The 288,358-nt window shown below is 46.6% G+C and overlaps 2 protein-coding genes across 2 annotated transcripts; both read left to right on the plus strand.

Moving 5' to 3' along the window:
• Nucleotides 1–1,974: 1,974 nt before the first annotated feature.
• jeb (low-density lipoprotein receptor domain-containing jelly belly protein) lies at nucleotides 1,975–165,101 on the plus strand. The gene is made up of 3 exons (XM_089571205.1): nucleotides 1,975–2,869; nucleotides 125,462–125,622; nucleotides 153,907–165,101. Exons 1-3 carry the CDS (start codon nucleotides 2,530–2,532, stop codon nucleotides 153,967–153,969), a joined length of 564 nt encoding a protein of 187 aa, XP_089427331.1. The 5' UTR covers nucleotides 1,975–2,529; the 3' UTR covers nucleotides 153,970–165,101.
• Nucleotides 165,102–234,191: 69,090 nt separating this feature from the next.
• LOC149359033 (superoxide dismutase [Cu-Zn]-like) lies at nucleotides 234,192–257,428 on the plus strand. Its single transcript, XM_089571203.1, has 5 exons — nucleotides 234,192–234,783; nucleotides 241,435–241,531; nucleotides 245,950–246,019; nucleotides 247,339–247,456; nucleotides 257,051–257,428. Exons 1-5 carry the CDS (start codon nucleotides 234,619–234,621, stop codon nucleotides 257,159–257,161), a joined length of 561 nt encoding a protein of 186 aa, XP_089427329.1. The 5' UTR covers nucleotides 234,192–234,618; the 3' UTR covers nucleotides 257,162–257,428.
• Nucleotides 257,429–288,358: the final 30,930 nt, after the last annotated feature.

Here is a 288,358-nt window from a genome sequence, read left to right on the forward strand (position 1 = left end):
ATGGATGTGAATTTTTAGAGGCTCGTGCACTGTGTGATGTCAGTGCATGTTAAAGAACCCAGGTGGTCGAAATTTCCGGAGCCCTCCACTACGGCGTCTCTCATAGACTGAGTCGCTTTGGGACGTTATATCCCTATAAACTATAAAACCAAACCACGATTGTCTGAACTGGCAGCGGTCGCCTGTCATCGTTGTGATTTTCTGCACCATGTGCCATTACACAGACACACACAAACACGCACACGCCGCCGTCTTTTCTCGCAATGACAGTAGTAATGATCTCGCATTAAAAAAAAAGAGGCAGTAAGGAGGCTCCGACAGTTATTCTCAAAACAACCACGGGAAAATGAAAATTGGAGTAGACACTTCAACTCTGCCTTGAGGGTATGACGCGATAGCTTTAGTGGGTTAGTGCCAATGTATGCCGAATTGTATGTGGAAGAACGTCTGCCCATTGTTTACGCACGTCGATCTTTCGCCACGGCCACTAGATCACCTGGGCTGTTTGAAGGTAGTTTGAGGTCGCTTAGGAAGGTAGGCGCTTATAACTTATAGCGGAATTAAAAGAGGTTGATTTTTAGTGTTCTTCCATCTAAGTGTTGCGTTATCAATTTCCGTAGAAGTTGTAGAGGTCGATCAGCTCCTCCATACATACACGGAACAACTTTTCTTCGGACAATTTTTCGCCACGAGTAGGGCCACCGGTGACTATAAAAAATAAAAGAGATAGAAATGCGCTGTGCTTCCTTCAAATTGTTTGCTAACGTCTCTTCATGCAAGTTCAACCTTAAGCCTTGAATACAAAACAGTTTACTGAAAACGTTCCGCCTATGGCGAAAAAAGGATTGTTTCTCCACTGAACGAAAATGCAAACCCACATCATCGCGTCTTAGCTAATGCCATTTATATGACGATTACGTTTCAGTCGAACTCGACACGTTTCCCTGCATAGAAAGAAAAAGAGATGTGGAAAAAAAAAATATAGAACCAGTACACGTGCCCAGTCGCTTAAAGACGGGGCACGTACCATGTAGCATGTTTCTGCCGGCGCGAATGTCTCATCTGTATGCCGGCTGAAACGCCAGCTTAGCATATCAATGAAAAAAGACAACCAAAACGTGAGAGCAGCCTTCCGGGTAGGGTAAATGGCTGCGACAGTCGTCTGAGAGGTGGAATGCAGAGAAGCTTTTACGGCATTCTCAGTCACGGTCCTCGCGTATTCTCATTTTGTTTTTGTTTTTTTGGACGAGCGGTGCAAAACAGAAGACGACGCACGTGCCTACATTTTCGCGTAACTCCTTGCTTCGCTGCATCGAATGAGGAAAGACAGAAAGGCGAACCTATAGGATCACCGGCGAGTGAAGGACTTTCGGGAATAAAGGGTAGCACTTTCTAAAAGGCGCCCAACGTAAAAGCCCTAGCCTGCGATGCAAAAATATTAGGGTGACCAAAACCCCCGAGACCCCTGAGGCGCGAACCTTCCGGACAATGTTTGTGAAGAAAATGTCTGAAGAAGCAACGCCAAAAGAAACAAAGAGGAACGCAGACCGTTACAAACCTCGAACACGATCAAAGACCTCACGGGCTCCCAAAAAACCTAGCCAATGATCAGTACAAAGGAAGAGCGTGTCCCTAAAAAAGGGTAGAATAAAAGCAAGAAAGCAACGCGTTCTGGGCGGACTAAGAAGTCCCGACGTAGTCGCGCGCCGCGGCAGGAACGCACAGACTTAGACACCCCCCTTCCTGTAGCGCGCGCCCCCGATCAGACAGAAGAGGGAGCAAAGGGAGAAAAGGAAAAGGGAAACAAAAAAACGAACATCTCCCGGCAGGGGAGCAGTAAGTCCGCGTGCTCGCCGCTGCGGACGTCATCGGCGCCGGGGGCTCCCATTTGCCAGTGGACGGGCGCGCGCATGCGTTGAGCGCGCGGCTCGCAACCGCCGACCGCCCCCTCGGCGCGCGCGGGAGAAAGGCACAGAGGACTTAGGGCGCCCGGTACCTCTCTCCCCGTGTGTAGGCGCGAGCCAGAATGAAATAGCCGCGCCGCAGCCGACCACACACCGCGTGTGTCGCTCCGCGAGCAGTGTGTGTGCTGTCCCTCCCAAATACTCGAGAGCGGGAAACCGACTACCCCACCGCCACCATGCTCGTCGCGCCGGAGCCGTTCGGCTACCCTATGCTGCCTCGGGGCGCTGCGGCTGAGCGCGCTGCCGCCTAACTAGCCTCCGGCTGCGCCTGTCTTTCTTTTGTTTGTCACACCGCCCCCCTCTCTCCGCTACCACAGTCGGCCGTCCCGTTCGACGATCGCGCTCTTCTTCAGCCGGTGGCGAGCACGAGGATTCTGTACCAGCGAGGAAGACACCAACACCGCCGGGCGGCAAGAGGGAGACAGCGTTTGTGACGGACGGTGCACAACCGGGCGTCGACGTCCTCAACCGGACTGAACCGGACTTGGCCACCTGTCGCTGCAGCGGGGAATTCGCGTCTTTGAAAACTGTGCTTGCGTCGCCGTTTGCTGAACGGATACTCGCCATGCGTCTCTGCTTGATGCTCCTGGGAGCCCTGTGGCTGTGCAGTTGCGAGGCGGCCAGGATCGGCTCGCCGTCGACCATGCGCCAGGCGCTGTGGTGGAGGCCGGCGGCGCTGCTACAGCGCCAGGCGAGGGCGGGCCCCGTAGCCATGGCCAAGGCAGGGTCCTCCCTGGGCCCTGGTTCCTCCTCGTCGACGGGCTCTGCACCCAAAGCCGGCTCCAAGGCCGGCAACCCCGAAGCGCCCGGCGAAGTGGCGCACGCCGACGCCGGAGCCTCCTCGAAGGCACAGCAGTCCGTCAGGTCTCCGCGGGGAGCCAGGCAGTACGACGTTCCGCAGATCGGTGAGTGCACCGCCTGAGCCCGAGAAAACGGAACGCGAGTGGGATGATATGTCATGGCGGTGCGACGCCAGCAGGAGTGGCCTGCGACGGCTGCTGGCACTTTGATAGCAACAGGCATGGCCGACAGTTTCCTAAAGAAATGTCCAGAGCGTAATGGAAAGATTGGCTTTGATGTCTAGATCGTACCGAAGCTCAACGAAAGGAATAAAACTAATCGTAGCAAAGAAAAGTAAATTTGGTTTTAGTAAAATTGAAGCGGAAGATGCCAGTAGTCTGCACTGCCTCTGTTGTTACAACCTCTGTCACAGGTAATCTAACTGTCGCGAAAATAGCGCCAACCTGTTGACACTCTGAAAAAAAAAATTATAAGTCAAAAACAAACTGCATGACAGTGAGGTAATGACGGCTACCTCGTTAAGTTACGCAAGAATAGCGTGTTCATTTCATTCCTTCGCACTCAGACGGCGGGACGTTCTTCTTCTCTTTACAGGATTTCGCTTCAAAGATCTGAGAACTCCTCTATCTATCAATTAGTCAAAATTACAAGTACTTAGGACAAGAGCACTCATTCGTATCGTGCCTATTATAGCTAGAATCGCACTGAAGTTTTCTCGTCTTGTTTGCCACTAAATATATTAAGTACTGAGTTCTGTAGACACTATGACACGCAAATTCACAGTCACAATGACCGTCTGTCACAGCAGAATAAGCTGAATGAGAAACCAGCGAATTTCTTAAACTCGCGGCTCACATCGATCGCGAAGCGCTCATGGAGTGGAGCCATTTCTCTTTCTTGCTACTTGGATGCCAAGACTTTCACTCTTGTGTGTTGTTTATCAGATAAGCTTTGTCATAAAAATATGCGGGGCAAATCGGTCGCTCTGCCCAGTTCCCGCTTTCTCAATGACACAGTTGATAGGTGAATAAATAACATACCATTCGCACTGCTTTGGGACGTGAATACATCGACATGCCGCATTTGGTGACGTTACTTTATACTTGTAGGCTGCCCCTAGTAAGATTAAACAAATTGCTTGGTTCCAAGGTTACTCAAGCGTTAATACTTTTTTTTTCTTGAACGCGGAGCCAGCATGGCATCGTTCATTAATAAACAAGGTGTTTCACTTAAGACTTTACGCAATTTTTTAAAGTAGGCTTTTTCTCTTTGAAGAGTGCTTTTTTCGGCACAGCACTGTCAACGGTGTAGCTCATCAGATTATTGCTAATACGTGCTAACTAGCAGGTTGGTTAACTAATACTGAATAGATAACTTTTGATTATTACTGATTAGGCCCTTGACTATTGAGAGGAGTGTAGCCCTCTGCAGGTAGTATCAATATTAATTTTTATAGTTTTGAAAACGCGGTTACCCTTGGTTGTGTGGTCCAACAAATTTTGGCTATTTCGACGAGTTACGTGCACTGCAGAGGCTGCTTTGCCTGCAAGCTTGTCCAAAACGCTTGTATTTTGGCGCGATGTAGATAAATTTTTTTAGGCCACAGCACCGAGGGTAACCAGGTTTTAGTAATTCTAAAAACTGATATAGATATTAGTGACGGCGGGCTACACGGATCACAATAATTAAGGAGCCTAACAGTAGCCCTAACTAATATTTAAAAAGTTAGCTGTTCACTATTAGTTAACCAGCATGCTAGTTAGCATGTCTTAGCTTTATTCTGAGTTAGTACACCACTGAGAATGTCATGCCGAAAAAGCGCTCTTCTAACTCAAAACGCCGACTCTTAAAATTGTGTACAGTTTGAGGTTACACACCCTGTATACCTCAAACCTTACGTTCTGTCATGAAGAGGCGTGTGCGCCAGGCGCAGACCTGCTATTACTTGTGAGAAGACAGAAGATGCGACGATCTTAGAAAGCAACCGTTTTTTTTAATAATTTTTCCGGTTGGTTGGTTGGTTTATGGGGTTTAACGTCCCAAAGCGACTAAGGCTATGAGAGACGCCGTAGTGGAGGGCTCCGGAAATTTCGACCACCTGTGGTTCTTTAACGTGCACTGACATCGCACAGTACATACGGGCCTCTAGCATTTCTCCTCCAAAGAAATTCAACCGCCGCGGCCGGGATCGAACCCGCGTCTTTCGGGTCAGCAGCCGAGCTTATAATTTTTCTACAAACTACCGATGGATTAAGCTTTGCCGCATAAAGCCTCAATGAGTGGCAAAGCGCACTTTACAATAGCTGGCGTTTTTTATTTTATGGGCAATATCTGTGGCAGGGCACAAAATTTCCAGTGTGTTATAATTTTTCTACAAAACACACTAGAAATTTTGTGCCCTGCCACAGATATTGCCCATAAAATAAAAACACCGGCTATTGTAAAGTGCGCTTTGCCACTCGTTGAGTCTTTATGCGGCAAAGCTTAACCAATCGGTATCAAAAAAAAAAAGGAAATAAAGGTCAAAGGAAGCGTAGCTGACGAATTTAATTTAATTTTCCTTTTTTGCGCGTAACCGACATCCTGCTGCGCTGCTTCTGAAAAAAAAAGATAAGAGTGAAAAACTGTTGCAGAGGAAAGAAGTATGAGAAAAAGAATAAGCTAGAGGGATTTCACAAGGTACTTACGACATTGACAATCACGAATGTGACGCAATAATAATTACCACCTGCCTTAATTAGTTAAAAAAGTGACAGAAATCACACAATATGTAGTAGAACTGAAAAAAGAAATGAATTCGATGACACTGACCGAAAGCTTTGTTTGTAGAGCAATGGCAATTTTGCTTCTTTGTTTATTATTCGTCACTGAATTTCCCGGTTTGTGATGAAATTTATTTTTTGGCGTTTCAAAACACAGCACCGTTATTATGGTCCAAAAATCTTGAGCTATGCTTGAAATACGACAATTTTCACTTCTCCTTAGTCGCCTGCAGCGGTGCTGGAAATCTTCACTCTGGTACTGAAGTTTAGGTGCGCTCACACACTGGCAATGACCACATGCCACAGCGTTTAAAGAAATTTTAGTCCCAGCCGGTCCGTCCCAAAACGCTCTTACACAAAAAATGCTAGCGGTTACCAAGAAGAAATGTCACTTGCTGCTACTCGGATAAGTTCCATGTTCAGAAGAATTTCCTGGCAGTTGCTCTCATACGTTTCGCAGCCGCCATAAACTACACACTTGACGATGCACCGAAGCGTCGAGTTTGCCTTGAAAACATGCACGCAAGAAAAAAAAGAAACGAAAGAACAGTAGAATTTTCGATTGAATGCACTCCATTTCTGCATTTAATAAAATGGCCTTGACACCAATGTTTTTTTTTCCTCGTTTGATATTTTACGAAACAACAGCCCAACCACCACCAACGACTGCACTTAATGGACATTTTTTTTTCCGGCTCGGCTCACACAAAATGTCCACTCAACGAATCTGCTTTCTCGACTGCCCTTCGCCAGCGAGCGCCCTCAGTCCAGATCCTAAAACGAGAAAGACAGAACACCAGCGTCCAAAGCCATCAGATTTAAAATTGCAGAAATTAATGACCTGCCCCTGATTTGAATCACCTTTCTGCAATCATTTATTTTGTTTTTCTCAAAAAAGTAGGCGGCTTAGTGCTGCGTGACATCTAATTAGACAATCTACGCAAGGGGGTAACACGTTTTTGAAGAAATGCGCAACAGTTTCATAATAGCGTACTGGTTTATGGTTTATGGGGGTTTGACGTCCCAAAGCGACTCAGGCCATGAGAGACGCCGTAGTGAAGGGCTCCGGAAATTTCGACCACCCGGGGTTCTTTAACGTACACTGACATCGCACAGTACACGGGCCTCTAGAATTTCACCTCCATCGAAATTCAACCACCGCGGCCGGAATCGAACCTGCGCCTTTCGGGTAGGCAGTCGAGCACTATAACCACTGAGCCACCGCGGCGGCATTGTAATAGCGTACTATCGTGAGCAAATGTCAGTACCCCACCACTTGCGCTTCAAACTTTGCCGCTCTGCATTGGGGCGCCGCCTGGTAAAATACTCCTCGTATCGAGGCCGGCGCACTGGGCTGGTCTGGACACCATGAGCACTTCATCAAGTGGTGCCCCCATGCACAGCGGCAAAGTTCAGGACACGATCTCTTGCTTTTGCTCATGCTATTACGTGCCTCCAATCGCGCTAAAAAAAAAAAAGTGGTCATAGTGAGGGAAGAAATTTTTACCGAAGCCCACAGAGTAAGAAGATCGACATATCTGAACATTACAGACGATAGCACGTAATTACTGCAATCACTGACAGTAAGGTAATGAGCTATAATATGAAGGATAATATATAATTCCCTCAGTAAGTGATATTTAACCATAACAGCTTGTCCCTTTCTGATGTGCGTAGATGTTCAAGAATTATCACTGTAAGAACTACACGATGTCATATGACGCATTCTCTACGCCGTGAAACTGGAGCACCCAGATATTTTACAGGCAACTCAGGCGCACGTTAGGAGCCAATGTGAGGCGAACGCATATAGAGAGCGCAGTTTTTGCTAAGAAACATATACGGAAAAAAAAACAGTGGTTCGACCACATTTTGTGCCTCGAGGCATACATAGTAAAAAAGTATGCACAAAAGCTACAGGAACGCAACAAAAAAAAAAAAACTTCGGTGCAGTGTTTCGTGCAGCGAAAACTCACCAGAGATTGCAAGAACTATACAGCGCAGACAAATTTGCGAGGAAGTAATTACCAGAATTTGTGACACCCCGCATTACTGTGTTCAGGGCAACCATTCGGGAAGCAAGGCAGGCGCTGAGGCTGGACCGGGGCTCTGTTCCGAATCTGGAGCAGTGGGTCAGCGTGACCTGGTTAAGGGCTTAATTCTCCACCAGGCCGCGAGCCGGCATTGCAGCTTAGCTGCTTTTATTTTGCTAGGAGGCGCATATAATTAAGATAAGAAGCGAAATTATTGCGGCGTCTGCCGGCTGAGGGGAGCAACGAGGAGAAGGTCAGGCGGAGTTAGGTACATCCTTGTACAGTTGCCTGTCACTAAATAATAATTTCAGTCGTTATTACGTCTGACGGATCTGCTTACTGTACCCTTACTGCACGCGTTTCTCGCCAAAGTGTTATGACTTAACTGATTTCGAGGTTCTGTACTTTGAATGAAAGCAGAAGGCACTGCGGTCACTAGAAGTATATGAGTTTATACTGTTATGGCAGGTGAGAGCACCTTTCAAACATTCATTATCTTTCGTGCTTTCTGAGACTTATCTTTCGACGTTAAAAACACGAAACCTCGAGTTTTCAACAGGCTTCTAACCTTAGCGTTCGATCAAAAGCCTAGTTCTTTTTTTTTGTCTGCATTTGCCCACGATGGACGAAATAACTTTAGAACGGCCAGCAGCTTTTGTAAAAAATTTCCAGGCCATTTCGGGGATGAGATCAATGCTTTCCGAGCTTGCACCGCCGAGCTTGTTTTGCTCGAGAGTTTCAGATCACCTCGAAGGTAAAACAGGAAAAAAACATCTGTTCTACTTAGTCGATATATTTTCATAGTAACCGGCGACACTCAGAGGAGAGCCTCGAGGCAGGTTCGAACTCCTCCCAAGTCGCTTACGCCTTTCTGATAGACTCTGTGTGCGCTCACACAATCGAAAAAGAAAGCTTTTTTTCCCTTTCCGCTATGTTGCAATCTGTGTGCGACCCGAAGTAAAATGCAAGCCAAGTATATAGCTGTCCATTACTCTTCCTTATTATAGAAAAATGTCAGTAGGGCTCACAGGATCATGCTCGCAATCCACTATTTCGTCCTCTTCTTTCTACTGCCTCGGGGCGCTGTATCAGAGACTTGTCACATATGCGGCTAAGCTCAAAGCGGAGAAAATCAGCCTAAAAATGACACGCGAATCGCGCCACAGCAGACAGCCCTGGAGACCACGAATAGAGTGGGCCATCCCGCCTTCCTCTCGATACATCTCGCGGCAGTTCTTTGTTCTCGAGGAAAGCTGACCCGGAGTGCGACAAGTGACCGTTCTCTTTTTTCTCTTCATCTCCATCGCCGCTAACAAGGAGAGCCAACAGCGCGTTCTTGAGCGCACATAAAAGACCGCCCGCATTGTGCGTGCGTAGCATCGGCGAAATCCTTAGCTCTCCGGGCACGGACGCGGAGCCCACGGAGACAAGCTGACCAGAAAAGCCTTGTTGTCTGAAAGCCATTGCGAAAGCCACGAGCACTGCAGCGAATGCCAGACCGGAGACAAATACATATGGTTCTGATTTTTTTCTTTCTTTAACATATTTGCAGTGTTTGTGCAGAAGGCTATAGCCGCCCGAAGTGCGTCTCTTTCCGCACACTAGAGGCAGGAAAAAGAGCTCGTGCTGATGAAAGAAAATCCTTATTAATGCGAAAGTATTTCTAGGCTATGTCGGCGGGCTCGTGTCACCAAAACATGCCCGCAAAAAGTGTCCGCGAAACGTGTCCGCAGCAGTTGTGACGTTCTCAGAAGACGTAGCATCAAACGAGTGGTTGTAATCAAAAGAGGATGATGTGAGGATGCTGCGCAAAAAAAAAAAATTATGTCGATAGGTTGATTAGTTAATTATTAGAGCCAAAACTGTCGAAAGAACGTCAAAATAGCGCAGACGTCGATAAAGTGAGTGGACTGGAAAACAGCCATGGACGGCAAAATAGTGCAAAAACAGGCAAAATAGTGAAACTAAAGTTTGAAATGAATTGAAATGTATTTGATGAGTGACGGTTAATCGAACAATAAGTTCCATTGACATAGATTAATTAGCTAATCAAATATCAGCAAAAATTATTGGACGGCTGAATAGGTTGGACGGGGATATAGTAAGCAGACGGGGAAGCAACCACGGCACCAAATTTGAAAAACCAAAATGGTTGACTGAGATAAAAAAAAAGAAGGTATAATCACAGCGAAAAATTAATATTTAATTACAGCATAAGCTAACTACGCTAATGCAGTAGTTAAAGTAATAAACAAGCAAAAAGAAAATAATAAAGAGAGGCGAAGAGAGGCCACCAATGCCGAGGAGGCGTCAATGCTTTTTCCTTCTCCCAATGCGGGTCGCCTCAGTGACCCCTAGTTTTTTTCAGCCGACAGTCTGTTGGAACTTTTTTCCCGAAGGATGAACAATGCTGTCTGTAAGCTTTCTTTGAAGCGACCGTAGAGGTCGTTCTTGTCGTCATTATAGTTATCATCAATCACGTGAAACCGGGAACGCGTACATCGCCTCCACTGTTCACGCCACCACTACAACCACCACCAACGCAGTGACAAATTGGATGATCAGAAAAAAATACACAGAGCGAAATTATGCCGCGGAAATTTGTCGCAAAATATGCCGCTGCTTTAAATATCAATATCCTGATGACAACAAGCGCCAGATATGGGCTCCAAACCAGAATAAGAACTCAGTTTCTTAATGGAGACTACTATTCGCGCCTGTCCATCCAACCGTTCGTCCGTCCGACCGACCGACCGACCGACCGACCGTCCGTCCGTCCGTCCGTCCGTCTGTCTCTGTCTGCGGGGATAAAGTGGCCGCAGCTGGGACAGGGCAGCGTTAATTGGAGAAACATGCGAAGGCTTTTGTACTGCAATGGGCACTGTTAGGCTGTTGATGATGGTCGTCAGCGCATCTGTCAAGTCAGATGCGCTTCATCTCACGACAGAATTTGCAACGTTGGCGCTTATAGGACCGCATCAGACGCTGGAGAAAGTTGTGTGTTCGAAAGTAGTAATTCAAGAGGGCGACATGCGACGCATGGAGAAGAAAAAAGAAAACAAAACAAAAGGAAATTACGTGTCTTCAGCGTACGCTCAAGCAAAGAAAAGAATACATCGGCGCTCCAGATTTCAACACAAAAAAGGGCCTGGAAGAAACTCGCCTTAATTGATAGTGCCGGGGGCCAGAGAAAATTGGACACAGAAGATTCTTATTTTATTTTGTCACGCTATTACCGTTGAAGAGGGCATCGAGTTTTAAGCTCGTGTTACGATATTGCCTTGCTATTTTGAGACCCCAGTCCTCTCTGTGACAACGCAGATGCGCCACTCGTCGCACAAGAAGGTATCCTTTCGAAGCGCTGTCGTAACAGGCACCACATACCGCACCAACCGGAAACACGTGGAAGACGAAAAAACATCGCCACTCCCGATTTTCAGATGCCTTAAGCAAACATTTTGATCGACATCCATATAGCGGACTAAGTTACACGCAGCGCGATCGCAGCAGGCAGTTAGTTTTCATAACTTCCAGAAGCACTTGCCGACGACAAGACATCATCGGGGCTGCACAAAAGTAAAACGAAACGAGAAAAGGTAATCGAAAAATAATGGCCCGTGCACACTTCAGACAAGGTAGCGACAGAAACGTCTGGGAACCGGCAAAGAACACGGGGTTGCCTAAAAAGGAAAGGAAAGCGTTCGAAACAATAATGACCGGCTCTTTTATCGCGTAGCTGTTTATATATGTATTTTTTTCATCGCCGACTTCTTTCCCGTCCCATTCAGGCGACGGCGGGGGACCAGAAAAGGAAACAAACCCGAGTCGCGAATCATTAGGACGACAAATTATTGATCGCGCCGCAGTAGCAACAGTTCTATAGAGAACAATCTCCTCCCCTCACCCAGTTCTCCCCCTTGCTCCTCCAGTTCCCCGCTCTATCGTGCTTTCCCTATTATTCTTCCCCGTTTGTGAATGGCCTTAGCCGCTTAGTAAAAACAACGGCCAAACAGTTCGCCACACCACGTTGCCGCCCAGACCCCCTCCTAGAAAAAGAGAGAAATGAAAACATAGAACGCCAGGAAAACATGTAGCGCGAAGAACAGAAAGAACCAGCAGATGACGCTGGTGTTTCCGCGTTGCATACCGCTCCGCTCGGTCGCGGTTCCTGTTCGTTCAGAAGGGGGATGTTGGGGAAGCTACACACAGGGGGAAAACTGCGTCCTAGCTGGGACGTCGTGCGCATCCGCACATCCTATTACGAGCCTCGACGCACTCCTGCAAGGAGCTTCTGAAGGCTGCAAGTCTTGTTTTCTACGTTGACACCCTCGCGCACTGATACACTCGCCCGGCCAGTCATACGACGAGTAAACTGCCGCAGGCGTTCAGAATGGGGGAACTGGAAGCCGCCGAAAGGTCTACACGTGGAAGCAAGATTTCAGTTTCCGCATGGCTGGCGTGAGGATCCGGTCTAGTGAGAGCGCTTGAACGATCGGCTTTCGCGTTGCCCAAGAAGTTGGTTGTGCTATAGTTTGCAAGTTCACGTCGCGGAAGCCTATTCCATGCCCCCCACCCCCCCTCCCCTCCGTTCTTAAATTTTTTTTTTCTTGCACAGAATAAGGTCCCGGTCGTAACAGTTTTGATTAAATCTACAATGCCGCGCAATAGATTCCCAGAGGGCACACGAGGCTTCGCACACGTATTTCCATTGTGGATTTCCGTGATCTGAGTTTCTAAATGAAATTTCTTTCCGCCTTGTGAGTGGGACGTCAAAAACGATCTTCTAACTTGAGCTGGCTTGAACGATCTAGATTTAGAGCCAGAAACACTTTCAATATTTACGTCGAGCGATATGAAGCCTGGGAAAAAAAACTGACTATTTCAGAGCCTCGTTAAAACCGACGTGCACGCTGCGAAACGAAAACACACAGGGCAGTGCTGATCCTGAAATAAAGAGATAACTTGCAACTTGTTTCAGATTTGGAAGCTGTGCAGAACCGCGCATGCCGTTTCATTCTTTCTAATTATCACCGAACAAGCAGTGTAACCGCCATGAAATCAAGTTTGTCCCTACCACTTCTTTCCCACCGCAGATCAATAGCCTCATTGTGTCTTTTTCATAAAATTTACCACAACAGCTTTCTCAATCCTAAGTTACTGTCAAGACCATGTTACATATCAGCACGCGTCGATCACCGTCATAAAGTTGGAATCCCATCTTGTCACACCAAATGTTTTCATGACTCATTCATACCTCGAACTTGTGCCAGCTGGAATCACCTTCCCCACGACATCGCAGGTATTTCTGATAACAATGCATTTCGTCAAGTCCTTAATGTTTCTTTCTGAGTATGTGTCGTTTATTACTGTATAAAAATTGCCTTTCACTGTCTACACACTGTTTTAATATATCCCTACTGCATTCTAACCTTATTGCCTTCCTGTGTTTTCAATTTGTCATGTATTCCTGGTTTATTTTTGTTTTCTCTTGTTGTTGCTGTTTAGACTGAAAATTTTTATGTATTCCCACTCCCCTCTGTAATGCCTTCGGGCCCTGAGGGTACAATAAATAAATAAATAAATAAATAAATAAATAAATAAATAAATAAATAAATAAATAAATAAATAAATTTTTATGAAGAAATCACCAAGCGAGAGCAGAAAACGTCTAACAAGGGAATATGGTCCGGTATGGAAATGACTCTGTTACATAACATTCAGGAAGTAACGGCTTAGTTGTATAGTGCTCACAGCGGCATTGTAGGAAGAGGCGCTATTGGGTTAGCAAGGAGAACTACGAAAGCTTACCAGAGAAAAGCGAACAGCATAAGAGCGAAACTAGATTAAGGGACATTGACGACACACTGTCGTGCATTATGAAACAAGGACAACGTATGGTTTAATTATTTGAATTGTAAACCGATCATTTTGTTTTGAATGAGACATAGGCCTGCGTATAATGTGCACTGCGAACCAAATATTCAGTTCCCGATGAACCGCAACTGCGGTTTTGTTCCTTTTACTAAGCCGTTCCTCTCAATGCTGCTGGTGAGTGAATATAGAAGAAAAAATAATCGGTTTCCATTCAGAGTAAATTGAACGTATTAGGCGTAGCAGACAATTGCAGATGAGGTTCAAAGGTTAAAAGGATCACTCGTTTCAAAATAAATTGCTTAAACCAGCCTTTTCATAAGCACAAACGTATTTCTTGCACTAAAAACGCCCCCACTACGCCTCCACAACAGTTCACTAGGTCTTCGTGGCATCCTCGTAGGCGCTGCAAACACGCGTGTTCCGCCGTCATCCCGCCCAACGATCTCTAGGTCCCCCCTTCGCGTGATTTCCGAGTATCACTTGAGCCTGCCGGTCGTTAGCGTGCTGCCGCTTCGGTGCCGAACGTCACGAAAACAAAAGGAAAACAAAAAATTATACATACAACAATCGAAAGCAGCCTATTTGCATCAAATAAGTTCTAAACACCTCCTCCGGCATCTGCGTCTGGTTTTTATTGTTCTGCTGATTGGCCGAGCCATTTGTTTCGCATCTAACAAAGCGAGAATTCAGAGTACGTAACCACGCCTCTGCAATCGCACGAACATGCGCGAAAGCGGCAAAGAAAAAGGAGTAATGATTTTTGCTGCCGAATGAATTTTCTGCTGCTGCGATGGCGCGAAGAGTGTAAAAGAATGGAGTGGGGCGTTCGTTTTTGTCTCCTCTCTTCGTACGAGGACGTTTTTGACATTGTAGCAAGCGAACAGGAAATTACGATTCCGCTTCTTTCGACGGGCGCTTCAAGAAGGCTTTAATGCCAAGGTCGCCTCTTGATTTTGGCGTAAACACGAGCAACATGGTGAGGGAGCCTTCAATCCTGGATAAGACAGCTGGTTGCTGAATGCTGTGAAAGCGTGGTGGCATGTCCAGATCGGGTCACGTTACGTTAAAGTGAGTATAGCTTACATACAAATTATCTTAACAACGTTGCTCTCTGATCTGTTGCATCATACAAGTATCTAGGCATTCATAGCACTTCTAACCTTAGCTGGAAAACTCACGTTGAATTCATCCTCAGCAAAGCTAATGAGGATAGCAAAAAATAAATAAGAGTGCGAAGAGGGCGTCCACTGTTTTCGCCATTGAAGCACGAAAAACGGGGGCAATGCTTTTATGAAGCATTGCCAGGTGACATATCCGTCAAAAACTCCAGGTTCGTGCGTTTTCTGCGCTGCGTAGTGTCTTTGGACTGATCACTAGAGACTTCCGTTTCACGGTGTGTTATAAACATCCGTTAGCACACTCGTTTCGTCCTCTTTATCGCTGCACTGTTGTACACCGAGCAGTGCTGCTTTTTAAAAACTCATGCAGGTGTATACTTTCAGATTATTTTATCTCTACTTTCATTAAAATTTCTCTTCTAATTTCTAACGGTCGTTTTGGATCAATACTTGCGACACTGAAAGAGCCTTTCTAGCACCAAAAGTAGTATAGCTAACGTATACGACCTCATCATGCTTTGTACGACGCCTTGTAGACGCATTTAGAATCCTTTCTGTGGTAACCTGTAGCGCTAATCTAATTCTGAGCCAAAAGAATGAAAATAGCAGCAGAATTCAACCTCCATCTATCTATGATTTGCTTTCTTTAAGGTTGATACTGAGCAAAAGTAAATGTCGATTCCCACCTATTTCAAACCTTGTGAGTACACAAAAAGCTGTTACCATTTTTCTACTGCAGTCTTCGTTGATCGTACTGAACGGGTTTTCGGAACTGAGCTTTTAATGTCGAGAACACATCCCTATTGCTGCCGAACGCTACATCTCGGCTTACTTTCAATAAATGCCTGCCTGTTTCACCCACATGTTCGCCCATTTACTCTTGGTGTCAGCTCCGCAAAGATTACCCTTAGTCCTAGTGCTTTTGCCCGTATGAAAAGGCTCCGCTACGCAAACAGGAGGCGGATGTTTTCCCAGATCAAAGCTCATTTCAACGCATTACCGCACACGCTTCCCTCATTTAAATAATCCGGACAAATCGGGAAGTGCGTCCCTAATTCTGTTCGTCCAATTAAGCTAGATCCGGGCTTTCGACTCAACTGCGGTAGTTGCATCCCCAACACGAACGTCTTTAGCCGCGCCCCATACTCAATCCCGCCCGCCACCCACGACGACTGCAGCGCCAAGGCGCCAAGTCTACGCGCTTCTTCATGGATCGCGAGTTCTGCCACCACGGCGTCGCGAAGGGTCGGGTCCGGCAACGACGTCGCTTTGCCAATGGCATCGCTGGGTCTTGCCGATCCGCGTCCCCGAAGTGTCGTTCCCATCAAGTTCTTTGTGCAGCCGCCGTAACGACGTGTCTCCGACGCACCCTGGGATTAATAGCGGGAATCGCTCGGCGCAGCAGATGAGCCCCAGAGGCGAACAGAGCGGACGGCCGTGGTCAATGCGCCCCACGCCAATGAACTTGGCACATTGCGATGGGAACGAAGCCTCTTTTTGTCTTGTTCCACACACGTCGCCTTGACGTCAGGAGAGTTGGCACTGCCCTGGGGCATAAGTGTTCGTGTTCGGTTCCCGCAGAAGGCGGACACAGATAAGCACTGCGTTTGCGACAAACACCGAACAGTGATGCCCGTGTTCAAAAATTAACAACAAATACGTCCGAAAAAACCGCGAGGAAAGAATATGGAATGGGAGAATTAAAAGCACAAAGGAGTCCTTTATACTGAGAGTTCTTAATTAGAAAATAATTGTTACAGCTTCGAGAAATCTGATGACAGTGACAAAGGAAGCGATCGAACTGCTGCAACGCCTACGTACTGCGGGCTACGGGAATAGCCAGTTCTACGAAAGCCACTCTCCTTGTGTTCGGAGTCCAAACTCTGCCGTTGAAACGACTGCACTTACTTTCCCGGCGGTAGCAAAGACAAAGGACTTGTTTTCGGCGCTGGCTACCGAAGTAAAAAAATTGCAGGCTGTAGAATGGTGCGCGAAAAAAAATATATCAGCTTCTGCGGGTGGGACAATATCTGAATAGCGACTGTATCGACCGGGAAATAAAATATTATCGATCCACTTCTGTTGCGGGCTCAACATGAATTCGTACCAAGTATACTCAGAGGTATAGGAACGCTTTTGGCTGATTGAAATGGCTGTCCTCGTTTCTGGGGCACCGCGCATATATTACAGGTGGATCGATGGTTCGTATCATTCGCAGGACTGCACCGTGCTGGTACGGCCTGGCATAGTGATGGATATACTTTTTAAACAACTGGTCGCCTACTTTGTTGAAATCTGAATGCACCGGTGAGAAACATTGGAGAAAAATAGAGGCTAATAAGTACCGAAAAGATTGTCGCTCTCATCTGCTCACATGAATGCAAGCAGGGTGTTCTGCAGCAGTGTTCTACTAGAGTGCTGCAGAGTGTTCTACATTGCGATGGTTATGGTTGGCAGGCAAACGAATTCAAACAGCACTCTTACAGTGTATTAAGCAGAAAAAAATTGCCGTTGTTTCAGTTACTGGCCGGACAAGATAGTGTCTTTCATATCAATGAAGTTTCGCAAATGAATTCTAATGGCTGTGGCATCGAGTTCGCAATCATGAAGTTGTTCCTCCAGGCATTTATTGAGCTATAAAAGTGTCGCTCAGTATTGTATCTTCAAATAGACAGCCTTCCGCTCCATACACGTATAGCTCACCATTCATACTTCTTCTCCTATAGCAGAGAAAGAGCCAGAGCCTAATGTCCTTCCAAGGCACGTGCTGCAGGCGAAAGAACTTTGTCGCTGACGTCACAACTGCTTTCGTTATTGTTGCTCTCGCTAGCTCCTCGCTGACCTACTTCATTCTTCTTCCTTTTGTTCATTATTGGGCCGCCCGAAGTTCACCCGCCTGCCATCACGAACACGTATCACGACATTAAAAAGTATTCAAAGTCCTTTTAATCTCAAGAGGAGAACCAGAATGGATGTTCTATCCATGCGTCCAATAATTACATCCAGCGAGGTTGCGATAACGCGCCGATCTCTGTCGAAATCTTTGCTCCTAATTACCCGCCGGTAATATTCTCGTTTGAAAATGATTATTGCTGCGAACGAGGACATACACTTAATAGATTTTTGTTCTTGTCATTTAACTTCAATAAGGCGACAACCTCAACAACTCCGGCGTTTCTCTTTATACAATTAATAGTCTCTTCTTTTATTCCACATATACTTTCATGGCTTTAGGAAACCTTGGAAACTGAAATAATTCTCGCTAATTGAGCTATTGCACCGCGCTTTATCTCAAAGACTATTCTACTCGACATTGTTTTAATGCGTACAAATCGACAATGGAGCGCATACCATCAGTTGAAAAAAGCGAAGTCCTTAATTACTTAGATCAAAGGGAGGTCGGGGCATGTAAGGTATGACTGAAGAAAGCATATGCACTCACACCTACAGAGGTTCAATGTTCGACAAAAAAACATAGTTACAGGGCGGAAATTTTCAGCGTTTTTTTTAATTTATTATTTTGCCTCTTCGTCATTCTTTAGCCTCCCATTTGATCCGCGAATAAGGCTGCTTGCAAAACAGCGGCCTTGAAGTCACGGGCAACCAATGATGCTTGGGCTGCATAATAAATCTGGAGGAATGTGGGTAAAGAAGTGCGGCCTCTGAATAGAAACAGTTTGTGCGATTGCACGGAACGGGTTTAAATGTGAGTTTGCGTTTATGCGGGAAAAGTCATTGTGCCTCAAGAGGTCGAGAAGTGATTGTAGGGTTATGGCATGAGAACGTTTGTACGTGGTCATTGCAGTGTATAACAGCCACGTCAAAACCTTTATTCAACGAGAGAACGCGAAATAGAATGACGCGCAAGACTTCGCAACTTTGGCGCAAAAAGCTTGAATTTGTATTGATCTTCCGCGGGTTGGTACATAAACCAATCCATGTTTTGTATGCTCGTGCTTGTATGTATACGTAGCGAATTTTGGTAGTTTTAGTTTTTGGCATAGTGCAAAAAAAAAAACAAAAAACTCTAGCATGCTCAAAGATTGCTTTATCATTGGTTTCCGCATAAAAGTTCCTTTCATAAATTTTTCATACACTCGAAAAAGCTGCAATTCTCAACGCTAGCAGCCCTGAAGTGCAATATGTGATTGGTTGGCATCAGTTATTTAAAGGGTTACCAAGCTGGTTATACGCGGCCCTTGATTTCCATGAAGCGCTATACATGAAAAATCTTCACATTTCTTCCCCTACGTTTTAAGTGGGCTATCTGCGTTCTCTAATATGAGCACTTCCGTTTCGAAATGAATATCCTGGATTGGTTCAGTTTAGTTTAAGAACACCAAACCAGCCTCGAGCGCTCTAGCAAGGTGGTATGCAGTAAAACAAAAAGTGATAAACAACTAAATTTGGTGGTTATGAAGTTCGGTGGTTCGTCTGTTAGATTTGAATGTTTGGTGAGTGGCCCATATGTGTAAAACCATTGCGCCTGAAGCGCTGAGGCTAGTGTAAGCTTTGTTAAGCTCGACACATGTCTCTGACTCAGTGCACTGCGGCAGTGTACTCTACGCTACTGAACTCGCATACTTATATGTTGCTGTTGTGCATATTTATAGAGGTTTAGTTTAGAGGCGTTTAACAACCGAAAGCGAATCACTCTTTGAGGGACGCCGTAGTGGAGGGCTCCATAACCACTATGACCACAGAGGCACCATGGCGGCGCATCTTTATTTGTTGTTGTTGATGTTGCCTTGGTGGCATGGCACATATCCACGACGGGGGATTGGCCAGGGTTCAGTGAGGACCTTTAAGTACTTCATCTTCCTTGGAGTGCGCAGTATTGTGCAAGCTAAATCTGGCGTCAGCTGATCCCAGCGGAGGTCACTAAGTTCGTCCACTTGTAGGGAACGTTCGTTGAGACCGGCACAGGGCCCAACACATTTTTTAAAGCTAGGAACCTAAGGCACCTCTTGATCTCCAAGAGTTAAAGTGTGCGAATAGCTTTTCCCATTCAACTTGCTGTCTGGCCAACGTTTTTTTTTTCTTCTTGATTCGCAACACATGCGCGGATTTTAGCGAGACCGACTTTCGCCGCCAATTTCCCTAGAGTAAGGAGCGCGAAGGTATTGCCACTGCGGCCATTATTGTGCCGAAGTCAAAGCAAGACGAGGCAGTGCTTCACGGACGTCAATTCCACCGCCTTGTTTTACTTAGCCGAGTCTTCCTAGCGGTCCCAGCGTTCCTAGGTGCAGCAGCAACAGCAACCATCCCACAATTCAGTGCAAACAGCCGCAGTGTAGGCTCGAGAGCTGCAGGAGCGCAGAACGCCCACCCGCTCATGGGGAAACCTTTCCCCTCGCGTTTTCGCGCGCGCGCGCACACTCACGAGGCAAATGCGCTTCATGCATAAATCTGCATCGCGCGCCAACGGACGAGCGGCCAGCCGCCGCTTTCGAGGCGTCCGCTAATTTGAACAAACCAAGAGAAACGAGGCGCGGCAGCGGCATCGCCGTCCATGGATAGGAAGCCCCCCTCCATGTTTAAATCAGGGCCCGCATTGCGGAAGGTGAAGATGCTGAGTGGGTATGTAGGCGTTTCGGAAGAGAAATGTTGGAGCCCGCGCCACGCACAGATGGGGACCGACGGGGGTGAACGGGGAAGGGGGAGGAGGGGGGGGGGGGGTAAGAAAAGACCAGCAAACAAGAGATGCAGGCAAGCAAGGCGCACGTAGAGAGGGGAGCACCTTGGGGGCAAAGCTGGGAAAGGCTGAGTGGGGAGAAGAAAAGGACTTTATCATTTTATTTTTTTCTGACGCGAGACGAGATAGCGTGGCGAAGTGTGGGGCAGAGAGAGACGCAGCCGGCAGTGTGCTGCGTCTGGAGCCAGATCGAGGTAGATAAAGACGCCCGGTGTATATCCATTCGCGGGAAAACGAGTGAGGAGCGCGCCTCTCTGTAGCGAACGCGCTACCAGAGGGCGTGCGCGGCGCGGGATTGGGTCCATTCGCTTTCCGCTGCTGCCGCGCCGTATACACCGGGAGAGAAAAGGAAGGTAAATAAAGAACGACCCGGCCACGACGAGTTGCGCTTTCATTCGTTTCGCGGCCAATGAGAAGAGCCCAGAGAGCAGCGGCGCGAGTAAGAACGAGCGGAAAAGGAGATCAGCGTTAAAGAAGGAGCACGCAATTGAGCACAGGTGTCCCCGGCAGTTGCCGCAGTCTGAGAGCGTCTCGCCGAAACGGCCGATAAGACGGCCGAGGAAAGATCTTGGCACAGGCACGCACGCACTTACACCGCTCTTCTCTCGGGAGACAGAGAGATGGATCCAGGACGGGAGGAGGTGTGTTGTGAAAGTAAGGAAAGATGAGGCAAAAAGATAAAAAAATAAATGGATAAATGGGACTGTGGAAGTAGCGGTAGCATCAACAGCATCAGCGTCTCGCATTAGCGGTGGCATTCCGTCCTGCGTTGATCGAGAACCGGCCGATTTCGCTGCTGGCCAGCGCACACGCGCAATAGTGGAGATACGCTTCTTGTCCTCATCCCTTGAATCTTCTGCCCACTCGCACGCTTTGTTCTTCAGGGGCAGGCAGTACGCGCTTCTTCTTCCCTTCGCCCACCAAGCTGGCGCCTGCGCAGTGGTCCAATCGAAGTTGCGCGTTCATTCCCTCTCTGCCTTCCCACTCTGCCCATCCGGCCCTCCGGCTCCCCTTTCGCAGGGGCCCCTTATCGGCCTACTCGGCCGTTTGTTCCACCGCGCAGGGTGGGATTGTCTCCTGCCTGGCCGTGGTGCGCACAACGAGCTCTGCAATGGCGAACTATGGCGGCTCGTTTGGCCCGAGCAATAAGCCGCTGCGGTGGCTCCGGCATGAATGAAGCCTGTTGCGTTGTGCGGGGACCCCGCGGCCGCACTTTGCCGCGGCGTGGTCGTGAATCACTAATTAGGATGATATCCGCTGCAGCTAGTGTTGTGGCGCGAGTGGAAGAGCAAGTTGGGTGGGTACCAGTAATGTTCTCTGGTCTGCATGCGTCTCTGCTGTGCGCGCGTGGGAGGATGTGGTTGCTCTGGCTTTCTGCATTTTTCAAGGGTCGCTTTTCGTCTTATTCTATGTGTATTCTGTTCGAGATACTCACCTTTTCCGTCCCGCTAAACTCAGAGTGATGGCAATTATGCCTCGCGCGAATGGCTCTTTCCTAACGGCACTGCAGTGAACTTGTTGCTTTTAAAATGTACACGCGCTTGGTGTGAGAAGATTTATTTTCCTGAATAGCAGTAAATGCTTCTCCTTTCTTTCGTTATAACGCACATTGCCATTGACGATCGTGATAGGAACTAACCGTGCACAACTCGCTTAGGCACGCGCCTGGCAAATGATTTGTTGAAGACTCGCATAAAGCCCCATTGGGAATGCAGTAATCAGATGTCTCTGAAAAGCATGAAATAATATCAAACATTCCGCTACTTCTGAGAGAGAAGTAGAACTGCTCCCGAGAAAAACTTTTAAAACAGAGGGGACAATTTTTCTCTGCTAGTACTGCATTGCCACCTCTACAATGTAATCTATGTACGACATGAGTTCCAGGGCTCCAGCACTAACTGTGCTTTCCCTTCCAGTTCGTTTTTTCTGTACAAACGGCGGCTTTAAAACCTCGGCTCAAGTTTTCGAAGCTCTGAGTGCTCCTATTTCTTACTGCTCCCTTTTCTCTGTGTCTGACAAAATATTAACCTCGTTAAAAGTAGAAAAGGCTCACTGCGCTCTCACCTGTCCTACAACGGTCGACTTCTCGAGCTCTGTGGGCCCTCTCCAAGTTCTACGATGGAGGATACAGCCGCCGTACAGGGCTCCTTCACGGCCATAGTAACGGCACAGGTCGAGCCCCGTCCCTGACTCAGGCGCAGAGTCGCGCATCCATCTTCTTCTCCGGCAGCCGATGGGGGGGGGAGTCTTCCTCGGCATCCGCTGCGAGATAGCACGCGCCATTCGGCAGGACTTCTCGCACAGCAGCACGTCTCCTCATCTCCCCAGCCTCGTGCATAAGTGATGCGCGCGACCCGATGTCATCACCCGTAGTCGTTGTGGATCATGGCCCCGTTCGATCCTTTCATCATCCGGCCGCATCCTGCTAGAAGGGGAAAAGAATAAGACAAACTTATGCTGGGAACGCTGCTTTCTGTTTGAAGCATGCGAAAAAGAACACGCACGCACACGCGCACGTACACACACACGCACGCGCGCGCGTGTTTGTGTGTGCGTGTGAGAGAGAGAGAGTGTGCGTGTGTGCGTGCGTGTGTGCGTGCGTGCGTGCGTGCGTGTGCGTGCGTGCGTGTGTGTGTGTGGTGTGTGCGTGTGCGTGTGTGTGTGCGCGTGTGTGTGCGTGTGTGCGTGCGTGCGTGCGCGCGTGTGTGTGTGTGCGTGCGTGGGCGAAGAAAGCTAACAGTCCCCGAAGGAGAGAAGAGGGATTGTTTTCCATAGCCAACAGTCATCGAAAGGAAGAAAAGCATAGCGGAATGTTTTTTCTTTAATTTGTGGCGTTGAATAATGAGAAATTAGTACTGCAATCAATTTATACCTCTAATTTCTTACAGGCTGACTTCAACCGATGCTCTTCCTAAATAATACATGTAGAGGTCGGTATTCAGTACGATATGATTGACTGACTGACGGACCAACCGCGCGGCCAATTGATTGACTGATTGATTGATTGACTGGCTGATTGTTTGATTGGTTGGTTGATCGATCTATCAATTGCTGATAGTTGATTTATTTATTTATTTATTTATTGACTGGTTTATTTATTTATTCATTTAATTTTCTCAGGACCTAAATATTGAGATTTTGGCGAAGTCAAGATTGTTATCTGGATTGTCATGGCCTCCGCTGGTTTGGTTCAGTTGATTGCTCCCTAGTGAAGTTGCTTACAGGGGAGAACTCCTAATTAGTTTTCCCATTGTGGTGTCTTGAGAAAAGAGGTGGATAAAGGTTCGAAAACACAACTTAGACATGCATCATTTTTAACAACAATTGATTATTACATGATGATATTTATAAGCCAAACAAATGTCATGTCTCCTTACTTCCCCTCGCCTGTTATACTGTGTTAAAAGCAAGTGTAGACTTTAAATAGAAAGTTTTAATTGCCTGTGAATCCTTCCACACGCCCCTAATGAGCGCACTGAATTATTATCATCGGATAAATTTCTCCGAGTGAATCCTGTGCACAACGTGTAATACTACCAGCAGCTCAATACAGGTACCTTGAATCAGTGGTGAGTGCAGTTAGGTTCGTACAACATATGTGCTATAATGAGATGACGTAAGGAAAGTTTATATCAGTGGCACTATGTAGAAGAGGGTGTGAAAAATGTCCCAAGCGGCACGCAAGTTTCTTCACCTAATAAAAATCTACGCAGTATAAATAATTTAGAACGTGACCGGTATACGTTGGCTTACGAGAAAAAATGCACCGTTCTCACTAACCTGCTGTTCTTTTAATAAAATGTTAGGCACCTCTTTTTCATGCAGGTATTGCTATATCGGCCTAAGGGTAACTCGGATCCCGAAGATTTCGATTAAAAGCGTAAATGTCACAGCCAGATTGCACAGATTGCATATTTAGGTAGTGTATGAGAGCACCTGTGATGAATAATGATCCACTTGCAAGCATTTTGCACTCTAAAAGGATTGTAGTTAAGCTGCCGACTAGAAGAGGCGAGAACAATTGATTTATTGATCACCTTTTCGCTCGAACAGCCCCGTGCGGTCCAAGTAATTACACTGCAAACAGGTTGGATATGTTTTCTTCTCTTTATTACAAATGTATAAATGAAATTCACGGGCCTCAAAACATGCGAAACGGAACAGAACGGCTCAGGGATGGTTTCTGACTCCTCTGGGACAGCGAAGTTGTAAAATGCATAAGCTGACACCGACGCCTATTGCTACGAACAGTATCTACGTCTATACTATTTCTATTTCTATCTATTTCTGAGTTTTCACTGACCCATTGTTTCCGCATCTTTCCATTACCTTGACCTGTATTTCGGTCGTTGTATTTTTTTTTTTGTCAGTTATAAGCGTTTCGTAGAAGAGCACTATTTCTACACCACGTAGCCAACTAAGCTGAAATATAAATGCCAATTACACTGTTTGGACTGCATCTCAAGACGGATGCAATAACACCAGTCTATATAGCAAAAAATAGCCAGTCTGACTGTACACAAGTGTCTGTGTTATAAATGGAACAAAGTGTGAACATAAATAGAAATATAATAGCAATGAATGCCAGCGCTTTAGCCACGCGTACACTGCTTTTTCCGGCGCGAGACAATACTCGGACGGGTAAGAATACTTTTTTCCCGGACAGGGCTTATGCATGCGGCCTGAAACGGAACGAGAACTGAGTTCGGCTAAATTGCGCTTTCGTTGCGTGCCACAAGCAAGGAGCCATTGGCAAACCACGACCCACAAAGGGGTACACTATCCTGTCCCTCGCAAATACATCTACGCACGCGTTCAGAAAAAAACATAATAAAACGTCAGAAACGCATGACAGCATTGACCACTCTCAGAATCGCCCGGGCAGAGGACACGCAAACGTTGTGTGCTTAGCTCGCCTAGGGCTAAACTGAGCGCACTCAGTACACTGAGGAGGTCTTTGACGTCGCCCCCTTCCTAAGTACCTTCGCGTGTGTGGCCGCAATAACTTGGCGGCTAATGCAACATCAGTCGAACATATTTCTCCTTTGTACTCGAAAAGCGGGGAGTCTTAGTTACGGCTGTCGCAAATACAGTTTGGGCAAACCGCTCGCACAAATGGTTGCCGGGCGAGCCGCATCTCATCAGGGGTCTGTACCGGGTCGAGATGCTATTGTTCGTTCTCCTTGCGTGTGTTGGGAGTTGCGGTGTGGCAACTGCGCTTTGCCTTCCGGAGTCTGGTACATCGCAGGCAAATCGGCTGTTTTCATGCGCGATTGGACGTGGCTGACCTTAGTGGAAGAGCACGTTGTGGCCGTTATTTCTTTCCGCGCGATTTGTCTGCAAACAAGTTGTCCATGAGCTGCATGAATGAAATCGACGAAATGCCTGTTTCGAGAAAAGTGCGATGTATGAGGCTCGGCCAAACACACAGAACACTCGGCAGCGGGACATTTCTAAACTGTTCAAGACCAGTTGCGTATTATGTTGTTGAACAGTCACGGAAATCGGTAATGGAAAAGTGTTATTATCGGCTTATTGTTCTATACCAGGCGTATTTCAAAATAGCACAGCGAAGAGAAATGTTAAGACTGTTCTTTAGTGTACCTGCCGTATACGGCCACAAACCTTGAAAAAGCCGATGAAGAGGTCAAAGAGTTGCAGCAGCTAAAGGAATAGGAAGCACAGGGTTCTTTTGCCACAGTTCACATTCTAAGGTGCGTGCCGAATACAGACAAACATGTTCGCAAGAATTCGATACCTCTGGTGGCTTTTAGCGCCGAAAATTTGCCCATTTAAGAGATAGAATACTATCTTTTTTTTTTTACAAGACATATCACATTTTAGGCTGCTCATCTGTATATGGCTTAACCTTTTCTGGGAACGCAAACATGCACATAAAAAGGCACCATCAAACAATTTTCCTACCGACTAGGCGACCTAGAAAGGACGAAAGGCTAAAAAGACACTAAAATAATTAATAAAGAATTAAGAAACAATGAATTAATGAAGAAATTAAAGAATGAATTAATGAAGAAAGACGTTGTCACCGCTAATACTACAAGAAATGTCCCTAAAGAAAGTACTTTACAACATTGGGGGCCGGTGGAGGTTCAGCCTGCTCGAAGTAATTCGCATGCCCGATATGGCTCTAATATAATAGACGGTTGTTCCTATTTTGCGCAGTACACGCAACTTGCAACTCCAGTGTCAGCCGGCATATAAATATTCTTGGGGCAGACAATGCAGCGCACCCTGTCTTTCGTCCTGCTCGGACAGCCAAAAACTAAATGCACGCAGTATCGAATGGAGGCAGGGCGGCAGCAGTGGCGACATAATGTCAATGGAAGCCGAGCATTCTTTGATCGGGTTCCGCCGCCGAGACATCAGGACACGTCACACGTCTCGCCACCATGGCCATTCCAAGACGTCGATATAGCCGCGCAAAACGCGCACTCGGTGGGCGGCCCTTTGTATCTGCAGATGAATGCCTTGCAGCAGCAGCAGAAGAAGGAGAAGCCCTTGCGAAGTGCACCGGGCTGGGCGTACGCGCGTGACCCTTGCGACGCGCGCGTGTACGGTCAGGCCCAGCCGCCAAGTCTTTCGGAGGCGTGCTCGCGAATCACAATGAGGTCCCCGCGAGAAGAAGCCTCCGAGATGCGGGACGTGCCGACAAAGAGCCCCCTCGCCCTTAGTGTGGCCAAGGGAGAGCCTTTTGTTCTTGAGCAGGCCAGTCAAAGGTTGCGCACCTCCCTGAAGCATGGACGTAAGATAACCGCGTCACTACAGCCGACGACGGCGCTACCGCCACCTAGAAGATGTTGGCGGCACTCAGGTTATGCGGGCTTAATAATAAATCGCCCTTGTAGACCAGGCCCCGGAGTTCAAAACCCTCGGCCTAAAGTTGTGCAAGTCGTCGTCACCGCGAAGCTATTCGCCCGCCCTGTTCTTTAGAGCGAAAAGCACGCAGCCCATCTAAAGTTAGCCCGTTACGGCTTGGCCGTAGGGCTTCGCTCACGTGAGTTCTGAAGCCGTTCGGCACTCGGCCCACACTACTCTAGACATAATGAAAAACTGCGCCGGTAGCCTTTTGTAGCTGAAATGAAAAAAGAAAGAAAAATAGAGTCAGTGCTTGAGGCAACTCGAGGTTCGCTCGCGAGCATTCGGTGTGAGTTACGTAATTAAGTTCAGGGTTGAACGGCCAAGTGTTGACCTTGCTTAACCGCTCGCGATTCTGGGCTGCACTAAAGGGCTTCGTTTCGACTAGAACAGAGGATTGCGGGCAGCGTAGGTTCGAGAGAAGAACGCAAGCTTCTAGAACGAAGTGGAGGACTGGTTCAAAAAATGCTGGTAAAAAAAAAATCTCAGAGAATAGCCGGTCGGCAGACCCTAATGGCGCCCACACACTGGCGCAAAGTCGTGCATTGGTGTGTGAGCGAGATGTTCCAAAACAATGGGAGCAAGAACAGATTCTACGAAGACACGTGGCCCTTTTGCGTCCTGTTGTCTGTTATCTTCTCTCTTCCGTCATAATCCGCGCCGCCTACGTCGCGCATACTCTAATCTCTAAATGTCCCTTTCCTTCACCATTTGCAGCCACCCTATCAAGGAAAATTCCCTTATCTCCTCAGCGCGCCTAACCATCTGTCGTCGTCGGCTAGGTTTGCCTTCGCTTGTAATAACCAACAACGCTACATTAACGGACATTAACTATATACATTACAGTGGTTATGTAATGTCGGGCCCATGTCCTTATTTTGTTGATATCAGCTATGATTTTTAAATCATGTCGATTCGCTCACTTACGCTGCTTTCTTGTCTTTTAACGTTACCCCTCACGCTGGACTTGTACGAACGTTTTTGAGCACTAAACGGACGAGATATGTGAATTTCCGAGGCCAACAAAAACTGTAAACCAATTCAAATTAATGGAATTGGTTTGTTTCATCGAAATGAGGAATTAACAATTGAAGCTGCAAATAACCTGAAAAGAGTAAAGATACTGAGTTCCCGCGTTAGGCCGATAAGCGGAGGTGACCATCACATCGTACCAGGGGTGTATCATCCCTGCCACCAAGTGCGTCACCTGCAAACAGTTTGCACACCACACAATTATTTTTCCATTGACCTCGTTCTCAAGCCGGTCAATAGTCCCTAGTGCGAGGACCTACACAGACCCTGCCGATGGTAGCCCCACTTGTCCTGACAAAGAGTAGTCCTTTTGTCGAAGTGTTGGCTCCCGGATTGAGGCGTTACTTAATCGCTTTGCTGAAGTTCGACCTGCCCTCAAATAAACGCTTCGCTGTCCAGTAACATGAGAAAGAGGTCGTCCCGACGGTTGTGTCCGTGCCCACATCCTTATTAGAATAACTATCTCTTTATACCACTGACCCCGCCGCGGTGGCTCAGTGGTTACGGCGCTCGGCTGCTGGCCCGAAAGACGCGGGTTCGATCCCGGCCGCGGCGGCAGGATTTCGGTGAAGGCGAAATTCTAGAGGCCCGTGTACTGTGCGATGTCAGTGCAGGTTAAAGAACCCCAGGTGGTCGAAATTTCCGGAGCCCTTCACTACGGCGTCTCTCATAGCCTGAGTTGCTTTGGGACGTTAAACCCCAGTAAACCAAACCATCTTTAGACCACTGAGCGCGCGCACTCTTCTCGAAGAAGCTAGGTGAGGCTTACCAGATTTTCCTACTAGCTCTACCAATGGGCTGTTATGTCCGGTGCAGCGAGCCAGTCGGCGGCGAATAAGGAGCTTTCACTGCTTTAAATTGTACGCTGTATGAAGCCAAACGGAAGAGAAGAAGGTGAATTTCACAACCGATTTTTTTGATCGCTTTAAATTTACCTATTGGCAAAGTTATAACATTCACAATTAAAAAAGCTTTAATCACCCGTTGAAGCTCTACTTGTTGGGAGAAGTACGCCCTATCCGGCATATTTGTTATTTAATAGATATTTGTTACTTAATAGAAAGAGGAGGAAAGGCGAGAAGGCTAACCGGTAGATGGAACCAGTTTGCTACCCTGCACTGGGGGAAAGGAATGAAGGGATATAAAGGTGTGGGGGAAAAGAAAGAGATAAGAAAAAGCAGAAACAAATGTTAAAAACACAGAGGCGCTTACTATCTGCTACACAACAACGACGAAAACAATTGCCCTCAAATTTGCCGCACAGATCATGCTTGCGGAATATAGTAGACAACAAACCTGCATCGAGGACACCTTGGACAAAAAAAGATAAGATTAAGTTAAAGAGACAAGAACCAAAGGCAAAGGTGACCTCAGTGTGACAACGTAAGAAAAATCCAATTTGAAGTTTTGGGGTTCGCCGCAATGCATTCAGCCAGCGAAAAATGAATGTTGGCGCACGTGCTTGTTTGCGCTGTGGGCAAACAAAGTTGGAAAAGAACCACACAAAAAAAAAGCAAAAACAAAAACCAAACGCGGAAGTAGAAACCTTTGATGCACCGCGTACCATCAAAATCAGTTTTTCTGATTTATTTTCTCTAACCAATTTGTCTGGAGGAGATTGTTCGCGTTGGTCGAGGACTGAGTAGCCATCTTCACCGGAGGCTTTCTTCCCACAAAGAAACACTATTCGTTAAACTGCACAAAGAGTAAGAAACCTTCTAATAAGAACGAGATGAAACAGCGAACAAGCACTCCAGGCAGGCTGGGAAGGCATCGCCAGAAAAAAAAAATAAAAATAAACACTCACACGCACACAACACAAACGCAGGCGGATTTCGGGCTCTTCGTGGCGACGTCTTACTCGGCTCCGACCTTCAGAAGCGAGATCAGCGAAAGTGGCAGCCCGCGCCGCAGCCCAAAACAAACATACTCAGCCGTTGGTTCTGTTTTTATGCTCCCACCAATGTTCTCGGTCGGCTCGAGGATGGTGGGAAGAAAGAAGTGGGAGTGGGGATCAGGAACCGGGGGCTTTTCTGAAACGCGCGTAGATTAACAGCGATTCGTGGATTCTCCCATTATAGATCTCCGTCTCTGGCGCTTTTCTCTCGTTTCTATTGGGTCCGACTCGGCGCTCCATAACCCTCCTTCACAGCGGCTCACTCTTCTCGATGTTTTCGCTTCATGCGAAAGCGGGAGCTCTGTATATACATCTGCAAATATATATTTTTTATACTCAGACCACGCTCTAATTCGAAGCTTGCCAGCGTGGGCACTGCGTTACAGATTTCCTTGTTTTTGATTATCTCTCTCCAGGACAGGCTGATTTTTCAAAACAAGAGACCTCTTCAGACCTCATCGTTCTGGTAGCGTTGTTTTCTTTGCACTCTTTTTTTTTTCTTATTTTCGTCAGTCTCGCATTCGGTAGGCTACAGAGCCTGCTCGAAACTTGGGAAGGATACATTTTGTGTTTGCGAAGCCTTGAAATTAAACGTGCCGATTATATGGGTCTTACCATCGTGCAAAAATGGCACTTGACGGGAGTAAACTTCTTGCCTATCGTTGTTTATGCTAGGCTCAATAATACAAGTATTATCAAGCGTGCAAGCAAAAACAGAGAAAGGAATAGGATTTATACTGCCAATAACAACGTAACAATGCTCTCCTGTTCTAAAATCAGGAAAAACGATTATACATTTAAAGCGAAAGATAAAGCTCTTAAAAGATATACAAGGTAGGATAACGACATAGGGCATAGCTGTACTGCACAACGAAAAAAATCCGCCGAGGTAACCGGAGTATGGCAGTCTATGCAATGAATAGAACAAAAAAAGTAAATCTGTATTGAGAACTCTGAAAAAGGCTTGAGTATAAAATGGAGATAAATATAACGCATGCTAGAGCCGCAGTACAGGCTGTAACGCAGTCTTCCGCAAGTTAGGACAAAATGGGCACGGGGAGCAAGCAGCCGGCAAGACTCATGGCAGTGCTAGAAAATGATCATTCCGCGAGTGGAATAAGGTAATCCTGATGACGTACTGCACAAGAACGAAGCAGAAAGAAGCAGAAGAAGAAGAAGAAGAAAAAGGAGCACTATAGAATAAAGCAGTGGGCAACAGATACTTAACGCCACAAAGCCATAGAGAGTTGCAAAAGTGAGAGTTGGCGTCACCTAATCAAGATCCAATTTGCCGAACCTATTCGCACATGGTAACATCTGGTGACTTTTAAAGATGATCACGCTCCATTTAACTGTTCGGCCACAGCGCTGGTAAGCTACAGTATTATTAGTTTTTATTTCACATTAGTTATATTATCTTAAAGGTGTAGTATTATTGTTTTCTTTACATTGTTTTCTCTCCCCTGTGCAGGGTAGCCAACCGGAATCCTTTCTGGTTAACATCCCTGCCTTTCCCTCTCTCTCTCTCTCTCTCTCTCTCTCTCTCACGCTCCATTTAATAGAAGAAGCATGAATTACAAAGGTTTTTGATGCATGGAACGAACACCTTTTGGGCAATAGATGTCTACATTTTCATGAACAGCAATCCATTTTCATCTTGGGTCACAAAGTGAAATGGTCGCTCTAGACTTGAACGTTAAGCGGCGAGTTTTTTTGTGTGATTGTTACAATGAATAACCTTGTTCAGGTTGAGTGATGTGTGGGTAACATCTTCGGGTTCTTCTTGTGGCGGGGCAAGCAAAATTGATTATACAGGTTTTCTTAGCAGTGATTCTCATATCAGCCATTCGACCGAAAAGAAGTCAAAAGAAATAAGATATTTGGGGGATGCAAAAAGAAAAAAGTTCTTCTGTTGTCTGAAAGCACGGCATACAGAAACAGGGTGGCACGGCACGTGTTGCTAATACCGCTTTAATGGCTGCACGGTTGTAATCGAGACAATAGAAATAGTACAGTGCTGCTACAAATGGAAACACATTACCTACTACCTATTTCGTTTTTCTCTTCGTATGAATCAATGCGGCCGTATTGTTTTGTTTTTTTCTGTGCTCTTTTCCTCAACAAGAATGATTAGCGTTGTACTGATTGAATTTTGCTGCCATTTGACTCCATGGACTCCCCGCTTTGCGGGACGACCACTCTAAATTAAAGCAGGAAGGATGGTGATTGCTTCTAAATACAGATATGTACTAAGTTATGATGCGAAAGTTGGCGCTCTGTACCAGCACCAATTCTGCCTTTCGCACAGTGACAGTTCAGTTTCTTGCGCAGTAAGAAAATACCAATTTGTGGCGGAAAAGTTGAACCAAGAGTCAGATTAAAGTGGAACAGAACATGAATTAGCCAGCCACTGCGCGTAACTGTAATTAGTGGACATTATGTGAAATCATTCTAGACACGGCGGCGCAGGCGAAATCTCTATACCGGAGATTTTGCCCACATCATATTCGCGTTTTGCTTTGTGGAGCTACCACCGCCCAGAGTTTTTGTTTACAGGTCCAGTGAATTACATGTTGCCGCTTGTCTATTAAAGACACTCAGAGGACTATGCTATTCGTGTTTGCCAAAACCTTGCTCACGTAAGCGTTCACCAGGCAAGCGCTAGCAATTTGTGAACGCCAAACATCGTCTAAAAAAGCGCGTTCACTTTCAAGCCGAGTAGTAATGTATTTACCTTTATTTTAAAGTCTTTGATGGAGGTTGGCAAACACTCGAATGGATGAGCTACACTGCGAACTGCTTATGACAATACTCCGCTGCATGCAAGGAAGCTTCGTCCCAGGACATGTTCTACATTGGCAGTAGCTATGGCGAGAAGCTTAACAAACGAAATATTGAGTATTCCCCCATAGCTTAGTGCGTGACACAAATACCCATTTGGGAAACTGTAACAACTGTGAACGAAACGGGTTAAGCTTAAAAGTGTTTCAGCAATATCCCTGCCCCTTCCTAAGTCGGGCACCACTTCGCCTCGCTACTGTTCAGTTTACCTCTGTTGCAAGCTGAGCAAAGGCTTACAACTATTTAGGAGCAGAAAGCTGGACACATCCTTAGCAAGAGCTTAGCCTTAGTAGAATATGCTTCCACGGGCTACTAACGAAACGATGACGCACCTTAAGGGACCCTACACAAGACGTGTCGTCGGCACACAAGGCACGACACGTGCATCCTAAGAAGCTGCAGTAGACACTGGGAAATAACTGTAAAGATAAAGAAAAGCAGAAGAGAAACACTGGATGCCTGCGCTTTGTATTATCGCAGGAGAATTCTAGCCACCAAATCCCCCCCCCCCCCCCCCCCTTACCGCCGGCGCAGAATACGGCAGCCAGAATGGGCGAGCTGTTATTCGTTGGTATTGCGCAACCCGCCTTTCATGCTAGCCAGGCGAAAGAAAGGTTTTTGTCCGCTAGAGGCACTCATCCACTGGTTACGTCAATTGGCGCGGGTAGAACGCAAGCGAATGCAAGCGTTTCTCGCGTCCTCTGAAGGCTGTCTGCATACAGTAATTGAGTTCGCGATGCATTATGGGGTGTTACCAGCGGAGCTGCTTTGAAACACGGCCCGGTCCCCGCAGTGATTTCTTTATTGCCTTCTTTCCCGCCTTTTTTTTTTTCTCTTCATTGTGCACCTGGCACCTCATAGGTGCGGGAAACAAGAGGCAGGACGCGCTAGGTGTTTCATTTGCTTTTCCTTTGCCCACCTTTCGCTGCGGGGTTGCAACAGTAGCATTTGCTGTTTCTTCAACAGGGCATCCTGCGTACTTGTTACGTGGCTTCGCAGTTTTTGTTCCGGCCGACAATGCAAGGCCTTGTGCAGACGTCCTTTTGTGTTTCGGGTGTCTCAAACAGGCACAATGTGCTCGCCTGTTGTCTATTTATCTGCGCTGGTGGTTACAGTCACATAGTTGCGCGGTGTCAGTGTCGACGAACACTGACGTTTTTATTCTACGAGATATTGGGGGGGGGGGGGGGGGGGTACCAAAGAGTACACGGCATGATACGATGCAAAATAAAATACAAAGCAAAAGGTAAAAAAACACAAGTTTGAAGCAAAAACAAAGCAAATATAAAGTAAATACAATAGCGAAAACACGAATCTGTACACAAAAAACTCAAGGCGAGGTTTAAGAAAAGGCAGAACAGCGTTAAAGCTCGGTACCTGGTTTGAGAAACGACGTTGATGCGGTTTGGAAACTGTTCAAAGCACAAAGGAAGAATCTTGGTAATTGTTTTTTGACGCGAAAATTACGAATACCTAGTGCTCATTGTCAAAGTTACTGTAAATATGATGTTTCGGGGGAATACGGGAGGAGGGGAACGATCGCTCGCTGTAGCAAAGGGTATGATAGATGGTAGAATTTCCGTCACGTGCTGAGCCAAGAAAAATTAAGAGATTCTTTCATTTTCGAAGCACTCTGACTAGGCGGGTAGGACTGGGAAATGAATGTAGCAGGGCTTTTTATACTGATTCAAGGCATGTTGTTAGAATAGCTTTATGGGAGAGCCATATCACTAAAGCATATTCAAATGTTGTGTTGACCAGTGACGTGTAATCGTGAAGTCTGGTGACAGTGTTAGGAAGTGGTATTTCAATTGTCAAAATTCTTTGTTTTATTCTCCCCTAAATTTAGAAACACCTGCTGTTAGGATCCATTTCGCACTGAGCAACTGCAATAAAAAATTTGTGTTCTTTCTTAATCACCTTCTTAAAGAAGAAAATTCGATAGCAGTTAGCCTGCCTTCTATGGTGTTTGGAATGCGTGTCTAATGTTCTTCATGCCATTTTCGCGGCTAAACTAAGCCTGGAACAGGTTTGTTTGCCCTTATATGGTAAGCATGAGACATCACCTTCTAGAATGGTCAGGTACGTTCCATTGAATTATCATATGAGAATATGCTAATACGACCCATTAACCCACCTTGATCTACCCATCGATCCACCTAATCCATTTTCTGGGATGGCCCTACTTCCATAACTTACTTCCATAACTTACTTCCATAACATACTTCTCTTGATGTTTTGGGAGGCGGACCAACTTCAAATATTTGTGGGTCCTCAGATTTTCAAATTTGGCAGTACTGATGACGTCACGACCTTCCCGGCCAATCAGAGAATTTCGTAACAGAGAGGCTGCAGATTTTTTGTAAGATGACCATCTAAATGTTGTCGCACTGAAAGGAGCCTCCAGGCTCCCTTTATTGATAGAGTTAGGGTTGTAATAAACATCTCACTGCTTTCCTTCTCATTCAGCGCGTCATACAGAGGCGACTTGTTTATCGCAAGCGCCATAGTTATTCAGTAAGCTATAATGCCGGGTTTGCAGGTTGTCCATGTTCACTTGTGAAACAAGGCGCTACATTGACACAGACAAAAAGACAGAACAATAAGCACAGGCGCCTCTCCTTGTCGTCCTGTCTTTTTGCGTGTGGTAATGTAGCGCCCTGTTTCACAATAGAACCTCCGTTATTAGCAACGACACTTATGCGTACAAATTGTTATGGGCGTACAGTATGGCAAACTTAGCCGCCGCAGCAGCTGCAGCTTTCATCAGAAGCGAAGAAGTCACATAACGTGATTGTTAGCAGCGCGTTTCGGGAACACAACAGGGGGGACGTAAGGAAGGCGAGCACAGAAGCCAAAGGCAGCCACATTTGATGCACCCGCACCATATATAGCGGCGGCACTGGTGTCGTAATGTGCATCCACGCAAGCGCTTTCAGGGAGCCCCGCGTACAGCCGCAACTCGCGGCGTTCTTTCTTGCTCTCAGAGATGTATTTTTACCCCCCGTGCCGCGGGGCTCGTAACAGCGGCATCAGAAGGGTGCTTACACCACTCGAGGGATTGGCCTGCGAGATGTGTGTGTAGTACAACCGAGGAAGGGAACGGTGCTAACAAAGTTTGTGGCCGTGCAGTTTTTCCACTCCCCCCCCCCCCCCCCCCCACCTCTCCTTTCCCGCAAGCCCTCACCCCGTTAAGAATAAGAAGAAGCCACAGCTTTCGCTGGTACGACTCCAAATTGGGAACCAACCGCGCGACCATTTTCCTTTGTCTCATTTTGTTTCTTTTTGTTTTATCTCGCCGGAACATCGCCGTTCTGGCTCGCGCAGTAAATCTCTGTTCGATCGACGCAGCATGCGCTGTTGGCGAACCCAGCACCGGCCCGATGAGACGTGGTCGACAAGACACGATAACACTGCAAACGGTTTCGTTGTGTTTCCTTTTTTTTAACCCTCGTTTAAATCTTCTTCGTACGTTGCAGTTACTGCCCTCTTCCCAGCTCCCCCAACCCCCTTTCCTTTTCCGCCCGAGTGCTCTGTTGCTTTCATGTGCGCCCGAGTTGGAACCCACGGAAACGTTCGCGAGAAGCTTCTGTCGTGTCGCCCCTATTGGGAACTCTCTTGACACCATGATTGCCTAGTACGAGCCATTCATAGCGCCTCAAAAGTCTCGCTAACAGCCTCGCCTACTTGCGAAAATCCTATCCGCCTACACCGCGAGCGCACGAGCTCACGATCTCCGCGCCTGGATGAGACGTGTTTTGCGCGAGTCACACCGGTGCCTCTGGGCCCGCCTGGCTCTAGATTTGGGCTCAAAATATCTAGGCGCTGTTGAATCTAGCTTCTCCTTCTTCTTCGTCTTACACACGGGTATCAGTTGGCTTCCTGTCGAAGCCACGAGAAACTTTCGATTTCGATCTGACACACGAACCCGAGCTGCGCTTGTGTGCACACGCCCAGTCAGCCGCGCGCTCTCGGAGGATTCGACGCCTTCTAGATTTCATCCCTCACCCCCGGGGGCGTTTTGAGTTGCATGTGCAAAAGCGGGCGAAAGCAAGCCCGTGAATTCACGCTTAGCAACATGTATTTTAGAATTAAAAAAAAACATGAACTAAAGGAAATGCACTAAGCTAGCTCCTCCATTTTTTTTTCTTTTCGTTTGCTCCTTGCAGGTCGTGTGAAGAGAGCTTGTTACCATGCTGGAATGGGCTTTCAGGAAGCTTTCTTGGCGATAGATGCATGCTCGTTCCCGTAATCAAGTGTATGTTCAAGCTCTTTCTTGTCATCAGGATCAATTTGCTTTGGAGAGCCTCCTTAAAACGAATGTACTATAATTTTTTTTAGATAGTGCGAAGCAATTACGTTTGCGTGCATTGGTGCTTTATCACTTGCGTGCTTGACACTTGAACGCATTCGTACGACAAGAATACTATTTTTGTGTATTTTGAGGGTGATGCCGTTAGAGAGAATGGTAGCTGTACAATTAGGAATTTTTTGCTAATCGTTTTCCTTACAAAAATTTTAGTCAAATTTTTTAAAGTCATTAGACAAATGCAAATAGAACCTATTAAAAGTGAATAAAAGTATTTTAATTGTCTTTCTACTTTTTGATAGCAGCCTATCAACCGTGTTTCGACAATTAGCCACCAATATAGAAAATACTCAAGTAAGTAGAAAGTTTTTAAAGTTAAAAAGGTCAATTTTTTAATAGAAGGCGTCGTTAATTAAGGATGTTTCATTACAAAACCGACCTTTAACTTCGCACAGCATAACACATTCGGTTTTATTGACACCCTTTAATGCAGTAACTACTCCCAATGATCGCCACGCTGAACACCTCTCTTGCATCTGCCAGTTCTGTTTCATCTGACGACTACTGCAAGAGCTAACGCTGAGGGTAAGGAAGCCCGCAAGTTTTACTCCTAAATGCCGAACTGCCGCATCAGAAGGTCATGGAATACTTTTGAATTTTGAATAATATTATTCATAACGCAGCATTTCTGCGCACTATCGTTCTTATATACTCAGGAATTGCCGAAATTGACTAAATTTAATTAAGCAGTAGGTATGTGTTTTCTAACAAATAAACTGCATTATTTCTTCCATTTCTGTAATATAGGGACAAGTAGTGACCAAATAATGAAGGTTCATAATTCATATTTCATGTTTTCGTCTTTTGTACATGGGAGGACAAATCTGATGCATGAAGATGTTTTTCTCTCCATCACTGTGCCTGGGAACGTCGCATTTAAAAGGCGGACAGCATATACTATAATGTTATAAATATCCAGAGAGAAATCGGCGTTCAGAACTCCCTTGGTCGGTATAGCTCGGGTCGTTTCGTTAGGCACAGCAGCGCAGGTCGCCGCAGAGCTAACGAAAACTTGTTTGCGTCGTTGTTATGACGCGGAGGTTCTTCTCATTTCTTTTTCGGGGCTCTTAGGCTAAAGCTGCGGGTTATCTTCGAGCTGTTTGCGTCAGCCGGCCTGCTCGTTCCCAAAATAGAAGCGCCCATTTTCCAAAGATACACTGCGCAAACTTTTCTTGGTGAGTGTAGGGCCATAGACGAGCAGGAACTCAGCGAAAACAGTTGGTGCCAATAAAAAAAAAAACCTACAAGGATCTTGGCACTTTTCCAAATGGAAAGCAAAAAAAAAAATAAGAAAAATGAGAGAGAGATGCGCAGGAAGAAAGGACGCATGAGATATGCGAAAACACGAAATATAAAAAAAAGAATGAAAAAAAATAAAATAGCAAAATTAACGGCCGAATCTAGCCTCTCATGTTGACTAATGTTCGCGCGGAAGGGAAGGGCTCTAATTTGAAACGGCCGCCAGAAATCACAACCCATCACAACCCCGCACACGTTGCATTCGCGTCGTAAAGTTGCTCGAGCAGTGAAAATGCAGTCGTCCGAAAAAAACCCCAGGACGGAAGAAAGAGGGAGGGGGGGGGGGGGGGAGAAAACTGCGTAGAGGGACAGAGGAATATTTTCTCGTACACACTTACTCAGGGAGCGTGGGCGAGAACATTCGCGTACCACTCCGGACGGAGAGAAGTAGCTCTCATGCTATTTTCTGTTTTTGTTTTTCAGTCTCTTGGGCAGATCTTTCTTACCGCCGCTCAGAACGGTACAGCTCGTACGCCGCAGCCGCCCTGCGCTTGCTTGAATAACAACCCGAGAAACGACAATAGAAGCGGCGCCGGGAAAGGATGTGAGAGGAAGGAAAGAGGGGGCGCATGCTGGACGCTGCCCAAGATGCTGAAAAACGATGCGAGCGAACCGGCTGAAATGGGTGCCCCACGCACGACCGGGACTGCGTTCGATGGCGCCGTCCCGTCCCTCCGCCCACGCGTGGGACAGTCGCGGCATGGTCGCGGAACCGCGGAGCTCCGTCCTTGTCGGGGAGACGAGAAGAAAGGGAAAGGAATAAGGGGTGACACAGGGGGAGAATAAGGAGGCGCGGGAAGGAAAGGAGAGAGGAAAACCACTCCACGGAAGTCGCTCTTACGCACGCGGGACAAGCCCCGGGACATCGTATGGAGGCAAGGAAAAAAAAAACGAACAGCGAATCACGCCAGAGCGATGCCTGAATGAAAGAAATAAGTGATCCATGAGCTCAGCGACTCATCCCCACGCTCTTTATTCTTCATCTTTACTTTTCGATTTCATACTTTGCTGTTAGCTTTTCTTTCACTTTGAGCATCGCTCTTTCTTTCTTTAGAGAGTCCATCGCCACTTGAGGCGCGCGAAAGGAGACAACTATGCAGGCAAAACTGACCGAATAAATAAATAAAATAAAGCGAAAAGAAGGCGACTAGTCGTGGCAGGGGATGGCGAGGGGTTCCTCGGTTCAGTGACGAGCGGCATCACTGTCCGGGTCACTACCGCGTCGTATACGGTGTCCTTGAGTGGCTCTGCAGCGTCGAGTGTCACGTGCCCGGACCTGCCGTCAATGGGCGCTGACGCAGAGCTGACGGCGCGTAGGAGTAGGGAGGGGGCGAGGCGCCGCTGTCCCGTTCGCGGAGCGGGACGTCGGGATGTTGACAGGCGGCGTGGGAGCACGCTGATGGCGTGTAAGGAAGCGAAGCTGATGTGTGCGCTATGGCCACACTTTGGTCGGAGGAGTGCTGTCCTGGTTCTGTTATCCTAACCTTGGGTTCCCCTCGCGCAAACTTTCATCTGGCGCGAAGTTAAGTGATGGCGTCTAAACCAAGTTGTCGGTTCATTTTGTTCGATGTTAATCGCTGGAAGCACTACAATCGAGCTCGCGCTACCAAAAGAACTGAAAAGATAGTGAAAAGACGTAGGCTAAAACCCCGTAGGCTAAACTTCGATGACGAACTTCGGATGTTTTAAATAAAAGTTTGTGACTACGAACTTTTTCCAAACCTAATCGAATACGGATGCTGCAACCTTTCTAGCGAATGAAATGCAAATAATTTAGCAATAAACCGAATCGAACACTAATCGAATACTTTCACCATTATCCGCTACTTCTGCGAACATTAAAAGAGCAATGTGCGAAACAGCGAAGAGTTAGCGACGACACTGCGTTACAACATGCGCTATTACTTATATGCATTGATAGCTACAGCTGCTAAAAGACACTACACCACAACCTCAGGGGGTCACAACACGAAGTCAGTGCATTAACTCTACCATCGTCAAGTTATACGCCTAGGAAAAATGCCTGTCACTGTTGATGACGGAAGGGAAAAAGACTAACGCCGCAACTCAGTGCATGCCACAGGCGAGAGCTAGGTACGAAGAATGACCTCCAAGATCGGGCATCAAGGCCAGGATTGCTGAACTTGTCTGAGCCCTCCCGCGTTGTCCAATGTCTGAGGAAATTTATGAGCCTTATAAACGCCGCCACGCGGCGCTGAACTCTCCATCACGCGCACAGAGATAGCGGCAGCTAATGCGCGGCGTGAGTCGACCCTCTTTCTCGGAAAAGTCATGGAAAAAAAAATACGGCGAGCGTTATTCAAACTTCGTGTCAATTATCAGAAAGGTACTGGAGAACTTGAGGACCTATTCAATTCATTACAAATAATTTTTAACATTCACTACTTGATTCCTTCCGCGATTCAACTAGAAGGATATTGATTTACTATTCGTAGTTCCCGAATATCTGCACAACCATAGTTTTAAATATTATTATAGACGCGCTATCTACGACCTTCAATTTTCAAGTTGCAGCCAGGACAACTTTTTTACTAAGCAGGGGGAGCCTGGAAATGGCAAAAAAGGCTATTCATCTACATGCCTAGCTGAAAGAGTAGGGCTTTTCGCAGTGCGTATATTGGTGCATTCATTTTTCAAAAAACGCCAACAGAGTTACGGCTTCCGCTAACGTGTTGCAGGCCCTACTGAGTGTGCCTATACGTACTGTGCTCCTCGCCATTTAAGGCGTAGGTTTTGGATAATAATTGCGCTGTTTCAAAAAAATTACCGACGATTACGTTACTTCCTAATGCGAAATTTGAGCGCAGCAAATAAGCTGTTTCACCTTTTCGATAGTGAGTCAACCCCAGCTGCGGAGTTGGTTTCAGGGACAACGCCGCCGATGCCGACACAAACAATATGATACCCTCGCTTCCGCAGCGCTAAGAACCAGGTCTAGCCGTGGGAAGGTGGTCACGTATTCGTCGACGTGCCGGGGCCTACGTGAAATAACCGGCGCGTCGGCAACTGAAGAGCACCCTATCCGCCACACAAGAACAGGGGGGGGGGGGGGGGGGGGGACCCTTTCCTCCTCTTTCTGCATGGCGGCAACGGTGTTCTATGCAGTCACGTTATCTTGACTCTCTAGCGGCGTCAGCGGCATCCAGCGGTATCAGTCGGTCGCTGCTAGCGCTGGGGGGGATGAAAGGGGGGCGGAGCTGGTTACGAGGCCGACGACAACGCCGACGACGACGCGAAACCCAGGAACGGACGCCAAAGAGCTGCGCTCTAAAACATCCCGCATAGGATCTACAGAATGCCGAGCTTACTTCCTGTATCAGCAAATTACACTTTTGCCTTCTTGAAACGTAACTAATACGATGCCTACCCCTGGTTTGTGGTTGTGATTGGTTATTACAAAAGGCTGAATCTGTTTTCGTAACGTCGTCGGTCCGACACGCCTGAAACGTTAGCAAGCACACGCAAATTAAAATGTCTTATTATGATAGTTCTCTTTGCAGGGCTCACAACTGTAAAGATCAAGTTTAATAACCTGGCTACGCTGTGTTCTGCTCGAAACGCTGTGCCCACTTCTAACTAAACAGTCACGTAATTCCTAGTCAAAACTATAGAATGCTGGGCTGTTTTCCTGTCCTGCGTGCGAATAACATCTGTTTTGCTTTTAACAGAACTGCGGTGATGCCTTCCCTCAGTTTGTGGTTCTGATTGGTTATTACAAAAGGCTGGACCTGCTTTCGTAACGCCGTTGGTCAGATATGGCTGGAACGTTAGCAAGCACACGCAAATTAAAATATCTCATTACAATAGTTCTGTCTTCAGGGGTCCCGACTGCATACATCAAGTTTAATAACCCACTACGCTGAGTTCTGCACGCTCGAAACGCTCTGCCCACCCTTAACTACACAGTTATAAAATTCCTAGTCTGAAGCGGATCAAACTATCGAATCTCCGCTCGCAGTCACGTACCCTGCGCTATAAAATTCCGCTTCGCCATTTTGTTAGTTATCGTTACACCTCCCTTCGTCGATGCCGGGCACCATCTTGGGATTCACTAGATTGAATACACATGGTTAATTCGGGGGGGGAGGGGGGGGGGGGGGTACGTATTTACCTTTTCTCTTCAATTCTGCCTTTGGCTCATTTTTTATTCTGTACTGCAGCAAACATTCATCTTACTGATGCTGAGCAAGACTTCGATTTGCGATTGAGCTAACGCCTTCATCAAGTTTTGCCAGCTTTATGAATACCGATAAGTCCAATTTTTCTTAATGAGTAAAATTAAAAACAAAAATGACAAAAAATTGCTTGGATGAATCTGTTCTGAAATTGGTGAACGAATCAGCGCAGACTACTCTGCCATTTTAAGTAGACTCTCAGGCCACATTTTCTGCTCAGTAAGCCGGATAAGTCATTTTATTATTATATTTCACCGCAAAAGGCCTCCGGCACTATTATGTGCAATGGTGCTGCGTTGACAGTTTATTTTTTCACGACTTGACATGCAACGATAATAAATGTAAGCAACTGAACAAATCTGGTGAGTCTGCTAGGGTCAGCTTTGTCTCGTTGTTACTGCGACGTAAATCAGTATCAAAATGCGTGCAAAAAGAAAGATGCTTGGAAAGTCACGAAAGCGGGACAATTTTTCTGGAAAGCACTGAAAAATAGGCCTACCACGCAAAGATAAAGGGTTCTAGAATGAACACAGAAGTCTGTACTCATTCCTTACGGCTAAGTTTCGTAGTTGTCTGTCTTTTTGATTCGGTGCATTTCACTCATGAGGGCATTTCTAAAATTCATCGCTGCTAATGGATACTCGCAGGTTCCTTCAAAATTCGTGAAAATATAATGTTGACTCAACGTCAGTCGCCCTGTTTTTACAACTCATGAAGGTTAAAGAAACCATTCTAATTTTAAAAGCAGTTTGTTCTCTCCTCAGGCTCATTTTAAACAAACGTGTTAACAATTTTTATGTCGACAACAACATGGTATAATATTTATCAGCAAATACAAAGGTGGTATCGGACATCGGTGAGACTACATACTATCTCAACGAATTTCCGTCAGTCATTTCTTTTTTATATTCGACCACCTTAGATATCGCTTTATCTTGCATTATGCAATATAGCTTCACCCGAGGCCTGTGAATTACTATGCCGCCCACTTTCCTGAACATTCTGGAGACTAACTCTTCTTAGGTCTAACGTGCATGTGAAAATTATAGCCATATTTCGTTAATAGAGCATTGCAGTTAGCCAAAAAAAGTGATGACAACGAAATAAGCCCGATTTTTGGCGGTTTTCACAAAAAGTAAAGTATTTAACAACGTCAGATCCGTTAAACATGAACTCCTTACTATTGCAGTAATCCTGTTAAGAATAAATCCTTGTTCCTACGTATGCCTGAAACAAAAAATCACGCGCGGTTATGCCAAACGTTGGTTAGTGCGACTAATTTCGGTGCGCCTTCAAACATCGTTTTCAACGAGTTTAACTATTCTTGCAAATGCAGGCAACGACCACCTCCAAACTCTCCTAGCACATCACGTTTGCAAAGCGTACTCTACCACAAAGACAGTGTTTATGCAAAAAAGCCCACTTTAAAAAAAAGCCCTTATCAGTGCTCCAGTAGAAGAGTGGTATTGCTTATGGGAGAAGCGAAAATGAAGATATGAAGCGAGTCCTGTGAAAAGAAAACAAAAACAAAATTTAAGTATATTTGCTCAAATGTTGACGCCGCTTGGTCAAATGTGAGCTGAAGATACCAAATAAATATTTATTTTTATGTTCTGCAGACGCATGTTTTTATTAAAGGGGGCCTTATAGTTCGACTACGTCATTCCCATAGAAGCCGCAGAAATCCACTATTACAAATAGTCACTAGAGGAGGAATAAACGCGGAGCTAAAACGACTAGCCCGCAAATTGCCACCCCCTAACCCGGGCCCGCTTGCAAGTTACCAATAGCCTCTAGTGCTCTCTTGGCTCCGGTAGGTCATTAATAAGCTAGACCCCGATAACGTTCGACTTTATTTTTTCTTACTCGAAGTTTACTCGAGTCACACTGCGCCCGTAAGGCCAAGTAAAAGGAGTGGAGGGACGGAGTCGCGCGATTATCCGGAACGCAAATGCAGCTAATTAACCGAGAACGCTTGACAGAAAACAGATTACTCGGGTCGTCAGCGGGCACACGCGCTCCCGGACGAAGATGGGCAGACGCCGTCAGGGACGACGTGTGCGGCGCGGGCGGCGGGGAGCAGCCGTCTTCCCTCTCGCCATGGTGCCTAGAACAACTTCGGTCACACTAATCCTCGCCAGGATTTTCTGTGGGCGGCCGCACCGCTGCAGTAGCCTGCCCCCCCCCCCCCCTCTTTCCGTTACGCTCACCCTCCTCTTTCTATCTCTCTCACTTTCTCCTCGGCACTTAGTCCTGCCCTTTTCTAACTGTCGTCTGCCTCTTCGCATCTCCTCTTCGCATCTCCTCTCTGATATTTCCTCTCGACGTTTATTTGCCCTTGGGACTTTCTCTCCGTTTATCTCCTTCGCTCTACCGATGTGTATTTCGATTTTTTTTTCATCCACCAAGAGTCCTCTTCGTTTCGTCCAGCTACTTTCCCCTTTCCTATCAGCATTGCTATCTCTATCGATCGCCCTTTGTCTCTCACTGCGCGCACTTCTGCCCTGTTTTCTTTCCTTCCACTTCTTATCTGCCCAGTTGATCGTGCCCGAAAGCCCAGCTTGCGTGAGTACCCACTGCAACACGGAACAGAGCGCTCCTTGAACGGAATTATGGCTACGATGCACTAAAGATGCTTTTGCGGGGATCGCATGTTCTCTCCACTTAGAGTGTTAGTCTTGATGGCCTCGTCTTGTTATTTTCTTCCCATCTTACTGATGGGAAACAAGCGTATGTCTTTCAGGGCACTTCTCGCTAAATCGTATTATTCAGAAGCACGTAAAAAAACCATAAAAGGATCAAGTGGAATAATGGTTTTATTAGGCAGTATGTAGGCGTGCCTGGTGGTATCGGACGGAAAATAGTAGCATTTATTAGCCGGCCAGCAAAAAATTTCAGATTTCACAAAAAAGCTCGCGCAGTAACGCTGAAGAAATGCCACGTTGTCGACAAATTAAGCTAGCAGAATCGAGTACAGTATATTTTAAGTTGAGTCTTTCAAGCAGGAGAGCAAAAATAAGAAACAGGCAGACGAGGCACATTAGCCATAGGTACGACCAGACATTTAGATACAAACAAAAGACACGGACTGAAGGTGAATGTCACGCCACGAATTGAATGGACGTCCTCGCGTTTCTCAAACCATAGCTTGAATTGGGTATGAAAATCTTTTCGCACTAAATCGGGAGTAAATATTTAAAAAGTCGTTCCACGCGCCAGCTACTCACAAATAAAAAGAATCAAGGAAAAGACATCAGACGTCCGGTAAAAGAATAATAAAAGCACGCGTTATCGCGATCGCGCTAACATCAAACCGCCCTGTTTACGCTACCGCACAACTTCGATTCCTCGTTGTGCAGTGAGTTAGGTCGAAAGCCAGAAAAAACTCCACAGCGCTTTCCGCGTTGCAGATCCGAGCGAGAAACGAGACCAGCGAAAATATCCGCTTCGAGCCAGTCCAGCTTCTCCTTAAAGGCATTTTTACGAGGGCGTTTCGCGGAAGGGACAGAGCTGCGGGCGATCCCCGAACAACAAGGCCGGGCACAGACCCCCGCGCGCGTGTTCAGGCTCACCAAAGTGGAGGTGTCGTAACGCCGGGAGCGCGCTGCCGCCGGCGCCGCCGTAAAATCCGGCACTGGCCCTACAGCGAGCGCGCATAGAGGCCGCTTTCGCGGGAAATCAAGGAGGTTCTGGCACTTCTCCGACGCCACCGCTGGCGCGGAATCCGATGTTCGCGCGAGAACACTCGCAAGTAGGCGGCGGGATAGTCGCGGGCCTCGATAGAAACTGCCGCCACGAACGGAACTGTCGCGTCTGAAAAGCGAAGCGATCCTCTGGGTTGTAAGGATGCCGAGGTAATTCCGCGTCGCGCAATCGTAGACGCTTGCGAACAGCCGCGTAAATTTTCCACACCGCGATAGCCAGTTGACCGCCTGGCTTTGCATCTTATGCCCTTGCGTGCGAGCGTATGTGGGTGCGTGCGTGCGTGTGTGTGTGTGTGTGTGCGTGTGCGTGTGCGTGTGCGTGTGCGTGTGCGTGCGTGCGTGTGCGTGTGTGCGTGCGCGCGTGCGTGCGTGTGTGCGTGCGTGCGTGCGTGCGTGTGTGTGTGTGTGTGTGTGTGTGTGTGTGTGTGTGTGTGTGTGTGTGTGTGTGTGTGTGTGTGTGTGTGTGTGCGTGTGCGTGTGTGTGTGGGCGCGCGTTTGTTCGTGCGTGCGTGCGTGCGTCCGTGCTCGTGGTTTTTGAAAACGAATCCCTCGGCGGCTTCATTAAGTCTCAAGTCTCGCCCGACTACTCTTTCCTCTGCTCACTGAAGAACGCAAAAAAGAAAGGGTAACTTGTACACGTGCAGCAAATGTATTCGTTCGGAGAAATAATTTGGAATCTCGGTGCATCCTTACAAGCGATCAAGAAGAGCCACGAAATGTACTGCCTTTGGTGAAGCGCATATCATGAAGGTAAAAAGAAACGGGAAACATCATCCGGAACCCTATGGACGTGTGCTGGATGTTCTAAGATGAATGACACAGCGCTCTAGTTGAAGGCAAATAAAGGGAACCTCCTCATGCTAGCTTTAAAAATGCATGGGCCAAATCGTAAACATTTTAGTTTGGCAGAGCTTTAGAGTGAATGGTTCGTCACGTCAGTTCTTTAACTACAGATGCTGTGGGACCCAAGTACATAACACAGTCTCAAAACTGCGCCATGCAGGTGGAAGTAAGTAGAGACTCCTCAGGCGCATGGTTTCGTATTTCGTGTGGCTCCAAGACTCATATTATATTTGCAGCTCCTATTATATTTCTTTTTTGCTCAGTACGTTTGCCTTTTTGAAAAAAATTTGAAGCGTACCGCTCAATTGGTGGTGTATCGCTAGCGTTCGGATTTTAAAAATGCTACCCTATTTAACGCGCTTAGCAAAGCAGAAATTAAAATATGGCTCTGTAAAATGCCACGGTGAGCGCAAAGCATCAAGGTGAAATGTGAACTGCGCAGGAGCTTCCCATTACTTTAATGAAACTCATTTGTTCTGAGTATTATTTTCACCTATTCCTTTCTGATTCTTCTTATTCGTTTTGTCGACAACATTTCATCCAGCGAAAGTTGGATCCACGCCGACGAGATTGTCGCCAAGAGTTTCGAAACAGCGGAGCTCTGGTTTTGTGCGGACTCCACAGAGAAGACAGAGGCTGGAGACATATTGCCGCCCACGCTATTTTTTCCTGCTCGTCGTCATTTCGCTTAAGCTGTTGCAGCAATCCTTGCGCCGTCTTATCTAGTTGATGTGACGGCTTTCTGCCGTCTAAAATTCATGCGCGGCTTTTCTCTAGGCCTCGTCGTGCTTTTGTTATTTTTTGTCTGAAACCAATGGTTGTTTTCTTTCGTACATAAGAAACCTGCCCTCGGCTTAGGATTCCAGCTCAGTCATATGCTTTTACGACATAAATCTCACTTTTCCAGCATAAAAAATAACGAATGAATTAGGCTTTACAGCAACGAGAGAAAAGGTCAGCCTTGCTTTTTTACCTGCTTTACTCAAAACGCCTTAACTCAATTTGCTTGGTTTCTTGTTTCGTTGTTTTATTTTAAAAGCCTGCGAACCCCACGTTACAGCATGATGATGTGCGAACATTTAAATACATAAGCGACAATACTAACAACCAAGTTTCCAATGATATTGTAACTCTACTCTGCGGCGGATAGTGGAAGCTTGACACCAAAAGCAAGATACATGCATGCTTCAGACATTCCAAAACTGAACGCCGTACGATGGCGAAAAGAGTTGCAGTCCAATTAGCATAAATAGGTCTCTACACAAGCTGCCCAAAGTGCCATGAACCTTTAGAGACAATAAACAACATATCTGTCGCAGTTATTTTCAATGGGCATAACGGAGAAGTATTGTGTAAACAAAAGCTACATAGCAAGTTGAATTCATTGAAAGCACTGCGCGGACCTTACAACAATGTTCTTGTTAGCCTCTACGTCAATGCTATTAACCTGCAAGAGCTGAACTCTAGCTGTGTTTGTTACATTTCTTCTATTACTGCCTTCTTACCTATCGCAAGAAACATCTATGTTGTGTAAAGAAAAAATTCTGATTTCGAAGATGTTCAGTAAACTCGACAGTCACTCCGCAAGCCCCAAACTGAACTGTGCTAAGTCCATCTACATAAGAGGAAGAGGATAATAAAAATAGAGGTGGAGAGAAACTAGGCATGACAGTCACCCCTCCCCCTACTCGTGCAGTGATGCCCAAGGCGAGGAGGAGGGGCCATGATGCTAGAACAGAGAATGATATCCTGCAGTGTCATTCTAAGCAGATGACGGGTTAAGCCATGCTCTGGAGTAAACAATCCAGTGCCCGATGATCTGTCGACCGGGCGCACGTTGGAAGTCGAAAAAATTAGGCAGTGGCTTAGCTCTGGCCGTCCACACGCTGCCTGTACGGAGGCGGAGGAAGAGACGGAAATTGGCGCGGTTAAAACTGCCCGCAGGAATGCGCAGAGGAGGGTTGCCGGCTGCGACGCAGGCAACACGCGGCTGGAATGAAAGGTCAAGCGGTGGGCGAGGAGGCGAAGTGCGCAGTTGTAGCGACAGCGAGGAGGCAACGCACATGCGCAGTAGCGCGCGGCTGCGCCGAAAAGTCAGGGGGCGGAGTCGGCGGCGGCGAAGGCTGTGGCAGCAGCGAGGAGCGACCACCTGCGTGGCGCATGACGTCACTCGGTTTCGCGCATGCGCATAACTCACCAGTTCGGCTCACGCGAAGTTCGGCTGCGACCTGCGTAGTGAAGCTTTTCGCTTCAAAAGGAGCACCGGAAGGAAAGGAGGAATCTGGTGCTTTTTGTCATAGTGGACAGAGAAGTAACTGCATGTGTCTATTCAGCTCTCTTGTTCCAAATTCTCAAAGGGTTCCTTGAAAGAATAGCTGAGAGCAGCTGCGTGCAAATCGAGCTGCAGAATTTTTCCCGTTTTGTTCTGTATTTATTCCCGGGAGCACACACGGTGTTCGCGTGAAATCTGAATGAGCGCGACATTACTTTTCAATCGACGAATTGCTTTTGGAGGATTTCCTCGGTTCTTCACTTCGTAAGGCGATCGTGCTAATGTGAGACGAAACTCTGAATGAAGAACAACTTTTGCATTAAGATCTATGACTAAGACGTCTTGATACGTACAATTCGCTAATCTTCTTATGTTAAAGTCTTTAAGTTTCCACTGAGCATTAAAACTCTCGAAGCACTTAACGGCGTCAATAATAGAGTACGAACAGCCTTTTTGATTCTTTTCCTGCTTCAAAATATTACTTTGAAAAGAAAAACATCGGTGGGAGCATTTAAATTCCATACACCGGCCTTGGGTCGTTGGCGGCGAATTAAAACTGTTTTCTTGCGCCCGACCGCTATTACTTCCACTTCCTTCGGGAATGAAACAAAAAATTGCTAAGGACTGGAAGCACAGAACGAAGGTTATGACTCTGCACGTAGGAGGGAAACCTATCAAAACTAAAATCCTTCCAAATGCGGTTTCTTGCTAGAAAATCAAAGCGCGGATATTGAGTCCCTGTCGTCTCATAGGGCACGAAATCTCTCGCGATCAATAAACCGCGCCTACATTGCTTGCTACTCAACAAATCGAATGCCAGAATCCGTTAAAAAATAAAAGAAGTTGTACCACAGCAGAAGTAGTCAAGGCGTAAACATTGAAAGATTGAAGCAGAGTGGAATTGAACTTTTCCTGCCTGGAAGCCACCGACGTGGCTTCCCCTGGAGTGCTTCCAAAGAAGAGTGTTGCGAAGGGTTTTCACCTCCTACGCCTTTATTTAAGAAAGTTAGAAGTGAGTTTAGAAAACGTCAAACACCTTTTTCCTTCCAATCCCTCGGATTTCAGATTATTTGCTAGTCATTGCCCGGAGAAGCCGCACATCAACACATGAACAAATAACACTGAAAAGGGTAGTGTGCGTGGGATACTCACCTGCTCACTTTAACCGTGCGCTGCAAAATGGCTTGAAAGATAAGTCTTCCGAGCTTAATTTGTGAAAAGTATCAAAGCTCTATGGACGTAAAAGGCCCGAAAACTCTAACGCGATGAACTTCGAGTGAAAGTTGTATCGGGCGCGTGGGCAAGTAACACATCTGACCTCTGGTTTGGTTTGGTTTATGGGGTTTAACGTCCCAAAGCGACTAAGGCTATGAGAGACGCCGTAGTGGAGGGCTCCGGAAATTTCGACCACCTGGGGTTCTTTTACGTGCACTGACATCGCACAGTACACGGGCCTCTAGAATTTCTCCTCCAAAGAAATTCTAGCCGCCGCGGCCGGGATCGAACCCGCGTCTTTTAGGTCACAGCCGAGCACCATAACCGCTGAGCCACCACGGCGGCACATCTGACCTCTGAAATACAGATCCAGTAAATGTAGTCAACGTGAAGACTTAATACTTTCTCTTTACCAAAACTGGCTCCCTGATGTGAATGATGTACTCAGTCGCTTTGTTTGTTTGCGGCTGTGTAAGTTTATCTCATTCATTTTCTGCTTATTTTTTCATGAAGAATTCTTTTTTTCCCACAACACTCACGAAAAACCTTGCGCGCGATTGAAGCTTGATGAAATAATTTCATGCGCACTCGTCAAGGAATCAGAGGGCGACAAAAACTTGGGTGTTGACCTCTCTTATCTTTCTCCCCTTTCAGCAGGCTCGGATTTATTGAGCTTCAGTGGTGTCCAGGGCCAGATGGGTGACTTTCTTTTTGTCTACTTCTTTCTGGCTGATCATTAAAGCCTCCCAGGACTCTATATTCCTGTCTGGTTCGCTGTAGCTAGGGCATGTCCACACCATCTGGATCGTGTCTGCAATTTCTTTGCAGTGTTTACACCTCGGGTCATGGTTCGCCGGATGCCATCTGCTTAGTGCTAGTGGGTTGGGAAAAACCCTCGGCTGTAACTTTCTTCAAAGGACCTCTTCCTTTTTGCTGAGGCCTTTGCCTGCTCGAGGTAGTTTCTATCGTCCAAAATCTGTAATGATTAAGAATGTCTTGGTACGTGTTCAGGCCATCGTCCGTCTGAAGGGGCTCTCTGCCCGACGACACAGTACTGGGTTCCCTGTGTGCGAGTCCTCGGGCCAATGTGTGCGCCATCTCGTTTCCTCGCAGGCCCTTGTGGGCCGGAGTCCAGATTAGGCTAATTATCTCGGCCGGTGCTTATCACTTAAGGCTCTTCGTTGTCATAACAGAGACATGGGTATTAATGAAATTTTTTATTTAACGTCTGTTGAAGTCCCACGCAAGCAGGTCTACTGTAAATAAATGTATTGTTATATTGCATCTAGACTTTGCAACTGCGCACCTTCTGGGTCATGCATGTCCCTCTGGTATATGTTGTTTGTTTGTTCTATCTGCATCTATTTTTTTTTTTTTTCGAAACAGTCTTGCTCTGGGAAGTCTGCACGAATGACTCAACTCCACTGTAAACGCGGAAAGGTCGTGCAGCCCATCACTGCGCTTCTGTGACTAGATTTCTCTCTTATAAAACCTTGCACTACCTCCTAACTCCATGTCAGACGTTTTTTCTAGCGTGAAGCAAATGTTTTGCCCAACTGTGATTTCGGGGTACGGAAATATTTTCACTTTTGAAAGTTGTGTTCGTGCAGATTTTAAAACAGGACCAAGTGCAAAAATAACTTCATTAAGTCAAGTAAGTGCCTGGAGAACTTACTTGTATTTTGGCGCGTTTTTCAGTTTCTTTTCATACACACTAGCTGTCAGGAAGGCGACTGCATCCGTTTTGTTTACGCCAAGCGTTTTGTTTACGCCAAGCTAGTGCACTATGCTTCAACTGGGAGACTGGCTTACTTGTTGTTTTTCTCCAAACCTGCTTTCGCAACTAAGCGCAACTCTTTCTCTGGAGCGAGTACTTCACCCGCTTGCCAAACAGGATTGCTTGAAGAGCGTCATTGTTTACCCGCAAATTTGGGGGCCAGAATGCGTGCCATAAGCTGATTATTCCTTGTAAGCCCACCCGGAAAGTTAACTTAGGCGCTTCATAATCTACTTGCAGAAAAAAATTATATATTTTTCGCACAGTGCCAGGCCACGTCACTTCAATTTAGTCGTTCACTAGAGCATGCAAATGGAGCTAAAAGGCTTTTTTTTTATAGGCTGTGTAATTATCACATGTGCATGCAGGAAATTCACTCCAAGCGAACACACCTGCCTTTGCGGAGCGCCCGGATAGGGGCTGGTTGCAACATTCTAGAACGGTGTTAGGGTGAGGGATTCGAACTCCCAACCTCCCGCTGTAGCGGCATGAGCCCAACAAACCGGTCCATAGCGAGGGTGCTTGCGCTTTGTCATATTTATTCAAGCAGGCATTAGACAAAAGCTTTACTAAGAGCTATAGTAAAGCCGAGAAGCAGTTACCTAGTGTTCAACCTCAAAAAAGTTCATATTTTTTCTTTTATCAAGTTTTGCTTGCACAGAAGAAGTACTTTGGTTTGGGCTAGTTGGTTCGCAGCTAGAGTTGATTCTAAGGCAGGGGCAAAAGAGGGAGGGACAAGGAAGTTGTTTCTATGTGCCCTTCTTGTCTCTTTTACGCCGTCCTTAGTATCAACTTTTGCTTGCGCGTTCTTTTTTCTCTGGGGCTTCTGCGCGCAGCCACAACCCTCAGAAGCATCGCTTGCATATTCAACGCTAAGAAGCACCGCATTCTTTACAGTAATTATATTAAAACGCAAACATTCAGCGTTCTCAGATCAAAAATCGAAGGCATTGTTTTGCTTCCAAGTTCAGTTTCCTCTGCTTCCGCTAGCCTTAGCCTTTTCATTCCTTGAACGCAGAAAACCTTGTACGCTTGTCTTGTGGGCAGAAAGTTTAGTAAACAGTGGCTTCCAGCAAAAATTTTATCTGCAAGCGTTACTCAGAGGGGCTTAGGTATGAATTCCGACCGGAGTGTAGCTACCACGCACACACAGACATTTCTCGCTTATCAATGCACCTACTGGTTACAGGACTTTGTGTCTGAAACGATAATGCAAAAGAGCAAAAAAGGATTGTGGAAGAGTAGCTGTTCTTCTTTACGGCACTTTTGTGAATTGAAAAAGAGCGCTTAAAGAAAAGAATAACGAAGTAAGACAAACAAAAAAACTAGTGCTTTTGTTCGGAAGCCCGCATCTCGCAACCCGCATAGGAAGCTTTTATTTTTTTGCGCGTGCGCGCGTTAAGTACATTCACAAATATTCGCCATTGCTGCCTTTGTTTTTTTCTCCCTAAAAACGCAAGGCAGGTTTACCTATTGTACCTTGTTGTTTACTGTAAACAACACAACGAGCACGGAACACCTCGCACGACCGACATGAACGCGTGCTCATCGAGCGGGAACGACGGGGCGTCAGGAGAAGCGCATGCGTGGCTCCGTATTTGTCGTTCACAGCGAGTATGAAATTAGAAAACAATACTGCCTCTCTCTCTTTTTCTTTCTTTCACAGTGCGGAAGAACATAAACCCGCGCGTGCGCTTAGTGAAGGCCTCTTTGGACTATGCCGTCGTCGGCGCGCAGCCTCCTTCACTAGCAAACTTCCCTTACCCTCTTGCCAAGCTCATCACTAGCGCCCTCCGCGTTTTCTCTGAAGCGCCCCCTTCGGAGCGAACGGAGAACTTTGCAGACAGCGGAAAGGACTCATCCTCCTCTCGCAGAAAAAAAAAACAAAAAAAAAAACTGTGCGGCACACGAGCGCCTGGTAAACAGCGCACTCTGGCGTCGATGAAAGACGCGTGCGGCGGCGGCGGTGGTTGGGCCTAACTGCCTCTTCCTTCCCCCTCGTCCACCACTTTCCAAGCTGCACTTTCGGGCATTGTGAATATGGACGGCACGAGGCACTGTATGTGCTGAGCGGCGGAGTTTACAACAACACGCCACGTCGTCGCTCTCTCGGTTACTGTTTGCGCACGCCTCGCACCCTCGCTCGCGGAGGGCTGCCCGCCGCCGAGAATGCACAGAAACACACACACACAAAAAAGGCGAACACAGTGCGACTACGCAGTCGTCTTGTTTCTGTGAGCTTTTTCCTTCATTTCTATGTGAATATTTCGAAATCGTCGAGAGATCAGCAGTAGCGTGTGTGTGTGCGTGTGTCTGTGCACGTGCGTGCGCGCTGCAGTGTTTGTGCGTGTGTTCTGCTGTCCTCTCCACGCCTGGCAGGTAGCTGGCCTCCCCACGCCATTGTAGCTGTGTCAAAGACAGGGGAGCAGTGTCGGATGACAGAGTCGCGTCCGATAATACGGGTGCGTCGCAGAAACAGACGTCGGGAGCGCCGGCCGAAAGACTCATTACGTCCCTTGTCAGGCACGCGCGCGCGCGGCTCTTTGAAAGCGTCAAAGAATGGGACCGGGTCAAACTGAATCCTAGCAGAATAATGTCGGGTCCGAACAAGCTTGCGGTCAGAGGCGTAATGGTGTTTGCTGTACGGTGCCCCAAGAAACGTTCAGGCCACGTCAGGTGAACTCACTGTGAACTGCGCAAGTGCAGCTCTAATCATGGAGGGCGTCATGCGTGTGGCAGGAGTCTCTCAATGGCAACAGAGGCATAAGTGTGAAGGCAAATGACCTCGAGTTAGTGGCTGGGCTGCGCGGTATGTGCGGGCTATACGTCAGCATTGCCACCTATTTAATGTGGACGTGCACTCTAACATTTGTCGAGAGCCCTACACGAGCGTGAGTGGTTGTAAAAGACTGCTTGAACAGGTACAGACATCGGTGCGTTGTAGTCAGAGTTCGCTACTCTGCGTCACTAATTTGTATCACTCCTCTTGGTCACAGGTCACTCCTCTGGGATACTCTTCTCGGTTACTCTTCAACGTTACTTCAATTCTCAGTAGTACCAACGTACTGACTTGAGAAAAATGATTGAAAGAAGATTGAGAAGAATCTAACCGAAATGTATTGCGAGAGCTTTGGGAGTTGAGTAATAAGCACCGACGATGGTAGAGGTCCAGAAGACCCCAAACTAAAATTTGCATAGTACGTAAGCGTGCCCGTCTGAGCCATAACCGACCTCGTGAGACGTACAAGCGGAAAAGGAAATCGCGCTTCTTCTACGAATTCGCGCCTTTTCTCACTGTGGTCCCCAAAATCTGCTTCCTAAACTAGCGCAAAAGAACGTACCCAGCGCTGACATAACCCACCCGATAACCGTCAAGCGGACCAGGATCGACGCTGGCGCTCCACATAAACAACGAGGGATTCAAGCCGCGCGAAAAAGTGCGGAAGAGCGTGCGTCGAACCGGACGCCCAACACCGGAAACGGAAGCGGGATGCCGCTAAAGAAACAAGAACAACGAAGTGCACAAACCCCAGCGGTTCACCGGCAGCCACGTACGCGGCCGACCAGGGTTTGTAAGCATGAAAGAAAAAGGGCATCGTGCGGTGCGTACGTCGCGGGATCTTTCATAGTTCCGCACATTTCTTTGTTCTCGATTTTATCGAAGCTGCGCATCGGTGAAGGATGATCCGCGTCCGGCTTAGCGAGGAGGAAAAACGCCACGCCAAAGCTAGTTTTACGATGCGGAAGAACAGAAGCGAAAGCTAGCCTTATGGGCCCAGAAGACTTCCGCGGTTAGACGAGGCGCCGACCGAGAAATACGTGGGTGTTGCGCTTTGGCGAGAAATCTCAGGCACTTTGCCCGCCATGCTTGTCTGCGTCCGCCGAGGCTGACTGCACACAACTTTGCGAGTTTTCGGCAAAAAAAAAGAAGAAAAGGCAGCGTGAATAAAGGAAGCAGAATAAAATTCAAAGTGAGTGGCTCAAACGCACGCCGCATATTCTCGCGTCTTCGAAAGCTTCGCAGGCTACTGTGCACCAGATATAAATGGTGCGCCTTCCGCTAGGGGTGTCAGGGTTGGAAACCGCACGTAAAGAATACGCCGCCTCAGCGATTTACGTTGTCGCTCTTTGAATGAAAGCCCAATGGCAGACAGGAAGAAACGTGTAGAACGAGACACTGCATGCAAACGCCAAAACCAACCCAAATGGGACAAGGGAGACGCCAGCGTACGGAGCTATTGGCGACTAAAACAATGCACTCTGCTCATCGATATACTCTAAATAAATGAGGTCTGCCAGTCCATCAGAAACGTTTCATTGTATACCGTCTCCTTAATACGGGCTCGAAAGAAGCGGGGGCGTGGGTGCAGTTTGGGTTTGAATTTGAACTCTCTATGTCTTCCTTTTAAGTCTTCTTTTTTTTTTTTTACTTCAACAGCTGCCGCCTATTTTGACGCTCATCGTTTCTTTAGGCGGGCTCTCCCATCGGCCCAGCTTTTGTCGCCTCGCCCGACTCCCTTTGTTCTTCTCTTCACGGAAGGCTTCGCCGTCTTCCAACACGTTCCGCGAAATTTGAAATTCAGAGAAGGATTTCCAACGCCGTGAAATAGGCGCTCGCGGAGAGCACCCGCAGCGGTACTTTGACGGCTCACCGCTGCAAGGCGCCCAGGCTGCAGAAAAAGCGGGTCGCCCCATAAACAATACATCGTCATTGTTTCAATGACAATGTTCCAATGGCGCGAGGCGCTGCACCGCGTGACTTTGACTGAATTATAAAAACACATCGATCCCCTGTACGCAGTAAGACGTTTCGACATAGGGCGTCCCTTCTTTTAGGATGCGCTCCTATTTGGTCTTTTCTTTTTTCGGGAAAAAAGACCACACATGTTCATGGATAAAAGTTAGACATAAGGCTCTTAGTTCGCATGCATTTTCGAAAGCAGAAAAAACTTCTCGAAAAGTATGGGGACGATCAACGTACTTCATGTGTCAGAATGCGATAGCAGGCACTTTGCGCCTCAAACATCGTTCCTTGCTTTTTGATTCTAAAACATTTTATTCGCCGGAAAGAGCTTGGCAAGAGGTCGCTTTTTGATGCGACACCACTGCGGTGGTTCAAATCTCCCGCTGTTCCGTCCCGCTCCATGCACGGCAGATGGCGCTTCACTGCACATTTTTTGCACACTGCTCTTGGAAGCGGATGGAAGTTGATGAAGATGACGACATCCAAAGAACAGGGCAAGTGTCCATGACGCATTTACGATGCAGAATCCCCCACCTCAACTTGTACTTCAGCAGATGCGGGTTCGCTACGACAAACCTTTCTAACACATGCGAAGAAATCGAAACAATTTTTTCGAAAAAATTTGGAGGTATTTGGAGGTCCCTCTTTCGAGGTTAGGACTCCCTTTGTCTCTACCAGTTCTGCTCTCGTTTGGTGCGAGCGCCACGGGATTCTCATTAAGCACTATTTGCGGCTACCTTGGTGATTACATCATTGCAACTGGTCGCTTTCCCTATTAACTCCATATAAAATTCCACCGCATGTCCAAAAAGCGTATTTTATTTTATACCTGGTAAATTTAATTTGTTTATTATAGAAAAATTTAACAATTCATATATATTTTCTTATTTCAATAACTCTACTATTCTACTTAGTTTTTTTTTTTCCCCCTGCACATATACCATTTTGGCATTCACCACCGTACCTTCGCCAATCTCCCCGCGTGGGTATCTGCCATTTTCATGTGGAGAAGAAGAAGAATAGGGCATTGGCCAATCCCCCCGCGTGGGTATGTGCCATTTTTGTATGGTGAAGAAGAAGAAGAAGAAAGTGGCAGTTTAACACAGGGGATGGTAGGCTACAGCGATGGCGTAGACAGAAATTTCGGTTCTGCTAGCGCTACTGCGCAGAACTGGGAAAAGATTTAGCGGTTCTGGCACGGTGACTGGAATTCCACTCCGGACATTTTCCCCAAAACGGCATGCGTTAGTAGCCAAGGTAAATACTTGAGAGCCCCACTGAAATACTCCAGGGACAGTGAATCTCACTAAACTGAACAGGCCGAACAACTGCGCGAAAAAACAAACTTCAATGGCCTTGCTCTATCTATATTAGCACGTGTCATGGCGATAAACTTTTTCGAGGTGAGCAAGCTGTATTATGGCCTTCAGGTCATTCACTGCTCATAGTTAACGTGCAAAAATCACAAACCATATTTGCAACATTTATTTGGGATTCTACATGGGAGAGAGCGCAGAGAAGGAATCTTTAGTTTTTTCAGCGAATATACTGTGGTAGACTGAGTTTGGCCCACATGTACTTGCGACATGGGCAGCAGATTTTTGTCTTCCGAAATGTTTCGGGTCCCTTCCTGCGAACTGCCAGTCTAGACTGGGCAGATATTTAATAAATTGGACCGGCTCAACAACTCAAATGCTTGGTGGTCGTTTTGGTTTCTTCAAAGATCTATATTTAACCTGACGTTTTCAAGAAGCCCATTTCTCTATTGAGTATCCTATCAGTGCCTCCAAGAAAAAAAAAAAGGGATAAGGGTGTGTGTGACGTTGTTTCGCCTATCCCGTTGTACGGGTCATTATGAAGTGAAGACTCAGGCCAGAAAGTTCAAAAACCTGTGAAAGTTACGTCCGTCCCAGGTGGAATAAAAACTTTAAAAAAAAATTACACACATATTCATTACACGTAAAAACTTATCCCGAGAAAAACGGTTTTTTGTACTGTGGGGAACGCTCTAGTTAATTTGTCGGAAGCCTTAAACTATTGTCCACGTTTTTTTAGACTGTTGGAAGAACTATTTTTGCTGGGATCTTCTCAAACGAACACTGAAAAAAGATTTCTCAGCAGATGCCTATGGAATCAGGCCAGTAGAAGATAATAATGGCATGCCACTGGTTATGCTAATGCCGCTGGGCATTCACGGTATCTGGATATCCAGAGTGGAAGCTAGACATGCTGATGAGGACGCTAGGCCTCTTAAGTCCTATTTTGAAGAATGTTCGAACAACTTCATCGCTGTTTTCAAGATACAGAACGCTCAAGCAAAATGGCTTTCAAAAATGAAAGTCGTTACCCCAAATTTTAATTTATTTTCCGAATATTGCGTAACACGTTGTGCCCAACTGTCTCTCCGGTATGTTGCTACTACTTCGTTTTCCGATTTTAATACAAAAAAAAAGTGGCGATAGCAGAGTAGTTTAATGGAGCGGCCAGCGAAGGTGATCTGCCCTCTCTTCCGTTGGTTCGAATTCCGCTCGAGGCTAATTCTACCTTTTTATTTCACACCTGACAGGTTATGACTACGCCGGTAGGCAATGGGTTTTTGCTCCAACCAGGCTCCTATGCTCTCGCGTAATAACGTTTTCAGTGACTTTCGCAAGCGGCAGAAGAGCATGCTGGTCCCAAATAGTTGTCCGGCGCTGGGAAAATACCTTCAGTCTGCTCTTTTGCAGCCGATTTTAGAGAGAAAGAGAGAGGAAAGAAAGAAGACGAAGGCAAAATAATTAGGTTAAATAAGCCGGAGTCGCATTTAGACGAAAACAGGTGAAGACGAAATTAATGGCCTTAATCCTTATAAGCAACATCAGGAAAAAACGAAAGGTGAGGCGCTAACTTAAAGGGACACTGAGGAGAAATTGAAGTTGACTTGCATCGACAGAATACCAGCTCCTGATTACAAAAACGCCATTCATACTGACAACAAAGCTCTTGTAACGTAGAAAAGAGCAAGAACCAAAATACAGGTATCGCCGCCACAGGCCAAACTCGCAAGTACAAGCTTCATGACGTCATAGGACAAAACAGTGTTGCTAGAACCAATAGTTCTAGCAACACTAGGACACGAGAAGCCACGAATCACTGAGGCGCAGCAAATGCATGCGCAAATCTCCTTGACGTCGCCAGATGGCGCCACGTACCCGACTGCTACGCGCGCTCCTGCAGCGCCGGGACCAATCAGCGCCTGCTCACAGCGGTATGCGGGCTCCCGGTATTTCGCTAACGGCAAACAAAGTACACGGTATGCTAAAGGTGTCTATTTGCGTTAACACGTTTGCGAGAACTTCGTTGACGACTTCGAGAACGGGATCTATTGTAACGCTGGCAAAACGCCGGTGCAAACGTAAACGAAGCAACGGCCGCAATAGCCGATAGATGCCTTCAACGTGCGGCCGGCGGTAGCTTTCTTTTCGGCTGCTGCTGGGCAGCACTGCTGGCAGCCAGAAATCACGGAGTCTGCGTTACTTCTTGTGCACGTCATGTTTCACGTCACTTAGTCCTGTGTCGTCATAGGAGAATCCCAAGTTTGAATCAGAGCGGCGGGAAAAACTTTTTCAACTTCGAATCCAAATTTCTTAGAAATAAATACATCTTTCGCTGCCGGCCAAGTGGCAACAAAGCCATGAAATGCCGAACTATCGGATTTTGCTATAAAAGAAATATTAATAGAGCTCTCCTCAGTGTCCCTTTAAATTAACTGCTGAAACCGTGAAGCATGTTCTCCTACAAACAGCAGACTTTTGCCACGGCTTACAAGTAAGTGACAATGTGAACACCTTCAATGAGGCACTAAAAATATATCAAACTAATATTTAGCATATGAATCAACGTTTTTCCTGGCTTACAACAAAAGGGGCCAAACGCAAGCTCGGGCTGCTGACGCCCCCACTCTGAATTTATCCTGGAATTTTACTGTTAAACATGCCGCACGTGGACACCAGTCTTTGGTGTTCCGCAAAAGTTGCGGCCTTGTTTTAACTTTAACACCTTTGATATAGAAAGCCGCACTTTCGTTCTTCGACAAAATTAAAGCTGCGCAGCCAGGGGTAACTTAATCTACGAACGTACTGCTGGAAAAAGATAAATAATTCCGCCTGTGTTGAGATCAATACGTTCTCTGAACGACCCGATGTCAGAATACTCAAACGCTGCGATCAATTCGCGACAGCCCATTGTACGCACCTACTGCGGAGCAGTGGGCGCACACGTGTCCTTTCCGTTTCAACACCTACGGGCAATTCCTGCGCAAACTCCGCGAGCATCACCACCAAAGAACTACGTGCGCATAATCTACAGCGCTCTTAATCTAATAACAGGCACCACATCGCTAGGCGCAGTCCTATATTTCGGCTCTATAAAAAGCCCTTTCCCTCTTCGACCCGCCATATCGCGTTGTGAGCCCAGTGTCATGCGCAATGCTACTAAATATTCTAGGTCAACCGCCCACGTTTCTGACTTCATATCGAATCTGTATATTGAGAACCTGCTCGACGGATGGCTGCGGAACTTGCTAAACTTCGCTGCAAGGTCCTTCAAAGTGACAGACATTTCATGATCCTTGTTAACAGCATGGGCTGTCCTGGTCCTCAGACCTCGCAAAGACGCCGTACTTATTTCTCCGTGCGAACAAGTGTCACTCACTTCTTGCGCCTCAAAAGCTACTGGAGAGCATGATATATAGTGTGGTCGTCTTGGAAGGTGAAATGTAAACTTCAACCGCCGTCTTGCATGAAGCGCGATTCTTTTCGGCACAGAACGCTAGCGAATACCCTAAGCATGGCAAGCCAGATCGAAAAATAAAACACAAAAATGTCTTCCTAACGCTCGCCACACTCCCGCATGTATCGAATGATCACTGCTGCACCTGCCATCGTTTCAGGAGCCAGCATCGCTTCTTCCATCTGCACGCGCTGGAATGCGCACAGCCACTTCCTCATGTAGCGCGTTCAACGAGTGGCAGACGGCAGCAAGGGAAACATTTCGCGTGTGTGGATACTTTAGTGGAGGAGTAACGTCTACCTGCCGCCACAGTTTCACCGACATTTCAGCCCAGCGCGAGCGTATTGCTCCATTTAGGGTCCCACTGCCGCCTCGTGTCAGGAGTCCCCGAGCTATGTATTCCACTTCCCCTCGCGAGACGGGTAACACGGATAGCGCATTTGAAGCGCCGACGACTGCCGACATTTAGTTATTGCTTGGCAAACGCGCTTCGCCACGGGCCGTACTCTTCCCCTACTCTCTTTCCCACGCAGCCAGAGGGAAGTCTACTCGCACCTGCTCGCTCGGCGCATATCGTTACAAAGCGGCCAGCATATACATAAAACGCGTACGCACGCGCTCGTCAGAAGCATGTTGCTGACGTCAATTGAGGCCACGGCGGCGGTGGGTGAGCGAAGAGAGCAGTTCCCCAGCAAACACAGGGATCTACTCAACTAGAGAGACGGCTGTAGCGGCATCGCTTCGCAGAGCTGGGCTTCTTCTCACAACGTGCCCAACCGTTAGTCGGTGGTCTGTTTAATGGGTGCATTTTGCGCGTTGGCTTTCGCTTTTCTTTTTTCTGCTTCTAGGTTGCACGGCCTTTCGAAGGGTTCCGTATTATGCCGTTTCAGGGTTTGCTTATCTTTCGCGACCGCCTTGATTTCGAGAACGAACTGCGTGGGGCCGCTATGCCTCGCCTTTTCGGGGCGAGCAGACTGGACGCGTGCGCCTATCTGTGGACCCGTTGGGCGACCCAGTTTCGAGCTCGAGCCGCTCTCGCGAGTAGAATCGAGCGCGGTAGAAATCGAGTTAGCCCCCCCTCTCTCCACTCTTCCACTAACGCCTCCTTTCTTTCCTTCATTCTCTTTCTTTTCTCCTTCTTTCTTTCCTGGATCAGGGAGAAACGCTTGAAAGCGAAAAACGTGCCGGAGGCGAACTTAACGGTCTTTGTACTCCGCTTCTTTGCATCTCCAAAGATATTTCTATTTTTCCTTTTTTTTTTGTTTGCACCGGCGCTTCGCGCCCTTGCTCCGCTTGGCAGAAGTGTGTCGACGATGTTGGCCGTGATGGGTCCCGAAGGGAACAGCGGCTCCAAATGTTCCCGGCGCCTACAAGTGCGTATAAGGCGCCCCAAAACGCACTCAGCAAGACGTGAGTCGCTTGTGAGAAAAGGTCATTACGGCTTCCCGAAAAGGGAAGACACTCGGAGGGACAGGGAGGAAAGGAAAAGAGAGATAATCCTGGGGGCCACGCACTTAATCTCTGCCGCGGGAAAGGTCGAACGATTCTTTCCCAAAATGCAGGCCTAAGTATGATATGGCAGCCTATGTAAAGAGCGGGGTATAGTGGTCTTACGACATCTGGTTGTCATACGAACGGTTATTAATGGCTCGTTGTCGGTATCTGATAAACAACCAGATTTTGTTCGCTTCCCCAAAAACAAAAGCACAAAGTAACTGAAGAAACTCGGTTCCCGTAATGATTTCTGAAGCGTAAACAAATTAAATGGAAACCTTGGAAGTTTGAAGGGGGGTCCTTAAGAAGTTATTGCGAGCACAGTATGAAAAATGACGACAAAATAAACTATTTTCTAAAGAATGGTAGCACACCACCTTCACGGCGCTTTTCGAACAGATGCAATGTTAACGAGTGAAAGTACCCCATCACCACCACTGAAAATGGAGGTTTGTAGAGATCAGTAAAGATGAAAGTAATGCACAAAGTGCTATGTAACACTCTGGTACGTTATTTATAACAATTACTTTATTTGTTACCTCCTTCGTGCCTCTGGCTTCAGCCCTTGGATTGAACTGTGTGAAATAAAGAGGCACATGAAGAAAATAATACTCGTACAATGCGGGCGACCGCAATATATAGTGGGCACTACAATAAACCAACTAGCCCGAGAAGCGTAATTGATTCTGACTTCAAAGCTGGTCACTATTCAATAGCGTCAGCCTTCATCTCGACTGTCAAACAGACGGATAAAATCATCTGTCAGCTTTGTGCTACATTTGCAGGACCCTGAAACCCAAGATCGAGGTCCTGCACCTCGCTACATTGCCTTATATACACCGATTCCGAAGTTAATATCATAGATAAGCCAAGATTTTAAAAATCTGTACACCAGCAAATCAATCCTGATAGCAGATACGAAACGAGGATTCATTCTAGTGTACCTTAGTCGAACATGTCCACAGAAATTTAGGAAAATAACTCTGCAAAGTCGCAACTACAAAAACTTATAGGCAGTCTTCGGCGGATCATTTGAATGCTTTACCAGCCCAACGTTCGTTGTATCCCAGGCTGACACACTAAAGTTCGTTACATTAAACGTGGTACGCTTATGCTCTTTATATCCGACTTCAACAGACTAAGTTCGTTGCATCGGAAGCCAGCACACGAAAGTTCGTTATATCTGAGGTAGCATACTTAGGCTCGTTATATTCGAGGTTAACACACTAAAATTCAATAGAGTCGAGGTGACATACTAAGGTTTGTTATGCGTGACGGGGTCACCACTTCCGTGTACAGACCCTTCTAAGGCTAGCACATTAATAACCTGAGAGTCGCTAGTACCAGGTAGGCCAGTCACGTGGTGGTTCATCCCTGACGTCATCACCCTTTCCTCCTGTTGTCTGCGTTAAATACTTTATCCTAAACCAATCTGTTCATTGCGTAACTCGTCTTAATGTGCAATTTTACGGAGCGTGGCACAGCAAGTTAGTCGTTGTTTTTTCCCCCTAATCTTCTGTCACGAATTAGTGAAGTCAGAAAACTTTAAGGTGCAGACGGACTTAATACAACCTGTAATGCTCAAGCGGTGAATCATAGTGATGTTCCTGCTTCACAGGAACTCCATGGTGTGTTATCTACGGCAGAAAGAAACTGGGAAATCTACAGACAGCCCTTCCTGCTGGCTCGGGTGAGGGAACAAACGCGGGTTAATGACATCCTAGCCGAAATCAAGGGGAGGAAATGGGCTTGGACAGGCATGTAATGCGAAGGCAAGATAACCGCTGGTCCTTAAGGGTAACGGAGTGGATTCCAAGAGAAGGCAAGCGTAGCAGGGGGCGGCAGAAAATTAGGTGGGCAGATGAGATTGAGAAGTTTGCGGGGATACGGTGGCCGCAGCTAGCAAAGGACAGGGTTAATTGGAGAGACATGAGAGAAGCCTTCACCCTGCAGTGGGCGTAGTCAGGCTGATGAGGATCATGATGGTGTGGTGATGACGATGATGATGATGATGTTCACTACCGCAAACGTCATTCTGAATTTTGATGTTAACTCCGACAAGATTTTCGGTGTTGGACGTCAAGCTAGGCGAAAAGGTACTTTTTTTTTGTAGAAAATAGCCGCATCGTTACCCTCTCTCTCAATCACTGTTTTGCTTTCTTTCGAAACGACAGTCTAGGCTTTACAATCGTCTCGCCACTCAAAGGGAGCGTTTGAAACGTGTTAAATGTGACAGCGCGTGCATCACATTTTCTTCACAAGCGAGCATTGCATTTTCGCTACCTAGCGAAGTTAATTTGCGACAGTTCAGGTACGGAGCCTTACGCAAGTGCAGAGGGAGTACGAAGCTACACCCGCCGACGCTAACGTGGCCACGGTGGGTCCCCAAGCCGTCGCGGATTCCTTGATCAGTAATGCATCTGGAAAAAAGCGCTAGAGGGGAACACTTATCCATTCAACTCAATTTAAAAGGACAGCTGAGAGCACTTTAAACTGAGCGCCCACACGTTGTTCTCGGGAGCTCAGAAAGATTTTTCCAGTCAAGAAAGATGTAAACAGCTTTCAGAGCACGTTTTCCACTCCGAATATAGAAAGGTTGGGCTTGAGCCTCTTTTAAAGCGCGTGGCAACCGAGAGAATAATCAGCACAGCGCCCCACGCTCGCACCTCACAGCTCTGACAACTAAAAAAATTTCACTGAAGAGCGCGAAAGCTGGCGTTTGTTTACAATGTCGCCGGCAGACTTTGCGTTCAGCTCGTGAGTCCACAGCTGAAACGTGAAGCTCCTACACTCATTTTTGAGTGATTTTTGTCATAGCATTGAATGCTAAGTGACAACTCTGTGGAGGTAATTATCGTCTCCAGCCTGGAGGGCGCGTCTATAGTTTCAGTGTTTCCAAAAAAATTACTCTGCACGTATAGCTGTGTCTAAGCGGAAGCACTTTGGACAAAAATAATCGATGGGCAGAAACGTGTACAGCCTGTTTGCCATTGTAGTTACTAGCACTAAAGAATGGGTATCGACTAGCTATGCAAGAGGCACACTGCAGCGGAGAGAAACTCAGGAACTCGCGAATGCGTAAGCGATATATTAAAAAAAAAACACCCCCACAAGTCGTAAGTTGGTATCTAGTTTTGGTATTGGCAGGTTTAATTTCATTTTCCCGCAGCTGTTCTTGCGCATGTAGATTAGTTCTGTTGTCCATCTCTCGAACGACGCTGCTTGGTTGATTAATCGTCCCATTGAAATTTTCACGAGGAAAAAATTTATAGAAACTGAGACTGGCTCAAGAGGTAAAGAAAATGAAGGTATTCCATTTGTCATGCAAACTTCCGTGCATCGCATACTGTTTCACGGGAAAGTGCTTCAGTACAAATGGCCTTCACAAATATATGTTCCTAAAAAGCAACAGGCAATGCGATTTGGTAGGTACACCCTTTGTCAATAGTTTGGAGCCCAGGGGGTTTGCTTCTGAAGCACACTGTCTTGTTCGTAATGCATCACCAGCGCTCCAAATTTGCGGAAGGTAAGAAGATTTCTGGTCCTGCCTCCTGCATTGGGTAGGACTTCCACTAATATTACAGGAGTCCTACTGCGAGGCATAGAAGCAAACCCCCTGGGCTCTAAACTTTTGACAAAGACTGTACATGGCAACGCTGTTATCTCGACAAAAAAAAAAAAAAAGGAATCTCTGCTCATTTGTGTAGCTGTTTCTGTCACACGAAATATAGCACACACGATGCTGCTTGCTTATCAACGCAATGAATGATATCATAAAAAGTGATAACGAAGGACTCATGTAATGTGAGGTGAATAAACTTCTTCTTCTTCTTCTTTTGCTCAGGCATGAAGTACAATTTAGCTCCGTGGCCCATTTATTTCATTTGCAGCAGTGCTAACATCGCGGGAAGCGTAAGGTTTTATAAGCGCTCCACCAATTCGCCTCGAAGTATCTTACTTCTCCGTTCCAGTAGATTGGTTTCGGCGATCAGGCTTTAAAAAACGCGGTGGTACTACCTTTGCCTTTAGTCGTTACTTTCCTCGTCGCTTTATTCGCCATCTCGAGTTTCGCTGTGCTTTAAACCCCCCCCCCCCCCCCCCCCCCCCCCTTTGTTTTTACAGAGGTTACTCCCTTTCAACCGAGATCTTAAGATTAAGTGGGTTTAGTTTCGTGCTCGTTATAAAACTTGCATTTTTGGCCCTACCTTCGTAGAGGCCGGTACACTCTATGTGAGCACAGAAGAATGAGCAGATATCTTCCTTCCACGCCAACGCACCGTCCAATGCCTTAGCACATCGCGCAAAATAGTATTGAAATGCTCTACGCAGAATTTTCTAAATGTGGGCTCAGTAAATTATAAGGAAGAAAAAGCAAAAGTAAACATAGCAGTTCCCTGAACACGTGCGTTTAACAAACTACGACTGGAATTTTAGTTGGCAAAGCGAAAAACATTGTCTGCATGAAAATAGAAATAGATGACGCCCAGAACAGGTAGGCTAATCCTTTTACCTTCACGGCATATAAAGCGTCAGAAACAGAACTGCAGAGCAAAACATTACTTCTAATGAGCTCAGCATCAAAAGATGCGGGCTAGACAAAAATAGTGGACGTTCATGGGATTTACTTCCTCGTTCTTAAGCTCCTCAGAGAAAAACTAAGCCTAGTGTGTTTCTTTTTGCCGGATTTTTTTCTTCGTCCTTAATCTTGTGCTCGGTCGCCGTCGATGTGAAAAGCAGGTTTGTCTTAATTTTTATCAGAACTCGCTCTCATATATTAGAAGAAAAAGAAGTCAACAATGAAAAGGGGACTGGTTAGGCCTAATACATTTTCCAAACGCCTAACAAGGTACTTCGGGGAAAGTTGTCTAGCAAAACAGCAGATTTATAATAGATAATTTTTCTGTGAAAGCTCTGCGCTAGTTATTGCTAAAATATTATCGTACCAATGGGCTCACAGCCCGGGTAACACCACATCAAAACCGAGCCGTGAGGGCGAAGCGCTTCACGTTACGTCGAGAACGGGCGCGGTGGTCCTCGACACGCGCTTTTTATTCAGGCGTATATAGCTCGGGAGCAGGTATGGGACCCGCTGCAGGCAAGTCACCGCATTTCAATCAGTATGTCTTGTGCTGTGTTGTTCTTCCTTCGTCCCGTGTCTAGCGCTGTTTTACTTATATATCGTGAACATTTTCACTGCGTTCCTACGGCAGCCTGCCGCACAGCACTCCCCCTCCCCCCCCCCCCTTTTTTTTTTTTTTGCTGCTTGTCAATCTGATCAGCCAGAACCATCCCACTGCCCCTAGTTTCGACGCGTCTGATTTTACTGTTCGTGAGTCGCTCTCACCAGCGCCTCTGACATCCGAAGCCTCGTTCACGCGGTCCACTTACGACAACTCTTGGGTAATAAGGAACTGTTCAGCCACAAACCGTCATTCAAAGTTCCCACTTTTGTGTTGTAAGCGACATTCTCTTTAATTGAGAGCAAATTGCGCAAACGTAAAAGGAGACACGAGAACACCTGATAACAACACATGCCTCGTTTACCTCCTCTCTTGTCTTCGTCATCTATATTGGCGCAGTTTGTTCTTAATGAAAGCCATGGACCAACTAGACCCACAACAAGTACAGCTAACAATTTTGTTTAAAATTGCGCAGAAAAAATCCAGCGATCACTGAAAGAAAAGCTTTGCGGACTGCAACCTTTTTTTCGCTTCAGTAGGAAATTGCCCTTGCGTGCTTAATATTCCATGGGGCACTTAGAACAGCTTGTTCACAGGAAAGAGTTTCTGTGTCCACTTGCAAGAGGTACTCTCTAGAAATGAAAACAGGACTAGCGGTTACGAGCACCAGATTTCCCATTCCTCTTTTCACCGCGTTATTTCACCTGTGAAGACCTCCTTCAAGAGGCTTGCGTACTGTCGTAATTTTCGGTATAGAGTCAGCACCCACTGTATACTCCACAGAACTCAATTATGGTTGAGAAAAAGCTTTTTTACCGTATTGTCGGTACATGATACATGGCCTGCAGGAGCAAGAGGTGCAACATGCGCATAAAAATGCAAGTGCGCGCTCAGCGTAACTAACACAAAACCTCGTCTTTGAATAAGCGTTGTGAATTTTGTCCCATATTCAGCGATGCTAAAAAGTGTACTGTAGACAGCAATTATAGAGAGCGCACGAAGCGAATAATGTCAACTTTTTTCGAGTCTTTGTCAAAAGTATGCAGCCCAAGGTGTCTGCTTCTGAGCCTTGCAGCGCGGCTCATTCTGCATACTCAGGGATCCTAAGGACCTCTCAAAGGCGGGAGGAGCGTAAGGTGTTAACCCTCCTAAGCTTAGGACTGTCAGATGTGCTCAAGAGCCCCGCTACACGGCTTGGAAGCAAACCGCTTGAGCTGTATACTTTTCACAAAGACTGTACTTGCCCATGGATTGTACAGCGGAAATGAAGGTATTTGAAGGGCCAATATTGGTTCCTCTTTTTTGTCGTTGTTGCGACTTTTCACACTTTCATGTCTGCCCGCAGGAAAGAAAACACGCACAGACATTCACACTTTGGCAAGCCAGTTAGCACCGAAAAATCGCGTTAAGAATTTTTTTTTTACCAAGCAGAGATGAAACCGCTGCGGCTTCCTCGGTGTTCGCCGTGACCCACGTGAGAGCGAACAGCTCATTAAACATGCAGGCCAGCTTAGAGCGGGTTTCTTTCTTGTCGCAAGATTAAAGCATCCTCCCGTAATTACGATTACTCAACCACTGTCCGGAAACCGTCGGGAATTTGCTGCTCGTGCTCTTATTTACACAATGCTTCCGCCGCCAGACTCTGGGCCAGCTCACATGTATGTCAATGAGGAGCCGCCTAGAAGCATCATACGTATACTGCTTGCAGCGGCAGTCGTCTGGCCTTGGCTAAGGCTATGGCTTCGCGGATCCAGATCCGGCTTTGGCTCCGGTTCTGGCAAGGCACTGCTGCAGGGACCGTGACCGTGGCTTTCTGCACACAGTAAGAGCAACGAAAGGGTTGCCAGCCGTGGCCAAGTAATAAATTGGGTCGTTTACCGACTGTTTATCACAACTGGGCGCAGGACGAGCGAGCGTCCCACTATTCGCGGCAATGAAAACGTGCTAGGCATGGGAAAGCATCAAGGGGACGGTAGGGTACGCGGAGAAGATTCTTTTATTCCGAGCACGCACTGCAGTCCTTTCATCTACTGGCAAACTCGCGGAACTTCCCGCCAAATGAGCGGGCCACAATAGTAGCGTGAAATGTGCCTAAAGAGTTAGGCACAAAGGTGAAAACTATTGTTCATCCGCAATTCTTCTCAGCCTTATACGTGTTCAGCGTCAACCCCGGCGTCGTAGACGTGTCGAGAATAGCAGGCGGCCAACCTGCCACTTAGATCACGTGGCCTTGTGACATCATCACAACCTCCTCTCCTGACTGTGAGAAAACTACCCGCCTTAGCAGGTGGCAGTTGTATTAATGACTGGCAGCGAGAGGTCGCTACGGTAGAACACCTTTCGTATCACAAGCCTTACCCGTGGCTGTACTTGAAGTAGCCGCCTGCAACGAACTATGAATGTAGATTAGAGAATTACCAGTTCCGCATATATGGGCACGTAGGCAGAACCTAGGCGACAGAGAAGGAGGCCGCTGAAGAGACCCACTCAAGCTATTGCGTCATGCCCTTGAGGCGTAGCTTAAGTGTCTCCTCATGTTTTTTCAGACGCGGACAATCGAGGTTTTGATTACAGCAAGCTGTCATTTATTCATGTTTAGTAAACGAAAAAAACGTAAACCTTCTTTCACAGGCCGTGAAACGAATGTGGCGTGTCGTACAGTTGAATGAAAGACGGCGCCATAATACACGTTCCCCATCTTTCGTCCTTATGTATCGACTTGCACAGGGAAACTTGAGAACCTAGCAGAGAAAGACAGAGACAGACCGGACACGGGAACCCGTTATGTCGCCGGCACTTGCACTGACCAGTGATGAACAGCAAATTTACTGAAGGAGGGCGCTGACATCGGTAAAATTTGAGCATAGCAAAATCACACATCTGCCGAGGTGGCGGTTCGACTGTTGAAGCTCAGAAAATAAGCAGGATAAAAAAAATTGACGCAGTAATACAAGCTGACAGATGTTGCGAAAACTAATGGGAAAAAAGTAATGTTCGGCCATGACGTCAATTCTGTGGAGAAACAAGCGTGTACACAATAAATTCGCAACGTAGGCTTCGTCCATAACGAGAAATGTAACCTTTACCGAGAGGTAATTACCTCGGTAAATCATTGTGGCAGCGACAACGACAAAAATTATATCGTAAGCATGGCATGTAAGATCTACGAAACGAATAATGCAGAAAAAAAAATAGAAATCGCTTTCCAACGCAGCTTTTCATCCCAGGGCGCAGACCGCACAGCCGGTTTGCACTGTGGCCTTTCCAAGAACAAGGATCTCAAATGCAGCTCGTGCTCGGTACACTCGCCTGTTGCGGGATAGCATCGATCTCGTGGGAACAAGCGCGATGTTTATTCTTTTATTTTTGGTTAATCAATACTCCACCAGAGAGAAAACAAGCGCGATGGGGTCACGCTAGGATATGCAGACAAAGACGGCGAATTAAAATATGCGACTAAAAAAACTCAATCAAAAGATATGCTCGAATGATGAAAGAGGTTTTCAGCACGGCGCATACAAACAGCTGCGTCTCAACAAAGGTGCCCCGAAGAATAATCTGCCGCTATGTATCAGCCCCGTTTCCTCTCTTTTTCTCTCTTTATTACCGTTTTTCACAAGCCCGCAAAAAAAGTTTCTAAGCGAGCTGGTTCTTTTAAGCTGATGGTGGATGATAAACAACCAAGCGTTAGCCAAAGCTGAGGACCCGCTTTGACGATCAATACTGTACTGTGAGGACCCAAAGCGTCGTGCAATGCAGGAGCTCTCAAAGAAGATCTCGATCAGTTTCTGCAGTAAATTCGTTAGGTAGGCCTCACATGGAAAGGAGTGCTGATAAATTGGTTGGTCATGTTTTACTGAATGTAAACAAGTCTAGAGCGTTCCATAATGCGTCACTAGATCCAAAACATAAACCCAAGAACAGCTCGCTGCTGAAGTAGTGCGGTCTCGTAATTGATGTGCATTCTTAGTCAGTGTTTATGAACCCCGCATTTAAGCCGCCTCAGAGCACTTCTTGGCTTGCTTACGCTACAGTTTTTTTGAGCAGCGAATTGCGCAAAAAATCGACGGTACTTTCGCTCCTATTCCGGTATTCTCTACGGGTACTTTTTTTTTCTTCGTCGGTGGCGACAGCGGTTTTGAAATATTTTAATTCCAGTGTTACTGCCTGGTACATTGGAGAACTGACAGACGCAGGAGGGCAGAGAAGACTCATCATGATGCTAGTATACTAGAGCGACCAAATCTGTTACTACGGTTTATTCTGCGGGTAGAAAGGCTTGCAGTAAAACACACTTATCATTCTGATGAGGGCAGTTTTGACGTGAGCACAAACATTCGACGTAAGCACCACAGCTCACCAGCCCCGTTTGTTTTTGTTTTGTTCAATGTTTGTTGCGTCATGCACAATTCTTGCTAGTAGCGTTCTGAAGGAAGCAACTAAAGCCTCACATATCGACAGCGCAATCTGCGCTGAATTTTGGCCTGTTTGGCGATAATTCATAAGATGCATGGGAAATAATAAACACAAAATGCTACAGTCCCTTTTATTCATACAAGGAGAAGCGCCAATAACCACAAGCCGAAGCTACATTAACATTTATTTTTTTTCTTCTATTCCTTCCGAACAGTTTTAGGATGTACTGTTATTTTTTGTATGCGTCGTCACATTTATTTTATGCAAATCAAATGAATTTTCTTCAACTTCCGTGTCAAACGAGCCCGGCTGAAAATGAGGTCAGTCATCCGACCCATATCTCCTTTTGCCTTATTTTCCTAGACGGATCACTGCAAGAAGCTATTTTGTTTATGTAGTTGCAATCTCCTTAAAGCAGCACTTCGTAATTTTCTGTCTGAAACTGAAACAATAATAATATTAATTGCCGAAAATCCTTAAGCTTGTGTAGACTTTCAGGAAAGAAATGAATATCACTGGCATACCCTTGAGCACAACCATATCAAAAGAAACCTAGGGAAACCGTGAGAGAGAGCCAGAGAAAGAGATATAATTTTCCATATGTTCGAACATAAAAAATTATCCTAATAATATATATATATATATATATATATATATATATATATATATATATATATATGAGAGAAGCCAACAGCCACAAGAAACCAAGGAGCACAGGGGATTTTTTTTTAATTAATTAATTTATTTATTTACTTGTGGTGTTGATCAAGTAAGAATATTACTGTCCCTTAAAGCTAATTCATTAGAAAAGCAGAAGGAAAAAAAGAAGAAAAAACAACCACATGCCGCCGGTGGGATCCGAACCCACGACCTCCGAATTACGCGTCCGGTGCTCTACCTCTCAGCTACGGCGACGGCTGTCAAACCTTCTGCTTTCGGGGGTATTTATGTTTACAAGTAACCTAACCTTGAGAGTGTTCATCAGCGCCACCCACGTTCATAAGCGGCGGACGTGGAACGTCCTGAGTTACCGCTGGTGTGACGCAGAACGCCATCGAACGGCGAGGGTGGAATCTGTGTGAGAACCCTCTTATGCTTCCTATGGAATCAAGGCTGCCAGAACCGAGGCCCTCGCTAAGCAATTAAGCAAACAAGGGAAGGGGAATGAGGGGCTCGTTATAAACGTTGGCTTCTCTCATGTTTATAACGAGCCCCTCATTCCCCTTCCCTCATATGCTTCTCTCATATATATATATATATATATATATATATATATATATATATATATTATACATCAGAGAGAGAGCAGTCTACTAAATAAAACGGTTAGCTGCTATGTACCGCTTCGTCCTGTTGCCTTTCCTATTTGCACTGGCGTCTGTGTCTTTTACCGAAGTAATAATGAACGACATTCATTGGAATACTTTTGGTTGCGGAGATTACACTTAACTCACGCCAGCTCCTTACTATATTCTCCAACCCGCGCCTATTTGCTCATTTGTCTTTAACTGCGCCAGAACTGAAATAACTAAAGCATTCTGGATGGTTTTTTTTTTTTCCTATAAACGGCAACAATCTAGCATGGACAGTAATGACTCGTGGTGCGTGAATGTGTTGTACAGCAGTATTGGAAGATGCTGAATTCTTTATTTCTCTGCATATGCATGAATGGCTCGTATATTGCAACCTGGAACGTTACGATATGTCCTTATGGAACTCTCTCGTCCCTTCACTTCGCGCGAGACAGGATCTACGCTACCCTGCGATGAAAACGCCAGCTTCTTTGTCCGTCTATATCACTGCATCTCGTGCGGATCTTCTCTTGCAAAAGCAAGCTTAGTCGACGGAACCAGTGGCGGCCCAGCAAGATAAAGAAAAAGTTGTCACATGAAAAAGCGCTGGAAAGCGAGTCCAGCTAGAAAGCAAGATAAGTCGATCGATATATTTTTTGGGACAGCCTTTCCATCGGCGCGATGGCGACCTTCACCAGCCGACTGGACTAGAAGCGCCATCTTCTGGGTATATGAGAAAACTAGCGACACGGAGAGCAGGCTATTTGGCTGCGCCCGTGCGAGCGGGACACTTGCCCACAGTTTTGATTTCCGTAAAATTTGTTTTTATAAAATTCCTTGTCTGAATCGTTCGCTTGTCTAGTTTGCGCCAGTTGCACCAGATGGATTATCGGAGTGAACAACGCCGACGTCAGACAAGGCGACCCGAAAACACCATAATTGGTCTCATTTCCTCCCATTTCTTAACATTAATATCCCTTAAAATAATTAGGTACTCCTATTTATGGCACCGGTAGATAATTCCATGCCATTTGCTAAGGAAAAAAAAAACTCACAAAAGCGGTAACCAACAAAACGTTAAACCAACAATCAAGAAAAGTTTTTGTTTTCTTTTTTTTTTCATTGCGGCAGCATAGTCTACAGTGACAGCATTAAGGAGATCCACGCTCAGGGGATGACCATTGATTCGTCCCTGGCGCGAAGGCACCATTTCTCCTGTCATCTCTGCAAGTAAATTGATAAAGAAAAATAAAAGAAAGAAAAAGCCCCCATATAAGACTTGCGATCTCATAAGCCATTTATTTACTTGACTGAATCCCAAATGTTGACGTTGTGTCTGGGTGCGTTCGCCACTCATTAGACTTCTTCAACGCTTCCGCCCCCCACTCGTCACGAGAAGCCTACGCCGGCTCGAACAACTTCCACCTGGCGGCGTTCTTGTCCCACTCGGGAAAGCTAACCAAACATCTTGTCTCGGATAGCCTCCTTTCATTCTCCGTCGGTCTTCGTCAACAACGTCTCCAAGGAAGGGCTATCCGGCTCGCCTTACATTAGGTCCGCCGTCAGCTGCAGACCCGATACCGACTCCCGACAGTGAGGGGGCGTACATGATGGGGCGTACTCACACGCGACCTCTCACCGCGGCGCGGGATTAGTGCCTCCGCTGCACCGCCACTTGTTGTGGTTTCTCCGAAGCACCTCCGACGATGAGGCGGCCTCCGCGAGTCCTATATGGGCACGGAGAAGAAAGGGGTGAGAAGAGTCGGTCGTAAACAATTCAGCATGCCATTAGAAAAAGTGCGCGCTCCACCGTGCCACCACAACGGCCGTGTCCCCAGGGCGACGGTGGCCATCCATTACCGATATTGGCAAATAAATTCTGCACACGTCGCGCCGAGGCTACGCAAAAGGAAATCCTCTACGCACTTTCCCCTCCTCCCCCGTCTGTCCCCTTTCCCCGCGGGGTCCTTCCTTTTACTCGGGCCTCGTATGTGTTTTTCCTCTCATTGTGCGTCCGTCCGCCCACGGTCCCGTGGCCAATGACGCTATGTCGCCGTTTGTTCCGAATAGCTCTTCGGCGATCTCGATCTCTGCTGCGCCCCCTGGCTGCGACTCTCTGCGCACGCTCGCTACGGTTTCTCTGAACGGTGGCGGTGCTAGCGCGCATCTCGTCTGGTGAGTAGGCAGGCGAGATTCTAGGATTCTTTTGGTGCGCGCCGCCTTTGATATTTGCGAATGGAAAAGCCGCTCCTCTTCCATGTCAAGCGGGGCATAATGGCGCGAGCGAGTAAGCGAGGGGAAAGCACGCAAGTAGGAGAAAAACGAGTGAATAGCGAAGTGCCTTTGATTTAAATGAATGGGAGCGAGTGAATAGTGAAGTGCCTTTAATTTAAATGCATGGGAAATATGAAAAGTTGAACCGGTTACAGTAAGAGAGATGTGTTTCCGGATATTTTACTACATTGTAGCGCTGCGTGATTTCGTCAGTAGAAAGAAGGAAAGGAATTGGTTATTTTGGTAATTGACAAAGTATTTGAACCGACTGCGAAAACAAGTGCTCAGAGCTAACACGTTCCATGTCATTGCGTCGTCCAATCTGTCAGCCTATACCCTATTACTACTCCTTTTCCTTTATATATGCTCCTCTTTCCAGCAGTTCACCGCCTGTGTCTTGGCCACTACGGTGAAAGCCTTTCATCCAAGTTCTTTAAAATATTCAGTGCAGCCTTTTTCCGAGCAATCCATTACGCGGAAGCGTAAGAGAAATGGGCACGCGCATCTGTCTGATTGATTCCTGAGAAATTTCGGCTAAGAAGGAAAGGAGCCGCACTTAGATCAACGATCCTACAAGATAAATTCACAGGATTTGCGGATTTACAGCCTTCAGCATGTAGTAAAGGAGCGAAAGCCCGTATCTGTGCAGAGGAAAGAGTGGACACATGCATTCTTTAATGCACACGTGCCCAGGATGTGAGCCAGGAGGAAGACAGAGATAGAAGGACAACCAGACACAAGCAAACAACCTTGGACTTCGCAAAGTCGCATCATAAATAGATGAGCAACAGCCTCAAGCTACTCCATAGCAATATACGATCAAAATGGAAATATCAAATCGTAGTTAGCTTTTGGATACTGTAAACGGCTATATGATTAAAGTAATTAAATCTCTTGTTACGTCCGCTACTTTATGCAATGTGTTATGATGTTGCTAATGTCACCGACCGCTTTTGAATCACGCTAAGCTGGTCTCAACATGTCGATCGGAGTGGGTTTTTAGTGAATGCACCAAAATGCAACCGGAAAGTGAGCGTTGCACGGGGCATAAAATACGCGGTTCCGATCATGATAGGCTTAGCGTAGATTGGATTCAGTTAGTACGCAATGGATGACGTAGTTCACGTACCAAGCAACTGCTGGTGAGTGAATGAGTGAGTACGCAAGAGACGGGCTAAGTGAATAAACGGAGCAAACGAGCAATGTAGACGACAGAGGAGCGTCAGAGAGATAGTCACGGTCCGGCGACCTCCAAATGAATTCCCAGGGCGAGCGTTTTTTCCAGGAAGACTGCTAATCCATCCTGCTGGCGAAAACAAAAAACAAAAAGAAGACAGTAAAAACTTCCCCGTAGTTCCAGGGACAGAAAATTACGACGTCGCCGCACCGGCGTCCCTTGCGTAATTGCCCGTTCGCAATTACAGCCTTACGTCGATTATGAATGCCACTCTCTACTTACGCTGTTGTTTTCTTTTTGTTTTTGCTCCCTCGATCTCGCTGTTTGTTTCCTAAGCCCTCTCACGCTTCGCGCGCACACCACGTATGTACGTACGTCAGCGGCCCTGGGTTCGCAGCCGCTCTCGGGTCCATGGTTATTTCTGGCGTCAGTGTTGTCGCCGAGTTGCGTGGAGCGGCGCGCGAGAAATGTACCGTGGCCCGGGGCCGGCGCTATGGCACGCCCTGCTACGCACGCAGTCCATGCATTCTCCCGTGCCTCCCGCTCATTTCGCCCTCTGCTGGCCCGCGAAGTCTGGAAATGGGCCGCTAAGCCTTTGGCGAGCCCTGGCCGTGGCCGCAGACATGCATGACCGTCCTTAAGCACGCGGCAATCGTGGTCATTTTGTATGCGACGTATAGCGATCCGAAAACACTACGAACTTGGCATTCGTTCATTGTCCGCAGGAAGTTAATTGTAATCGCATTGGTAAAATTAACTCAACCTGCCTTGTACTACATTAGCGCCTTTCGATATTCTTCCACCATGACCGTTAGAGGATTGCTCACACAGGATTTACATTATTAATAGCAACCTGGGATTAATTTTTGTTTAAGAACTTCCGCTTGCGCCCGGGTGTCTAATTCATTACGTTAGACAAGCTTTTCAGAGGAGAAAAACAACACGAAATAGTATTCACTCTACCACTTCTGGAGACTAGCCAGGTTAATGAACTAAATTCTTTATCAATCATCAATCACATCTGTGCACTCCAGAGATCAAAGCTAAGACAAAGCAATCACTGAGCAGTGGTAATCGATGGCTTCAACTGCTACCTTCAAGCCAGGCCACCTATGTTTCGAGTTTAATAGGAACAAAGTCTTAAAGACGTGGGCTGAATTTACTTTCCGAGACGAACAGAGCAACGGGGAGAAAAGCTCTTTATGTACTGCGACATTCCCTTCATGTTTCCTTATCACTGCGTGATAAACCTCGAGGCACAACTCAGAATCAGAATCAGAATCACTCTCCTGTCTTTTAGTAATATTACGGCAGCGTCGATCAGACGGTCGTTTAAAGTCCTATGAAGGACAGCAGTGGCGAAATGGACGAGACTACGAACATGTGCACAGAGCCCTAGGCAGTTGCAGTGGCCGCATTTGTTTTTCCAGTCCCGGACTACTTGCTGGAAGGTCTCGGCTTCCGCTCGGACAGGAAAAGCGTCATGGTCACATGACCTACTTGCCATAGGCTGCTTTCGAACACGGCGCCAGAGTCGGGCTCCCCGTCGGTTACCGTACAAGGACGCTGTCATCTGCTAGCAGACGATGCAAGCCACGGCCACTACGACGCCGAAGCAACGCCGTGCGCTCGATCATGATACTGAGTCGATTTAAAGACTGTACTGTCAGCTTAGCGTAGGTGCATTACAGAACTCAGCTTCGGAGGTATGCTCGCCGCTACTGCTTGCGGCGAAGTTCGCACAAAGTAGCCCAACTCGTTGCGGAAAGGCGGATAGACGAAAGCCTCCGCAAAAATGTTGACAACAAGCTCTATAGCTGCTCCAGTATACGAGTGGTTCACCTGCGATGCTTTCAGGTAAGCGTACAGACAGCATGTGGCAAAACAAGCGAACAAGAACCTCTTGACGACACGAGCAAACAATACGCGCTCGCAGCTCCGAACGCGCGTCCGTGTGCGGTGGATTTCAAGAAAATAAACGAAGATGCAAGAACAAAAAGTCTTGCGATGGCTCAGAGAGGAGCTACGGAGCTCATGTGAAGGTTTAACGCATGATATCGACCTCCAGGGACACGAAAAGCACTCAAAATGCACACGGAGTCTAACTTAATATGGCTGCCAGCGCGGCGCGCAGCTATCGTCTGCTGCCTTCTCAGCAGCCCCAAGCAGCCCGCGGACTGCCATAGGCTAAAAACGAACGCGTTGCTATGGCGATGCAAGCAGGTGGGCGGAGCTTTCGGGCTGCCCGAGAAAAACAAATACCGGACTCGAGTCCGCAAGTAGTCCCGGACAGTCCGGGACTGAAAAACAAATGCGCCCAGTGTCGTCTGCTTAGCTGTGCTGACGTGACAAAAAGCCCGCTGCTCGTCTGCGAGGGTGTGCCACGTCAGCAGAGCAGCTGAGCAGAAAACATTGGAACTAAAAGCCGCTCCGTGCACTTGCTCGTAATCTCGTCCGTTTCGCCACTGCAGCCCTTCATAGGGCGTTAAACGACCGTCCGGTCGACACTGCCATGCTATTACCAAGAAATTGGAGAACTTTACGTCTCTAAACAAAGGAATTCGCTCAAGAAACTAACGAGGTAACGTATTGTTCAACCTCGGCAACCGAGAAAAGTCGATTCCTCCGCTCGTTCAAAAGCGACAGGCCAAGATAAGAAGCTTATCTCCTTTGCAAAGCTGCTAACTAACGGCGACAATTTATCATGCATTTTCAATGGCTGCTACGCGGCTCCCAACACGCGCCACTGAAACGTTCCTATCGACACGCAACCGAGCAGGGGCAAGTTGAAGCGACGCAAGTGAATCACACACACATGGTACTTAGCAGGGCCCGCTCAAAGACGCTTCTTACGGGAGGCTGGATTTCAGCCTTTCTGTGTTTCCGTGTAGTGCAGCTACGACACGCCTGAACTAGCCCTGCAACAAAGGAGGCTCAAGCCTTACACCGCGCGGGAGACTTATTACGCTCGCCGCGAGCAGGAAGATAAGCCGTTTCTTCGAAAATTCAAAGGCAACCTGCGCCTTAATCATGATTGTACATGTCGCTGCACAAGGAATAAGGTCAAAGGTGGCCCTCCCTCCCCCCCTCCCTCCACCTCCCCTTTCCCTTGCCGTATTCAAGAACGGCTGCACTTACACTTAGGCTTTTAGTTTTCCTTTGCATCATTTTTAGTTGTATTTATTTATTGCGTGTTTTCAATTAAAATGAGGCTATTTTCGGTACCCATTTATTTCAATTGTCCTCAGCTTTTAGACTGGATTCAAAGCGCGACATGAAGCCCTCGTATTCTTGTCGAAACATGTGATTTCAAGAACCACAGAAATAAGTGAGGTTGACACCAAGATAAATGAGAAGAAGCGTCTTTATTGCAAACTCCCGTATGGTCATTTCATCATTTTGTCCCTCCAGCTGGCGTTTTGATTGGCCGCAAAAAACAATTGGACTGCAGGTCAGGCACTTATCTTTTTGTTGCTACTTCCCTTTCATGGGACTTGGCTTGCAAGTCCCACCTGTAATTGAACACTAGCTCGATGTGCTTTAGGCAGTGCGGGCTGTGCAACATTAATTTTCTTTATTTTTCTCCACCCACACTAATATATGTAAGTCAACAATAATTTTCCCCGTCTTTCTGTCTGGTCACTGCAATGCTGAACCCCACAAACACATTCGCAGAGAAGCCCCCTTTTCAGGACACCTCACTGCCCCTTGCATCGGAGACTCCCTTATGCAGCAGTAGTACTAAGTTCACTTTTAAATGTTTTTCGTTTCGCGGTTTTTCCTTCAGAAAAATGTAGACGCTTCATTCAATCATCGAACCTACTGCACCAGAGCCTTCCCGTATCAGGAGCCTAATGGTGTCTTCGACTGGTCGCTCCCACGATCCGGTTCGGATTTGGCAACGTGAGAGCCGCTCTAGCTCCGAGCGCACAGCGAGACCGGTCAAGCCGAATGGTCAGCAAGTTTTCAGAGCGAAAGCGCAAGAAGGAGGGAAATGACCTAACTTCCGGAATCGCCACACCGCAGTGGCGCTGCCGCTGCGGCTGGTGTCAACGACAGCAATCACACAGTCTGCACTGCTCACGCCGCCGTCGCCGCTGAACCTGTATCGCTGCACCAGTAGTTCTTCGTCTCCGGCTTGCGTCGAAAAAAAAATAAAAAAATTAGTGTCCCGTTGTACCACTCTGGATATGCCGCGGCAGCCCCCATATGTGACAGCAACACAGACGGCGTACCCAGCTTAATGATTCGTCTGCTTTTCGACATTTCCCCTCACAGAGCCACACAGCAGGGACGTTTTAACTGCGTCTAATACCTAAAGCGCCAAAACTTGCTTCTACGGATGCGTAAGAATGCCTCGCCAGAACGGTCGTGATGTGCCCTGGCTACCCTGGCTTCGCATCCGTCTCCGCGAAACGGCGGAAGTGGCTCTGTCACGTGAACACATCTCGGGGCCGCTCCGACTTTTTTCTCGGAGCGCCTCAGAGCGTCTGAGCTGGAGGCCGGCGCTCTGAAAGAACCAGCCGAATGTAGTCAGAGCGCTTGATTTCGACCAGCCGAACGTGCGGCTGCATCTCAGAGCGCTCTAGAGCGATCTGAAACGACCAGTCGAAGACACCATAAGTGTCGGTGTGCATGTAAAGCAAAAACTTGGGCAAGTTGTTACGTGTTCATTTTCGCTCACAACAAACGAAAGACGGGAGGATCGATGACGCTATGACACGAACAAGCGCTGTGCGTGCGTGTGTGCGCTAGTTTCTTTTAACGCGAGGGCGTTAAGGCTCTCGTCCTGCAGAAAATCCTGCGTCGTTGGTGTCCTCGTCGTCGGCATTGGGAGCGAAAATGCATGTGGCCCATCTGCCACCTAATTCACGTGACCCTGTGGCGCATAAGCACAACCTGCACACCATGGCAGGTGGCAACATGCCCACAGGATTGCGAGACAACTGCCCGCCATGACAGGTGGCATTGAAATTAATGATTGGTTTCAAACGATTTCTTATGAAGATCGACCTGGGTATCACAAGCCCCCACCAGTGGATGTGTTTCAAACCGCCACCCGCCAAGGCAGTGGCACATCGCTTAATCGTAACACCATAGCGCAAATTGCATGAGGACTACAGTGCAAGAATATATCTAGGTGTTGACACTGACCTTCTCTCATGACGGAGAGCGCTCACAGATAATGTTCGCGCTCTAGTACATGCGTCGCCCGCAGCGGCGCTAAGGCGCCGCAGCATGTGAGCCAACGGGTTTCGGAACGGTGGACGCAGCTAGCTAAGCGATGTACCCGACTTTTGTTGATGTTTCAAGCTGCATTTGCCTATGTTTTGTGATGCCAGAGTACACTTTAATGCTTGAACGTTAGGTTCTGTGCTTCTACTTTGCGGTGGGTATCATGCACGAACAAGTTCTGCTAAAGCTAGGCTTTTGTGTTGTGGTTTTATAGCTCCCACAGTGATCGTTGTGCAAGCGCCCGTGATGGCGCGCTCACAGCACGCGGGCAGTCGTTGCGGCCTATATGCCCGGTGGCAGTGACGTTGGTTGTTGATACGGTTGTGCATTAGTAAGAATTGGAAAGGTGGCGTCATTCTTAGGCTGGTTGTCTGTACATCGTTCTTGCGGATGGAGCGCATGTGACACCACATTGGTCGGCATTCCGTGAATCACGCTGACGGAGAAAAACAAGCTCCTGTAAGTTCGAGCAGTACATATCTTCTGGCGTCTAGACTCTTTGTCTGGGTCTCTCATTTCGAGAGTCCAACCTATTCATTCTTTAGAAGCAATCAGGTACTGATTTCAGCAAGGTGTGTTGCTGGGCGAGTTGGTTGAGGTACATCTTGTGAAAAACATCGCTTGCAGACAAAGGACCAGAACGAGAAGGACACACAACTGCGCTGTTGTGTGTCCTTCTCGTTCTGGTCCTTTGTCTGCAAGCGATGTTTTTCCCAAGATGTGCTGATTTCAGCCTCGAATAATATCTTGTAATAGCCGTTCTTTTCTACTGAGCTTTATAGCATGGTATACAAACTGTGGCCGTAATCCTCTACTCCTGTACGGATAATCGTTTGAGTGAGGCTCCTCTCATTCTCAATTTAAGCACCTCTCAGCGCTAAGTGGAAGGAAAGAAACCGATACATTATTGAGAACGTTTGAAAGAAAGTAGTGCATATACCGATACTTCGTTCTAAAAGCAGCGCGGGAAGCTTTTCTTAGGGATGGCAAGAAAAGCGCGGAGTGAAACGGCCGCCTTCGTAGTCGGGGGTATTTTGAGCAGTGCTCGCCAGCGCGTCTCGAGCCGCGCCGCTTTCAGAACCGCTTCTCCCGGCCACTTCCTTTCGGTCCCGCTTTCCCCTCTGGCAACGTTCGCAAAAGACCCTCCGGCACGCAACGCTTCGGGGCTACTTTGCCTGTGCTCTCATCGCTCTCTCTCATCATTCCTTTATTCCTTCTTTTTTGTTTGCAATAATGGGACCGGACGATATCGTTAGGACAAAAAGGAGCAATTTCAACAAAGCCGAAAGAGGGGAGAAGGGTGTGGGGGGGGGGGGGGGTGAGAAGAAAAACATTTCAATGCAGAAAAAGCGAATCATTCCCAGACCGTGGGAGCCAAGTACCCAAACGCGAGTAGCAAGAAGATGGGATGACGAATACAGCAAAAAAAAAAAAAGAAAGGAGAAACGCAATCGCAGTTGCGCTCGTGGGTTGGCCAGTCGGGGCGATCAGCCTTGGGGCGAAGGAGGCTGCGACCGCGCGCGTGAGGCGTATCTCGAGTAGAGCTCTCTTGACCCAGAATAGAAACGCCCCCTCCTCAACCCTTTTCCGGCCAGCGGCACCACCGGCAACCATTCGGATGTTTTCCTTTCCTTGTGTTCCGATCCTCTGTGACGGAATCGGAAAAGGGGTTCCTAAAGCAAAACACTTTCTTTCAGAGCGCACGTAAGAGAGCCCCTTCATTTTACTCTCCTCTCACCTCTATTCCCTTCTTGTTTAATTTTCTTTTTCTTTTCGTTTTTCTCATCGAGATGAATGTCGTCTGTAATGTTGTTTCTCTTCCTGAGCCAAACAAAGGTTTGTCGGGATTCGAGTCTTGCACTGTGTCTTTTTGAAAGAATGAAGCACTGCGAATGTTTTCTTTTCTATTTCTGTATTTTTTTTCACCTCTTTGTTCGATGTCTAGCTCTATACAAGATTTCCTCTTGAAGGGGATTCACACGTAACCGTAGGTCATCCTTAGAATTTTCGGCCCTGTGGCGACTGTGACAATGACACGACAACTTGAGCCTCAGTCATTATTCAGCTTTCCATCCTGCCCTCGTTCACTACTTTCTTCGTTTCAAGCTCCTGCGTCAAGACAATATGTGTGCCCCAAGGGACATTTATTTCACTTTTGCATTATAAAGTCAGTCTTGCATCACAAGATCTCTGCCTGTTGTCGCGCACAGCAGTCAACATCTAAGCTAGTTTCCCAATGCTAGCTTGGGTAAGTTGTCGACGCCCAAGTTGGCCCCTTCAGCTCTAAGTCAGATCAGCAATTAAGCCGATGATTTCGTCAACTCCTAATAGGTCACAAATCGATACATATAATCCTCGACAAAGATCTGGCCAAAAGTATAGAAACAGCAGTTATCCAGGTTCGTGGGGTGGCATATCTTCCAGGGCTCGAAGGGCTGCGCACCACAATACCAGAAAGCGTCAGTACATTACCTCCGATCTGCGGTAAAGCAATGAGCCATTGCATTCGAAAAACAATGTTTGGCTTTTCATAAGAATAGTTTTATTAACACTGATGACAAGACCTAGAGGACTGTTCGCAAACGTAGCGTATAACGTAAAGCTGACAGTACCGCACGCTTTACAGTGTGCGGCGATCGCATTTTGCAGACCACTTTCGCTCACTCTCGGGTTGGAGGCGGGATGATGTGAGTGCAAGTAACGCATAATTCAGGCGCGGTGAGTCTGATTATTATAGCATTTCAAACGGTACCAGGCTTTATATATGCCATCCAGGTCCACTGTAAAACAGTGCCACGTACTACATGTTCAATCGTTTTCACATTCCCTTCGATTGCCTGTTTGATTAAAGGGCCACATGCTCGAGGCCTAAACATGCGTGAGCTACACAATGCGAGAAGTTTATTTTCCCCACCTAATCTCTATGGCTCACGTTCATTTATCATGCAGTAGCATTCACCTCATAACGCTTTACTCAAATAATCCTCTGTGTCCAATATTATTGCCTGCTCTGTAATTAATTTTTTTATTATAAACCTTCAAACCATTACTCCCTTCGGATTTCAAGTTCAAACCTTCTGGGAATAATATGAAATTTTTGCCGCCGCGGTGGCTCAGTGGCTATGGTGCTCGGCTGCTGACCCAAAGGACGCGGGTTCGATCCCGGCCGCGGCGGCTGGAATTTCTTTGGAGGAGAAATTCTAGAGGCCCGTGTACTGTGCGATGTCACTGCACGTTAAAGAAGCCCAGGTGGTCGAAATTTCCGGAGCCCTCCACTACGGCGTCTCTCATGGCCTTAGTCGCTTTGGGACGTTAAACCCCATAAACTAAACTAAACTAATATGAAATTTTGATGTCAAATGCCTTCGTTTTTCCTTTTTTTTTTCATAAGCCCTGGGCAATTCAGGAGCTGTTAAAATATGAGAAAGCCATTCTACACTACCGGTATTGATCTTTTCGCACTTCTCACCCCGTGGAGCATTAGGTTCAGTTCCTGTCCATATATGGAGTTTGCAGTGGCCCCGCTCTCTCAGAGTTGGCGAATGCAGAAAAGTTATTTTTAAACTTTCCCCTCCTAAACTTCAAATAAATTTTCTCCGCGATCAGACTATATGAGCTGTATGTCTGCCTTTACAAAAGAGATGGTTTAACATCGGGAAGAAACTGCGCGGAGGAAATAAATGCTCGAAAACTTCTAAACAAGAGAATTCAAACGGACCTGTGCAATTTATCTTTCAAGTTCGACACTTCGATGGAACTTTTTTTTTTCACATCCAGCTTTAGATATCCAAGATCCAGCAATTGTTGTCGTGATGCAGATTTCTACAGTAGAGCGTTGCGTCACGAGAAATTTTATGATGTACTTTTCACTCAAACAGGCGTTCAAATTCAATTCATGGGAGTAGGAGCTGTGCAAGCTTGAGCAACGCCAAAGTAAAAACTGAAAGGCAAAACATATACATTGATTCCCGGCTTCAACAAGGCGCAATGTCCAAATTAGCCATGGTCAACGGGCCACTGACACCGTTTCCACAACTTGCAGCCGTCACAAAAGAAAAGAACAAAAAAGGAAACCATCGACTTATTTCCCGATTGAACCGTCTAGCAGAGCAGTCCGAGCGAGATAACAAGACCGTCAGCAGTCACAGACAACAGCAGCAGTATAGAAGAAGCCGGCGAGAAGGTTGGGGGGGGGGGGGGGGGGGGAGGGGGGGAGAGAGATTCAACGATCAGCTCTGCCCATGCCCTGCAGTCATGACGACCTCCACCACCGGTATTTCACTGTTTCTTCGGAGCCTCCCTAACCATCTCTTTCTGCCCCTTCCCCCGGTCTCCAACCGGCTTCTTCTCCAAATCAAAAACAAGCGTGACCGTACGCGCCCATAAGAAGGGGAGGAGGGGGGGGGCTGCCGGCTCTCTTTCGGCCAGAGAACCAAAAACGTGCGCCACTCGGAAGTGTTCGTTAGGCCATCGGCTCGCTCGGAGGTTGCGAAGCCAGCAAATAAGCGAAGCGCCGCCAGAGACACAGAAACACGTCACGTCGAACGAGGCGGATGGTGACTTCTGGCTTGTTTGGCCCGACTGTGCCGGCAGATTTCCAGAGGCGCGTGCGTGCGCGCGTGTGTGTTTGTGTGTGTACTCAGTTTCTGGCGAAGCGTGCTGATCGAGTTATGCACGCGTCGACTTCTTTTCTCTCCGGTCGCGTTTACCAACTACAGCGATGCCTTCTTTTTCTTTGCTGCGGCAAGGGGCTGCAACGCTGGCCTTGTTTAACGCAGGCCTGCGTTCAGTCTGCGTTCTCGCTGCGTTGAGAAATCCTGCTTTGCAAAGCGGGACTTCGGTAGCTGAGGGCGCAGGGTCAAGTGTGGTCATGACTTGTTCTTACTTGTTTGCTAGGGCAGGCTAAACGCATGTTCAGTGTCTTGTCACTTGATATCATCTCGTACAATCACGTAAGCCTACTTTTTATTCTTTGTGCGACAGTTGTTGGTTTTAGCAATGGCATAAATATATGTTTCAATCGAGCGCAGGTGAGAAAAATTTAAGATATCTTAGGAAAGGAAGCGGGGTCACTGGCATCCAATTTATGTTTCAATATAGTTTGTCACTGGAAGAACACTAAGATTAATAGTTCTTGCAACTGATTCACTTCATTTGCTGAATGATAAAGTGACAGCAAGATCACATTTTATGCTAAGTGTTTCTCGGAATTGCTCACAGCGTTCAAAGGCGCAGTTATGGCTGGATCAATAGCAATAAGTGCCTGTTCTTAGTCACCTCTAAAAGGAAATTAAAGTACGACGTTCGCAAGTTCCACTGAGGAGAAGAAGAAAATGTAGAAACAGCCGCTTTGCACTAAACACTTCTCTTTGTTTTACATTACTCTTTAAAAAGAAACTGTGACGAAAGATGCGGCCTCCGTGGTCTCAAGCTGACGCCACAGCTTCTAAGCTGCTCTTGACACGTCTACAGTGCAGAGGCGATTTTCACAAGCGTCGGCCAACCCCACCAGCAGCGGTGGCGTTTACAATCGAAAAGCGGGTTCCTACATGAAGCTTCGGAGTGAGGGGGGGGGGGGGAAGCCGTACGTCTAACTTTGGCAGCTTGAAACTTTTTCGCCTGCAAATCGCCGCCGTTGCGAAACTGCCATGCAGCCGAACTTCTTTCGACCCCTTCTCTCGTTTCTTTCTCCCTTTCCTCCTCACCATTGGTTTTGCACGTGCGTCATGACTTGGCTGCAATTTATTGGTCGCTTATCGATTCGGGCATTTCCTCTCGACTCTCTCTTTGCAAATACGAATGAGGTGAAGTAAAGGTTTTCTGAAAAGGGGTATTAGAAAAATTGAACGGTGGAATCAGTAGCTGGTGAAAACAGGAGAAAAAGAAAGAACGAAGACTGCAGCACAGTCGCAACTAAAGAGAAAATAAAAGAACGAAAAAAGAGGAGAAGCGCGCGACGGGCGTCTCCGCCTCGAAAGCAGAGCCCCTGGCTTAGAGCGGGTCACGTCTTCGCCATGTTTGCTCGCCCCGACCGTGGCGCCACCCCGCCCGCTGACAGCGGCTGCCCGATGAACAAATGGAGCGCTCGAGACGAAGGAGCCCCTGCCGGTTGGAAACTGAGGCGCCGCTACTCATCGCTCACTCGGCTCGAGTGCCGATTTGTTGTTTGCGACTGCCTTATCCACCACTCGTTTCTCCTTTACAGCTTCATTTTTTTTTCATGGTAGGTTTGCTCTCAATGTTCTGCTGTGTTCTTCCGACCCGTTTATCGTCTTGTCTTCCTTTTGTCGGGCTCCTCGCTCCCATCAGCCACGTTGACTCCTTTGTTTCCCATTCCTTGCCAAAATTCCAGCCGGGACTTTGCCACTGGTGCAGACGCAGGCCCTACGGCGTTTCTACTCTTCGCGGCCTTCTTAACCTTCGTTCGAGGAGTTCGAGTCGCCCAAGTGCCTCTCTACCGCCGATCTCCAGTGTTCCTTCCATTTATTTACGGGCACCAATGGTTAAAATAAGAAGTGCATGGTACTCGGGAACCTACGCAACGACGTGACCTGCATGGCTTAGATGTGACGAATGCATTCGTCCCGACAATCCGTTCCCTCTTTGCTCGTCTTCTCTCTCCATGTGACGAAAGGGCTTCATTTTCTTTCCCGACGAGCCTGTGTGGCGCAACGCCCTTGAAATTTAACACGTCTAAGACTTCTCGACGTGCTAGTTTTGTAAGCGCGTTGCTACGTGAAATGCATGCAATTCGCGCTGCTTGTTTCTGTGGCAATCACTGCGCATTTGAAAACGCCAAGAAAATGTTCCAAGCTCGTTACGATGCCTTTTGTCCCACTGAAGGTTCTACTACATTTAAAAAATCAGCACTTAATGGGTGATAAAAATAATCATATATCAGCGCTTGAAAACTTTCTCATACATACACTATATATATATATATATATATATATATATATATATATATATATATATATATATGTAGATTGAACAACTTAAATACCAACGTTTCGATCATGGTCAGGTCTGTGTCAGAGCGCCGTCTACTCGCAATAAATATTTACTTAAATGAAGCGTTTCTCAATTTCGCATTTTACCTCTAGCAACCAAGTACGCTTATCTTTTTGTGCTATATATATATATATATATATATATATATATATATATATATATATATATATATATATATATATATATATATATATATATATATATATATATATATATATATATATATATATATATATATTAAGCAGACAAGGAAAGGGGAATTAGGGGCTCGTTATAAATATGAGAGAAGCCAACAGCCACAGAAACCAAGGGGCACAGGGGATTTTTAATTAATTTATTTATTTTGTGCTGTTGTTCGATTTTAGACTATTACTGAATATGTTATCGCTTAAAGATAATTGATTAGAAAAGCAGAAGAAAACACAACCACATGCCGCCGGTGGGATCCGAACCCACGACCTCCGAATTACGCGTCCGGTGCTCTACCGCTGAGCCATATATATATATATATATATATATATATATATATATATATATATATATATATATATATATATATATATATATATATAGCCGGAGAATATATCAACAGGAGAGAAACCCGTTTGCAACCGAAATGAAAAGCAAGTTGATCAAAGCCTAGATAGACCACAACGTATGTTCACAGAGGCACAAATTCCATGAAGAAAGCTACTGAAACGCCCGCGCGAGACAAGCGGCAGGCGACCATCACCCGTCTGAGGAAAATACAAATATTAAAGAATACACTAAGCAAAAAGTGAGTAACTTTAATCAAAATTCGCTTTCAAACATTGGGACTAGCAGTGAATGCTGACACGATTGATCCGCAAGTGCTCTGAGATCTTTTTGTGGCTTTGTTTCAATAGCTCGGGCATGTAAACCTGTATATGTTTGTTTATGCTAATACTATTTTATGTTTGTGCTAAGCCTCAAGTCATGTAGTGCGTGTGAGCTCGCAGTATGCGGCCAAATAATATTATAGCAAAAAATATCGAACTAGACAGCAAGCAAATAATATGCACCCGGGGAGTAACAACCTCCCAAGATGATATGATGTGAGGGAGATGTGCTTACATGTCATGTGGCAAGTAAGCACTAAGAGATGGCTTCTGAGAAAAGGCTTCGAGACTACTGGGCACTTTGAGCACATCAAATTTGATTCACGTGCAATGTGAAGTTGGTAGCAATCAAGAAAATAATTGAAAGACGGTTGAGCAGAAGATTGTCGGAGCCGCAAGGCGCATTACGTCTCAAAAGGTCAGCTATAGCGCATTGTTTCTAAAGCGTAGTAGCTTGAAGGAAAAAATGAGAAAGCCTTGAAATATGAACTCGAGGGTCAGTTGGATTGAACCTGTTGCCGTACAGCAAAGCAGCAACAACGGGGTGCTTGCCCCTAGTCAGGTAACACGATTAGCGCTAGCACCGCGATATACAGGGTCGTTCACCAAATCACTCATGTCATTCACCTCGTTAAGAGAATAACCAAACGCCAAAGAAGACTTAGCGCTGAGAAACAATGCAGCCATCTTCATACCCAACGACATATACTAACTCCCTTATAACGTGTTAATAAATTAAAAAAAAAAACCTCCGAGCGTTTGTTTTCGTCTTGATTCCCGATATTTGAAAGTATGCACATATGCTCTCGACGCCGCGCATGCGAAGAACTGCCCTACGCCTGGGTGCGATGATAAAGCGTTACTTTATTGCATTAACTTTACAGTTCTTTTTCCGCAAAAAAGCGGTCATCTCTGTGTCCTCCTTTGTACCAGGGTGGTTACAAAGTGTCCCCTAGCCACCTAGTTCCTATCGTGCACAATATCCTCGGTTTAACTGCCAATTTTCCACCCACTTTTAAGCTATACTCTCTTGACCTTCTCCACCAATCCTCTGGCAGTCTCTTACTTGTTTCTACTTTTTTTGTAAAATTGAGCATGTACTCGCTATACCAAAACCCTAGCAGTTCGATGATTACTGCAGCAGTATCGCGCATTGAGGGCTGGAAGGTACTGCCCAGTAATCACCTATAGGGCAGAAATGTGGAAGATAGAGAAAAGGGTGCAGCTTAAGTTAAGCACAACGCAGAGAGCTATGGCAAAGAAAATTATAGCTGTAACGTTAGGAGACAGAAAGAAGGCAGAGTTTGTGAGGGAACGAATACGGGTTAATGACATCCAGGTCGAAATCAAGAGGAATAAATGTGCGTGGACAGGCATGTAATTTCTAAGGCAACATAACCGGTGTTTCTTAAGGGTAACGGAGTGGATTCCAAGGGAAGGCAAGCGTAGCAGGGGGTGGCAGAAAGTTATGTGGGCGGATGAGATTAAGAAGTTTGCGGCGATAGGGTGGCCCACACTGGCTGAGGAGAGGGTTGATTGGAAAGATGTGGTATAGTCATTTGCCCAGCAGTGGGCCTATTCCAGCTGATAATGATGATGATGACACTGGCGCAGGTTATGTTCTTTCGTTTCCCTCTCTTGCCTCCATGCTCCAGCGCCCATAGCGAACCGCAATGGATCGCGGGCTACCTTCCGGGCCCAGAAAGTGCCTCATCGGGCACCCGCCGAAAAAAAAGTTAATCTCCGACGTAAGACCCTCCATCCACTAAATACACACTCGCTGCCATCTTCGAGAAGCCTCCGCTCGCCAGAAGCCCACGTGGCAGCGGAACTGAAAAGCGACGAGCGAAGTAAATTTTACAGATGCAATGTAAAAGCGATCAGCGTAAAAGCGAAATGTACAGGTTCCAGGAGAAGTTTTCTGAACACAACAATCACGAAAGAAGCATATTTCGCAGGGTTGCCTAAGCAACCAGCCGAGAGGTGAACGTTACGTTTTGCGCTTCCCTGTGCGACAAGCACAATACAACGTTAATTACCAGGCCGCTCTTCAAAAAAACGAGAAAATTAAGCTTTTAGTGGATTCAGTGTTACTTAAGATTTTGCAGGCGTCGGTATAACCAATACTGCTAATTCGCATTTGTCGCATAATATCGTATGATCAGATGTTATTTTTTTTTTTTGCACTGATCATGGACAAGACGCTTTTGGAATACCTGCTCCATATATAAACTAACCGCAATTTTAGACGAATGCTGCCAATGTCTTCATTACGCACGTCTTTACGTTGAGGTCAGGCACAAAAAACATTTGCAGAAAAGACATTCAATTAATTCAAAGCTCAAATTTGGTTATCAACAGTCCTGATTAACAAGCTAGGGTAATAAATTGCAACCACGTTTTTCGGAAATTGCTTGAAACTGCGAACGAAAGGACACGGGGTAATTGCATACAAACTGCGGCGATACGAAGAGCGGCGGAATATCCCCCACCGCGTGCAGCGTCTTCTCATTCCACATCGTGGCAGCACTGAAGCGCTCCGGGGGGCTGCGGCAACGAATTCACTAGCCCAGTGCCACTGACCTTATGAATAAGCAATCCCACCGTGGAAGCACAGCGGACCGTCGCTGCTACACGAACTGAAAATTTCAAATCCACACACACGCACTCACGTACGAACACAAACACATTGCTTACTCCGGCGTCACTTCGGGAGTAAGGAAACCTCACCCATTTTCACAAGAATTCGTCGACCTTTTCGCTTCTGGAACAAATTTACAAAGCACGTGATCGCCTGTCTGCTTGACGCATTGTTTTCTACACGCCAGTATTCAGCACCTCCCGCTGTTATACCATCGCCAGGGCATTTTGCCATGAAAGGAATTGCTCAACAGCATGGCAGCTGTGCCCTTCACGCTGCCGTTTCAACGGCATTGCAACGTATGCCATTAGCAGGTGTTCGATTCGCGGCCGTCCCTCGCACAGCCATATCATTTCTTGAGTTTCGTCTTCGTTCTTAGCCCTCCTACAAGTGCAGTTTCTTTTTTTTTCTATGGCATTCCTGCTTCGTGCGCTATGAGTTTTCTAGCGACATGAGTTTCTAGAACTGTATAACAATAATTTAAGTGTACTTTTCTTACTGTTGTTTTCTCCCTTTGTATGAAATGCCCCAATCCTGCAACAGCCTCGGCGTGAGGCTAGCAGTATGTACTAAATAAATAAATAAATAAATAAAAGCAGCCGATAGAGCCTCTCGATAAGCGCCGAGTTTTCATAAAAATATTACCTCTAGGTGCTATTTTGGAAAACTCGTTGGCTATTTTGGAACTGCACAACTTTCCCATTTTGAAAAAGCCTTTGCAATGACGCAATTTTCCTTCAAGTACCTCAGAACGGACGCGGTATCTTTTGATTTTTATTATTTTACAACGCATCCTGAGGCGATTGAAGTGTAGACATGTATAGTTGAAAAAGGAGTTGGGTGATGGGTTCAAAATTTTCCACGCATTACATGATAGTGGTTGGCAAACTTGAGTTCACTGAAAGAGATCGTTGACTCGCACCCGCAAACAGATTCACTCACTCACTCACTCACTCACTCACTCACTCACTCACTCACTCACTCACTCACTCACTCACTCACTCACTCACTCACTCACTCACTCACTCACTCACTCACTCACTCACTCACTCACTCACTCACTCACTCAATGCACTCACTCACTCACTCACTCACTCGCTCACTCACTCACTCACTCACTCGCTCAATGCACTCAATGCACTCACTCACTCACTCACTCACTCACTCACTCACTCACTCACTCACTCACTCACTCACTCACTCACCCTCATTCACTCGCTCTCTTGTTCGCTTAGTCCCTTAATCACGCAGAACGAGAACCTGAGCCTTCATTAACGCTAACGAGCATTTGTCTCTGTCAAGGCTGGCAGATATCCTGGCTCCGGTAAACAAAAAAGCATCGAAAGCATTGACAGCCTGCTAAGAAAAAAACAAGAACAAGAGAGGAAAGAAAAGTTGCGACTAAGCGCATGAACACAGCCGACTACATGGATGACAACGCTGTCCGCTACTGACAGGCAGAGTCTCGTCTCTTTCACGCCTTTGTCACGTCGCTCTTAACGGCATCCTTGCTTTATATACGAGAAAGGCTAAAAAAAATGAGTTCAGTCCTGAAGAAACGCATCCGCTTCTGCAGTCGGCCGAAGGAGGCCCCAGAGCGCACTTGAGCGCCGCCTTCGTTCCCTCGGAAGCTGTGGCGAGAGCGCACGATTCACAATGGCTGAGTGCTGATCCGTGTCAGTGCAAACCATTGTCCAAGCTTTAGAATGGTGCTGCCCGCACGAAAGCATGGTAGACAGAGAAAGGGGGGAGAGGGGCTACATCGATGTGATCGCCGCTACTGGCGATTAAGAATATTTCTTTTGCTTTTATCTCTCATCTGCTGCCTCGTGCGAAAACAGCACTTCCCCTCACCGCTTTGATTCCCTGTTCGGGCGAACCTCAAAGAAGTGCCGCGGAAGGAAGCTCGCATAGACTAGGTTCCCTGCGTCGGCTGCAGAACATCGTGTCTATTTTTCCAGACTCGAAAAGAAAATAGAGGAAAAAATAGGAAGACAACCTCACACAACGGCCCAGAGCTCGAAAGCATCGGGGGTGAGGGCGCTCCGCAACAACCGACGACTCGGAAGCGCGGTTCCATTGTTACTGGAAACAGCTGACAATCTTAAGGTTGAGAGGGATATCACCGTCTGCAGTCTACACTGGTATTTTCCTTTATTTTTTTTTTAATCCACATGGAGAAATAAAACAAACTGATGCGCTGATTTTAAGCCATTTGTGTGTTTGCTCATGCGCGTTCTTACCGCCTCTTTTTATACACCTGCGGCAAGAACGCTTTATTTGAGGCCGATGGCATTCTTTCCCTATGTGCGAGCAAGTGCATAACCCTTTCAGTGGCGGAAAATGCTCCCCTGCTACGTTTCTCTGAAAGGAGCACTGTACCTGCATTTATTCACTGTGGCAGGCGTCAAGGAATAAAAATGAAAAAGTAGAAATAGAAAAAAAGATTTAGAAGCACCTCCAAGGAAAAGGCAGTCGATTACAGACAAGCAATAAGAATTACAAAGTTGCGTTATGTGGGCGCGACTTCTAGGACTTCAGTAAGAAATTGCAACAAACCAACAGCATGACTACAAGCAGCCCGAAAGTATCCCCATAGAAGGCCCACATAGAGTTGTTTGCAACGAGGCAATGTTCAAAGTAAAGAAACTTTTCCATGGAATGGTAATCACGCCTGTTCTTGAGAGTTTTAACGAGAGAGCTAATTTCTGTTGTTGTTGCCTTGCTACTGTGGGCTACGTTTACGGCGCAGTCGATGAGAGAGGAAAACACTTGTCTTGAGTACTTTTTCTCTATTTACATATCAATTTTACCTTCAATATTGCAACATTGATATTCATATATAAATTTTGCCGTTAACTAATCTTACAGGGAGTGTGTCGAGTCCCGAGGCTTTATTTATTTGAAGTCTGCTAACTACTCTTATAATTTTCCTGTAGTCAAGCTCATTAACTAATAATTGTTTGAACAATGGTTATCGCGCTTTTAGGATCAAGTGTGGAAGTTAGCTGTTTTGCTAAAGGAGGCCCAATATTTTTAAAGTAATTGCTGGGTGTGGCCACTACATCCTGGTCAATTACATAACGTAGTATTTGTTACTTAGATCGAAGGCAAATAGCATCATTCACAACGTTCAGCATTTTTGCGGTATTTTCATCGGCTTGTTGAATGAGGAAGCAGTAATGTGTCTTTTTTCATTTTCGCACTATGAGGAAAGTAGAGTTCCTAAATAGCGTAAATTGGCCGAGGTAATAATAATTATTTTTATTTTTTTCCCATATATTATATGAGTATGCTTTCTGCCTTAAGCCATCAAGAATGAATCCTGTCATCCACAGGCAAAAGCATTTGCTGTATTTTTTACGCATGTGTTCTAAGCACTGCGGGTCATCATGCTCTAAAGAGCTTCAAAGAAATTATTCTATTCTGTGGAAAGTTTATCATCTTAAAAAGCGAAAAAATCAGGTTGTTCGATTAGCCTACGAATCTAGCCATGATTTATTATTCTCTTCAGTTTAGCGCGATTTGGCCTCACACTCGCGGACATGCTTGCAAACATGTGCGAGTGATCAGCAACAGCAGGAGTACAAACTACAGCATAAACTTTGTCATTAATGCTGGGTAAGAGATTATCAATCAATGTTAGTAACTCGGGTAGGTTCAGCGATCAAGTTGTGCAATTTGAAGGATTCCACTAACAGTGTACAATCATTTTGTGTGTCAGGTGTGATATCGATGATCTTAGAGCTGACCGCACCAAGGCTAACATATTATATGGCATCATTAGCATTTTTACTTTTCAATGTCAGCTACTGTCTGTTTTTCAAAACGACTTAATTGATACCTGTCGACACAGTGGAAAGCACCCGCATCTAAAAAAAATAACGAATAGAGAAACGAAATATGCACATTATTCCTTCTTACGACTGTGTCATTTTAGACGAGGTCAGACCTGCTTGGGACCATATTCAGAGTAGACTGGCCTCAGGGTTCATAGCAGTCAACTAAAGGCGACTACTAGGATCCCTAGGGCCCATATGCCTGTGAGATTATACTGGCTGTACGACAAATTTTTTCTCTTTTTTTTTTGTCCACGAGCCACATTTTTCCTTTCTTTCTCTTCTATCTTGGCCTGCACAATCTTACATTACTGTAGGAAACAGAATGCTGCTTGGTCAGCAGCCGTTACTTTTATCGGCTTTATTTTTACCCAATCTGCTCCCACAGCAAAACAAGTTACTCTTTTTTCGCGCAGTTTTTTTTTTTTCTGGTAACATCTCGCGAACGCAGGAAATAACTTGTTTCAGCACGCAGACCTGAAGTGTTATTGCTCCACCGAGTTCTCAAAATAATTGTGTGGGCGGCGAGAAGACAAGACCTGTCGTCGTCAACACACCCGAGGAGTCGAGAAGATGTGTTTGTCCAAGAAAGGTTTCGCCTTCCTTACTTCTTTTTTGCGCGCGTTCGACGGATGGAGGTGTCGGATTGCCCAATCCGCCGGAGAGAAACCTCAAGATGCTCCTCAGTCTTTTTGTCTGTTTACTTTCACATTTTTTTTTCTCATGGATTCAATACACAATGCAGACGCGCTGTCGTCTCCGCCAGATAATGTCTGAAACCTTTCAGAGGCAGAAGAGAAAAAAAGAAGTACCATCGTACTCCTTGTTTTCCTCGCTACCTTCAAGCAGTGCTTTTTTTTTAATGGGTTCCCGCATAATAATTAAGGGGAAACGCTGCATGACTGATTTTTATGATATCTCATCTCGGTGCATTGTTTTTTTCCTGCTTTGTATACAGCGATGGCCTGCTCACTAATCTTTTGTATCATCCTGATAATTTTCCGTTCAAATTTCTGTTCGCGCTCCGTATTCTATCGAGGAGACATGAATGGGCACTAAACAAATGCAGTGGGGCATTTTTGCTTTACATTTGTCTAAGTCGTGACTTCAAGCGATCACATTTGCAAAGAAACGAACCAGACGTCCTTGCGTCCAAACTACTCGTCCGAAGCCGACGAACGAAAACATCGAATCTCAAACACGCGCCTTCCTTTAAAGCCTTTTCAAAGCCCTCTCTCGCACTCCTCTAAGCGGCGACGCCATTTCCTCCTTGTCTGCTCTTAGCCATCAGGCCGCCTCAAATCGTCCGTGTATTCATGCAACGGAAAGTGTGCACGCACGATCCAAAGCACTCGCGCCAGTTTCCGTGCTGTCTGAAAGAACAGCTCCAGAAATAGCAAGAACAAGGACCTCTTTGCTCATGTTTACGTCGCTCTAACGCGTAGGAACATTTAACAACATAAAAAATGGGGAAGAAAAAGTAGGGGGAGCAAGCAAGACGATTTTACAAGCGTACGCACAGAGCTGTACTTATTTTTGCTAAAAGAGTGCACAGGCATCTGGAAGCTACGTTATGCGAGAGCTAATCTAGAGCTCCGTTGATGAAGCTGCTGGCACATGAAAACAGTTCGGCACTGGCGGGCACTTACATACGTCAGCTAATGACAATAATCAGCGATACGATAGCCGAAGCTTGCGCCAATAAAAAAAAGCAAATTGCTTTGCTAACTCTGTCCCTGATTCGCTGCCGCTATCCCTAGCTTCCAACATACTGCACGGTTTTACTGAAGCAGAGCATAGGGCTCGAAAGCGAGGCCTTGTTCCCAAGGTTTTTCCGCGGCCATTTTAGTCCCAAAGAGCAGTGATCGCTGCCTTTTCTCTCTCGTTCTCTTTCTTCCTTTCTTTAGACAAGGGCCACCCTGAGGGCCCTGCGTGATATCCCGTAATTCTAGTCCGAGTGGTGCGACCTCGGAAGAATATGAAAGCGGGTAGGTGGCGTAATCGCCCGGGCGTGTCTGCATCATCCGTTTTTCTGTGCCCGGTTTTGTATTTTCTCTTCTTTTTTTTTTTGTCCTTTGATTCTACCTGGGCCACGTCGTTGGAACTGGCATAGATGCACGACAGGATTGGAAGCATTTTTGTCTGCATGCCGAAAGAAGGAAGAGATGCCACCTTAAGATACGTTCTGCTTGACAGCAAAGAAAGTAGTACCTCCTGTAAAGCGCTGACGCGAAAGACAGAAAAATAGTGGTAGGGTTTAAACGTAGCTAAACCGAGCAAACGTTCAAAAGCATGTGTTTAGCCTGGTTGGCTCACGGTTTGGCTTTGCTAGGTCGTCGGCACGTCTGGCGACGATATTAGTCCCAGGTTAAACTCTGATCGAGGTTAAGCTGATCTGATCTCTTCGCGCCGCAGGTGGAAGCTGATGGAAACGACGATGTGCAATGCACAGCACGAGAATGTGTTGTTGTTGTTGTTGTTATCCTTTGAAAAGATGTCACTATTGGACGCGTAGTGTCCCGGAAAAAACATGAAACATGAAACCATCTGTAGGACGTACAGGAGGATTAGACCGAGGCCGCCAGCACTTACAGGCAGGATTCCACAAAAATTAATCACAGAGCTGAAAATTCACAAACAGAAAGAACCTCTTACCACCGGGGCAAGATTTCAAACATTTTCAGCAGAACAGTGCGCAAGTATTTCATTAGCTTTTCTTGCTTACAGCGTTCAGATAAACTACTGACTGCAAAGGACACTAAAAGGTACAGAACTGCGGCTGAAATGTCGACAGGCAATCAGAAGTCTGTGACGTTCCGAATTCTGTGCAAGATACAGAACTGACAGCGTTGCTCTCCAAGAAAGTAGGCCGAACACACAGTCCTACTTAGATGCTTGAGAGACGAAGCTCGGAAATATGGTTCAAATAAGCACGTTTCACATCTCAGGATATCTGTGCCAGCATTATCGCGCTACACCTGGTGCTGTTCGCGTTCTGAGGCCGAGAAATGCGCAGAAATCGCTTCGTACTCCAAGCAGCCTGTCAAAAAACATATCATGCCGCACTTTTGAGAGAGTCATCTCTCTATTCATTCTTTGCTTCTTGCGTCTGGTATGCTCCGCCTCTATTAGCACAGCAAGGGGTTACATTGTTCGCAAGGCATCAACCCTGGCTTTACAGGCGGCAGTTGCAAGTGATCGAGAGGCAAAATGCAACAATAACGAGTCAAGCGGTTCAAATACAGGGCCCCGAAATACTTTCCCTCCACTGAATAAAGTAGGCGTTTGCGTCAGTTGATACGAATATCAACGAAAAGAAACGCACTCAGAATATACATTGAGATCAATGAAGGCTCCAACTCTAGCTCTGGCCACGAAAACAAGTCATCGCAAACCGTCCTACATTTGGGCCCGTCATGTAGCTTCGCCCACGTGGGGAAGCGTCCTTACCTTGAATCAGAGGAGTCCCGTTCTTTTGCCCGCTTGGGTCCCAGGGACACCACGCCCTCGCAGATCCCTTTTAGCCGCATCGAAGCGGCGTCTCAAGGTATCGCCCAAGGAAACGCCGACGAAGCAGTGCCCGCGGAACGCGAACGGCGTCAGCGGCCTCGCTCAGCAACGCTCTCGCGAGCCTTCGTCTATTATTCGTGGGCGGTGGCAATACCACTGAGGTTTTTTATTTGTGTTGGTGTGATGAAGTGACCACACGCATCCATTCTATATCTCCTAGAAGCCAACAACAACCCCAACAACATGCACGGTACTGTGTACTACAGCTATAGAGGAAATGTCACTTGTTTGCTACTCTTTGGTGTAAAGCTTTCTTCCAGGACAATTGAAATGAGCACGTCAGAAATAAAGGATTAGCTTCAGGACCTAAGTGGCCTACGTACAACAAGGTTCAACAGCAGTCTGCGGTGCAGGTGCGCACAATGTAAAAGGGAACAACTAATTTGCACTTCCGCACCAAATTCATTTTTTGCTTCTGCACCTAGCTTGAAACGCATCGAAGAACTCATTCGTCCAGGTGAAACCTACGCCGGAGGAAGAAGAGATTCGTCATACGTAATGTTTGGCGAGTGATTGTTTATCGCAGCTAAAAAGTTGTCCCCCCTCAATTATCGAAGCTCAAAGGAAGAGCTGTCGAAACGCTTGTGTCAACAGAACTAAAAGGTGTTGCAGCAAGGAATACGCTTAGCTGTGAAAAAACAGCTAAAGTTTGGACAATAACAATAACAAATAAGCAAAATAATTTTACATATGCAATTCGAAGCCAGCAGAACTTCAAAACGAAGAACCTAATAAAGTAGGCGGTAGGTGTAATTAATTGAGATGCGGAGCGTAAGCTCTTTGAGCAGCAAACTTCTCAGATTAATATACAGTGTGTTTGAATTATTTCAATACACATTTTTCTTCCATAAGTCGTGACATATTCGTCAGTGTGGTCTGTGTAGATTCGACAGCATGGCGGGTTTTATGTACGCGATAGAGCTCCATAGTAAAAAGATAAGTTAACTCGATTTAGCTAATCAACTTTGATGTTAGGATTTTTGATGTTAGGATGCAAGAATACATTGGGAAATTTAAGAACGTAATCATCGAAGGTGAGCCCGGTTTTGAAATTTTCTTAGCTGGCAATGTGGCTCAAAATATTGCATGTCAAAAATAAGCAATTTAAGGCTTGTAGAGTTGCATTTCCCATGTTGTGCAATTTTAAAACCGCATCTCTCGCATTTATAATACAGCAGTGACATACACTATTTGTGTGTTCTATGACGCAGAATCAGTTAAAGAGGATTCCGCGACGATACTACGCGAGGCGACACCTTTTTATAATTGCGCAACACAGGAAATGCAACTCAACGAGCCTGCCCTATAAAGCCCCCTATAAAGCCCGCCTCAAAGGCCTATGAAGATGAGGGCGGCCCTGTAAAAGTTTGGAAGGGCTAAGCGACAAGCAGCCTGTAAGCCAAAGAAGCCTTCTCAGTGAGGGTCGTTAGCCGGGGTCCTCTTAGAGTGGAAAGGCTACAGAGGGCGCTCAAATCATCAAACATGGCCGCACACAGAAGTGCCACGCACAGCTATTTACTCCTGGAGCTGAAGTGGCGTGCGCTTGAAGGGACCTTCCTTCTGCTTTGAACGCCGTAAACAGGCCCTTGTAATGGTTGAGGGAAGATTGTTTCACTGTTGGTTTGGCACATTTAACTAGAGCGACAATCAACCGGTATAAGCAGCGAAGGCCGAATACAGAGGATTTATGGGAAGGCTAGGTGTGGTGTCATCGATGGACGCAGAGACTGGTTTATAAACCCGGCAGGGAGAAAGTTCCATTCTCCTATACAAGAGGGTTGATGCGGTAGTTTGTTGAGAAGAAAAGAAATAGTTTCGTCAAAAATTGTCGTACGACGCAGCCGGGCCGCCATTGACTGACACTTTCGTGTCCTGCTGCGTGTGGCAGCGAAATTGTGTTCGTACTTCAATAAGTGATGGATCTCACTCCGCATGAAATAGCGCGGTTTATTTTCGCTAAGCTCAAATCAATGTCACATTGTGTATCTGCTTTATTGGCAACTTGCAAGCATGCAACAAGGCTTTGTATTTGCTATTTCAGGCATTTTAGTTGACGTACCAAGAAGCATGCTGCTGGGGACCTAATTATACGCATGCCATAATTTCTCGACAAATTATTTATAAAATAAGGGTATTAAACACGCCTCTTACAGTTTTCTCTGCAGTCGCTGGTACTGAAGGTACACGGCTACTCTGAAATAAGGAGCATCGTCGCCACGCTTGCAAACTTCTTCCCTTAGCCCTTGTCCCTGGAACCACTGCACGAGTAGCATTTGCCAGGAGTATCTTATTCCAAAGGGCGTTTGAATAGAACCGCGTCGTGATCTGTGAGACATGCATTGCAGGACTGCGCAATCCTTCTCGAGTTCGTTCTTGGCGACCACATATAAGCTGTATGTTAAGCGCCTGCCACAGCATCCCGTGTTCCTGCCTCAACCTGCGTACCTAATCCAACGGCTCGGACTTGGGATGGTCATTAAAGTTCCTCTCACTCTCTCTTCCCCCTTTCTCCTTTTCTTGAAATTCAGCCACACTGTTTCTGAGGGTGGTCTTAAACATGAACGTTCGGGCTATGGCCGCGCATAACGAGATATACAGAGACCTAAAGGCGGCGAGCGTATTGGAAACCAATTCTTCCCAGACACCGGTTACGTGCATGCATAGAAGAGAGCGTTTTTCGCGGTAGGTGCTTAATATTCTCCCCGAAAGCTTATTTCGTATTGCGTAGCTTCAATGAATTTTAATGCACCCGCTGTCCGCACAGGCACGGCGCCCTCCACGCGCCGAGAATTTACTGGGGTGAGAATTATGCATGCAACGCGAATTCGGGTCTTTGTCCCTTTCTGATTCCTAATAATATTCCCCGAACAGCGAATATTAAGTGGTCGCCTCCGGGCCCGGTTTTTATCACAAAAGTAGTTCATTGTTAGCTCCACTGCGTCACTTTTACATCAGAGAGTCGCCGAGTATCGTTTCGAGTCTCTGCACGGTTATAGGAAAGGTAAAGTACTAAGAATAACGTCGAATTGACAATGAGTGGCACAGGCTTCCCGCTTTTCTTAATTGACCATTAACGGCTAAAACGAAGCACTGAGTGTTTCACCTATTTGGAAGAATCTGTCTTCAGTCAATGTCAGTTAAGGAAGCCGGTGCATCCGTCTTTCTTGCTGCTGCTACTGCTCCGAATCCTACCTCCCCTCCTCTAAGACCTGGGCGAAAATGGTCTTTAGAATTCTAAACTCCCTTCTAAGAAGACACTGAAACATTGAAGGTAGAGTGCGCGTGGATTTCGAAATAAAAAAAATAAAAGAAGTGACAACATGTAATCTAACCAGCGCTAACTACAACGTAAAATACTTCAATTATGTCATCGCCATGCACAGGTGCTCCGAGTGGAGCAAATCTTCATATAACTTCCCGACGTACTCATTTCCTCATTCTGTTACTGGATCGTGTTAGGCAAAAGGAACCGGCTCTTTGACAGATTTAGAAATTTCATTTCGTATTCGAATCTGACGATAAAACGTATCACGTTATCGATATCATTTATAAATATTTTTCCACTCAAGGCCACATGCTGAAACAAAGACACCACTGTTTCCTCCATGCCTGACTCAACATAATTGCTACCTTTTCTAGAGAGTTGTTGATAGCCTCGTGTGTCCAAATTCATGATTAATAATATTACATAGCACTGACTTCGTCTATTTGGTGCATTCTATCACGGATTCTCACATAGTGGCAATGACAGTGACTCCACAAGTGAGACAGACAGACTTGTTTCAAGCTCGACAACCGTTTCATAGGGTCAATGTGTGCCTCAAAAGAGCTTGGCTCAGCAGCGGGGGTAGCAGGAAGTTTGCTACGAAATGTTTACTGTAACTGCGGCTGACCTCGCCACACAATAAGGCACTGCAGAATAATGCAAGGACCTGAAAACATGCTTGTGTAAAGCGGCCGTTCGCAGGATCGCTCAACAGTAGCAGACAATTGTATCTATTCATAGCCCTGGCGTTTGCTTCACTCCCACGCTCCAGCTTCGAGGCTAATAAAGACTGGTGCCGATTACTCAGCCACAGACCAAAGGCCACGACCACCTCCCGTAGCGCAGTCGCAGCAAAGCCAAGTCCCCGCAGCAACCGACGACTGGTCGCCTCTATCTCCCTTTTGGTTTGGCACGTGACGCCGCGCCCGCAGTGCGCGCACGAGCGCGGGCAAATGTTTCCTGCGTGTTCCTGCAACACGTGCGATGGCAACCAGTGTGACATGTCGCCGGGATGCCACCAGTGTAGTAGCGCGCCCTTTCACTCTTCCTTTCCACCTTCCCAGCGTTTGCGAAGCCCACCCGCAGCACTCGACCGCTGCTGTTAGTCTCTCATACCTGACGTCATTCCCCTTCTCGCCCTCAGAAACCTCGTCGCCCCCACTCTCTTCTTCGTCGGGCCCCGAAAGCAAAACAGAGAGAGCTCGAACACGCTTGGCCGGGGTTTCATAAACATGCGCCCGTGTTTCCACGGGACACAAAGGCCGCCCTGTTATGATAACGCCGTAGACTCGGCCGGCGGCCACGAATAGGGGGAGACCTGGCGGCGGCGAACAATCTCCTCCCGCTCTCACCCCCTCTCGCAGCGGGCGGTAAGAGCGCTGTCGATGCCAGTGTCAGGCAGCAGCGCTTCTCTGCGCGAGCGCTATACGGGTCGTGCTAAACGTGAGGCGGCAAAGCTGCACGGGAAGCCGCTGTAAACGTGACCCTCGCCGCGCCCTCGACGCCGCAGCCGCCGCCAAAGGCGCAACACGTAACTGCCTCGCTGGTAATAGAACTCCGCACGGTGTCCCGCCGGGAACGCTATGCATGGGCTCTTCTGTGAAGGTAAACGAGGGTAAATAGATCGTGAGACCTTCTCGCCCGTCCTCCCATCACCATTTCTGTGTGCACTGAAAGGAGGATTGCGCCCCTTGCTAGCCTGGAATCATTCGTTAGACCCTGCTATGCAGCATTATAAGGGCTGTCTAGCTACTCACTGGTGATATGCGTCCTCCGAGGGTAACATACGCGCCGAGTGTTTAACGTCCCGAGCGCGTGCGTTTTCAAACTGATTTGTGCAGCCGGTTCATGTAATCTACTCGAGTGCCAAGGCATGGTAGCGAAGAAAAAAAATACAAGCGCGTGGACTCGTGTCAGGTGCGCATTAGCGCAATCCGTGTACGATTACGTTAATCGATAAAATTTCAATGAGCTCTGCCGCGAAGGTGAAAACCGTGAGACGCACTGCAGTCGGTTTACTGTTAGTTCCGAGCCGCGTAGTGCTGCTTTTATGATTTGCGCGAAACAGGACGAGCAGGTTACGAAGAAAGGAAAGGCGTCGTAACTGCCTGTCTCTGAAACCACAAATCACGTCGTCAGAGAAGTGACAAAAAGGAAATGGAACAGGGAGGGACGGAAGTAAGAACTGGAGGCACAATCCACGCACTATCCACGTAGCGATTGGGACGGTTCCTGGTAGTTTGCGAGTGATGTTTCACTGCCCACGAACTTCGATAAGAGATTAACGTTCCTGGTCGACAGCTTACACCTAACGCATTTAACCAATTACACCACCCCATAATTTTGCTAAGCCGCTCAAACCACCTCGTAATGTGCCCCATAGGAACTTCATAGAAGACCTATTTACACCACCGCATAATTTTGTTAAGCCATCAAACCACCTCGTAATATACCACATAGAAACATCACAGAAGACTTACCTGAACTGGTTATATTTACTTCCGCGTACCACAATCGCAGACCCCACCATGATTACGTAGTCCGAGCCTTTATCACCACAAGGATACTTTCGTTACTGTATTGCTTACGATTTCAAAAACCTAATCGGCAGCCAGCCATGTGAGATTTACATAAGCTACAGTTTTTAACGGACAAAACTTACCAGCCCGAAATTATCCATTTCGGACTAAACCTTGCTTACTTTGTGTAGCAGTAAGTGATAACGTGCACTCAATAAACATCATCTGTGCTCAAACTTCTCTCGGTGTCGAAAATGTCACTACAAAGATAAGAAAAGTAGCTCTCTTGGCAGAAAGCTTTGAAAATAAACTGCTGTTCAGATGTTGATTAATGCTGCGAATTTGGCCTGATGGCACATACTTACAAATAACGACAGCAACGCCAAAAAGGAAACACCGCACGAAGTACAAACAAGGACGAGCGCTGAACTACTTTTATTGTGAACGAATCACAAATATATGCATGTTGTCCGAGTCAGAGGTTATGGTCTGCGCATGCGCAAAAATGCCAGCTCTTTTCTGAAAAGATTACAGAAGCCACGCTGCCGCAGCCCTCCTGAAAACTAGAAATCCGTTTCAGATTCTACGATTTCTCGTGTGACACGTTTTTGCTCTTCTTAATAATGGTGGAGTTATCTAGGCCCGATTAACAGTCCTTGCGAGTCAATCACTTGCCAGAAAAACTTCAAAGCATTTGCCTTGATGCCCATTTTTTTATGTTGTTTTCCATAAGGCACAAAAAAGTGTACGTTGGCCGAAATGGGAGATGTGTTACCGATAGGTTAAGTGAAGGATATATGTTTGGGCTTGTTGGTTAAATGAGCACGCAAACAACGTTAAAATTCGCGCAAAGGAAAGATTTTGAAGGTTCTTTGGCAAGTGGCTGCCTGACTCGTAGGGACTCTTCAGTAGACCTAGACAACCTCCGTTAATAACAGCGAATCATGTGTTACATGGAAAATCGTAGAATCAGAACGCATTTCTAGACATGGGGAGCGCTTCCTTTCATATAAAGAGTTGGCATATTTGCACACGCGCAGACTATAACCCCTAACTAGGACAGCATGTATGTTTTTGTGATTTGTTCACAACAGAAGGGATTGAAAGTTCAGCGCTCGTCCTTGTCTATTTTCCGTCCGTCGTTCACTTTTTTGCGCCGCTTTCATTATTTCTGTTCAAAGGATCCGCCAAAGCAACGCGAAGCCCACGCGACTCGGTTGCTCAGCCTAAAAAGCACGTTTCTCGAGCGGCTCATTTATCAAAAGCTACCGAAGAAACCTGTTGCGAACATGAAAAAAAGAAGATGAGAAATTCGCAGTACCGTATACGAGCGCGTGCCTCTTCGCTTCACTCTACTCTACACGTGCTGTGTCAAACAGCGTTCGCAGTTTAGTGAAACACCCTACTCAGAGTAACGAGTCGTCCAAAACCAGCTAGAAGCGTCAATTTCTTTCTCTTTTCTCTGCCCCTTTTTTCGCATTCCGCTTTTGACGAGCGCCTGTCATCCGTGGCCTGGCAACCGAAGTTCTCTCCAAGCGCCACTCGCTTAATTATTGAGCGGAAAGCGCCTCCCACGACCACTAGACAGACAGGGACGGGTGGAAAGGTCAAAGCCTGCCTGCCATTTGGACGCTAATAATGGATTGGCCTGCGTAGAATATTGAACGCTATCAACAGAAATGCACTGGTTAATGGCGATGCATTAACGTCAGGCCTTCCCTTTCATTCATTTCATTATCGTCTTTCCTTCTAGTGTGCCGATGGGGATACGTTCAAAGCACTGCAAGAAGCCAGTCAATTTTATGCAACGAAAAAGCTTTTTCCCAGTCCTGTTAAAGTAAATCGGGTAGATATATTCGGCCTTCTTAGGAACATAACATTTTAAGATCACAACCCGCCTGGTAGAGAAGCTACGGTGTGCTGAGGGACTTCTAATAAAAGCAAATTTTGTGAGTAAATCTCTGGAAGTTGATAATTCGATAACGTTGCACTGCTCTAGGTACTTATGGCCGAATGACAACGGTGGTCACGAGCCGTAAATGCGGCAACAACAACGAAACAAGCCACTCACTAAACGGACAAAGCGCTTTCGCTCAATTAGTTGGAAGAAACATTCTATTTGCTTTTGAACTTTTTTCCGTTAGGGACTAACATTTAATCAGTATAAGAAATATCACTTAGTGGATAAATTCCTTTTTATAGGTCAACGCTTTAATTCATACCTATAGGCGTGGCGTGATCAAACGGGCCTACAGTGCCCTTTCGTCGTGAATATTTTCTTAGCTTGAGTGCATTTATGGATGATGTAGTTCTTGTCTTCGATAATCTCTTCCTTATCATCATGAAGCCTTTTCGTAATCGCATTTGCGCATACGAAAATACACTTGCACTTAACTCATTTTGTAAAGCGTGCTCTGCCTCAAAAATAAGCTTACTGCAAGGAAGCAGCCTTTACAATAAATGCAATCAGTCAGCAGGTTTGCAGCTTACGAAGGCACATTTTTTTATTTATTTTTTTCTAATGAAGAGGAGAAGAGGAAGGAATAACAGAGAGTGGGGTATTCACGTGTATCCCCTTTTCGGGAGGGGGGTGGGGGGTGGGGAGAGGTGTAAAGGTGCAAAGTGTGCAAGAAAGAGAGAGGAAGCTCTACAACTTGTACGGAGTCCATTAGACCACGAGATCGTTGAAAGGAGAACGAAATTGCTCGACCCCTGCACTACACATGGCGCTGGCGAAAGCATATGAAAGCAGGCACTTGCGCACTTGTGCATAGGTGCACAAGTGAGGTATTTTAACTCTACCATGTATGTTTATATGCATTTTCTGTGAAGGCGAATACGACAGGCCTCTAAGCTAAGGTAAGCTGTCGCGCCTATTACTGTGCCAGGTTTTCCGTAGACCCCATAATAGGACACCTGTTACTCAGTATCTATATTACGTCGTAGTTTTTTTGAACCTAAGTCCACCATGCAGTCATTTACAGGGGGATCATAACACTGAGATAAAGTAACTCTCAGCGTGTAACGGCGGAGTAATAGGGTTGTGTTATTGACTGAATCGAATATTCGCATACTGTGACGTCTGATACGTGTACACCTAAAGCGTCTAAAAGTTTTCGTGACCATTTTTTTTTTGTTTTCAAATTTGTCAGACACATCAAATATACATGTGTCATTCTTCTACCGCACTTATACAAAAATGGATAAATAAAAATGCAACGACGAGACAAGACCACAACACCGAATATCGAACATTCGCTCTCGGCCGCCTTTTCAGCATGTCCCCGATCTGCGTATGTTTTCGATCGTTGCAAAAGAAAGAAAGAAAACAGAAAAGATAACAAATACAACCGAAAACACATTTTTCCATTCTTCATTCCGTTATGGCACAGGCAACGAATGGGTCTAACTATACACCAGACCCTGATTCGTTTTGTTCACTTCTTCTTTGGTTGTCCGTTCCGCCGCGTGATTTGCGGTCGCCGATCCCGTAATAGATGACCGGTCGGGGCCGGCACGTCGAGCCACACTAGCCAAAAACAGCGACTGAATCTCTTTCACTCACGTTTCCCTCTACGCCCCTCCTTTTTCTCCTCCACTTTCCCTTCCGTCTCCCTATGCACCTCTTTGGCTTTGTCCCCGTCCTGCTCCGCCGTCGCGATGCCGACGTGTCCCCTCATAGCCGCACGACTACGTGGACACCACAACACCGTCGCACTACGCGCCGACTGTGTCGTCCCAAAATAAACGCGGGAGTGGCCCCCTGGGCGCTGCTGTTTATGGCTTTCGTTGAAACAGTGTTTTGAACTCTGGGCACTGCCGACAGGAACGTTCGTCCATCCTGCCGTTTTACTGTTCTTTTTTTTTTACGTCCGCAGATGGCACTGGAGCGAAACTGGAAAGAAATAAAAGCTTGTCTCGCGCTTCCTTGCACATTCCCTTATGAGGCATGATTCGGTTGCTCCGCTCTCACGCACCGTTGATTTTTATGCACGGTGAGACACCCTTGCTCGAGCTGTGTACAGATTTCGTCATTAAGAATAGCATTTCTAGTTTCAATTTGCGCATCCTTCAGGGCCAGCGTTATGGAAAGTTTCGTTTTTCAGTTCTTTTTTACCTAGAGTAGAGCGTGATTTACGCTCTTGTGCCGTGCTCTATACCTTTTTCATTTGAATGAATAGTTGTGACATTTGCGTCTTTTCCAGAATGTGGGTTTTCGAATTCGCACCGCTTCTTTAAGACCTCATTGCTTATGTGTGGTCTTCTGTGAGTTTTGGTTTTGTTTTATTTTGTTTTTATCTTTAGCTTCTCTTTTTTCTTATCGTTTAATTGATGGTGCGGTCATAACGAGACATTGTGCGACTATCTCCTCTTTGTTCGTTGATTCGTGCCACTTAGATTTAGGTTTTTAATCATTTTAGTCTAAGTCGACTTGTTATTTCTGTTGGGAACCGTGTCTTGTAGCCAGATTCCAACTGTCTTCTTTCCTGGAGCTCAACATTATCGATGACGCTTAAAAAAAAGAAAGACACGTATTTTACAAGAACTTAGAAGGGTTCGTTATTTTTGTTTTGATATTTTCGTTCTGTGATACCGAGGCTACACGTTGGCGTCGAGTTAAAAGGCGCCACTTTTAGTGACATGTAGCTTCTAGGCGGCACTTTTGTTTGCCTCTTGTCCTTGAATGTTTAGTGTGCCACTAAAAGGAACGAACTACTACGTAGCAGAAAACGGGAAAAATACTCAGATCTCGCCGTATAGTAGCTCGTTCCACCAGTTTATTTCTCTTAGCAACAGTGCATACCGCACTGATGCATAGCACTGCGAAAAAAATACTTAAACAGAAGCTTCCTTCACATTATTGTTTCCGTCTTGTCCGAACAATGGAGGCGCACTGAAAGGAAGACCATTGTCTTGAGCTGTCCGGTCGACATGCAAATTAGGAAGCGAAGATCGTCAGGATAAGGCACGTATTCCTCTTTGGTGCCCTGAATAATCAACGTCCTCGTTTAAGTCTACATCCCATTTTTCTTTGCATACGTTTTGTTTCTACTTCCCCGGCTGTCCGACTGCTTGGCAGCCCTCTGATTGCCGGGCGGGCATAATTCAGATGCATTGGAGTCATGCCGTTCACGACGTTTACAGCTACAGCGTACGTCGCTGCCTCTTACGAAATAAAGGAGATACCGCGAAAGGAACGCACAGCGTTGCACAGAAAGTTCGGTCCGCGATTCATCTCGTCTGCTATTCGTGCCTAGTAACATTAGAACAACCTTTAATGATTGAACTGTGTGCTCTGCTTGATAGATCGGAGAAGGTCCTTCCAGAAAAACGGCCCTATAATGTGTTGCAGCTGGTTACATTATCTGTCGAACAAGCTTTCACTGTTCCGTTTGTAACTTAAATTGATAATCACTAACCGCATGTTTAAGGTACAGAAAAAAAACATGCCGGTGGTCGAAACTAGAAAAACTGCACAAGAAAAGTAGCGTTTGAAGATGTTTAATTGCCTGATTCTCTGGTAGAAGCCTATTCGCCTAAAAGTGGTTTCGCTTCATTCGCGTCAGACCAACACTATTTAAATTTTCTCTAAAAAATACAACTTCACATTAAAGAGCGATAAATTGTCTATGATACCTTAAGCTTCACTATTTTCAAGAAATCGTAAATCTGTCTGCGTTCTATACCCTGGTCGCTCCTTTTATTTAAACGCTGAACGCAAACGCAGCACACGTTTCAAATATTCTGTCTCGATGTTAAGACATCGTAGATCAATGTGAGCATTCTATACGCAAAGTTTGCTGCGATCAACCAACTCGCGGTAACTATTCTTACTGTGGTTAGAAGAGTGAAATAGACTACCAGAAGCGTTCGTAAATGAGGCTTTCCTGTGACCTTTCCGGTCCGGTGCCTTAGCAGCCTGGGGTCCTGTTTTTAGAAAGAAAGCACCATTAGACGTCGACAAGAATAGGTTTGAGAAGAAGCTCAGAATACTCGCCCACTTCAGTTTCGGGAACTTAAGCTCCTTTTCTTTTGCTTATTTTCAAAGAAAAAGCACGCGCACGAAATTCTTACAAAACTAACAACATTTCGGGTAGGGGCAATCTTGCTTGTCAAAGTGAGAACTTAAGAAATAACGACTTTTCACTGCACACGTATATGGCCCTCTGACTATTGAAGAACATTTGTCCCAGGTTTAAAGATGATAACGAACGCCTTTACAAACAATACAGTGAATAGCTGTACCAGGTATGAACAAACAAAATCATGGCAACGCAGAAAGGTCAATAGCAAGCAATGAAGGTCTTCACGGGAAAGCAATGTCGAGATGTACAGGCCCAAACTCACCTCACGATCACCTGTTCAGAGTTAGTGCGACCTCATTTTAGGCAACTGAAAGAGCTCTCCGACCATTTTTTCTATGGAAGCAAATGTCCAAAACAGAAACCAATGGTTTTGTCTGCTTGAGACAATGATGTCAACACGGCAATCAGAAAGCCATTCTTACTTAAGTGAAGCAAAAAAAAAAAAAAACCTTGTATGTAGTAAATATCAAGAGATTCAAGACGCCAAACTGCTGATTTCAGCTCATAGTACGCTTTGGTTTCTTATTGTTGACTCAAAAAAAATCGTAAACCGGGGTATCAAAGAAAGTGTGGCCACGGGCCAGCACTACGCTTGCTCGAAGAAATAATTATGCGCTCCCATACACACATACGCCAATGCATGACTCGTTACAGTGCATCGCGTACGAAGGATGCACTCAACTGGGAATTGCTTGACACGCGCCGAAAGAAGTTGCGTCTGAAGCTGTTTCATGCTGTTTATTATTCAACTGTTCGGGTTGAACGCGAAAGGTATGTGCAGGAGCCTTTTTATAGATCCAACCGTGTTGACCATGTTTTTAAAGTCCGCGAATTCGCGGCAAAAACTGAATTGTTTAAAATGTCTTTTTTTCCGAAGACCATTAGAGAATGGAACAGACTACCGAGCGATGTTGTGAGTGTGACATCAAATGATGCGTTCTTTCGTTCTTTAATGATGTGATGCGATTGTGATGTGTTCTTTTGAAGTGAGATGTACATGGTGAAAGTTTTATGCTTGTAACTCTGCCTGCGAGCGGAGGTGTCATGTGTGCTTCTTTGTTGTACATTGCCCCTCCCCCCCCCCACTGTAATGCCACGGCGCTGTGGGTTCCTTACTAAATAAATAAATAAATAAATAAAGTAATGCACACTTTGGCGTATCCTTTGCACTGTTACAAGCAAGCAAGCGCTTACAAAAGCTGGGCAGATTATAGAGGAACATTGTCAATATTTGGTCGAGGAGAAAATTACTAAAGCACTAAATTTTAATATTCCTCGTACAATCCATCTGTTATGTTAGAATGAAACTCCAAAAGCACAAGTTTGTCTCACCGTATGCAAGCTCATATACGATCCTATACGAGCAGCATACGAGCTCGTAGCTGCTGCCCTGCGGTCTTCGATTCCCGCTCGATGGTTTCTGTAGCTGTCGGGTGCGCCGAGAACAGGAAACTAGGAGGTAGTATGTAGCAGGAAATGACATTGTTACAGAGGCCACTCACGGATCTTAAGACCGTGATTATCATTGTTGACAATGCGTGAGCGATATGACCGATACATAAGTAAGACTTAGACATGATTGCGTCTCCATAGTTAGCGCTCATTATCCGAATTACCACTCGTATAACTGTCATTGATTTTAAACAATAATGCCGGGATTAAAGCACCCTAATTATATGTAAAACGAAGAGAAAGTGATTTTTAATCACTCATAATATAAAATATCAAGGACAAAACAAGGCACCGACATTGCTTGGGGGAACGCGCGAACGGTATCGAATAACGCAGGTCCGTGTTTACGTGTTTTGCGACGAGGATCAACAAGGCACGCTAGAAGATTGCTTCTCAAACCTTGTTTTTCGTAAACAAGACCTCTGGAGCCGGTCTTCCATAACGAGAAAGTACGATGTTTAATTTTGTCTTTCCAATCGTGCAGCAGTGCCCGTGTACTAAGCAACATTTGCGCAACCATTCCAGCAAGGACTGATTCAATTTTTTTTTTACTTGTTCTTTTTTTCTTAGCCAGGCACAGAATATATCAGCATAGCTGCTAAAGTCGCGGGTAAAAAGTGATGAAAATACTTCAACCTAATGTTAGGCATTTGTTCATCGTCAATGAAATACAACAGATACTTTAATCAAGTCTCTCTTTTTTTGCTGTGATTTTAATAATTTTATCAATCTGCATTGTTTCACAAGAACAGTAGTGCGCGGTGTCTTGAAATGCTACACCCAGCCCATCCAACCTCTCCAACGGGTCCTCTTTACCCGCTAGATCAAACTCTACGGTAATCACCGCTACATTCACGTTATACAACGCAAGAATAATCACTGCTATTGTACCCAGACCAAATGTTATCGTGAAATGTTCGGTCATGCTTCTGTTGAAATCTAACACGCAAGGAGTTATACAGTTCGAACGTTATGCAGTACAAACAGTTGAGCTAGTTCGTAATGCATGTTAGAAAACTACAGCGGGAACAAGGGAGAGATGATAAGGAAAAAAAAAACACGCCTTTTCTTAGCGCTTCAGCGCTTGTGCTGTCCGTTCTTTGCTTTATGTGATGTATTTGTACGACCCTGCACGCACCAATAATGTGACGTGGAGCGATGGCCTAACTTTCTTGTGTTGACCATATTATTGGCCTACGCACAAAAGGTGGGGTCCAGTAGCGAATACTCTCGAGGAACGGTTGTTCGCTGAAAGTTCTGTAACCAGGAAGCCACGAAGACAGCTTAATTTCTTAGCAGTCTGAGCCGACAGTGATGAAGTCAGGCCTGTTCACTGCGCTTCCCTGCGCTGTCTGTACCGCACACCTGTCTCAATGTCGAGCCGCATCTTGGGGTAACGAGGAAATGCAGCTTTTTCATGACTCCCGAGTTTCGAAAAATGCAGAGGGTACCTGAGCACCTACTTATGAACAGCTGTGAACATGGGCATGTTTTCCTAGGGTGAGACAGGGTGAAAAGCAGTAATCTGATGTGGGATCTTTGAAATAATAACTAAATTATCTATCCTTCCCAGCGGTCTAAGTTCTGTGAAGCACGCCAGCACCACAAGCAACAACGCAAAGCAAAAATAGAGCATCCTAACCGCCTGCGAAGGACCAGGATAGATCTTGCAGGACTGTTCAGTGCTTGCGCAATGAAGAGCAAAGCTGCCGGGACGGAAGAATGGTGCTTGATTAGCTTGTAGTTTTGCTGCCTTTTCTTTGAAAATAAGCAAAAGAAAAGGAGCTTAACTTCACGAAGCTGAAGTGGCCGAGTGTTCCGAGCTTCTTCTCAAGCCTATTCTTGTCGATGTCAAACGGCGCATTCTTTCTAAAAACAGGACCCCAGGCGGCTATGGTACAGGTCCAGAAAGGTCATAGGAAAGCCCCATTTACGAACGCTTCTGGTAGTCTATTTCTCTCTTCTAACCACAGTAAGAATAGTTATCGCCAGTTGGCGATTGTTCTAATATGCGACGTGCTTTCATTCCTGCCCACTGCGCGAGAGTAGTCAGGTGCCTTTTTTTCTGTCGGACTCACTCGCATAGGCACGCTCACAGTTAATAACAGAGAATGATGCTCTGCGTGCACAGCTGAGCGTGTTCAAATATTTGATCCACACCTCGCTATCTTTCAGTCTTCCAGGTTTGTAAAAAATAATTAAAAGGTTGCATATTGCAAGTTTTAAACTACACTCAAACAATCGTCTTGGTGTTAAAATCATCATCTTCATCATAGTTAACTGCAAGATAAAAAGCTACCCCACTGATTTGTTGATAGCTCTATATTGCGCCTTCTTGCTAAGCATCTCCAAACTGAGAGATCACTGATGACTTCCAAAAAAAAAAGAAACGAATGACCCCTAGCAGAGCCTTTACATCTCCAATAAGCATTGTTGACCGCACGTGTGGGTTCCCAAACACTTCCTGCCAGTACACTGGCACCAAATAATTTTTTCTGCAACATGTTCACAGTGATCTTTCTTCGCATTCAGTTCAGACAGCTTGAGCCATTTCTTGGTCTCTATAAACTGCAGCACGTTCGCTTCAAACAGCCATGTCACAGAAAGCTTCTTCACATTCGCACTTTTCTCCAACACAAAAAGCCATAAACGGGAACCGTATACGCCACCAGCGAGTACGAAGTGACATCAGAGGGCCTCAGTGACCTTTCTCGGATAGCAGCATCCGCTTCCATCACATTTCTACGGCCATAGAAGAAAACTGCCCCGGTATCGATTTAAAGCAGCGAGCAAAGGGAGGGCGCAGATTAGACAAGGCCCCTTTGAGGGCGATCCACTCCGGTCGTTGGTAATCGGTTCGTTAACGACTTGTGCGTGACGCACGCATGGCAAGCCATGCGGGCACCCTCCGCGGAGCTATTTACGCGCCCAGGACCGGCCGCGGCTTCGGGAGCAGTCGGCCAAAAGTGAATGGCGAAGGCACAAGCCGCCGCTACCCCTTGCCTCTTTGCGCGCACACGGCTTTCATCTTCGGCGACTCGCTCACACCTCCGTCGCCGTCATTGGTGGCCCAGACTCTGGCGTGGGCAGACGAGCGAAGCGCTTGCTCAGACGAAGGCTGCTTTCGTGCTCCGCCCCTTACCACTCTCTCCTTTTTACTTTCATCCTCACCCCCCTTCCACGACCCATTTTTGTACAGTTTGATGGAACTCGTGAAGAATTTGTTTGCCTCTTCTGAGTCGAGCAACTGGAGTCGGTTTACTCTTCCATCTCATAGCGTGGGAAGTGACGAATCCGAGGCCAGGGCGAGGAGAACGTAATGATGAGAAGAAAAATAGCGGCAAGCTATGGGATGAGATTGGCGCATCTGGCGATAAAAACGTACAGGATCCTGTCAGCGATGGCGAAACGGTAGACACGATGCGTGCACTGCTTCCTTAACGTGCCTGCGAAGGCGGCGCTGCCGGGACACAGAAAGGAAGGAAAAAAAGAAAAAGCATGCTTACTACTTGCGGCGTGCTATGTAAAGGCTTAGTCGTTTCTATCCGTCTCGTTTTTCTCATCAGATATCACTGTATACCTACTCTTTACTTTTTTTTGTCTCTGTTTAAAGAACGAACCCTCCAGAAAGTCTCTGTACTCTCACAGCCTGCACCCACTCACAAGCTTCAATCATGCTCCTCAAAACGGAATGAGCGAGTAGAAATTTGCCACATCCTTTGCCCAACAGATTCAACGACTTCAGCACAGCTGTGTACCAGCCGTCTGTGAGTCCGCATGCACCTACCGTTACAATGTTGCAAAACAGGTCTAAGAGCCCATTTCGACCACTTCGTTTACCTGGTTAGTTACTTCCGCATGAGAGAGAACAGAAGAAATAAACGAATTTTATAACCCAAAGGGCACCTAGGCTGCTGCCATGCTCTCTCTACCGGTCTGCATGAATAGATAAGGGAGTTATTTCCTGTTAACTTTGCCGCAGACTTCTATACAGCCACCTCAGACACTCATTCTTGACTCTGGTTTGTTTCTCGCCCAACGTACAACATTTACTGTTCAGATACGTTTCCATCGGGCTGAGCCATCTCATAAAGTGACGGCACTGACAGTCTACCGAGGAGATATACAGTACATGACATGGTGCGATGAAGACACAAGCAAGCAATAGCACTAATTTACAAAACTACTTTACCTGCAGTAGCCTACTATGATAGGAATCGGATCGCACAATGAAGTTGCCGGGAGTGCTGTTTCTGTGCCCACTCTACGGATACACCAGTTGAATTAAGATCAAAACAAAGAAAAAAACCCACTGATCCGCACCGGTGCAAGCTATTGCTTAAACATAAGGTACAGCCGTACCATGGTTGTTAACATATATCAGCAATTTTGAGTGGCATGTCTTTACGGGGCTACGCACAAAGAATCTCACATAACTCTGCATTACGATGCGGCTGGTACTAAATGGTAACCGGGCGCTAAAATACAGTGGCAGGGTACACAATAAAACGCTATATAATAAAGAACGCCTTGCTATTATATTCAGTTCAGTTCTTTTCAGCGTGTTGATGTTGCTAGCTTATGTCGTGGCATTTGCCAATTACGTCGATGCAGATACTCGAAGGTTCAAGCTATTGCCTTTCTTACAATCACAATGATCACGATTATGTGAAACTATACTGTGCGCTGGTCTCGTATAGGTAGCAGTGTGCTTTTAGGCACTCTTCTAATAAATTCCAATGGCCTAGCATTTCAGGTATGCGTAGCAAGAGAAACTACCGCAGCCTCGTTAGCCGAGCGGTAGTGATACATTAATTCGGCATTGTCACACTTCTCTATTAGTATATGCGAATGTGTACAAATCAGTCGGAAGGCTATGAAAACTTACAATCAAATTCACTATAAGGATACGCAAGTCCTAAACTACTATGCATATATAAGCAATTTGGGATTCTCACCAGTCAAACCTCTCTTTAACCTTAGAAAAAATACAAAATCGGGCTATCCGCTTCATTTATTCTGATCATTCGTACTACAGTAGTGTGTCTGCTTTAAAATCTAGAGCTAACTTACCCAGCCTTGAAACGCGACGAAAAATTTCTCGATAGTGCCTCTTTCATATGTTTTATCATTCATCTTTAGGAGAATCGGTCATATCACCTGCTTATCGCCTCTCAAGCCGTATTAACCACCATAAGGCCGTCTACGCCCCACCGCAAGAACTACCGCTCATTCTCGATCTTTTTTCGTCACGTCATCCCGGGACTGGGATGATCTACCACAGGACGCCGTGCATCACATCAACGCCATCCATTTTAAGAAACCTATCAAGACCATAGTTGTTTAACTGCCATGCCCATCTCTCATGTAATGCCCCATATCAGGGGCCTTTGAGGTACCAAAAAAAAAAAAGAGAGAGAACCTTTAGGAGTATAGGTGGCTCTTCTAATTGTCTGCCGAGGAGAAATGGCTGTCCTGACATCGTGGATACACATGCCAACACTAATCCTCACGCATTCAACATTTCGAGAACTATTTGCTTCACCAGGTGTGCACTGTGTAGTTTTTTTACGTCGAGGTCGCTTTGTATCCTTCAAAAGAACTGCATGTTTCTGCATAGATTAATGCGAGTCGACTCCAAGCGCCCCGCACCTTCTTTGGTATTTCGTGCAATAACCGTCTTTATCACCGTCTTGAAAAAAAAAAGACGTCGGCTGAGACGCAAGCTCTCCGTAAAAAAAATGTTTCGTTGAGCAAGATTGGCGTATCTGCGTCTCCACTTTCCAATGCCCGATACCACCTGGGGCACTTCTTGTATGCTAGTGAAGTAGTTCTCAAGAAAAGATTTCCGAGAAAGGAACCGCTGTTCCACGAAGCAAAACGCATTTTGTCGCATCCGTCAGCGTAAAGCAGAGCAGACGACCGTCATTTGGCTTCTTACTGTTCATCGTCGCTCACGAACATGCAAAAGGTTCAGTGGGTTAACACGAGAATAAGAAGCAAAAAGTAAAAAAGACAGATTGTTGTGTGCAGGTTATAGCGACCAGGAAAGTATGAAGCGATGCACCCAGATATTATTTTAGGAAATTACTAAGTCTACGCCAACACTCCTCGAATACAACAAAATTGATGCTAACAAGTGCGTATTTCAATTAGGTTTAAGACACTCACTTCTTTCCCTAGTACCTACTAGACCACTTTGTGACCATTTTGAAAGAAAAGGAAAAAAAAAATCCTCTTTTTTCTTTCACTTCGGATTGAAAAGAAGCCGTTACAGCGCACCTAGGCAACTTTTATTCTTTATCGAATTGCTTGTCCCATACATTTCCGCCAGGACAAACCATTAATTTCCAAAGACCCGTAAAACAGAAGAGTGTTCGAACCCTTGTACGTGTTCAGCCCTTGTCTCAGCCGTGTGTAGCGAGGCACACGGCATGAATACTGCGAAATTTGTAGCTACCGAGTGATCCCAAACATTTTTATTCTCTCGACAAAAAAAAATAAAAAGCGCCATCATGTCTTGAGGAAAATTCAGTTGACAGGAAGAAAGGTCTCACGAAAGGAAGCATTAAATCACAAATAAGCCAACGTTAACGCTAAAGAAAAATTATTAAAAACAAACACGAAGTGTGTATAATGCTACCGGGTCCATTTATCGGCACCTTCTTTAGTTCCTTCGTTTCCGGCCGCCCCTTTATAGCAGCTTTCTTCACTTTGGCCCACTGGTCCCGAAGCTGTGCGTTATGTGCGTTCCGTACCAGGTCCCGCGGGCGGAGAGCTGATTTTCGACGCCACGAGAATTATTCATGAGACCCGACGCCTGCGTGAGAATGAAAAGGAGATAGGAAAGGGAAAGAAGGAGGGGTAGGGACGGCGCAGTAAAAGGCGAGGCAACACGGGCGATACCTATCCACTAGCCAGCCACACGGTGAGGAGCGAACGAAGAAAGAAAGAGGTAATGAAGGAGCGGAAAGAAGAGGAGAAGAAAACACGCCCCGTCGGTGCAGCCACTTCAGCAGCAAATGAGTGCAGCTGCGCTGATCTTCCTGAGGACTGCGTGGCACCGTTATTCATTTTGGAATCACCGCTCTTTTTTTATCCTCGTCTATTCTTCTCCTTGCCACCGTTGCTGGCCGTTGCTGGCTTGCCACCGTTGCTGCAATGCGGCAGCTTCTGGAGAGCTGATGGAAGCCACCAGGTTCTCTGCTGGTCGAAAAAATAAGATGCGGATGGAGGGGTTGCCGTTAACGCTTACATCAGACGTGGCTTCTTCGGCCAGGGGCACAAGAGAGCGGAATTTCCCGGGCAGTCAGTTCTGGCATCTTTTATACCCTTCGAAGCGTGTAATAACGTCGTGTGCTCGCCGACTGCTCTATTCTTTTGTCCGCTTGCTCATCTAGATGCATTAAATAAAAAAAAAATACCGGAATTATTCTCCTAAAATTACCTGTCCTCAATATGATTGGAAAATAGGGAAGCAGAATAAGTGGCATGGGGAAGAATAACGAAGAATACGACGTAATAAGCCGCGAGAATATGATAACGCTGTATCGAAACCTGCTAAAATGTGGAACGAAGCTCACATTTGGCAACAGGAAATGACATCTGAGAGATATCATTTCATTTTCGAAAGGGCACGAATAGCGACGCTATGCTGCCCAATAAGACCGCCTATTGTTTTCGCAATTCCATTTTATAATTCGAAGAGCGTCAATACATGAGATTCCGAACCCACCCGCATTGCTATAGAATGCTATTAAAATTGTTTACGCAATTCCTGTCCAATGCGTTCGATATAAAAAGAACTTTTACGATTTTCTGCATGAAAACGGGAGCGAGCTTAAGCTTCCGAACAGGCAGTTTTGGGTTCCATCTCATATTTTTTTTTTATATTTCAATTGAAGGTCGCTATACTGCCCCATCAGGTCGCCTCCTTTTTTTGCAATTCTAATCCTTAAGTTCAAGGAGAGCGAATAGATGAGATTTTTTTCCCCGCCCATTTTGAAATAAAATGCTACTAATGTTTTTCCTTTCTAGTGCCTTTTCTAAAAAAAACCCCTTCCTGTTTTCAGCATGTAAACGCGAACCAGCCTTAGCTTGAGAACAGAAAGCTTCTGGTTTCATTACGTATTAACTTCGAGCCCACTTAAAACTAATCTGATGGTCACATGGATAGCGTTGATTATATACGATGTTCGTAATAAGTGGACTCCCCGCATTGCAGCCAAAATTATTAAGACAGCCAAAAGTGGTATTTACTTCATAAAAACTCCGGCATGCGCCTCTAGTTCTTCAAAGCATACCCTTCCGCACTGCTTTCCAGGATCTCCTAGGCAGTCATGCTCTGCTCGCCGATACGCTTGCTGACAACAACCTGCTTTAGGGACGGGATATATCTAACTGCGGCTGAAGCGTCTGCGGCATCTGGTGACAGGTCGTTCATAATAATCAGATTCCTAGTGGTAGCGTATTGCTCGCACTTAGCATACAATCGCTTCATAAGAGAGCGGCTCTGAGATGTCAGCACGAACGTAGTCATCCGAGGCACCATCAGGCCAGCTATGCAACAACGACGCGTTGCCACAAATGTATATGTGACTGATCACGTGTGTTTTCGACAGCATCACCTAGAGTTCCTGGGCTTATGTAGCGATGAAAGTAGCGCAGTGCTCATGAACGCATAAAGTATCAGATCGACTTCCCGCTATCCCGAGTTGCCTTCATGTGGTAGCAGTAGAAAAGGTCGAGCCGACTGTGCAGGCAGCGAATACCACGGGACCAGCGTAGCCAGCAGAGCAATTAATCTTCTCAAATCACTGCTGGTAACTGATCCACTATCATGAGCAGTGGCCTTAGTGATATGCTACGACGCTGCCACTGTCTTGCGGCCACCGCGGTACTGCTTCCACCAAGGCCGCTTTGCCCTGACGGTGTGCACGAAAGCAATGATTGACCTTGCGGGCCATGGGCTCGCGCTTGGCAATCGGTGACTAGCAGTTTCAATGCCTTCTTTTTATTGCATTTTGGGGTCGACATGAGAGAACTTCTTCGGTCTCCGCGCTTGCTGGAAGTGCGAGTTTTTCAACTTCATGGGCACTTTTACGGTGTCGCCTATGGCCGCAGCTGTTCTTTGTATCTGAGAAGATTTATCATTGTCGTAATGTATATCTTGACGGTGGCACCGCGCTCGTTCCTAATAAGTGAGCGTTCGTTATGTATGGGCTTTATAAGTGGGCTCGACTGTATTTCTTCATTCGAGGCAGGCTGGTACTCATTGCCAGGAATTCGGACCAAGCGCTTTTGGTTCGCTTGGCTGCCACCACGGGGTGCACGACTTTGAACACTCAAAAATAGTGCGTTGACATCATCCGTCATGCAAAAAAGAAAGAAAGAAAGAAAGAGAGAAAGAAAGAAAGAAAGAAGGAAAGAAAGGAAGAAAGATAGAAAGAAAGGAAGAAAGAAAGAAAGAAAGAAAGAAGGAAAGAAAGAAAGAAAAAAAGAAAGAAAGGAAGAAAGAAAGTAAGAAAGAAAGAAAGAAAGTAAGAAAGAAAGGAAGAAAGAAAGAAACAAGGAAAGAAAGAAAGAAAGAAAGAAAGGAAGAAGAAAGAAAGAAAGAAAGAAAGAAAGGAAGAAAGAAGGAAACGAAGAAAGAAAGAAAGAAAGAAGGAAAGAAAGAAAGAGAGAAAGAAAGAAAGAAAGAAAGAAAGAAGGAGAGAAAGAAAGAAAGAAAGAGAGAAAGAAAGAAAGGAACAAGGAAAGAAAGAAAGGCAGAAAGGAAGAAAGAAAGATAGAAAGAAAGGAAGAAAGAAAGAAAGAAAGAAAGAAGGAAAGAAAGAAAGAAAGAAAGAAAAAAGAAAGAAAGGAAGAAAGAAAGTAAGAAAGAAAGTAAGAAAGAAAGGAAGAAAGAAAGAAACAAGGAAAGAAAGAAAGAAAGAAAGAAAGAAAGAAAGAAAGAAAGAAAGAAAGAAAGAAAGAAAGAAAGAAAGAAAGAAAGAAAGAAAGAAAAAAGAAAGAAACAAAGAAAGGAAGAAAGAAGGAAACGAAGAAAGAAAGAAAGAAAGAAAGAAAGAAAGAAAGAAAGAAAGAAAGAAAGAAAGAAAGAAAGAAAGAAAGAAAGAAAGAAAGAACGAAAGAAAGAAAGGAAGAAAGAAAGAAAGAAAGAAAGAAAGAAAGAAAGAAAGAAAGAAAGAAAGAAAGAAAGAAAGAAGGAAAGAAAGGAAGAATGAGAATGAGCAAAATTTGAGAGTCCGCTAGGTTTAGAGCAAAAGCTAAGGGTGCCAGTTGTGGTGTACGGTATATCATCACACTGAGATGTCTCTTTCCAAACACCAGATCAAGCACCATTGCGCATTTAAACTGAACAATGGCGTTTCAGCAGCGAGCTGCTTTTCTTTTCACTTTTCTCTTTTTGCCCAGTATTAACTGAAGCGTATCTCGTTCGTTGTTATCGGACATCAAGTCAAGAAACATTTTCATATTCACCATATATTAATGTGCCGTCATCATTTTCATTGCCCGCAAAAAATGTTATTGCTTATGTGCTCCAGCAAGTATTTTTCAGCAAGTAATATCCAGTAACTACCGTACGCTTTCGGCACAGCGGAACATCAAGCAAGCATGAAACCCAAGAAAATATGAAACGTACTCATTAGCTAATGCACCATTAGTTAAGTACTAGGCAGTTAAAGCTGATACACACATGCAGCTCTCTTTTCGGCTATACGGCATTGCTTTTTGAACAATATGAAGAGTTCGTATCACTGTTACGAAGGGGAAAACGTTCCGTCGATAAATCGATTTTTGCGTTCAACGCACTGCAATCTGAATGAAATGGCTCATAATAGCGCGCGACTGATACCCAGTTTCACGACGCATATTTTAGCGACTGCGATAGCGCGTGTTAGCCTTACTTGGAGCGGTGCAACAGGAGACGCGGATTAGCTTTAATGCCAGCTATAAGCACTGGCCTCACAGACTCGCCATCGGGCGTTTCGTAGCATTGCTTCGCGCTTCGGCTGTCTCTGCGCCGTAGCAACTGACGGTTCCCTGCGTCTCGTTTCCTGTGCAGAGTGTCCCAGCGCGGAGGACGGCATGGAGCGGTTCGCGTGCCCATCTCCGGACCGGATGGGACGGTACCGGTGCATCGACGACCACGTCCTGTGCGACGGATTCATCGACTGTCCGCAGGGCGAGGACGAGGACCGGATGTCCTGCATGTTCTACAAGACGGTACGTACTACAAAAAAAGAACTCGTAATCACTGCCCAGCAATGGTGGCATCGGCTCACAGCGACTTGCCGCTCATGCTCTTGGGCGTATGTGATGTGCTGCGTAGGCTTTCCAGAACAAAAGGATTATTTACGGATCACTGCAGAAAACCGGTAGAGCTGTAAGTACCACAGAAGATATATTTCTTTCTACGGCTCATCGAGGTACTCATTTACAAAGCACTGTTGCATTTGCTTGAGTCTAACTGACTGACTGACTGACAGTGAGCAAGCAGGTTTTGATTGATTGATTGATTGATTGATTGGTTGATTGATTGATTGATTGATTGATTGATTGATTGATTGATTGATTGATTGATTGATTGATTGATTGATTGATTGATTGATTGATTGATTGATTGATTGATTGATTGATTGATTGATTGATTGATTGATTGATTGATTGATTGATTGATTGATTGATTGATTGATTGATTGATAGTGAGTGAGTGAGTGAGTGAGTGAGTGAGTGAGTGAGTGAGTGAGTGAGTGAGTGAGTGAGTGAGTGAGTGAGTGAGTGAGTGAGTGAGTGAGTGAGTGAGTGAGTGAGTGAGTGAGTGAGTGAGTGAGTGAGTGAGTGGAACTTCAACGAAAAGTTCGCCTTGGTCTTCTCAGAGAAAAAAGATTTATTTCCCAGAGAAAGAAGAATGCCGAGACAGATTCCAGCTTCCACAATTTCGTGTATACATTGATCGGAACCACTCTTACGGTCTACCGTTTTCAGATCTGCCAACTTTTTGGTTCTTTTTGAATTGGGGGGCTAAGACTTCCAAGAATAGAAGCCACTTCGCCGGGCATCCTATTTCAGTGACATCTGACCCCGTCCGTGCAACACTCTCTCCCGTCGTCTCCAGTAGAATCGAAAAACGAACCGGCACACAAGCGTGCGCCCACCAGCTGCCTTCAGGTTCTCGTAGCGTGTCTACATCCTTTCCAAGACAAAACAATACCGGAGCCGGAGGAACGCATTGGCAATCTTGGATCCCGAACGTGAGCTCGGCGGAGATCTTCGGCCTCCATCAGAAGGCTGATGTCCGGAGAACACGTTGGGGGGGACGCAATGGCCGGAGATTGGAAGAAAAAAAAACTAAACAAAATGGCACAATTTTTTCTAGAGCATCCCGTCTGACGTCAAGGCCACCCCACCTTTTAGGCCTCGCAGTCGAGATGGGGTTGAGACCGAACAAGTATGTGCGCCTGGTCTTTCCAGTACGAAGCCAGGGATTCGGCCCCTTCCTGATTCGGTGCACTATTGCAGATGCGTCGGGCACGCAAGACCGCACCTGCTTTTCTGTCTTCTTTAAAGCCCACTCTTCTGACAGCTAAGTAGCTCGGACAGAAATACGTGCGCTGAACTGTGGATACAAAAAGCGAAAAAAGAAGGGTTGTGCTGATCCAGCGATTGACAACGGGGGCAGCGGAGAGATTCAGTGGCTTCTGGCGAAAATATCAGTGCTCTATTCGGGTCGCTTTCTTGAGTAAAGTACGCGCATTAAATCTGAAAAAAAAAAAACGTGCGTGTTAAACTTTGCTTCGTTGAAAAATAAAGGCGCATGGAACGCCTAAAGGACCTCATGCACTGGTTACCAGGGTTCACTCTCCCGATTAGATGAACCACGGATCGAGTCCCCCGGCAATGCACGCAACTGCTGAGTAGCGATCGAGTGCAGTGCGTTCATGCCTGCAGAAACGGCCTCGAGACACGCAGAAGCTGGGATCACGCGTATGTTGGAGGCCGCTGGCGCCCCATTGCGCTGTATTTTCTTTTCTTTTCTTTTCTTTTTTCCAAGACAGAGACCGTGCGCGCGCGCTCCGAGAGTGAATTGCGTTTGGTTACGTGCGCAACGAGCTTTTCTAAAGCCCGGGAATGGCTTCGGCTGTTCTGCGTTGTTACGACATTCAGCTCAGTCCATTTTTCGAAGCACGCATGTACTATGCAGCATATTAGCACTAATGTATTCAGTTATTTAACGTTACTTCAAATGAGACGCAAGTTTCAAGCGCCCACAGAAGCTGTCACTTTCTTAAAAGAAATTTCACAATTTATTGCACGTATGATCATATGAAAGACAGAAGTTATTTTCAAGCAAGGCTTTCATTTTTGGGTAAGGAGGAAACGAATGCTAAACTTCGACTCTTCAGTACTGAAGAGTCAAATTTCTACTATTTGTACTCTTAGTTGTATTAAATTATATTTGTAAAATTAGTATATTATAGACAATACACACAGCAACACATTATGATTTGGTATCATAAAGTTATATCAATCACCGAATTCTGGCTATTAACACCCTACAAAAGCTGTTTTATTGATCCAAACTTGACGAACACTGCTTGGAGGTTACGCGCCAAGTTCAATTGCTCCACACTGCTTTCCGTGATCTACCACTGCTCCATTCTCAATAATGACTTGGTCACAACAAATATATTCCAAATCTCATTAGTGCAGCGATAAGTACGCGGCGTTTGTTAAGGGCTCTCAGTTTGGAATAAACGTGTCCTCATCATTCCTAAGGCGGCTTACGCAATGAATGTAGAAGCCACATAAAAAAGAGAGGGGAGGGGACTTCCCTTTTGTTCATTTGTTTCTAGACGAATTATAATGCGTTTTGCTGGTGCCTCGCATTCCGTATGCGGTGATTTGCCAAACCGTACGCAGCAATAGGGACAACAGGCAGCAAAAGCGGCCCTCCGCGGCAATTTATCTTATTACAAAAATTTGCACACTGGCGCGCGTCTACGCGTGCAAGAGGGGGCCGGCCTGTACGGCATGCCTGTGTAAATAGGAGCGTTTACAGCGGAAGGTGCGTCTGGAAATTACTCCCGGGTGAACGTCACAGTATTAATATGCGGGTGGACATGTAGGTCTGCGTGGCTGCGTGTGCTTGTGTGGGTGTGACAGTGCGCATGCGCGTGCGTGCGTGCGTGCGGAGGGGTGACAGAGAAAGAGAGAAAGAAAGTTTTAATGCCAGGGAAGATGGAGAGGAGGATATCGGCTGATCGGCTTTCGCCTTACGCATGTCGCAATAAACATCGTCTTTGCGCGTTTTGAGTATACATTGTACGGGGCAGCGTGCGCTCTTGTGCTCGTGTACTTATGCTTGTGTACGCGTGTGCTTATCTTTACGAGACAAAACAAACAAGTGCTGCGTACTCCCAGAGCGGCTGACAGCAGCACTGACGGCCGCGCAAAGGGCCTCGTCTCGCGTGTGGCCCCCTGAGCCGAGCGTGTCGCCGAGGCAGAGCGGCCTCTACGCGCTCGGCGCTGAGGTCCCCTCGCGCTGCATACGAGCCCCCGTGCAGTTCGATCACCGACCGGCATCCCAGGATCCTCCTGGGACAGCCGTGGTCGCACGCTGACGCAAGTTGGCTAGAAAGATTGATCGATCCGGTTATCTGCATCGCTTATTGGCCCGTATCGGCCGCCGCTGCAAGGACACGCATCGCTTGCATCGACATTTGTCTGGACGTCAGTACGCCTAGGAAGTAGACAGGATGCGGGGCGGCAGAGACAAGGGAGACGCTCTCGGTGTGTCGCTCTGGCAACGAAACCACGTTAGGTATAGCTTATCCAGAGAGGAAAAAGCTCAAGGATCGTTCGTCTAATGTAACACAGTGTTCAACGTCACCTGTATCTGTAAGGAGTATACGGAAGTAAGGACGTAAAAAGGGAATGCTTCCGGGCGTTGTCAGGTTCGTTTATATCGATAGATTGCAGCATTCTAATAAATATTGCCAGCCTAAAATCACAGCAGAATATTTCCTAACGTCACAAAGGACGTTCTGTAGTGTTTTTTGACCAATAGCTTGTAGTAACAACAGTATTGCGCTGTCCCTTGTGACGACAGAACTACATAATATACAATAGCACTACAGAAAAATACTACACTATGACAGAATAATCTGTCGCACGACAAAACGACAAAATATTCTGTTGTACTTTGATCCCGATTCTTTTTTGTTGTTGCTGCTTTTTTTTTCATTTGGAAAAGAGGTCACTTTACTTGAAAGCGGAGAATTTATAACCTATAAACGGCCAAAAATATAACACAGGTATCCCCTTCACCGCCTCTTTTCAAAAGCAAACTGCGAAAACATAAAAAAAAATATTTTTAGGCTGCAGTCTCCCCCGACATTCACTTCCAAAGCGTGATCATGGAGTCCTTCTTCAGACTTAAAGTCACGAAACTCAATTGAAGTGACCGCAAAAAAAAAAATGCTCCATTTTAAAACTCAATTTTCTCGGAGTGAATGTGTCTTTTGATACCGAGCAAATATCAGGGTATCTGCAAAGAGCCATAACAACATTACTTTTTTTTTTTCTTCGAACAAAAATTCCGTCGAGTCGTCCTCAGTGGCCTTTCAAACGCAAAGATTGCACAAATCACATCTTCCGATAATTTTTACTGCGATATGAGTGTTTCAGAAAGGAACAGCAGTTTATAATTGGTAGCGAGGCTGGAAGTGGTAAGGGAATGCGTCTACTTAGGGCAGGTAGTGACCGCTGATCCGGATCACGAGATGAAAATAACTAGAAGAATAAGAACGGGGCGCAGCGTATATGGCAGGTTCTCTCATATCATGAATGGCAGTTTGCCAATATACATGGTCTGTTCTGAAAGTAGCAGGACTCATTTTTTTAAACAAAATTTATTCAAGAGAATAGTACAAACGATTACAATATTTCAAGGTAGCACCCTTCCGTACCTACACGCTGCTTCCAATGAGTTTTACAGTTTTCGTACGCCTCCAGGTACGCCTGGACCGGAATGCTGTTTAGCTCCCTCGTCACGGCCTGTTGAACCCCCTCTACCGATCCGTGATGTTTCCCCTTGAGCGTCGATTTTATTCTCGGGAATAGAAAAAAGTCTGGCGGGGCCAAGTCGAGATTGTAGGGGCGCTGAGGCAGCGTTGCCGCCTTGTGCTGGGCGAAAAACCGCGGTCCTCATTCACATGGCCTTTTCCTTCTCTGACAACACTCCCGGCACCAACTTTGCGCACGCTTTCCTCATGGATAAGTTTTCTGTCACGATCTCAAAAACCTGGGTTTGAGGAATGCTCAAGTCATTAACAATCATTCTGATACTCATTTTACGATTATTTTTAAGTAAATGTTTCACTCGCTACACATTTTCATTGGTCTTGCTGGTCGAAGGGCGTCTGGAGCGGTCGTCTTCCTCCACTCTTTCCTTACCTTCTCGGAAGAGCTTGTTCCACTCAAAAAACACCTGATCTACCCATGGAAGGGTCACCGTAGGCCTCCTTAATCATGTTGTGAGCCTCTTTGCCCGTTTTACCAAGATTTACTCAAAATTTGATCGCGTATTGCTGATCCAGCAAAACGCTCGATGATTCTGCGTGACGAGACGTTTCGACAGGGGTTCACACTACAAGCGACCTCCTCTCTTCAACGGCCGAGAGCCGACTGCCGATTTTCCCCAGCATTTTCCCCAGCGAGAAAAATAAGAATACGCACCCCCTTTCTCTTGTGTTTCGTCCTTCACTACGCCAGTTCACGCATTCGCACTATGTCTATGATTCAAATGGAAGCGCCAGGCCTGAAATGCAAAGTAAAAACAGATCAGCTACAAATCGCAGTCTAAAAATTATTTCAAAGGTAGAGCATGAGTAGGACCACGACGCGGCTTCCAGATTTCATTAGTCGCACGACAAAAAACACTATTTCGCAGTACTGGTACCCATTATCAATGAACGCCAATGTCCTGTAAAGTCAAATTTCTTTTGAAGAGGCATTAATTAGTCCCATCGACCCAAACGCTTTCATGTCTTTAGAATTTCTCATCTGCAAAAACAAAGAAACCAAAGCATATAGCCTGCCCGATGATGAATTTGAAGCTTTGTAATTACACTTAATTCAGTTTTCTGTTATCTATAAGAAGAAAGCCGCCACCGAACTTCCAAACTCTGTTCTGCGGCAACGCGCTAATTACTGCGCCCGCAGCGGCGCGCCTGACGAGTAAGAGCGAAGTTAACTGAGTCGGCAAAGCGTTCGACTTAGCCTTGACCTATCATAGGCCAGATAACCCTTCCCCACCCGCTCCCACCTACGTGCCCCGAAATCCAGGGGGACTTCCTTGCCACAGCAGGAGAACGGTTAATAGGCACGGCGACCCGACCGAACACTAGCATCCAAAGGCGAGGGGGCGGTGGGGTTGAAGGGAAGGGGGAGGGAGGGGAGAGACCAAGCTACAGCTCAGAGCAGCGCGCGCTCGTTAAGGACAACAGGAACTCCGGCGAGACAAGGGATGACGCGCAAGACGCCAGCGCGATATATAGGCGTTTCTTGGCGAACCCTATTGATCGAAAGAAGCCCGCTCTACGCACCCTACTCCCACCCACTTCTCTCTCATCTAAGGTTGCGCCCAACGACGGCACAGTCTTGGGCTCTGCAGAGAGCTATAGCGAGACTAAGCGCGCGCTATAGTGCGGGCCAATAACATCGCCCGGCGCGGTGCCGCCGCCGCAGCAGCGCGAGTAATATGGTGCCGCGGGGTACTGTGTTTGCCTGTCAATTACGCCGAGCCGATGGCTGGCTCCGCAGGGGACACGCGCACCTTGGCGCGACGGGGGCTGCAGCAGGCCCGCAGGGAGGTTTCCGCCGGATTTTCTCGAGGCTTAAGGAGCCGTTTTGGCGACGGCGCCTGCGCTCGATTCGCCAAAGCATCGCGGCTGAGTCGGCACCGAGGGAGAGTTTGCTTCGGCAGCCGCTGCGCGTGCCCGAGAGGCGTCCGAGGAGCACGTCTGGGCTCGCTCCGACGCTGTAGGAACGACAGCCGCATATGCATGTCACGCCTAACTGACGCATGTGCCGAGTCCATGGAGAGGAGATATAATAAGATCCAATGGGGTTCTCTCGAGTTTCAGCATTTTTGTCCCGTTTATGTTTCTTTTCTCGATTCGAAGTATCGAATTATAAGCGACGCACGTGTAAGATTCTGAGAACTGCCCTAAGTTGATTAGCGATTTGCCTCTGTGTAACTGTGAGGTCTCCCACACATGCTTCGAAGTGCAGTCCTGGAGGCGTTCTCCTCTATAGAGCAGAGTCGAACAAGCTTAACCTTCATCACCCGTGAAAAAAGTCGTTGGAATTTCTGTTCAGTCGCTAGTACTGCTGCGACAACCCTTTTCGGCCATTGTCTTTTTTTTTGTTACGACAGGGAGGGAGGGAGGGAATGAGTGAGTGAGGGAGGGAGGGAGGGAGGGAATGAGTGAGTGAGTGAGGGAGGGAGTGAGTGAGGGAATGAGGGAGGGAGGGAGGGAGAGAGGGAATGAGTGAGTGAGGGAGGGAGTGAGTGAGGGAATGAGGGAGGGAGGGAGGGAATGAGGGAGGGAGAGAGGGAGGGAGGGAGGGAGGGAGGGAGGGAATGAGGGAGGGAGGGAGAGAGGGAGGGAGGGAGGGAGGGAGGGAGAGAGGGAGGGAGGGAGGGAGGGAGGGAGTGAGGGAATGAGGGAGGGAGGGAGGGAGGGAGAGAGGGAGGGAGGGAGGGAGGGAGGGAGGAGCGCCAGGTCTTTCCAGGTGATCTAGCGATCACTTGGTATACATCAATGAAAGATTAACGTAAAAGTTGCGCTGTAATGAATAATGAAAAACTCGAAATACTCTTCCACAATCCGGCAAAAAAATTGCGCATGTTCCTCAAGAGTAAGTTAGGCCCCCAAAGGTTTAACGTTTGAAATACTTAGCTGGTGAAAAACGCACTGCGCAAAATTTGCGAAAAAAGAAAGTAATATGAAACAGAACACGTAGAAGAGGACATTTTTAAGGGCGGGGTAATTATTTATTCTAACCGAAACAGTGTTATTTAGCAATAGCGTGATCACTCAAAAGAAAGCAGTTCACTTCTTTCTTCTTTATGTTTAGTTTTCTTCAATGTGCACAAATAAGGGCACACTAAGCGCAGGACTCCCCGCAGTTCGCACATCTCTACCGCTAGCTCTTCTTCCTGTACAGATACGTGCCCTTAACCGTACACGTTCTTGGCCTTTGCATGTCTGGGATGGCTCGCGGTGACTTCAAACAACCGCCGGTCATTCGTTTGGCGAGGCGCGGGGGAAGAGGGTGGGGGGACAGCAGTGAAGCGCGAGCATCAATTAAGGAACAGCCGCTCTCAGCGAATCGCTTCCGCGCCACAAGTTCCTCCTATCCGAGGAACAGTCGTACCACTCGCACTTTGCGCTGATGCTCCGCTCCGGGGAGAACATGGACGAGTCGGGCTGGCATTAAGAACTGCCGGACTATGCGCGGCGACGAGGTCTTGGTCGGCTCGGGAGGCGTAAACTAGAAGCGTCTACTTCCTCTCCCTCGCTCTATACCACTTGGATGCTCGTATACGCTCTAGCGTCACGGTTGGTCGGTCCACTTCACTCTGACCCCCCCCCCCCCCCCACCGGTCCTCTATTCTGCGCTCGCCCTCGAGTTTCAGAGAGGGCTCGGCCAAACCAGTAGTTGTATTACGCCAGGCCGCTTCCTTCCTCTTGGTCGCCTTCCCTTTTAGGGAAGGCGACCAAGTCGGGGCCGTAAAACGCACCTCCTTCCTTCAATGACTCTGCTCCTCGTTCGTTCTGCGCTCCTTGTTCACTCATTCTTCTCAATTCGCATCCCCCGCGACTTCATTTTCTTGCGTCTGAAGTCGTGAATCGCTAACAGGCTTTTGCCCTTTCCACTCCATCCTCTCCTCACGCCATACCTGAGTTCCTATTCCCGTTCCCCTGTGCGGCTCGAATTAACAGTGAAGAAATAGAGAACGGACCTGAAAGTGCAGCGCCTTGCTCGGGTAGCGCTGGCAAACAAATGGTAATGCCGTTCGGCAAACGGCCCTTGGGGCCGCACGGGGAGGACGGATAACGGTACCCTCACCGGAATGCTGTCCAAGCCATTCGGCTGGCGCGGTTTTGTCGTTTCAAGACACGCTTTTCGAATAAAACGGTTGGCCTGTACGAAAAGCAATGCTTTATTTCTCCTGCTTGGTGTTTTTTTTTTTTTTTGTCAAATCTGGTAGCGGCATTTGATTTCACCAATAATCGATGTCTAGGCAAATCCCACTGCGTACACATTGCGCGCTTGCTCCTTTCGATTGCGCAGAATGTAATGTTCGCTTGCAGGATCTCTGTGAATGCCGAGCGACTTATATGAAAGTGGCTTTTCTTGAATTACTGCGTCGCAAACCCAGAAAATCCCGTTAAAACTGTAAAGCGGAAAAATGACTGCAAGGAGACCTGGTATTCGACGGGTGGTTTATGCACAAGCACGTATGTACCTGTGCTAAATTGTCTCCTCCAGCGTCAGAAAATGACGTATACACAACCTGAAGAACATTTAATTTTTTTTTCACCTAAAGCTAGCAATGATCAGTCCTTATGAAAGCCAAAATATATATTTTAAATGACACCAATGCTGACTATTTCGGGATTGTACAACTATCAGAAACTTATGTCATTAACCCTATAATTTTAGAGAGCAGCTTTTTGACGCCCGTTTCTGCGTTTCGCGGCGACGCCATTACCGTCGCCGTTGTAGCCAGCACTGGACACCTTAGTCGAGCATTAAGCTTTTCACTGTGGCACAATATCATCATACCACAAAGCATATTTGTTATCTCTACTTGAAAGAACGGCATGCAGCTTTATGCTTAGCTCCAAAACGACTAAACAATCTTCTAGGTTCTGTAAGTACCTTTTTAATTTTCAGCCTGAAGACACACAGTTAAACGTAAGACGCTCCAGTTGCCTTTGATCCACATAACAGCGACGCTGGGCGCTCCTCTCTCGAATACAAATCGCATTATGCGTCTCTTAAAGCCCCTCTTCAAAAAATGTACATTCCCACTATTTGTCAATTCAAAAAATGTACATTCCCACTATTTGTGAAACACAGTTCCATCCTTGTCTTTTGTGACGCCGCAAAAGAGAGGAAAGTGGGATAGAGAGTCAACAAAGAGCTTCACAGAAGACGCGAAAAGACAGGAGGCAGAGAAGACGGAGATTTGCAAACAGTGTCGCTTACGCTCAAAGCGTTCGCGAACAAAGGCACACCACGGCAACGACACTCACACTGGCCACTGTGGTAGCAAACTTGCGTGGGGCTAAAAATCCAGTCACCAAGCGCTTGGCGCGTCAGCCGCGAGCGCAAAAATGACGAACGAGAGGCATCACCAGGCCAGCACGCCGTGATCGTGAGCTCGGCCGTCGACAACGTCGGCGGGCCAGTGGTGGCGGGCTGCGCTAGAATATCTGCGGAAATCCGAGCCATCAATCACCGCAAATCCCGACCCACGCAAAGAGGAGAGGGGTGAAGGCAGAGAGGGTGGTGCCCTTTCTCACTTTCTCTCCTTCGGCCACCGCCCAGAATGCGGCAGCGTCTCGGAGAGCGCTGTTTTCTTTGACCAGCGAGACGCTGTTACTGCTACTACACAATGGGAAAACTCCGTGCGAGGATCGGACCGCCGTGACGCCATTTCCTGTTCCTCTGAGTGTCACTTCCGGCGAATGAATCATGACAAGTGGGCAGTAGACCCGCGGAGAAAGAGAGGAAGATTCGGAAAAGGGAAGTTTCTGGAAGGAACTCGAGGAAGAACGATAGCTACTTATCCTCGCTGATACATATTGCTGGTGGTTTATTTGCTGGCGGTGTGGCGGCGCTCGCGTAGAGATAGAGATGATGGTGTCTATAACGACTAGGCTGCGGCGTTGCTGGTAACGATGACGCCCAGTCATCTCGGTGACGACGTATTCAGAGGATTGCGACATCGTGAGAATGAAAAATTTTCCTCCTGATGATAGCTGCACCGCACGTAGAGGAATTGTGTCACCACACTTTGCCAGGGTGGAAAAACTGGGGCCAACTAAAAATGAACAGCCAAAAAAGTCGCGCACCGTTGACCTCAGAGCGTTCGAAAGCTTCTAGAGGAGTTAAAGAGGGGAGGGTGAAGCGACAAAGCATTGTGCAAGAGGCGCGTCTGAACTCCTGACAGTCGTGTAAAAATATCCCGGATGCTTGAGTTGAGCACAAATTCACCCCTTAGCAAAAACTAATACGTTTGGAATATACGGTGGGCTATTTAAATTGTATTTTAAACATATTTTGTATTCATGAATGCACTAAAGATATGTAGGAAATACGTTCCTGAAATTTCATGCTTGGTATTCGAAATATATTTTTAAAATGTGCCAAAAATACCTCACTTAAAGCATACTTCGAGCACTTTTCAAATACGTGAAAAAATATGTATGCAGTTTTAGCATCTTGCCAGTGTATTAAAAGTGTATTTTCGGAAATATGAAATTAATTCATCGAAAGTATACTTCAATTCTAGAAAACGGGCAGCCCTTGTAAACGTATATGTATGCAGTTTTAGCATCTTGTCAATGTATTAAAAGTGAACTTTCGTAAATATGAAATTAATTCATCCGAAATATACTTCAATTCTAACAAACGGGCAGTCCTTTTAAACGTCTTTGCACACTTCTAGCTGCCGTTGAACAGTCGATTTCTCGAAATCGCGTTTCGGGAAATGGCATTTGCGTGTCGTCAATGTATTTGAAGTGTACTTCCATAAATACGCAATTAATTCGTCCAAATAACACTGAAATTCTAGCAAATTGGCAGTCCGCATTAGCATGTTTGCAGCGCACTACAAGCTGTCGTTGAACAATCTAATGCTCAAAATCTAGTTTCGGGATCGCATTTTGGTGCTGGCCATCTATTTAAAGTGTACTTTCGTAAATACGCAATCAATCCGTCTGATCTATATTTAAATTCTAACAAATGGGTTGTCCGCGTAAACATATTTGCGTTACACTTCAAGCTACCGTGGAACAATCTAGGGCTCGAAATGACGTTTCAGCGAAGAGTGAGAACTTTCCCTTTCTTGTCATCCTTTCGTTTATGGTAACTTCTAGCAGGAAGGTGATCACCACTTATACCCCTGCTACACGGGCGCTTCGAATGCCTTCCAACCGAATGTCATCTAACGATGCTACACGTGTTCTGTCTAAGGGAGTGCTTGAAGATAGTATTACGCCAATGAATATTAACCGCGTCAGCATGAAATTTTCCCGGGAGTGCGCCGATGAGGACGACTGCACTCATACTGTTGTTTACATCGCTTGTTTACATAACATAAAACGCAATCGGCGCTTTCTTTCTATTAAACGATCTGTTTTCTTTTTTACTGGTTGTACTCGTGCTTGTTTAAGCAGTGCGACAATGTGTGGGAAGCGATGATGCGATCGCACGCCTGAGAAAGCCGGGTTGTTGGCATCGCGCAGGACTGGCGCTTCTCGCTTCTTGTCCCGGCTTTCTCCGACGTGACCAGTACTTTTTTTTAAACTACTTTATCCAGAAGTATCTCTGGCGACTGTTATCCGCAAGCTAGCGACGGCGACGACTGCTGCTGGCCGTAAAGCACGGCTCGGCAGTCTGGGTCACACCGGCGATTCCCGTTCATCGTACGCGTGCCCTGCGATGTAAGCAATAGTTGATTTCAGGTCACTGTTGCCAAAACTACACCTGGTGACCATTTGCATTCGCTAAAGCTTGTGATTCGCTCTTCACAACCGCCGAAATCACAGATCCAACCCTGAGAACTCACTGGGCCTAGTCGTCGCGGAAGGGAACAGAGCCTTCGTCGACTGAAATTGATTTGGCAAGCGCTTATCGCTGGCGAGTGTTCAGGTGTGCACACGTGAAATATAGCCGTTCGTTTCGCTCATTTAGAAGCGCGAGCATATACACACCGCCGCCTCATCACCGTGCTCTCGCTCAGCCGCCGACAAGGCTGACCGTCCGCCGACCGGATTCGTCGGTGTCGTTGGCCTGAAAAACGTGTCCCTCTAGAATCATATTATAGTAAACTAGATATTTCACTATAATTACATGCTGTTGTTCAGCGTGATATATACTGCCGTTGTCGGACTAGTGTGACCGCCGTCGTCGTCGTCGCTGTACACTGAAAACGAGCTGAGGCTTTCGAATGCGTTTCGAAAGTGTCGTGCAGCACCGCGGTAGTCCGTCGAGTCCGAATGTCATTCCTATTCTCGAATGTCATTCCACTCAATGTCATTCGAACATTTCCGTGTGAGAACGTGATAGCATTATACCAGCAAAAGCGCCTTGGGTACTTCTGGGTCCGAATAAGCCAGCGGAAAGGACCCCGTCTGGCAGGGCAGACTGGCTCCCTTACACACCCATGTATCTGTTGGTTGACAGTTCGACTCCTGACCTGTGCCTGACGCAAGTTTCAACTAGCAATTCCGTTCTCAATTAACCCCAGATTCGAACGCGACCAGTAGGGTACTTCTGCGATAATTTGGCAGCCCACAGTATTTGCGCAAAAAAAGGCCTCACCGTGCAAAATAGTGCGCCGCTTTCGCTGGGTATATATACGGCAAGCCAAGTATAGCGCTTGTCGTAGGATTTGTTGTTTGCCGTGTCGCTGTCGTCTTGGTATGCTGTGTGTTAGGTATCTGCCGTTCCCATTCAATCACGTGACCTTATGATATCAGACTCCTGTTGATGAATGATAAATACCCGTGTACGATTTGTTCTCCAGTTGAAGAATTAACCCGTGTCATTCCTTGGAGCCGCCCAGTAGACTTTTTTTAAGCCCGAGTAAACATATTTTTAATGTATTAAATGTATATTTTTAGTATATTTCTAATGTATATTTTTAATGCATTATAAATATGCTAAGCGGGCAAAAATGTACTTTTCACGTATTTTTAAGAACGTTTACAATATTATTCCTAGTATACTTAGAAAGCATTCGTATTGCAGTTTAAGCATAGGGACAAAAAAATGCGAAATAAATATGAAATTAATACAATACGTTTGAAATGCATTTTTAGCACATCCTCTTTTTCGCTAAGGGACTGCTTAGTGAACCGTTGGCGCAAAGGATGCAGAACACTCCAAGCCACTCCCGTTTGGCGCATTTGCATCTACCGTGTGAATATGATTTCAGTGCAATGTGTTGCGCTCTTTTTCAGAGAACCTAGATTCTTTTAGCGGTTTTTCCGATGTAAAATGTGTTCGAAAAAAATCAGCGGAATGAAAGGTCTTTCAGGTTCACTGCCAAGCTACTTCTTTTTTATTTTATTTTTAATACTCTGTAGAGTTTCCCCAACCATAAATAACGACAAAGACTCCGCCGACAATTACTCCGCCGCGGGTATACACAGTGGCTCCGACGTAGCACGGCTAAGATAAAGTTTACAGGTTTGATCCCGACCGCGGCCGGCTCTTCGCAGTGGAAGTTGCATGGAAAGTGACCATGTGGCTGAGAATACGGTGCACATTAAAGCATCCGTGAAATTTCGCAGTCCTATAGACTATACTCCGTGCCTCGAACCCGAGGCGTAAATTTGTCCTGCGGAAATTTATTATTGTTATTGATGCGATAGCATTAAAAGCTCCGTGGAGCCAATATGCGTCGTCATTCATAAAATTCGCCCATTGGTGGAGGGGGTAATACCACCAGACCGGCGCATTCCCATTGGCTGGTTGGAAGTGACGTCACCAGACGGGAAGTGACTTTCGTTGTGTGACGTGACTTCCCGTATGGCGACGTCACTTTCATCCAGCCAGTGGGAATGCGCCGGTCTGGTGACGTCACCACAAGTGACGTCAATACAAGTGACGTCACCACAACGAAAGTCACTTCCAGTAAAGGCATCAACACCTGCGCATGCTACGGAATTCCCAACACATAATGTCATTAGGTGTTCCTGTGATTTTTTTTTCTTTCAGATAACACGAAATATTGGCCTAACATTTGTCCGCAACGCATGGTTACCACGCATTGCCACTGAAACACTTCGAAATCTAAGCCGCGTTATAGAGAAGTATCTGGATGATTTTCTTCTTTGCGGCTTGTACACCTGAAGTTTAAACAACTGAATGAAAGAGCCATGCAGTTTCTTTAACGCTAGACAACAGCCCAAGACATCCTGGCCTTGATTTAGTTTTGAAGCGCTCAGTTCAATTCGATGTTTCTCAAAGGCAGCAATAATGGTGCCTAAATAGACAATTTGTCCACATTACTTCTGCACTGATCCTCGTAATGCATGACTCCGTTTTACAAAGTGCTTTTGAGAGATGCAACCCCAGTCGCCAAAAAAACAAAAGCTTACGTCAGAAAATAAGTAATGATTCAGTGTACAATAAATTACTGCATGTGGTACTGCGGTCATTTCTTAATCTCGAGCTTTATAAATCAGCTTCGCTAACATACGCTACGGGAACTGATGAGAGAGGAAACTATAACAAAGGTCAGAGAAATGAGTGAACCTTAAGACATGCACATGGACCCTATAACATTTGAGGAGTCGTAAACACTGGTCCAAACCATGAATTTTAATTAGCCGGTTAGTTGAGAGCACTGTGCCGATACTTAGCCAGTCTATCTCCTTTTTCCCCCTTCCTTCATCCTACTGAAGATTCATGGTCGCGGCCAGTAAACTGATGCGAGAAAGAAATTATTCATTTTTGTGCACGAAAAAAAAAATTCCTTTCTCACGGGTACTACTCAAACAAGTCTCTGGAGTCGCAATGATAGCATTACGGTGCCATGCATTAAGTTTGTGCATGTAATGGCGTGTCGCCTTCATTATCTCCCGCGAAACAATCCTGAAAAGATGCTTTACGCAACGACCGGCATGTGCAAGGTTTACTTAAAATCCCTCGATGTTCCCCAACCTGCGGAACTGCAACGTCCACGCCTCGTGTAAATAAACCATTCTTAGGACACACCATGCGCGCTAAGCATGCAGAAATATGCATCACAGTTGCGCCCCACGGACTTTGTTTCAGTTCGAGGATGGTGCAACTGCCAGCCTGGAGCAACATTTGCAAATATGTGCCTGTTTTTCCCCCTGCGCTTTTAGAAACAGTTTCCTCTTCTTGGCGGGTCATGAAACGTGGGCTTTTGTTTGACTGCTCGTCCGTTTTTCCCTCGTCTTCCCCGCTCGCCTGCAATTAGCCCAAATGAATCTCTCGCATGAAAAAATAAGAACAAAAAGAATTTTCGCGCTAAGACCCGGGGGGTATGCTTTCGCAAAGAGCGTGTTTTAAAAGTGAAATCAGTGTCACTCTCTGCTTTTGTCTGGACGCCGTTCGCTCGAGGCAAGCCACGTGTGCCTCAGTAGAGTCCCCTTTTTTCTTTTCTTTCTTTCCTTTTCTTTCATAAGAGCCCTCCCGGCCCGGTTTCGAGCACATGTATATTCGGCGCTTCGCAACTCTTGCCGAACACGAAACATGCAGCAGCAGTAACGGCAGCAGCAAGCACCCTATACCGGGCTACAAAGAAGCCCAATTATCGTCGCCGAAGCAGAGCGCTTCGAGTATGCATGAAAAGCACAAGCGGCGCGAAGAAGCAGCGGTGACGGGTGCTTGCAGTAAGCTCTCTATAAAATGCGATCTTTCCCTCTCTCCTTCCTCCAGTTGCCCCCGCTCCATGCCTCCTTTAAGACCTCTGCCCCGCACTTTCTCCTCCACCTCCAAACCTCTTGCAACGCTCGTCTTGAAAACGCGAACGAGGAACGCCTTTAAGAAGGGTTCGTGTGTCCAGTCTTGCACGCAACGCGGGCACCGATCCCCCGGAGACAATGGAGCGGGTATGCGCGTAAGAAGGCGTTTCAGGGGAAGTTTGTCAGCTTCGCTTAAGCAACGCTGCGAAACTGCTTTTAATGGAAGCGTCCATATTTCTTCCTTTACTTCTTTTATCAGAATGCCTGTAGTCTGCTTTCTTCCTATCTTTCTGTCCACCCTCCGCTACTTATCGCAGGTTTCCCAGTTTTTTTTTCCTTGTTTTTTTACACGTGGTCATGGGTTGCCTGAGCCACCCACTCAACCTATTGCCCTCTGTCACTCGAGTTAACTTAGCGCCGGCACTCATTCACCACATCGCGTTTCTCAAGTTCATTTTTTTTTACTATTATTCTGAAGCGATGCAGCGCAGCGGTCGTTTAACGACACCTTATGACATCCTGTGTTGCAATCCCTCTTACTGCCACCAGTAGCTTCGTGTCAAAATGGTTGCCACGAATCCAAAATGGCTCCTTCGAATCCTTTGTCTTTAAGGACGTTCCTTTTTTTCCTTTTTCGGTCGGTTTTTATTATTACGCTTTTTTTCGACGCGAAAAGAGAAAAAAATAGTGATCTAATGAATGACATTTATTTATGCTAAACCCGACTTACTGACCAGGCCTTGCGAAACAATTCTTTCCGTAGAATTCATGCCGCTTCCTCTTCTGCAACCTTGGTTCAAGGCTCCTGTTGCAGACACGCGAGGAATGGCTTCTTTTTCAAGTTAATATTGCGTTCGTAGAACAGAGGTTGCGTTCACAATTTCCGCTCTTCGTGAAACGTTACGCAGGATTATGGAAACTAGAAGACCGTGTATATGCAAGCTGACTTTCAACTGAAGTGCACCCCGTAAGAGAAAAAAATAGGTAAGGAACTCTTTGGACGCCCAAAAAATAAGACGGGCTGGTTAACGCGTGTGCCTCTGCTCATTTTTTGTTGCGAAAGCAACACTACGCTAGTCGCCGAGCCATTTCGCGGAGCTGACGAAAGGCCATACTGCGCATGCGCGAGGTACAGTGACGTCACACGGCGCACAGCTGGCGCGCCGCCGCCGTCACTACGCTGGTGACTCAGAGGTGCCGCCGCCGCGCTCGCCAGTTGCGCATGCGCAGTAGCGGCGCATAGCTAGCGTGACGGGGCCGCCGCCACTGCCGCGCGCTCTCCATCGCCTCTCTCTCTCTCTCCTCGTTGCTTTCGCAATCCTACAGGTTTAACCAGAGCTAAACCATTACCACTTTTTTATGGATTTCGCGAAGTGTTAATAACGCCATCAGTAGGAGATGTACACACACGAGATGCGTAGCCATTCACAAAGGTTTAATAGTTTCGGGGTGTTCTAAGCCGAACCACACTGAAGTAGAGACCACACAGAATATGTTGAGGCTAATATTGCCACACTGCTGGCACTCTGCCGGCGCCACCTGGTGGCCGAACCTTGCCTCCAGGCGCGTGGCCGCGCGTCGTCTTCGTTCTGCATGAGCTCGGCGGTTCGGTGGGCTTCGTCCTAGGAAACGCTGTGCTTCCCGCTTTTATGCTGCGTTTGTCGGTGACATTTGGTGGAGGTGCGGGGTAGACAGTCAGCATCGCTGTGTTTCTGGCCGGACTTGTACACGATGGTGACATCAAATTCTTGTAGCCGAAGGCTCCAACGAGCAAGCCGCCCCGAGGGATCTTTCAGATTCGCCAGCCAACACAGGGAATGATGATCGCTCACAACCCGAAATGGGCGGCCATACAGTTACGGACGAAATTTCGTAACTGCCCACAGCACAGCCAGACATTCCTTCTCCGTGGTGGAATATTTGACTTCGGAACGAGACAAAGTGCGACTGGCGTAAGCAATCACGCGTTCTAGACCATCCTGCCACTGAACAAGGATCGCACCGAGGCCAACGTTACTGGCATCAGTATGTAGTTCCGTGTCGGCGTCCTCGTCGAAGTGGCCAAGCACAGGCGTACATTGGAGACGGGACTTGAGTTCCGTGAAGGCTCTTTCCTGGTCCTGCCCCCACAAGAAGGGTTCAGCGTCTTTCGTCAGGCGGGTCAGAGGCTCAGCTAGCTTGGAGAAATTATGAACGAACCGGCGATAGTACGCGCAGAGGCCCAAGAAACGACGCAGGCTCCGTTTGTCTGTGGGCTTGGGGAAGGCAGCTACGGCGGCCGTCTTTTCGGGGTCTGGACTAACGCCTCGAGCGCTGACAATGTGACCAAGAAACTTCAGCTGATGAAACGCGAAATGACATTTCTCTGGCTTGAGAGAGAGACCAGCGGAACGTATGGCCTCGAAAACAGCACGCAAACGTTTCAGGTGCTCATCGAACGTGTCGGAGAAGATCACGACATCGTCGAGATATACGAGGCACGACTGCCACTTCAGTCCGGATAGCACGGTGTCCATCATTCGTTGGAATGTGGCAGGGGCCGAGCACAAGCCAAAAGGGAGCACCTTAAACTCGTATAAACCGTCAGGGGTAATAAAGGCGGTCTTCTCTCGGTCGCGTTCGTCGACCTCTATTTGCCAATACCCACTGCGGAGGTCAAGAGACGAAAAATAGGTGGCATGGCGCAGGCGGTCTAGAGAGTCATCAATGGGGGGAAGAGGGTACACATCCTTTTTCGTGACGTTATTGAGGCGCCTGTAATCCACGCAGAACCTGAGGGTGCCATCTTTCTTCGTGACGAGGACAACAGGTGATGCCCAGGGGCTCGCGGACCGTTGTATGACGTCGTCCTGGAGCATTTGTGTAACTTGGCGGCGGATGGCGTCACGTTCTTTTGAAGATACCCGATAAGGGCGCTGACATATTGGTCTTTGGTCGTCAGCAACGACAATTCGGTGCTTTGTAAGCGGCGTCTGTCGCACCTTGGAAGTTGATGCAAAACAATCGCGGAAGGAATAGATGAGGTTTTCTACGCAGCGTTTCTGACTGGCCAAGAGGTGCGGGTTGACGTCGGTCGGGATGGCTGTAGCTGTCGCCTCGTCGTGGTCTGACGTCGTGGACAAAGAGCACTGCCTGGTACACTCTCCCAGTTCGTCAAAATAAGCGACGACCTCTGTTTTCGTGAGATGTTGCGGTTCACGGGTAAAGTTCGTAACTAAGATGTCGGTGCGACCGTTGGTAAGATCTACTAGGCCTCGAGCTACACAAACTTGCCGAGCGAGTAGCAGCGACATGTTCGCTTCAGCGATGCCAAGGGTGCCGGTGCTGCCATTACACTCGACTGTGACGAACTTGCTGGCTCACGGAGGGATCGTTACATGGTCGTCACAATATTGAAGATCTTCGTTATTGTATGGGCTCGTTTTGCATTACATTGCCGGAAAATGGTCTGCCATAAATCTACTAGAGGCAAATTTCTGGTGAAGACCGTCGCCTTTAGGGGCGTAGTTCTGGTCCTAAAGGTGTGCTCAAGCCTCTCATGTAAATATACTAGGAATGCCAATTTATTGTTTCTTACCGAATACGGAGAAGTCGACAGATACTGTCTCGAACCGTCAATTTAGACCGTTCTAGTACCGTCTGATGTCAAGATATCTGGGAAGAAGTCTAGAGGATTAGCTCACACTGACAAAACCACATCAAACCGACTTAACTTGCTAAAATTGACCTCAACGCATGCAAGCCTATCAGGAAGATTGATTTTTTTTTTTTTACTGCGCGTCGCGCAAGACAAAGCTGCAAGGCCTCAAGAAATTTATTTCTTGAAGAAGAAAAAATTATTTCGCTTGTTTCTGTCTCGTCCTGCATAACTGAGAATGGTCGATGCGTTCTTACTTCAGTAATTCTGGTAACAACGAGAAAGATGCAGTGTTGCACAGAGAAAAATAAAGATCAAAATATGGTCGGCACAGCTTAAAATTATCCACAGGATTTGAAATAACACTCTTATTCGTCATTGTGCTTATTTTTACTTTTTTTGCTAAGTTCAACGACCATTTCTGTCTGGTAGCAGCGGGCTTGCCGCAACACGCGTCGGTATCTCGGTTCAGTACTGAGGTCTGCGGCGCCTTTTTGAGCCTCTACAAGCAATGATTCCGCAGAGACGCGCAAAAAAAAAAAAAGCGTGAAGTAAGAACGCTGCGTAAAAGAAAAAAAAAAAGCCTCCTCACCCTATCCGTACTCATGCGATCTCGAAAAATCTCCGCCTAAATTGAGTTATACTAGAGGCGATAGCCCACTCTAAGCGCTGTTCTTGCGAAAGCAGAACCGCCGCATTCCGCAGACAACTAAGCACGATGATTATTTCTGTCATAAATTTTGCGCCTGCCTACCCTCCTTCCGTACTCCTCCGCTTCGACGAATGATCAACCCGCGAAACACATCGGAACTTGCAGACGATCTTTATCTCTGCGCTCCACTTCCTGACGCTCTTTTCTTGTATGTTTTTTTTTTAATCATCTAATCATCAGCGGTGGTGAATACACCAGTTTTAGACTATTATTCGCGTGCTTCCTATTTTCTCGAGAGAGGGCGCTTCGTGGGAACGCAGTGATCACTGGCAGCATGCATTTCTCTTTAAGCGTTTCGCTCAGCGGTTCCCTATAGAGTACAGAAAAGGCATTCTTTTTCATATGTACTCTTGCATCTAGTCTGTGTCTACCTTTTTTTTTTTTTTTGCGCAACATCTTTTTCTCTTCATGACAAGCTCATATCCTACGCGATAGCGCAAGGTTCCCGTTCTGCAGAAGATCTAGCGTCAGTGTTGTAGTTGTGGGCGAAAAATCTGGATTGGTCGAAAAGGTGGCGACGTCACACGTGGAGCGGCTGACTCGAAAAATGATAAAAGAGATAAAACTGGTGATTAGAAGGTAGCAACGTGGCTCAAACATCATTAGGGCATGTAAGTATGTGAAGTAAATCAATTGCGCTGCAAAAATAAAGGAGGTAATTAGTCAAAATTCGAACCCCTGACCCTTGAGTTGCGAGTCAGCACGCAGGTATGTTCGCATGGCTTTTTTTTTTCAGCATGGTATTGATTACTCGCGTTTATATGCAGGAAAGAACTATGTACATTATTTACAAAGTAAGCAGCCAGTATAGCTTAGCAAGTTGAATTGAAACACAACACCACACATCTAAAACAACTTAACTAAAATGGTCGCAAGGAAAAACAAGACATAAATAACGGGAACCGGTCCGGTTGATAGTCACTGTCTTCGTAACTGTCTTTCAGTTGGCGCACCATCTGTCCGAAATTTGTGCTAGAGGAGACGACAGGCTCAGCATGCCGGTCAAACATGCGCGTTTTCCACAGGCTGTGCAGAGGGAGCAGGAAAATCTTGTCAAAGGGTTCGTGATCATATTGGGTGGCCATTATAGTAACGCACACTGTGCGAATTAAAAACAACGTCTTTCGGAGAGCACCGGACGCGTAATTCGGAGGTCGTGGGTTCGGATCCCAACGGCGGCATGTGGTTGTTTTTTCTTCTGCTTTTCTAATAAATTAGCTTTAAGCGATAACATATTCAGTAATATTCTAAATTGATCAACACCACAAAATAAATAAATAAATTTAAAAAAAATCTCCTGTGCCCCTTGGTTTCTGTGGCTGTTGGCTTCTGTCATATTTATAACGAGCCCCTCATTCCCCTTCCCTTGTTTGCTTAATTGCTTCGCGAGGGCCTCGGTTCTGGCAGCCTTGACGCCATAGGCAGCATAAGAGGGTTCGCACGCAGCTTCCACCCTCTCCGTTCGATGACGTTCTACGTCACACCTGCGGTAACTCAGGACGTTCTACGTCCGCCGCTTATGAACGTGGGTGGCGCTGATGAACACTCTCAAGGTTAGGTTACTTGTAAACATAAATACCCCCGAAAGCAGAAGGTTTGACAACCGTCGCCGTAGCTCAGAGGTAGAGCACCGGACGCGTAATTCGGAGGTCGTGGGTTCAGGTCCCACCGGCGGCATGTGGTTGTTTTTTCTTCTGCTTTATAATCAATTAGCTTTAAGCGATAACATATTCAGTATTATTCTAAATTGATCAACACCACAAAATAAATAAATTAATTAAAAAAAATCCCCTGTGCCCCTTGGTTTCTGTGGCTGTTGGCTTCTGTCGTCTTTCTTCACTGTCCTTTGTAGAATGTCCGAAAATAATGGCGCGTCTTTGCAGCCAATAAAGCAGTGTTAAATCAAGCAGTGCTTTCATAAAGCTTTGCTTTATATGTATGCCGTGTGGCCTTTCACACAGCGATTGATATTCTGAAAAAGGAAACGGTGTCCGGGACTGCGTGGGCAAGAGGAACCACTGGCGGGACTCATTCACACTGTCGAGTCATACATTCAAAGGCGAAGTTTAAGTATCACCAATTATTTTCTTTCCTCTGCACTTTATCGCAGTTCGCGGGTTACTAACACTACAATATGAGGTAGTGCTTTTACCAGTTTACGGGGGTTTAACTTTCCAAAGCGACTCTGGTTATATCGTACGCCGTAGTGAGAAATTGCGGAAATTTCGACCACCTCGGGTTCTTTAGCCTGCACTGACATCGCACCTGTGAGCCCGCTTATGAGCAAAGCATCAATAAAAGTTTTACAGTTGTTGGAGAGCCACTTTAGAAACTATGACATGCTGAAGACAGCAACGACGGTATTGTGCGCTTCTCATTACTCTGTTACCATGAACAGTCCGACCGCGAACCTTGGTAATTTGAGCGGCTGAAGTTGCGTGTTGAGGCCATATCAATATCTAGGCACACACTCGATATGTCGTTTAGAAAATTATTCTATTTTTCTTGGCTTATTCACACAGTCGGTATGGCATGCCATACTTATACGTGCGATTATCGGTTATCCAGCATAGACATTAATTAGAACAGAATATTCAGATAGCCAAATTGTTTCTGTTTCCTTTGACCACAAATCCACAGCCGCTTTACACACTGTATGAAATATCTGATCCCAGAGTCTCTAAATTACTCGGCGCTAAATAACCCATCGATCCGATTCACGCAAAATGGAAATCTGTGATGCGGAAAGCAGACTTTTTTTTTTAACGTCTAAGTCTAAATTGCAAATAAAAACCTTCAATATTATCGCGCACTCCGGTGTAACAAATCAATTGATTAGCGTCCCAAAACGCGTGTATTATAGCAATAACAAACGTTGATGCGTTTCACTGCTACTGAAGGGCATTGACACGATTCGCTAGCGGCCTTGGAAAACACGCAATTTAACCGCCTAAAGAAGGTTCAACTGATTCACTGGTGTCAGTGAAACCGGGACCAGTTGGCCAGTCGCAGTCTCTATGATAAAAATAAATCAATATACTCTGTTTCAAGCCTCCCTGCATTCAAGATTTTCTTTTTATTGTACTGTCAGTCGCAGAACGTTTGCCAACTGTGACGAGAAAATAAAATTTTCTACCCCAACAGCGCCGACTGACGGGCGAGTGCCGACTGACCCTTAAAAGGAGAACGCCTTTGTGCGACGCTACGCTATACAGATACCAAACGGAGATACAAAACATAAACGAGCACTGACGCTGTTGCTATTAGAGCAAGAAGAAGGCTTCACCACAAGACGGCAGCGTTCGCAGCTAAAGGCCCCCTCCTGTGAGCGGGAGCGACAACCTGCGCCCGTCTCTTGGTTCTCCGGAAAGCTTGAAAGCTTTGCTTCTTTGCAAAGCACAAGAGCTTGTTGGCAAAGCAAACACGCCCAAAGACGCGGTCAATTTAATTTTAGGCTCCTTGCCCGTCGTCAACAGATTACTTCCATTCCAACTGCTCTTTCTTTCTGCATTATCCTATCGCTCTCTCCTTCGCCTGTCTGTCGGCTTCGCACTTTCACATCTCGTATTTAGGCTTCGGAAACGAATCATCCGGTGCCTTCGCCGCGTCGGCTAACACAGTGCTACGTCTTCCAATGCCTTGGAGGTGCAACATCTAAAAGTAAAAGGCGTCAAGAAATAATGCCAAATCTCCGGAATAAACGCCTCTCCCATTCTGAGAGACCAGACGCAGCCTGCCAACATTACTATTTCAGCCAAGTGTGTGGGCTGCACACAGGCAGGCGCCTGTTTCTTCTCGACGTCGGCGGGCCTCAGGAGTCGAAATCAACGCGTTAAGCGAGCCGACAAGAAAGAAAAGGCCGCTTTTGGTGATTCCAGGCACGTACTAGAACAAGTCTGCAATTTCGGCAGAAGGCCCTTTGGCGCCCAATCAAAAATGTTTCTGATTTATTTATTTAAAAGACGCTGGAAACAAACTGTGCCCGGCCCATCGCGAAGCTAAATACCGACTAAAGATCGTTCACTCCTTGTCATCATGCTGACAATTTCGTTAAAGGATTCCCAACAAGCTGGTTGTTCAGAGAGAGAAGTGTTTCAAAATGTGCAAATTTGTTGGGCGCACTTTCGCAATTCAGTGGGCCAAAATTTGCCGAAAGTTAGCCAGTTTACTCGTTACGATGAATGACAGTAAATCAATGACAGCGTAAAGCTAAAAAGCGTGAAGCGTAAAGAATGAGAGCGTAAAACTCCGCGTATGCTTGCTAGGCCTATTATTCATTAGTACCAAGCCCTCTAGGTGTATGCCTTACGATACGCCGTTCATTCGCTGTCTGTCGCATTCAAAGACCAGCACTTCATTATCCACAGTGTGGAGGCCGGGCGTTTCTGAGCTTCTTGAGACAGTGTAGCTGTGTTTCAATAGCTGCTGCCGTTCCCGTCACCAGTGGTTACCTACAACATAGGTTAGGGTGCCTCGATGCCAACGCCCGGCTTATCAAGGCACCCTAACACACGTCACTTACTCAGCCTTTATCCTGCGCCCCTCACAACTACAGGGCTCTTCGTTCCCAACACGAAGACCGCAAGTCCCATTTTGTAGCCTCAGTCCGTCCTACTAGACGTCCTTTTCTGTTAATTTACCAGTTCAGCCTAGAATATCGTCTCCATCGTAATGTCGGTGTGCAGTGTTGCGCAAGGTACACCTGTGGCCGAACCTAAAAGCTGCTTCGTCGTACGCTCAGCCAGCGGCTTGATTACAGTGCGATTGAGCACCGTCACTTCTGACGTCACAAAGGCGAGCCAATTACGAGTTACGTCCCATTCCGAAACAACCTGACGTTGCATTCGCTGATTCGCCGACGCCCGCTGCGCCTTCGACAATGTTTCCGTGCGGATCTAAACGAGACAGTGCGTTCTGTTTTCAGATTGTCCCTGTTTCTAGGCGCTTGTGGAACGCACCGATCTTTTAATTATCGTCGTCTTCTTCCAATTGTTTACGTTCTTCTCTCAGCATTCTCACTCTGATTAGTTCCCCTGATATTTCCGATAATTCGGAGCTTTGTTCGTCTCCTCTGCCCGCGTCTTCCTCGGTCGTTATTAAATTCCTCGCGCCCAACCTTGTTTACTTTCAACGTCCTGCAGCAGCGAACGCATCTTGTTCGGTGCGCAATTATTCAGCGACAGAACACCGCGAGCGATGGCAATTTCGGGCGGCAAGCGCACGGTGACGTAATAAACAAACTAAAATTGCTGAAAGTGGCACAGAATGATTCCCAAAGAGTAATGAAAAAAAAAACTAAAAGAAGGTATGCAAGGTCGTTGCAGAAAGGAAAGTTCTGCCAACACGCAAAAAAATCTAATCTCTTCTTCCGAGTTCCGTCCCGCTGAATAAACTCTCCAGAGAGAGAGAGAGAGAGAGAAAGAGGCGAAGGACAGGACAGAAGAGAACACATCATTCTTAAAGATGTCTCTTTTTCCCGGGAGAATCGAATGCTCGTAGTTCTCGTTCGTCTCGCTCCCTCGAGACGCTGCATTCTCATATGGTGGCTACAAATTAACATACAGCACGGAACGCACTCTGCGCACTTCGCAACAGCAGGCGGTCCGAAACACAAAGGTGCTTTTATGAGACGGTGTTCCTCTTGCGGGTCTCTAGCTGCCGGAATGCGCTCGATCTATTTTGTACAAACGAATAACTACTGTGTGCAGATTGTGTTATTCTCTCTCGGAAAGCTTGCAGGTCTCCTGAAATCTTGGCAACGAACAATTGACATTATTGAGTGAGTGAGTGAGTGAGTGAGAGAGAGAGAGAGTGAGAGAGAGAGAGAGTGAGAGTGAGTGAGTGAGAGAGAGTGAGTGAGTGAGAGAGTGAGTGAGTGTGAGAGAGAGAGTGAGTGAGTGAGAGAGTGAGAGAATGAGAGAGTGAGAGAATGAGAGAGTGAGAGAATGAGAGAGTGAGTGAGTGAGTGAGTGAGTGAGTGAGTGAGTGAGTGAGTGAGTGAGTGAGTGAGTGAGTGAGTGAGTGAGTGAGTGAGTGAGTGAGTGAGTGAGTGAGTGAGTGAGTGAGTGAGTGAGTGAGTGAGTGAGTGAGTGAGTGAGTGAGTGAGTGAGTGAGTGAGTGAGTGAGTGAGTGAGTGAGTGAGTGAGTGAGTGAGTGAGTGAGTGAGTGAGTGAGTGAGTGAGTGAGTGAGTGAGTGAGTGAGTGAGTGAGTGAGTTGGAGCTAGCAACCTGATATTGCACATAATTACCTGTGCATCAATGAAACTATGTTCTATTGATATGTGATGTTTGTTAGTTACAATCTGAATTCCTCGTTTGAGTTTTTGTAACAGACGAACTTGCTGTTAACCACTATTTCCGACTTATCTACATTTAACAGAGTGAAGAAATTTGTTTACTCCAGCGTTTCTTTTTGGAAGAGAGTTAATGGTTAAACGCCTTCATGCACGTCTAAATCGGGCAGTTCATTTTCCATTGTCTTCTTTGACATTGTTATAGCATATTATGTTTCTCACACTGTGAAATCCTCCAGCACGCGAGGGCCTTCTTTAAAAGAATTCATTGTTCAGCGCCAGTGTGTACAGTTTCAATTCATTATCAGCTTCTTACGTGCGCTGCTCTCTCGTCCTTAGGGATTCTGAAGGCGCAGCCATCGAAAAATGAAGGCGAACCTCAAAGCAACTTACAGCGCCGACTCCATAATGACACAGTTTATCATCATTTTGATCTCGACAAAGCGCATTCTCAAATGAAAACGTATGGCCCATTTGTTCCTGGCATTTATAAAACGAATGTTCGGCGGGCATTTACATAACGATGTAATGCAAAGTACCCATGGAGTAATTTTATTTTTTATTCGCTATATTAAGACGAGTTTTATGATCTCGGAGCCGAGGGAGTTCTCTTCCATATATTAATATATACGTTCAGTAGCGCTCTCTCTTCTTTCGCATGGAAAAAATGTTCTTCCTTAGACAAGACGTTCGCTTCCAATCAGGCGCGGCCATACTCAGAAGCGAAAAAGTGCCGGAACGACAAAATTGCTGAGCTTCTTGGTACGTGCCATGCATACACGTCTATAAATGTAAACTATACTGTTTTACCCTCAAAAAGACACTTAAGCGACGGGCAAAGCATAAGTATTTCATTACGGTGTTCTCTCGAGGTTTATGAATAAGTCTATTTTCCAGATTGCGCCGGCTTGTTCCCCGTCTAGAAGCAGCTTGTTCAACGTTGAACCAAACCTACGAGACACTGAGACAATCTGAGGCTTTTTCTTGTTCCGCGGGATTGTGGGAGTGTATTTCAGGATGATGCAAAGCTACAAACTAAGTCTTGCTTTCACTGAATTTGCTTCTGCTTTCTTCTTTCCCCTCCCTTCTTGACTTGACCTCTGACCCCACCCCTCGCAGACAAAGGCTCACCTGGACGTGCTAGCCGACGCGCTGCTAAGGTGGGCCCGGGGCCGCTACTGAACACTGCTCCTCAACTACGAGGGGGGGCCCCCCGGCCGACACGAGGTCAAAGCCTGGCGGGTCAAGGTCGCGTCTGGAGAGGCCACGGCCGACGGGAGGGGCTATAGCCTCGCCTCCTCGTCGCCTCTCCGGATTCGAGCTTTCTTCCGTCGCCGCCGCCGCACCAGTGTGAAAAACCGCGGCCCGTTCACGTCCGCCGCCAACTGTTACGTCACTCTTCTCCGGAGAACAACGTCCCGACCCAGCTACGACGTCCCGGAAAGAAAACACCGGAGCTCTGCTCCTTCGCGAGCCGATGAAGGAACCATGCAGCACCCTCCACCGCCCTCTCGTTCTCTCTATCTCCTCTCTCAATCGCCCTCGCTCTGAGACAAAAAGAAACGTGCCGCGAGTCTGTGCGCGAGCTCATCGCTGTAATGCATTCAGCTTCAGGTTTGGGAATCCGTACGGCTCCTTCCTGTTGCTTAAATTCCACAGAGGTTATCTTTCGTTCTTTTTCCCGCTATTTGTGCCGATTGGAGGTTTGTTGCCCCAATGTTCAATAATCTCTGCTTACGAATCGCCAGTGATATGCACAGATTTGAACAATTTACTCATGTAGAGATCAAACGAAACTATCAACAAGGCACACAGTGAAGTGTCACCTGATATGCGTCGTCGCTGAATTATTGGTTCTAAAATTCCTTCACGCACGCTGTGTTAGTTAATCGCCGCAATGTCAAAATTAGCTCATAGCAACTCTTTAGTACCACGGGTTCCAGTGGCAACTTGTGTGCTCGGTGGCCAGATTTGCACAGGTTTGCCTTAGACTTCATGGGCGTTCGATTCGTCATTTCAACTTTTTACTTTTACGGCCTTTTCTTTTGCTGGCTTATTCTTTGCTTAGTTCTGAGTAATCTGTTAGACATGGGCTAAATGAAGGTGCTTTCTAAAGAATGGTACTATTGCTTTCGCAGTCCATGCGGTTGTTTTCTTTCTGCTGTGCTACACATATATGTATTTGAACAGTCGTCAGCTTCTGTCACACGCTACTAAGAGCAGCTTTGCTGCCTCGAGCTCATAATAAATTGTCCAGGCTCGTTTAACGCCGGTACGACGAACTGAAACTTGCAGCTTACCTTCCATGGCCTTGTGAAAGATACATAGTTTTGTGTAGTAAGCGCCAAACTCTCCGGAACTTACAGAATTGACGGTTTGCATCGTTCAGAACAACTCTTACTAATTCAGCAGAACGTGTACTACTCCTCACAACGGCATGCCATCTCATCCCTTTCGTTCTTATGGAATTGGTTAAGCTAACTTTCCATGTTTGTTTTCGAGCTAATAACCAATTCTTTGGTGAAGATTTCCTTCCTCCCTTTTCCAAGAGCAATAGTGCTCATACAAAAAAAGAATGAGGTTTTTTGTTTGTTTGGAAAGCCCAAGTGAGGAGCCACCTTCAGGCACACAACGACAGGACTAAATCGATGGCTTCACGACAGAAACGAGCCTCGAAACGAGTGTCTAATTTTGGGGAGAAAAAGCACCACGCCGGTGTGCTAATCTCATAAATAAGAGAAGAAGAGCGAACGCGGGAGAGACAGAAAGATAGAGAAGAAGAACATCCTTGATACACCACCAAGACTCGAGTTAAGAATGCAGAGAAATAAGGGCATCCCCTCCAATGGAGTTTAGATATTGGGCTGCCGCCTGGTTCGGATGCGGCTCGCCTCGACCTGTCTCATCGTTGGCAGAGCGCGCGTCCCTCTCCACCCCTCCCCTTTCCCCCAACAAGCGGGCGGAGCTGAGACAAGCGAAGCGCCGGCTATTCTAGGCATTCCAATGCTGGTCGAGTTCTGTATACTACGTTCCACCACGTGTGAAACTCCCTTCTTTCTTCCCCTCCCTCTATCCTCCCTCCGAAACCCTTGAAAAAAAGCGACAGATGAACTCGTCGTCGACAATCCGAGCTGCGCCGCCGTTCTGTGGTCCGTTTTTTTGTCTCGTGCGTGGTTGAGCTTATTTTTCTACTCTGGTCGCGTGTGTTACCTCGTCTGCGTGAAATGAAAGGAGAGAAAGGAAAAAAGGACGCTCTCAATGGGAAAGAAACCGAGGTAGTCTCCCTACTCCCTGACTCGGGTCGGAAGTCACCGGGAACAAAATAGAGCGCTCATACCCGGCAACCTGAACCATTATTTACATTTCGCACAGACCAAATGTTCTGATGGTTTCCAGTTCTTATAGCAAGCAGCAAAATCTGGAATGCAGAAAAGAATCAGCGGCAAACTGTCAGCTACTGAAGATAATCTGAAGAGAAAAAGTTAGACTGCCTGCCGCCTTCTGTAGATGGTGACAGGGTGGCACGACCCCATGGGCAGAGGAAAGTGTACTCTGTGCTGTCAACCGCCGGGGCGCCTGAAACTCTCTATCGGAGTGTAAATACTTTGTCGAAACTTGATACAAAACCGCGCGAGCTTGAAAATACCTGGCTTCAATTTTTGTTCCCGGTGACTCTTCCGACTGCTACCAGTACAGCCCCGCCCACAGAAAAACCACGAGCCGTTTCCAGACATTCTCTGCCAGCTCCACACTCGAAATGACCATCCGCGACTGTCGTTTCGCGGACGCCCCCATGTGTTCAGCTCCTCATATCCGCCACGGCCCACGCACCGAGCTTCCCATAGCTAGCTACGACAGCCCGTCCTTTGAAGAGAGTTGTTTTTTTAAACCCCGTGTGGCGTTGTCTCCGACTCATGCAACTTTTTCCGCCTAGCACGTATCTTGTCTCCTGATCCCTGTGCTTGCTTTTGCCGTAGTTGAGACCAAACGTGTGAACCCACGGACAGCCGTCATCAGGCCTGGCAGTCCTTAGAGTGTTTGCAAACCTCCGATGTCTGCATCCTCCAGTTAAACATGCGGAAAGAAGGCGGGAGTTGCTCATCGCGACAACACCTGGCCAATTCCACTTCCTGGTTCTTGCAGGTCTCCGCCAGGTTTTGTACGAGTCAGCTAGAGCGTTTATTGTTTCCAATCGTCCTGTTGCACGTGAAAATACGAAACTAAAACACGCTACTCGAAAGCAGCAGTGAAGCAGTTGCAGCCTCTCGGCAACTGAAGGTGATCATCCTGCATGCTTTGCCTTTACCCACTATGACTATATAGCAAAGGTATCCCCAAAAAAAGTTCTGCGTTTTGTTTCTGCCTCTGAAGTTCACCACGCAGGTTTCCTTCGTTGAAAATGTCGGCAGCTTTCGTGGTGATGCGTGAACTCTTTCAGGTCGATGAAATATCGTATAAAAGCTTTCAGTCCTCGATGTATATGCCTCAACTTCGTTTTCGTTCCTCCTCCCCCTCGCAGTCATCCGTCGTCTCTCCTTTGCGTTGGTCCGTCTTACATGTAAATACGTATGCAATACATGCGGGTTGTGCAAACTACGCTCTTGTACATGTCTGTACACAGATGAGTCTATATACATACATATATAAATATATATAGATAAATATATGTATACATACTTAAGTCCCACACAGTCGACCTAAAACGGACGCACCACTCACACTGTACTGACAAAAGAGAAAAACAGCGGTTTTCGAAAGAGCGTTAAATGGCCCCATCTGGCGACAAGTTCGTCGTTCCGATAAAGACAGTTCGGGAGCTTCGCCGCCGCGCATTAAGTCACTTGTTTTCTGTCACGCTTCGACGACCCACATTTACGTCGACGGGTGCCCAACGCAGATACACCGTGAGATGTTTTGTAGATCGAAGTGACGCTTCTTTTTTGCTTTCTATTCAAACAAAAATTCACAGGGAATAAAAGGCGAACCAGAACGTGCGCGGCCGAAACAAATGTGATACAGTTACCAGATGGCCCTAACTTAAAACTACCGTGTCTGGAATACTCAATTACAGACGCATACAAGACAAAGTGGATGGCTGCACTCTGGCAAGCTGTGCTTTAAAAACTGCGTCGAACGGTCGAAAACGAGACAGTTATGTATGTTTATAGAAACCAAATGTACACCCGATCTTCTTTTTCAGTGATCAGTGATTGCAAGTCCTACACATTGGTCCCGGTATTAAAAATGCTGTTAAATATGCAAATATGACGCAGCGTAGACCAATTTCCATTGTGTGTAGGCAGGCTGCGTAGGTAGGAAAAACATAGGATATGCCACTCCGGCACACGTTGCTTTTACTGTTAAAAGATGCGCTTACATCGCCAACCACAGGAACTGAGTGAACTAGCTCAGAAGTGTCAGGGACCTGTACAAAAAAAAAACGACAAATACGAAGAGGCAGCTCACCTGTAGCTGCGTGCGATAAAGGCACGTGTGTGTGTGTGTGGATAAGCAGGTTACATGCTAGGCTGCTCTCTATAGGCTTCGCTTGAGCAGAAAAACCCCGGCAGCTCTCTGTTCACGGTGTCCCGCTGATGAACAGAAATAAAATGAAACCGCGCCAATTTTCAAGGCACGGTATATATACATAATATATTTTACATCGCGCATAACGCTCTGTCGAGCTTGTAAAAGGCAAAAAAAAAAACCGCTTCCGCCTAGAAGCGGTGCCTGTCATTTGCTGCTACAAGCTCGTGCGCCGTTGGCCCGTTGACACAAGAAGTCGGGCCGAGAACTCGGGAAAAAAAAAACTGTGTCCACAACTGTGTTCAAGAGTTACTACTTGTCAGACGCATATAGAAGGCGTAACGTGCACTCCAAGCTCCACCGAGCAGCCCTCGTTCGTTTTTCTTTTTTCTTCTATCTATCTCCGGCGTGTTCCACAACCCCGTCCCGTTCCGAGAAGAACAGACTTTGCATGTGTTTCTCCTCAACACAGGGAAAATGGGGCAGCGACAATGGGTGTGTGTTGTCCGCGGCGCGCGATATGTTCTTTCGTAACGTCCAGGGGGCGACGCTGAAAGAGCTATTTTCTTATGGTGTACACTATAGCTTTAACTCCCACTGTCAAATCGTCTATAGTGGCGGGTCGCTCCGTAGCCATGAACAGGACGTGTGTGCGCGTAGAAGTAGATCTGTCCCCTAAAAAAGCCTGCAGAGCGAGACCAAACGAAACAAGGCGGAAAGGAGTGCTTCAACCTCGTCAGCGGTATCTCGGGTCAAACTTAGAGCTTTGGTAAGTGTTAACGCAAGTGGTGCTGAAGCTGGAAGAAAAAAACAAATTATCCTTGGTGTTGTCGTTCCCCTTTCCTACTACGCACAGAACTTTGATGTCGTCATTTCCGGTTTTGTTCAAAACAAAGACATCAAAAGTTGTGGTTAAATTCGCAGCAACCTTTCGGAATAAAAGTGTTAAGCCCCACAATCAAGAATGCTGAGACTTGCAGCTTACAGCGCATAAACTAAAAGCATCTGGTGAGAACTATAGAGGATGTGTAGTGTAACACTAATCCAGTAGAGCCGGCATGACCATTCGTTCTGCATGCAATATCAAAAAGCGCACAAAAGTACGTAATGATGGACGTTTTCCTAATGTCGACTTCTAATCGTTTTGGTTGGACGCACGCAGGACTTATAGATTCTTTGTCTTTCATGGATCGATGACTGAGAGGAGGTTTCGCAGCGTTTGTGGCAGGCCTCTATGGCTGTGAGTTGAGCGCTGTCCTGTTTTGATTTCCGCTTTGCCAACGCTATCTCAGAGTGATGCTGCCAGTTAGCGCCCTCATTCGGAAGAAATATAAAAAAGAACGTGGAGCACCGGAAAGCGAATCTTTAAGCGACACCTGAGCCGACGCCCGCCCAAAACTTTGCGCTCTCAAAGAAGCGGTCTATCACGTCACGTCCCGCACGCCACAGGGCGGCCTTGAGTCACCTCGAGACGTCGAATCGTCGATCGTCAGGTATACCAGGAAACTTATTGAACGAAGATTGCATGTTTGTGTGGGACAGAGTTGCCTTCGGAAGCGTTATCTTCGAGCTAGATTTTCCTGCGTGCCATGACTCCACAGAGGCGTCTTTCGAGCGTCATTCGCAACAGCAGCCGCGAGGTCTTGCGTGCCGGGTTCTTCGCTTGCAGTAGTTTCCGGACAACACGGGGTCGCTATTCCGGCAGAGTTCGCACAACTTTCCAGGAAGGACGCGAACATTGGTGCAGGTTTCTTGCGCAAGTGGGGCCAGTTGCTACCTCAGAAAGGAGGGCAGCTATTCAAATTACTGTTCGCGCTTAACACGTTCCCGGTAGAGATCTTTCTGCACTGTGTATTTTGCCTGTGTGCTTGTGTGCTATTATGCTTGCCTGTTCTGTACGACTGTTTCCATGGAAAAGTAGCACGTACAGTCTATGCCAAAAGTAACCAGGCTGCATGGTTTCCTTCTCAGTTGTATATTAAAGCTATTAAGCCAGTACTCAAGCTCTGAATCTCTGTGTGGTAAGGAGAACCCCTGTTATCACCTTCAAAGAAGTTTTGATCTTTAGGGAAGCCATGAGAGCTCTACTACACGAATGAAAGGCAAACCATACAGCCTGGTTACTTTTGGCAAAGACTGCACATTCTAAGACCTTTGTTTAGCTTATTTACAATCTTAGGCGGCGCTTTCGTTGAATCTGTGTTTTAGTGAAATATTTTCTCGTTACAGTTATTACTTGTTCTCGTCATAACAAAATCTTGGATGTACACACCCGGGTACAAAAATCGCCACAACCAAATCATCCCGGTACGGATCTGCACGCATGATCTGGAGAGTTAGGGAGTTTCGGTATCAGGATAGGCCTCGAGACCTAGCCTGATATTGGTGTTGGTAGCCTAAACATGGGCGTGTTCATATTGCAGCACGCTAGTAAGCTTAAAGCTGCGCGTCTTGGGCGCGCAGAAATGGAGTGTTTATCCAGGACTCGTCGTTTGGAAGTTCTTGTCCCTGGGTGTGCATTTCCACAAAGCCGTCTAAACGCCATCTTCAGAGGTCTGTTAATGTGACGGCACTGCGAATACGTAGAACAGATCGTGTGCTCCCTTCTCGTGCCATTGTTGTGGTTTTTGTCTTTTTGCCTGAAAAAAAAGGAACACTGTTGTTATAGTTTTTTTTTTTTTGAGCTGTTAACAAAGATAAAAGGTGGAAGATTCAAGGTATCAAATATTGCCCTTTGCTTGTAGCTTACCACACTGCATTCGTGATGAATGAAATGTTGTGCAACGATTCGGACCTGTCGCTAGACTTTGTTTCTTAACGTACTTCAAAGAACCCACACTTCCCAGCACAAACTCTGGGAAAAATAACTAAATAAAAAGCTAAGCCTATGGTGGGCTTTGTGTGCTCACTCATGTCCTCACGCTCTGTTGCAAGAACACGATTCTAGAGTTGTGAATTCAAGCCTCGAATTTTTCATGGTGCTTTGTTTTGGTTTTTGTTTTTCGCTGCCAGTGCTGTGTGCGCTATCGTCCGACATGCCAATCAGTTGGTGCGCTCTTGCGATGTGTGGTCGTCTTGCCGAATGCACTTGCAAGAGAGAATATTGCGCGGGCGTTGCTAACTTGTTTCAGCGCAATATGTGCCACAATTTTGTTCTGAAGTGCTGTGGGATGGTGTCGCCATCTGGCAGGAGAAGAAAAAAGAAGGAAAAAGTCATGAGATCAATTTTTCACAACGATCATACAGCATGAGAGGTTCAAAGCGGCAGTCAAAGCTGTGAGAATTCTCCCTTTATGCAAAAATCTGCATAAATCTCCAACTGAATGAAAATAGCAGCGTATCGTGACTGCGCATTTTATGACCAAACAAAATTCGCCAACAATCGTGTGGCAGTGCCACTCAAAATCCGAGGTGCGATAAGCTTTCACTGTTGATCTCGTGTCTTCGACAGAAATAGAAAATTAATATATAACGTGCAAAAGCCAAGCATAGGTAAAGTTGGCGGCTAAAATGCAAAATCCTGCGAGCTAAAGCAATAAAGGTGTCTGCAATACATTTTCTTATTTATTTTGCATATATCGCCCGCATTTCGTTGACAGTAAGAGTCAGATCACGATGGAGCGATGGACAATGATTGCTTGTACGCAGAACAAGAAAACTGGTTTCAGCATCTGGCAAACTAGTCAAATATTATCGAAGTTCATTCTAAAAACCAAGCGCAGATAGTCGCGCAACTAGAAAGAAGAAATCATGACCTGTTTTTGTTGTTGTCATGTCCGTCGCCTGTAATTTTCTCCCTAGTGAAATGCACAAGGTGATGCTGCTAAAAACGCGCTGCTTGTGAAGTGTAACGTAAGCAAAATTTCACTCAATTTCACGAAAGTTTTCAAAGCACCCGAATAGGCCCGATCACTATCTACTGTTAGTGCACGTTTCACTGCGTCACCTGTTCTCACTTCCTTTTCTTATCTTTCAGATTATTTCAAGATCTCTTATCAACATCCCCTATCACGCGCGTTCATCACAACCACCTCTTATTTGTTGCGTCACACGCTCACCGTCATCACTTGTATTTTTCCGTTCAAGGCGCGCGCCTCTTCGAGAGCAGTTTTTTCAAGGCGCGGTCGCTTCCCTCACCGACATTAGAGCACCCCTGATGAACAAGTGCAAATCGTGGCTCGTCACTCAGTAAGCAGGACACTTCTCTATCTTGCCTCTCACCCCCTCCGCTTGACCCTTTCCCCCCAGCACCTTTTCTGACATCCTTCCCTCTGAGCTTGCGGCCAAATCGTCTCAGCGCTAAGTTCAGTTCCCTTTTTTTCTTTTTCTTAAAGCAATGCTGCTCGCCGCGTAACACTGACTAAAGAAACTGCGTACGCGCGAGATCGAAATGTAAAGAAATGAAAATTAAATATAAAGAATTGTAAAGTAATTGAGAAAAAAGCTTGTACTGCCGACCCCTCACCTTCCAAAGGCCCGTCTTAGACACGTACGCAACCAAACATGACGCGAAAGACGCAAGAAATTGTTTCACGTATTTAGTCAGAACGTGAATACGATAACTCTTTAGGTTTTCAAGATAAAACTCTCTGCTGGCCAAGTTTGAAGAAAAACTGCGTAATCGCAGATAACCACAGGGACAGTAACGTTGATATGTGCCTGTGATTTCATTTTCGTCTACTCACGTTAATCTATGATTGCGCTGCTTTACTTTAAAATCGAACACTTTAGGTACTCCTGTAACATGACACCTACAAAACAGCACCAGTCACGACAACACAAACAGCTAGGTCATCGTCAATAGAAAAAAAAAACGCTAAGATATAAAGGAGAAAAATCGGAGGCAACAGGGTCTCCGCCATGGCATACCGCTAAACCAAATCAAAAGAGAAAAAAACCATTCCCGGCATGCTTTCCTTCGACGAGAGGGCAAATACCGTAGTGCAAACACACCCGGCCGCAAACGCGGACCACGGGAGAAGCGGCACACCCGTCGAGAACACCTCCCCGCATCCCAGCCCCCGCAACCGCGACCACCCACTCCGACACTTTTCCTTTGCGAGCAAACACTTCATCGGGCGCGATTTCAGCGCTTCCTCCCTTTCTTCCCCAGAACCGCGATATCATCCCTTCCTTTGACGTCAGGGCGATGAACACGCTTCGGCCGAAGAGCCATGCCGGATTAACGGGAAGAGCAGAGTCGTCGTAACTCATTCTTCTTCCCTCTTCGAGGCAAAGGGCCATAAACTTGACGATGGCTGGAATGCATTCGGTCGCGGCAGAAGCACGCAGATCTCTGCGTGCGGAAGTATAAACCGCATCACCCTTGTGCCCCCGCTGTATCGAGTGGGCCGTTGCGATACGAGAGTGAAAAGGGGACGTCGGACTTATACAGGGGCACTTACGGGTGTCCGCGTGTAGCTAACTTTTATTTTTTATTTTTTGTCTCGCAGTGACTAATTACTCGGTGGTCTACGAGCCACTGCGCGCCTGTCTCTCCCTAACAGGCTATACGAACACTGCCGCGTGAGCGTCTAAAGAGCAATCGGCTTCTCTGTTTCACATTAAAGGGCCTTTATACCGGAGAGCTGCGACAGGGCATGCTGATGCGTGGAAGCAAACGCACACGCGCAAACGCAGATACGTCGCTTTTTAAGTCGCTCCGCCTCACATTTACTTCGATCTCGCTTCCTTGTGCAAACACTGCTAGGCTGTCACCACGAAGACAGGAAAAACGCCAAAAGACAAATGGTTTCGAATCACAGAAGTGCAGTAAGATATAAAATTCTTTTTAGCACTCCGCTATACGACTAAGGGTGAAAGAAGAGGCACGCCACTGTCAGTCCGGACACGGTAGGGAGAATTTCTCTGCCAGCAATTGCATTTTATTCTTCCCCGCCATCTCTCAACACTGAGCAGCCGGAGCGTAAGGTTACGCGCTTTCAAGCAAAAAGTAGCACCAAGCGCGAAAAAAGCTAATTAAAAAAAAAAAACGAGGCAATACAACCTTGTTTGCTGAAACGACGAAAAGCGTCGGTGTCTGTCCACACGCCTCATAACCACTGAGAGAGGCGCTGTTCCCCCTTTCCTTCCTTCTTTTCCTTCTCCCTCTCGGTTCGCGGCACTCCTTGCGTTTCCTTTGGCGACCCACGGAGAGGCTCGACGTAGCGTAGCGTCCTCTAGCGCACCGCAGCGGCGCAGTGCGACGGCCGCCCAAGGACGGCACACGCGCAGCGCTTCAGACAATTGCATCCCAGACAATCACTGCAAGGAACGCGCCGCCTGCCGCCGCGGCTCCTTCAAAGCGCTCCCCGCAAATTCTTTATTTTTTGCTAGTGTCTTTTTTTTCACATATATGTAACGTTTTTCACGCTTCCCTCGTTGATAGAAGTCTGCCCTTCCTTTCTTCCTGGCATTTCTACTTTTTCTTCGTTCCTTTCTTTTCTTGTCTCTCTTTTTTTTTTCGCATAAAGTTGAAGGTGTCGTTCAGTGCCACAGGCCTCCTCCATCGCCAGCTCTGTGTTCTCCGTTGTACCTCAAGGCTTTCGCCTTATTCTTGCATAAAATCCCATTTGCGGCATTTCCAAACATTATCTTTCTCTGCTTATCTCTTTCTCTTCGTGGTGCTCACTTGTTTGTCCCTGTTCTTTGTCAGTTTGGAGGGAAACGCTTTGTGCACTGTAGGAATTGCTGGTTCGCTTTCGTCAAAAGTATTTTTTCTTCAAAATTCTCTTCTTCCTTTCTTTCTTCCTTTCTTTCTTTCTTTCTTTCTTTCTTTCTTTCTTTCTTTCTTTCTTTCTTTCTTCCTTTCTTTCCTTCTTTCTTTCTTTCTTTCTTTCTTCCTTCCTTCCTTTCTTTCTTTCTTTCTTTCCTTCTTTCTTTCTTTCTTTCTTTCTTCTCTTCTTTATTTTTTCTTCCATTATTACCATTCTTTCTTTCGTTCTTTCTTCCTCTTCTTCCTTCATTTCTTTCGTTCTTCCTTTCTTTCTTTCGTTCTTTCTCTCTTTCTTTCCTCCTTTCTTTCATTCTTTCCTTTCCTCCTTTCTTCTCCTTTCTTTTTCCTCTATCAATCTTCCTCACCCGCATGCGCAGGCGCACTCACCCGCGTTCCCCTACACCCGGGACGCATGGTGCAGTGTTATCTAAAACGCGCTGCTATGGGAGAGCCCTGATTTCCGTCAGCTATGCGGAGGTCCAGTTCGCCTACTGGCTCATACATGTGATCGGTTGACCGGTCCCCGTGTTATCTAATCGTAAAAACAGTCTGTCACTTCGTGTGAGTAGTTTTCTTGGTTCGGTTCCCCGTTACCTGGCCTTGGCACTACAGCTTCCAAACTGCAGCATGGTTTTACCTAGTTCGGTCATGCAGGTGATATTCGTGCATGGCATTCATTGTCTGTCCAATTTCTTTTTCTTCTAACGCGCTGGTACTTTACTAAATTGCACCAACCAAAAATATTACGGTTACGCTACTGTTAGTGTCACCCATTTTGTTCCTGAATGCGGGTACTTGCCAGGTTGAATTTTTGTAAAAAACTTCGGAAACTAGCTGCTTTTCTACTTCTTCAAACAATACTCCTCTTTTCACTTAGTAGAGCAGTGCAAAAGGGAATAACAGGCCTCTAGCTACCAGTTTGTTTGCTCTTCCAAAAAACCGACATTGCTTATTCGCCCATTCAGTTGTCTGCGTACGCAACGACGGCTTCGAAGAGGCTGACTAGTGAATTTAATTTGGGCTCCTTTGTCAAAGTCTGAGCCTCTTTTCACTCACGACTAACCTATAGAAAAGCTGGCGTTTCCGACGGGTTGCGGCTTGAAAAAAAAAAGAAACAAATGTCTTGGAGCAGTTTTTATTTCACATAAACCAAGTCTAGTCTTCCGTGACAGCTTATCTAACGAGGTAATTAAATTCCGCAATGCGGTTCTATTTTTTTTTTTGGGGGGGGGGGGGGGGGGGGGGGGACGCTTTAAAGTGCGCCTTTCCAAGCTGCGTAGCCCGGAAAACAAGATTCGTACACTAAGAAAGAAAATAAAATATATTACTATTGGGGATGTCTCGGGGATACGACGGAACTGGGATACAAAAAAAAAAATCCCGGTTTACTTTACGCGTGCTTGAGCCGCAGAAAATTGTAGAAAAGCAAGAAAATCGTGACACTGTACGTCTACGTTCAAGCTACTGCGATGAGGAGCGCTCGGTCTGCAAGCAAATTGGCTTCAATGAGGCAGTGTCAGCTGGTTCGGATAAATTCCTGTCCCTAATTCCGGCTGAGTCGAATTGTGCAGCCTGCTCAAAGTCTCGAGAGCGGATTCGGGGGGATTCGAGAGAGGATCCTTTTTGTAGTCCTTCGACAGCGCTTTGACACGCGACGTGAACCTATTCGGCGCATCGAAGGTGAGAGAGTTGGTTGACCGCTCCTGCTTCGGGAAGGATGGTTTAGTTAGTTAGTTTTAGTTTATGGGGTTTAACGTCCCAAAGCGACTGAGGCTATGAGAGACGCCGTAGTGAAGGGCTCCGGAAATTTCGACCACCTGGGGTTCTTTAACGTGCACTGACATCGCACAGTACACGGGCCTCTAGAATTTCTCCTCCAAAGAAATTCCAGCCGCCGCGGCCGGGATCGAACCCGCGTCTTTCGGGTCAGCAGCCGAGCACCATAGCCACTGAGCCACTGCGGCGGTGCTCGCGAATTATGCTAATGTATCCTCCTTGGATACACAGGTCCATCTGGGCGGCCTGGTTTTCTTCGGCAGATGGGATAGCGGGTCAGCCGAAATGACCTTTTCTTTACGAATTCTTTTCAAACTGCCTTTCCCCTCCCCCCTCAGCATCGGGTGTAGTGTGTTAGGAAGAGAGAGTTAATTTTAAGCCGCTAAGCAGGCTCTGGCTCCATTTTCATCAACGATTCGGGCCTTGTTCTGAACACCTCATTTGTGAAATGCGCTAGACAGGGGCGGGAGGGGAAGTGGGGATGAGTTGTCCGTCTCGACACGCATCGAGCAGTGTTCAACATTGGTAATTAGCAACTCCGGCGTCCCCTTTTAACACCGTGTCTCAAGCCCCGTGTCTGACCCGGCGTGGCCTCACTTAGTTCGCTACGCTAATCGCTGTTAAACTAAATGACACAGAATCCTATCGCTGCTCGCGTCAGCGGAACTCATATTAAAGTTAATTAAGATATCAAATTGCACTCTGTTTCAACACGTCCTCATTAACCATCGAGAAATACAGGCTGGATGCATAAAAGGGTCAATAGCGCAAATAGGAGAAGAGTTTTTGCAGCTGGTCGAGCAACTCTATTTCTCCCGATTTCTCTATTTCTCCCGATTGCCCGATTTGGTCTACGCAACATGCTACGCATCAGGCAGTGTGACCTTATATCAAATAACGATGAAGCGATCAGAGCACAACGGCTCCGGACGGGTCAGTGTGGCGTTTCAGCTAAACGTAACTCCAGAGACATGGCATCCTCCTCCTGCCGAAAGGTGTTCGACGAGCAACTTCAAGTAATTTTTCACCTCCACTATTTCATACCCCTCTCCCCGAGGCAGGGCAAACTCTCGAACCGCAGAGAGCGTTCGTCTATGCGTGCGCCAGAACTTGGGGCGTGTCTGCCATGTGCCTTCCTCATCACGCGAAGCGAATCAGCACTCATCACAAAGTCAGCCGTGTCATCGCGTCCATCCGCCCTTTTATGTTCGGCCTCCTTTTATCCGCTGTGCGCCGTCCACTTTTAATGAGCCACTGGAGAAAGGATCTTCAGTGGAATTCACTTGGCTTTTCGTGACCAATTTGTAAGCCATCGCGTTCCGTTTCGCCCCCCTCCTCCCAAAACTCTGTTTCTGTTTCTTTAGAACGAGCTTTATTCTTCCGTTAAGTTTTCTTTTCTTTTTTTTTTTGTCTTAGAGTAGACTACGAGCTTTCATATATAATGCTGGTTTTGATTTCTTTAGCCTTTAGGGAAGAGATTTCGCTCCAATATTTTAATTGACGACATACGAATACCACGGTTACGATGTCGCTTCGTTAGCACTTTTTTTACTTTTACGGTTGCTGCCTAAGCGTGCTCTTTATTGATGCAAAATCTGCCTTAATACTTTATTCTTACATTCTAATCTCACTCCCCCCAATCGTAATATCCGACTGATATCAGAGCGCACTTGTTTTGAAACGCAAGAAAGTCAGAAATACGTGAAATTCTCCCTAAACTTTTACATCTCTATTCCACGGAGTAATGGTGTACCAATTACTTTTTCCACTGTGCAAAGACAATGGTTAGCTGCTGCAACTGTTTCAGCGCTCATTACGAAGGAGCTATTTGAGAGCTGCGCTGAAGATTTGCACGCGCTGAGAGCAATTTCGACGCGAGCTCCGCTGAGTGGCAAAGATGACGACACCATCCTACGGACATATCCGACTCTGCGTGAAAATTCGCTGCACCCTTGCAATCGCTACGTAAGTATGCGACGCACGTTTGAAACTGTGCACTGTCACGAATGTTGTCTAGTTCCTCCAGACAAGTGTGCGCCTCCTGCCAAACTCTACAGTCGTGATTCGACTAGAAACAAGGCTGTGTTGTTCGTGCTACGCTGTTGTTGAAAAAGAACTACCTCAGGAAGCATTCGTTCGCAAGGAACCACCACCACCGCCACCTGCCGGGTATCCACGCTTACTTGCACTCTTCTTTCTCGCACCAAACGTGCTAACAAGCGATGCGCACAGCGTTCTTGCGATGCTTGTGTCGCGTGTACTATTCGGATTCCTCAGGTGTTGTAAGCTGTCTCGAGTGTTTGAAATGTTTTAAAAAGTGGCAGCAGGGTTGTCATTTCAATAATATACCGCTGCAACGGTTGTGTTTACCACTCTTTCTAATTCACAAGCAGTTAGCCCTGTCAAGCAAAGACAAAAGTCTTTTTATCGTTGTCCATATTTCCAGAAACCCACGCTTTTTGTGCAAAGCTCTGTCTCGTTAAAGTGAGCCCTACCTTGCCTGTCTTTCGCAAAGTCATATCTCGTTGAACTCAGCACACGCTTGTGCGCGTTGTAAGTTCAACGCGATGGGTTCTTACGTGAAATAAATGCCACGTCGGTCGCTTAGCTGACAATGGTTTCTTGCTCGGCCAGCGCTATACTTTTCTGGGTGCAGGACTGCAAAGAGAGCTGGCTGTCCCCATATTGTTTTCAAAAATAAATGCCACGAATCACTTGGCGTGAATAGTAGAAGGCGGAGTGGACCATGGCTTTGCGCATAGACAGTTGTCATATTTTCACGCTCGAACACAGTCTTGAACGGTAAAGTAACGACCTTGGGGCCATCAAGACCCTATCGTGTACCAAAGCGATGCAACAAGAGATTGACATGGGTCGTCGATAAGTGTTGGACACACAAAAAAGCTGCTGCTTCTACCGCCCCACCTTTCACGAAAGTAAAGCTGCACTGAGTGTTATCCTTTTTTTTTAATGCTCTCCTTCTTTTTTTTTCAATGTCTGTGACCCGGTGAAATGTTTGTCTCAAAATGTTATGAAGTGAGCATTAAAAAAAAGCGAACGCGCGATTTCTTGCACTACTCAGCTTTTTTTTTTTTTTCTCTCTGTTTCCGCTAAGGTCTCCGGATAGTCGACCCCGATGAATTTCCCGAAAATGTTCACGCAGACACACATAGCCGAGTAACCTAAATTAGGTGTGTATATTGTAAAAAAAAATTCTATGACGAGAAAATAAATGGGTTTATGCCTTCAACCATCCAAAGCAGTACCACTGTGTCCTGTGTGAATTGCTGGAGGTGCCACTCATGACGTGACACCGACGTCGCTGTTATTCCATGAATAACAACTGCGCGAAAGGCTACAAGTATCTCTTTACTGACGGAGATAGTCTTCTGCAAGGACTAGACAAAAAGGCCACTTAAATTTCCACTCCATGCAGAGACCAGATTAAAATAACAGCTTTCTCTTCCAGTGAGACACGCGATGACTACGGGCTTTGAACACAATCTACATACGACGGATGTTCTAGGCCAATCGCACTCGCAAGCTCGTTGTTGGCAGGCTGCCGAACGGGCCCTTTCTTTAGCCCGCAGGTAGATGTGGTGATGTTTGGAAGCTGGGTCACTTAAAAGTCCAGCGCAATCAATTCGACACAAATTGCTGTTGTCAAAAAACACTCCGTTCAATGTTTTGAAGAACAGGCGTGCTGGGTTTACAATTGCGCCGTGTATTAGACTTACTCGGGCTTACAATCGAACAGGACGGCCTTCACCTCACCCTGTTGGAAAGCGCACACATATCACCAATATAATCATTCTGGTGGTTTAAATTTTTTCACTACAAAGCACTACTCTTGAATCGCATATGCAAATCAACAAAACGTAGCGCACAGAGCGCAAAAACGGATTCAAGGGGAAGATACTTTTCTGGGCACCATTTTTTGCCTCCCTTTTTTTGCAGTTGAGTGCTCTTTGACTACTCTTTGGCAGTATACATCAGCACCCCCAGACGCACTATTCACAAATTCAAAAATAAGAACCCGGTATATATACGTGCTCCATTCTACTTACCCGCAAACTGCAGCCGAAGAACTAATCACTTAATTCGTCGGCGCTTTCAGCTGGCGTTCACAGTGTCTCGAACAATCATACTGGCAAAATAAACTGACACATTCAATGCCTAGTCAGTTTATTTTGTCATCCTCCGAATAAACGAATTCAACTAGAAGAAAATACAAACCCAGAGCTATACACCAGATTTAGGAACCAACCTAAGCACACCTTAAAAGAAAATAAACGAATCAGAGACTCTTCTATCGCAACAATGAATTTTCTACACACTTTAGGGTGAAACTGAGCTCTGTTAGATGAAAGGCGGCATCGGAATGCTGCTCAAAGCGACACTATTCTCCTATATCTGTGTAGTTGAGCTGCGCCAAATAATCGCCACTGCAGGGCAGAACGGAGTGCGAGCGTCTATGCGCTATTGGTAGAGTCAGCTGCTTCTGACACGAGTCCCGTGCCACGCAAGTGCACTCATCGATTTAGTTAGTTAATTTGTACCGTAGTTATTGGGGAATGTTAGCTATATTTTTGTTGATGTTTTACTATGGTTTATATTATTAACCATTAATTATTTATGGAATTTTGTAGTAATATTTAGTCAGTCAGTCAATCAGTCATTGTGGGTTTCAGTAGCGCGTGCAAAGCAGCTGAGGTCATCACGTGCTGACCTCTAGGAGCCGACGATTTCACAGCACTGGCGGTAACCACGCCGAAGCAAACTGTTTCCGTATAACCAGCGACTATATTTGCCAACCAGACAGTTTTTAAAATACGTGCACATCGGCTATCGGATTGCAGGTGGCGAGCGCGAAAGGGCTAAAAATAGAGCCTGCGCCTCTTCCGCGATGGCGAACATTCGACGCTACCACTAATCGCAACCGACAGACGAGGCCTGCTGACATTCAGACCACGCCCGGAAAAAAATCGGGGAACCGTAACACGCGCCGCTTAGTAACCGGCCGGTGATTATCACGTTGGTCAATGGGGCAGGAGCCTTCGCTTTAACTCCTGACCAGGAATAAAAAGCAGCTGCCCTGCCAGCCTCTCTGAGTCTGACTTCTTACGAACTCTGCAAAAAAAAATAATAATAATAACGCGATCATCGGTGGAGAGCAAGTGAGTTTCGGCGGCTGTTCCCTCTTTGACCTCTTATATATGCTCTTGCTCATATCGTTTTCCTGCATCTCGATGAACGTTCTTGAAGCACAGCACATGAACCTATCCCATTTTTTTTTTGCTTTTTTTGCAGCGATTTCAATTTGTTGCAAAAATAAAAACAAAAGACGAGTTCACTTTGATCTGCGTAGGAAAGTCACTCCTCTGCAACCTTCACCCCTGCCTATCGTATCGATGTACTGAGACAGGAGTGCTAAGATGTTAAGTAAAGCCGAAAGTTGGGTGACTTGGTGAAGGTTCATGACGTAAGAGAATAGCGTGAAGGCAACACGAAAGACGGACATGACGACGCAGACTAGCGCTAACTCACAACTGAGGTTTATTGCGGAGTCTACGCAATTTATACATGGCACCATTAAAGACATGAAAAACATGAAACAAGCAGGTTTCCCTACGGAACCGAGTCAAAGGCTAACAAGGAACGCATGCATCACATGTTACTCATCGTTTGGGGAAGAGAAATTAGCGTAAAAACTACTCATAAATTGTCTTTACGCTAATTTGTATTCTACAAACGATGAGTGACAGGTGCTGCATGCGTTTCTTGTTAACCTTTGACTCGGTTCCCGAGAAAAATCTGCTTGTTTCATGTTTTTCATGTCTTTCATGGTGGCATGTATAAATTGCGTATAGCCGCCGTGGTGGCTCAGTGGTTATGGTGCTCGGCTGCTGACCCAAAAGACGCGGGTTCGAACCCGGCCGCGGCGGCTATAATTTATTTGGAGGAGAAATTCTAGAGGCCCGTGTACTGTGCGATGTCAGTGCACGTTAAAGAACCCCAGGTGGTCGAAATTTCCGGAGCCCTTCACTACGGCGTCTCTCATAGCCTCAGTCGCTACGGGATGTTAAACCCCATAAACCAAACCAAACCAAATTGCGTAGACTCCGCAATAAACCGCAGTTGCGAGTTAGCGCTTGCTGCGTCGTCCTGTCCGTTTTTCGTGTTTTCTTCGCGCTAGTTTTTTGCATCATGCTAAGATGTTGGCTGCTTCAAGTAGAAAAGTTGCATTTCGCCGCAGTATACACTTAACTAGGATCATATTTCTGCCACGTCATGCAACCAAGTAGCGTTTTCTAGTGGTCAGCAGTAGGAAGAAGCGTTAACCAGCAGAAGCCTGATAGGGAAGGCTCACAGTTCTAACAGCTGTCCTCACCTTCCGTATCAGTCTTCAAAACAACCCCGTCACTAACGCTGTGCCCCCGTTATTGCAAGGCTAGCAAGTTTAGACCTGATACAGCTCCAGCCTTCAATCATACGAAGCGCCGGAGTGAGGCCAGACAACCATATAGGGTCTCTGGCCAAGATAAGATAAGTTATCGGTCACCAAGATGAGTCGCTCGTTCATGTCCAACAACGCCGCTGCAGGGCGCTCAGTGCGAAAATTACGCGCCGCGATTACTTAGTCACGTATGCCGCATGACCTGTAGACTTAGACATTTCTGTTTTCGTCGAGCCCCTGCAACCTGAATGCGCTGAGCCCAAAAATACCCAACTTAGCGTTCAAAGTATACGAATGAGCTGGGTTTATAAGCTGCGTTGGTTCAGCTTCTGGGGCTCAAGTTGGATCCTGAAAAAAAAAAAAAGAAATCATTGTTTGCATTTCGCTTCACGTCACTGCATTTCACGTCTCTGCCTTTATTACAATTTTTTTCCATTGCTCACCCCATGACTGCCAGCTCATTCAACAGGTACGTCGAACATCTCGCACGGCCATGCTAACAGCGTCACCCTGCATCCTGCCCGCACTACTACATTCCGTAAGTCATTTTTTGTGCACACAGTTCACGACTGGAATAATCTTCCCAGTCGCTCAGCGCTAATCCCTGACTCTGCTCACTTCAAGACTGCCATCGAGGAAGCCATGTCATCTTCATGATTACCATTGTTAACCGTCGTTTATGCGTCCACCTCTCTAGTAATGTACCGCCTGGGGACCTTTGAGGTTCGAATTAATAAATTACAAAATATCTGCTAATCTCATTTGTCCCAAAGCAGCAGCCGCGCAGGGCGCTTAAAGATAAGGCGTCTCTTTCCTTCCAGGCGCACAGAGAAAAGTTTGCAGACGGCCCGTTCCTACAATGAAGAGAATGAAATATATATTTTCTATCACCTCCACGAGATTTCGTTTCAAAAAGTTGTAATTTTTTGCTGCCTGTTTCTTGAAGAATACGAGTCTGGCGGCGTCTTTGTGCTCTTCTTTAAATAGTAACAATACTGAGTAATTTGCAACATCCATGAAAACATATTCGAAAGAAAATGAGCCTTCTAAATCTCGCTACTGGGCGAATTAGCTGCTCTGACTTCTCATTTTGTGGTATCAAGCACAGAAAACATTTTCACCATTCCGCAGAAAGCATAAAATAGAAGCTGGGCAACTAAATAGAGAGGAAGTTGTCTCTTCCGGATCCAGCACGTTTATTTATCATTAATTTTCCTCTAATGGAACTCGTGTGGCGTGGTAAGCTCGTTTCAGCTCGGTGCGGTTCTAAACGAAGTGCACCATCGTCCCCATTCAGAGAGAAAATAACCCGCTTTCTGAGAAGCTCCATCATAAACAGAGGAACGCCTGAGGGTACACATGCTTCCGTGTGCCTTTAAGGTCGCCACTCCATGCTTCGATTCAAGATGCATTTCCTTCTTTTCTTTTTTATAATGCATGTGTCGAAACCGGAACACACGTCAGCAGCCAGAAAGCACGTCCTCGACCGTCGGTCTCAATCCCCAAGCTCGCAAGAGGGCGCCTCTTTTAAGTCAAATGGAGTCGCCCTTCCGTGCTGCGAGGATGCAAGATGCATGCATTCGCTCAATAATACATGACTCGGGAAATAAAATGAGAGAGCGAGTGGTACGGATCTCATGGAGTCACAGCCGGGGTTCATGTTGTTTCCGTATTCAGAGTTGAAAACACGACGAGCATCCCGCGTCTTCCTCAGGGGAGTTTTTGAATTTGTCGAAAAAAGAATCCTCTTAGCATTTGCTCTTTCCTCTCTTATCGCGCAAGCTTACAGTGAATGTACTTACCTGCCCAGGATGGCCTACGCGAATGTCCCTTAAGCCCAACGTGTTTTTATATACAACCACTACGAGCGAAACGTAGGTGAATGTGCCTCAGGAGTATGCTCAACTGGCAAGCTTTACGGCGGAATTAATCATGAATATTCCCTACACGCGCGCATACTCTTCTTTTTTTTTACGCAAACTTGACCAAACTGATGGGTAGTTTATGAAGGCCTTGTGGATTTTATTTTACTTTGTGCCCTTGATCTCCAAGCTGAAGAATGTCAACAAGAAAGGTCATACCATGAATTCACATAGTGCTCATGAAAACAACTTTCGGAAGGAAATGTCGCAGGAAGACTATTCATTTGCTTTTGTAGGTAGTTCAGGAATATGGGGCTCGTTTAGCCCATTAAGAGCACTGCCGTTTTCTTTCTTTAAAGCGACATTAAGCACAACTGTACAAAACTCTTTTTGTTAGCAGAATCCAATAGTTATGCATTTCGTGGCTTTGTTGTTGCTTGTCTGGCGGTGAAAGGTGCATTTATTCCTAAAACATTGGGATTCGAAGTTGGAAAGCTTTTTTCCGGCGCTCTGATTCAAACCTAGGCCTCTCTGATGACGAAATACCCGAAAACGTAAACGTGGACTCCGTGATTGCTGACTGCGAGCGGTGCAGCATCGCCGCAGCCCAAATGAAAACTACCGCCGGCGGTACGTTGTGGGCCTCTGTCAGTCTTCGATACTGTCGCTTCGTTTATGTATGCACCAACGTTAAGACGGACACCGTTCCGGATCCCGACAACGAAGTTCTCGCAAAGAACTGCAGCCTGCATGTCAGTGACCTCAACCCCACAAAGCATACGATGATCATAAGGGCTGAGGTGGCGGGTCTTACAGGATAGCCCAAGCGTCGTCGGCAGCGTCGGCAGCTAACTTTCAACTCCCAGCCAACGTCACGACTGATGAACAGAGATTAGTATGTACAGACATCATTAAATTCTGTAATTAAAGTCCTCTTCGCGCTCGTTATGCAGCCCAGCGTCTTGATACGTCGACGAAGTCCGAGGTGCGTTTGCTAGCGTGAAGGACCCAAAAAATGGTATTGGCTTAGCTCAGCTAGGCCAGGATATACGCAGCGAGAGTACGGTTAAACTTGATTATACCTTGTCGTTTAGGTTGGTTTCTCTCCGGCTACATGCAGTGTTTAGCTTTGGTTGTTACTCCTCCGTTGCGTATAATTGCGGCTACATTAACGACGGGGCATTTGTTATGCAGCAAAGTGCGACGCATTTATTTTATTTCCAGTTCTTCGTCTTGTAGCTGAAGCATGGCTTCTTTCATCTCTCCGACTCACTATCCATATCTACCGACGGCTCCATCGAACCGCCTTCTAAATATATATACAGCTGTATCAACCCCCCTATTCCTACAGCGGACGCGCACAGCTGTTGCAACTCAGTTTCGCCGGCGCACCGCGGCACCGGCTCTTCCTGTGACGTCACGCCACATGGCGCGGCAAGCGGCGGCCTCCAGCTGCGGCGGTTGCTAGGCAACGGCTCCAGGTCACGGTGCGGCCACGGCGGAACGGTGAGACTTGCGCATAATGTAGCTCTCGCTACAAAATACCGAAACAGACCAGGCCCCCTGATGCGCCGCCAAATGTAGGTTTTCTTTGTCATTCGACACTGAGATTTTCTTTTTGCCGTTTTTCTAGTGTAATAAAAGTGCACTATTCGTTTCTAAACAAAACTTATATACTTTCGCATCCGAACGCGTAAGCTTTATACACGTTTGAGAGCCTCGGAAATCCGTGGTTTAGGGTATCGTCAACGCGTTTGTACTTGCGAGATTAGCCTGTGGCGGCAATACCTGCATTTTAGTCCTGCGTCATCTCTACCCTACAAGAGCTTTGTTTTCAGCAATAGTGGTATTTAAGTGGTTAGGAGCTTTCTATCAAGGCAAAGCAACTTCGATTTCTCCTCAGCGTCCCTTTAAAATACGCAGAAGAGACTTTCATAATTTTTCTTATCCTTTATGAATTCTTTGTTTTATAAAATATATAGCACGTTCTTTTCCACCGAGCCAGAATTTTTTTTTAATTCGAAGACTCGCCATGTGCAGTAATAAGAGGCTGAATATTTGTTGTCTTTTTACTTCCCGCCAGAACAGTTGCAGAACGTCACAGTTTTCTCATCAAAAAGAGGACGCGTCACTCACTTTTGTTATTGCCTTCAAGTGGTACAGAAAGACACAAAAACAAAAGATCAAAGCATCCAGCCGTGTCGCTTATTTGTCTCGGCCCGTTCCCGTTTGAAGTAGCCGCCTGCGCAAAATGTTCGACAATCAAGCTGGAGTGATGTGAATAATGAAGAAACGCATCAAAGGGAGGAGAATCGGAGAAAGGAAAAGCAGCAAAGAAAACATGTCCTCGCAAAAAGAGTGTATAACGAGTGCTCTCAAAGTCAGCAAGCTTGTCCCGACTTGTTGCCAAGTACCTGCTATTCGTGCCCGTCCGTTACCTTTTTCGCCCGCTGTCCTCTCTTCTTTTCTTCTTGATCATCGCCGTCTTTCAGACCATATTAAGCGGTTGCAGAAGGTCCTCTCTTCTACAACACCGCAAAGCTGTGGGCCGCGCCAAATTGAAAGAACAAGCCAACGATAAGGTCAGCGAAGCCGGCACCGAGGACAAGCAGAGGCAGCGTGGAACAGCAGGCGGAGGGTAGAGAAAAGAAAGGAGAAAAAAAGGGAAAATACCAAGGAACACTGGTTGTAGCTAGGGACAAGTAGGGAGAAAGGGGAGCTGCGCAAGGCTGCAGGGGCCCCATGGAAGCGAGAGGTATAGAAAGGCAGACGTTGCGAAAACGTGGCGTTAGAAACAAAAAGGACACGAGGGCAAAAAATAAATGGCGTCCCGCTTAATTGAGTCAAACAAAGGCGTTCCTGTAATTTGGTTTGCCGGACTAAGGAACTCAAACTGCCGCTGAGGCCGTTCGCTTCTCCGCTCGTACACACTGCAGCGCGCCCGGTGTTTCGCCCTTTCTCTATCTTTCTCTGTTTCTATCACTTTCTTGTTATTTTCATTCGTTCCATTCTCCCTTTCCTCCCTCGCGTCCTGTTGCTCCTGCAAGCTGTTTCGCCGGGCAGCGTCTGTGGGCGGTCTCGTCGTCATTCCCCTTTGTTTACTCCAACCGACTCTCGTGACATTACGTCTTTATAACTTTCCCTTCTTCCCTAACGCATCTCTACTCGTACTGCTTCTTTCTCTAACTCACTTCACTTCGTTCACTATTCTTTCGGTAATTTCCTATCTTTCTTTTCTTTCTTTCTTTCCTTCATTCTGCTTTCGTCCTTCCCTCCATTTCTTTCTTCCTCCAATCTTTCCTTCCTTTGTTCTTGTTTTCGTTCTTTGTCATCGCCCTTCATTTTGGATTCCCTTCTTTCTTGCTTGCTTTCTGTGCCTTACCGCCACCTAGGACCGGGCCGTTGCTCCGCTAAGTACCGGCTTCGGTGGTAAACTCTCACGCGTCGTCAACATGCAATGGCACAGCACAAATTATGGTTTGGAGCAATTCATTTCGCACCGAAAAATGCGCCCAAGCCCACGTCGGAGAAGTCACAACAGCGTAACGAATTTCAGCAAAAAAATCGGAGCCTGATTGTATCAAAAGCTTTTAATTTCGTCGCACGGTGAAGTGAAATTTCGTCCTCTCTTTTTTTTTTTTTTTACTGGGCGTATGAAAAAGGTTGCCGTATAGTCACAGCGTTTATGGGTACGTTTAGTGACTGCTTTCGTGTCTGAAAAACCCTTTCTGCTCTGTTCATGTCAGCTCAATCTGATACCAGGAAAAGAATTTGAAGATATGTTACGCCTGTTCGGAAGAACTTGCGGCAGATATTTTCATGCTGCCTGTTTGAAAAGCGCCTGTTCTGCGCGTCTGCATAAATAATGTATTTTAAGTTTCATTCTTCTGCTACTCTTCTCTCCATCTCCAACTCTTTCTTTGCCGCCGCGGTGGCTAAGCGGTTATGGTGCTCGGCTGCTAACCCGAAAGACGCGGGTTCGATCCCGGCCGCGGCGGCTAGAATTTCTTTGGAGGAGAAATTCTAGAGGCCCGTGTACTGTGCGTTGTCAGTGCACGTTAAAGAACCCCAGGTGGTCGAAATTTCCGGAGCCCTCCACTACGGTGTCTCTCATAGCCTTAGTTGCTTTGGGACGTTAAACCCCATAAACCAACCAACCAACCAACTCTTTCTTTCTTTGCTGCTTTCTTTTTTTCTTCGCTCTTCTGTTCCCTTTTTCTTTCCTCCTTTCATTCTTCTTTTTTTCTTTATTTCCTCAGGGGCAGGCACAGAAGGTATTTCAGTCTTCATGCATGGCAAATGGAGCAGAGGTCTGCAGTAATGCTTTCATCATACACAGCGCTACTCCAAATACTCATTTCCTAACCAAGTCTTTTTTTTTTTTTTTTGATAAACACCGAGCTTAAATAAAACTTTTTTTTTTTGCTACGGTATAAGGGTCTTCTTCTGAGTCACCGAAACGAGCACGAAAATGTTGAATGCCAGTAGGGTCAGGGTAATGTATAAAAGGGGAGTTTTACGTGAAAAAGAAGACGACCTTCAGCCATCTATAGTACTTTTATTGAAGCGTGAAAAGGCCTCACAAGAATAGCGTCGCTCGTTCGAGCCCTTACAAGACAACACAGAAAGCCAGTATTTTCCTAACTGTTGCTGCTAATTGCTTCCGCTGCTGTGCACGCAATATGCGATCTTTCAATGTCGACTCACAAGAAAAAAAAAAACGGCGGCTACAGAAGGAGAGAATCAAAATCAAAGATGTCGTACTGAACATTATAAAAGTTTTCCCCGAGACTTGTTTCTTTTTTTTTTCCCCTTGGAGAATGTCGAATACAAGTTCTGAACACGGGAGTTTCATGAGTTATAAGATTGATTCCACCGTCAGCAGCACACGTGTACTTACCTCTTTTTTTTTTTTTTGCACATGTGAAAATACCCAAGGTGGTTGAAATAAAAGAACAGCCATTCATTAACGCGAGCTTCATATTCAATCCCCCAGATTTTGCACGTAAAAATGAGTTCATTGTTAAGCCATCGCCTCCAAAGAAAGCTTGCTTGTCGCCCTCCAAAATATGGAGGGATAAGGATATGTATTTTAAGAACCACAACACTGTTTGTCAGGTCAGTTTTGTTTAACCTTGCACGAAAAGGGAAGCATTCACATAGCAGAAAACTAAGAACATCATATTCGTAATTTCATTCAACAGCACCAAGAGCGGCTATTTTCGGTCATAATTTAAGGCACTGCAGCTATTTCTTTCCCTGCGGATGCACGCTCGGACAAAAGTTTGTTAAGGGGCTTGTTCGGGCTAAGGCATTAACTTCCAAAGGGTTTTAAATATTAAGCTTATCTGGCAAGACGTGTAAAATTTGTGCCCTGGTTATGGAAGTTCTAGTTATAGGCGCTGCCTGCTCGTTCTCTATGCGGAACAGCCATCGGACAGAAAACAAGTAACTCTGAAATAACTTGTTCAGTTTTTCTTTCTTTATTTGCTCTGTAGCGCGCTTACGAGGAGAAGAACACGTAAATGGGGATGGCTCCATTAATTTTATGTAAAACACAAAAGCAAGTTTTACAATCTGTATCGGCGTCTGGGAAGAAAAAAATGCGCATACAAACCAAGCACTAGATAGACTGGTGCATCAATTCATTCCCGTCGCTTATCCACAGACGCCCATCTGTTGTATGGAAGCTATATTTTTCTTTTCCTCAGTAAACATGGCACATACCCACGCGCGGGGATTGGCCAAGGTACGGTGGCGAATGCCAAGGAAGTATATGTGCGAGAAAAAAAAATCTAATTAGTATAGTAGAATGACTGAAACTAGAAAAATATATTTTTCACTGAAATTTTTAAATAAATTAAACAAATTAGAAATACCAGGAATAAAATAAAATACACTTTTCGGACATGCGGTGGAATTTTATATGGAGTAAACAGGATAAGCGACCAGTTGCAATAGGTAGCTAAATTCTTATTCTTCGTCTAATACGAATAGGAAGCTATATTTTTATTCGTCGTCTACTGTTTCGTCATCTACTACTTCGTCTTCTTTCAGCTTGCCTCGACAATATGAACAACATGAAAGAAACTCGCAGGAAGAATACATAAATATTAAAAGAAGATAATCTGGCACAATACATGGGCTTCTATGGATGATCCCCTTTTATAAGGAAAAGTCAACTGACCTATCCATGTAGGTATGCAAATCATACAGGAAACGTATCGGAAGAAAAGAAAAAATGGCTACATTCTACTTGATACGTATGACGCCCTATTATGGCAACTATAAAAAACCTTTGTGGGACCTTTCTAAAACAGTTTCGTCGAGATAGAGGCCCGTGAACTGTACGATGTCAATGCACATTAAAGAACACCAGGTTTTCGAAATTTCCGGAGCCCTTTACTAAGGCGTTCCTCATAACCTGAGTCGCTTTGGTACGTTAAAACCCTCACAAACCACAAAACAAATAGATTCGTCGCACACTCCGGGACGAGTTCATCGGTGTCGCCAGCTAAAATCTTTGAATCGGTCTCGGCCAGGGGCTTGAGACAGCGCTCACGTACGTGAGAACGGAGTAAAAACTTATTCCTCCTCGTCTCATTTTTTCTGGGTCTGCAGTTACTTTTACGCTGGTTCACACCGCTACCGCTATGGTAAATTCAATGCGGGCCGAGGAAGTAGCGATAGCGCTTGCTGCCGCCCACGCCAATTCGAGAATAATCATCACGGACTCCCGAAAAGCATGTGAACATTACTTGGCAGGGGAGATCTCCCCCTTAGCTGCTTGTATTCTACGACGGACTGCCACTGATCCAACACCAAAACGAATCATTTGGGCTCCTGGCCACCAGGGCTTACGAGGTAATGAGGCCGCTGACGCGGCTGCCCGAGCGCTTACTCACCGGGCTCCTCATCCCAGCTCTTCTGGCTCGGAGACTAACCAGCCGCTGCTGCGATTCAGGGAAATATTAACACATTATAGCGACAACCACCGCCTTCTCCCGGCCCCTGCAAAAGGGCTGAGTAAGACGGAGGAGCGAACTTTAAGGCGCCTGCAGACAGGTACTCTACTCTGTCCTGCAATAATAAAACATTACGATCCTAACACGGATGGGCGATGCCCACACTGTGGGGAGACCTGTGATATCTTCCACATGGTGTGGGCATGTACTCAAAATCCCCACCTCCCCCCTTCCCCTACCCCTTCCAGAGAGGCATGGGAGACTGCCCTCCTCAACTGCTCTTCGCTTGAGTCCCAAAGGGCTCTGGTGAAACGGGCGAGAGACGGGGCCTCGTCATGCGGTGTCCCGGACTAGGGACGCCGACCATGTAGCGGGGCCACTCTGTGGCTCCCAAACTCGTTTTCACAAAATAAAAGTTTTCACCACCACCAACGTTTGTTCCGGAAGATGAGGGCCATTTTTTTTTTTTTTTGCAACTTTGTGCCACGGTCGGTATCGGGCGCTTCGGTTCTGAGTTAAGGCAAGCGACGAGCGTGCCGAAGAGTACACGCGTAGAGCTATTGCTGTAAAATACGAAGGAAACGAAAGGGCTCGCGTGTCGGTTCGCTGCCGTGACTTGACGGACGCCCGTCGCGGAGTGTCACGCATATACAATCCTGCTCACTTCGCGTGCGCGAGTGAGTAGTACGTTCGTCACCCCGGGGGATGCTGACCGCACGTGCTCAGCCCTCCGCAGCAAAAAAACGAATCGACCGCTTAGAGAGCTCTGACCCGCAACACGGGGCCGACCTCGCATTGGATGCGTAGACCGTGTGCTTGTAGAAGTTCGCCGCTTGTCCACAAAAGGCGATTCAGACGCCAGGAAAGGGGCACGCAAACTCTCGTTCTCATGTTTACATGACAGAGTGAAAACAAATTGCTTTTTCTGGCAGTGCTACGCTGTTAATTGAAGTCAGGTGCTCGTTTCCTGGTAGTCCAGCATTCGCGGTCCCAACGCGTAGCAGGCGTTGTGAAAACCTTTACAGATCTGTACCAGAGGCTTTAGGAGTAGTTTCTGCCTCTGCGAGGCTCCGTTATTTGAAAACATGAAAACTACGCAAAGGATGAGCGCAGTTCTTGAGTTTTCAAATCATGCCCCACCAACTATCCCCTTATAGTACGCTATTTCGGGCTCCATGAAATTCTAGAGGCCCGTGTGCTGTGCGATGTCAGTGCACGTTAAAGAACCCCAGGTGGTCGAAATTTCCGGAGCCCTTCACTACGGCGTCCCTCATAGCCTGAGTTGTTTTGGGACGTTAAACCCCAATAACCAAACCATTTACCATAGCTCGCGAGAGGGCCACGCGCAATGCGGCCATGGATCATTTTACGCAAGACAGCAATTTAAACGAGAAAGTTAAAACACGGGAATCAACTAACGCCGTGTGATGGAACCACAGAAAAGTCAGTGTTATGCCACTGTGATGTGCACACTTGACTGTCAAGGGGTTTTTAGAACGCTGCGTGTCGCCAGTAGTGCATCGGACAGCGGACCGCCGTGTGTGCCAGCCCCGCGTTGCGCGTGTGTGCGTGCGTAGGGTGTGCGCGAGGCAGGCACGAGGAGCGGATAGTCGACGTGTCAGCTAACCGAGGTGTAAAGGAAGACACCGCAGCACAAGTCTGGTCGTTCAAGCGTGGAAGTGGCAGCTGTCGGACGTTGGGTTCGAGCTGCCAGTGGCTTCCCTTGGATCACCGACGCAAGATCATTAAGCCTCATTCAAGCGTGGAGGTGGCAGACGTCAGACTTCGGGTCCGTGCTGCCGGGGACCTCCCTGAATCAACAACGCAGGCCTACTGCATCCATTTCGAGGTCGGAAGAGGCAGCAGCCAAGGCTTCCTGGGATAGGCTGCACAAGCCTACGGTGTTTGCGAAACGCCATCGACAGAACCTGGCTACAGTTTTCCTGCTGCAGCTGCTCAGTTCTTGGGGGCGGCTGACACGAGTTCGTCAGCGTCTCCCGTTTCCATCTCCGTTCCTCATCTCCTGGCTCTCTACCATCGCCTTCCTGAACGCAACGCCAGCGACGCATCGCAACTCGCCAACCCGCGTCTGTGCTACCTGCAAGGCATTCCCGCACCACCTGGGGCACTTTGTAGCCGGTGAACTCTCTCCTTTTTATCTGTTGTGTTTAACGCGTGCCTATATAGTGTGTGTTTTCCTTTGTGTTTTCGCTTCTTCTATTGGCTCCCCTTCCTTTAAAATATAAACACGGCTTCGTTTTGTTTTGTTTGATTTCTTTGTTCCTTTCTTCCAACCTGCACGCGAAAGCGTTCCCCTTCACCAGTCAGGGACGCGTCACCTCGATTCGCGACAGCCACTTCGTCCACTGCCTGCACATGAAGAGGAGAAGAAAGGGCTTCCTGTAGGAAGGTGGAGGTCGAGGTAAAGATTGATATTTAGGTTTAGATAAGAACGGGTCTAATCTTGCAAATACTGCCCACAACTGTTGCACCGGCGCATGCGCAATAGAGCCTGCATGACGACAGCGCAGCCACGCACAAAATGCGTCACAGCACGCATCCTGCAACCATCCTGGAGCGCATACATATTTAAATCCAAACAAATTCGCGCGTGGGAAGGCTCCTGAAAATGAGGAAATCCTAAGAACTTCCTCATCTCATTGAATTGGCTCCCCCCCCCCCCCCCCCCCTGCACTTCTTCCTGCTCCCTGCGCAAAGTTTTGCCCGACCCGAAGCTCCCGAGCCCCGCGAGTTTCAAGAACACTTCAGCCCTGACCCGGCAGGCAGTGCGTGCCTGCACCGCGTGTCGCAATGCAGCCGAAGCAACAGCGGGCGAGTTTCGCGAGGAGGGAGCGAGGGCTGGCTGCAACGGGCGCATTATTCATACTATATACCGCGGCTATCTTCGCACGCACCGGATGCAGTCCATACATTGTGCACGCTCTTATGAATATTAACGCGCATAGGCCAGGAACCGCGACCTGCGCCGCGCTCACTGCACCCCGAGGAACTCGGTCCCCGACGCCCCCGCAGCGGGTCGCCGAACCAGTACCGACATGCATTAGCAACAAGTCGCGGCCGCCCGCGCCTTGGCCGTCTTGGCGCCGCGTGGGACCTCCTGAACGCCGGTGCCGCCTCTGCGATGGCCTCGCGAGCTTATATGACGCGGCTTATATGCCCCTACGCTTGTTGTATAGTTTCTGGAATAGACTCATCTGGTTAGGACCATACCTGTCGCGTTGCGCGTAAGAGGTGCTGGAAGCTCAACTGTTATTGGCTAGCCAATCGCCGGGGGGACTAGATGGTGAACGATGCTTTGAGATGCAGGAAGAGATGGAGGAGAACCATAAGAAGAAACAAAAACTAAGTCTCTTACCTATTTGTTAGGGCTCTACGTTTACGGGGCGCAAGTAGAGCAGTAACGCCGAATCACGGATAAAACAAGTAAAAAACCAAAGAGGTAACGGGCATAAAGCTGCAGGTTAAGCAACTCACTCAATAAACCACGAGCACGTACGCTTTCCACCGTGCGCGTGCTAGTAGTATAGTACAGCGTTTCGGGTTTAGTGGAGCTTGAGGCAACGTAGGCCGTAATGCTCGAGGCACGTGGTGAAGGTATTAGTTATTTATGGCGAAAAAATATTAACGTCTGAATGCGAGTTCGAAAACAGGCGGAGTTTTGGACTGCTCTGTAAGTGAAAAAAGTGTGACAGAATCGTGGTTATGTCGACAAGAAAATCCATAATGTGCTTGCATGGAATGAGTGGTGCGATCGCAGCGCTTCAACAGATATTGCTTTCTTTTGATTTCTGCTGCAATTCCAAGGTTTCGTTACTCACGAGATCACATGAGGCGCTCTTTCGTTGGCTTTGAACCGGAGACGCGCAATCGCTATAACGGAGCACGAAACAGAGGATCACGGAATTCGTCTCTCTCTCTTACGGCCGCTCTCCTCATCGGCTCTCTATGCTGAAAACTTGACAGCAAACCTCCAGCTTGTACCGTGCATGCGCAGTTCATGTTGGCGACAGGTCCGTTGCAAGCAAAGAGTGGACAATGACACCATGGACATTGACAGGCGTGCACTGTGCTATGTCTGTCCACGTCAAAGATCCCCAGGTGATCGAAATTATTCCGGAGCCCTCCACTACGGCACCTCTTTCTCTCTCTCTTCTTTCACTCCCTCCTTTATCCATTCCCTTATTGTGCAGTTGAGGTGTCCACCGAGATGTGAGACTGTTATTGCGCCATTTCCTTTCCTCAGAAACCACTAACCACTAACTTATCTATGCTGCTATCCCTCTCTGAACTGACGCTGCTGGTTGCATGGGAAAATGAAATCAATGTGGCTGCGAGTGGCAACAGTGTGTCAGCAGTGGCAACAGTATCATATTTAGCCTATGTTTATCTGTCCGAAGCCTCTGTCAAACGGCCCACCTGTTACAGTGAGATGGGGGAAGCCAACCCATCGGGTTGCGGGCAACCTGCCATCAAGCTTTATGGCACACTATGCAAAGCAGTTCATGGCAAAACACTCTATGACTGCCAGTAGATTTCGAATCCACCATTTCGCGAACGGATAGCTTAGCTGGATGATCCATTAGACCACAACGTCATCGCCGCACCCAAACATCCGCCCTGTTTAACTGCCAGTCTCTCGCGATGTGCTTTGGATGCCGTCGTCTTCACAGATCCAGAACACACCGCTATCGCACTGTCCTCTGAAACCGAGCAGAAGGCTTGGACTTGAGCTCAAAAATAAAAGTTATCTCTCACTCTTTCAAACCGAGCCTCCAACCGAAACAGAAGTGAGCACCGAAGTTCGAACGCACCTAATTCGCATTCGGCCTAAACACGCTAAATCGTCGGTCATTTTTTTCGCAACTAAGCTGTACATATTTTTCCTAGGGTGCATGGAAAGCCGGCTATGAAATTGTTTTTCTCCGGTAATATTATTATCTGTAGACTTCTAATTGCTACATGTGCATGAAAAAAAAGAACTGTAAAAAATTACAAAAAAGGAATGTTTGTTTACGCAATACATTTCTTGCTACAGCCCGCCATTTCTAACTGGCTAATGAAAATAGCGCGATAAACATACAGCGATATACGTTCCGCATAAAAGTGAGCTCTGTCAATTATTTCAGACAGAAAAAGCAGCCGAAAAAAAGCTATTTATGAGACCTTTCTTTGAATACAGCAATTCGATTTGTGCTCGATTTCGAGCTGAATACATCATGCCCGATTCTTAACCACAAAATTACGAAAAAAATAAAATTGGAGAACAAAGGCTTCTACGTATATGTGGGTGCAAAAAGAGAGGGGTAGGGTATTGCAGCTATCGCTGCCGCGACTGCAGTGAGGTTATGTAAGTGCAATGCGGTCTTTCACTGACGGGCTCGTAAGCAACAGCCTTACTAGAAAGATGTCGGGCAGCCATTAGTGACCTTTAGGCTACAAACAAAAAATCGGATCGAAGCTACGGTGTTTGGTGAAGATGTGGGCGAGGTCAGTGTTAAAGCAAAGGTACGAGCACGTGAGCGCGTTACAACGAATCAACAACGGGTCCGTCACGAGCACTGTCAACACAAGGTGCTTACGCCGTGTTTACAAAAAAAGGAATGTTTGCGCAGACTTGCGCCGCAGGAAACAGAGAGAACCTACGGCTCAACATGGTGCAAACGTGCTGAGGTCGGCCCACTTGAACAAGAACGCCTCTGCTTTCGAAGCACAAATCATGGCACACGCAAACATGATCAAGGTTTTGCGAGGGATGTCTGCACCCTATCTTCTAAAAGGGAGCAGTACTGCCGAAGTCGCATTATAAAGTAATTCTATATCTTTTGGGGATACCGTTGTCCCGCAGTGTGTTGTGTTGTGTTGTGTTGTGTTGTGTTGTGTTGTGTTGTGTTGTGTCGTGTCGTGTCGTGTCGTGTTGTGTTGTGTTGTGTCGTGTTGTGTTGTGTCGTGTCGTGTCGTGTTCTGTTGTGTGTTGTGTTGTGTCGTGTCGTGTCCTGTTGTGTCGTGCGTGTCGTGTCCTGTTGTGTTGTGTCGTGTCGTGTCCTGTTGTGTCGTGTCGTGTCCTGTTGTGTTGTGTTGTGTCCTGTTCTGTTCTGTTGTGTTGTGTTGTGTTGTGTTGTGCTCTGTTCTGTTCTGTTGTGCTGTACTGTGTTTAGTGTTGCGTTAGTCTTGATGGCGCTCAAACATCTAAGGCTATCATGCGCCAAGCTCAAGGCATAGAGAAAAATTGTATTCAGCATAATTTCATAAAAATGTGAAAAACAGCGGTGGTGCAGAGGGACTAAACAGTTTGTTCGTATAATCTGGAGATAAAAAGAGAAAGAAATTTTAGAAATGACAAAGAGTGAAGCTTTAAACAAGGTTGGGTAACCTCGGCAACCATCAGTGGCTGGGCAAGGATCTCAACGCTCCCAACAAATGAAATAAAGACCTCACCCTTCTCAGGAATGAGAAACTTGCTGAGGTGCATCACCATATGTAGCGAAGCACAGGGTCAGAATTTAGAGCTTTTCAAGGACATCTGTATCCTTTAAAAACTTAAAAACGTAAGGCATATCAGCAAGTGCTTCTCCACTTAAAGTCAATGCTGTTTGAAAAGGAATGTGTTTGTTGTAAAATTATGTAAAATATTTTTCTCGGTGATTCAAGTTTCGTGCATGAGAATAAAATATGATTTACTGCTAGTTCACCTCTATATTTTTCACAAACAGGTTTGTGGTCAAATGATTAGGGGAATCCCCCAAGGTGGAGTAAATTTGTAATAAGGGAGTAATTACTCATTGGCATCCACCCAAGCGCAGCCATACGGCTACAAAGGAAAGCTAAACTGCTTTCTCAGAAACTTCATAGTTAAAGAAAAGTTCCGGGACCCCGTGTCCGGGACCCCGGACCAGGACCAATTTTTCTTTAACTACGAAGTTTCTGAGAAAGCTGTTTAGCTTTCCTTTGTAGCCGTATAGCTGCGCTTGGGTGGATGCCAATGAGTAATTACTCCCTTATTACAAACAGGTTTGTCTTGTTTTGTCAGCAGGAAGTTGTCTGTAAGGCATGTGTGTCCAGTGTGGAGACGACATAAAATAGCTTTAATAAAACATTCCTGGTGCCTACCGGTCTTCCATTCAGCCAGGACGGGCTTTACAAAGTGTAGCGTGTTGTTTGATTTGTTATTTCAGGTTGTCTGTCATGTTTTTCTGCGCAGTAGCGCATGCAAGTGCATTTTTTTTTCTGGTTATGCGAAGGTCGTTATTGTGCAAAATTGAAATGCGAACTTGTTAATTTTTGTTCACTTTTTGCTCCCCCCCCCCCCCATGTCAAACACAAAAGAATAACTTATCACTTGATGTTAGTGAAATGAAAATTTTGTACACATGCCTACCTGCTTGGTCTCCTTGAGACCGCAGTACTTGTAAATAAATAAATAAATTTAGCCTCCTAATTACTACGTATTAATTTCATGTAGTCGCTGTGGAGCTTCTTGACTTTCTCGATTTCACGACTGCGAGTTTGATGACGCCTCCTAATTTAACAATGTTGCACCATGCTACTGAGACACAATATAGCGTTGTCGTCGTAAAGCCCCACTGATGTGCGTAGGACGAGGTGTGCGCCGAAGCAAACATCCCGAGCCGTACACGTAAAGTCATGCTGGCGCTACTAGACAATGTGTGGGCCACGTTGACCCAGTGCGCCTGAGAGCTACTCCTGTATTATATAAATACATTAGCAGCAGAAGCGGTGCGTCTCTGCGAAGCAAGCCCGCCCTTGGTGAGTGCCCGAGCAGTCCTTAGGTGACCTTCTAGGAACAAACACAAAAGACCAAATAGAGTGTTAACACAGGCGCCGCGCCCGAGATATCCGCACACGTACTGCACGACTCATCCTTTTGCAATCCGTTCACCGCCAAGAGCATAGTTAAACAATGGGCCTACGTGAACCTCATGCGGGCGCGCTTGCTCCGGATTCAGCTCGCCTTCGTGGGCGTGTCTGCGCGTGCAGGGGCAAGGGCGAACGAGCATGGCATGTTCTGTACTGTGAGGTCAGACCACCATATCGTGAGATGAGCGTAAACAACACAATCATAAGCGAGAAGCCACGCACAGCCCTCTCGTCCAGGTCTTTCTGCTTTGGGGCGGACTGCTTACGCTAATTTAGCAATCTGGATAGGCACCAACCAGACCAAGGGTCTCCGACAACTCTCGCCACGCTGCCCGCATTGCCAAGCTTCATCCAAGGGCCAGTAGCCGGAACGAGGGCAGAGAAACGAGGGATCCAGAGAGGACGAAGTTCGTGCACAATTTCTGCTAAGGTAAATTCAAGCACCTAAAGTAAAATTGAATGAGCCAAAAGCTCTGATGAAGAAAGACAGACACTTGAGAGCTATTCCTTCTTTTCTTTTTTATGCTTCTTTTCTAAATTCTGTTCAAAGCTCCAGCGACCTCCTAACTAAAAGCGAACTATCCACGCAGGCAGGGGTGGCCAGACGGCCGACCAATTGCTGTTTCTTTCTTGTACGCATAGCGCAAAGAACGAGACAGAGACAACACAGAACTGGACGAGGCCTAGCGCTAGTCTCTTCTAGTTGCGGGCCGTCCCAGTCTCGTTTTTGATACGATAGCGTTAAAGGCACCGTTCGCCAGAAAATCCGGTGTCAGCGTTGTCGGCGTTGTGAGCGAAAATTCACGGGTATGGCTCTGGCATGTGGTCCCCGAAGAGCAACCTAAGAGGCAGGTAGGCCGCCTAGGTCACTGACCTCGCAGCATCATCCCAGTGTTCTCACCGGACATTGAGCGAATTGCCCACAGTGGCACGGGGGGGGGGGGGGGGGGGGGGCAGTTAAATTATTGATTGGTCGCTCGGGAAGAGCAACCTGGGACTCGCAATACCCACCGGTGGCAACACTTGCCATTCGCAGGGCAGTGGCGCACCACTTAACCGCTGCACCACTGTGCCTGGAGTGAATGAGGACTTCCAGGAGTCTATTAAAGTAAAGTACAAAATGACCAGTTGTGCATATATGGGATATTAACACATTACGCTATCACGCCATACCTTTAAGCCGGAGCTTAAGTGAGCCATTTTTTTGTGTGTTTGTGATGTCTACAAAAAGCTTCAACTAACTAGCCCAAACCATGCTTCTGTTTCTATTAGTGACCGTAACAAAGGCTGAAGTCTCCATGTCCAGCGGGTCACGCATTTCAGATCCTTAACTAGACTAACATTGCCCTCTAATAAACTGTAGAAGTACGGAGAGCTGAGCTAGTTAGTGCATGGACTGAACAGCGCACACAGGACGAGGACTCTCGTCCTGTGTCTTGTCGCTTCTTCTCTGTGTCCCCGTCCTGTGTGCGCTGTTCAGTCCTGCCCTCTAATAAGGTGAAATAACGGTCAAAATCGAATGTCGTGACGGAGGGGCGCAGATGAGACGCCCGTCTCACCGTATATTTAGCATGCTCGAAGAACGAAAGGATATCAAAGAAAAGGAAATTGTTCGTCTGTTATTTCGTTTCCAGTCACCTATTGTAAAGATGCAGATTGTCCAGATTTAGTTGCAGTCGCAGGATGCTTATATTCGCGTTGATGCAGTGGTCGGGAAGAACAGATTCGATGTGTTCGAGATACGGAAAAAACGATTACGCATGTGTAGCAACGCACAAAATCAGCGGTAGCTATTAACCTGTCCACCGTGGACAGGTCTGTGTAGCAAGCCGGAGGAGTAGCGCAGTCTCCTTTTATATCAGAAGAGATGATGCAAGGCTCGCTGACAGCTCCGGCTAGGGCTGGACAGAGCAGCTTCCCATAAGGAGGCGGTGGGGAGGATTATGGGTGGTTGACGAAGGGAGGTCGGGGGAGGGGCACTAGTTGCTCCCACGACGAGTGGGAGTGCCATATGGTCCATGTATCAAATGACGGGCCTCAGAGAGTCAAATTTCGGGGGCTTACGAATTGTCGCGACGTCAATGGTCAATAATGTAAACAGTGTTCAAGACACAACTTCGATTTTGTTTATAGAAGCACAACCACCTGACAACAAAATTAGTGAAACCGGTCTTTTAACAAAAACCCATAGGTATATGAGAGATAAATTAATGGCTAAAAGAAGCACAAAAGAGCAACTTTTCAGAAGATTTTGGCGATATTTAATGGCCACGTCTAGAGCAACACGTCAGCCCCCGGAAAGTGGCCTCTGGGGCTAGTCACGTTTTGAAGCAGTTTCTCAACTGATATGATCAAAAAGAGCTCTGATATGCTGTGATGTCATTATAACATGGAGGCGCGATTAGCAGGCCATGTGGCGACTCCAAGAAGTATGCTTTGGCGCGTCTGCAGCAAGCTCATAACGAGCATTTCCTCCGTAAAACTCCCATTGCGGACAAAACGCCTGTTTGGTTCCTGAGAATGTAGCACCAATAGAGACTGCTGTAAAAAGGCTGCTGGAGAGAGCGTAGCAAAAGTGTGCGTAATAAATGAATGAAGGAGAGGTAGGTGGTGGCGGCGTTTAATTAAAAGTGGGCTCAACGTTACACTCCATATGTCGCAGATTACTCCGTCTGTGTCAAATAAAAAGAAGGAAAAAATCAAGAGCGAGAATAGATGAAGAGCGAGGAAAAGATCAAGAGAGAGAATAAATCGGGAATAGAACCGTTACGAAATGTAGCCCCATTTATTTTATGAAAGAGTATAAGAAGCAACGACACTGAACAGCAGTTAAGAATAGCACCAACCTAATCTCATAAGGCCACTTTAATTGCATCTCCTAAAACAGAGACTTACTTCGCAGTAAGAGAGGATCTGTGAGGAAAGAAAACGAGGAAGCTCGAATTCGCACCAAAGCGCCAATGTAGCTCTGAACTGTCTAAAAGACGCCAAAAAATAGTAAGTACTTGTCCCGCCAGCACTTGCGCTGGCATGGAGAAGAAGAAGAAGTCAGAACGGGAGAGCAGTTATATGGCAGATCACGAGCCTCAAATTTATTGGAGGAGGCGCCAAGTGGAGAGGACAGCTGATGGACACGTGCTGGCCGCCTTTTCTCCACGCGATAGCGAGTGGTTGCATAAGTATTCAGTACGCAGTGATGTAGAAGCACTTCCCCGGCTTTCCGTTAGCGAAGGAATGCGGAACATCCGTGGGCTCAATCGATATGATGTCACAATTTTACAAAATGTGGCCAACAGCTTTGACCATGTTTCTAGCAGCGAAGTGTTTTGTCATTTTCTTCAATGTGCCAAGTCGAAAGCTATGTTTCTCCGTTTTCTGCGCCACAATCCAAGCTGCTTCACTTATCACATTTCTTTTTTTTATCACAAATGTCTCCGTGACATCACAACGTTCACTACATATAAACACAAATCATCAGTGCGTCGATCATATTTTCCCTCATGCAAGCCGAAACTCACATTTAATAAAACCACAGATAAACGCTTATAGCATGCGCCCATGACGTTACCATATAAATGTGACATTTTCAGAAGCGCTAAAACAACAAGGACGCAGAGGGAACAGACAGGGACGAGCGCTACTTCCAACTGTTTATTTCGTAAAACCGCAAGTGCTTTAAACAGTTCTCGAACGCTTTTATGACACGGCAGTAAACTGCACGTGCGAGATTACACAGAATAGCTACCGAGACTAACAGAACCAAGGAGATAAGTGCACGATCACGTTGATACCCTGAGGAAGGCAAGTTCTTTTTTTGACAATGAAATGGACGGTGAGCTTACACAAGTGCTACCCAGTGATGCTATGTTCTGTGCTTCTATAATCTCTCGGGTTAGTTGATCACGACTACGTCCGATGATGTGGCACTGATTTAACAATGGACCACAATTGCGGCACTTACTGCAGTGAATGGCTAGGTTGCTTCCGCAGGAATTTTTAACATTGTTGTTGTGCTGGCGTAGCCGGTCATTGAGACAACAGCCCGTTTGCCCATCTCGCACGTGCAGTTTACTGCCGTGTCATAAAAGCGTTCGAGAACTGTTTAAAGCACTTGCGGTTTTACGAAATAAACAGTTGGAAGTAGCGCTCGTCCCTGTCTGTTCCCTCTGCGTCCTTGTTGTTTTAGCGCTTCTGAAAATGTCAAATCTGCACCAACTAGCCCGATCCGCTACCCTTCTGAACTTCATATAAATGTACACGGTTGGTCAAAGGTTCCCAGGCCACATGGTCCGCTTTTCATCGGTATATCCTGGCACTTAAGATTACAATAAAGCTATCAAGGTTCTCAGATGATAGAACGATCATTCTTCTATTCTCTACAGATATTTTGAGCTTCGAGGGTACCTCAACTGCCCGACTATGGTGGTCAAAAGCAAACCCTGTGGCCTTGAAACTTTTGACTGACCCTGTACAAGCAACACACAGTTTTTCTTCAAGTCTTTGAATCACATGGCTTCAGTTTTAGCCGTTTAATGCAATAACCTACAACCTCGAAAATTCTTTGATAAGAGGAAAACCCTCTCTTTTATCTTCCAGGGCCTTGTGCGTTTTTAAGGCGTTGCAAATGCTCCACTATGTAGTTCAAAAGCAGGACCGGAACACTTTTAACTAAGTCTGCGCCTTTGTTAGACTGGATGAGGTCTGGAAAGAGCTACTAGGTGTGTAAATCCCCCAAAGTCATGTGATGCCGTATGGATCTTCTGCGGAGGTAGCGCCGAGTATAATCTCAAGCAAGCGACATCTACGTACTTCGTGCTTTCTACTCCCAAAAGTTAGAACTAAACTATGCGGACAGTTGGCGGTCGTGTACGCTGATAGAAACAAAATGATAAAATGTTGAAACGTAAGCCCACTTCGACTGTGCTCGCTTGTCTGTTGTGCAAAGGTTAAAGCTTAAAACGTAGAAGGCAAACATGTGACGCATCTGCGAGAGCCCGCATGATTTTAAGAACCGCGGCAGCTTTCTGACATATTTCTTCATTGCTTTCGGACGAGGCCATGTTTCCCGGATTACTTTTCTTCCAAGAACGATCTGTGTCCGTTAACCGAATTAAGATGGCTCGGAGAGAAAATTTTTCGTTTCCGAGAAAAAACACCCGCAAGGAAGAAATTAAGCACTCTTCTCGCAATAACTTAAAGTTCAAACATCAGTAAGAAAAGAAGCTTTCCGGAGAATCAACTATGAGCATAATTCATCGTTCTAAAAAAAATGATAGGGTTTTTTAGCCCCTTACAGCAAACATTTTTGTTTTTGTCTGAAAAATTAACTGTGAGCTGCATTTGGGGCGATAATATGCATAGCAAACATAGTTTTCAGAAAAACTATAAGGTTGCTGCATTTCGCAAAATATTGTTTCGTATCATACATGATACAGCATTCAGTTAGGGGTGTTTTTTCGAAAATACAGAACTGCATTTAAACGGACAAAACTGGACAAAAGCTAGACTATTACATCTGAGAATGGTAACTTCTGGAAATAAAAGTATATTTTAGATATCCTGCCACACCAGCCCATAAAACGCATGACTGACCCTTGTGGTGTCTCTAACCAATACTGAATAGTAAACTTTTTACCATTACTGTTAGGCTCCTTAATTAATGAGAGGCGTGTAGCCCATCGTAAGTAATACCAATATCAGAAACACGAATACCATCGGCGCTGGGGACCAAGAAAGTCTGTTCGCGCCAAAATACATGCGCTTTCGAGAAGCTTACAGGCAAAGAAGCCTCTACAGTGCACATAACTCGTCGAAAGAAAGAAAATTTGTTGGGCCACAGCGCCGAAGGTAAATGCGTTTTCGAAATTCTAAAAACTGATATGAATATTAATAACGGTGGGCTAACGCATCTCAAGAATTAAAAAGCCTAACAGTAATAGTTAAAAGTTAACTATCATTGTAAGTTAACCAGCCTGCTAGTTAGACCTCTTATATTGTTTCTAATATAGTACATAGGTGACAGTGCTTAAAACTGTGTAAAGTCTTAGGTGAAACACCGTGTGTACAAAATAAGCCAACGGCCCTTGATACCGAAGAAAGCAAATAGAAAATATAGCATTTTTTTTAATTGCATGCTTTCCTCGATTTTATAGAGCACTGGATTTCTTCTCCAGTAAGAGTCAACATTCGCATCGTGTTTAGAGGATGCAGAACCGTTGCAGAAGATGCGCCCTGCTCTGCGACTAAATATGGACGTGCGCGTGCCAAACACGACGAGTGTACGGTAACCGAGACCGGAGTGTGTAATGTGGCTGTGTGAACGCGAAGACGAGTGCGATGCAACTAAAGAGGGCGTTCACTTAATAGAACGAATGGCAACAATGAGGAATACCTAAGCAGTGCTGTAATGGCGACTAGTTGGTAGTAGGTTGGCGCGCTATACTCAGGCACAAGGACTAATTACAAAAAACAGAACAATACAGGTACGTACGCGAATTTCACCTTTTTATTAAATGTACTCCCCTTCTTATATACTCACATACAAAGAACAAATGTACAAACACGTATGGTTTCATAAATAGACATAACATCTTGTTTTTCATAGGTGTCTGTACATTTACTCGTATGTGAGTATATAAGGAGAGCACTACATTTAATAAACAGCTGAAAGTTCACGCACGTACCTGTCTTGTCCTGTTTCTTGTAAGTAGCCTTTGTGCCTAAGCATAGCGCGCCAACCTGAAGAGGAATACCTGCCGATCGGAAACGTTCATTTCCCCACCAAAGAAACCTAGTCTTTGAAGTCAGCGTGGCAGCATTAAACGCAATGTGCGGCGTGCCCCTGGCACGCATGGCCTTGACGGATCACGTACGGCAAAGCATACATGAGAAGGACGGATACTGCACGTCAAGGCATTAGATGGCGTACTGCGTCAGAATCAGAATCTGTTTATAGACAGTGCATTAGAAAAGATATATTCGTGGCGGAGGTACCTTAGCATAGGGTTAAATTGGGAGATCTCAGGGATAAGAAGAGACATCCCGAAAGCGTGAAACATTGTACCCAAAAGATTACTGGCTATTAACAAATCAGAGACATGCCCCAAAGGCAGCGTATTGCCGTGCCACATCCCCTAGGCGCACTCGAGCAGACGGCGCTGAAAAGTGCGATCATGTAGCGTGACGCTAGTTCCTTGGGTGTGTTGATTGTTGTCTACAGGAAGAGGGTAGCGACTGGCCAATTTTTCGTCGCATGTGCGGATGGAGTTTTGTCGCACCGTTGCAAACAAACCATTCCAAGGATCTATGCTAGCGTGTACTGAAACGGAGCATAACAAGAAATAGCAACGTCACCCAACGAAAATTTTTTAGCGAAATTTTGTGAGAAGGAATGAGAGCACAATTAAAAGCACTTGTTTCCGTCTGATCCAGATGCATGTATGTGCCTAAGAATTGTAATGTTTGGTAAGGTGAGGACGTGCGGGGGTATGGAGGGCTTGTATTATGCAGCCCGGTGTTTTGTGGCATAAGCACATTCAGATTTTCTTTTTAGCAGTTTTTCATGGAATAATAAAAAAAGCTCATTGGCACAATGAATTAGCGCGGCGCTTTTGAACGCGTAAGGCAGAAGTTCGAATCTCCAGAGTTTAGGTAAACGTTTTCAGGTTGTTTATTTTTTTATGGAAATTTTCAGCACGAAAATTATTTACCATTTGTCCTTGGATTGCTTTAACTTTTAGGTTGCATTCTGAGATGCTCTTCAGCCAAAATTATGTAACATGATCGCATTTCTATGCGTCATCTGCTCGAGTCCGCTCACGGGATATGATTCGGCAGTAACCCCCAAAGGCACAGTCAAACACGCACCTTTGTTTGTTTCAGATTATAGTAGCTTGCATACTATGTCTGCCTCCACGTAAAAGCCAAAAGAGAGACCACCTTTATGCAGTCGATAGGCAAAGCGTACATACATCCCTACGTACAGAAATAAAGCACTCAAAGCGAGCACTCAGGCAAAGCTTCGTAACTGTGACCGTAGCGAAAACTCCGAGATAAAGCACGGAGTTCCACAAGCAAAAACGAGAAGCATTGAATTCACAACGAAATCCTTAGGCAGGCATCCTTTTTCAACTTTTTTTTTTCCTTTTCCGTAATCTGCCGAGCCTCCTGCGGAAAGTAAGCCTTTATGCAAGCATACAAAACACTGGGTGGAAATGCGGCGGAAGTGAGGTAATCGTCAGGCGCTCCTTCGCCTCATACCGAAAATTCCCTCCATTCAAACAGCGTTTCGTTCAAGTGAGCCAATAAAGATATGCATCCAGGACAAAAGGGTCGAGTGAAACGACCTACCCATTCTCTCCGATTCAATCAATCAACCTATGCTAGTGAATAATAATGGGCTGCATCCAAGTTCTTCAGCTACAGCCGCGTTCACTGGTTAGTTCCCTTCACCTCAGTTTTTCTTCTCTACTTGGCGTACCTCTTCTCCCTACATTTGTTTTTCGTACATATTGTAAAAATTTTTAAGCATGCTCTTTAATGCGTGTTCCGTGTTCCCTTATGTTAAACAGTTGCTTTTTATTTATTACTGCGTTAGATATTTGACGAGTTTGGGCTTTCTAACGACGATATTCACCCCCGGCAATTGGCAAGCGTAAAGACAGCCAGGCTAGGAGCAATTATAATGCCAGCTACGGTAAAGATCTGCTCCCCCCATAGAAAAAAATGCATCCGGCATAGAGGCGCGCTCCGTGAATTTAGGCAAGCTAAGCGCGTTGGTATGCAACGGCTTCATTCTATGAAACAACAAAGAAAAAAAAACAGAACGCCGCCATATGATCACAAGCCAAGCCACCGGGTGATACTTGTTTATACTACCTTCTTTTATATATTCTTTTTTTTCTTTCAACAAGCAGTGGCGAAGAAGGAAGCTTAAGGCAGCAAAATCCGAAGCCATGTGACGCACTAATTCGGTAATCCGACTGGAGCAACTCGACGACCGGCGGGGAAAACAGACGCGGCCGCTGGACTTTTCCTGGTTTCCACGCGACGCTGTTTTTCTTCGCTGCACTGGGGCGGGATTCTAGAAGACCGATCGTGCAGTCAGACCAAGGTCAATACACAAACTACTCCCAGCGTTCATGTACGGCGAGCATTCGACGCGCCTCGCCTTTCTGCGGCATCACGTAGCATGGTATGCAATCCCTCATGCACGGCTCAGGAATGCAGGGACCGCTTTCGCGTGACGTTCGTGTTTAATTCCAGTTTAGCGGATAAGTCACGAGTTTCTCAACTCCCTCTTTTTAGAGAAATAAGTGGGACAATTTCTTCGTTGACTGGGAGAAGTCTTTGGTGCCAGGCAAAGGAAAAATGAGTACACTCTTAGCATTACAAAAATTCACAGGGACACCTAATCCCATCATGTGTTGGCAATGCAGTATACTTTAGCAGCTAGTGACGTCTTTAAGGGCTGTGATGTAACTTCCGTTCCGGTGACGTGTTGTGGCGCACTGCATTTTTGAGGTCGAACATCTGAATTCAGGAGTGTGTAGGCTTATAAGCTAATATATGGAAAATGGCGTCTGCTGTATCCCTGACACACTAGAAGGCTTAGCGTCACTTTCAGTGAGTTACACTCAACTTCAGTATCATTCGCGGAGTGCAACACAACGACGATCTTGCCTAGCGCTCTCCCCTTTTGTATTCGAAGCCGCGGTGTAAACACGGGAAGCAAGTCGAGCCTGGTATTTGTCAAAGGAATGCACCATTGTACCACTTCGACAACTGCCCCTTACACTCGCTCTTGAAAGCTGGTGGCAACCGTCGAGGCTTCAGCTTCACGCTTATTAAAAGACTCTCTCTCTTTTTTGAAACAGAATAGAATGGAGGTCGACGGATGCATCACCCCTCGCGCTCACCCCTTTTGTGGGCAGAGTTGGAAATGAAAACGCAGTCTGTGAACAAGGATATTTTTGGTTGCAAAAAAAAACACCCTGTAAGCCTGATTTCCTGGAATTTAGCCAGTGGTCTTTAAGCGACTACTAAATTACGTGAAGTACAGGTGATAGCTCCCTCACAGGTACTTTTTCTCAAATTATTCGCGGGAACAATTTTTGGGGTGGCTTAGTTCGCGGAAATAATTTTTCGAGACGGCTATTTGATTCGCAGAAAACGCGGAAGTTAGTTCCTGGCGAAAATTTAGTCGTTTACAGTCTATGGCTCATAGTTCGACTAGACGCGAGGAAACTTCGGTCGTGAACTGGCAGCTGCAGCGGTGTCGTTTTTAGAATGTGATCGCGAAGAAGCAAGCTGCCTGCGAAGTACAAAATTTCCTTCCGAATGCAGCTCTTTTCTTCCCAATGTAGTGACACATAGCTAGACGAAGTTTGCTTATGTCAAGCGCGCAAGTACCCGTCTGTGGTTAAAGCGAAGATAAATTCGCCCGTCCAGCACCCGAATTAAACATGTACGGCAGAAAAACTATAGCTGGCAGCAATCTTAAATAACCAGTTTAGGAAGTACCCCTTCCAAGGTGTGACGCTAGAGGCAGCTCTAAAAGGTTGCTGAGGATTACTTTGAAACAAAATGATATAAGCATCAGCGTGCGGCCGGTGCCTATGTTTGGTCTACAGATCATGGCTCAACTTTTCCTGCTGTGTCTGTTTTACGGTTTACGACAGACCACTGCAATCGAAAGAATCTTCCATATACGCAGCTGACTGAAACGTAAACTAGTCCTTCGTCTGTAGCAAGAAACGCAATTGAAGTCTACTGCATGTTATGCACCTCCTCACTCATGCGCAGCGGTACCGAAAGGTACTGCTTTATAAAGCAGGCACTACAATCAAATTAACTGTTTTGAGCATACCAGACGGCCAAAGAGTGTGTAGTGACCTAGCTGCACAATCTCTTTTCTCTTGCTAGTTCTTTTCTCTTTTATACATGCCTCCAAAAATTGCTCAGAACTGGGAGTATATGTGCAAAAACATCTGAGCCTGCTAGTGCAAGCTGAACTATCATACCGACCGCGAAGGCGGTGTCTCCATTCTGTACGGTGGTGCACTATACATCGAGGCACCCTACACCCAGCTTCTGAGGATCAATAGGCAGATTTGCTTTTCATTTGTTTTGTTTTTTGTATTGTTTCCAAAACGAGAGAAGCGGGCGGAGTAGCCAGCTTGATTTCATGTTATTTCTTTGAGGTTGCTTTTAGGGCCGTGGTGGTGTGAACAAGTCAGGACAAGTGTATTTGAACACCCTGAATTTCTTTTCTTGTTTTCTCGATAAATTCCATGCGTCATCTCGTCGTTTCTTCGAAACATCAGTTTAAGGGTAAGAGATCACAGGAAGCCGCTCTGAAACGACTTTTCGACGTATATACACTGGCTCTCCAAAGGAAGCATCGCATTACTGTGAGCACTGTAAACGAATTGCCAGTACGAGCTAACATTTGTAAGCTTAATCAACAGCGCCTCACGAGCAGCCGCGTCTATTTCTCGAGCCCTGCGCCTAACGTAATAGCTTTTATAAAGAAAGTTTAACCGTTTGATAGCAAGTATCAAAATATAAGGAGCTGAGAGACTTGAGAGTGAGCTGGATCAGCGTTCAGGAAGTAACGTTACATTTAGCAAAATGGCAGCATCAGAGTTCTTCTGGTAACGTAGCAACTGTCGTCACACAATTGCTTAAAGGAAGCTTCTATGGTATCACCGACCCATTTAATGAAAGCGCTGAATAAAAAAAATGCAAAGAGGCATTTCGGCACTTTGATACGCAGGGTGCTGCTGATGGCTCCTTCGGCTGCCCGCTCTCATTCGTTGCTACGCCATCGAACAAAACACAGCCCGACAGACGCAGGTGCCGTCTGAGTGCTAAACCCTAGTCGAGGGTGAAGCGAAACACGCTTAACCGCCTGCACCCGAAACCTGTCAGGACACGCGGCAACAGCGAGTCGGATCGGCGAATCCGGACCAGCTTGTACACATTCCAGCCTCAACGGCGGACGTGTTCGCCTCCGTGTCAGCCGCGAAGTTCGTTAGAGAGATCGCGTCGACCGAGACATCCGCGCTGCCGTAGCAGCCGGATTAAAGGCTCACGCCTTAATCCAGATGCCAGTTCATTTCGAGTCCAATTGAATAGCGCTGAATTAGCAAGTCTAGCGTTTGTACTGCATGCATAAGCGAGGCACTAATTAAAGCATGACGCCAACCAAGGAAATAGCACGCGGATACAACCACGAATCACCGGCTACAATGGCTGCAAAAGTGCTTTGCCGCCTACTGCGCCGGACGGATTTCCTCTGCTCTTACTCTCAGGGCTGGTCCTATAGATCCGCATGTATTAAACAGAAGCTACTTTTTTCGTATATCACTTCTTCCCCTTGTTCCAAAATCACCTGCACAAAATGTTTACACGGTGCGTTTAAACGACTCTCCGCCCATTGCGATGCCCAGCTAGAAGGTCGAAGGTGGTCGAAATTTTCGCAGCCCATCACTACGGGGTCCCTCATAGCTTGAGTCACACAACCAGTGGCAGCTCTGAGGCAAATTCAGAGACGACGTCCTTTAGAACGCAGTCTGTGTACATTTCTCCAATAACGTTTCCGTCAACGAAATATAAGGACCAGCAATGGGGTCGTTATAGATGCTACAGCAATTATTTGCTTAGCATCTTACCTGGAGGAGGTTATGCTCATGTAGCCACTGTGGGTTCAGGTGTATACGTTCAGGGTGTTGTGCAAATTGACATTGGAGTCCCGGCAAAATTGGGTCACGTCAGTCCTAAGCATTCTGGGGAGAAATTCCAGCTCTTCGTTACATTGAGTCGGGCGCCAGATGCAAAAATCGAGCAGTTTTCTAAAAGTCATTAGGTCTAAACTCCTGGTGAAGACAGACATGATGCAGGTAATATTGTGTCTTGAAAGTGACCTCCAAATTGAAGCTGGGCTCGATCCATATGAGCCGGCAATTTCCCTGACAATTGCTCCCGGCCTGACGGACACGTAAGCCAAGAATCAGAGTCAAAATGATCGGTTGCACTGGCTGGTCGTTTCATTTTCTGAACATGGACTGGTCCAATGGTACTAAATAAAAAAACATGCATATGAATATTGGTCGACTCGGCACACGAGGGCCAGGATGTTGGCCAGCATACAGTGCGGATTTGCGACACGTCCACGTCCATTTGCGCGCTCACATATAATAATAATAATAATAATAATAATAATAATAATAATAATAATAATAATAATAATAATAATAATAATAATAATAATAATAATAATAATAATAATAATAATAATAATAATAATAATAATAATAACAATAATAATAATAATAACTTTATTTTCTGACTCAAAAAGTGACAGAGGAGCTGCAGAAAAAGCTGTCATAAACAGCTTGACTGAGCCGCAGCCCCCTATACCGGGCAGCAGTGACAGGCGACGATAAAAAAATAACAAAAAACAAAAGAGAACAATTCAGAAAAAAAACACATTATTAACACCAAGAAAAATGTTACCTCTAGTTTGTACATGTGTGCAATTTACATGGTCATCCAAACATCATTGCATAAGTTAAGTATCTTTTAGCAGTACAACAAAAGCACAATGAATCAAACAGCGCAAATTAAAGAAAACAAAAAAAAACACCACTTAGTGCAGTTTAAAGAAAAAAAAATCATTTTGTAACACAGCCTATGTATAAGCAACGCAGCTTACGATGAGTACAGGTAAACAAGTTAAAATTGGCAGATGATGCCGCACGTTGTCCACTTTCTCGGCAACAGAGAACTGAAGTTGAGCTGGCGAGGCCATCATTGGAATCTTCACGCTGCGGCGTTGAAGGTTTGGTTCTTTCACGGGCGAGGTGTCCCTGCAACAGCCGTGTCGCCCACGCACCACCGAAGCAAGCATCTCAAACGCACACGTCAACGCTTCTTCTGTGAAGCTGGCGTTACGAACCGTAAGAACAACTGCCTAATAGCATATACAGCTACTGCCACGCAAGGTCTCCTTGATTCCCGAAGGAACCTTCTTGTCTGAGGCATTTCCCGACCCGAAGAAAATATACACGAACAGCAGCTAAACGCGGTGACTAAATGAACAGATGATGGCGCCAGCCCGTCTAAGAGCCAAATCAAAAGTGGCAGAGACTAAGAAAAATAAAATTGCTGACAGCGGGGCTCTCAGAACCGGCAGTCGGTAGTTGGCGATTACTATACTTTTTGGTTTGGTTTGGAATTTTTGATTTTTTGTTGTTGTTTTTTTTTTTTTGCCCCAAACGACGAAGCTAAAAATAACACCGGCCGAAGTCTAAACCAAACGTCGAGTATCCCTAGTCGGCGAAATTACCGCAGGCGTTTCAAATTGGGCGTCACCGAAGTCATTGCAACACGCCATCAGCAGATGCTAAGTCAGCATTCGATTTCCGTCGTTCCTCATGCGCTAAGTTTCAGTTTCGCATGAAAAAAAAAAGCACGAGACGTTCTCTCACTGCAGGTAATTATAGCAGAGCTCTTTGATAGATTAAAGAGCTCTGCATTAGAGAGCGACTTTTTCTTCGTTTTAAAAATTAATACGGCATCGTCATTTTCCAGGGCTACAAACTCGCCATCGGCAATAACTGCCAAACCTTGTTTATTAAAAGGTTAATGAGTTAATTTTATTTGATCATACATCTAATTAGAACGATTGTCACTATTACTGACGTCCGCCACTGCTGAGAGTTTACTCCTGGAGAGGTTTTCTTCTTTTCCTCTAAAAGTCCATTTTTGAGAATTTTTGAAAGCGTTCGCTGTAACACCCGGTATGTGGTCATCTACAGGGTGCTCCACGTAACTTGAACCAAGGATTTAAAAAAAGCGGTGCACCAGAGCTGGATGGGACCAATGACACATTGTTTCCCGTCATGTGGCGCTCCTCACAGTATTTTTTACATTTAATTAGGCAATTTTCTTCGATTAATTATGAGAAATTTTTAATTATGCGAATTTGCAAGGCCATACTGCGCATGCGCGAGGAGCAATGACGTCACACGGCGCATGCGTAGTAGCGGCGCATAGCTATGCCGGGGCCGTAGTTTATAATGCCGATCATGAAGAAAGGATTCACGTCATCCTTTTTAGCTTTTTTCTATTTTTCAAAAAGGGCTATTTGAGACTCTTGAGTCTTTCATCAATGCATTGCTTGAATTAACTGCTATTAGCAGCGTTTAAAAAAAATAAACCGTTGACCAATGCCATGGCTGCGAGTATTCCTTTTGTAAGAGCACTGTTTTGAGATTATATTGTGAAATGCAAACTCGTCAAATTTCCGAAACTTATCGCATCCTCGAGAACGGTACATATTGCCTTGGAGCCACAAAAAGCAGCAAAACAATGCCTTGCACCTCCACAGAAGGCGCTTCAAGAGAAATTATTTAAATTTAAAGAAAACATAGCGCATTTCTGGGGTAAACAATATCAGCTCGGCTTCTGGCTACCGCTTCGTTCACTTGGGAGTTTTTTATTTCTAAATGACTTGTTTAAAGTTACGCCTAGTTAGTAGCTATTTAACTGCGGGCAATACGAACAGTTTCGGTGTTCAAAAGCTTCAAAAAAACGAAGGGCAGACTTCGTTTCATTATCTTTGTTTTCTTTTAACGTTCTGCACAAACACCACAAAAATCAAAATTCTTGTGGCCTTGGGCTCTTTCTGCCAAAATCCACCGCCTAGCAGCGCCCGAAAATGCGGTCAGAAACCATGATTTTATTTATTTATTTAGTTATTTATTTACAGTACTCCTAAGGACCCTCGTGCGAGGGTATTACATGGGGGGGGAAGGGGGGAATACAAGCATGAAAACACGGCACAGCCGCAGGCATTTTAAAGGCAGATTTCTGGTTTTAATTAAAAATTCTAGTTTTCTACAAAACTAGATTTCTAGGAAACTAGAAACGTGGCTTTCTAGTTTTCTAGGCTTCTAGAAAATCTATATAACTGGGAGGGAGGGAGGGAGGGAGGGAGGGAGGGAGGGAGGAAGGAAGGAAGGAAGGAAGGAAGGAAGGAAGGAAGGAAGGAAGGAAGGAAGGAAAGAAAGAAAGAAAGAAAGAAAGAAAGAAAGAAAGAAAGAAAGAAAGAAAGAAAGAAAGAAAGAAAGAAAGAAAGAAAGAAAGGGAAGATAAAAGAAAGGGAGGGAGGGAGGGAGGGAGGGAGGAAGGAAGGAAGGAAGGAAGGAAGGAAGGAAGGAAAGAAAGAAAGAAAGAAAGAAAGAAAGAAAGAAAGAAAGAAAGAAAGAAAGAAAGAAAGAAAGAAAGAAAGAAAGGGAAGATAAAAGAAAGGGAGGGAGGGAGGGAGGGAGGGAGGGAGGGAGGAAGGAAGGAAGGAAGGAAGGAAGGAAGGAAGGAAGGAAGGAAGGAAGGAAGGAAGGAAAGAAAGAAAGAAAGAAAGAAAGAAAGAAAGAAAGAAAGAAAGAAAGAAAGAAAGAAAGAAAGAAAGAAAGAAAGGGAAGATAAAAGAAAGGGAGGGAGGGAGGGAGGGAGGGAGGAAGGAAGGAAGGAAGGAAGGAAGGAAGGAAGGAAGGAAGGAAGGAAGGAAGGAAGGAAAGAAAGAAAGAAAGAAAGAAAGAAAGAAAGAAAGAAAGAAAGAAAGAAAGAAAGAAAGAAAGAAAGAAAGGGAAGATAAAAGAAAGGGAGGGAGGGAGGGAGGGAGGGAGGGAGGGAGGGAGGGAGGAAGGAAGGAAGGAAGGAAGGAAGGAAGGAAGGAAGGAAGGAAGGAAGGAAGGAAGGAAGGAAGGAAGGAAGGAAGGAAAGAAAGAAAGAAAGGAAATTCAGAAGGGCGCAATGAATCGAGCCTCATCGTTTGCAAAGCCGTCGCATGGCTTTAATCTGGCATAAAATTTTGCATTTGAAATCTAGCACATGGCATTCGGCAATAAAATAAGTTTTTGCATTTCAAATAAAGCTCAGTGCATTCGGCAATGTTGCGTAAGATGCTCATGGCAGTACGAATGATGAATAGCTTGACATGGTGTAGTCAGCAGACGAAACAGGTGAGGTTGTCGGAACTATGAGCGAAGGAGGGGGCGGGGGGAGCAGCCTTGACAGTGTTAGGTTTCCAACTGCGTACTGCGTTGGCAGGCCTGGTGCGAACTTCATTGACGAGCGCCGCGCGCGGATCAAGCTGTGGCATGTTAAGCGTGTAGTACAGTGGTGAGCAGCCTTGTCTAGAGCGCTTGAGCAGTGCGCACTTGGTAACAAAAACCGAAATTAGAGAGCAGCCCCTCATTACAGGGCAAAGTTTTCGTGCCTGCTTTGTTTACGAGGCTATCTGGCGCTACTTCCGTGCAAGCGTTGCAGCTGGACCCTAGAGGCTGCCACAAAATCTGGATTTGTTTGCAAGGAAGTGCACCGCCCGAGCGCTCTAGACAAGGCTGCTCACCACTGTACGTTTAACATTAGACGCTATTTGTATAGCTATGAACAGCAGAATAGTTATCTCGTCGTGCGCATAGCAACAGTTAACCATGCGTCACTGCGCCGATGTATTTCAGGAGAACACGGCACCTAAAGACTCGCCTGCATATCGCCTGCACATTTTTTCATGTGTATTAACATTTCCAATGTCGATTCTAAGCGGACGAAGTGGGTGAGCATGTTTAATTAATCTCTGGATCAAGCAGCAGTGCTATGATGTGCAATAAAGTGCTTGTTAAATCATTCATTCAGTGGCAATACAAGACGGTGATGATAATAGCTGCAGGAGCACAAGATTAGTCTTAAATGAAGAAACTACCGAACGTAGAACCGGAAGCGTACACACACTGACGGAAGCAAGAACACTCTAACCCTATCTTTGTTTTCTCCCACCTTCTAACAAAGCAAGAATTTCTTCAATTTCGTCCGAAACACGCTTTACAATGTCATCGTGCCACACATTTCTCTCTCTCTCTCTCTCTCTCTCTCTGCATTCCAGTCCCCCCTTTCCTCGCACGCACGCACGCACACACACACACACACACACACACACACACACACACACACACACACACACACACACACACGCACACATCGTACAAAAGTCCGGAAACGCAGTCACACGCAGTCACTTGAAAATTCAGCATGCGTCTACGTTCCTTTTTCTTTTTTTTCTCTTTGTTCAGTGAAACAAAGACAAGGCACATGAAAACCTGCGTTCGGGTCTTCCTACATTAGCCTAAAAGGCTTTTCTAGTCCTTTGTTCTAATTGGACAAAGCGTTTTTAATCCGATAATGCGTCCTACCGGCTTTTCCCTTCTTCTGCCGACTTGCCTAAATTATTCCGGCGCCCGCTGTTAACTGCCCCTCCGTTAATTTGGGTAATTAGGCGGGCAACTCTATTGTTAATTGAAGGCGCTCTTCTTTCAATAACCTGGCGGCCCGAATGTGCGGCCGGTGTCCAGACAGAGAAAACACACTCAAACGTGCACAGGACTAAAAAAAGGCCCTGTTCCTGAGTTTTTCCCTTTCCTGTTTCTTTTTTGTTTTTGTTTGTTCATTAGTTGCGTACTGGCTTAGTGCATTCAACAAGTATAGCGTTTTTCAGGGCTTGCTCTTCACGAAAGACTAAAATACGCTAACTAGTCCATTATCGTAAAAATGTCATTCATTTCGACCCGTTTTGTGATGCGTCTCTCTACCCAAAAATGTTGGACTGGGTCGTTTTTAAGGTACAGCTCTTTCCACTCAATGTGTCCCATGATTTTAAGTGGATGGCTATTGATAGCGGTCTTAGTTAATGGTGACCTTTTGACTGCGTACAAGGTCTAACGAAAGCTCCGAAGCTGCTTAGCCTAGATAAAAACGCGGTTAGAGGTTAGCACCATTGGGAAAAAGTGCTCCTGTTAATTGTGTAATGTTTGTGAGAAGGATGTGCAAAGGCCTTTGGATGGAAAAAGATACATTGGTTCTGCCTTTTCAGTGTTAAACTTCACAATGTTCAAGAGAAGACCGTTCTGGTTTAAGCATGGGGCGTAACGCGTGCTTCACTTTTTCTGGGCCAGAAATTGGAAAGCCCCGTAAAGAATTCGCCACAAGTGACAACAATAAAACTAAGACGCAAGGCACGCCTACAAAAATTCTACATATGTTGTTCATCACTGCAGCATCTTTTTTTATCTTATTTGGCGGTGAAGAAGGAGATAGCAGGGGGTAAGAAAATATTGAAGGTGCGCTAACTAACGGCCCTAGCTTAGAGTCATTATCTATGCTATACACTAGAAGATGGAAAACTCACTGGAAACAAGTGCGCTCGTATATTCCGGGCAAGAGACTTTGCCCGATACCTACTTTTATTTTAACATTGAGAGTTACGTCGGAGTGGCTTATTACTGTGGATTATTCAGTGAGGAGGAGATTGTGCTCCTGATATAGTTCAGTTAAAAACGTTTAGTTAACTGAAATTAATTAAGTTAAATATTCAACCCTTTATTTTTGGCTTAACAGCGCAAGATTACAGAATTCTAAAGTCTTCAACATCGAACGGGAGCCTAGTTTGAACTTGTTCTGAATAGGTACTGCGGTTCGAATTATCGAGGGTCAAAAAATATCTCGGAGTTAGCTTTTTCAGCATTTCCCGCTAATAAAATTGCGTCCTTGCGCGTGGTATCATCGCCGAAATCCTGTTAATTTTTTCCGCATCACACCATAAACAAACTGCGTCAGCATTTGCTGCGTTAGAAATTCGAGCGACGTAGCAATGTGCCACGCGGGAAAGCAAACTTTATGATCTTTTAAAGACGCATTTCTCACTATCGATATTTCGAACTTTGATGCCACCTCAGAAAGCTTAAAAACTGGACTCGCATTCGAAGTTGATGACCTTCAATTTCGCCTCATTATTTTGCGTTCTAAAACTATAAAATAAAAATGTACCTAGTTCATTTCAGTTGACTAATTACATTTTAACTGAGCTCCATCACGAGTATAATCACGGGTAGAACATCTCGCGCTATCGCGCGGTCACCGCCACGGTGGAAAAAGGCGGGGGGAGGGGGGGGGGGGGGGTACACGCAGTGGCGAACAGCGGCGGATATGCGTTTCGGCTAGGGCGTGCGGGAGAAATGGCGCCAGGAGCGCGCGCAGCTAGAGCAGCGCGCAGCCCCGGCTGCGGAGCTGGTTACGACGGACAACGGCGACGCCGTGAAACGCAGGAACGGGCGTCAAAGAGCTGCGCTCTAAAATAAGCTGCTCTGTTTGAACAGGCATTGATTCGGCTATAATATAGTAGTTCATTTTACCGCGAGAGCTGTTACTGAGACCCCACCGTGAGTGATCGTGTAGCAGAAGCCCTTCGCAGGAGTTCCCAAAGAAATCCTCTGGCCAAGGCAAGCCAATCTAAGAGCCAAGCGAAGCCAGTAGAGAGAAGAAAACGAAGCAGACAGAAGCTAAGAGATATGAGGTAAAAGGATGGATATAAATAACTAAATAAGAAATAAGGTTGGTTTGGTTTGGTTTATTGCGTTCAACGTCCCAAAGCGACTAAGGCTATGAGAGACGCCGTAGTGGAGGGCTCCGGAAATTTCGACCACCTGGGGTTCTTTAACGTGAACTGACATCGCACAGTACGCGGGCCTCTAGAATTTCTCCTCCAAAGAAATTCAACCGCCGCGGCCGGGGTCAAACCCGTGTCTTTCGGGTCAGCAGCCGGGCACCATAACTACTGAGCCACCGCGGCGGCACAAATAAGAAATAAGGAATAGGAGAAGAAAGGAAGACGAGAGGAAAGAAAATAAAATGTTGGGACATCGCGGCTCTTACCGAAAATTTTAACTAAGCCACCGCCCAATTTAGCCAGTCTTTTTCCTGCTGGATACGACTCAGGCAGGCAATTTCCGATTGTTTCGGATAATTTCTGGTACATGTTCGGCCTCATGTTCACTCTGAGGTTCGCTGTGGTCTATTGACGATGATTGCCTTAGTTTATCGGCAATGGGAGTTAAAAGAATTTCATGCCTAAATTCTATGAACTTATAAGCGGGTTCATCGAAGGATGCAGAAGTGTCCAGTTCTTCTGGCGCCTTTAATACTGGAGCCCAGGCTGCGCAGTACGTTCACACTGAAGGTGTGGAAATACTTTTGGAGGATTGTACTTACTGGCAGGGTACGGGATAGCCTACGCATGGCATGAAAGAAGGGGAAAAGGTTTCATAAGAGCTTGTACAGAATAAATTGTCACGCCGGTGTGAAGAAACAACCTGCCTGATGAGATTACGCGCAAGAAATCTCGTATAGCTCGCTGCACTAAATTATGTACTAGAGAATGGTACATCTGGTGTTGAAGGAGAGGACCTTCGGCTCTATTTTAAATCTACCGTATTTACTCGCATAATCCTCGCACTTTTTTTCGCAGAAAATCGGTGCGAAGTTAGGGGGTGCGATAATTACGCGGGGAAAATTTTTGAACAATGCTTTGGAGTGCTGAAAGCAAATGTAAATAGGCTGTGAACCGGGGTTCTCAAGCCAGCTATTGTAAATTTAACCAAAACTTCAATTGCAAGCAGGACTTACGTTTGTAATAAAACCACAGAGACGACAAACACTAGCTGCAGAAACACTTTATTTGCGAAGGTAGCGGACACAAAACTCGTTGACTCCGAAGTGTCTGCTGGCAGCGCGGTTGCCGTGCTCCAAAGCGTACTCGACAGCTTTTAGCTTAAAGGCAGCGGTGTAGCTTGCGTATCGCCCCATGGCGAAGCGGCACCGAGATCACGGTGACAAAAGTAGCACGCACTGAGCGAGGCCTACGAAAGTCTTCGCAAAATGGCAGAACTATGCGCGGAACTCGGGAGAACGTGCGGCGGTACCAGCGGAACAAAACTGACGAAACACCTTCTCGCCTTCTCGCTCTCTTGAATGTTTTTATGTAGCCCAAAGATTCCGCTTTGCTTTGAAGTAATCATTTTCTTTCCTATCTGAGCTGTAGTTGTCTTAGGCTGTAGCTGGGTCATCCGCTCCTTTGTATCTGTTAGTCCTTTTATCATTAGTTTGGTAATGCTATATTTTGATAGTGCATGCACTTTTCCTTAGTTCTGTCGAGTGATGTTGGGGATGCGATGATTATGCGAGGAAAAAAAAAATTCCAATTTTCGATAGGCAATGTGGGGGGTGCGAGCATTATGCGAGTGCGAGCATTATGCGAGTAAATACGTTATTCTTTTCTTAATACCTTGCTTTACTACTTTGTTATTGGTCAATAACATTTTTGATGCCAGATTTGGCTAATGACATCGCTTATAAACTACGTATCAGACGGCGAACTGCCAGTCACAGAGGCAAAAAACAATAAATCGTGAAATATGAGTTAAGTCTCTGGTATCCAGCTCCAAAGCAGTGCTTCTGTTGATACACATAGGACTTAATCAGTGGGATAAGATGTAGGTGCATGAAAATAAGTGTGACAAACTATCTGACCAGTTTGATAGTCACATAAAAAGGGTGTAGAAGCCAGGAACCGGAATAATTAGTTATTAAGAATTTAGTTCAATTACGCTCAGAAAAGGACGTCAGCAAAAGCGTACTAAGGATTCAAAAGACAATGTTAAAGAAAGAATGCAGAATAGTCAGAAAGCAAGAAAACCTCCATACAGAAATTATTTTTAAAAATTACCTAATTAAAACCACTCTGAAAACAAATGGTAGATGAAACACTCGTGGAAATTGTTTATGCAGCGCGGATGACAGAAAACAATCTATTGACGAGACACTGAAAGCAAATTTCAAACACGTGTTTCTTGTGAAAAACAATCCTAAACGTTCAATAACCATGTCTTAATTGATAAGGGCAACACATGAACCAAGAATACGAGACCTCGTGCATTCTATTCGAACCTTCGGAGAATTAAGTCGGAAGCCAATCAGCAAACCGAGATACAGACGTAATCACAGCAAGAGGCATCTTCGGAGATCATAATGTCCCGAAAAACGTTCTACTGTGAATATTAGAGTGCGGACTAGTGTAATCGGTCGTTAAAAAAAAAACTTTCTCGGAGATGCGAAGATCGACTTGAGGGAAAGGAAAGGAGCTTGAAATTGCGCAGTTATCGTGGTGACGACCGTACTCGGCACCTTCGACACACTCAACAGCGACACACTCGCCAGCGAGTTACGAAAGTGCCAGTGTTTTTTTTTTTTTTCCCCCACAAACAAACGTATTCAAGAACATGTAGCTTGGCGTTGCCAGCGCCATTAACGCCGTTCGTAACCATGACGACGCGGGCGTGATTATATTCCCAACAGAACACTCTCCTGCTTATTTCTAGAAGGTGCAGGATAACAGGTGTTATAATTACATCAGTCAACGCGTCACAGTAAGAATTAACCACTACTTGTATCTTGCGTTATATTTAGGAGCGGTGAATACAGCCTTACGAAATATATATGAACATCATATTCCACACACACAAAAAAAAGAAGAAATTAGGCTCGAATATTCTGGCGCAAATTGTCGAGTAGAAATCTTCGACACCTGACAGGTATAATTGAGGAACTGCTACAATGTATTCAACAAGCTCTAAACGTCTTCAGCACCTCTGAGTAACATCGACATGGTGAAGCTGTGCCGCCTTACGAAGCTGACATGGGAGAAATACTGCGAAAGGTGTTCGGCAAGAAAACAAAGTGACGTAACTAGGCGCCACGTCAGATAATCTGTCGGTTTAAGAGGCATCAAGCAGCAAGCTGAGACCCGCAGCTTCCTCCATTTTTTGTTAACCTGCGAAAGCGTTGTTGCCGCCCCCCCCCCCCCCTGAACATTTGAGGTCTCCGGAAGTGACGCCTCTAACCCAAGGAAAGGTCTTCACCCCTCCTTTTTTTCATCATCTAGAAGCATCACCCACAGACACCACCCTGCCGCACACTGTAGCTATGAGACTGCCCAGCCACCCAACACCACTTTGCAACCACCGTCCCACCCCACCACCAACCACGTTCACCCACCTGAAGTGCCACCTACGACCAATGCACCTACCTCCAACCACCACAAGGCCTCCATCCACTAGCAGCCCACGCAGCCAGCAGCAGTACGAAAAACCGACAGCCAAATCAAATTCAAAGATGCAGTGGGAAAGCCAGCTGCAATTCTGAAGCGCCACCCACTAGTCAGATCCTCACCCCCCGAACAAAAGGGGCTGCCCACCCGCCCACCTCAACCCACCTTCACTTCCCATGATAATTCTCCCGCATGTGCGAGACACGCGCTTGGAGTAAGGTTATTCAGCAGAGTAAAAGCATCAAAGTAATCATTGAGAGTAAATCAAATTGTTTTCGCAAAATTGTCGGTTCAGATGTCTGATCGTCCCGTAAATGTTCCGCACATGTGCCCATAGAGTGAGAGCCTCTAGACACCAAATATGTCGCGTACGCCTTCCGGCAAGAATTCAGGGGACCTGCGCCCGTCAACGTTGCTGTCTGACCGCCTCTAACCTTTCCGTACCTGAATGTGTTAGGCACGAAGAAGTAAACGATTTGAAGCGCAATTGAAGCGAGTCTTGATTTGAAGCGCGTCTCGCCAGAGACGAAAGCTGGCTGACCCTTTTGCATGAGGGTATGTGACCTGATTCACACAGTGCTAATTGCACAGATTATCCGGATTAATTGCTTTGTTCGCGATGTTGTAGCGAAGGATAAACACTAGACCGTTTCATCTAACGAAACGAACTAGAAATTAATAGATGAGTAAGTCTGGTATGACAGGAGGTTTGCGCCCATTCGAGTAGAAGGCCATTTAATACGCGAATATACACTTTATAAGCGAGCAAAGCGGAATTAAAAGGGAGCATTAGTTTTTGTGACTGGTCTAAATAGTCAAAGAAAACTTTATTAACTCTGGTGGTCGTGCATTGTTACGTGCCTGATCTCAGGCCCGTTTCTAATAGCGTCACAATTTCGAAAACGTACTCACAACATTAATTTTAGCGTTAGTCATTTCAACAACTTAAAACATATTTAACGTTAATGGAGACAATGTAGATGTTGTCATGACCCTCGTTTCATTCATTTGTTTTTTTTTTTCACTTTTCCCAGGTTTTTATAGGCACTTAAAAGTTACTAAATATGCCTTGAGAAAAACATACGCGTACAGCACGGCATACTAAATGAATCGCTGTTGAACGCTGTTGAAATAGTGTTTCTTTGATGTAACCCCCCCCCCCCCCCCCCCTCCCGCTCTAGCAACAGCTAATATTAGAATTTTCTTCTCCCCTAGTTGCTGGTACAGCTTCGACTGCAACTTTTTTCTGCAATTTTCAATTCAAGTACGTGCGAAGCAGCCAACTTTTTTCTTTTTTTCTTTTTTCAAGCGGAAGGTCATATATCAATAAATATTGCAGCCCCGAGATAAAAGCACTTAAGCAAGCCCGTGCATTTAGTCCCTGAGAAAGGCCCAAAGTCATGACTCCCTCCTGCATAATTAAAGACAGATTGGCGATGTGAAAGACAAGCCTTCTAAGGCGGAATCAATATTGCAGCATAACTCTCTTTTCAAGATACCGCCATAACGATGAGCCATTCTATCATTAAATGCCTAGAAGCGAGGAACGAAGCATATAGTACTCTGACATTTGCATTGCCTGCCAGACCATGAAACACCATCTCGCAAGGGCGTATAGTCATTTCGAATTTCTTGCATAACTCTCTTGCTCAGATGGATGTGTCTTGCGCTAACATCTCACCGTCGAATAGATAGATGCCTTGGGAATCCCTTTTCCTTTGTTTCGCCTTAAGTCTTTAAGTCGTTGATGGGGCTTGCCGCGTGATTAGAACAGCTCTGAAGGCGTACATCTCTAGAACACGGTTCAACTGCCTGAAAAGGCGCACAAATTTTCGCAGGCGTAAAATGCAAGTTTAGCGCAATGCGGACACACTATCATAAATCTTCCAGTGAGCTTGTTTTACTCGTAGCTTATTTTATTAAGACCTTTATTACCTAAAAAAGATTTAACTGGCCGGTATTAGTAATTTTAATGCCCTTTTTAGTTTATAGCAAGTAATAGCAGTAAAATAGCGGTGACTAATATCAAGTGCTAAAGATAACGGACCGCGAAGCTAACAAAGAGTTTGTTCTAGCCCATTTCATAACAGCATTCTTTACTGATGTTAGTATGGAAGTGACTTTCGCAACAATAGCCCCAATAGAAAAATTAGAATTAGCGAAGTAATCAAAACTCCCTCAGCTCAACTCAGGCTGATACTCTGCGGATATAAGGACTACTCAGCTTCACAGCGGCCCACAAGCTCAGAACAAGCTCCACCAGTGAAAGATATTTCACAAATACTCGTGTACTCATTGGAGCGCAAAACATATTTAGACACAGCATCCATTCCATCGAGGCTCACGTGAGTTTGAAACATATTTTACAAATTCTGTCTTCTAAACTAAGCCTACCACGAAAAACATGCTCAGCTTTGGTCATTCTTCTTCACCGCAGCCATACAGGCTCATACAATCCTTTTAATTTGTAGTTTTATCACTGCCTCAACTTTGGGGGTTTCATAGCTCATCGGTGTTGCATACTGACTACAGGATATGCATGGATACTGAAACAGTCTCGTTAGTCAGGTATATTTCTGAAAACAGCTTAGATTTTGTGAGCTTTGCAGCTCCGCTGCGACAACCGTTTCCGTCACTGAAGAATGGGAGACTTGACCGCGCGTTTTCTGTTTCGGATGATTATCAATGTGCTTGACATATCTTCACTGTACGCACACTGCAGGTCAAAGGTCTCTCTCGTATCCCTCGAATTAACCCTATCCTGGCCAGCTGTGCCACCCTATTCACACAAACTTCTTAATCTGATCGGCAACTTAAGTCCATTTTTTTTAGTATTGTGAAAGCGGTGCTGGCATCACCCCCTCCCCCCCTCCCCCCCCCCCCTCACCCACCTCCCGCCCCTGGAACATTTCACGTCTCTTAAAATGAAGCCTCCAGCCCAAGCAAAGAGCTTCCCCTCCTCCCCTTTCATCCTCCAGAAGCACCACCCACAGCCACCACCCGACACCACTTTGGAACCCCTGCCTGCCTCTCCCCCACCCCCCGTCACCCTCCAAAAACACCTCCCACCATCACTCTACCTACCTTCACCATCCACGAGGCCTGCGCCCACCAGAAGCCCATGCAGCAGCAGTACGAAAAAAACGACGGCCAAATTAAATTCAAACACGCAGAAGAAAACCCAACTGCCCTTCAGAAGCGCCACCCACAAGTCACCTTCTCACTCCCCTAGCTAGGAAGCTGCCTACCCACCTTCCTCCACCCTGGACCCACCTTCAGCCTCCATAAAATTGTTTCGCGTGTGTGAAACCCGCGCTTAGAGTTACAGCATTCAGCAGAGCAAAAACACCGAAGTAACCATCGACGGTAATTCAATTTGTTTTCACAGAATTGATCGTCCCGTAATTTTTTCGCACATGTGCGCATAGAATAAGAGCTCATGGACACCGCGTATGTCGCGTACGTCTCTCGGCAACAATTCAGGAGACGTGGGCACGCCAACGCTGCTGCCTGGCCCCCTCGAACCTTTTCCATACCTGAATCTATTAAACATTTGACGTTTTTAAACGATTTGAAGCTCAATTGGCAGCCCAGCAACGCCGTAAAAGTGCGTCATCTGTCCGAAAGTAATAATGGAAGCAGAAAGCTTATCGGTTATATCAATGCTGATTTCAAAGATGATAGCGTATAAGGCGATATGCGAACTCCATACATGAGCAAATGCGTTTCAGTGCAACAAGATGTGCGTCACCTTAAACAAAACACTGTCAGTTACTTAAAAGTATTGCCAGTTTGGCAGGTTGGCAAATAAATATTGGCAAGGCGAGTTCGAAGCTGAGCGTCGGTACATCAAAAGCGCCGGAAGATCAGGAAAAAAGGCGTTAGCGCAGTCCTTTATACTTTTAAAGCTCAACTTTCAATACGCCAGCTCCTAGCCTCTTGCTAACTGACCGCTACACCTAAATATCTATATAAGCTCCCACGTATTGTCCAAAGAGTATCGTGATAAACCGTACGAGTCAGAGGACTTCGCAATCGTATGACACGCCTTCTAACTACCGAAGTTTATTTTGCTAACATGTGCGATAGTTGGCTACAGCAGTGATGCAAGCAAGCTAAAGGTTTCATGCTATCGCAAGGTGGACAGACAGGACGGCATACAACTCGCCGGAGACGAAAGCTGGGTGACCCGCTTGCCTGAGGGGGTCTGACTTGATTCATACTCTGCTAATTGCACAGATTCTCTGGAGTAATTGCCTCGTTCGCGACGTTGTAACGAAGGAGAAACACTAGAGCATTCCAGCTAACGAAACGAACCAGAAATTAATGGACCGGTATTCCTGGTACAGCAGAAGGTTTGCGCCCATTTGAAAATAACGTCCCTTAATACCTCAGTTCCCACTTTAGATGCGAGCAAAGCCGAAATGAAAGAGATCATTAGCTTTTGTAACTTGTCCAAATAGTAAAAGAATATTTCGTCAACGCTGACGGCTGTGCTTGAAACATATTTGATATTAAAGGACGCAATTCAGATGTTCTCAGGACGTACTTTTTATTTGCTTTGTTCCGTTTTCACTTTTCCCAGGTTCTTTTAAAGGCAAACCAGTGTTCCGAAATACGCTGTCACAAACACATACCCGTACAGCATAGCATGCTACATGAATAATGAACGACAGTGTTCCTTTGATATAAAATTTTCGCCCCCTAGAAACAGCTAATATTACAAATGTTGAAACCATGGCATTGTCATTGCTTCGACTGTTACAGTTCTCTTTACAATGTTTTACAATGTATGTAAATGCGACTCAGTAAAGGTTTTTTTCTTTCTTCAAGGGGAAGATCATATATCAATTAATATTACACCCACGCGACGAAATCATTTAAGTACGCCCATCCATTTAGTGACGGATGAAAGCGCCAAAGTCAAGAATCCCGCCTGGATAATTAAACATACTTACGCAATGTGAAAGGCCAGCATCGTACTGCGGAATGAACATTTCAGCATAACAGTCTCCTGAAGACACCGCCATAACGATGCGCTATTCTATCATTATATCCTCAAGAGCGAGGAACAAAGCTATATAATGTGCGATTTGTAGTGGCTATCAAACCATGAAACACCCTGTAGCAGGGTCCCACAGTCATATCGTATTTCTTGCATAACTGTTTTGCTCAGATAGATGTGCCTTGCGACAACATCTCATGACAGAATAGATCCTTTGGGAAGTCTTTTTTTTTTTCGCCCTGAGTCTTTATGGCGCTTGCCGGGTGATTACAACAGCGCTGGAGGCGTACAGTCGAGGTCACAACGACCTGCAACGCTCTGACGGCCACCTTCTCCTGGTTTACGTTTGATAGACAATGAATACGCTGTGCTGAACTCCACCAGGCACGCGGGCACGCTGCTTGGCAGCTATACACAGAACTTTGCAGTAGCGCCCACTCGCATCGCTTTGTGACATCAGCTCGTACACGCCGCGGTGGCTCAGCAGTTATGGTGCTCGGCTGCTGACCCAAAAGACGCGGGTTCGATCCCGGCCGCGGCGGCTAGAATTTCTTTGGAGGAGAAATTCTAGAGGCCCGTGTACTGTGCGATGTCAGTGCACGTTAAAGAACCCCAGGTGGTCGCAATTTCCGGAGCCCTCCACTACGGCGTCTCTCATAGCCTTAGTCGCTTTGGGACGTTAAACCCCATAAACCAAACCAAACCACCTGATGCGTGTTGTAAGTCATACTACGCGCGATAGTACATCTGTTGAACACATTGTCCTACGTTCGATCGCCTGATACAGACATTCCCGGGAGTGTAAAATGCAAATATTGCGTAACGCGTACACACTACCACAATTCTTCTAGTGAGCTTGTTTTACCTGCAGCTTGTCTTATCTCGACGTCTATTTTTTATAGAAGGTTTGGCTGGAAGATGTAACTGATTTTTGATGATAATTTTAGTATAGTGCTGGTGACAGCTGTAGAGTGTAGTAGTCACTAATATCTAGTGCTAAAGATTCCGAAACCAGAAAGTTGACAAAGAATTCTTTGGGAACATTTCATGCCAGCATTCTACATTATGGTAGTATAGAAGCGACTTTCGCAAAAATAGCCCAACAAAAGCATTAGAACCGTAGTGTATACTCAGCGAAGTAATCAAAACTCTCTCAGCTCAACTCGGGCCTATACTCGGTGGGTGTAAGGCCCAGTCAGCTTCACGGCGACCCTCAAGCTCGGAAGAAGCTCCACCAGGGACGTGCACCCGAATTCTTAGGTACTCATTCGAGCGCAAAACTTAGACTATGGATCCATTCGATCGGTCCTCACGGTGGCTCAAAACATATTCTATAAATTCTTGGTTCTAAACTAACCATACCATGACAAACATATTCAACTTTGGTCTTTCTTCTTAACGGCAGTCAAGCAAGCTCGCACAATCTGTTTAATTTCCGGGTCTCTCACTGCTGCAACTTTGAGGAAAGTACAAGGTTGCATAACTCATCGGTGCAGCATCTTAACTATAAGATATGCTTAGATTCTGAAACAGTTTCGCTCGTAAGCTATATTTCTGAAAACAGCTGAGATTTTGCATGTTTCGCAGCTCTCTTTTGACAACTGCTTCTGTCACTGAAGACTGAGAGACTTCACGGCGCTTTTTCTGTTTTCGATAATTATCAATGTGGTCGGCGGATAATCACTATCAGCATAACAACGTACACAGCAGGTCAAAGGCTTCTCCCATATCTCTCTGATTAACCCTGCACTGTGCCAGCTGCGGCCACTCTAACCTACCCTATAAAGAGGATAGGTTGGTTAAGTTAGGGTAGATTATGAGATGATGAAACGCAGTAACTGCCTCACTCTGTGTGGGTGCCTGAGCCACACCGCGAGAAGGAAGGGATGAATGAGAGGGAAAAGAGGAGAGAGAAAGAAAAATTATTGTGGGCTCTTAAGACCACATAAGTGCTTTGAATGCGAAAGTATTGTTTTTGTTTTATTTTGGTTTATTTTTGTTTACTTATTATTTTTTATTTTCCTTTCTAATGACACATCTACTCATTAGCATACAGTAGTTAGGCAACTCATATACTAGGTTCACTACTGTTCGCCAAGAAGAGACGCAGTTTTGTGACCTACGCGCAATTTCGGAAGAAGTTTTATTTTTATTTGACACCATGGTGACGTCATCTGGGATTTTCGGGACCACTGCTGCCTGACAACGCCTACGCCGGGTATCGTTTCCGATGAGCCGTATAATGCATTCACACTAATAAATGTGGTTAAACCCCACCTATTGTTTAGGGCGGGGGTAAGTTGATCAAATTCGTGTGTATTTAAAATGGCAACGCTTGCAATCATGCACTCTTTGCTCAGAGAGTGTGTTAACTCTCTCCAAAAAAAACGTAATTTCAAAGAGAAGTCTTCGCCCCCTGGCAACGAAAGCCTCGTTACTCAGTGCCCACGCTGCCTTTTCTATCACGCCTCAGCGAGCCACTGTTTATGCGCAGGCTGCAGTCGGCCTTATGAGGCAACGCTCTATTAGCACTGTTAACGTCAGGGCCCGCAGCAGTGCCTTTCACCCGGAGGCGTGCAAGTGTGACGCTCATACATCTCGCTGAGAGCACTTTAATACTGAAACTGCCCCCCACCTAGAAACCTTCGCGAAGTCACAAAAAACGTGGCGCCGAGGTGGCGTTACCCAACTTTCTTCGCGGCCCCGATAGACTGTGGGCGGAAGAAAGCAATGACGGCGATGTAAAAGCGGCAGAATACAGAAAAGCTGTTGGGGAGGACTGTCGCGACACCTGGCTGCCCGTTAAGCTCACCTGGAGACTGACAGAAACGCGGACACTCCTTTACCTGCTTCCCTCGCTCTTCGACTGTAGGTGCAGTGGCTAGCACGTTTCCTCCTTTCTCTCAAGACGAGGCTAAAGCAAACGTGCTACGAGCTATCGGCAGAAAGCATCCGGTTTCTTATAATTCTTCCTGTTTGATATCGTGCCTATTTGACGCGTCTTATTATTATTCACGTTTTATGGGGCTCGTTGAAGATGCCTGTGTGATTAGGTCTTCGTACAGCACACGCATTCCAGAGTAAGTGGGAGAGAGTATTACATGCATGTAAATTTCCTGCACATTATGCAGCGTGAACAACTCGAACAGCATAGATAACATAGAGATAGCAAAAGTTTTCCAACCAATAAGCGTAAGGTGAGTGACGTAATAAAGTATAATACGAAGGAGATTGATGAAGCTGTAAAGTATGGACGCACTCTAATGCCAGCAAAGATCAAAATGGGCAAAAACTAGACGTACAGGCTACAGGACAGGGCAGATAATGTCGTTAGCAATTTGGACAAACTAGTTAAAATAGCAAAAGAATTCTCAACGGATCTGTACAGCGGTCGGAACAACTATCAGTTCAGTACCAGAACCAGAGGTACCGAGGAAATAAATATTTCGGGAGTAAGGAACGAGGAAGTAGGGAAAGCCTTGCAAACTATGCAAAAAAGAAAACAGGCAGGTGAGGATCAAGCAAGCAGAGATCAGTTGGAGGATGGTGGAGCTTTTGGGCTAGTAAAATTTGTCACGCCAGTATGCGCAACGTCTAATGATCCCAAGCGTACGACAAGCATGCAAGAATGCTACCATTATATTAATTCGCAGAAAAGAGGACGTTAATTACTCGAAAAATTAGACAGATTAATTCATTGTTCGTTTCTTACAAGGCGCTTGCCTTGTAAGAGTGATCGAGAACAGAACCAGGGCAACACCTGACTTAATCAACGAAGGAAAGAAGCTGTGGTTTTGGAAAGGTTATTGGATATATGGTTTATGGTTTTGTGTGGTTTAACGTCCAAAAGCGACTCAGGCTATGAGCGACGCTGAAAGGTTGTTCGAGAACGGTCACACCCCCGATCAAATCAAAGTGAAATGCGCAGAACATTATCAGCCTCTCTATAATCTTGCACATCAGAGTTAAAGTTAAGTTTTTCAGCGTTATTAAAAATATATTTCTCAAGTTTGGGTGCTCCATGACCAAATACACAGAGTTGCAGCCGAAGGGAAACATTTCTTTCTTTATGAGCATTCCCCGTGCTCTTTGTTACGGGTCCCTAGGCCTTGAGAAATGTGCAGCAACGTCTTGTGACGCTAATTTCGATAAACAAATATGCGGCACTGTATATAGTTAATCGAAAATAGCGAAAGATTTTAAGGGGAAGGACAAGAAACTGGACAGTTATTTGGCTGTAGGAGCAAGCACCATTGCAATCAATTTTTTTTTAAAGGTGGCTACGCGGGAACGCAGTGAATGCCCGCCGACATGCAGATGCACTTAGGTTGCAGAACGGCTACGTTTTATTTTTATACATGTACATTATAATGAAAGCGGAGTCTGACGAGCATGTATATACAGCCTTAATAAATTACGAAAATATTTTCATTTAGTTTAAACATAAGCAGTCATGCATCCATTGCGTAACCACGGCATGGAAGAGCCTTATGTAAAGCTGCTAAAAAAATCCATATTGTCTGCTCAGCGACTACAGTCCTTCACAAGAAAAATAATAAAACACCGATAAGAAAGGATGTATTAAAGCAACGTGACACAATCTCTCCTCTATCATTCGCCGCGTGGTAAAATAGGTATCTAGAGGGTTTGATCAGGCATAACCGGGGACACCATATGGGCATTACGGCCCCCTTCATTGACTTTGGAGGTTACCATGTGGAAACCTACAATGTGCCGATAAAGTTATCCTGCAAAGTAGAGCGGGAGTAATTGCTGCGCATGTCTGAAGACTTCGACAAACAAAGCAGAACATTGGGATAAAAATCAATCAGGGTTGCCAGATTGGGCTATTAATAGCCAAATTGGGCTACTTGTTGTCCGAGTTGGCGTCAGAAATTTCGTTTTGGCTATGTGGCTACTTTTGGGCTACATCTTTTTCGTGCGTGAAAAAAAAAAGTTAAAGTAGTTATAATGTGCTCTGTTACAATTATACAGTGACAGAAATAAAAGGCATGCTGGAATCAAAATGCAGGCTATAGAAGGTTAAAGAAATTGAACGCGTCTGCTACAAAATGACAATTTGTAAACGCTGTGTTCGAGAAAACTTGTTCTTCAGGCGGTCAAGGATCATGGCCTTTCGATTTCTAAAGAGTGGACACTACGTGAAAGTTGCCCCCCGGAAACACTTCACGGCCTATGGATTCCACTTAATCCGCGAACTAACGCCCCCCCCCCCCCTCCCCCCGCGCGCGCCACCGAATATAGACTGTTGCCGTCTGCACATGTGAGCGTTCTCCCATTGACGGTGCACCTCGGGTGACCATGACAACCATGGTACCAGAATAGAGAGAAAACATTAAGAGAACTTAAGTCTCCCTACGTGGTGCGAATGCGTAAGCATTAAATGCTACTATTTCGCTTCTGTTGCCTGGTTTCGTGATCCTCACGTGTTAACCGTTAACCATAGACGTGGCCTAGTGGTTTGGGCGTCCGCTTCGGCTGCGGTAGGTGGCTGGTTGGAAACCCACCGGCAGGCATGTTCTTTTCTTGTATTGTTTATTCTGGTTCTGTGGACACATTCTGCTCAAGACACGCATGAGGCAAGTAATGCTTACGCGCATTAATAAGGTCTTTTTCTGTTTCTTCCTATTCGCGTGGTGGACACAGCAAGCGTGCCACTCGCAAGAGCCTACGCTTTTTCTGCAGCCTCAAGAGGCACACGTGCAGCCCTCGAGATTCATTGCAAGCGACGCGAGAGCGCCGTGTCCGTTGCTTAATCTGCGTGCATTCATGCGGAGCCATCCTTCGGCGCTGCGCGGATCCCACTGTAACTATCGAAGGCGGCGGAAGTTAGTGGCATGGCATGGCATTAGATCCGTCGCTACGAGAACTTTCAGAATGGGCAAGTGGGCGATGTAGGTACATCCGGAACTACAAAAAGAAATGGAAAAAGGAGCCGGAATTCAAGGGTAATTGTTTTTCTCATTATTGTGAACATGCTGTTAGACTGAAGATAAAATCGACATAGTTTATCATCTAATGGCATATATCCTTGATTTATTCTGAGCTCATGCATATCGTAGAATGTAGCTTCAAGAAGGCGCATGCTCGATGCTTTGAGGCGACGCCCTCAGTGAGAACCTTTCTCTTAAAGCATAAAATTGAAATGTGAGGCTGCGTAAGTATACAGTAAGGTATTTCCACTGTCGATGTGTCTAATCTGCGCGCGAACATTTAAAAGGTGAAATATCGCTAAACTAGAGCTGCAATTGCGTTTTTTAGCGCCGCCTTTCTTTTCCGCATGCAGACTGGCGGGCGTCACCCGCCTCAGGTGATATGGCCTACTGCCGCGCCTGCAAAGTGGAACTGCGGCTCCGTCTTTAGGACCTGGTTAGCCGCACCTGTCAGCCGCACTGGTTAGCGCGCATTACGGATGGGAAACGTAACAACGGAAAGAACACGCCGTGCGCACCCCCTCAGACATCATCTGCGTGAAATAAATCTAATATGTAAATATTCTTGCCGAAAATTAATTCAATATGCTTAAGAAATGTCGTCAAAAAACAAATATTTTGGCTACTTTTGGGCTACGCAAAAATTTCGCTTTTGGCTACGTTTGGGCTACTACGGAGGCCAATTTGGCTACCTGAGGTCGGAGCCATCTGGCAACCCTGAAATCAATGTGAAAAAAAATTAAAGCAACATTCAAGACTTTTGTAAGGGAACCGCAGTTTATTATTAGCAGGGAAGCACTGCAAGCGGTAAGGTGATACATCTAATTAGTAAAAAATTGCTGACTGTAAGGTCTAACGTCCCGAAGAGACGCATGAGCTATAAGCCGTAGCGAGGGGCTCCGGATTAGATCAGATCACCTGGTATTATTTACCGTGCGCTGACATCGCTCAGCACACCAGCATTTTTTGATGCGATATCATAAAAGCCCCCCCATGGCAGTGCCACACTTTTCCACCTGCCATCTTGCAGGTGACGCGGGTGGTACACGGGTATACCACCTACCACGGGTGGTACACGCAAGAGCCAGCTACAACCAGCTACCTGCCACGGTTGGCAGGTGAAAAATCTCGTTCAATCAGCTCACAACATGGTTCTTATGCTGTCGCATTCTCCCAGCTAATTGTAATTAGGTGTTCTACTAGTTTTATTGCGAAAGCAATACTACGCCAGGTTTCGAGCCTTCAGCGTAGCGTGGTCCGGTAGTTACGCTTTACACCACGTGACTACTGACGTCATACCAGCGCGAGAGCTGGGCTACCAAGTCGGCTCTTCAGCGTACCGTGGCTCGTAGCCACGCCGGGCGTTTCGCGCTTCTCCCTCTAGGTGCGCTGTGGTCTAACAGGTGGTGTGACGTCATAAGCGAGGAGAAAAATAGGCTACCCAACCCGATTCGTCCTGTAGGCAGTAGACGCGGCGCACTGCGCTCCTTCTTCAGAAGCGGCGCGCCGCGTTTCTTCCGTTAGAAGGAACCGTTATCAGGCTCCGTTAAGCCTGGTAGGTTGCTTTCGCAACCTACCAGGCTTAACCAAAGCTAGGCCCCCGTCAATTTTGTTATTCCACCTTCATCGAAATACGGCCCCCGCTGCCGGGATCAAAACCACTACTCTAGAAACAACAGCCCAACGCCAAAGTAGGCGACGGCAAAAGGTCACGTGGCCGGATAAGATCAGGAAGTTTGCCTGGAAAATGTGGCCGCAGCTGGCACAGGACAGGGTTAATTGGTGAGATATGAGAGACGCATTTCTCCTGTAGTGGGCATAGTCAGGCTAATGACGACGGTAATTACATTTTATCTCCTGCTTACAGTTGCTATCAATTTTTGGTTTAATCACAGTTTATATTCCAGAACTACAAGTCAGCATCGCCTGATTTTCTATTAAAATCGATCACTATACAAAAAACCTGCGGAGCAGTGCTCTAGCATTGAAGCGCATGCTTAGAGGCTCAGTACATTGAACATCACAATAAAATCAGGTAAAGTGCATTACGGCAGCTAGTCATCCGAATCACCATGACCACGCCTCACGGCCGTGTTTCATTCAAGTACCTAAACAAGCTGTAAAACATCATTGACAAGCCATGGGTAGTAAAGAACAGACCTCAACGTCGTCGCCTAAAACGCGCATTAATCGTGATCATATGCTCACAACCTAGTGTGTGTTTAGGTGCCTTGTTTCGTTGCGCATACGTAAAACTACGTAACCGGCGAGTTTGTCCCGTGAAGCGAAGCAGGAATGACAGCGCCAGAAACCAAGGCGATAAACGAACAAAAACTTAACGGTAAAGAGATGGAGCCGATGTTTTTAAACCTTTCGTGACATTACCCAGACCATAACGACCTATTAAGGTCATAGGCGTCTAACCTGCTCCTGCTCGCTGTTCGGCAATTCATGGCCATAGTATATCACCCCTTCAGGCACTGGCCAAGCACGTAATCGTTCAGCTTCTCTACCAGGGAGATGCCGCAAGCACCTACAGTGCCTTCTCAAGCGCAAGCGAAGGTGAAGGGGACGAGTGCTGCCATTTATCGGCCCATCCGGGGGGTTCTATGGGAGGAGGGGGAACGACAGCGTCGTTCACCGGAAATGCCAGACTGCAGCACGGAGGGTATAAATACATCACCTGAAGTTCACCTTCGTGCTTCTGGGAACCCCAGGTAGGGCGTGCCGCGTTGACCCCTTCGATGCCTCTAGCTTTCAGGTGCTGTTCCGATGCAAGGCCTTTCGGCACGAAACTGATCTTTGAACACCCGAGATGACGTCTTTATGCCGGCAGTATGGATCGTTGCTTCAGCAATTCACCGTAACGACATAACAGTACAGATCTCAGAATGGATAAGCACCGAACGTTTACAAGAAGACTACTTAGGCCACATCGAAGAATTGCATGCTGCCCAAGAAAATCATCTTTCGAACTTTAAACGACGCCTTCTGCATCTTAACGGCGCCGCTACGAAGGGATAGCCCCATGAGTCACGGAACAAGGCGCGATGAATGACAGACGCCTCCCTCCCGTTGGAACCGCCGTCATAATTGAAGAACAAAAACCTGAGTCATACAGTTATGCCTACGTGTTGTTTGGCGGGAAAAATAAATTTTCGAACGTCTCGAGGTGCCACGCGGCACTCGAGACAAGGACAAAGAAAGAAGACGTGACGAGTGGTGTCTACTGAGGCTATTGTTAGATAGTCAGCGATCGTTGCGCCTTCTTCCGTCATCGTCACCTCGTTCTGACGTTCATTTTTAAAATATGTGCGAGCAGGCCCTGTTATTCCCCTTAATGCCCGAGAGGTGAAGTTAAAGGTATAGTTATAGCTCCTTGTTTGGACGCTATATTTGAACACCCGAGTTTTGAGCAATAGGTTGTGGGGGAATTGTGTTCGTCTAGTTTTGCTCGCATAAAAAGACATAATGGCGCAGGTTTTCATTAAACGTCGTAATTTATTAGTTGGAGAGCACAACACACAACTGAGACATGGAATAGTGATGCAACAAGAGGTTGCTGAACTAATCCACGAGAAAAGTTTAGAACCTGTACTCGCAGAGCATAAAAATTTACGGAGGGCACTGAAGACTGTTTAGCTGCTCTGAATGTGAAAGCACTGCCTCATCGTGAGCTCTGTTGTGAGCTTCATTGAAGATTCCTTCCTCCGTATCGTGACATCGCTGTTCTTAGCATACAGTAGTAAGGAAACGCCTACGCTAGGTTCACCTGTGGGTTGCGTGCTTGCCTCGCAATGTGAAGGTAATGAGAACAAACGCCTTTGAGTATTTTATAAATATACTAAAGGCGCATCTCCATGGACCCATCCGAGGCGCACGAGCGCAGCGCCTACGCGTCCAGCGCCACGCCGCGACAAGCGTCGGAACACACACACAACTCGATGCCCTGTCGCCTCCTCTCTCTGTACTCGCGCTCCGCTCGAGAAGGGCCGTACCGGATGCCAGACAACTGCGTTCTCTGATTGGTTAGATCGTCCGCAAACCAGCGAGCCACTTCCGGCGCGAGCGAGGCGCAAATATCTGACATGGGCAGATATTTGCCAAGCGCCAGCTCGCGTCTGCGCCTCGCGCATGCGCAGACCGGTTCCGGTGTACGCTGGTACGCGTAAGCCTCGGATGGGTCCATGGAGATGCGCCTTAAGAGTTAACTGCTGTTGTTCAAATGATTTTAAGATTATTTCATCTTGAACTAAAAGCGCAGTACCTGTCGAAAGGCCTGTTCTAAAACCGTGCTGATGGGATGTCAATCTGCTCTGCCTGTTACAAAAATTAACAATCCTTTTGTACAGTAGTTTCTCAAGGCAATTTGAAAAAAGAGATAAAATTGATATAGGGCGATTTTGATAAATTGTTTCTCTCAACAAATTTTAAAATTACTGTCACCCTAGCAACTTCCATGGCTTTCGGGAAAACTCCCTGCAAAAAAACAAAGATTTAAAATGTTCTCCAAGACGGGGCATATGAGGTCGATAGAATATTTGATCCGCTGAAATTTAGAATCATTTACATCCCGTGTGGTGCTGTTACGGAGAACATGAAAACAGCTTTCAATTTCACTACGGTCCGTTGGAGACAAGGAAGCACTAGAATGATTTTCCGATTTGGGATACGCTTTGCCCAGACGAAGACAAGTCCCCTTGTCGAAACGTTGGCTCTAGCAACCTGAGGTTTTCCCCTCCCTTGTTCATTTTGTGATCGCCAAGGACCATCTACCGCACCCTCTCTCTACCATGGACTTCAGGGATTCATGGTTAGGCAAAATCTTGACTAAGGACGCGAAGTAATTACTGAAAGCGTCCGCTAGTTTTTTTCCCGAGAGTTTCTGGTCTTGTACTAATATTTCTAGCCCATCATATTCCTCTACTATAAGATTTAGAATTCGTTTTGTTTGCTTCCCCATGAGGTCAGTTCGTTTTCTAGTATTGCTAGCGAACAGTTTTTCAGTGTATTTCTTCTTTGTTGGTCGAAGAAAAAAAGTCACTTTGTTACGATGCGATTTAAATTTCGCTAAATAGTGAGGAGACCTGGTTTCAATAACACTCGATAACACTCGAAGATCTTACTTATCGGCGGGAGGTTTCTGTTAAAGCCTAGGTATTCTTTAAGTACGTGCTAAGCACGGAGTCTTTACCTAGACTGCTGTCTAATGCTTTTGCATCCCCTTTTAAGGGTTCCGTTAATAAAGCAGTTGGTGAGTTCATTCTCGGCAACCCACCCCAGGTTTCCATAAACCAATTAAATACTTATGCAGCCCATGAGGGTTGGTCAAAACCTCGAACCCAGAGCCGCCGTGATAAAAACAAACAAACAACAAACTACTCGAAACCCATTTGCATGTGCGGGTTTCTCCCTTTGGTCTTCGCTGCATTTGCCTCTACCATGCAACCACCCTCATGCGCTGGGGGTCCGTTGCGACAGAGACGAATCCCAACAGCCGCATTTTGTAGAAATGCCGCGTTTACATGAATGCGACAGAAGCGCATGACATTCATGTAAACGGCGGTAATGGGCTAGGAAAGCGCATTGTATCAATGCGCCAGGCGGGCGTGGATCGAGAACGGCAAGTCTACTTCAGCGGTGAATGAAAACAGGTTTGGAGGTGCCCCTTCTCCGCCCTGTCGTAGGTACACACTATACCCCCTTCAGCCGGGTAACGAAGTAAACTTCGCTTTTTTATCAGGAGAGAGCACTGCCCATTTCGGCGGTGTTCACCCCTTCATACCAACGTAATAAAAAATACTAACGAGGCTTCAAATGAGCGGCGGCCTTACATAAGGCTTTTACCTTAAAAATAGCATAAAAGCACAACAGTGCTGTTGATAGCACTGCATTTTCTCAGTGAAATTAGAGCTGCCTTTTAGAACGTATAGGACAGACACTTTTATTGATGCTGTCACCTCATGTTTTCTCCTGCACCTTAAGCTTTCTAACGAATAAGCTACGGCCTTTTCCAGCAGCTGTTTACTTCTGTGGCCAAGAGACCCCTTGCGCATTCACAAAGCTCCGCTTTACAATGCGAGCCCTACAAGCAGCAACGCGCGGTGCTCTCTCGGAAGTTTGCCGCGTTCTCTGTACAAAACCGCACCGGCAGGACAAACTATCGTACCCGCATCGGAGGGTCGCTGCTCCACCGACGCCCAGCCTACCTTCGTCGCAGCCGCCGTATACCGCACCAAGGGGATAATCAAATAGGCTGGTCAGTAGCCCGCGGATAATTCCATTAGCGCCGCCTACCACAAAGCAAATGGCAGCGGCAGACTGTGACGCGCGCCGCTACAAACGATGCCGAACATGAATGTTGACCCTTCCACGACGAAAACAACCGGCGCACCACCGGCGCTCCTCGCCGCCCGGAGCACCTTTGTCGTGCTCAGCCTTTTTTTTTTTTACCTTGGTGTTTTCAGTGCCGCGGAGATCGGAAGAAGGAGACAGGACGCCCACGCGTCGTTAGAGAAAAGAGAGAAACACGCTGTCCCAAGGAAAGCGTCGCAACGGCTCGCTTTCTTTCTCTCTCTCTCTCTCTCTCTGAGTGTGTGAAGGAGGGGGGGGGGGGGGGTTGAGCAGTTCCTTTCGAAGTGCTTGGGTGACGCAAAGGTCTGACTGAGCCCCCCTTTCTCGTTGTGGAAGAGGAACTATCGAGTGGGAGAACAACGAATGCCGCGATCAGTTACAAATTATAGAAGGGTTTGCAATTGTACTGTGATGCTCCCGCCATGGGGTTCTTATCGGGATGGACAGCAGGAACCCCACATGGAATAGGGCTAAACAAATTTAACCCGGAACTGGATGCCCCCGCTCACCCGCAGTATGGATGCCACTGCGGTGGGCCGGTGTATAGAGTTCGTCATCGTTGTGGCTGCGCCCATGGGGATGGCTCACCCGCGGCGAGTTGCATACGGGCAGAATTCGCGACCGATCTTCGCACGGTGCATGTCCGTCACTAGGGAAGCGAGGCTGGGTCGGCCTCTTCTCCCTCGCTCCTCTGCCCCACCGTCCTCGTGCGGCATTCCCCCTCAGTTCGGATCCTTTCTTCCTTTATTCTTGTCTGCCTTGGTGGCCTCCCCGTAACGGACGCCGGTGTCGTCGTCGTCAGTGCCTCATCCCCGCATTCCCGCGCGTTGTCCCTCGATCCTCTCCAAACCCGCTTTTCGAGCAAAAAGGGAACGAGTGAGTGAAATTGCAGGGAGACCGGTGACTCCCACACCACGCGCAGCGCAGGCCTACCCGACCGTGAGACTTTTATAATAACGCTATTGGTTAGGGGCAGAAGGTAATAGTCTGAGCCTGCGCACTGGCCATCCGCTATTCTCCTATGCTCCTAACCGACAGCGTCACCCTATTCTAAAAGTCCCTAGGATCACGTTGTCGTGGGTGGTGGCGCTCGTAGCAGGAACAATTCATATTCAGATGCTTGATTACTACCGTGCGAAGAACGATGTAGATCATTGCTGGCTTCATCTTCATCACTATCATCGTCATCAGACGTGATACGTCCACTTCAGGAGCATTTGATGCAGACTACTGCACTTGTGTGTCCAGCGCAGTTGTGTGTCCTTCTTGTTCTGGTCCTTTGTCTGCAAGCGCTGTTTTTTTCTCAAGATGTACTGCACTTAGCCTGATGATGATTATTGTTGCAGTGGTGGTGATGATCACTGAGCTTAGCTGCTCACGTTTAAGACACATTTGACAGAAAATAACTAGTGCGCACTGTATGTTGGCGTTGCGCTTCTCCTGACGCTTTCATCTTCTCATGTGGTTTTCATTTCTCTGCCACCTTACATTCCAGGATGAGAAACTAAACATGGGTGTTGTTCGTGTCGTCCTTCTTTCATTGTCCTGCTTCCTTGCGCAAAATTAGTATCATGAATCCGACCCAACTAGTCCAGTATAGTATTCTGCTAAATGGGTCTTGTTAAGCGGTTGCTGCAACATTTTCTTTTTTTTATTTAACATTGGTAACTCATTCAGTAAGCTTTTACAAGTTCACATCGGGGCCTGTTTCATGTTTCGCCCCACTGAAAACCGAACGTCGTCACGCCTGGCTAGTAAATGTCATCCAGGCTGCCGTTAGCTATCAAAAAACAATTGGCTTCAGAGCACAGTGTATGTCACCACTGGTTGCGAATGCCATGCGGGACCTCTTGGGAAAAAGAAAAAGGGGCTAGGGGAATCCGCTGTCGGTGTAGCCTTTTCACCGTTGAGGAGGAAGAGAAGACTAGGACATTTCATTTTATTTTATACTTTCCGCCGTGGAGTTACTGCAGCCTGACGTCGTGCTACTGGGAATAGTAACGAACCATTAAGTTCGAGAAAGGCCTATACGCATAAACGCCATTGCAGAAATACACTCACTCAGACAATAAGACAGAGAGATTTAATTGTCAACGGCACTTAGGAAGCAACGGTACCCCACGTTAGCGAAATTGCTCTCTAGTAAAGAGCAATTAAACGAAGTTGGAAAAACAGCACCGCCTTCCCTTTGTGCGGACGTATGCAGACGGCGAGTGGCTCGGGGATGATTTGAAAGAACAAGACAAGGTTGCGACTCAAGGTCGCCCCCACACTAAAGAATGGTTACACAGGACGGCAGGCTAGTCACGCAGCTTTGCTTCTGTTGTTCTTCCCTTGTGGAACCCACGTCGCCGGCAGCATATCATTTATTTCGGTTTGTCTCTCTTACGCGTTTCTCCCCTTGCTCTCCAAGTAATCTCTTTCTTTCCTTTTTTGTATCTTTCTTTCTCCCTCTCTTTCCTTCTTCCTTGCTTTCTTTCCTTCTTCTTTTCTTTACTTCTTTCTTTCTATTTTCTTAATTTCTCAATGTTTAATTCGTTCTTGCGTCCTGTGTTTCCTGTGTTTATTTCTTTTATCCTATCTTTCATTTCTTGCTGCATCATTTCCATCTTTCACATAAGGGGGCGGCATGGCTAGTCAGCTGTACAAATGACCACACACAAAAAAAGCGCCTTCACTTGGACCCATTTGTTCACTCTTGCTCGTTCAGCAAGATAACCCCATCGGCTTCTGCGCCTCTCTAGGGCATCTCGACGCAGTTATTTTCCCCGAAAACTGCGACGCAAACTTGCAACTGCTGTCTGTGGAGCGCGCGCCAAAACCTCTACTCGCCGTTTCCTGTCGCCACGCTTGAAAGACGAAGACATCCTGAGTGTAGACGTACCATCTGTTGCTCAGAAAAGGATCAATGCCTCGAGCCCTCTTAGACGGAGGCATACTCTAATGGTGGCCCTTGGTTTTCTGCTACGGACGGGACGTACAGGTCGGCATCACGGGATGCACCTGGCACGAACGCCCTCAAACGCGTGTGGCGAGCGATGAAGTCGCGGCCGCCCGCCCAGCGAAGCGACGCGCACACGCGACAAGCCGCAATCCGAGACGGCTGAAGCAAGATAGCCGCCAGACACTCGACCCAGTCGACGGGGCGGCGACAGCGCTGCCGCGGCGCCTCCAAACAGGTATTGGGCCGCCGCTCGCGCGCTCTCACTTACACTCGTGGCCCGCATTGTTGACCAGTCGCCCACGGGAGACGTTGAAAGTTCCTCTCGCGCGCACCTCCCGCGCACACGACAAACGCCGCGGCAGTTTCAACTCGCGCCATGCGTTCGCATTTCCTGCCGCTTCCTTCGATCTTGGTGGTGCTCTCGGCGTTGGCCGCGAGCGGTTATCACGCCCAGTTCATCACCCAGGACCCGCCAGTGCTGAGGGCCATCGCGGTGCTCACGTCGGGTACCATCAGGGGGACCGTCCAGTTCATCAAGGAGGTAAGCAAACATTGTATGTGCGCTGTTGTGACCCTTGCATGCGGTTAGGTGGTCTACTTGCGATTTGAGGATGTCAAAACGCAGTGCGCTGGATAACCAAGGGGAACGCGTAGTGCGCAAAGTGGAGAGATATTCACCTGCTGGAATTTCTGAGGGGACGCCAAGGGAAAAGTACAGTGGTGGATTGCGGCGGAGGCGCTGTAAAAGTGATGACTGATGTTGTTGGGAAGTTGGAGTTTAGGGTGGCTGGAGTAGACGCAAGTCTGCAGGCTAATTAATTCAAGCAGAGGCTTTTGCCCTGCAGTGGATTCAAGCTGGGTAATGACGATGGTGACGACACGGTGTGACGAAAGGATTACCAAAGCACTGACTAGCAACCAGTTCTTTGATCTGCAGAGGGCGTTGCGTATTAGCGAAGCCGACAGACGTGTCTGGTTTTTGCTTTCTTACAAAAAGAGCCTCCGCTGATAAGGCGGCTGGCTTTGGTCAGTGCATATACTCTAGGCTGTTCTCTTGATCTGATCTCAGAAACGAATTTAGGCGGTAGGATGCCCTCCCTTCCTTTTCCAGCCTCGCCCTCAGCGAAAAATTTTCGATGACAAAACCATGATTTTTTTTTTTTTTTAGAAGGAGGTGCAGAAATGCACTGTGAAAACATGACCACCTCCTGTAAATCCGCCCCTGCTTATTCTTTCGTGTACAGCGTTCGCGCTGTTTAAGATTGTGAGATGTTGTAACGATGCGCACCTTCTTTTTGTCCTGGTTTCCTTCACGCGTTCCACAGACGAGGCAGCGCGGCCGTGTTTTGCGCAACTGTGCTAGTTTCGTTTCGCTTGAGCGATCAGACGTCCCTCCGTTGCAGTTAGCTGCAGTAGAGAACAGCTGGTCACTTCATTTTTAATGGCAAACCCTGGCCTTCCCGATGCGTCGTGTCCTCAGAAAATGAATAAGTGGTGTGCATCACACGTTCTGCAAGCGGCTAGCTCTTAGAGCTCTGTCATGGCCTCGCCGTGTCGTGGTCATGCCCCAATGCCTGCTACCCAAAACAAAAAACCGCAAAACTTAAAAGATAGATTACTGTGTGGAGCCCCTCTGCCACGGAGAGAAATCAGGAAAGTCTTGCCCATTTTTCTGTAGATAAGTCGAACCGGTAGAGAGATCAAACATACGCCTTGGTGAAACAAGTTAGATTTAGTTCCGTAATCACTAGCACAAGTTATTTGCTTCCCTAACCGCAAGCAATATGCTCGCTTATTGTACTTGCTGCGAACGTAACTTGTACCCTTACGCAGTTAACAGTGCTAGGAAGTCTTGAATAACTGTCTTAAAGAGGCCACCCCTGATTGAAAATCTCAGTACAGTAAGGTGCTCGAAATGCACCGTGGAAATCCCGAACGCTATGTCACTAACATTTCAAAGTTCTTATGACCCCGAAATGCACGTCGCCGCAGTGATATTGTAGCTGGAGGAGACACAGCAGCGTTCATGCATTGACCGGATGCTTAAATTTCGATGAAGGGCGCCAGTCATTTGCGCAACGCGAAATTTGTAATAAACTGCTCCTGGCAGTAAATTACTCCATATCACTTGGAGGTATGTGCGGTTGCCAATCATGTTAGCACACATGTTAGGGTACCTGTCTCTTACATGCGCGTTACAAATAGCTAAATTTCTGAACGCTCTTTGCGCCACACTTTAGGCTTTGAAACCTCAGGGTGTCAATTTTCCCACGAGCAACATAGGACTGTACAGTCGTTTTGAAAATGCACCAAGCGAAGGCTTACCTGCAAGCGGAGAAGATCAGCAACCCAAAAGGGAGGAACGGGAACACACGGTCAGAAACACAGGATCAGAGATAAACTGACGGGAGCACAGGAAAGAAAACACGACGACGATAACATAACGGAACTTCGGGAGTAAAGAGTTGGGAACGAGTGAGAACGTAAAGACACGAACACTCAGACCTCAAACGACGGAAGGGAACGCGACAGCCGACATGGTGTCACTCTCTTCATAGGCTCAGTTGTGTGATCGCACAATGTTAGGTGTCATTCCATGCGACTCGAACCTTCGACACGGTGTGTCTGTCGAAGCGCGGTCGCTGGTCAGCCATGCATGAACCACAGATTTCGACAAAAATAACGCAGAGGAGTTCAACATCGTTATTTTCATGCTCTCAGTCTTCTCATGGGAAGAGGACAATGTCTTGAGATAAGCGCTTTTATCCTTGATTTAAGGGAGAACAACAGCGTATCCTATAGAAAATAAAACAGATTTAAGGACCATATTCACACGTAGACAGGTACACGAAACAACACCAGTGCTCATCTCCGTCTTCTGTTCGCCCTTTTATAGCCAGCGAATCATGAAACTGCGGGTCGACACTACAAAGGCGCCGTAGTTCTTGTTGTTTTCATAAAACTCGGGACCTGAATCACACCACGTTATTAGTTGTCATTATCATCGTAAACCAGGTCAAGCCTACTGCAGCGCAAAAACCGCATCTTGTGTTCTCCAATTATACTTCTATCTTAGTCAAATGTTTTAGGGGAATCCCGCAAGGTGGAGTAGATTTGTAATAAGGGAGTAATTACTCATTACTTCCATCTTGCACCAGTGCCGGTCTACCATATCCAAGGAAACTACGACATCTTCCCTCCACGAAACTCACCAGTCTTCGACTGTTTCCCTTCCCTTTTGCGGAGAGGGAGGCTATGAGGAAAGCTAAGGAGCAGCAACTTCTCCCCGTAGGTGAACGCATGAACCCCGCCATGAAAGAAGCGATAAAAGGGTAAACAAGGGGAGCGAGGAAAAGCTCACGCAAATACACAGCCTGTGTGTATGCGACCTTTTTGTGTGCGCGATATATGCTCTATATGCGCTCTGTTTCCCCTTCATTCGTAAGCTAGCAATCCGTACCGGGACCTGGCAGACAACACGACCCTTTTTTTTTTTTTTTGTCATGTGGTCTCTCTCTCTCTTTCTCCCTTCCCTCTGTACCCACTATGCCTGACTAAAAATCTGCCGGCATGTGTTTTTCTTTTTTTGCAAGCAACATTACACCCTTCCCGAACGTTAATTTTAGCTAGAACGTTATCAGACCATTAAGCTTCAGTTTTACTTTAGCTTCACGCCATTCCGTTAATCGCAATGTTACTCACTTGACTTCTCATAATTCCCAAAGAGCTTCAATACTGCTTTTCGCGAGTTAAGGGGTCAGTGAATGAACGCGCCTTCTTAACGCAAACGAGTCCCGAGATAAAAGGCGCTTTCGGAGGAAAGCGTTTTGGAACTATATCGAAAACAATATCAGACGCTGGCTGTTACGCTTGAAGTCCCTAGTTATGGCTGGAATTTCATGTGTGCCTTTGAAGTTACATTACATCGATATGATTAAATGCTCTCATTGCCCGGTATTAAGGTATTGTGCCGCTTATTACAGATGCCCCCGCCTGCATCCGGCTATTAAGCAGAACAAAGGCGAGACACCACCTAACAGATTACCGCGACCTCCGTCGGCTGAAAATATGTGCACTGAACCATAGTTGCAAAGTTAGTTTATCGACCATTCTCTGGCGTTCATGTCGGTAATGATGGCGCAATGTAAAGCCTTTCCTAGCAAAGGCGCTCGTTTGTTGCGTCAAAAGAGGGTCACTTAGGCGCAACGTCAAAAGCAAAAAGCGTGTTCACGCTCCCTGTGGCGCTTGTCCTCAGATCGAGATACGAGGTGCACTTTTAAGCGACATCAGAGTGTCGTTAGTCCGCTGTACCTTAGGCGGGGTTGGGAATTGGCAATATTATTTTTATTTATTTTATATCTGCCCACACTGCTTCATGTCATTGAAGGGAAGCTCAAAAAACACAGAAATCGCGCTCAACGTGCTCATAGGGCTCTCGCTTTGGACCATGCAAGCGCCCGATTGCGACTAAAAGGTAAAGGTGACGTTCATATGCAGATCGAATACCTCCGCACCTTTTAACTTATATATATAGCCTCACCCCCCCCCCCCCCCCCCCCCCGCCCCTTGTTTGCATTTGTTTCACGCTATACCTCTACATCGAGCGTGCTTTAAAAGCTGCGTGCTTCGAATGATGTAGTACACTCGAAAAAGACTGGTCCTCCAGCCGAAACGTCGTGAATTAAATCCTGTCATGTTTTTCCATTTCTGGTGACTTTACCTGATATATATATAGCTCGCTACGTAGTAAGGCTAAGTGGCTCCTCGGGTGCATGACAAAAAACCACGAGGACACGTCTGATGAGTGCAAGTACCCCGGTTGGATACTGATGAAAATATAACGCCGTAGCCACGCTCTTAGCAGGGGTGTTTGCGCATGTTATAGACGAACCGGTTTCTGTGTTTACACATAGAGCTTCGCACATTTTCTGCGAACTTTAAGGTCCTTTTGACAAACATGCAATAAAAGCGCTCAGTTAACCTATTTCGTGCAAGAGATAGAAAGGAACAAAAACTACTACTGTTCGCCAACCGCAATTGTAGCAGTCTAAAATTACGTCTCGACTCTCGCCTCGACATGGCAGGGTAGCGGCTCAGCCGCAGAGATGGGGAAAAAAAAACTACCGCTCGGCCATCTGTGTATACACTCGAAGATGGCCTTGGAGGAATGACCTTGCGAATGTGCGCGAGCCGTGAAGCACTCCGCTCGCGTATACGCGATGCGCCTGTGGTAGGCACTTTTTGGCACGTGCTCTGGTCGAGGCGGCAACAGGCGCGAGCGGGACGAAGGTTTGTTGGCGTCGTTAGATCATCAATACGACTCGGCGGCCTTCTCTCTAACGCTCTCGGTGTAGTACGCTCTAGAAACGAGTTCTCCTCCGGTTCTTCCTTGTAGCTGTAATGACAACCGCCTTCTATATGACAAAGAGATCTCTAGGTAGACAACAGCGACGTCTACGCGCCTGTGGTGTTCTAAAAATAAAGCTAAGTGCTCGAGCGTTTAAACTGCGCAATTAATAATCGCTCAAAGAAAACTTAAGAGCAGAACGTTTATAACGGCTTATCCTGCCAGCGTGTAGCATATCAGAAGCATTACTACGATGCACGAAGGATTGTGAGACTAGTGGAGGGAGTTTTGATGTTGTACTTGCGCGCAGTTTACTTTTGTGGACTGGGCGTCTTGGCACACCCGTCAAGTTGATGTCTCAGGAATAGTTCGACACGTTAGTTTCTCCTTACGCAAAGCAGTGAGGAGTGCGCGGTGTTCTTAAAATTAGGCTTTTTGAGTAAGAAGAGCTCTTTTTGTCAGCATAGCTTAGCTAGCGATGTAATACTTTAGAGTATAGCTAAGACGTGCTAATTAGCAGGTTGGCTAACTAACACTAAGTTGTTAATTTTTTAACAGTTACTATTAGACTCCTTAACTAATGAGAGGCGTGTAGCCCACCGTAAATATATCCATATCAGTTTTTAGAATTTAAAAAACGCGTTTGCCCTCGGCACTGTGGCCAAACAACTTTTGCCTACATCACGCCAAAATACACGCGCTTTCGGGAAGCTTGCAGACGAAGCAACCTTTCCAGTGCACAGAACTCGTCGAAGTAGCCAAAATGTATTAGGCCACAGCGCCGAGGGTAACCGCGTTTTCTAAATTCTAAAAACTGATATGGTTATTACTTGCGGTGGGCTACACGCCTCTCAATAACTAAGGCTGCCGGCTCAGCTATTCATACAGGGTGCAATGTCATTGGCACGCCGCGACAGGGCCTCTAAGGCAAGCAGCATTCGCAGCATTATTTATTCAATGGCTCAGTTGGCTACATATTGGTTGTTTCTTCCGCACAAAAGCATATGCTTACTGGCCGCCATAAGCTATAGCTTTCAACTAAGGTTATGGTTAAGATTAAGGTTGTGCTGCTTTTATGAGCCAAAGTTAAACTGGCGTTAAATAGGCATACTGTAGCATTACTATTTAAATGCACGTGACCTGCCAGAAGCATGATCTCTGAAAATTTTGTTGCCCGCTGAGTTACAAAGCATGAATTCATTTTGCAAAACCTTTTGGTAACTTGCAGCGCCAGGATTACATTTCTTTTTTTTTTTTTCTTGTGGTGCCAGAGACGTGACGCCAGAGACTTTTCTTGTCCGGCACATAAATTGTGTAACAAACTAAGAAATTAAGAAAAAAAAGCCGCTCTTGCAATGCTCCACTGTTAGATATTCGCGGTACCGGCCTTCCAAAAGGAACGTAAACAGTGACGAGTTCGCATAAAGAGCATCGGTAGAAAGTTCAAAGGCCAACTCGCCGCGAGCACGGTCCGAAAGAAGCGTTTCGCTCGTCCGGCGCCACCATCGAAACTTGCGCACTTTGCGAGTAACAAAAACGTAAAAATAGAGGAATTCGGTACATCCAAGAGTCAGTTGAATGGAAATGTACAATACCAATTCAAACATCCAACTTTCCTCCCCCTCCCACCCCACCACGCGTCCTCATCCGAGATGGCCGTCACGTGCAGGGCAAGGTAGAAAGTATCGCATACTTGTTTCCCTCCATGCAACACCGACTGCGCTCCTCCGTCGCCGCCGTCGCCGCTTTTGTGCGCTCTCTTGCTCCCGCTGCTCGGGGCGTGCGGTAGTTCTCGCCGAGCGAGCTGCTTTGCATACAGTGCTCAAAACGCACGCGCGCGCGCAGAATCCCTTCGCGCAGGTCCAGGTGCATGGCAACGTGACCGGACTGAACCCCGGCAGGCACGGCTTCCATGTGCACAAGTTCGGCGACCTCAGCGAGGGTAAGTGCTGCGCGCCCTCCGCGCCTGTCTGTCTCTCATTTTATTTAGTTTTTTTTTTTTCTCTCGTAATTTATCTCGACCTCTGGCCTTGTGTACACCGCGCCGTGCAGTAGAGAGGCTGACGGCGGCAGTGTCTCGGCCTACATCTATACGCGTTAGGCAATAGACGCTCGCAGCTTTTTTCCCTGTAGAAGAGATTAAACGACGAACCCGAGGCGGCTGCTTTGGAACCTGTGTGGTCGGCTCAAGAGCGCGTGAGAGCAGCGCACCTGCAGGAGCCGTCACCTGGCGGTCGTGGCTTAATCCACTCCACTGCTAGCAAGCAGCGAGACGCAGTAATGAGGATAAGCTGAAAGAGGCGCTTGAGAGCTACGAGAATAATCGACACAACGCTAACCTTGTTCACCGAATTATCTATCTAACAAAACTTCAGTTTGGGCTAGATGGTGCATAGCTATAAATGAAATGAAATTTAAGCGCGCACGAAAAACGCACACAAGAGGAGATACACACAGGACAAGCGCGTGTCCTGTGTGTATCTCCTCTTGTGTGCGTTTTTCGTGTGCGCTTAAATTTCATTTGAATTATCTATCGTTTTGCATTTTTCGCTGTTTTGAGAGTAGAACAAATTCACGTAGTGGAGTATAAAACATGGTGCTAGGTGAGGAATTTTCTTTTTGAATTTCGTCTTTAACATTGTCTGCGCCACTCTTTACACACGATGGTACATCGGCGTTTGCATAGCCGACGTAGATGCGTCAGTTCCAGCACGGAATAAGGAATGAACTTAAATAAGTGACAAAAGAGTGTAATAAAAATTGTCCCTTGCTTTGTATGGTCACAACAAAACAGCGTTCAGGCTGCCCTGTGCCTTAGACTACCTTGGGCTCTGGAGGAAGCAACATTTGCAGTCTTCCCAGCCTAGAGTAATTAGCCGTCGGCTTGGACGAGCTCCTGTAAAGATTGAAAGCGGCCACATACATCTTTGACTCTTTATAATCACTCCGCCACAACGTCGGCTACAAACTGCGTATTGTGCAGTTCGCAAGGCTCTTTCAATGCAGTCGGCAGTGGCAGTTACGTTACACTTAAGATGTGGTACCGCTAGCGTGACCATGAACGACCTGAAGGCTTTAAGAGGCGCTACTCGATCATATTCGCTTGTATAACAAAAGACAGTAAGTAGCACAAAGGCGGGAACGAGTAGCACAGTTAAATTCACACGCCAATAAAAAGAGATATCCAGGCGTTGGCACATAGCAGAAGCGGTGCACAAGGGCTTGAATAACAGGGGCCCTGTGGCTTTAGCTCAGGATACTGGTCGTCGCCTTTGTTGCTATAGCTTCACGTTGCCCACAGCCGTATGTCTCGCCTTCGTGTGGTGATGGCGTTCGTGTATCACAAAGTATATTTATGTAGGCATCTGTCATTTACGGTGTATAGCCTAATGTGGTTGAACAAGAAATTGCACAGATATGTCCATGTATGGCCCTTATATGCCTGCACTGTGATTATAACCACCCATGTACGTACAGCCTTGGTCAAAAGTTTGCAGCCCAGGGGGTTTGCTTCTGAAGTGCACTGTCTGGTTCGTAATGCATCGCCAGCGCTACAAATTTGCTGAAAGTAAGAAGATTTCTGGTCCTGCCTCCTCCAATGGGCAGGACTACCACGAATGTTACAGGAGTCCCACTGCGAGGCTTAGAAGCAAACCCCCTGGGCTCTAAACTTTTGACAAAGACTGTACATACAGAGTTACGCCAATAAGGCCACAGGTGCCTTATATCTGTATACCGCCGTGGTGGCTCAGTGGTTATGGCGCTCGGCTGCTAACCGGTAAGACGCGGGTTCGATCCCGGCCGCGGCGGTCAAATTTTGATGGAGGCGAAAATCTAGAGCCCCGTGTAAAGTGCGATGGCGGTGCGATGGTGGTGCACGTTAAAGAACCCCAGGTGGTCGAAATTTCGGGAGCCCTTCAGTACGGCTTCTCTCATAGCCTGAGTCGTTTTGGTACGTTAGACCCGCCTAAACCAAACCAGACCGTTTTACCTGCCCAGTTTCCTATATGACCACATGTCATATCTCTGTACAAGTCCACATGTGGCATTTTCGCCCAAGAATGGATATATGGGTGTATTGCGTGCGAACTGTCCGCATACTTTCGAGTAATACACGGAATGCGCACTTACGAGTTGCAGCAAACTCATGACTAAGAGCATTTTAAAATGTGTTTTCTCATCGCGATGGCCTACAAATGAAAATAGCAAATTCCTCGTACTCTACAGTCGGATACAACTCAAGAACGAAGCGGCAGACGACCTTCAAAGGATGCCTTTAGGCCAATTGCATCGATCGATTCTCTTGAAGCCGCAGTTAATCCCCTTGGACCTGCTATAGGATTACATTGCAGAGGATGGTAGATGAAAGGGGAATAATCACGCCTTAATTGGAGTAACCGCGAAGTCATCGAAATCCGTTGACGTCAAGTATAAAAAGAGGCTGGAGGGCCTCCTTTAAGGAGCACCTGCCACTTCGATCTGCGTTGTATACGACTGCAGTGAGCCCCACCACTTTCTCATTTCTGCAGTTTTTGCCGGCACTGCCTTCCTCTTTGTCTCTTGTTAGTGCCAACCGTAGCGAAGGTTCCTGATTCTTTACACACAGACCTACTTTTCTGGCTATTAATCATCTTTCTTATTTGGCCCTATACGTTAGCGCAGTTTGATATTAAAGGCAAGGCCCCCCCAAGCTGCCCATACCACCCCCGACCATGCCAAGTTAGTCGCTAACGAGCAGGCTTTACCGCTCCGTAACTTACACAGAAAAACGAGTAAACGTGCAAAGTTCGTCTCAAACAGTCACGCTTTCTTGGTGACAGCTTTCAGCGAAATTGAAGGTGAACAGAAAGTGGATTTCGCTTCACGCATTGCGATGTATAGAATATATGCCGTCGCTTTCACGATTCAAGCGTACTTGAGCTGTCTCACTGAATCAATATCTTTGGGAACGCCGCTTCTTTAAAGTTCACGCAGTTCTGCTGGCTAACGCTGGAAAAAAGTGCGAGCTTCATGCTTCCAAGTGGAGCTGCATGTGGTGGTTCCTACAAGGCTCGTAGTATTTCTCATCTGTAGTATTTGTGCTGACCGAAACGTAGTTTGGGGTTAGAACACAACACTGAACTTATTCATTGTCCATTTGTATAGCCCTAACGTGCAAAAACTACGTATTATAGCGGTTAACTACATAACAAAAAAAAAATCTGGAGGGCAAACTTAAGCCTTTCCTACGGCGTCTGTCACAACCCACGTATTCATTGGTTCATGACTCTATAAACCTCATTTTCGCGCATCCACACTCCGTGTTTCTTGCTGCTCATAAGCTCTGGCACCCGCTGGCATTGTGAGAAACCGGTAAAACACACACAAACACACACACAAACACGCACACACACAAACACAAACACACACGCACGCATGCACACACGCACAAACACAAACACACACAAACACACACACACACACGCACGCATGCACACACGCACAAACACAAACACACACACGCACAAACACACACGCACAAACACACAAACACAAACACACACACAAACACACACGCACACACACACAAACACACACAAACGCACAAACACACACACACACACACACACAAACACACACACGCACGCACACACAAACACACACACACGGACGCACACACACAAACACACACACACACACGCACACACACAAAAACACACACACACACAAACACACACAAACACACACGCACACACAAACACAAACACACACACAAACACGCACGCACACACACAAACACACACACACACACAAACGCACAAACACACACACACACGCACACACACAAAAACACACACACACAAACACACACACACACACAAACACACACACAAACACACGCACGCACACACAGGAATTGTGCGCCCCCTCGCGAAACTAGCGCACACGACGAATAAACTGTGCAGTTTTTGTCGGCGTCCGCTGAAAACGCGACAGCAAATCAAATTACAGCTCCCGGCAAGAAGAGCAGTCAGCTCGCTCGAATAGAAACAGGCGCTTCGCTTAGTGAAAGAAAGGGCAAGCAAACGTTTTGAGCAAACAAGTTGCCAATGCCCGCGCAACTACAGCAGCGCTAGCAGCGCTAGCAGCAACAACCTGACGCTTTCGCGTTTTCCAAACTCAATGGTTTCTGCGCACTAGCATTAGTCAGTTTAACCACAGTTCCGTTTTTTCTGAAAAACCTAAGCATGAAGCCCGCCGAGGACATGGCTGCTGTAATTTTTGTATTCAACTTCCCTTTACTGCTGGGAAAATGACACTCGTCTGACAGCTGTTGAAACTTGCATTACTCCATTTTGTTACTCTTTCGCTCCTATGCAGGTTGCAAAAGCGCTGCCGCACACTACAACCCGGCCAATACCGACCATGGCGCACCAGTCGATGACATAAGGTAAACTGTTTGGCTCTGTCAACATCTTGTAGGGCAGGAGGTCCCATGTTGTCCCATTGTCTTCAAGTGCTGGCAAATTAAAAACGGTGCTGCTGAGTAGCATTCTTCTGCGTGCTGAATACTGCCGAACTATCAAACAAATCAATGAGCGTGCTTTTATCAGTCTCTACTGGGCCTCCCTGGTGTTTGTATGTTTTTACAAGCGCGGGTGCACAGATCCACGAGCCCCGAATGTGCGGACGAAGAAAAGTGAACTTGTTGACTTTGTGAGCCTTTTTCATCTCTGAACTGCCTCAAAATACTTTTTGAGGCCATTTTCAATTCTAAAGCAAATTGTCTTTTACGTCCAAAATATTAAGTCCGGATACGTGCTACGTGCCCTTTTAAAGTCTATTTTCTAAGTCATTGCTACAACTGTGTACCCCTTTTTTGTACGCAACCAGTGGACGCAACATGTTAAGATTGATATGTCATTAAATTCGTCTGATATTCCTAGTGCTATCTTACCATTTATACGCATGTGAGACACACATGCAGGTCGCTCCTAATGAAGGGTTGAATAACTCCTAGTTATTATTCAAACTTAGCCCTTTAACACCGTATAGTTTTTCCTAAAGCACAGATAATGAAAGTGATGCGTGTACTTTTTCGCATCTGGCAAATGCTCTTTTCACCACCCGGAATTCATTGGTAGTGCTGTTTCATTGTTTTATTTTCTTCTTTTTTGCCCAGACTTTCTAACACACTCGTACGTGTTGTTGGGACCAAACTATTGTTGTATTGTTTTTGTATTGTTTTTTTTTTCACTGCCCCGCCCCCTCTGTAATGCGAAAGCCCTGAGGGTAAAATAAATGAAATGAAATGAAACTATGAGCGCTTCCTTGTCAAAGTGCTCTCTTGCGAGAGGACTCGCTTTCATGACTCGCGATAGAGCGTTCTGGTATGTTAATCTCGATGTATATTACAGCTATGCGGGTGGTTAAATCCCAGACGCTCCAGAGAAAAACGGCGCATTTCGTTTCCGGTGGCAGAAATGACTGCACTGCGCGTTCTCTTCCGAGAAAAACTCACTTCACTGCCGAAACCTCAACCCCGCGTGGTTCATTTTCTACTGGCGTGCTTTCAAGTCTCGCGCAACAACACCTGCCGCCTTAACTGGCAACTATAAAACGTAGTGGCCTGGCGCCTACTCACGGAGAGTAGGCTTAGCTTCCACAGAGTAGGCAGAGCTCCGATTGAAGCGTCAGAAACTCAGCTAAACCTTGCACTTTCTTTTCGTTCACTCTTTTCTTATGTCTTCTTTCTGTTTGTCTGTGCAGACACGTGGGCGACCTGGGCAACATCGAGGCCGACGTGAACGGCATCGCCCTCTTCAGCTTCTACGACCGTCTCCTCAACCTGGACGGCCCGCAGAGCATACTGGGTAGAGCCGTCGTGGTGAGCTTAGCCCTGCTACCTCTGTGTTCTCGGATACTACGAACTATTCAGTTGAACGAAAAAATTACTGTTCCTCATGGAGAACACGTGAATAGAGGAAATAAGGGGCTCATTAAGAATACCTGAAGTGCGGTTGATGTGGATTCAGCTCACACTAGCAGTATGTGATAATTCATTCTGTTTTGTTAAATTATTTCCTAGCTTAAATAATTACTCAATTTGTGGCGCACTTTAATGACTACAAAATACATAATATAACAATACTTTGCAATGCTCTGTTTGATTAAGATACCGTTGACTTCTTTCGGCTGACTATAGAATAATATATACTCTCTTCCTGTAGTCAAATTTAGGATTTCAGAAAATAATTTGGCGGCTCCTGTCAACAGCATCAGGCTGATGTTAGACAACGCAAAGTGACGACTTCATTAATTTGGTTACACCAGACAAGACCCTCGCAAGATGTATACTTTTGTGCACGTGGGATGATGAAAGGGGGGGAGGTTATCGTGTACAACCAATGCTATCACATCTAGCCTGTGGGCTTATCCGTGTTGTGCCGGACATTTGTTTAATAAAGGCATTTCCCAGTATATTACACCGAAAATGTAGTGCAGTCTATGCGCGGAACAATTCAAAGTGGAACAATTCAAACTTACGCTATAATCTGTTTTAGAAGCAAAAAGTGCTCAGAAGCACCCTTCGTAGAGGGTGGGCATAATTACATCTGCTTTATATATTATGTGTGTATGTACCTCTCCTGTATATATGTATTGTATGCACATATAGACTGCTAGACTGCTGCAAGCTCTGGGGCCAGGTCCGGTGCACAGTGTGCATCTGATGCGGACCTCATAAAATTACTCGATAACGTGAGGCATTTCTTTCTGCAAAGATATGTGCGTCAGGGCAGAAATCAGTATAGTCGTCATTGAAACGATAGGTCAGCGTCAGTATGACTTTATCACTTAGGGAATATGTGACCATCTAAACCAGTGAGAGCAAAGCTCTGTCGTAACTGCCTGCAGGTCAGTGGGAGTGTTTTATCTCTGATCATGTGACCTAAGTGAACCTGCGGCATGGTGGTCTCGTACGCGTCGGAATGGAGGCTCTGAAAGAGTACGGTATACATAACGTCCCTAGGCTGAATGCGTGCTATGAGGGGCAAACCGTAGTGAAGGACTTCGGATTAATTTCGACCGCTTGGGATTCTTCTGTCCGCAATCACATCGTACAGCATGCGGACGTTTTTCGATTTCGCCTTCGTCGAAATGCGGCCAGCGCGGCTGGGATTCGACCTAGAGACATTGCCAAAGCCACTGAGACACCGCGGCGGGTCATGGAAAGAGAGGAGGTGTACAAAGGGGGAGGAGGAGGAGCAGTGTAGCTATCGTTTTCAGTTCTTTCTCACCATGAAACACAAAAATACCGGAAGCTTTTATCCTACTTTTTATGCGATATGCTCGCAAAACGGGCTCTCAGTTTCATCCGTACAAGGAATCCAACGGCGACGTTTATTTGTTCACCAACGCAACTGGAGCGGACGTTAGCAACATACGTCGTTAGTGGTTTGAACCCGCACGGCAACACGCCATGAAAGGTGCTTAAAATGCCCTTTAAGCTTCTATATTACAGGTGTAGAGACGGCCAAGTTTTCGTAATCCATTTTTTCTTGCGAATTATGCGTAAGACATTAGTAAACACGCATCACAAAGTGAAATTCGCCTACACTCGTACCTAACTTATAACTGAATCTATTCTCTTCCTCTTCGGTTTCACAGTCTAAAGGCAGTTGCGGCGTCACAAGCTAGCGCCAGATAACGTGAAGCATACAAAAACTGGAACGTTATAGGTCTTTGTTCACTTGCTGTCATTTCGGCTTGTGGGGCAGTTTAGCGTAAGAGTCTGAATGAAATAAAACAACAAAGCAGAGGTTGTACTACAGTTTTTGTTGCCTCACGTGATCTCATGCTCACTTACGATTTCGCAACCATCGAATGACAACCGAAACTGCTGAGGCAAAAAATTAAGTTGCAAATGACTTATATAGCGCTGGCGAATTCCACGTGGAGATCCATGTTTGCTAAAGTCGTACGCATCATTCCAGCGCAAAAATTTACTCCGAAAAATTTACTGTCGCCACTCCTTTATAGTGATTAAAAACAGAAGGTACTGACTCAGCAACCGTATGGACGCTTAGAAGTGTGATCGCTATGCCTAGGTTGCGAAATCAATAGCCACGACATCGAAAAAACAACTTGGTGCGCCACGTCGGAACAGAAACCGGCAAACCCCCCTGGCGACGTTACCTAGAAGAGCAGCTTCAAACCACTCTCCTCCGCTTGCCTAAATGCAAGAACGCCAAGAGGCAGCGCTCCTGCCAGCAAGGACAAGTGTCCCTAAGATTGTAAATTACCCTACAATTCGGCGAGTAGACAACCTTGCATTGCAAGAAACGATCCTCGCTTTCCAATCGACTGATCACATCCTGGATTCTACAGCTTATCTTTGTACCTTGTGTCGTTTTCTTTTTATTAATTATCAGCACGTGTTGCCAACCTTGGCCTTCACAGCCTCGAGCTTGTCGAGGATGGGTCGGAAGCGTTCAACTCGAAGCAAACGTAGTAGCCGCTAAAGCATACTCAAATTTAAGGATCAGCTTCGAGATAAGCAGTGGAACAGCTACGTGACCATTACCTCATTAACCTGTTCTACTTGCCTGACCGCTGGGCACGCTCTCGGCGTTGACTTGAGCGCCATAGGGCCGCAAGCAGCTGTAACCGGTGCAGGCAGATGCCACCTACGTGCAGTGTGTTATCATGAGTGCGAACATTGTGCGGATGGCTTTGAGAATTTTTATGGCTTGATGGTTAGCGCTAACTACGTATTTACTTTTCTCCCAGGGTGGTCGTCAAGCTTAAGGTTTCCTGGAACGCTAGGCATACTAGTAATAAAGGTGGAATTCCGAGGTCTATCTCAGCCACCGTGAAAGCCAGTTACGCTGCTTAGACGAGACTGATTGCACAATGTTTTAAGACGGTGTAATACCTAAGTGCTTTGACAGAGATTTGACTACGATGGAAGGCAATTATGCAAGGTTTACCAGTAGAAGCCGGATCTTTGTTGGAGCCCTCTTCATTTTTTTTTTTTCGGCGCACTTGTTCAAGTTTTCGTAACACGTTAACGAGTTAAAAAATAAACCTTATGGAATCTAAAATGGCGTTTTATGTGCATTAGCATGGCTACGCAACAACAGCTTCTCGAAAAAATACTGCCGTCCTCTAGTGTTCTTTCCGCGCCTTGTGGCTGCAACACCTTCGACGTGAAGTTCCTGGCAGTGACTAGGGCATGTTAGCTCGCGAAAGATGTCGGCTGGCAGTCCTTGGCCAGCAACGCGAAGATATGAGCGTATTTCTTTTGATATGTTGCCAGTTCAGATTTAGCATTTGGCAGGCAATATCAGTTTATGGTTAGCAGCTCACCAATAATCGTTAGCCGAAAAGTACCTGCATATTTCCGGCTATTAATCATTTATATCACTGAGCATGGGGTCGATGTACAAGATCACGAAATTGCATGCATAAATAAATATGTCTAGCCGCAAAACCACCAGCGCGGCTTTTTCTGAGAATCAGAACGTTAAATCAAGCGATAAATAGCTATCTGATTGCTTTCTCTCTTAACTATCACTAATCCTCGCTCGCAACTGTCGTTGTAGTTCGCTTAATTCTTCGAACGCTGAAAACGTTAAAGCTTCGAAAAAAAAAATCCTCAGAAAATTAAGTGCAGGGCCACTAGTTCCGTGCTAGAATCATAGGGTCCAGCTTGATCAAACAATGTGGTCCAAGCTTTTGTTATTACTTTTTTGCTACATTCCCATCAGCCCACAGCTGATTCGAAATGTCATGGTCAGAGTGAAGAGGAGGCATTGAATTCTAGCTTCGCCCTTCGAAGCGAAGAGTAGTCGGAGTGATTGAATCTTGCAGCGCTATTTTGCAAAGCTTCAAGGGTAGTAGCTTATCTAGTTAACGCCGTTGAAGCTTTACAAAATCACGCTGTAAGATTCATTCACTCCGACTACTCTTTTAATACCATAGTAACGGCATTAAAACTTCAGTCCGAACTCTTGAACCTAAGCACTCGTCGTCAAATAGCTAGCTTTTGCCTGTTCCATAAGATATTTCACAGTTCGCTTAATCATCCCCCCTATGCATCCATTTTATGTTGCTCGTCCGCTCACTGGAACCGCTACGTTTGCTGGCTCATTTTTTCCCCGAACAGCTATAGTCTGGAACGGCCTTCCCCACGTCATTGCTGCCTTCACCTGTCCCACCCCTTACGTAATACCCCGGAAGGGGTCTTTAAGGTAGCAAAACGAAACGAATAGAAAAATATTAAATGCACCTTGATGAATATTCAAACGCATAATTTACCAGCGAAAAGGCAAGAAATGCGAGATTCAGCTCAGGAGCATAAATGACACGTTTAAAACTGTCTATGTGCAGTCAACTCCATCTTCTGTGTGCCCTATAGAGCATTATCGGCGTATTCTAAAGCTCATTGTGTTCATTTTTAAGTATAAGCTTTTTTTCTCGGCATCAGTATCTGATGTGCATATTTCCTTATAATTATGCTCACCTCAAGTTCTGAGTTACCCCGATATATTGTACCTTGCGCAAATACTCTGAGGACTCAGACGATCATTAGTACGTAGGGTCGCAACAATGAGAACCTTCCAGTGTCACTACACAGCTCTCAAAAGCGAGGCACGTTTCAGAAAGGTAGATATTTTCTTTATCGCGTGGTATTCATGGCTGGTGTGAGTAACAAACAGAAAATAATTAAGAAAGGGCAAAGGGCATAGGGCAGATATGAAATACTGTGCTGAAACTACAACAAGATATGTTAGTGGCCTGATTGCTAATCTTTCTGAAATACTAGCCTCTCCGTTGCACGTGCCTGCAGTGACCGAAAGAATACCGCTTTGAATTTAATCGCTTCGCTGTCGCTACCAGGGTCATAGGTGCCAATTCTCTGCAACTTCTAGGTGGCGATAAACAGCTCACTCGAACACCCTATAGGATCAGCAGAGATGTAGAACACATTATACACACTTGTTATGCTGTCATTAGCTCACCTTGTTTTTGGTAGTGTCCCCATCTCTACGGAAGTTCGTGGCTTTATTTGGACTCAGAGAACATGCAAGGGGCCCGAGCAAGGCCCTAGATAGTTCTCTAAATGGCACCTTTTTTACAAGGTAGTGTATATTTCTAGCCCCTATATAGACACTACATAGTTCTGCAACTGGCCCTTTATGAGGAAGCCCTATTTAGTTCTAGCCCCTATATAGTTCCGGCCGAAAGCAAAGTTGTATACTTCTCGCCCGCTTCCCAGTGCCAAGCACTGATATAGATTTGAGTACTTTCTATACCACCCCTTCGGAACTACCTTAGAAAAACCGAATCCACCATTTCATGCCCCCCGTGTCTGTGCAAAAATACAAAAAGTAAAAGTAAAAGGAGGTTATTCCGCACAGCATACGTGCATATAGTCCCGTCTACAGCATCCACAATCCCGCCTATCCATCAAAACAGAGCGGGCCTGCATGCGCCCACGTGCCTTGCTTGTAGAGCTCACAAACACATCCAGCAGCGAGCATTGCCAGGACGGCGCGCTGGCTTAGCGGTGACTCCGTCCCGAAACCAAGCGATGGCTTGTGCCGCGATTCACGTACACGTCAAAGTGTATGGACGCCCTGGGTCTCCGGACGATCAGTTTGCGTCGCATCGCATTCAGCCAAATCCTTTTCTCGTGTATCCGCGCCAAACGGACGTGTGCTTCACGGCCAACCTCAACAGTTTCCTGCAGCACTATAGAAAGCTAGAGATGTAAAGCTGTCGAGAGCTGGAATGGGTATCGGAAAGTGTTCACGCCTGGCTTGTCATCTGCTGCGTTCGATCTGTTCACGTGTCCCCAGTAAGCACGTCAGATTCAAGTATCATGATCGCGGTACATCGCTAGAAGAAAAAAGAACTTTGCATGTAATGACCAGCTCTTTTGCAACGAGAGAGTCGAAGTACAAGTGCGTGTTATAACGTGGAGCATGCGGCACCTGTAGTCGCTTCACTTCCCAGCGTGATATCTCAATCGACACGGTCTCAGTAGGCCGCACACCTTCGGCAACGCTGCCAGCAACTGGCGGGACAGAGCACGAACGGACCGGAACTCGTAAACGTCCGTTAACTCTCGCTCGGCTCGTTGCTTGCAAGCGTGCGTGCTACTGCTCCCGTTACTGCGTCGTATAATCGCTTCATTTTTCATTGCTTCCACTGGGAGCCGCGACTTAAGCTGCCTTCAAGGCTGACATCGCCAGCTCTCGTCGAAAGACCTTTCCCATTCTCCTATCGCTCTCTTTCTGCTGCTCTTGTAGCTGGGAGGTAAAAAAATATGATCTGTTCTTTTTCAGGAAACTCGGCGTGCTCGTTACTTATCGCGTGACATGAGTATTGGGGCCTGACCACGCTGCAGAGCACTGTGCAGTACAAGAGCCGTGCAAACACCGGCTCACGAGACACAAACCCGATCCCGCGCGATGACGTAGCGTGCGAAAAGCTAATTGAAACATGACTCCACCCCTCCTTTCCCCTTTGTACCACGCCCCAGCCTCCAACCTTGGGCGCAGTAAGTTTAATGAGGCTTGAAAAGTAATCCACCCACGCGCAAGCCCCCTCGCTTTAGACGGCCTTAATACCTCGATGGTTTAATGAGGAGAGGGAATAAATTATATTTGCCGTCTTTGCGGGGCCGGTCGTTCAACTAATCTGGGCATGGACGCTGCGCTAATTTTGCATCGCCTTATCCGGCCGCTCGACGCGCTCTGAGCCGGACGCCCTGCCGTAATCCTCGCTCGCGGTCGTGGCCGGACAGTGTTTACGAAGAGAGCCGAAGATTAAGCGAAAACAGGAAGATGGCCTCGAGCTCAAACGCGGCTTGCACAGAGCTGCTTGCGCTTCAAGAACGAGGAGAAGAACATTGTAGGCCGAGCAATGGGTGACCCTGCCCTGATGCAGAGTGGCCGCAAGTCCACCGCTAATTGGTCGCTGACCCCCCAGAAAGACAGGCTAAGGCTCTTGTGTGACTCACTACCCTTTGTTAATATAGCACAAGCGCTTTTAGAGATGTCAGACGAATCTCAGACCATTGTCTCTGACGACTGTGCGCACCACGCATGTGACCTTTAACCCTCATATTCCACGCAAAGCAAGTAATAGGGCAGGTGTATACTGCCGGTGACCATGAATATGGACGAAGAATGAACTTTCGGGAGCAGAAAATTGGATCTATCGCGCGGGGCAGTAGTGTCGCGAACATTTAGTCTGGATCCTACTGGCATCACCTGGTGGCCATCACCCACGCACCTGTCAAGTGCAGCTTGGTCTTGCACTCTGTGACACTAGAGGCCGCCGGTAAACAGGTTGTAACTGGCTTCTCATTTCTCGCGTCTGCCGCTGCTTGTTGCACGGGGGTTACGCTGTTGCCTTGATTAGTTGGTAAGAACTTTATCTCAGCCGCTTCAGTGGATCAGGTGACTGAGGGTGGGGAAGGTGGTTCCTGCCCTCACTTTTCCCCTTGCAGTATTTTTTTCCTCACTCCAGTATCTTTCCCAATATCTACTTCACCGCGTAAAGTCACCTAGCTTTAAGTTGAACCAACATGTACCGTAATCAATACGAAGAATAGCAGAGAAAACTGCATCCTATCACTCGTTGAACGAGCAGGGAGCAATCGGCCAACCCATTTCAAAGCACGTATAAAGGAATGAAACCTCTTGCAGTTAAATCCGACAAACCTCACTTCCAATATCCGAGGGCCGCCCTTTCATCAAAGCAGAGTCGTCTTGGGAACAATGCTACGTTTAAGCCATAGTCAACACAGGCACACACAGGCGCAATGAGAACGGCACAGTGGAGAAGCATCAATTAACCTTCCTCTGCTCGCTGCAACATCGGCTTACCAAACTCGACCCCGCAGCAGCTGACTACAAAGGACGTCAATGCATTCCAAGCTGCGTTTCGTTGTGACAGCTGTCTGCTGCCGCGAAAGCCTTTGTTCCTATTCGTTTACACGCGCACAAAGTTGCGGCGCACATAGGAAGAACAACTTCACAACCAAAAGCACGCAACTCTAAGACCCTTGTTTGTATTCGTCTCCTGAACTAACACTCGAAGGATCGAATTTTAATCAATCAACGTGACTTAATTAAGGTATGTTGGAGAACACACCTTTGGTGTCATTGGTAATCAGCCTGTTGTCTGCTATCCCGAAAGGCCTGGAGACGCACAGTGCTCTTCTGTTCGTTCGTTCAATTGTTTGTTTGTTTGTTTGTTTGTTTGTTTGTTTGTTTGTTTGTTTGTTTGTTTGTTTGTTTGTTTGTTTGTTTGTTTGTTCATCATCGTAACGCCCCACTTAGCACCTTTTGCTTACCGCACTCAGAGGTCATTTTCATGGTCTAAATATGCGAGCAGATCGCTCTGGAAGAACTATGACGACGCGCCACAGCTCTTAAGTACAATGTTCGGAACTATTCGCGGCATTGTAGGCTGAACATTATGTATAGCGCGAAAAACTAAGACAGGGCAAGAAACACGCAAACAAACAAGCGCTGTTTGTTTGCGTGTTTCTTCCCCTGTCTTAGTTTTTCGCGCTATACATAATGTTGAACCTTCACCAACTCGCCCAGTTTTCTGTTCTGCTTGTAGGCTGGCTAGCTGGACATTTCGAGCCATCTGCACCTAAACAGAGCGTGGTCAAGAGCGACGCGCATTCCTATTTTGACGACTGCCCCTTTTGCACGCCCCTTTTGCTACCGGTGGCTTCTTTCTTTCAATGGTAGATGTTCACCTATATAAACAGTTCGCCTCTTGAATGCATCTCCTAACCCGAATGTTGCCGCTATTTCAGACGAGGAAGCTAGTAACAGCGAAATGATCCGACGCACTTCATTTCTGCTCTCCTTTACAGCTTCTCTTCTGTCCTCATCTCCATCTGTCACCATTCCGTGTTTCTTGAAGCGGCCTTTAGGGGGCGCTGCGATTTTCATGCTAAGCAGCCCGTAACATCAGCGGCAGGCTCTGCCACAGCAATGCTCCTGCTTTCTGCTCCTGTCTTCTCCGCCTTCCCTCGCTCGGGGCGCTCGGGGCGTAGCCGTTTTGAAATGCATTCTGAAGCAGACATATTCGGAGGGAACGTATCTGACTCGCATTTTACAGCGAAAGCCGTCGTACGGAGCCCTCCCTGGCGGATTAAAAGTGGATACAATCGACATCTGGTCACATGAGCAGTCACGGGAAGGTCACGTGACCGTGCGCCCGTTGCTATCGTTGTAGTAACCGAGGTTGGCACAAAGTCTGCAGGTCTTACACTTTAGCGCAGGTCGTAGGCATTACCAAGAGACAGCCAGCTCGTCGACAGCTTTCGTCGAGTCTAGCGCGTTATGCATGCAGAGCGCAAACAAATTGCATCTGTTTTGTTTTTTTTTTCTGGAACTAACATTCGCCATCTTTCTTTTTTTCTTTCGCTACCCCCGCTGTTCAGGTGCACGAGCGAGAAGATGATCTGGGACGGACCACGCATCCTGACAGTCGCTCTACGGGCAATGCCGGCGGTCGGCTCGGCTGCGGAGTGATCGGCATTTCTCGATCCTAACGGCTGCCCGTAACAACGCGCGCAGCTTCCCGCCCTTCACTCCGTCCACTTGTCAAGGTGCACATCGCGACAGCTCGCCCCTGTCCCGTTATCGCCTTTGCGCCTTTGCGCCCGTATCGAACAGTGCTCAATGCGGAATTCATATTATAACAGCAGTTCCAAGCCACGGACAGTTTCAGCATCAACGCCGCAGTGCTGCCTTGTTGCTTCGTGCAGCTTTTTCACCTTCGTCTTTGCAACAGAAGAATAAATATCGTTTTAAGGAAATATTTTTTTCTCTTTACTGCGCCTTTCCACAACACATACACACAACGCAAGGCATCGCTGAGGTACAGCCTGCGTCACTATAAACGTGGATCCACACCATGGATCCACACCATGGAAGCGCAGGTCTACTAGGACACTTGTATGCGTGGTTGTTTACTTTTGACTTCAAAGTGGACGTGCTTTCTGCCATCCTTCACATGGCAAGTAAACAGTCTCTAATTCACTATCGTCCTACTTTCTAGCTTTTTCTTTTCCTCCTATCTGTCTCTCCCTCAGGAGGCCGACAGATGGCTAGGAAACGCCTACAGATGTCGCTTTCACTTCGTAGTCCTAGAGGCCTATATGAGAGCGAGAAGTCTGGTAGCGTTCTTCTCTTGTTTCTTTATCTTCGTTTTTTTTTTATAGGCCGTTAGTTTATTTCATCTTGCTACTGTGCCCTGAAGTTCAGATATGAAACAGGCCCAAAGAAATACGTTTACGCCCCTACAGCCCCTTTTAAATTTCTACTGAAAAGACGGTGACACGGCAACACGTTCCTTTTGACCTTCTTTCAGTCGGATTAAATATACTTAATATAACAATAAAAAACTGCGTATATATGATGTGTCCCCTTATGTGGAACACTGTTACCGCTAAAAGAACACTCCAAGTTTGCAATCACTTGTTGGCACGAGCACCGTTTCGCCAAGCGTTCGTCCTAATAAAAAAGCAATGCGGGCGAGGTTCGACGAATTTCGCCCGGTTCACTTTTGTGCAGGAAATAAGCTCGTTTCACAATTTCGAACGGTGATGTTGTGCGTGAAAACAACGAAGTTTCGAAGTCGTGGCGCTCGAGGTGCATAAAGCCCGCGCTACATTATAACCCAGAATTATTAATTTTTCATGCAAATGCAGTGGTGATTAATGAGGATATATGGGAGAACGCTTTCTCGTTATCATGTTCCGGGCCATCGATCTTGGCGCTCGGATTTAGACATTGTGCCACTCTAATTCCACGTTTCGCGGACGACATTCATGTATCAGCACCGCTACTACTACGGCTATCCCGGACGGCGACCTTTGCAGAATCTTAATATAGCAGCGTTGAACGCCAAAGACACACGAACCTCGCTTATGACCAAAGTTAGCTTCGATCTTCGCGGCATTTCGCCACGTGTCGGTAAACACTGAGGCGTTCGGGGCCAAACGTAGCATAGTCACGCGACGGGGACGATGTTCACTTGAGAAACTTGTGGCGCCCTGAAAAAAAAAAAAAGAAAAACAGGCAAGAAAAAAAAACGATGTGCAGTGAAAAGTTTCCGCTCTTTATCTTTGTTGACAAAACTAGACACATATAAACCGATCCCATAAAGCGAGGGAGCCGTTTTTTCTCCCTTATTACTTGTAGTTTCACACTACACCCCTTCGGCTGATCGCCGTCACTGTGTCTCATCTCTCTGTATAGAGCAGAAATTGCAAAGAGGCGTCGAAAGAGGGAGCGGGCTACAATTGCACTTGGCACTTTACTCTGTCGTGCAACTTACAAGCGTGGCGCTGTTGGCAGCATTAACGCGCTTTTAGTGGCACAGTTATATAGTGTCTTTTTCTTCACAGCTTAACCTAACCAACCAACGATCTGCCATCCTTACAGTGATCTTATTTGTGCTATCGACGTTTCCCATGGAAGGTGCGGCCCAGCACAGTCTTCTAAACATTGTTTTTGTGTTTTTTGCGCAGCATGAGCTGTTTCTACAAGGCAACTTCATCCGCCACGGCTCATTTGTGCCATCGGTTTGTCCTTTACCGATCGGAACTCCCTGCTTCAGAAAATGAGGAAGCTTTCAGTGCCTTCATGAGTACCTGCGGCTCCTTCGAAACAAGTAAAATTCGACACTTCTTGCGTAAATCAAAATTATTAGGCTGGCCGTTCGGTTAGAACGGTTAACGCAGGCCTCTTTGATGTCAGACAACCCAAGAAGAAAACAGACAAGTTGGAGCAGCCAGAGACTATACGCAATATTCTGATTTGATCCAAAATCGTACAACAAAAACATGATTACAACAAAAACATGAAGTACAACAAAAAACATGATTACTTGACGCACTTTTCACATAAACTCTCCTCATACTTTTCGATTAGCACATAGTGACTCCTCGCGTACGCCTGTGGCTCAGTGGTTATGGTGCTCGGCTGCTGACCCGAAAGACGTGGGTTCGATCCCGGCCGCGGCGGCTGGAATTTCTTTGGAGGAGAAATTCTAGAGGCCCGTGTACTGTGCGATGTCAGTGCACGTTAAAGAACCCCAGGTGGTCGAAATTTCCGGAGCCCTCCACTACGGCCTCTCTCATAGCCTGAGTCGCTTTGGGACGTTAAACCCCATAAACCAACCAACCAACCAGTCTGTTTTCTTTTCACTTGACGAGCACTGCGTCTTGAGAACGCTCAAGTCATGTTGCGAAGCGACGCTCTTTTTCAAGGCCCTCCGTGAATGCTCCGTTTTCAGATGGCTTCTGCTGTCGGATCTTGGCAGGCAGAGCCGACTTTTTACTGCTAAGTAAGGAGACTGCCTCTCCCTAAAAAAAAAAAAAAGAAAACCCCAGGTCTATCGTTCTGAAACACCGGGTATCAACAAGGTCAGGTTAGCGCGCAGACCGCGCCAAACCTGGCCATTCTGCGCGGAGCAAACAGCTACAGTGTGTGCCCCTTGTGTGTTTGTTCTTTTTCCACGGCGCTCAAGGCGGCTGGCTTGTGTCCTTCGCGCGCCCAAGTAAACAGGAAGCAGCACGGTGAGAAGAAGCACACCCGTCTATTCGCGGCCCGCATGGTTCGTGCTATCTACGAAATCCCATCGGCCAAAAAAAGGCGGCGATGTATCGAAGGAGAAAGGATCTCTGTACTGCTCATCAGACAACAATAAAAACGCGCCACCAGCACTGTGTTTTCGCAGCTTTGTCTATTCTACATTTAGACCAACATTGTGTTTACAAACATTGAGGGCGCCCGGAGACGAAGAAGGCGGCGGCCTGCGCCGTCGTCTGCTACGGTGCTTGGTTCGTGTTCGTTCACTTATCATCATCAGCCGCAGCCAGACTATGCCCACTGCGAGGTAAAGGCCTCTCCCATGTCTCTCCAATTAACCCTGTCATGTGCCAGCTGTGACCACCGTATCCCAGCAAACTTCTTAATTCCATCCGCCCACCTCACTTTCTGCCGCCCCCTTCTACGTTTGCCTCCTCTTGGAATCCACTCCCCATAAGGACCAGCGGCTATATTGCCTTCGCATTAGATGCCCTGCCCAAGCCCATTTCTTCCTCTTGATTTCGACTAGGATGTCACTAACCCGAGTTTTATTCCTGACCCACTCTGCCCTATTCTGATCTCTTAACGTTACACCTATCATTTTTCTCTCCATAGCTCGCTGCGTTGTCCTTAAAAAGCTGGACCCTTTTCGTTGGCCTCCACGTTTCTGCCCATAGGTGAGTACTACTATCATGCCGTTTGAGAGTTTATTTGCATGTAGAGCTGTTTAGACTGTCTAGTTTGAACGACTGTACTTATGAGGAAATGTAGCGTGAGCGGCAGCATATAGGACTCCACGAGAAGCTTCTGCTATCCGACGAAGCACACAGATGATGGATCGCCTGTTGGAGGTATGTCCGGCTGCACAACGCACATGTATCGTGACGTTTCAAAAAAGACAACTTCGAAATGACGTTGCATGCCATGTCACGCTCTATTTAAAATTGCTCGTCAGCTGTTTACGAACAACCGCCTCCGTGAGTACACTATGAGAGGGAAAAAAATTTCGGATAGTTTTGTTTACTTGGGCTGTTATGGGTCGTGCTCCTGCCCAGCACCCCCAGCCGGAAGTCACTCATAAGCGCACGTATCGCGGTGTTCTAAAAATACACCTCCTTTCAAATGACAATTCATACTTTGCCCATCTCTTCTAGGATGTACTCAGGTTTTCTTCACGAAGTGACATCATAGATGCACTGTGAGATCAAGAACTGCTTTTAAAACCTTTTTTCACGTGTACTTTTATGCAGTGTAATCCAAGCTTCTCCCCCAGACAGCGACAGAAGCGCCATTGCACCTTGTTTGCGTTATACACAAATCAGTGTTAGTCTATACGTGGTCCATACACATCGGCCAACCGTTGTTCTGCGGTGGGCTCCGATCAGACTTTATTGGTGATGATGATAGTGGTAGTTGTATTGGTGATGGTGGCATAGAGTTAATATAACCAACTCTAGAGGGAAAGATGCCCATTGAGCCCATGCGTTCCAGTGGGCAACGCATGAACGCCGCCATCACACAACGGTTTGTGTGTGTTGCCAGCTGTTTAGACACTTTCTAAATCTGGACAAAGAACGGAGTTGGAACCTGGCAATGTAGCCCGTGGGAAGATGGCGGTATGCAGAGTAGCTCTCGACTGCTCTAAACTGCTGTAAACAACGAGAAAATCGTCGCGTTTATATCATTTTCAGTGGTGTGCAGTGTCGCATACCGGCTGTAATTTTATATAGGTGGCTTGTGTCTTGTGAATTGTTATTTGAAGGCAAGTACCGCGATTGTGACGCGCTTGGAGTGTATTTCGTGTGTAGAGCGCATGAGATTTTGCATGTCCTCTGTTGTCGAGTGCAAATACACGTCGGAAATTTGCTTTGGCCCCAAAAGGACGAACACAATTCGCAAAGAAAACGAATGCCCAAGGTAAATGGAGAAACTGCTCTGTCTGGTTTGTTTTGAATGTTCGGCGTTTTGTTATATTAAATGTCGAAAGTTTGTTAAACTACCGCGGGCCTCTCGCATTTTTTTTTATCTTTCTCCTTCGCCGAGGAAGACGGTGCCGTGTCTTTTCTGGCGCGGGACGAGCTCATAATAGGATTTTTCGTACGCAGCAACGCTCAGAGCTTCATCACGAACGAGTGAAACAAGATGAAGGCAGAAATGCATGAAACGGCATGTACCGCTCGAGAAACCTTCGTTTCATGTCCAGCATTGTGCGCATCAAATTGTGGGTTCTTGGTTGGCTGTCGTGGTGGGTTTTTGTTCTTATTTGTTTTTATGTTGTTATTTTAGTTTTATGACTGATTTTGCTTCTAATGTATTACACTGCTTTTTTGCTGCGATATTTTTTATTCCTCTGTTTGGTTTCCAAACCCATTTATGAGAAGCTAGCGCCGCAAGTATTTCATATGCACGGGATAAGAAGGGTCCTGCGATTACATGTATGCTGTCTTGTTTTCATGCCGATTTCCTGCCACTCGCTGTGTTCGGAGCAATAATACGCTGTCAGATGCTTGAGCTGAGGATCATAAGTGTGCCTCTTTTCCGTATAATAAACAGTTGGTAGACTGCGCATGTCCTTCTTCTTGTCTCGAAGTAACAGCGCAAAAACATAAACAGGACACATAGAATAAGAAGATACCACGAGCGCTTCTTATTCTATGAGTCCTGACAACGTTTTTGCGCTGTTATTTCGAGATGGTACACCAACAAGCCCAAGCTGCTGTTCTGGCTTCTTCTTTCGTCATTGTCGTTGCACGGCCGCTCATTTCAACAGGGTTACCTTAATTACCGCATTCATTAGTGGTGAAAAACGTAATAAAACGCATTTAAGCAAGAACACCTGCATCCTTTATAAGTAGCGCCAATGTGTTCTCTGTCAAGCAGATTGAGGCAATGGCGTTAAGAAAGCCGAATGCCGTGAAAAAGTAAACGGCTGCAAGGTTCATTCGCTTGGTGTCATCCGCCTTTAAAGAGAGTTCCAAAAGCGGGAGATTTTCATTCACACGCTTTACAGTACACAGTTGCCGTGAAATGTGCATTTGTATCTCTTCCCACGTTTACTAACAAATGATGCGAAATGCCCGATCCTTTTGTAGCTTTTGCCATGCATCAACGCACGAAGGTGCCATCGCGGTGAACGAGAGCGCGAGTGACTCCTTGTCGTATGCAGGTCCTTGAATTAAGTGCCTTGAAATCAGGTTCGAAAGCAGATGTTTAAAACCGAAACTCCAAGAGCGTTTACTCAGTTTACTCGTGAACATGTTGACAATCGTCTGATATCAAAAGAAATGACCACAATCAGTATGCTAAAGATTACAAAATGTGTTTAAAACATTGAAAATACGCGTAAGAGTGACATATAATTATTTTTCTCTGCCGCAGTTTTCCGAATTCAAGCTCAAACGTCACCTATCCTTGACTTTGCGAGAAAATAACTGTGCTGGCCACAATAGTGTGTTGTAAGATGGCGTTCAAGATGGCGACTTACATGCTTGGACCGCTTCGCTAGCTCAGCTTTACCCCCCTGGATGGTGGTAGTGCTGATGATATGCCCGTATTGCAGACCAAGTGATATGAGAAGGCCGTAACACTGCAACGTGCAAGCGACACATAATGACCCTATTTCGGTTTTGTATACCGCAATATTTTAACTTATCTTACAAATTATTCTGCAACTGATCCTTTTTTTTTTTTGCCTCTGTTTGGAAGCCCGAAATCGTGTACTCAAAATTGGGTCTGTCCTTTTCACAGTTACTCATGAAAATCACTCCGCTTGAGGCATAGAGTTTCTTACTATTACCTAGAGGGAAAGCTGGCGGCGCTGCACTTCAGCCACCATGAACGCTCAAAGCATCATGGGGCGGTGAGCTACTTGTTGCGAGACAGTCGTAGTTTTTCGGGAACATGAAGTGGCACTACTGAGATGTTTCATTCCGAAAACGCTGTTCGTGTGTGCGCAGACGACTTTCGCGCGAATGCAGAGTGTAAAAACCCTAGTAGTGAAACAGCAACGACACACAACGCCAATAAAAGGTTTCACTTTTTCAAAATGTTATTAAAAAACCTTTTGAAGTATTTAGCCAACTAAATTTTTTTGAAAACATATTTATTTTTAAAAACGTGCCTGTTCAGCACGAAATATTTGTTTTTGTAGTGTTCATCACTTGGCCAATAGGAAAGCTAGTCATCTCTTATTTTGGGCAAACTTTGCACTTAAATGCTTTTCTGCTCGTTTGTTGCAATCATTAGACAAGATATTGAATGTTAGGATGTTTGTAGTTATCAAACAGCTTTATTTTTCTATTATTTTTTGGCAAAAAGTTGCAGTTCCGCAACAAGTAGCTCACCGCCCCATGATGCTTTGAGCGCCCATGGTGGCTGAAGTGGTCTCGAGGGGTCGCCATGCAAACTCCCATAGACGGGCCGCCAGCTTTCCCTCTAGGTAATAGTAAGAAACTCTATGGCTTGAGGGGTCCCTCTTAGGAAGCTGCTGGGGAATTCAAAAGCGACAAAATATGTGTTTTATTAGAGCAATGCATACATTAATAAGAGTAATGGCGCAGCCTTTCATTACGAACAACTTATGCATTAAATGTAATGGGTTCTTACGTGAAAACCTGAGCCAGCGGCTGGGATCTGTCTCTAGTGGGAGGTTCCGGATTAATTGCGAACTGCTGCGATTCCCAGACGAGGAGTGAAAGCTAAACACACCAGCTAAATACACGAAGCTAGCTATGCAACATGCGTGTTTCGGAAAGAAAGCACTGCAGTCACTGTATGTAATGCTTTGGATGTAATTCTCTGGAGATAATGCACGGGATGTAATGGTCAGATACCAGAACGCCTTAGTTACTGTGGAACCACGAGGTATAACAATTAGTGCAATGTCGTGAATATATTTGTATCGCATTTTACAAACGCTTTAATGCCATTCGCATTGAGTACCCGCCCCTCGTGTATGAACCCCCAATCGAAGAATCTACTTAGAATGCCAACATAAAGACGAAGAAAAGACAGCGTCAGCTGTGTTTTAATATATAGAAAGTAGAAGAAATAAAACCTTAATACAGCCCAAGATGGCTGGATCCAGCAGAAAAATAGTAATTGATAAAAATAACTGGTGAACTGCGGATAAACCTGGAATCCCAAGATTGCAGAAGTGAAGGCAGAAGGTCTTGCTACAAAGCCAAAACTGCTGTGAAATGATGCCCCGAAAAGTGATGGATACCACCAGAAGTGGCTGGAGGTGCAGACTGCAAAGAGCGAACGCCACAGAACCTGCACCACGAGGTCTCAGGTTCGATCCCAACCATGATTTACTGAGAGCACTCGTTCACTGAGACTGTGGAGCCCGTTAAGTAACCCCGTTGAAGAATCCCCAAAGTTAATCCCAGCCCTACACTGCGTCGTGCCTATGGGTCCCTCCCTTGGCTTTGACGCTCAAAAATCCACTAAATATGTCTGCTTGTTTTTTGTGTTATAATAAACCTTGAATTTGGCCAAGTTATCCCATGTCAACCAATGGCCAAGTTTTCACTGGCCAAATTACCATCCCCCCTCCCCCCCCCCCCCCCCCGCTTTTTCTCCCCTTTTTTTATGTAATGCCCTCAGTCTAAGCTCGTTGCTCAGGCTAAGCCCACAAAACAGCTACCAAGCGGCGTGGAACGGTGCCGTAAGTCGACACAAGAGTTTGATACCCAGCGTGCTTTCGTCATACCAGAACCCAAGCTATACCTGCGACTATTTGATCGAGGATAACAAATGGTGGCGTCACCAATGAGATGGGCTATCAGCTATCAGTGGCGTCCAGTATCCTTTATTTCTTCACTTTCTTTGTAATTTAAGCAGTGCTGAGCAGTTGTTCTGAACGCCGCGAAGTGGCATGACAATCTGCTAACCTCAGCTTTGGCCCAGTTAGGTTTGGTTTATGGTTTATGGGGTTTAACGTCCCAAAGCGACTAAGGCTATGAGAGACGCCGTAGTGAAGGGCTCCGGAAATTTCGACCACCTGGGGTTCTTTAACGTGCACTGACATCGCACAGTACACGGGCCTCTAGAATTTCTCCTCCAAAGAAATTCCAGCCGCCGCGGCCGGGATCGAACCCGCGTCTTTAGGGTCAGCAGCCGAGCACCATAACCGCTGAGCCACCGCGGCGGCCTTTGGCCCAGTTAGAGGGACGGATTTCAGTACATGAGGTCTGGGACTTTCACAGCTGGTATTATGAAGAAGCTCTGTTTGGGACCCGCGTGTGACTATTGCAGGTCTCAAACCCGCGGCAATCCCAAACCTGTCGGATTTCAAAACCGAAACAGCCGCGACAAGGAGGAACTTAAAGTCCCTAGACTTCAGTAACCACTTTCTCAACAAACAATATGCGTAATCGGAGCTGCTGCTATATGTATAAATCAGCCGCTCTAATCTGTATGACAGCTCAGAAAACACGTGAATGAACTGACTTGTTTGGTTTGGTTTATGGGGTTTAACGTCCCAAAGCGACTAAGGCTATGAGAGACGCCGTAGTGGAGGGGCTCCGGAAATTTCGACCACCTGGGGTTCTTTAACGTGCACTGACATCGCACAGTACACGGGCCTCTAGAATTTCTCCTCCAAAGAAATTCCAGCCGCCGCGGCCGGGATCGAACCCGCGTCTTTTGGGTCAGCAGCCGAGCACCATAGCCACTGAGCCACCGCGGCGGCTGAACTGACTTGTATTGACCAGTTTAATGGTTATTAGTAGAGTCAGAGAAGAGGCATTGGTTGAAGATCAGCACGCGATGCTTATGAAAGCAGAAGAAATTGCTAGACGGTGTTAAGAAAAAGTTGTGGAGCAGCGCCTTTTGCAGACCCCTAACGACTTGGCCGTTCGGCAAACAAACGGCTGTCCGGGAATCACGGCAACCGTGACAAAGGAAAACTAGCCAGGGAAAGTTCAGCGACCGCAGTCAATGCCGATTAACTATACCAAAAATATGTGCGACCATAGAAACCAAGGACATTAGGCATAGCGTAGCCCGCTAATTACAAAATTGTTCTCAGCGCGTGGCCGAAAGGACCCTAATTATTGGAATGAGCCAACCGTCTACCCTACGCTTAAATAGAATTGCAGGAGATAATAGAGTGGGAGGGGTGCCTCATATTAAGTGAAATAAAAAAAAAGTATACTTGTTGTGAAATCCCTGCAAAAAAAGAATTAACGCCGCAATGAAATCATGAGTAGTTGGAACATGTTTATCATTTTTTCATCTTTCCATCGCTATCTTTTCCTTTACCATATTCCCTGTGCCTTTTCTGCCTCAAATCTCGCTGTGATTGGTACACACACGTAATATCCACCCACGCAAAGATGTTTGCTACAGCGGAATCACACGAGGCCACAGCCCACGCTGGGGGAGGTGGAAGAAATAAAAAAAAAGTACCGTGTTTGCTTTTGTTACAGGTCCCATCTGCTCGTGTGTACGCACGGTTCGTCACGCTCAGGAGAGGAAAGTTAATAAAAAAAAACTTAATGAAAAGGGGATATAGAAAAGGCAGAACGGAGGGACGGAAATTAAGGCAAGCGTGAGCGCGTCCAGCCTGCTCTCACCACGAGGCAATCTGTACATATGTACATACGTACGCGACTGCAGCGCGCAGTCTAGCAAGGCTAGCTGGCTAAATCGACGTGAAATTGCGTCCGCGTGTTGGGATGCTTTGCTTACTTGGGCATCCATCTGCGTACGCATCACGCCGGGCGCATCTGAAAAAAAAAAAAATAAAAGTAAGAAGTAGTAAAAGGTACGGCAGCGATATGGAAGCCTCAGCAGCTGTCGCTTTTCTAGTCGTCGTCTTCCGTTGCCGGCAACGGAGGGAAACGGGCATCAGTCCTTGTGCGCGAAGCACATATCTCACCCACTTTCGTTTCTATTTCATCATCTTTCTTTCATCTTTCTTTTTTTTAATGCGCGACGAAGTGTCCGTACTCTGAGGTAATGCGCGTATGTTGGTATCCACTCACCGCAAAATTCTGAAACCTTCCCTTGTCCAGATTTGGATAGCTTTCAGTTTTATGATTTCATAGTAATTCAACGTTCGCAAGTGTGCAAAAGTACATATGTATGTGCGCATTGTATTGTGAACTGATTTCTTTAGCGTGATTGAGGAGTGCAGTTAAACTATTGTAATCACTCAAACTCGGTAATGCACCGTTCGTTATGCAGATTATAATAGTGGTTCACCCTCAAACACGTTAAACAAAATGGTTAATGGCATATTTTCCCCGATCCGGAAATGTAAGAAATCCGTAAAATCCGTTTTGTACTGTGCACTCCCAAGGAGCTGCTTGCCAAGATCCTGCCATAGCTCTCGAACAACGCACTGCGCACGGTCATCAAGACGCCGACTCAGCTTCGCAAAACCGGTCACTCCGCCGTCGTCACGTATAGCTATATGCTACGTGGTGTCAGCAAGTGTAATGACAGTGCACAAGAACGAGCTATAAATGTTAGATAGTACCTTCTGAAAAAAAAGATAAGGCACTAGGTGTTATGTTTAAATGAAAGCATGTTTTTTATGCAATAGTGCTCCCAAATAACCTGAACCTGATAGACAAACGTATGCCGCCTCAAAAAGAACTCGAGCTACCGCCATGCTCTGCAGCGGTGGTAGCAGAGGGAAACTGCCGGAGAAAATAGGATATTCAAAAGCATCCGATGTTTTGTTCTGGTCAGAATTTATGAGCCAACAAGTCGACATTAAGCCGAAATGGGGGCATTTACTGAAAAGCCACTGCAACAACAAACATTTTTTATTCATTCTGCCATTGCCCACAGTGTCAAATTTTGAGAAGCTTGGAAGAACGCTTGCATTATATTAATTCATTAGAAAGGCCGCGTCAAGGACTTTAAAAATTGCAGACCGATCACGTTACTGTCCGTTGCATACAAGGTATTTACTAAGGTAATAGCAAATAGAATCAGGACAACCTTGTACTTCAATCAACCAAATGGTCAAGCACGCTTTGGTAAAGGATACTTCACAATACACCATATTCGCACTATCACTCAGGTGACAGAGAAATGCACAGTACATAACCAACCCCTATATATGGCGTTCACTGATTGCGACAAAGCATTTGACTCAGTGGAAACCTCAGGAGTCATGCAGGCATTGCGGAATCTGGGTGTAGAAGAGCCTTATGTGAAAATACTGGAAGATATCTATAACGAGTGCACAGCTACCATAGTCCTTCATAAAGTCAGCAATAAAAATCCAATAAGGAAGGGTGTCAGACAGGAAGACACTATCTCGCCAATGCTTTTCACCGCCTGTTTACAGGAGGTGTTCTAATGGAGAATACCTTAGTAATCTGCGATTCACTGATAACACTGCCTTGCTAAGTCACTCAGGAGATGAACTGCAAGGCATGATCAGTGAGTTAGACATGCAGAGAACAGAACGGTGGGTCTAAAAGTTAATATGCAGAAACTAAAGAAATGGTCACCAGCCTCGGAAGGGAACAGCAGTATATAATTGGTAGCGAGGCTTTGGAAGTAGCAAGGAGATAAATCTACTTAGCGCAGGTAGAGATTGCAGATCCTGATCACGAGAGTGCAATAACTGGAAGAATAAGGATGGGGTGGTGTGAATTTGGCAGGTTCTCTCAGATCATGAATGGCAATTTACCAATATTTCTCAAGGGAGAAGTATATAACTGCTGTATCTTACCTATACTCAACTATGGGGCAGAAAAGTGGAGGTTAACAAAATGGTCCAGCTTAAAGACAACGCAGCGAGCTATGGAAAGAAAAATGTTCAGTGTAATGTTGATAGACCGGAAGCGGGCAGAATTGGTGAGGGAACAAACGCTGGTTAATGATATTCTAGTCCAAATCAAGAGGAAGAAATGGGCTTTGGCAGGACATTGAATGCGAGGGCAAGATAACCGCTGGTCCTTAAGGGTAAGGGAGTGGATTCCAAGAGGAGGCAAGCGTAGCAGGGGGCAGCAGGAAGTTGGGTGGGCGGATGAGATTAAGAAGCTTGCGGGAATACGGTGGCCGCAACTGGCAAAGGGCAGCGTTAATTGTAAAGACAGGAGAAATGTATTTGGCCTGCAGTGGGCGAGGTCAGGCTGATGATGACGATGACTATAATTTGAACATCTGAAGATTTTGTTGTTCTCAGGAATACGGCCCCATTGGCGAACTTCGTGGCCTACATAAATACAACTGGTTATGAGAAAATTAAAAATGCAGATACTGTGTCGTTAAGGTGGACACCTAAACCGCGCAGGTGGTAGTGGTGGGGGTGGTTAACTTTATCCAATAAATATCATTGCGCCCCCCGATCTGGGAGGTGCGCGTCGCTCTTGCGGCGTTAGCAGTTTCTTGTGCCCGTTGAATCAGCTGTCCCTGGTGGTCTATGGTTGCGCTAGACAGCAAGCCCCCCCCCCCCCCCCCCCCCCCCCCCCCCCACTGCTCAGGAGGTTGTGGGTTTCGTATTTTCGAGGCGACCTGCATACTTTGCAAGCTCGTGTAGTCTGATACAGTGCCGGGTGTTCCCCACTTATCGAGCATGTGTATGGGTACAATGTGAGTTGTATATTCATAGTGATGGTTCAACAGCGCAAACACACACAGACCAAGAAGGAGAGCAGACACACACAGCGCTGAGCTGTGTGAGCGCTGTGTGTGTCTGCTCTCCTTCTTGGTCTGTGTGTGTTTGCGCTGTTGAACCATCACTATGAATCTACACCAACTAGCCCAATCTGCAGTTCTTGTGAGTTGTATGTGGGGTAAAAAGGCTTGCGTGGGGGTGTATGTTCGTCTGTAGCTGCCTCTAAGCTACGGTTTCTTCCCTCGTCACCTTCTTGTGTGTTGGGAGATAGATTCGTCGTCAATTTAGCTTGTGGTAGGTAAGGAACTCACTGTGCTGTTGTGGGACCGGCTCCGGGAACGGTGAGTCTTCTGTCAGGAACCGGTTAGTATGACCTCGTGCTACGGCGTGCGCGTGCTGATTATCGCTTAAAGACTCACGGTCTAGCGTTCAGATGAGTACAGTTTCAGGTAGTTGGCGCTTTCGCGTTGTTACGATACGGTGTGCTTTGCTGATATGCAGCCACTTGCATAATTTTGTCTATCGATTTGCATCGATAATGATTCTGAAGTAGCTGGACTGCATTCAAGGTTGCAAGCACTGTATTAGTGTCGATGCCAAGCTGTGTTCTCGGAACGGCGTATTAAGGTTACCTCACTACTTCTATGATCACCGTCCGTAGTGCTCCTAAGAATGCGCATATCTGCCACTTCATCAGAATACACAAATAGCACGGAGGTAATACCATACAACTTAGAAGCAATTGACTGCACCCCGATCGCGTTATGTGAAGACGCATGTGATAGTACTTTGTAACAATGCTTGTTGTGTCGTATGCCTTGTCGGAGAATGCTGACTGGAGTAGCATTAATCCACACAAGGTAGGCTTTGGACTCCTTAGTATGCCACCAATGATTATCTATCATACGTTTCACACACAGCCGCATGCAACCGAAAGCTCGCCGCATTCACGTTCAACGCAAGTTAAAGATCTGTGAAACCAAATTAACGGAGTTGCGAAGAGTGCTGGGGCGAATATTACATAGTTCATGGGGCATTTAATGAGGGGCGAGGGGGAAGTGTTTACTAAGAAAGGAAAGGCACGGTGACCATCTCAAGCTCAGTTAATAAGTGAACCACGCCGTGAAGGAAGAGGTTAAAAATAAACTGAAGGGGCCACTTAAGCTTAATGGGTTAATGTCCAGATATGCGGACGTAATAAAATGATTCTAGCTCAGATACGTGCAAACCTAAAGAAAGAGGAACCGCCCACGTCTCTGCTCTAGAATCCTTTAATAATGTCTGACTACCAGCTAGCACAGCAGCTAACTCTTATAAAAGTATATATGCGGAATTGGTCCTTATCTACTTTACATCCATAGATCAGGTGCTGCCACCACTGGAACTTGTGAGACCCAGGTTGCTCATCCCAAGCAACAGGGATCCCACATGGCACAAGGGTATTCTAATTTTGGACGGACAAGCGTTTTGCATAGGGTAAGGTTTAGTGAGGTGAGTGAGTGCTGCAACTCTTTTTTCATTGCTTCAAGATGCTCCGGCCATTTTCCCAAGTCACTCCCTCCGGAAGAAAGGTTGCGAAAAGAGCAAGAAAATGGTGTTCACAACATTCGCCATTCTAATAGTAGCTGCTCCTCTCACAACGATTAAGCAGACGTATTGCATTACCTGTCAACAAATTTTTGCAGCGGGGAGCATTTATTGTCTCCACAGCACGTACATAGCGTACTTTTTACTGCATTTCTAGTCCGTGACGATATTCGGAAGCACATAAGAACATACTTTTAATGCGAGCAACCTCCTGCGGTATCTTTCAAAGAGCAATACAATGACATCATGTGTCATATAAAGTGAAGTTCTTGCATGGATAACGTTAACAAATCTGCATGCGGTGATTTCATAACCTAGCATTTCACAAACCGGGAGCTGAACAGGGCTCTCCGTGCATATCCAGAGGAGGCCAGCTTACGCTAAATTCATAGTTAGAATTCAGAGCGAACCGGCAAGGACGAGAAGGAAAATTCACGGGGGCGTCTAAAGCGATAGCATTAGAAGATGTTGATGCCTTAACCGGACGTGACGTCACTTCTCCCAGCCAATAGGCTATGACCGACGACACATCTTTTTCACGATGAGGGTTTATAACGTTACCGCATAAATAAGCACACACGTGTGCAGAAGAAAGGAACCGGAAAAGGATGCTTAACTAGTTTATACTGCGAGTGGTTTCATAGTTAGAATTGTTCGCGGCGAATTATAGCTATGAAGCCTCACCAACTCGCTCAGTTCAGCATTTGTTTTTTTTTTTGCAATTACCCTAGCTCTTTTTAGAGCTACTGACGCTGTGCAGTTAGCACATATAGCATATCAGATAATACTGTACTTGTTTTGAAATTGTAGCGACAAATTGTAGCGACAAACACAGAAAACAAATTCCGCGCACTGAGCTGCAAACACCTTCAGCAGAAAGTACCCTATCGACCTCGCCGTATCAAATGCATGCCGGATAAACAGCAGTTCAGAAGGCCAAAAAATACCCTCACCGCCCAATAGTGTCACAGGGCAGGTCCCTACGAAGTGCATTATTCGGGAGAAAGGTACGGGTGTTTTAAAAACGAAAACACCCTCGGCACCGAAAATGACGACGCAATAGAGGGTTTTGCTCATTATAGCCTCTTAAGGCTGTACTTTCTCTTTAGTTTTCTTGTTTTTTTTTTATTGCGCACGTCTAAAATAACTTAAAGCCTCTCTCTACCCAGGAGAAACCACGGGGCGTATCAGCTCATCGCGGCAGCTAATTCGGTCACGACCGAACCTCACAAAAATCTTGACTTATATTTGCCAAATGTCTCAACGCGCACAATCAATAGAACTTTTTTTGGTCGCTGCACCGGAACGTTTCCTATTCAAGAGCCTCCCAAAAGTCAACAAACATTTCGGTGGCCGAACCGCTGCCGCCTTTGCATAGTGCGAGGGAGCTAAGCGAGGCTTTTCAACGAGCCCTGTATCGAAGGGACTGTTTTCGACGGTATCGCGAATGGCTAAACGTAGTGAATATGAGGGGAATATGGGAAGGGAAGGAGGCGGGGGCATGGGTCAGCGGTGGTGTGGGGGGCGCGGGGGGGGGGGGGGGGGGGGGGGGGGGAGAGAAAAAAGCGGCGGTGGTGTTAGGAATCGAAAGCGACTAAAACGCGGCTCGAGACCTCAGAGAAGCGACGCCCTCCCACCCATCTCGGCTTGTTTTAGAAGGCCTCACTTACCCCCTCCCCCCCCCCCCTACCCCCCCCCCCCCTTTGCTACCCCTGGCGCCCCCAGTGGTGGCGTGCGGTGTAGAGAAAGCGTAGAGAAAGCGCACGACCGCCTCAATTTCGAGACCCGCGCGAAATGGCGGCGGCCACCAGCGAGGAGAAAATAAAGCCGGCGCGCAGTTTAAGTAAGCTATTTCGAGATCGCCTCGGGAGCTTTTCGCGCTCGGGGCCGCATTTGCATTCCGGAGATCCTGCTTCTTTTCTTCCCCACCGATCTCCTTATTTCTCCCTCACACTTTCCCCTTTTCCTTTTCCCTTCGTTCCGCCTTCACATCCAACTGTAAAAATGCAAAGATCGATGCTAGAAAAATTAAAAAAAAAGTAACGACTGCGGGGATACTCGGGGGGTGAAAAAAACGACAGGAAAAAAAAAGTCAGTCGAACAAGAGAAACAAACCGGTGCGCGACTCGTTTGCCTTCTCATTAGTTGCACGCAGTGCAGACTCGTGCTTCGAGCGTGAGAAAGTGTACGGTGATGAGCAGATAGCCCCGCGATCGCCCTCATACCCTCGGAAAGGAGAAAGCAAGCGGTAATTCTTAGACTGGAAAATTTACATGCCTGATCGTTAAGCGGCTGCAACCGTTCGCAATCTTAACGAACGAAGCGTGGGGCCCATGAAGCCATCTCGGTGGTGCAACGCTTCATGTTTGATACGTTCGATTTACAAAATCTCCTGACGTTATCGAGTTCTGCTGTATGCAACTATGCGCAGGAAGACGTGGGTGACTCCGTAGGGAAGAGAGGGAGACGAATGGGAAGCAGACTGCTTCGCACGTCCGTTTCGCTTTCGCATCGTCTCCCTTTCTTTCAGACTTCGTGAAAACGTCAGGCTACACCCGGGCCCCGCATGTTCCCTCCCCGCTCGCATATACAGAAAGTGGGCGGAATACAAAAACAACCCTCCTCCCCACCGCTTCTGTACTTCGCTGGTCGCTCTATCTGGGCTGTTTTGTTTCGTCCCTGCCTCCCTTTCCTTCTCGGTTGCCTGTCGTTTTAATGGAAGTCGTTTGTGTCGCTAGTCATTTGCATCATCGCTTTAATTGAGGTCTTAAGGAGACGGCGCGCGACCCTGGACTGTCGGCCACCACCGGCGTGTCTCGTATTTCCCAGTGTTCCTTTATGGTCTTCCGTCTCAGTTTTCTATGTTTTACTTTTCCTCTTCACCTCATTTTTATGCTCGCAGACCGGCCAGCGAAATATGCGGCGGCCTTGAAAGTCCATTACGGCCGTGCTTAATTGACGCAGCCCGGCCGAGTATGTTTCCTCTTTTTTTTTTTCATTCTTCGTCTGTGCCTTATCATTCCTTCTAAGTTTTGTTCCTGGATCTCTCTCTCTCTCTCCCCCCCCCCCCCTCTCCCTCTCTCTAAGAGCTCCAGTGTGCACTTTCTTCACGTGCCGGTCATCCACTATAACTCTAAGCCAAGCTAGACGGAGTCGGCGTGAACGATACGGTGGCTGCCGCAGAACCTCATGAATAGCAGTGCTTATGCGGCTTAAAGGTCGCCTGTGTCATGTCTAAGGCGGACAGCGCCGTGTTACGGGGCGGCGGGCGACTCGATTTTTATTTCTATTCATCTTTCCCTCTTCGCGCTATGACGTCAAGGAGAACGTCCTTTCTTGTATTATTCAGCCAGGACAACTAGCTGGTTCGCGCTCAGAGGTCGTGCGCAGATCGAAGTCTATATTATCCTGTCGGTTTCCTGCGCCCACGCCTCTGACCATTGTACCCGGGTGATGAGCCCGGAATGAAAAGGAGCTTCGTATTGACTGCCCTCCGATGGCACGAGACAGTGCAAACAGGCACTGAGAGACTATAGTGTACGTTGCTGCAGCTAGAAAAACACCCAGCCCTTAATGCTTGCAGTGTTCTTCGTCAATTACCGGCCCATTTCGAGTATCATCGGAACAGTACGTCAGCGAGACATACGGTGTGGATCCCGTTTTGCTCATAAGCGGCTCATTTGTATCAGCCTAGAGGGTTGAAGAACGAAGAGGACACTATACTAAACCCCAGCGGCGCCGTTGTGTTATACCATTATAGTAGCTGGCAGAGGTTTGGCCAATACTTCGTTCGTTTCACAAGTGTTTTTACTCTTAGCTACGACAGGAACCCTACATCTGCGCACCACCACCACGCATCTCCCTCCGCACCGGCCATCAGCAGCAAGTGTCACGACCTCGCGCCCGCACCACTACATTTTCTTCACCATTCTTCCCCCGGACTGCGAACGACTGGAACGGCCTTCCCCAAGAACTTGCTGCTATCACATGCCAATCTTTGTTCATCGAAAGAATCACGTGTGTACTTGCTGAGTGAAACTCTTATATTTATATAACTTACAACTTATCTGTTATTTATTCTGCTTTTCATTTCTGTGTGCCCCACCCCTGAAGTAATACCCTAGTGAAGTCTTTAAGGTAATAAAGTGAAGTGAAGTGAAGTGAAACAAAATGTTTAACAACAAGAATAATACAAAATCAGACTTACTTTTTCAATAACTGCTGAAATCCATTTACATCGTTTTCTTTTTTTTTACTAGCCACACCCTGATTTTTAAAAATTGCGAAGCAGTAATGTATGCAGTAGTTTCAATTTTAAGGAAACTGTGGCCATCGTGGTGCTGCTAAAACTCACGTGACCTTACAAACAACAATATTGACAGATTAGTGTGCCGTAGACTTGGTCCGCATGATATCCGAAGGTTTTAAAGAGAGGTAGGTTTGGTTTGGTTGGGTTTATGCGGTTTAACGTCCCAAAGCGACTCAGGCTATGAGAGACGCCGTAGTGAAGGGCGCAGGAAATTTCGACCACCTGGGTTTCATTAACGTGCACTGACATCGCACAGTACACGGGCCTCTAGAATTTCGCCTCCAACGAAATTCGACCGCCAGGCTGTTGCCACGGTTAATTAGAAAACGTGGAAAGAGTGTGTATCGGAGTGTGACTGTCACTTTCGATATAGCGTCAATATACTTATACCCGTGTTACACGGGCGTTTTCAGCGGCGGTTCAGTTGACCGTCAGTTGAAGTGAATGACAGTTAATCATACTGCATAGCAGCGCCAGCTGTTGCTGAGATTTTAACGACATTTCAGTCGACTGACATCAAGGATCTGCAGTTGAATCGGTCAACTGTAAAGATAGCGGTCAGCGGACCCGCCGTATCGGCCGAGTCAGGGGCATTTCTCACTGTCATCTGGTTTCACATCACGCGAGCGATTATTGTCCTGGCTATTATAAGTACCACTTTACAACTTAGACTAATCGAATGAGTGCAAACACGCACACCCGCGAAGCGACATCGGAAGAACAACGGCGAAGCGGTAAAGCCAGATCTGCTTCTACTGGATTTTCTTGGCTCTCTCTGTGCGGTTTTCAGTTGCGGCGTAATCAAAGCACAAAATTTGCGAATGAATTGCAGCTCATTCGAATGAAGTAGGGAATTGATGTTTAAAGTTACAGATAAAGAACAAAAAAACAACAGAGAATGTTTACTAAATTCGAAGAAAAGCGGAAGCACGGAGTTTTGCTACGTGTGGAAGACGACGATGAGCGGTGGGTGGTGGGTGGTGGAAACATTTATTGCCAAGCAATGCAGAGGGGGCAAACTCTGCCTTCTCTTACGTGGCTCGATGCAACCCTTAGGGGGTTGCCCTTAAAGGGCAAAGGACAAACATTTGATCCGCTTCAAGGCGTCGGTAATTATCCGGCGCTGGTCAGCAGCAGTGGAGCTGGCCAGGAGAGTCTCCCAGTATGACTCCGCCGTGGTTGGGGATGCAGGATCTGGGAAAGTAGGGCATGTGAGAAGGATGTAAATCAAGTCTCCCGGTTTCCAGCAGAGCTTAAAGGAGGAAAGGAACTGATCGGGGTAACGGGCATGAAGAAGAATAGGGTAGGGAGCAGTACGGGTCTGGAGTCGGCGCCAGTGGGAGGCCTGGGTTAGGGTTAGGGAGGGAGCCGACGGTGCGTAAACGCACCGGGTATCTCGGTAGTGGATAAGGATATCTCTGAAGGTAAGCAGACGCTCCCGGGATGGCGGAGGGGGCCCAACTCCAGCCCGGAAAGTGAGACCTCGGGCGAGGGAGTGGACCTCCTCGTTACCGGAGAGGCTTGCGTGTTCGGGGGTCCAGATAAGGGTTACAGGGCGGGTGGGGTGTCAGAAGCGTAGAAGCCGAGCCGCGGTGCGGGATATTAGGCCTTTAGCGAAATTGGATAGGGCGGATTTTGAGTCGGAGAGAATTTTGGTGGCAGAGGTGGAGATGAGAGCGAGCGCAATGGCTGCTTCCTCTCTGCAATTTCTCATGAGTCTGTGGTGATGGAGCCTGATGCGAGTAATCGGGCCTAATTGTTTGCGACGGTGAGGACCATGCGGGCGCCCGACAAGTACGCTGCCACGTCCACATAGGCTACATCGGAATTGTCGCCGTACAGCTTGTGCAGGGCTTTGGCGCGGGCTGCCCTGAGTTCTCCGCCGTGCTCCGGGTGCATGTTCTTAGGGATGGGATGGATGATGAGATAGGAGCGTTGGTATGGAGGTAGGGGGGCCTCCTCGGTAGGATGGTTGATCGGGGTGATTCCTAGCTGACAGAGCAGAGTGCGGCCTGTCGCGGTATCCGACAGGCGAGTCAGCTATGCTGTTAGAGTGGCTTCTGCCAGCTCCTCAAATGTGTTGTGGGTACCGAGGTTGAGGAGCCGGGTAGTAGAGCTGCTGAGGGGTAGGCGGAGGGCGACCTTCGTGCAGCTCCTGAGGAGTGCGTTAATGCGGTCTCGCTCCTTCTGCTTTAGGGGGAGGTAGGGGAATGAGTACGCCGTGCGGCTCGTGATGTAGGCTTGGGTGAGACGGAGAGTGTTCCGCAAACCAGCGCGCCGGTTCGCCACGCGCCGGATTAGACGAGTGACTTGCTGGGTTTGGGTCTGGAGAGCTTGGATGGGGTCGTCGTGCGCGCCGTGGAAGTGAAGGAAGAGGCCCAGGATGCGAATCTTTGAGACGAGGGGAATGGGATGGTTCCCTAGTTTAAGTGAGATGGGAGGGTTGGCGGGGTCGTGCGGCCTGGGGCGGTAAAGGATTTGGTTTATTGGGGTTTAACGTCCCGAAGCAACTGAGGCTATGAGGGACGCCGTAGTGAAGGGCTCCGGAAATTCAGACCACCTGGGGTTCTTTAACGTGCACTGACATCGCACAGCACACGGGCCTCTAGAATTTCGCCTTCATAGAAATTCAGCCGCCGCGGCCGGGATCGAACCCGCGTCTTTCGGGTCAGCAGCCGAGCGCCGCAACCACTGAGCAACCGCGGCGGGGCGGTAAAGGAAGAGTCCCGATTTGGTCGAGTCGATGATGTTGAGGGCCAACTGTAGGTTGTGTTCCATGTCGCCATCACTGCTTCGATCGGTCCAGACAGTGACGCCGTCAGCATAGAAGCTGAAATGTATGTCGGAAACTTGGGCGAGTTGGTGGGGGAGTTGGAGAAGGGCTATGTTGAAGAGGATAGGAGACAGCACAACACCCTGAGGCGTTACCCGTGATCCCAGTGAGACACCGGGGAGCTGGTGATCGCCCAAGGTGAGTGGGGCTGTGCGTTCGGAGAGGAAGTCGCGGACGCGATTGGACATCCGCGGACCTATGCCTAGGCCGTGGAGGCCTTCTAGGACGGCTGCGTGGGTAACGTTGTCGAAAGCTTTTGTCAGGTCGACACCGAGGATAGCCGGCGGTGCCGCGGGACGGAGCGCTCGCGCTACATGAACAGACAACGCGAACAGATAAGGAATGATTTTGCTCCGAGTAGGTACCCATAGCATCAGTGCTCACGCACTAAATATATTTTTTTCATAATTTATAAATCTCCCGCACCTAGCATGGTGTGTGACACAGAAGATGAACTGAGTTTTGCGGAATGTGGCATGTAATTATAGCAAACTGCCATTCAATTCAGCGTTGGTTTAATTTAATCAACTCTATAATTTCCGGTACTAGGGAACAATATTATATTGCGAGACTGAAGGCCATCCACACGGAAGGCGAACCCCGCATATAATTTTCTGATTCAGCACTGCGGTACGAAATACTGAGCGTCAAAAATACGCTTTTGTAAGATCGTTGAGTTGGCTTTACCGGTATACACATTTACAAAATGGCGTCAGAGCGCGTGGTATCATCGCCGTAATCCTATTTTCTACTCGTGCGTCGAAAAATATAAAACCTTCGTCTGTATCTGCTGCGTTAAAAAATCGCTGGGTATATGGAGCTTCGGTGGGGAGGGGTGCGTTGAATGGAGTTGAGTTGCAACGTGCTAATGCTGTTCGACTTTAAAGCGTACCTGAGGAGTTTTAATGGCGTAATTATTGTAGATGAAGTCGCGAAACGCTTCATTTAGGTACAGACGCATTTCAAGTCGATGTTTCGGACAGCCTCTCCTTGAAAAAAGTCTTGTAAAAGGACAGGCTCGGTCCGAAACGTCGACTCGAAATACATCTGTACCTAAATGAAGCGTTTCACAACCTCGCATTTTCCCTCCAGCAACTGAGCACCTTTACCTGCGTGAGCTCTATACAGGGTGTCCCAGCTAACTTGGACCAAGAAATTGAAAAAAACCTAAGCCTCCTTCAGAACTGAAATCGCGTGGATGTTGTTAAGGTTTATCTATAGTTGCACTACCATTTTCTTCGCTCGTCTTATTTAAAAAATTAGTCGAGATAAATAAATTAACTTTTTAAATATAACTTGAAAGGTTCAGGCATCAATGGGAAAGTTGTAGATCTCCACAAATATTTTCCAGCCAAGGCAGAGTAAAGGTACTCAGTTGCTGGAGGAAAAATGCGAGGTTGGGAAACACTTCATTTAGGTACAGATGTATTTCGAGTCGACGTTTCGGACCGAGCCTGTCCTTTTACAAGACTGTTTTCAAGGACCTACTGTCCGAAACGTCGACTTGAAATGCGTCTGTACCTAAATGAAGCGTTTCGCGACTTCATCTACATAATTACGCTCCTGTATTACGCTCCTGGGACATCCTGTATATATAGCAGTAATGTAGCACCCAAGAAACGTGCGCTTTGATAAAGCGAGAACTATCGAGTGAGTTATGCACTGTCGTGGACAAAAATACAGGGAAACAACAAATTCGTTTTATGCGAAGCATATTACTAGAGCTACACTACAGCCCGTCGAGCGCGGCGGTGGAGCTACCATTGACCTTTAGCGTGACCACGTGACACCACGTGACAACATGACGTCACAGCAGAGGAGAGATGGGTTGCCGGCTCGCGCGGTCGGCCGCGGCGGTGGAGGCTCCACATCAGAGGCGCGGCGGCTGACCACGTGACAACATGACGTCACAGCACAGGAGAGATGGGCTGCCGGCTCGCGCGGTCGGCCGCGGCGGTGGAGGCTCCACATCAGAGGCGTTGCAGCTGACCACGTGACGCTACAGCAGCGGTATAAAGCTGAGCTTGCCTCGCTCTCCGGGCACTAAAAAAGAGTATCTGATCTCGCTTCGGCGAGCGCGGCTTCGGCCGCTTATCCGATTTTTTCAGCAGCGTCCGCTCCGGCGGACGCAGTTGTTGCTGCGACGCGCGTCTTTTCTTGCCTTTTTCTCTTTCCTCTGATCTCTTACCTCTCCTCTATCTGCACGTTGGCAGCGGTGGTGGCTTGGCTAGAGCCAGTAGCAGGCCCGTGCAATTTCCTTTTCATCCTTCTCTCAGTCACAACAACAACAACAACTCTCCGGGCACTTACGAGGCGGCCAGGTGTTGGGATGCCGCCTAGAAGCAGGGCTGATTTGAACGAGAAGCGAAAGCTTCAGCGTGCCACAGAGACCGATGAAGAGCGGGATGAACGTCAACCAATGAAAGTCATGTATTACCAAGCCTAGCCATCAATATGCTTCGCATCTGACTAGGCTTAACCTTAGCTAAGCCTCAGCCATTATTTTTTTTTCATAAGTATCGGGACAGGGCGCAGTAGATTTCAGTATGGGAGCTCGGAGAGTCCCCGCCACGTTACGCGCAGTTTACTCTGGAGCTTGTGCGTAGGCGGACGCGGGAACCTGCTTAAAAGGTCGTCCCGAAGTCCCGCCAAGCGTCCCGGACATGAAAAGGTTTGATGACATGCAGAGGCGGAAGCAGAGGGCACCGGAGATCCGCTGAGGTGCGAGATTGATCCCGGAGCCTCACAGCTGCCGTAACACGTATACAGGCCTGCGTCATCGTTGCGTCCGCATACCTTCGTATTATGGTTGACCTTTCATGAAGCGACGGTGGGTTTTTGCCTGACGCGTGATAGGCTTTGCGTACTGGGGACTGCCGTGCTGCGCTGGCTGCCCCACGAGGTGTGATATAGTGCAGCCATCTTCTCTGACACTTCCCCAGTGCAACCCGGGGCTGCGGATGATCGTTCTAACAAACAGTGATAAAGCGGGCGAAAAAAAATGCCAGCTGCTAAAAGTTACTTCAGCGGCGTTTTACTGTTCTCAAATGGCCTCCTCGTGCCCTCTTCTACATTTCTGCACACTAACTTCTTCACTCGATAGCCGAGATAGTTAACGATCTGAATCGCTACCATCTATACAGGCTAGAAATGACAGGGCCAAAAATAGGCGCTCCTTTATCCCACGTTGAACAATTGGCACCGGGCTACAACACTTTTCGCTCACATGCGAGACCCTGTATTTATCAGAAGCACGAAACGAAAATAGCCCGACTGTTCACCCCCCCCCCCCCCCCTTCCTTCATTTCTGTCTTGAATGCGGCTGAACACACTGGGTGACGGAACAAACAGCACGACTGCCCGATTAACCGTGACAGGCGTCAAGCAGAAACCCATCGTCGCTCCATGAAAGGTCAGCCGTAATACGAAGGTATGCAGAGGCGCCGACGACACCTGTATACGTTCTACGGCGGCTGTGAGTCTCCGGGGTCCCTCTCGTACCTCAGCTGATCTCCGATAGGCCTCCTGCTACCGCTTCTGCATATCATGCGAACCTTTTCACGTCCAGGACGCTTGGCGGGACTGCGGGACGACCTTTTAAAGCGGTGTCCGCGTCCGCCCACGCGCGAGCTCCGGAGTAAACTGCGCGCAACCTGGCGGGGTCTCTCCGAGCGCCCATTTCGCGGCGGTAACTGAGGCAACGGCAAACCGTCACAGCGGTGCCGTGCTGCGGACGCACGGGGGAGCCGTAAAAAGGCCGCAGCTCCATATATGGCCGCTCCCCCGGATCGCCATTTCCGTGGCACGCTTCTTCCCATATACCGATTCCGACTGCGTGATAAAGTATGTAGGCCCCGCCGCCGGCTCCGACGCGAGATCATGCACTGGGCGCCGCATCCGGACACCGGCGCCGTTAAGTTGGAGGCGGCGAACTGAGACATGTTAATCCCGGGAGGATTTGTCACCGCGCTTTCTCCACTTTTCCGTTTCTTTTATTTTTCCTTTTTTCCTGTCGACCGATTTCAGGGGGTGTTTTTTTTTTATGAGCTTGCTGAGGTAACATTCCTGTCCTTTTGAAGGTGCTTTGTCACCCGACCTCCGAGCAAGCTTGATGAACACACCGTCTCCTCGCTCTGTCGACCCCTTAAAACCTCCCGTTCATCTTTCAGCTCTGAGTCGGCTTTCTCGCCACATATGTAAAAATACTGCCATGCCTAAGCACGGGGAATGCGCACCTATGGTTCATTTGTTCGCGCTCTATTGATCATGCAATGCATGTATGTACTACTGAAAGTGCATGTGAAGGGTTGTGGATTCTTTGTTTAAATTCAGTGCAAGAGCTGTTTATCTCTTTTCCTTCTTACTAACTGCCTTTTCTGTATAAAATATGGCATGTTCCTGTGCTTTTGTAAAGGGGATGGGAACGAGTGCAGCTAAACAAAAGCTGCTTTTTCTCCTATCTCCAACACATGGAAATAAATTCAAATTCAAAAGCAAGTCTGGTGAGAACGAACCTCGCCTGAAAAAGAAAACACCAAGCTGCAGCGCTCAGGTGAGGTTTGTTCACTGCTAGTCCTCACCTAACTGAGCGGCGCAGCTAGGTGTTTTTTTTTTTTATGAAAACAACTCATTTTTATCGCGCATACCTCCTTTTCTATATAATATTTAGTGAAAGCGTGCTTAGGCTTCTAGCTAACAAAATTTTATCTAGCCGTCCCTAAAACGCCAGACCTCTTCGGGGTAATTAAAAGGGGTTGGCATCGTAGTACGTTGTAACCGGAAAGACCTACAGCCACGTGATGACCAGTGAGAACGACTTGCATGATCAAGTGACTCGCTTGAACCTTCCACGTCAAAACGTTTCATTTGGTAACAAAAATGTTACCAAGTACGGCCCCTCCTCGCTCTACATAAATAACATTCTCCTTCGCCAGCAGCCTGTTCACATGTATAGATGTAGCATATGATCCCTGCATGCAGCACACAATATATATTTGAGGGATTAGTAAGCTTGAAGTGGTATGTACGCGCTATGCCACACAGATGCAAAATGCCCACTCGTGCGTGATACACAAACATAAGAATGCAAATACCTGAACCACTGTCTCAATGGCACATCGCAGAGTACGTTGCCGCTGAAAGTGAAACAGGTAAAAAGGAAAGGCGGGGAATTCGCCAGGAGAAGGTGGCCATGCTATATCACATCTCATGGGGCTGCCAATGCCACACGGGGGTCCCCGATATACAAAGCCAATCACGGGAGCAGTTGCAGGAGGCTTTGTCCAGCTCAAACATAGAAGCCAAGTTACTTTTGTCCCCGACAGAACAGCTCCCTAACTGCACGTGAACTATACATGATAATGAACAGTTGAGATAACGCACAGTCATAACGTACGTGATCACGTACACGTTTAAAAAGAACTCCACGACTCTCTACGTTACCGCCGCCGCGGTGGCTCAGTGGTTATGGTGCACGGCTGCTGACCCGAAAGACGAGGGCTCGATCCCGGCCGCGGCGGTTGAATTTCTTTGGAGGAGAAATTCTAGAGGCCCGTGTACTGTGCGATGTCGGTGCACGTTAAAGAACCCCAGGTGGTCAAAATTTCCGGAGACCTCCACTACGGCGTCTCTCATAGCCTGAGTCGCTTTGGGACGTTAAACCCCATAAACCAAACCAAACCAAACCTCTACGTTACCATGTGCTCGCTGAAGGAGAGCACGAAGAGGTTGAACGAGACCATACACGTTTTGAACAAGAGCACGCAGAGGCTGGACGTGACCATGTGTGCAGAGAACCATGCACACGGAGGTTGACAGTGAGAACGTACAGGCTGAATGAGTTCGAGCAGATGGGAGTGACTGCTTTCAGGGTGACCAGGATGATGCAGAGGTTTCCACTGCCACATATTCGCAGTATATCTTAGGCGTGGATCTAAAATCTAAAAATTCCTCGACCTTATTTCAATAAATCGTGCCAGAGTACTCTCACTGCATCACCGTGTACTCATTCAAAAATTGGAGACACTCAAGTTCCGCCTCAAGGGTACGACGCGATAGCGTAATGGGTTAATTGTCATATTTGCAGCAGGTCATTCTCTACTTTACATTCACAGATCCCCGGGAGTCCTCATGCCCCTCCTGGCGCTGTGGTGCAGCGGTTAAGCGATGAGCCACTGCCACGTGATGGCAGGTGCTTCCAGCGGTGGGCCTTGTGCGACCCAGGTTACTCTTCCCGAGTGACCAATCCTCAATTCAACTGCCACCAGCCAAGGTGGGCATTTCGGTCATTACCCGGCGAGCAGGTTGTGATGACGCCTCGAAGTTACGGGACCCAGGTGGCCCACCTGCCTTCTAGGTTGCTCTCTGAGCAGCACCTGCCAAAGACATGCTCGTGATTTTTCTCTCACAACGCCAACGCCAGGTTTCCTGGGTAAGGGTGCCTTTAACACTCTCGCGTTAATATGAATGGGACATTACACATTGAATTGGCTGCTTATTTTCATGAATAGCATCATGCTTGGCTCCCGAACGCAGGTTTCTCCTTCCTATAGTGGCATCTTTGACGACGCCACTACACTGCGGCAGACGAACAGGCCATGAAAAAGGCAAGTTAGGATATTTCTTGAATAAAACACAAGAGGTGCAAGTGGTCTGGAAAGTACGCCGGAGTTTCGCCCCACTCAGGAAATTCTTTAAATTTCGCCCAGAGCCTAATGCCACAAACAGTATATACTCTATAAATATCTTCCCAGACCCGCCGCACTCATTGGTGACCCCATCCAAGTCTCCCGGAAATAAGACAGAAACGGAAAGCAACACAGGACCGGCAGAGACGACGGCAGAACGTCGGCGGCATGCGGTGCGGTGGAGGCGCCTTCTATAGTGCTCCTGATGGAGGCAACAGCGGCCGCGTCTACTCAGCTGACTTCCGTCCAAAGTTAGCGCGCACGCCGTCGCTGATGCAACGCGCGTCTCAATAACGTCGGGCGAGGCCGCCGTTAAGGCGGCGTCGTCGCGAGGCAAGTGGCGGCGGTCGGCTGCCCAAAGCGCCTGGAAGACGTGATGGCCGCTCCGCAAGTGCTGCCGCGCCCTTCATTTCCGGCCATCCTGGCTGCCAGTGCGCGCCCAGCATCGCGCTAAAGACAGGAAGTGCTGCCGCGAATAGGCGAAAGCCCGCTCAACGTGGCAGACCCTTGACGCGGCCAGAAAGAGAGGCATCATTTAAGCCGCTGGACCGGCAGTAAAACGATTTCCACCTAATACTAAGGCCATTCGACCCAAACGACGGAATCCCTAAACTACCGGGACAGGAAAAGGGGACAAGTTTGGGGACAAGGGGACAGGAAATCGCAGCGCACAGCAAGGCGTGTGATACCCTCCCCCTTTTGAGCTCGACAGTGACTGCATATAACCACAGCGACCAGCTGACAGGAGGAATTGCAGAAGCTTCTGAGATTACGCGTACGGGTACTGGGCGTGTGAGCGTGCTGTCCGTGGCGCTATCGGCAAAACAAGTGGAATCGTGGAATCATGGAGTGGGCGGCACCGGTTTGCGTTGCTATCTGTGCGTGTGATGTTTTTAGTTGCTTTTCAAAAACCAGACGGGAGTATAAATGCTTCTGTGCCCGCAGTGAAAGTGCCACTTGAAGCTAACGCTTTTTTTCTCCCGAGACAGGCGGGTGCAGAAACGCTACTGAAAAGCCGCCCATAACAGGCGAAGTGTATGACTACTACTACAGTGGACGACGGTTTCTCGAAATTTCGTCTGATCGGAATACACGCTATAGAAAAGGACGCTAACACAAGAAAGAAGAGGAATTTTCAGTCACTGACTGGTAATAATAATAATGGTAATAACAGAAGCCATCTTAGGTTCCTGTATGAGAACTAACATCTTGTCTATGTATAGTAACCAACCCTCGCTTCGGAAAATATGTCGTATTGCAATTCTTCGAAAGAAACGTTCAGGATGTGTACGCATCGTTGATTCAACTTGAATTGTTTCTGTTCCAGTCGACGCGTAGTACCGCTACCACGACAGATTGAAGTTTATGATCGGCGTATTTTCGAACATCACGACATATTCTCATGTAAAAGCAGCAACGACGCCTCGGCTGTCTCATGCAAGCAAAGCATTCAGCAGGGTTTTTCATTTCAGGCTTAGTCAGCGACCAAAATTTTCTCTCCCCCATATGTCTATATTGCCTTTAAAAGCTAGTGAATTTTGACATTCCAAAGCTATACGACGTAATCGGGGATGCCTTACATGGGCAGACAGAAATCTGGAACCCCCTCCCCCACTATGAGTAGGGCTGCAGATTCCCTTTTACCCTTCCGGGCAACAAACAAGAATCGAAAGCTGAGCACACATACGAGCGCTTCCGCATTCCGCCGTCCCCTCTAAACGCGGTTCTGTGGCCGGGAATCGCACCGGAGAATTCGTTCTTGGCAGTGGGATGCCTAACCATAAAGCTTTAACGGCGGATTCTCTAAGCAAATCCAAGTGCAAAAATGCCGTCCTGCCCTCTCACCTGCTGTCTATGGCCCTTCAGTTCCAGTTTATCAACGCTCTATTTATTCCTGTAACGATTCTAGAGCCCTGCGTCAATATAATTGAAATATCAGAAATCAGCTGTTAAATAACACTCTACCTAGAAGCCACGAAGTTAGACATTTTTGGTTTTTAAACAGGAAATAGCAAATGGATGTGGTAATGTAAACCAAAGCAAAGTTGAGGCCTATCATGGCAATTTACACAGAGCACTTTTCAATGCAACATCATTAAATTAGCAGTCATGGGCGATATATATATATATATATATATATATATATAT

Source organism: Amblyomma mixtum, chromosome 2 (genome assembly GCF_055824585.1).
Source record: "Amblyomma mixtum isolate Tamu chromosome 2, ASM5582458v1, whole genome shotgun sequence".
Classification (NCBI taxonomy): domain Eukaryota; kingdom Metazoa; phylum Arthropoda; class Arachnida; order Ixodida; family Ixodidae; genus Amblyomma; species Amblyomma mixtum.

Bases quoted from the DNA above. Each gene is read 5' to 3' on its own strand.
- jeb (XM_089571205.1), top strand. From the start codon at position 2,530: ATGCGTCTCTGCTTGATGCTCCTGGGAGCCCTGTGGCTGTGCAGTTGC. The intron at 2,870-125,461 runs GTGAGTGCACCG...TTTCCTGTGCAG, and splicing joins GTACGACGTTCCGCAGATCG to AGTGTCCCAGCGCGGAGGAC. The intron at 125,623-153,906 runs GTACGTACTACA...CACCCCTCGCAG, and splicing joins CCTGCATGTTCTACAAGACG to ACAAAGGCTCACCTGGACGT.
- LOC149359033 (XM_089571203.1), top strand. From the start codon at position 234,619: ATGCGTTCGCATTTCCTGCCGCTTCCTTCGATCTTGGTGGTGCTCTCG. The intron at 246,020-247,338 runs GTAAACTGTTTG...TTGTCTGTGCAG, and splicing joins GCACCAGTCGATGACATAAG to ACACGTGGGCGACCTGGGCA. The intron at 247,457-257,050 runs GTGAGCTTAGCC...CCCGCTGTTCAG, and splicing joins TACTGGGTAGAGCCGTCGTG to GTGCACGAGCGAGAAGATGA.